The sequence below is a fragment of the Cygnus atratus genome, chromosome 2, assembly GCF_013377495.2.
Source record: "Cygnus atratus isolate AKBS03 ecotype Queensland, Australia chromosome 2, CAtr_DNAZoo_HiC_assembly, whole genome shotgun sequence".
NCBI lineage: Eukaryota > Metazoa > Chordata > Aves > Anseriformes > Anatidae > Cygnus > Cygnus atratus.
The window spans coordinates 127,087,574-127,334,707 of NC_066363.1; the positions used below are offsets into that span (position 1 = coordinate 127,087,574).

The 247,134-nt window shown below is 39.2% G+C and overlaps 2 protein-coding genes and 1 long non-coding RNA gene across 7 annotated transcripts; 1 reads left to right on the forward strand and 2 right to left on the reverse strand.

The window, feature by feature from the left end:
* Nucleotides 1-29,516: 29,516 nt before the first annotated feature.
* STAU2 (staufen double-stranded RNA binding protein 2) lies at nt 29,517-197,770 on the reverse strand. 2 transcript variants are annotated; one of them, XM_035563164.2, is made up of 15 exons: nt 197,639-197,770; nt 179,238-179,445; nt 178,043-178,173; nt 173,751-173,910; nt 171,294-171,429; nt 148,056-148,215; nt 142,267-142,374; nt 134,912-135,124; nt 131,124-131,261; nt 127,828-127,959; nt 124,181-124,241; nt 108,966-109,273; nt 90,101-90,214; nt 30,661-30,749; nt 29,517-29,809 (listed from the first exon to the last, which is right to left on the reverse strand). In XM_035563164.2, the coding sequence occupies exons 2-15, from the start codon at nt 179,434-179,436 to the stop codon at nt 29,716-29,718; spliced, it is 2,043 nt and encodes a 680-aa protein (XP_035419057.1). In that variant the 5' UTR covers nt 179,437-179,445; nt 197,639-197,770; the 3' UTR covers nt 29,517-29,715. The 2 variants fall into 2 exon arrangements, with proteins under 2 accessions (XP_035419057.1, XP_035419059.1); XM_035563166.2 differs by lacking the exon at nt 90,101-90,214 and having other exon boundaries at nt 197,639-197,767.
* A 541-nt stretch (nt 197,771-198,311) lies between these two features.
* Nucleotides 198,312-203,056, forward strand: LOC118256318 (uncharacterized). The gene is made up of 3 exons (XR_004781190.2): nt 198,312-198,498; nt 201,695-201,816; nt 202,782-203,056. It is a non-coding gene; the product is annotated as an uncharacterized LOC118256318 (long non-coding RNA).
* Nucleotides 203,057-209,823: 6,767 nt separating this feature from the next.
* On the reverse strand, nt 209,824-244,702 carry UBE2W (ubiquitin conjugating enzyme E2 W). Of its 4 annotated transcripts, XM_035563169.2 has the most exons (8): nt 234,293-234,435; nt 234,112-234,197; nt 233,791-233,948; nt 226,905-226,996; nt 221,568-221,670; nt 218,917-219,072; nt 217,824-217,899; nt 210,355-213,348 (listed from the first exon to the last, which is right to left on the reverse strand). In XM_035563169.2, the coding sequence occupies exons 4-8, from the start codon at nt 226,943-226,945 to the stop codon at nt 213,335-213,337; spliced, it is 390 nt and encodes a 129-aa protein (XP_035419062.1). In that variant the 5' UTR covers nt 226,946-226,996; nt 233,791-233,948; nt 234,112-234,197; nt 234,293-234,435; the 3' UTR covers nt 210,355-213,334. The 4 variants fall into 4 exon arrangements, 3 of the variants coding, with proteins under 3 accessions (XP_035419060.1, XP_035419061.1, XP_035419062.1); XM_035563167.2 differs by lacking the exons at nt 233,791-233,948; nt 234,112-234,197; nt 234,293-234,435 and adding an exon at nt 244,589-244,702 and having other exon boundaries at nt 209,824-213,348; XR_004781191.2 differs by lacking the exons at nt 233,791-233,948; nt 234,112-234,197; nt 234,293-234,435 and adding an exon at nt 244,589-244,702 and having other exon boundaries at nt 210,351-213,348; nt 217,824-217,918.
* Nucleotides 244,703-247,134: the final 2,432 nt, after the last annotated feature.

A 247,134-nucleotide genomic window follows, 5' to 3' on the forward strand; every position in this document is an offset into this window, starting at 1 on the left:
AGCAATGCAGGAACTGCACAAACAGCAAAAGAGGGGGCATGACACTGCAGCCCATTTTGGGGGAGCCTTGGTCATGCATTTTTAAGCTGTCTTATCATTGATTTCAAAAGGAAAAGAGAGGAGAATTCATCTGTTTTCCAGACAAGTTCCACAACATTTGGCTGCAGAGCCATGGTCCTGTCCATGTCGCCTTGCTGGCCCAAGAGCCTTGCTCTGTTCTGGCCCAGCTTCAGCCCAGGAAGGCTCTGGGAAGCTGCATGTTGGGAAAGGCCCTTTCTTGTGCTGGGCAGGCATAGCTTTCACCACTGCTTCCTCCTTCAATTGAAATAGCACAGTTTGCCCAGAGAGGTTGTGGAGTCTCCCTCCTTGGAGATCTTCAAAAGTTGCCTGGACATGGTCCTGGGCAAGCAGCTCTGTAAGGCCTTGCTTGAGGTTGGATCAGATGGACTACAGAGATTCCTTCCCATCTCAGCCATTCTGTGATACCGTGATTCTGTGAAATGTTTTGGGTTTGTTTCCCAAAAGAAAGACCCAGCCTTTGTCCAGGACCCAGTTTTCTCTGCAGATGCATCTTCCACCACCTAATCAGCCCCCCCCAGGGCATCACAACACCCCTTCCTCTGACCCATGGGTAGCAAAGGCTGCAGGCAAAGACTAATGCGTTGCTGCAGAGGCTTGGACTTTTACAGAGCATTTGGCCTAGGGGTCAAATGAACATTTAAAGCAAGCTGGGAGGAGCCAGGTGCATTTTGAGGCCTGTGGGACAAAGTGTCTTGGGAGAGTGGCTTGCAGCTCCGATTTCTTGTTTGTTTGTTTGATTTTTGTTTGTTTGTTTGCTTTTGTTTTTGTTTTTGGCCTACCTGAAGGCTCACTAGACCTTCATGCAGTGAGAGATCTTCCAATTTCTGAACATTGAGCAGCTCAGGCAACCAGATGTCCACAGCTCCCTGACAAATGGCTACAGCACATCAGCCCAGCTCTCTGTACATCTGTACATGTATAGGGTGTCTTATATGTCCAGGCTTAAGCAGGTTAGAGGTGTGAGAGGCCATGATGAGTGCTTTGGGGGACTGAGCTTGGCTGGCCAGGGTGACAGGGACACAGGACAGGGAGGGCAGAGGGAGCTGATAACGGCAAGGGCCAGAGTGAACTGGGATCAACCCAAAGTAGGAGCCATCTCCCTGTACACAAACATAAGAGAAGGGAAAAATGCTGTTCAATCAATTTATTTTGGCATTTCTTAAGTGTTGAGTCCTTGGATCAGTTAATTACAATATTTTTTCATTGTGTTCATACAAACATATAAAACATATACATGCTTAAGACATATTAAAATGAAAAAAAATGCCCCAGTGCTTCCAAAATAGCCCTAGTCTTATAGAAAACTAATTAAACCTTTCCCAGTCTCTTTTTCTAAGTGTTATCTTTTGAAAAATGAGCAAGAAAGGTTGTAAAAGATAAAGCTGAGAAAGGAAGAGCCATTATGATCAGGGCTACATAGAATTTTGGGGTTAAGTCCCACTGGCTATTTTTAAAATATAGCCCTATAGAGAGAAGAGTTTGTGTGTTCAAAGGTATGAATTAAGGCCATGTGAGACTGAACTCTGAATTTCCTGGCTTGTGTCAGTCTAAGCCTTTTTAAAAATGCGTGTATAGGGGTGTGGGTACTTATAATTCTTGCCTTTCAGCTATCTGGGATACACTTCTGTGCTGTTAGTATAGGAAATTTAACAAAGCATTTGGAAGAACGAAGCCTGAAGAAATAAATCTTCAATTATAATTTCAATACACACTCTTAATTATAACAAAAGAGCCAAATCAGCCATTAATTTTCCAAACGTGTGAGTTTAAGATGATTTACTGGCAACTGGGTGTGCACACATGTACATGCACAGTTGCTTGAGTCCAGCTTTACAAGAAATCTCGGAAAATATCCCAGTCTGCTTTACAGGATTACAGTAAAAAGAATGTGACACCCTTTGCCATTATGTTTGCTGCCAGTGATTCAGGCGGGGGTGGTGGGGGAAGGGGAAAGCTTTTGGCAGAACAGCTCAAGGTCCCCCTACACTTGAACTTTGAATAAGCAGTGACTGTATCTTCAGGAGAACTGTGGGTGTTGGAGCAGGACAGTGAGATAGAGTGAGAGTAAAAATACCTCAGCAGGGGTTTTCCTTTTACTTTATGGAAAATGATGCAAAACAATTCATCAGTTCCTTGTAATGGCAGTAAAAAGGAGCATGGGATTTATTTATTTTTTTTTCAATTAATACAGACCACGGATTTTTGAGGTCATCAGTCTTAGTCACGGTTATCTCAAAGTGACTGAGCAGCTTTTCTGCCTCCATCTGGCCACATTGCTCATCCAGTGCCATGGCAGACTCTTCTCCTGAGCAGGTTCGAAAGAGGAGTTTGGCTGAGAGGATGTTTTAAGAACAAAGCACACTTCCTTGTGACTAATCCCTTTTTGATTTCTTTTGAGTGATGCAAAGCTATCTACTGCCGAAAGTGCGACTGATACTACATATACCAGTCGCTCCAGGGACTTGCCCATTCATCTTTGCCCTGGAGGAACAGCTCAAGAAATGTCTGAGAGGGTTGTAGCCTTTCCCATCATCCTTGCACGTGTGGGACTACCGGAAAGTGAGGGTTAAAGGGCTGCGTGATCCTGGCGTGATTCCAGGATCCCGACCCTCGCAACATCTGCAGGGCTGGGAGACGCGAGCCCAGTGTTTTGCTGAGGGCAGAGCCCCATGCTCACTCAGCCCACCCATCCCCACAGCCGGGGGCTTGGCAGCAGCCGGGCTCCTTAAAGGCATTTCCCCCAGCCAGGGGGCTGCGAGCAGTTGAACAAAGTCCTGCGTTTGCATCACTCTTGCCCCCACTCATGTCTAGGGCACAGAGAATGGTGGAAACCCAGAAGTCCCCCAGATGTTTGAAATGAGGACCCCTGGTGTGAAAGAAGAAACATTCACATCTGAAGGCAACTGGCACTGTCACCTCTCGAATATCAGGGGGGAAGCTGAGCTGCAATCAGCAGAAGGGGCTGTTGCCTACTGAACACCCACCTACACACACAGACACACACACCATTTGCACAACCAGAACCTGATGGGCTCTCTCCCTTCCTGCCTGAACTTAGCTAAAAATATAAACTTATTTTACACATAGATTTTGATAAAGATGTGGGCAATTCCAGTGTATCTCATATATTATGATTAAAACCTATGTTAGACTGACCCATATAACGAAGTCTTTCCTCTTTAGTGGTCATCGGATCAGACCTGCAGCTAGTATCTAAGAGCTTTCTGACTGCCTGTAATTCAACTGTATCCCTGAAATTATCACTAAATCCTATCAAATTCTTCTCATATTTCCTTACAGAGCAACTCTACTCTTACGAGTTGAGAATTATGTACTATGCCTCATGGCAGGTTTTTAAATAACATACCAGAGCTGTGTTTGCCACTTGCTAGCCCTAGTAAATTTGATATTTACACTGTCATCAGCTAAAGTGCATTGGGCTCCTGTTGTGTGACTTTGGGGATTTGCTGGGTTTTCTATAAAACACAGTCCAGCTGCAACAGTGAAGGCAGTTCAGTTTAATAAGCTAATAAATACTTTTAATGACCCTCATTATGTCTCACAGTGATATCTGGTATTAAAGTCCAAGTGTTAGTCCAAGTAGAATGTAAAATAGAAAGTCCCCTGCTGAAAATGTGCTGTCTGTGTATGTGTGTATACATACATAAATACACATACATGCGTGCATATAAACCCACTGGAAATTTCCTACAGAAGAATGCTGTGGCATTTACTTTTCATTAATTCTTGAGAGATTTCATCTGTCTTTACAGCTCAGAAAGAGTAAATCATTTTAAGTTGCAAAAAAGCTGGGTAGATAAGAGTCGTGAGATCGATCTGCCCAAATACAAAGGTAAATGGTCACTTGCTGGCTAGCAGGCATACGGCTGTGCCACTGGTGGGTAACAAAAATAATTTCCCATGGGGTTCCCTGTCCTTTTGAGTGGATAGAATCATCTGAACCCCCCCCAGCTTTGAGTTGTAGTAAAAGTGTTCACCAAGTCAATGCTGAGTGTATGCACCAAGAGGCTCCCCTCAGGGCTGATGAGAAAACAGATCAGTTATCTTCATTAACACAACTTGGAGATAACGTAGGCAGCAGAGGCACCAAATCCCAGTACCCCTCTGGAGCTGCTGGCTTTCTGGGCACTATCCTCAGAGGACACCATTGATAATCCCCCAGGCCAAGGTCCCCCAGGTGAGCCTCCAGCAAGTGTGAGACCCTTCTTCTTTGATGCACGGCAAGGGGCCACGCTAAGGAATCCAGAGCTGCTGGACGTCAGTGTATCAGCTTGCTTAGCCAAATGTGTATCTGCAGCAGAAAAAGCCAAGCGGGAGCCATGGTCATGAGAAAAGGCAAAAGCTTGCATGTTCCTCCTCATTGTACGGTGAAGGCCACGTAAGCCACAGCACACAGCTCAGAGTGGACACCATTACCCCAAGGGATATCTCCAGCTTAGACTTCTTCGAGCTCTGGACTGGCTCACATACAGCATTAGGATACAGAGGTTTGACACTTCAGGCTAAGCTGAAACTGTAGAAAGCTTTTGAAAATCTCCTACCTGATCAGGCTCATAAGATTGGAAGGATAAAATGAAAGGGAGATGCTGTATGGGAAACAAACGTGAAGTAACTAAATCAAAATAAAAAGACCAATTCTGAAGTAAAAAATAAATCTTATTGTTAACTCTACAGCATGTATTTGATGTATCACCAGATTGCCAATCACCAGATCATCTGGACCCAAAAGTCAGCATGTACTCTAGATATAGACATATCTTTCTCATGTGCAGTCTAGATGGATTCATCAATTAACTGGCTAGTATGAATTTGAGCTCTACGGCAAGCATGGGAGAAGGACTTGAGTGGCTGAGAAAAATGAGATTATCCTAGAATTCCAAATATGTCAAATCTTTATTTTTAGTTATTGTGTTAATCTGCTTAGCAAAATCTCCCACTCTTGCAATACCCCTCTGCTTTCCTGCTTGTGGGATATAAAATGAGCTTGATTATAAAAGAATTCTCTCGGGTTTTGCTTTTTGTAATTTTACCATAAACACAGAAACTTTTCTAAACTTGCCAGGTCAGGCACGGTACTACCGCTGTGACTTTCCTAGCCAAGAAATATTTCTGCCACCTTTGTATGGTAGGGTATCAGAGGGAGCACCATGTGCATGCCTACGTGCTGTCTGTGCTTGGGGCTCCTCTCAAAGGCTGCAGAAGTGCTGGTGGCAGTTCTGTGGTCATTCACTCTCCCCGCAAACATGGTCTGTCCCATTTGTAGGCACCCCAGCTAACTTGCTAGCCCCAGCTAAGCCCTGTTTTGGAGGCACTAGACACGATTCCAGTTAGTTCAGATGCCGTGAAGGTGAGCGCTCACATCAGATGTGCTGTGAGGTCCTCTGATAATAGGAAGAGTGGCAAGCTACATATCTGCTTTGAGCAGCTACTCTCATCAGGAGCAAACTGGAGAACGAGAACAAGAACGATTTTGCAGCAGGTCAGGGAGATGTAGGACAGCCCGTAGAGCTTCAGACCACAGGGTTTCAGGGACAAGGAACACGGTGGGCCTGGGTTCAGGCAACAGGCTGCAAGTGGGGACAGCCAGAGATGAGGCCAGGACCTGTAAAAAAAGCTGGTCACCCAGGGTGAGAGAGGTTGCCTTCACTGGAGTTCGATAACACTGTTAGTCACCATGAAAATATTGGAAAATATAAACTGTGAGTGAACTTCTCATGGGCTAAAAAGTTAAGCTGACTCCCAGAGCATCCCCTCTGAACTAGAGATTGGAACAGTATGCAACTGCGGGCTCTGAAGTCAGTGACCCATTTCCAGTGACATAGCCCAAGATCTTGTGTCCCCACTCAGAGGCAGGGGCTAGAATCAACTATCTCTAACCAGTGTAGCAGTGTTTTCCTTCATCTCACAACAGAATTTAGTGTGGCCGAGTGCTGTGAGTCATATTGGGGATCTGATACTATTTTTCCTAGAAAGACCTGCAGCAGAGAGAAGCTGTGAGAAGCACAGGCCTTGAAGTATCAGAACCTCAGAAGGACACAGAGATCAGCCCACTACAATAATAATTTAAATCTCATGTTGCTTTTTTTTTTTGTTTGTTTGTTTGGTTGGTTGGTTGTTTACTTGCTTTTTGTTGTTGTTGTTGTTGAAGTGTGTTTTTGTGAGCCCTGTAGTAGTAGTAGGCACACTGGCCTCGTTGCTTCTTTCCCTGGCGTGTCTTTCTATAGGTGGGCATGGATATTTGCAAACAATTTATCTGCTTCATTTCCAGATACCAGGTGCATGCCATCAGAGGATGATGATGGCATTTGCAGGGCTGATGCTGAGATGCTCTGAATACTCTTTGGCAGAATGACAGATGGCTGGTTACATGCTAAGAAGCTTCTGGAAAAACCTTGGAAGCAAGGGGAGCCAAGGAGTGACAACCTCTTCATTAGATTTTTCCTTTCACCTTATCAAGTAATTCTCCAAAACACTGCTGACTGTATAATAACACTAACAATTCACAACCTTCACAACCAACCACTTTAGAGAGTTGTGCTGAGCTGTGTGTAAACTTGTCCCCAGTGTCACTATACCACGATACCATTGTGATTCATGCCATAGTTTATGTGTTCCTTAAACACCCCACCAGCTGCAGCATATAATTCTGTTCCTGTTACTCTTTGGTTTTGTTGCCTATTTTTTTTTTTTTGAGTGAGTTTCCCTTCCTAATGGACCATTACAAGGTAGGGATGGGTGTGGAAGGTAGCTGAAATGTGACCTGGTGATGTTAGCATCAGCAGACCAGCCAGCTCATTGCCTTCTATTGTGGGTGTTTCAGATTATTTAAGTAATTCCCAAACCCACATTGCCACACGACTAGTCACAGGAGAACCTGTAATGGCTTTCGAGCCAAGTATGGCCCCAGGAGCCACATGCTGGCAACAGCTAAAAGCTCATCATCTTTGTTGGATAAGGCAGGATCAATACAGACAAATTCACCATCCCTGGGGGTGTTCAAGGAAAGGTCGGACGTGGTGCTTAGGGACATGGTTTAGTGGGTGACAGTGGTGGTAGGGTGATGGTTGGACCAGATGATCTTGGAGGTCTTTTCCAACCTTAATGAGCTGAAGATTCTAAGAATTCCTTCATGTGCTACAAGGGGTTCATTTTCCTGAGTGGAAATATGCTCGCAGAGAGTCCAGGGAGAATGCTACTTAAGGGAGGATACATTTAAAGGAAAAGGCTATGTTTAAAGAGAGCTGGAAGATGCTGCACCCCACAACATCATGGCAAAGCTAATGTGCCTGTTACAGCCTGAGGAAGAAGCAAATACACATTGGAGAATTCACCCAGGCTGGCAGTGTGGCCTGGCAATGCTCTTTAGTAGGAAAGTCACAAAACATCTTTTTTTTTTTTTTTCCACAGAAACTTTGAGGGCCTTCTACAGAAAAAAAGAGCAAAGAACTGCTCCATGGGTTCATAGGAAAGTATAAAACCTTTAAAAAAAAAAATCTTGACTCAGACTGTGATGATGACAGTCCAGAAGGATAGACCTCTTAAGAGGCTCCCACAGTCCCTGCAATCTTTACTTTGGTAATAGCTGCTCATTTGCTTTGAGAAAAACAAAACCATCTTGCTGTGGGACTTCCTCATGTTTTAAAAACTAAAGGTGCTTTTCTGAGCACTTTGCAAGACAGAAGTCCTGAGCCTGTCAAGGCAACTGGCTGAGCAGGCCACAGAAGCCCAGAAGCCATGAAACAGCCACCCATGAAAGAGTCAGAACTGGTACATTTCCGTTGAACATTTAAATTTCAGTATATCTATATTTTCAGGAGTAAGAAAAAGCATTTATCTAGAAAACACTTAACTAGCTCTGGTGGCAGGGAAGGTGCCACTCTCCAGGCCTCAGCCACAGCTTGGGGATGCCAGAAGAAATCCTTCCATTGTCCTCTGAAAGGAGCTCTGTAAATCTTCAGGAGGAGGACATGTGGTTCCTCACAGAGTCACTGAATTGCTGCTTCTGGACTTACCATGCATTGCGTCATTTGCAGTGGCTTGCCCTGAACAATTTTATCTTTAAAATTAGGTGTCTGGTATTCATGGTGACTAAGAACCAAAGAAGAAATGAGGTTTTCATTACCACTGCTCACAATGCATTGCCCAGTTTTTATTCATCTTGATAACCTCAGTCATTCTCTGCTCCTGGGTGAAAAAAGAGTTGGGTGAGTCTAGTCAAAATGTAGCTCTTGTCACTCCAACAATAGGCTGCACCTCATTGTTACGATGACAAGAAGATATAGGCTTGGGACACATCAAGGGCTGGGAGTCCATTCTTTCACATGAAATGGATGAGAGGTATTTGATTTCTTTTTATTCCTTTGAAAATGTGATTGAGACTATACAGACACAAAGCAGACTCAGCCTACAGAACTCTGAATGACAAGACCGGTGTGAGACAGGTGGCAAAACTTTTCTGCTCAGCGAAACCCAGATTATTTCACAGAAGCATCTCCAGAAAGAAAATGGAACTTTGTGCCAAACAGGAAAATCAAGATGTGAGACATTTCGGTGTCTGGCCTGCCTCTCTGGTGCTTTTACCCCACCTTAATTCTTCCTTGTGTGCTTTCTGTCTTAGACCAGTATACCCAAGGTGTTGAGGGAGAAGAAGTCTAACTGAATATTCATTTCCTGAAAGGGTTTCCTGTATGATGTAAGAACGAGAGAGGGAGCAGCAAACAGCTCCGCAAACATTAACAGTATCAGGACGCTTGAGATTGTGCGAAGCAAACAGTACTCAGAGGCTCAAAGGAAAGACTTTTTCTTCGGTGAGTTTAATCATTAGGGGATTTTTTTTATTTTTATTTTTTAAAGTTTTACTTTTCCCCAGCCCTGCTAGGAATCTGAAGGTTAAGAAGGGGCCCAACCAGCTAAAAGGAAATGTCCCCTCTCTTCAAGTTTATTATTGAAAGTGGCCAGATGTCATTTGTTTGTGACTAGAAAAGGGAAGTTATATTACAGAATGTGACACTTCAAACCCCATGGTAAAAACAAAAGCAAAAATGGAAAAGCATTCAGCTGCACTCATTTACATTTGTGATCCGCAACCTGGGGCCCTTTAACATGGTGATAAGAAGGGAATTTTATCACGTTTAGGTGCATTCTGATTGTTGCATGTGCTGTATATTCAATTGGGTGTTGATCAGACAAATTTGAAGTCAGCTGAGATGGTGGGTGGTGGAGTGCTAGTGGAGGAAATGCACTATATGAGCTGGTTGGAAGTAATCTAGTATTAAGGTTCTTTTCTTTCCCAGTCCCAGCTGGAATGCCCTCTTATATTTTCATGCAGAACTGTGAACCGGTGCCTTGTATGGGATTTGAGATCTGCTAAGAAAAGCGATATGAAGTTCTTCAGCAATTAATGAATTATTCAGATACTTGATTCTGGGCAATAATTGGAGTGGGAGAGGTAGAAACACCGTAGTTTGTAGATATCCTACTAATTTTAATAAAGAAGAGGCACCAGGCAACACCTCCTCTAGTATTCATGGATTCTTTTTCAGAATCGAGAATTTTCTGCCACTGTCAAAGAATGAGATAGTTTGTACTACCCTGCAGTGCTTACACCAGCAAGACTTCAACATGCCCACTTGAAAACATTTAAGCTATTTTATTTTTTCAAGACATGTGAAAGATACAAATTCACCAATGGACTCACAGATAACAGCAGAAATTATATAGGCAGTATGACACCAAATTCAGATTCCCTAGACCCAAACAGCTTTTATGAACCTCTCTGGTGTAATAATATCCTGGAATAAAAGACACATTCATCTACAAGTATGATTCACCCTACCTTCTCCATAAGTCTGCCAACACCCAGTGACAATTTCTATGCCATGAATAGCCGAAGAGTATGAAAGGAAGCAAGACCAGCAATTCCTGTCCCATAGGCTTCCAAACATGAGCAGAATGCCATGACTTCCAGCCATATCACCAAGTGCTGGATGCGCCCTGAAAAACAAACAAAAATCTGTGTGCTGTCACTCAAATTCTCTGCAAATTCTTTCTTACGTATGGTTGCTTTCTGTGCATATGGATGAGACCAAGTGCTGTTGACATAAATGCCCACAGAAGTGTTGTCCAGAAGTTTTTGTTTGTTTGTTTGTTTGTTTATTTTTTACCAACCAGGAATTATTGTCCTTGAGTAATTACATCTTGAATCTAGGAATTCTTAGGTTGGGAAGGGGGTAAAAAGTGCTCAAGTTTCCTGAATAATATAATAGAAAGAATAAAACGAGATCTGTTCCAGATATGCTGGCTATTTCTATGTTAGTAAATTAAATAGTACCAAAGAACGTTCCCAGGCACTGAAACATGTTATGTCAAATTTTTGGAAGAGTCCCTGGCACAGTTCTGGCTAATGCCAGCTTTCATTCACCTAAAATCTTCCCTGTATGTGTCAGAAGATGGCACAGGCCAGGGGCCAGACTTGTTAGGTAGAGTGAATGTCTATCCCTTGCTTTGGTGGGAAAAAAAAAGCTCAGGAGTATGGATATACTAGATCATGCCTCCAGGTCTCAGGGTTGAACATTATTCCTTGTTCCTCAGCAGAGTTTGATTTACCAGTATTAATATACCTACTGGTAATAGAAAAAGTGAAATGATTTTAATGATTTTGGCTAATTCCTCTCCCACTTTATTAGTCATTCAGCCAGCATGTGTTGGAAGACTTACCGGAGACATACTGGAAAACTGCCGGACACAAACTCCAAACATTCTGGGGATTAAAAAAAAAAGGAAAAAAAGAAAAAAAAGAAAAAAGAAAAAAGAAAAAAGAAAACAAAACAGGGATGGGGGGCAAACACCTCACCCAAGCTTTCAACAGAGAAAGTAGCCTGCCTGGGATGGGCAGACAAAGCCTGAGGGTTCCAGGTGTGCTTTCTCAGGTGCCACTCCAGAGAAGCTGCCAGCTGTGTGCCAAGTCACGTCGAGGCAGAAGCATTCAGCTGTTCAGACTGTATTTGCCCAATCCTTTGAAGAAGCTTGACTAGTGCTAGTGACACCTGTGCCACAGAATAGGTCTCCTGCTCCTGCTCTGAGGTAACTCTCCCTAAAGGAGAGCTACCAGAAAGAGAAAGAAAGAACTCAGAAGTTCACCTAAGAGATAGCTTTCTGCTCATACTGTCATAAAGAAATGGGATCTTATCAGGATGTCTGTGAAATTTGCTTGGGTACCAAGAAGAAGAAGGGTTCATAAGCCATAAGCAAGGGAATATACATCAGAATTCACAAACTGATTAATGGCATGTCCTCTGAAAATGAAAGACATTCATTTTCAAGGAGATCTGCCAAGTAGCAGTGAAGAGCTGGGTGCTTGCCTCAATGTCAGGGTGAACAAGGCTGCCTGGACTATAGCAATAAGGAGCACTGCTTACTATATATCCTTGTGTGATTGTCCAGAAACTGCAACAGGGATGAAGAGCCACTCAAAAATCTACATGGACTCTGTACCTGTGTGCCACATGCAACAACCAAAGGTCAGTGTGGATGCAAACTAACTAAACTGTTTTTCATTACAATAAATCTAGGATGGGATCACTGGAAGCCTCTGTAACAACACAACACCTGTTAGTTACACTGCATCCTGTTAATGCCTCTGTGAGATACAACTATTGGCTCTGTCTCATGTGTGTCAGCATTATCCATCCCAGCTGGTTGAAATATTCTGGATTGCTTCACAGATCTGGTACAGATAGGCTGTCTCTGAGTCAGTGAACTAATAGGTCACAGCAAAAACATGTTTTTCCTCTGTGCTATCTCTTTCTTCACTACTAGCAGCCTAATTGCTTTGGAATTTGACTTACACAGGTTATGAGTGATTTTGTACATTCTAATCTGATCAATTGCTCACACTAATTTATCATTTTCCAAAAGTGAAGAAATGAAGGTATTTCAAAATGGAAGTCCAATTCTTAAGACTCCCATTTAGGCTGCACAAAATATAGGAACTAAACACTTGCTTTAAATGTATAAATGCAAATGGTGGACCTGGCCCAAATCAGAGCTTGACCTAAGTGGGGCATTTTCAGTCTTTTTTTGTTGGGCATTTTCAGTCTTTTTTTTTTTTTAATTTATTTTTTTTTGCAGCCTAAGGTCAGACTGTCCCAACTGTATGCAATACAAACCCCTGCAATATATGAGGGGTAAAATTTTGATAGGTTCATTTGGTTTAGTTTACTATAATGACAATACCAAATGGCCAACATAAGACTGAGAGTGCATCATCCAGCAGCCAATCTGCAGGACCAGGTCTGACTGTGGTGCAGAGTTCAACCCCCTGCTCTCTCAAGCATGATTTATGCCTCGATGTAGGAAGTCTGACACACTCTGTGGAGCAGTCACCAGTCTTATCTGGCCAGGACAAAACCAAAAGGCAGAGAGTGAGAAGAACCACTTCATTTGAAAAGAAGATCTCAAATATGTGTGTTCCTGGCATATTCCAATATTCATCAGGGCTTTCCAGCATAAATTAGCGATGGACCAATTTATATGTGCTTGGTGGATTTGAGCTTGCAGACCAAGATCAGTCAGAGGATTCCAAGAACATTCCTAGAGGAGCAGTATTTGCCCTGGAACTGGACTCTGTCCGCACAGAAATACACCAGATGAAGAAGCAGCTGCTAGAAAGGAGGCAGAAAGCTGGCTGCCATGAACCCTGTACATACTGCTCTGTGTCTAATATCCATGAGGAAAGGGGGATTCTGATCTGGCTCACGGTTTTACTAAACAGCTAGGACAGATGATGAGTTTATGCTGCAAAATAAGGGAGGCTGACAAAATATGGGTGAAACGTCAACCATGTGGAAAAACATCAATAATAAAACATCAGTAATACAAAGGAATTGTATGAGTACAAGTCAGGATGGGGCAGAAAGGGCATCATCACTGTCCTCTAGTGCAGGACATGAAAGGAGACCAACCTGAAGGGACCAAGCCCCAAGAAAAAAAAAAAAAAAAAGAAAAAAAAGGATAGGTCTATTGGTGAATAGCACTTGACAGAGGTTGAATGACAGAAGACAGGAAAGACACATAGCTACATTGATCCAGGTAAACAAAAGTAATTATACCAACTATGTTAAGATTGAACAGAGGGTCCAAAACTGGAGCAGCTGATAGCACATCTAACAGAGAGCGATGGGGGAGTATGGACTCATCCCCACAGTGGTTTCGAAAATGGAACAAAGTGAATATCTGAGTCAATGCAGTTAGTGCCTGACTATTTGTGTAACAGGGCTCTGGGAGAAGGCGCAGCATAAGATGGTTCAGAAGCACTCCTGCAAAGACACTCGGGTGAGTGCACAGAGCCAGCATGGCTCCCATCCATGGGTGTCAGCCCACATTGGAGACCCCTTAAGCATCCATGTGGGAGTCTCCATGCTGTTGTCCCCTTCAGTCTGGGGACACAATGCAGTGACACTTTGCCTACCTCTCAAGGCAGCCATCTGTGGCTCAGCAGGTTGTGTTGGTTCTGGCTACACAAAAATGATTACCCCATTTCCATGCTCAGGCTGATTGTGGCAACCACATTGGCCTGCCAACATCATTAATCTGCAATTGTCCACCAGTGATGGAGAAGACCTCAGTGAAGTGGATTTTATTACAGCTGGGTTTTATTACAGCTGGGTAACTATAGCTAATGGCATCTGAATATATGTTTATGCCCAAAAAAGTGATTATATGGGACTTAATCTGATTATTATTTGAAGACCACAACCAATGTGCCAGTTGAAAAGCCAGCTGGGATTTAGAGCATGTCTCACTCATATTTAATTTCTTAAGCAGCACAGAGCTATCAGGGTCAACATAGTGAAACATCAACCAAGAATGCATATATAACAGAGGAAAGTTGTGGTGTGCATGCAATAAGGATGTATTCTGACAAATTTAAACGTGGCTCATTTAGCTGCTAATCACAACTGTGTCACAGAAGTGCTGACTGCAGGAAGTGGAGGTTCAGACTTGTCACGTTCCCTTTCTGAGATGTAATACAAGCTGCCTCACTGGGTGGTGGATTAGTCTTCTGTTATTGCTAAGTCAGGGTGTAGAGCTCCATGAGCCTTTATTGTCTTTAACACATCTATTAAGTTAAATATTCGGGATGGTCGTCTTTGTGAAAAGAGAATTGCTGCTAGTATATGTTGTATATTGTTGTCACAGATTGTCATTGTAAAACTTGGAGGCAGGGACAATTAGGAAGAAAGTTTTACTTCACGGTGGTCAGAATTGTCTATGTATGAAAGGGTGCAAAAAGATTTTCCTTAGATGGTTTCTAAATAAACATCGAAATGAGACAAGACCTGGGAAATACAAGCCACGATAGTGATATTTCAGAATTATATGTACAAGATACAGTGGAAAATGTTTTGCTCTTCAGCTCAGAAAACTGAGGGGGAATTTAGAGTTTGGTTTGCTTCCTGCTGTATGGGGTGGTATTCCCAATTCCCTGAAGAACTTTGGAAATCCCTACCCCTTCTCTTCAAGATCCAAATACCGTGTGCATCTGTGGATTTGGACACTTTCTAATAAGACCTTTCTTGCACATAGATTAGCTGAGGAGATTTGACCATGCTGCTGAGCATGTGCTATCCAGGCTGGTTAAAAAAGGTGAGACACTGTTAAATTCTGACACTGTCAAGCAACACGTTGAATTTTCTTTAGTGGTCTTGAATCTCTGCGATTACATCTTTAACACATCAATAACTTAGCCTCTGGTTAGCAAGGATCACTGAAGCATGACTAATCAGTAGATGAAAGTGTCTTTGTGGGGATTAGCTTTAATGAAAAGAAAAGGGATAGTTATTTTGGTAGTTTGAAATCTTCCATAAATCAAAGCGAATACTGACAAAGCAGGTTCATACGGTAAGAATGAAGCCATTGTGAATAAAATTAAGGGAACAGCTACTTTTATATAAATCACAGGCCAGGACAGCATTTGTAAGAGAGTTCATGGGAACAAGATCATTTAACTTCTTCAGGTGTAAATAAGTGATATTTCGCTAATGTTAAAGCATCCCTAAAGAAAAACAGATGGATGAGGGTCCTTATTAGGGAGTTTCTTTTTCGGTTTTCATTTTCTTTTCTGTTTTGCATGCAAAGAATACCCAGATAGTTTATCTTGGTCACTTTGTTCTGTGCAGGGACAAACAGCCAACATATGACTTGTTTTTTACCACTGCCAGATAGGAGGTCATAGCCAGAGAAACTTAAGTCTGGGTCACTGATAGCGGCTGCTTCTAACTGGTGTAAATTAGAAAGTGTCTTGGGTTTCTATAATGTGGTTTAGAGGAGCTTGTGGGGGCCAATGAGATAGTGGCAAACAGAAATAAATGCAAACCCTACTCCTTCTGGGGAGTATTCATGTTCAGCTCCTGAACTTTAGACCTCCTATATACTCCTGTGCAGTGGATGTGCTGTATAAATAATCACCCTTTGAGCTCCTCCAGGTAGTGACTCAGAGCACCGATGCTCAAAGCTTAACCCTCTCTGATGACTGTATGGGAAGCCTGAAGTTAGGTTGTACATATCGATGTAACCAACAGCTCTCTTCCCTTTATGTTCTCCATTTGGTTTGTGCTATGTCTTCACCATGGCTTTATTGTAACTTTTAAATTTAATCCTTGTGGATGTGAGAATGAACTCCAAACTCAGATTTATAATATTGGAGTGAGTGTCTCTGCCTCTGACTTAACTGAAAATCCTCTCAGGGAGCCTGAGGAAAATTGAAAAAACACTCAGATCCAGGTTTCCTTGTTTTCATCTACGCTTTTTTCAGGTACTGCTATCATACGTACATTTCGAAAAAAGCTACTTAAACGCTTGAAGTGCATGTTGCAGGGACCATTGCTAAATGGTGGATCGGAAATCACAAATACTTGATCATCACTCTAAAGATATGTGGCATTGAAGGTAAGGCTTTATTTACACATATTGATTTAAGGTGCTACTCAGTTACTGTACTGGAGGGTTTCCCACACTCTGGAAGCTTTCAGGTTTGGGTGTTTTTTTTCTTACCTGCCTTCATTTTACTGTGCTCCCACAGCACAAACTTCCATTCAACTCCTCAGTGAGTGACAGAGCTCTACTGAAAAATTTGTGAATTAGGTTCTTATTCCTAGACCATAAGCTTTATATAATACAATTTATTTTCACATTTTTAAGACGATTTCCATGTAACTAAGGCCAATGATCAAATATTCGATATGAATCTCTTTTCCAAACAGAGCAATTTTTTCCTTCTTCCTATAAAAACATGCTTTCTATTCAAAGTTAGTGGGATTGCATACGTGTGTGTGTGGCTGGATTTTAAAATCATAGTTTGGTTATTACAAATTTTCTAGGGAAATTGAAGCAAATGGCTGGGTGGTTGCATTATTCCATAGCAACTAGAATAGGATTAAAAAGTCATTATCATGGAAGAATTTATCATACTGCCTGGCATAATTACTCTTCCATTATAAAGCTTATAGGATCATTATGAAAAAATAAAAACCCCAAACCAACTAAAATCTGTTATTCATGATGTTTGCATGATTCATAATTTACAATGTGAAGGGAAAGGAACGTTATGTGAAAAAATGCTATGGACATTTTTGCACAGCATTCTATTGATACATGAATCACGCTTGTCTTTGGTTAACTCAAGGGAAATAATCCCAGTAATGTATGTAAGGCAGTCATGCCCACATGTCTGGGGTTTTTTATATCCAGATTTCAGTGGAAAGAGAGATACTTTTTAAACAGATGGCAAACAAGCCCCTTTCCCCCCAACTACTTATAAAATTTAATAACACAGCTAATTATAGGACTGTGTATATTAATCCATTCATATGTTAGCTCCATATATTTAATGTCACAAGTCAAAGAGATCTATGGAGCTGCTGGGCAATGGCAGCTAAATTACATCCAGACAGTATTCCCTGTTTAAATACCCTTTTGAGACTGCATCTTTTGGGATTTTTGTTGGCAGTTCAGTACAAAAGTTAATGAAAAATGGTGTCATCTGCAAACTTGCTGAGGGTGAACTCGATCTCACTTTCTATTTTGTTGATAAAATATTAAACAGTACTGGTCCCAGGACAGACCCCTGAGGGACACCACTGATCACCAGCCTCCACCAGGACATAGAGCCACTGACCATCACTCTCCAATTTGTCTCTCCAATTTGGAGACCAGGATGTCATGTGTAACCATGTCAAAGGCCTTACAGAAGTCCAGGTAGATGACATTTGTTGGTCTTCCCTTGTCAACTGATGCAGTCACTCCATCATAGAAGGCCACCAGATAAGTTAGGCACAATTTGCCCGTGGTGAAGCCACGCTAGCTGTCTCAGATCACCTCCTGGTCTTGCACGTGCCTTGACATTGCTTCCAGGAGGATCTGGCCTGGCTGTGTGAAGGGGCCATGATACTGTCACGGCTGCGGAGTCACAGCCACGTGCAGAGACTGAAGATCTTTCCCTGTCCTCACTCAGATCTACTGCATCTCTTTTAATCTTTCTGGGCCCTTCAATCCACCACAGAGGACCTGGTCACAGTTGCTGAAATACTAGACTGGGTCAGCATTGATTCAAGCGTGTCAGGCACCTACACACTACTGAGAGCAGCCTGTTGGTTGTCAGTGAGGACTAGGAGACACCATTTAGGCCTGTGAAGCATCAGCCCTATCTTTGATGTTAAGTAAGAGAGAGCATGCATGCTTCTTGGTAGTGCATCTAAGATTATTTTGCATGCGTTACCGCTAAACTATGTGTGACACCACTCATGCTGGAGGTCAGAAGCAGCTTTGAAAATGCGCCTGTACGAGGGGAGAGGCACTCTAATTACCTGTGAGGACAATGGCTCATTTCACTGTGACTGGCAGTCTGATGTACCTTGTGCTAATAAAAGCCTCATATCAAGTGTCAGATGCACTAGGTAAATACAAACAGGGTTCTTACATCAAAAGCTGTCTGCGTGGTAAGGAAAATGAGCTCAGAACCACGCTATCTCTCGGTTAGTTTTGTGTTTGTCATATGTAAAAGATTTGCCAGGCAGGAAGACCTGGTTGTTTACACCACGAGTTCTCTTTACGCAGAATTCAAAGCATATTACTAATAAAGTATAAAAATTCAGGTTAAAAAGTGTGAAACCTGTAAGAGAAAGCAGGAATGTTGTCTAGAACAGGTTAAACACCAAAAAGGGAAGAGAAAATTTAGAGCATCCAAGTCCCATAATCTGTGGATCTGCCTTCATGTATCTGTTTGCTTCAAGTGCTCTTTGTGAGCTGTCTGAATTATTTAAAAACTTAAAAAAATGTATGAAAACAAATTTAGTCACGTATCACGGGCTAGTTTAGGAGAGAGAAACGTCCCACAAATCACAGAGGGATTAAGTTGAGGGGATTCAGAAAAGTGAGGGCTGGCAAGGTCTGTTTCCATACAAGTGCCATCCTCACCCTCCAAGAGTACCAGTGAGGTGTCTCTCAGTTCCTTTAACCATTTTGGCACCCGTTCAATTTCCATAAAATGCTGAAGCTCAAAATATTCAAGCTGCAGAATGTGGCCGGAAGTTCATCTTCCTGTTTGAATTTCACTGCTATTTTCTGTCATTTTGATACTTTCATAATTACAATTATTTTCTCCCAGATTTAACCCTTGGAACTGTGAGAAAAGCAAAACTGTAGTGAGTTTATGGGCTCCTACCTTACCCCAAAAGGTAGAGGTTTTCTCCAGCCACTTAGTCCATTCCTCCAGCCATTGGAGAGGTGGAGGTGCTCCCAGACAAGCAGGAATGAAGAAATGCTCCTGTCTGCTGCTCGTACCCTTTCTGCTGCTGGGTTGTTACTTCAAAGCCACATTTGTGTGCAAAAATATTTGCCTGAAGATCCTCCCGGGGCAGATTTCCACTGATATCAGGCCAGCAACTCAAACATCTGCTCAATCACAAACATCTCAAATATCACAGAGTCACAGAATGGCTTAGGTTGGAAGGAACCATAAGGGTTCCCTATTTCCAACTCTCCTGCCATGGGCAGGGACACTTCCCACGAGTCCAGGTTGCTTAAAGCCCCATCCAGCCTGGCTTTGAACACTTCTAAGGATGGGGCATTTCTCTGATGGATGGGGTATTTCTCTGAAGTGCTTTGAAATCCTGGAACAATCTCCCCCCATGCCACACACAAATCCTATATTCTTGCTAAAGAGTGTAGGTCGCTTTTTAAAATAGAGCATGCCCTGGCTGCATGTCTGTCTGGGCAGAGGGCCTACTGTCTGTCATCCTTGATGTCTCTCTTACTACTTGTTTCAGCTGGTTGTTTTTTCAGTATTTAAAGGCTCCGCTGTGTTCCACACTTTCAATTAAGGAGGAAAAATGCTCTCTGTGTCGTAAGAGTGAAACTGGCAGTTGTACGCTTTGGTTTGTAGCATAAACAGTTGCACAAGGATTCATTGGCAACCTTCCCTTCACTAAGGAGGCTATCAGCTAAATGTCACAGATGTGTCTGGGTCTTGCCAAGAGCTAGAAATGTACTGGGAAACTTCTGAAAATGCCCTCAATTAAAAAAAAAAAAATGCTCTCAAGGATCTAGTGGACACGTGCTAGCTGCAGCAGAGGATGGAGCCTCTCAGAGCATATGGTTAGCGTCTCTTCTTGCGCATTCCTCCTTACCTCTGGAGTCCACTTCCTCACATAGCAGGCTGTGCCTCTCCCCTACTTCGAAGCAAGTCTTCCTCCTCAAAATAGCACTTCTTCCGTGTGGCCTATAAAGCTGAGCTTTTCCTTCTTGGTAACAGGATCACAAATAACATAAAACATTAAAAATGCCCTAACCCCTTGACACCTTCATTATAACCAAAGCAACAGCATGATCTTACTGCTGGAACACTTGCCCCCCCGCTTCCCTCATCACCAATGATCACGTCATGTTTTAACTACAATCTAATCCTGCAAACACTTCCTACCCAGCAGAGCACTTACCGGCACGTAAGTAGCCCACTGACATCAGTGTATTATTCCAGGTAGTACGTCCTAGGAAAGCTAAAGAAGTGTTTGCACCCCTGGGCCATTCAGTTTGCAAGCTCTTGGGGGATATTATCTTTTGTCTATAAAGAATCATGCACACGCATGGTGCTGTATAAATAATTAATACTAACAGAACTCACATCAAACGAGCCCAGATGGGAATTCATACCACTGGCTTTCCTGGCTGCTAGAAGAAATATTACAGAATTATGGAGCTTGGAGTAAACCTATAGCATATCTGGGTTTGTGGATTTCACCCCGCTTTGGGAAAGAGTTTTCTTTTCCTCTGCACCAGAGGAAATATTGAAGGACCTTCATCAGGAAAGAAATGCACAGGAAGCATATTTGAAGTTAATCCAAAATCTGATGAATATTTCCCAAAGGTAAGTTAAAGCTCTTATCACCCTGTCTAACCTTTAATTGCATAACACAGGAGGTCTGGGTTTTATCAAGCTATTGACTCTTTTTGTGTTAAGATTTCTTTGGCTTTCAACAACGTTGCACAAATTGTTCCTTGGTGAAGGCCTTAAGCAATAAAATAAAACTGTTAATTTTATTTCCAATACACTCGCCCCTTTTTGCTCTCAAATTTTGTTTTACCATTTTCTTCCTGAAATATGATAGAGTGAATCTGAATGAATCCAATCCGTCACACAAAATAAAAGGATAAAACCGGGAAAGCAATATGGATGCAAAAACAGAGCTGAGAAGACATGGAAGCTTGAAGCTTATAACATCTTTGTGATGTTATAATACAAATTCTGGATTAGAGAAAAAAGCAAAATACACAGTTTTGTATGTTTGTTGCTGTTGGTTTTTTCCAATGCAATTAAGAAGGAACAAAACTAAGACGCTTGTTAGAACTTAATGCCCTCTTGACTTCAGATGTTATAGGTGGTTTCTGAGTTCAAGAATCCTTGAGAATGAGCCTATCTCTGAAGATATTGACTATGTCAAGGTCATGCGTTGCTCAGACTTACATCAGCTGTTACTCAGAGGAAGTTCATCATTCAAGTGCAGGAACCATGAATAAAGGTAGTTTCCTTCTCATCAACAAGGCTTCTGCTTCCTTATGGGGAGGGTGACATATGTACATCATGTTTGATTGCTGTACTTTCCAAGTTCTTCTGCAGTCCAGACCGAATTGTAAGATGCACAGGCTGAGATTACTGTGTTTTTTTGTCATGCCAATAATGTCTTTGATTAGCAGGTAGAAAATACATTTCTACCTTCAAAGAATGCTTTGACCATCAAAATACTGAAGTCACCAGGCTACTCTACATCTCCTTGAAAACCATTCCACTTTGTACAGAATACTTTAATATTCACCGGATGAGAGTGCAAAAAAGTGAACATGAGTAACTGCCTCATGATTAGCTTATATTGATATTTCACTATTGTATGGAAAAAACTTGGAACATTGGCCTCCTCATCCCACCCTGCAAGTATCCTAGGTGCTAGGTAATAGGAATACCTTCCTTTTCTCACTGATTTAGTGAATGCTGAATAGATCTACCCAAACTGAAGAGAACCGGCTGGAGAGAGGGATGACACCCTGCTTCAGAGGAAACTACAGCCTGATGGTTCAAGGCATTCTCCAAAGAAAGTTGCATAGGAAGAAGATAAACTCCACTCTTAGCTACTGACTAAAAAGCAGGTTTGTTTGTTTGTTTGTGTTTTGTTGTTTGTTTTTGTTTTGTTTTTGTTTTGTTTTCCAGTAGAAAATGCCTGAAAAGGTATTTTCCCCTTGTGAGAAGGTGAGAATCCACTGTCAGAATCCCCAAAATGTCTGGAGGAGGAAATAGCTCACCTAGTTAAGATCAGAGTGTTTCTGAACATGCCTAGATATGGAGACTTATGTGGGTGATCTTCTGCTTTGAACAGGTGACTGACTGCCTGTGGACTTCAAGGCCTTTTGTGTTAGCGCTCGGGTGCATAGAGATTTTTCCATACCTGGCTTGCCCCGAGGTAAGGTACCTAAACATTTGTTTGACTAGAATGTAGGTGAAACACACAGGTGTATATATATATATATATATATATGCATAATCTATACATTAGAATATACTATATACTGATATAGTATAGCATATATATTTTTATACATATATAATGTTTAAACCCATTCAAAAGAGCCCAGCACTGTCCCCTTTTCCAGATTTTGCAAAACTATTTTGTGTTTATTCTTTAACTGAAAGAGAATGTGAAGAATTGTTTGTAGAAGAAAAAGCAAACCACGATTTTTTGGGGAAGGATTTGTTAGGGACTTTTTGCTAAGTCAAAATTTAATAGAAAATAGAAAAAAAAAAAAAGAAAAAAAAAAGGAAATATTAGGTCCCTGTTTTCTCACAGACTTTTGCTTCATGAAAATATTTGCATAATCTTTCTGAGATCTGTTTGGAAACCTTTGCATCAGCTCCTGCACAGTCCCAACATTTAGGGGTGCAAACAATGCAGAGGGAAGGGCCAGAAGTCTTTTGCACTTATCTTCGGATGCCTGCGAAATCTGCAGCAAAATTTAAGGGTACCTAAGGGTGTCAAGGTCTTGCTAGTGTCCTTTCTTCTCACCAGGCCACGTGGATTCCTCTGGAACTTTTCAGCAGGCTGGTAGATCTGTCAGTATTTCAAAAGCAGTTTCAAAATGGCTCCAAAGGTGATATTGAAGATAATTATGCCCAGCTGGGATTAGATTTTCAGAAGACGTCTCAAAACCTTGCCTTTTCTGTTTACTTTAACTAGGTCAGTGCCATTAACATTCTGGCCCTGGGTTATTTTGTCTATGAGTTGGAAGAAACATTGAAATAGTAGCAACATCTTTCTCTGTGCTGTGTTGATCATATGCAACAAATATTTCACAAAAATAAGAGAAGCATTGTTGCAAAAATCAACTGTACAGCCTTAGGCCTGGTGACTCTCCTTTTGTAAGGAACTATTTCTTTTCTGTGCTCATTTAATTGTTTACTCCTACCATCTATTGTACATGGGAAATAGAGTCTCTGCTTACCAGATACTTACCTGCAGTATTTCTAATGCGTCTGCAAACAATTCCCAACTTTCTGAGTCATCCCTGGGGTTGAACTCACAATTAATAGCCCTAGTGATATGACAGTTGGGGACTTAGTAAGATCGTGTGTAATAGCTGGTCTGAGTGTAGTTACTGTGCTGCACTCTTGCTTGGTACATCTTCCATGACAAGGAAAAAATTCCGCATCACTTTTACTTTATATTTTGTTCCAATATAAGAAAAAGTCAAGTTTCATTTGTCATAAATTGTCATTTTATGATAATATAAGGCAAGACAGTTCACTTTAAGTTCTTCTTGACTTACCAGTACTATATTTGATCTAGCTACATGGTTTATGGGGACAAAACTGGATTAAATTTAGGCTTTGCTGAAGTCAGTAGACAAACCTCAGTAGATCCTGGAGTTCAGTCTTTCAGTTTCAAAGAATTCAGGCCTATCTTTAGGCATGAGTAACACAATTTTTGCACCACAGACAGATATCACATTTTCATTTTGCCTACCATATTTAAATGTGTGCTCTTTGCTTAGAACTACACATAATGACCTCCTATTTTTAAGCCTAAGTGCAACAAAAACAAATCTCCATCCCAATTCAACCGCAGTGAATTGAGGTGGAGAATTTGTAGGGGGATGACTAGAAAGGGGCCATTTTAAGGCAGGGCACTGTACTATATTGACTACATTATTACTGCCCTTGAACATTTTTAATAGGTAACAGTGGCTTATAAAAAAGAAAATATGCTGCACTTTTAAACACAAGCAAAAGTAAATAAGCAGACTTAGGTGACCTGTTTTAATGCATGAAGAAAATTCTAATATATTGTAGTGAGAGGCATAACCTGTCTTATCTGGGCAAATTTTCCCCTCATGTATTGAGTGCTGTTGGATAAAACTTCACTGGCATTTAGGCTCCCCTAGATCCTGGTTATTGTAAATAAAAGTAAAGTTTGGCCCTTGAGTAAATTATATTTTCAGATTAGCAACCATTCTGTTTTGCTTTCCCCCTTCTCATAAATCAATTATTGAGGGCTATTTAATTAAGAACAGATTAGAAACATTTTCATTGTTGTTCTTTAAATTTCCTTTGTACTGGAGTGCTATGGAGTTAAAACACCAAGCACAAAAGTGCACAGCCAACCATGACTAACAGCATAAAGCAAATATGTATAAGCTGTATGATCAAAAATGAAAGCCAGCGCCGGTCATGTGGAATAATAGAAATCATACCACCAAAACACTTCATACGCATCTGATCTACCAACATACATACTTGCTCAGCCCATATCATGCCTCAGGAATGCAGCTGCAAACAGAAAGAAACCTGCACAAGCAGTAAATACCCAGAGGGGAAGCTGTTTCCCGTACCTCATACGGATGGTACCTAACCTCTTCCGTGGGAGGTTCACCGGCTGTGGAGAGCAAAAGGCAGCAGTTACTCAGGACACACTTTTCTTTCAGCTCTTGTGGAGGTGTCCTCAGGGAGCTACACCAACTATACCTGCCAGTCACCATTGCTCCAGGTGTAGCTGGGAACAGATAACTTCCTGCGTTTTAGCAAGGAAGCTGCTGAAGAAGAGGCATGGGCCATTCCCATCTGTCACGGAACAAGGTCCCCCCAAAGAGCACAGAATTATGCAATACCGTATTCAGGGCTCTGACAAGTCATCGTCTTCACCATCATTAAAAATAACCTTCCACACTCTGCTGAGTTTTCTCTGGGGTTGCAAAGGACATTCTTAACTGAGCAAAGAAAGAAAATTTTATCTGATTATGGGGTGCAACTGAGAGTGGAGAAAGCCTGAGTGTTTCAGGGAGAGGATAAAGAGATTTTACCATGTGTATTTTTTACATCGGGTATTGGAACAAACAAAAAAACCCACCACCAATTCTCTGCCTGTTAGCTAGATAACAAATCCAGCTTAAAATTTTTTCTCAACTCTCACTGCAGGAAGTGGGAAACTTTCTGCTGGTTTGTAGGGAATTGGAGCAAGCCAAAGAGAGCAGAAGAAAAACAAGCAGCCACCTACCAACAAAATACGTGTAGTGAAGTACTGTCAGGGAGATCAAGGGCTTTGCTTACTCTTTAGGAAGGATTTGATTTCATTGTCATTTCAGGCCGAGCAGAAGGGGATTCCATATTCCCGCAGTCATCCATCTCAGCTACTCCCCCTCCCCTCGTGATTCTCGAACCCTGCTGTGACTCAGCCCCTTTCCTCATGCTTGAGAGCGGAGAGGTGGCAGAGGGAACAAGAACCTGCTATTCAAATACCCTTTAAAAATGCTGCTGATGAACACCAAATCTTTTAAATCCTGTAACTATAGCTTCAATGAGGTGAGATTACATGCTGGTATAACTCTCTGGTGAATTCGGTGGGGACTATAGCTGAGGGATAAATTTATCCCCACTGTAAGTGGCAGGTGAATGCTGCGATGGTTGGGGACGAGCCCCAGAAATCTGTAGTATCCTCTTCTCCAGCTCTGCAGCCCTGCTGCTGCTGTGTTTCACATTTGTTGGAGGTAGCACATCTGTCCTTTTGGAAGTCAGTGCCGCATGTGTCAAACCGAGAACAAACTTCCAGAGTGTGTTGATTTGTTGACAGGCCAGTGTGCAACTGGAGATGATAACTCAGATATAAAAATAACCATCTGAATTCTGGTCCTTCGAGTCGTATCAGATACACTCATTCTGCGATGAGGCTTTTCCTGTGCAAGTCCTTAAGTCACTGATCTCCAGAAGGTGTTGAAAAGATTTTCTGAGAGGATACCTAAGGGTCCTATTTCCTCTTAAGCATAATTCCTCCCGATTAATGAGGGTTGTAGGTCCAGTACTGATGACAATTTGGGTTCTGAGTGCTTAAAGAAGAATTGAGCACAGCACTCACCACAGTGCCCTCTGTAGTCTGCTGGATAGGCATTGTTTCCAGCCTTGTTCCTGGGCACCAGTGTGCACCTCAGCTCCACATCTGTAAAATATGGCACTTGCTCATCTTTGAAAGTGCTCTGGGATCCAGGATGGGAGATGTGGGATGCACACTAAACAGGGAAGTAAACTGCTCTTGGTTCTTTGCAAACAGAAGATTGACCAAGTCTCTACCTCAAATAAAACAAAAATAAATAAATAGAAATGATTAACTGCTGTCAGAAAACCCATCTCAACCCGTTTAGAGCTAATAGCATTTGAAACATATTGATCCTTTTCCAGTGTTCATTGGTAGCTAATTATTAAACAAAGCTAAATAGAAACATTGTTTTGTTCTACGTGCCAACTCTTATCTGAATTTGGGAAGCAAAATCAGAAAAAAAAAAATGGGCTGCTGAGTGAAAAAAAAGAAACAACTGTTTTTAAAATCACTGGACATAAGTTCTCCCTGGGAGCTTTCAGATGCTGCCAGCTCAGGAACTAAGAAGAACAGCTGTGAACCAACAGGATCGGAGATGAGCCCATCGGCTGCTGCAGCACCTCTGGTACCATAATCTTCCTTGGGCTCTTGGGAGGTTGCTAGCGATAATGCCAAACTACATCTGAAGTGCATTTATGTACAAGCGTGTGTGAACACTGCAGGGTTTTCACAAAGAAACTTCTTGTGCGTGATATGCAGGTAGATGAGATGAAGCCTCTGCTCCGAGACAGGAGCCTCGGAGCGCATTAAGCACTGAAATGCCGTAATGGAGATCAGGTGCGGTGTCTGATGAGCTCCATACTACAGTCTCTGTGCTCCCCTCTGTATCTGCAGGGAGCAGGAACTCTTTCTTCAGATTTATGTCAGGAAAAGCTCTGTCTTAGCCTTCACTGGATCCTCTTTGGTGAGGCTTTTAACCTGTGGCTTGGGAGGTGCTTTAAAACTGCCATCTGTGTGTGCTTTTGTTCAGGCTGCACAAAACCGCCTGACCTGCGATTACGACAATCATTAGTCAGTCCTGCATTTGGAGAGTAGTTAGAAATCCTGCTACTATATGGCCCCCCGATGTTTCTATAGTTTCAGAAAAAGAACAAGCACCACCACCTCCCTCCCTACCCAGTCACTTGCTTTGTTTTTTGCCAGAGTGAGGATCAGACATGACTTTGGCCAGCAAGAGGACCCGAGATGATGACGGTTTCTTAGAGATGGCCTTTCTTTACTGTTGTCTCAAATGGAGGGGGCTGAACGAGCCACCTTGAGCCTAGACAGCCAGGTGCCTGCATTTGTTTGCAATCTGCTCTTTCAGAGCGAGGTGAGCTCTACCACACCCACTGGAGCGAGCCCCGCACTCAGGGCAGAGGCCGTCTGCCATGAATAAAACCAAGCAATAACCTGAAGATTACTGGACACTTTTTTGCGGCTGTGCCTGGGGAATGGCACCAGGTCGGTGGGGTCAGAGGCAGGTGAGCACTGTGAAGCTATTGCTGACACCTGTGCTGGAAATGACAAAGGCTTTGCCGTTCCTGCTGCTGTTGAGCACAGGAAGCTTTCTTCTGCTGTGACTGTATCTTCAGCTACCAACCAAGCCAGTACAAATTACGTTTGCCAAAGAGTTTCTCTGTGGTGACTGCACTGGGAACACACTACAGAGGTGCTGTTAGTGCCAAGGATACCACGTTGCCAGTCTTATTGTCACATTCTCCCCAGCAAGCTCACCCTCTTGCCCTGAGGACAGGGTCTTCACGGAACCTGTTTGTCCTTTCTTTTGCTCTTGTTCCCCATGAAAGGAGGCACAGACTGAGCCTGCTTCTGAACTTAGCTGGCTGCTAAAATGAAGGAGCAGAAGAATTTCTCCTCTTGTTGCCATTTGGGCAGGTAATGTATCCCTGAGAAAGACAGTGTGCAAGAGCTAAGTATTTCTGTATTCTGCTACCTTAATAACTTGAGGCTGCCAGGTGCCAAATGCCTCTGGAAACCTTCCAGTTCCGTGGGAACTGACAGGCTCAGCTTGTTCCCGACTCCTTTGCATGCCATGGAGTCAGACCCTAGAAAAACTGCAGACTCTTAGCACAAAGGCTCCTCATCTGTTGTGGGGAGAGTGAATCATACCCCTGAGAAACATGAAGTAGAAAGAACTCCACATTTTTAGTGACTACTGACTCTGTAAGAGCATGATACACATTACTCTGAACGCCTGTCCCAGAGGTGAATCAATGTCACTGTACCTTGCACCATTTCCTTACAGTCCTGCGTGAGTCACTTGGGTTTTGAGCCCTGGTTTACACACTTCTGAAATCTCATGCAACATCATCACGGCTGTTATGTAGTGATGCTTTATGTGTTTATTACAAGAGGTTTACAAGAGGTATCCATCTATTTTGGATAAATAGATGATTTAAATGCCATGTTGACCGATCTAACAGGGTAAATTTGTAGAAGGTGGTGGCACGGGGAAAGGAAGGTTGAACACATGCTTTGGCGTGGTAGCTAGTTGTTCATTAGTTTTTAATTGTTTTTTTGTGTTTGTTTTTTTTTTTCTTTCTTTTGTTTTGTTTTTAACTCATTCTTTTAGCTGCCTACCTGTGAACGATAAAGAAAGAGACGACACTGTCATTGTACACATGAACTGATGTGGTTTTACTGCATTTGGCCACATACTTCAATGAAATATGCTGGTACAGAGTGCAGCCACAGGTCTTATCTCTGCTGCTACTCCTTTCACAAAAGAATGACCTTTATATCAACTCTTTTCCTTCCTTGGCTTGATAATGTTGCAATTGTACCTTTTGCTGTTGGTCAGAATGCAGAGATTAAAAACACTCAGTTGATGCAAACGGTGGGTTGATACAACACACAGAATGGGGTGTAGATGTGCTTCACACAACAGAGAGCAGAATCGAAGGAGAACATGTCGCTTGGAGGCAAGACGCCTCTTTAATTGATTATGGCAAGGAAAATCAAATACCATATCTGCTTTTTCCTGGAGTATATCGAGACTGATCATAACTAACATCTGTTCATGTTAAGCAAATACTTGTCATGATTTCAACTTCTGTTTGCATACAACTCTGAGTAGTGCATTTTAAAGTCATACATATTCATATAGAATGAAGAATGCATAATGTCTGCATAAAAAGATAAGCTGTATGACTATATATGAAGACAACAACTACAATTCTCACAGCACTGTCATTGGTTAATTTTAAAATATTCAAGCATTATTTAAAAAACAGTAAGCTGAACTTAAAACTACACTACGAAAAATTGTATAACTGAACCAATGCTGACTTCTTTTCCTCAGTATTAATCAATTTTAAAGTTTCTTTTTTTTTTTTTTTTTTTTTTTTTACCTAACACTTTTGTTAATTAGTTGTCGTTTTAACCTCCAGTAACATGATCAGATTTCTTCTGCCTCTGGGCAATTGAGTTATGCTCTGATCTTGAGTTCTAAGGGAAATGTTCAATTTTATTTTTTTTCCACAGTTGAATAAACAGTACCATGTATACTATCTCTTGTGTTAGAATAGTGTTGTCTTCACATAAGACTCAAATAATGGTATTAGTCATTCATTTCCTTGTACACATACACCCTATTGCGTGTTGACAGGTTTATAAGGATGCAGTGGCAGCCGTGGGTGCTGGGAAGCTCCTAGACGACAGCCTTTGAATCCTTGCAGTCCTGAGCAATGGTGCCTGAGTTAGTCTGTTTATTGTCTGCTTTCTCTCCCAGATGCTTGACTTGTCTGAAAGATTAATACATTAACAAGAGTGGTAAGGTCCAGGGTTGCACATCTTTAAGACATGTTTATTAGCAGATGGCACATGAGATTCAGAGGTCACCGTGGAAGGTAACATTTTGAAGTGAAACAACAATATTTATGTTCAAATACTATGCTGATGAGATCATATGGAAAAATGTTTCTGATTAAATTAGTTTATAAATAGCCACGATATATCTATCGAAGACTCCAAATGGCACTTATAGTCTTCTTTCTCCTATTCTATTACTCCGTAATTTATTTACTAATACCAGACTTTCTCTTTATGTAAACAGACTAACAGCTGGAAAACAACTTCTATACTGGACAGACAATCCCACTTTCCTGAATAATTGAAAATCCAGTGTGAAACCCGGGTCTATTGTCTGCTACTTAAAGCTAATATTCCATATAAGACTTTTTAAGACCTGAAAGGATTTTTAACTTACTTTTAAATTCTCTAGGGTAAAATTCACCTTGCAGACATAAGGACTTACTGGCAGATAACTATCCTATTTACAGGCAACATCATGTGCTACAACATTTTGACAAAAATCATCTTATGCTACTTAAAAAGAATCCATACAATAAACAGAAAATCCTTTTCCTTAGGATTTCTATAGGAAGATTGACTGTCTCATAGTTCATTAGCAAATATTATCAGTAACGCTGAACCTGAAATCCTGTGTATCCTCTCAAACTGTCAAAAACTGTATGCAAATTCCAAAGGAAATTTTTTTGCACAGGTTTAAAAGGGCAGCTAAGCTCTTAATTAACATTTCTTATCTCAAATGCCACATGGGCATTAAAATGCAGAGGATTTAAATGGTACTTACTTTTCAAGTGATCCATTTTCAACTTTCATAGCCCCTTCCACTGGATCCAGTCCTTGTTCTGAAAACTGTTTCAAGGCACTTAATGCTGCCTAAAGAAAAAATGAATTGTTAAAGAAAACACTAACACAACTGTATTAAAACCAAATGGAAGAAGGTGTGTATTTTGTGGTATATTGCATCCAAATCTTTCCCTGTACATAGAAGCCATTTAGACTACAGAGCTAATAAAGAGGGTAAAGAACAGTGCCATGACAAACATGATAAACATGATAAACATGATAAACTATGTTTGTGCATAGATTTGGGGACACCTTCTTCCTGGGTACATGAGTGACTTCCATTTGTGTTAATGAAAGCTGCATTACCTACATGAATAACATGATATACTTTTAAGATTCTTGCCTTTGTGCTCTGTAAAGTCTCTCCAGCTTCCCCATGTGCTTTCCTAGAGCTTACACTTCCCGGAGCTCCTATGATGTTTGCAGATGATTGCAGAAGGTGTGGGCAACGGGGCTGCAGGGCACTACCACAAGACTGGATCTTGAACAACACAGAAGACTGATGTCTTATACATAGGCCATTGGACTGTACTAAGCAAGGTGAACCAATATGGATTGATTATGAAGCACTAGCAAAAGAAGAATGATCAATTTTTAGCTCACATTTTACTGCATGATTGCATATTTTATTTACCAGCTTCTCTCTCAACTTCATGAGTCCTGCTTTAGTTCTGCAAAGCACATTGTTCCTCTTTCCCCTAACTGCTTTGGCAACAGACAAACGCTTTTTTGGTAATGAATTTAGCAAAGGTTGGTTATGAAACTGTCAGACACCTTGTGCCTCACTTTGAAAACACAGCCAGCACGATAAAACAATTGAAGTCCGTTCTGTCTTGAAGGTGAAAGGCAAAGGAGAGTTGAAAACCAGATTTTTCTATTTAATCACTCCCACCTAATTTTCATGTATTAATCACAGGGAAAAAGGAAAAATAGACACTGCCACCCAAGGTAACAACACAAACACTGGAACTGACTGCAGGCCATGTGGCATTGTTGTTCACAGTGAGGCCAGCAATTGCTGTTTAGAAAATTGGAAGTTGTTCTCTTTTTCATTGTTGGGATAGAAAGAATCGGTCTCTATCTTCTTTTCCCATTCCTTTTGGGCAGCAGGGGCTCTGTCCGAAACAGGAGCTGCCATTGTAATGAAGTACTAGATTTGCTCTCATACTAATTCTTTGCCTGGATTCTCTCAACAGCTCCTTCCCTTGAAAGGTATGTTTATACAACTTAAATATTATTAGACAATGTGTATTTTGGCAAGATGAATAACAGTGCAAAAATTGCCAGGCTGCCCTAAACTAAAAGACCATGCATCCCGGATTTGTCTATAGTAATGACTAGCTGCTAAAGCTACAGAAGGCTGCATGAGGTACTCCCACCCATAACATGTGAAGGTGGAATCCTTCTAGTCTGTAAGGTTTTATGTTTTTTGTCCTAGTAAACAAATGAAAAGTTAAACATTTCTTAAACTGTCTTGCCAAACATCAGATTATTGCTGTTACTTACTCGTCCACTCTTCTTTTGCCATGTGTTCTGGGCTCCCTGAATCTGACAGCCACCCTGCACTCTACTTGCTCCTTATTCCCATCCTTTCACATAATTATTCCCTTCATTTTAAAATCTCTGCTGCCCACATCTTACTTTTTATTACTTTTCCATGCCATTGCTTGTCCCATAGGGGCTGAGCATCAGCCCCTCACCTCAGACACAACTTCTCCCACTAAAGTATCTATCAGTTTTATCACCCTTTAGGTTCCTCAATGAATTAATTCTTCCTTTCCTAATTTTTTTCTGTTTTTCTTGACATTTTGATATATTTCCATTTTCTTGTAAGACATCTCTTTTTCTACCACCTCACAGTGTCTGTTGCAGTTTCAGACTTATATTCTCAGCTCCTATAGGCTCTGATCACCATCTGCCTTTCCATTCTTGATCTTGACTGAACAGCACAATCACTAGGTTTGCTCTAGCCAAACAATTTCTCCCAGTGGCAACAAGGTTTTTCATCTACTCTCAACTTCTCTGTTTGTTCCAGTAACCCAACACCTTTCTTCATCCTGATTTCTCCCTTCTGCTCCTCTTCTTGGGATTCTTCTCATCACAGCGCAAGCACTACTCAGCAAGTGAGGACGGAGGGATTTGGGCTCCTGTGCTTCCTTGCTTCTGCGGTGTACTTCAGTTGATCATGGGCTAGCAACAGTCTGCACCTAACAAACCAAGGAGTAAGGACTGGCACACAAGAATCTCCTTTCTTCTCATATTCATGTTTCCTGATCAACATTAGCAAAACAATCAGTCTCATTTATTCTTATGTATGGTATAGCCCAGAAGGCATTCCTAGGTAGCACTGTAAAGAGAGAAGGAAGCCAAGACATCTGCTCCTCCTACACAGCATTATTGCTACCTCATCTGTTTTTCAAACCCACCTTGTTTACATTTTTAAATACCCATTCTTAGCTTCCTGGTCTGATGTGTGAATTGTAAACTTGTGGAAGAACTGTTTGTTCAGGTTATTTGTTTGTATAGTGGCTTAGATGGAGAGCCCCTACTCATAGTAATAAGTAGTGTCACGATTTGAGATTAGATCATGGGGTGAGTGTGTGAAATACAGAACAGACTGATGTTGATCAGTGGTCACTGAAATCCACAAATCATCAAGAGATTAATTGGACCAACACAATCCTCCTTTCTAGAATTGCTTCGAATAAGCACATTTGTTACTCGCTTCTGCTTTACTCATAGAACGAGCTATTGCAAGGTAATCACATAAATTACAGAGCAGCCTTCATGGTTGCTTTCCAGAAAAAATGCTTTGGAACATCCTGGAGGAACACGAGCCAATGTCTCAACAGAAACAGATCATGAGGGCATCTCTTTTCCTCCTCCATCAAGAAGGGAAGTGCTGAAATACAAAATAATGAACTCCTTTGCCTGTAAGCATGGATTTTTACTATATGGGTGTCAAGGATGTAAATATGGAACACTTAGAGGAAATATATAAAATGAAGGTAAGATTCAAGGTGTTGTCTTAATAAGACAACAAACATTTTTAATAACAACACAACATACAAATCCTAATGCTTGTAATGTGTGTAGCCTCGTTTCTCCATCTCACCCTTTTTCAAACCATGTCCTTCCCAAGCTCAAATGTTATCTAAAAGGTGAGATCTCAGATATATTTCTGAAACCAGATTTTAAAAGGGGCAAGTAGCAGGAAAGCAGTCCTGCACCTGTATCCCTGATCTTCTAAGTGAAGGTGTCAGGGTGTTTGTGTGAGCTATGCTGAAGAACCAGCCCTCTACATTGTCCTTCATTGCTGGGTTTCTCACCTTTCCTGCTCTGGAAGCTGATGATCTCTTCGAAAGCTCTGGATTCTCACTACTGAGTCCCCACTCTCTATCTTCTGCCTCAGTCCCATATCTTTCCCAAGCCACCCCAGCGTCCCTGGTCTTCCTTTCTTTAATATCTGCTCCAGAGTTATGACTTCTTTCACAGCACAGGAAAAAAAACCTCTACTTCTCCACAAACCTCCCTCTACCTAGGCCCCTTCTTTTTCCTGCTCCTAAATGCTCTCCCATTCAGGAGCTCCAGCTGATCCGAGCTTCCAGAGATAAGCTGCCCTTCCTCAAGCCCTCCCAGCCTCCTACAACTTACAGCCCCTCTTTATCTTCCAGTTTCCCAATGTATTCCAGGTTCACATGAGACTTGATTTCTTTTGCATGGAAAAATGTCTCTCTCCCCATAGGTCACTTGTGGGGGAATCCTAACTACTTATATCCTGACTTTTGCAACATTTGTATTTTGGGAAAGTTCCTTTCCTTTAAAATGTCCATTAGTGTGAGGTGACTGAAGGGCAGAAGAGGAATGATAGAATGGGCCTTACAATCTCATTAAAATTCCCACTTCCCTTTGTCCCAGTTCTCCCATAGCTCACTCACATTTGGGAGGATCAGCAATGCTGAGAGAAGCTGGTAATTAAACAATACTTTGGACCTTAATAGATGTCCTTAATGGTTCTCCTTGCCCTGTCGTACCCCTAGACAGACATGAAGGTGCTGGATTCAGGAAGGAAGTTGGTAGCAGGGAGGCTGTGACCTGAATAATCAGCAGAGTGACACAGAGCCCAAGTAATCTGCAGCGAAGAAGAGTTACAAGCAGACGCTGGGCTAATTTAATCCATGATTCAATTCTATTAGTCCCAACAGATTTACACCACTTGGCTTAAACATAACTTGTGAATGGCAGATAACTTAGGTTAAATGAAAAGGAAAGAAAAGAATGGAACATTTGACAGTGAATCTGGTGAACAATTTCCTCTTTTAAAGGCTCAACACTTCCTTCCATTGATATTTTTCTTACAATAGAGCATCTGCAGAGATATAGAGAAATTTTTCTCTCCCCCAGAAGATTTTACAACTGTTTTGTGAGAGAAGCCCCATAGGTTACAGAACAGATGTCCTTACACATTTCTTGTATCACTTTTTTTCTGTGTAGCTACAACAGTGCCAAAAATACGATGCCAACAGGATGCACTGCACTGCTAGCTGTTTCTCTTGGCTGCCATTTCCACTATTAGTGTGTGTGTGTGTGTATCAGGATGGAGATGGATGTTTCCAGTCATTTTTTAGCTTTCCTCAAGTCAATTGGCAATTAGTAAATAGCACTGAAACTTGTGAATATTCTTCCTGTTTTTCACCCTGGGGATTAAGTGTCTTGTAATGACAATCTAGTAACATTAGATCATACTTTTAGCAAGGATTGCAGACAGGCACTATACTACTCCATGTGCATTTAAGCCCACATCCTCATGATAAATTTTTCATGTTTGTTTTAGTATGTGGCTTGTGTTTTTCCTCTTAAATCTATATTGTATTTCACATTATTCTATGAAACTGAAAATTGTAAAAGTTTGTTGTTCTCTGTGACCCTTCCAGTTGACTTTACCAAGGAGGTCTGAGACAATCATAATAAATACTCTGCTTAGTACTGTTAATTTACTGGTGAGATGTCTCCTAACCTCAGTTTTCTAAAAGCATGAAAAAAAAAATTCAGCTTGGCCTTCATCAGTGTTTTCTGAAGACGTAAAATTAGAGGCAGAAACAGTTATCGTGCAACATTGAATGAAGTCAGGGTCCAGAGTGGATAATGAAGGACAAGATTTTCTTGTATTTAGTAGCTGGGTCTGAGTTCAAGGTTGAATCTGCAAATGACTCAGTGTGATCATAATGCCTGTAGCCACATGACATATGCATGAACAAATCTCAGGCTGCACTGAAAGCTGTGGTAAAAATGATAGACAGATAAATCCCTAGTCCTTGATTTCACTTGCAAGCCAAAAGCCTAGAAAAGAGCAGAGTTGGTGCATGAACTAATCTCCCAACAGTTATATTTACAAACACTCAGTATTCATCTGCTTTCTATGCTAAGAGAAAAGATGCCCCCCAAAGCAAGGAGGCTCTTCCCTGCTTCCTGACATTTGAGGCCTCAAAAGACAATATCATCTGTGCAATAACACTGCAGCAATGCTGCCAGCATCAGTAATGAGATGCACTTCATGACTTTTTAATATGAGGCTTTAAATTTCACATTTAAAGGCTATTGAAAAAAAAAATCAACAACAACAATATCACAGCTGTTGAGGTGAGTTTGAGGACTTAGTGTCCCAAAGCAAAGCAACTATTTAAATTTGTATGTATTTAAAATTATTGTTCTTGGTGATTGTTTTTGCTTTCTCTTGGTGAAGATATTTTTGACCAAGCCTCTACTTTGCTTTAACTTGCCCACACCCAAAATTGCATGCACACACAAATGCACAAAGGGTAGATATATTTACACGTGTAGACCTAGATACATACACACAAAGTAGCTAAGATTTGACTCCTGCACACCTACATTAAATCCTCCTTGACTTACCAGGTTGGCAACATACAAGCTAGCCAGAAATTAGCTGACAGGTATTGCAAACAAATTCCTTTTCCCAACAGCTTCTGCTGTAAATGAATTCACTACACTGCATGCAATAACTTTTGTTAGGAGTTCTTGCCACTTTCCTCACAATGTGCTGTTCTCCCCAGATGATTAGATTTCATTTGAACCAATGTTAACATCTGTTTAAAAATTAAATTCAGAAAGGCTTTTCACATCATACAACGCAAACCTTAATTAAATGACTTTAAGCCCTTTCCTCATACATTTTATGATATGCATGAAAAATGGAAGGTTATAATCTGATTAGCTCATGTAGTTTACATGGAAGTAGTGTTTTCCAAACTGATTAATCTCTACACAAAGGAACAGTCACCTGATAGGCACTAGAATTAAGGCTACTGATTGCACCTGTCAAAAGAAGGAGGCTGGAGGATAGAAGGAGCCCAATGTCTTCAAACAAAGAATGATGATTCACGGATGTAGCTTAGAACAAGTCCCACGCAGTAGTTAATGCTACCCCCAGGCTACTCATGCAGCCAGCACTTAAATGACACGCAATCCACATAGAGCCTGACCTTGCCAGCTTTCTGGGGGGTAATCCTAACGTAAGGATTAACTGTTCTTGAACATATTTTCCGATATATTAAGCAGAATTTCTATCAAAAACAGCCTGCATGTTACCTTCTTTCAGCTAGTTTTATCAGACACGTGTATTCACAGTTCAAATTCCTCCATGCCTCTCAAAATTCCAAGTGGATGGAGTGAAAGGAATTCAACATGGAACTTGATTTCTGTAGATCTTCATCTTCAAAAATCTACTTAAGTAAAGGGGCTGGTTGAATTAACAGTAGAGTGAATCAGGCAGTTTTTTATTTCAGCATTTGAACTACCACGCTAGAAAACCAACAGCCATTCTTGGGACTATACAATAATTCCAGAAGTAATAATAGCAAAACATTACATTAAAACCCAAGAAACAGCTGCATGATCATTTGAGCTGAGACAGTTCCATTGCTTTAATGGTGATTCAAGAGTTTCTAGCCATGAGGAAAGAAAAACATACTGAAAAGCACCTAACTTTTAAAATAATGAAAAGGTATGCTTTTTTATGAAGAGTACCTGATTAAATAAAACTGAATATGAAACTTAACACTGGCGTAGGACGATCTGGGGCAGAGAGGCTAGTCTATTTGCCAAGTTTAGGTTTCATACTTACTTTCAGGTAGGCATAAGAAATGAAGGGATAACTAAAAGATCTCTAAGGAACTCAGAGAAGAAATGTTCTTAAATCTTTGTTTTCTCAGACTCTTTCCTCCTCAAGTGTTCTCAGCTGTGAGGAGCAACATTTTCAAGTGCTAAAAAAATGCTAACTTTGCATTTACAGTCTATGATGGAAACCATCACTTCTTTCTGAACATCTCAGAAGAGTTTTCAGGTTCAATGCCAGCATCTACTGAGGTCTGTCTAAATCCTCAAACAGTGAAGCGAGGTGTGAAAGTTCAGCCCAAGTACCAACAGTTAAAATAAGTCCTGATCAAGCCTCTTTTGTCAGATCATTTCAGTACCTCTTCAGTCTTTACTGGATCTGATTGAAAAGTCTGGAAGTTCTTCTAAAGTGAATTTATTTCTCAATTCAAAACATTTTTTTCCTTCAGTTGTTACAATTGAAAGAATAAAGATGGAAAGAATAATGCATCATCACAATTTACTAATCAGAATGGGGAAAACAATTTAAAATGTAATTTCCAAGCATTTAGACTTTCACCAGACAGCAATTAATATTCAAATCAATCTTGCTTCTAATTTCGTATCTTCATTCAGAAGCTAGTTAAACACTAACTTTCAGAAGGAGGTAGAAACCTAGGTAATATAGGTGCTTTCAATAATTAGAGACTTCCAAATGAGAGCATTTAGATGGCTAATTAGTGGATGGGTAAGTAGAGGTAAATCATGGAATTTAGACAACACTCAAAAATGGCTGAGAAGCTGCAGACAAAAATTACAGGAGATTTTAAGGAACATGGCTTTAAACCTAAAACTGAAAACAGCAGAATGTATATCCTCAGGCAAAATGCTGCACCAGCAGGGAAGAAAGGCCATGAATCACTGTCTCTTTCATCACTGATGGCTGGAAAATATCCTTGTCAGCTGCGTTCTCAGAACAATTTAGTTTATTTAATTATTTATTTATAGGCATTTCTACACATTGCTGTGTAGATTTGCAAGTCCACTGTCATTAACCCTGTGTGTATTGCGGGAGAAATTGAGCTCCTGATTTAAAATAAGTAGACGGAGGTTCTTGGCAGTGTAAGATTTCTGGGTGACTTTGAAAATGCATTGGAACAGACAATCCCCTTCGTCAGCGTGACTGCCACAGTTCCATACAGTTTTGAACATTGCTACCACAGCTTTCTCAACATAGCTAGCAGTACATAAACGGAGTAAAGACCCCACCATTCCCCACTAGGGAATGGGCCTTGACCCATATTAGTAGTGTAAATGTAGCCAGAACTTGTTTTAACAAAATGGATGAATTCTAAACTGAGTTGCATTTTAACAAGATATAAGCATTTACTCTGTTATCTAAGCAGTTTTCTTAGGCAACTGCTGATTTAAAGTCATTTAAAAAAATGGGTATTAAAAGATTGCTATAAATTCTCAGAGAAGATTCACAGCAAAATTGGTATACAACAAAGTAACGCAAAAATTGGTATAGAAGATCCACAGTTAAATTAGTGTACAACAAAGTTCAAAGTATCGAGTGTTACTCAATGCTTATTTCAACATGGTTATATTTCCACATAAAGTAAACTGAACTTGTAAAACACACTCACTAGTGTTTAAATGCTTTTCATCTCTACTTGCAAGTGTCTTCTTCTTCATGAAACTATATGGCACAAAGGACCAGGGGTGTTTTTATTATTCCTGTTTTTAAAGGTAAGGAAACTAAAGTAAAGGGAGGGTTCATGAGCACAAAAATGTATGGCCCAAGGTCAGGCAAGAAAATAAGAATCACTTTTACTAATCTACATGCATTTTATCATAGCCCAAGATAGACAGAGGGAGATCCTGGAAAAAAGAAAAAAAAAAAAAAAAAGTAATGATAGAAAATAAAACCACAGGCCTCATTGTAGCCAGGACTTTCATTCAAATAACTGATTCCTTTCACTACCCTCCAGCAAGGTATAATCTTCCCATTAATGTTAAACACTTTTCACAACCTAGCAGAGAAAAAAACTCACTTTAAAGAGAAGCAGGCAGGTGAAAGCCTCTAACAAATTCATTTGTTTTGCCTAAATGTCTTAGAGAATATAGTGTTGTTTTTTTCCCCAATGTTTTACTATATACATATATATATATTATTTATTACTTAAACATTTGACACATTATTATCTCTAAAGACAGTAGATTTAGTTTAGACATGGGAGCGATTTCCTAAATATCAGATTCCTTGGTTTTAGCAATTTTAAAATGAAAGAATGTTTGTTCTTTCACGCCAAGTCCATTACCTTCGATTATAAGCGTGTGTCAGTCTAAACATGACTAGAAACCTGAGTTTGAAGACAAAAGCAAAAGATCACACAATGCAAGGGGCTGCCCATTGGCTCATTCAAGCAGCACATTACAGCTTGAACAATGGGGAGTTTAGGGCTGTGGATTCTTACATTACTGCATCTCTAACGAAGCCCACATACTAAATTGCATGCTATCTCTGCTTCTGTGTAACTCTACTCCTGCAGCCTGAGTACAGGCGTTCAGAGAAGGACACTTCCACCCTGAAAGCACTAGGGACCAATCCCCCTCTTCATTCTCCAAGTCTCATTTTACAAGTGTGCATGTATGTCCAACAAAGTACCAAATCTAGACTGACAGCTAAAAGTGTTATATTTAGCATATATGGCATGTAATCAGAAATTTGAGTGTTTCCAAAAGGCAAAAGTTTTTTTGATTCTGATCTCAGTGTATTTTTATACTGCTTTAGCTGGTATTTTTCTCCTAATTGAAGATGATCAGAGTCAGGCCCACTCAGCTACAGGCTGAAAAATCTCCTCTGAAGCAGTTCATAATGTAATTTTGTCCTTGCTAACTGTCGATGGCTTGTCCTCATCCCATTTTAACCTACAACCATCAGCTCCTTTAATGGAAGTGTCTATAAAGATCTTCTCTAAAATATGCTTTTCCAGCACACTTAATGTCTTTTAATGTCTTTCCAATTAAATCCAGATGTGAAAAGCTTAAGGAACAGTTCTCAGGACTGAAAAAGATGACATAAATCTTGCAGCTGACAGAGATCCCACTGAGCTCAGTTGGGGAAACTCACAGAGGACTTCTTGTGGGCCAGAAAAGCTGCTGGGTATAAAGACAGATGTGTATACTCCTATTAAAAAATTTTAAATAAAAACTGACTCCTACAATGAGGTATCCACAATTATCAGGGACATTACTAACTCAATCCCTCAATGTGCTGAGCACATCCTGTGTGGCACAGATTTCCCTCATCTTTTTGGGAAGTTTATCAGAGTTGAAGGGGGTCACATCTGTTAAGGAAAGAGCACCTCACCTTTCAGGATTGCAGCTCTTAAACCAGTGGAGGGGCTGATTCTGGAAAATGCTGTCTGTCTTCATCTCATACTGCTATCAGCCAGGAGATAATGTGCTCAGCAAAGCGAAACTCTGAATTTCTGCCTCCTTTACCTCCTCCATAATTAGGTTAGCAGATTAAATTGCGGTTTCATTACAGAAGAGACCCCAAATGTGCTATTAATTAGAAATTCTTACTAATCTGATGGGAAACTGGGGCATTCCTAGTGACTAACTACCACTGATGGTCAAGTGCTGTTTGTGCAGCTGTCAGTTTGCGGTTTATTTTGCTGTAATCACATGTATACTCTCAGACATTTTTAATTTTTTTTTAAATTTTTTTCTTTTCACAACAGTAGGTCATCTTATTTTGCCCCTCCACAACTGTTTGTAAATGCGGGTTCAGCTCAAGCCACATCTTTCAGGTATACAGGAAATCTCTCTCCTCTCCCCACCTCCCCCCCCCCCCAGCTTGTGTTAAATAAAGTTTCTAGATAACTGCCCAATGCTAACAGCTTCAATACTTTCCTACCCCCTGCTAATTTATTTTTTTTTGAAATTGGTAAAATATCCAGACAGATCAATGCTTTTTAAAGAGCTTCATGCTCATAAGAAGCAAGAAGGAAAAAAGGAAAAAATGTTCCAGCACAGAAGAAAAAAAAACATTTCTAATTGAAGATGAAGCTTGGGTCCATGTTTATTGATGACAGGGACATCAGTAGAGATTCTTTGGATAGTATTACTTAGTTTCATTTTTCTAATGTCCATAAAAAGGACACAGCACAGTTTGTTGTCATGAGTGAGTGTGTGGAAACATGAAACTAGATAACAATTAATGGATAATCTTGCATACTCATGTACAACAATAAACAATCAAATATGGGATTTAGACAATAGTGCAAGCCTAACTGAAAATGTCAGGCTCCTAAACACCTGGACAAAATACTTGAAGATAAAATTCCTCCAGATCTCTGCTTGCTTTATTTTCCACAATGGCCAGCACTTTTCAGACCATCACTCCTGCAGGGCTGAAGGCTGGATCTGACTCCCACCAAATCAGTGTTTCATGACCATCACTCAGGAGACACGAGGAATGCCCTTCCCTTGGAATGAGCTGCTGTCTCCATGAGGATCCCAGTCTTGGCTAGCTCGGGAATGAGCTCAAATCTCCTGTGCTTTGCTGCCAGGGACCACCAGGCCAGCTCTGATTTATTGCTTTTTCTTTGCAGTTTTATGATACAAGAATGTTCACTTGTAATTACAATAGCATTTTGTTGGCTCCCTGCCTTCACTTGGGTATGCACAACACCATATCCTTCATTCCAGCCTTTTTATGTCAGGACCCAAAATTTGAGAAGAAAAGCACATCAGAAGTATTATGAAGATGCTGCACATCTTGCTATTCCTCAAAGAGGTGACTTGTATGTATTTGTTGTTGGGGATGCATGACCAGCTGGATAGGACACTGAACTAGGAGTAAGGAGGAGAGCTGGTCAAAATTCTCTCTCAGAAAAACACTGAATAAAGAAACAAACCTTTTTAAGAGAACATGTCAGTTTTGAGGAAAAACTTTCTAGGTCCTGGACAGACTCTCCAGTCAAAATATCACTGACAAGTGCCATACACAACCATTGGGCTGATGAGTATGCTTGGGGTGACAGATTCATACTTGCTTGTTCTTCTGTGTGAAAAATTCCAGGAGGTCTCTAATTCATTTCAAAATGAATAAAAATACTTGAAATGTTGATGTGTTATTGTAGGATAAAAAGTCTGTTTCATTCAGAAGAGTGACTCTGCCACTAATCTGCTATGTGACCTTGGAGAGCAAATTTAGCTCAATATTTTTCAGACATATCCTTAGCTCCTGACTTTGAGATCAAGTAGCATATTTAGATATTTTTTTGTGTGTGTAAATTTGATTTTTTCAATTTCAGCAGGGGTATGCACTTCTTCATAGGAAATTCCAGGTATTTTAGATACCATTTAATAGTTAACTGTCAAACAATTTCCAAGTCTTTTAAACAAAGAATACTTCTGTGCTACTTTAATTTATAGTGCCATATATGTCCCATTTAAAGTGGCTGTGATTAAGAAGAAACACCGAGCTTAGATTTTTCTACTAAATGAGAAAAGTTTAAAGCCAATAAACTGTATCTAGGGTTTTAGCTGGGAGATGAAATAAAGAGCACATTTGTTCCTGGTCACTGAGTTTTTAACCTGGGTCTGTTGCTCCTGCTGTTAAGCTCCTATACATTCCTTACTAGCACATAGCATCCAGCAATCCCCGCTCTCAGAGTCTGGAATTAGAGGTGAACTGCAAAATAAAAACTTTTGGGAGAGAGTTAGTGTATGGCAAGTACCACACATTCTGACAGAAGAAGGCAGCTGCAAAGGTTAATTTTAAAAAGAGGACTTTTTCCACAGACATTTTAAAATTTTAAATTAGATGTATAAATTCCAACTCACTATTTGGATCTGAGGATTCTGACAATATCTGGAAAACGTGGAATGTGCAGCTGAATCTGGTGGATAAAATGCCAGCTGTATTTCACCTAGCCTTTTAGTACAGCAGAGGAGATGTTGTGCCTTATGTTTCTACTCAGTTTTCTACCTCAGTTGTGCAAATACCTTTCAAGTGCCCCAAAATTCATCTTTACTGTACAGCAAGAAGGAAAGGAAAAAAAGGGTTTTCTAGCAACAAAATAAAGCTATACTATTTTTCTACCCCCAATCCTTTTCCATACTTAAATTTGTATTTTCAATCACATTATGTTTTTTTTTTCAAATAAAATATTTTAGCCTGATTTTTTACAATACAGGAGCAGTATCATGACTTTATTGTTTCTCCTTTTACCGCACAATCCTGTCTTTCAAGGGTATTTGAGTATTTCTTAAAGGTGAAATAGAAAATGGAGAAAGCCTAGAAATTACTTCAGTAATTCATCATTTCAATGATCAAGTTAAATGACAGCATCACAGAAAACTCTAGTAAAACATTTTTTCTGCCTAGTCCAATGTTGCCATTGTACACAGAAATTCAACCATTTCTTTAGCAAATGCATCTTGAGATGAAGGACTAGTCCTCTACTAAAATCAGTATGAGTTATTTTCCCATTCATGTTGTGAAGTGGCAGATGAACTTTTTACCATATTATTTCATATTTTCTATTGCGTACAGCTCTCCTTTTTTAATGGAAATGCCAAACCTATCTGAGGATTCAACATCTACTTCCATTTGTATGTTGATTTAAGTAGGAACTGACTGTGTGTACCTGGATTTGCTCTACAGTCGTTAGTTCCTGCTTCTGGCTATTACTGCAACATAGGTAGAAAGATAAAAAGAGTACTAGTGGTGAGGGATGGATCAGGCGCTTTCAGTCACCTCCATGAATGCTGTCCTTCATGCTTCTCTGCTAAGAAGGGTATACACAGGGTACTATGTTGCCCATAAAGTGCTTAAAGTGAGACACTAACAAGCAGGAACAAGATTTTCTCAAGAACTCTCACTTCTTAAATTCAGAAACTTCTCCAACTGGCAGCTCAGCAATGCAGATTAGGCACTCCTTGACTCTGATTAACTGAGCTGTGCAACTATAGACCTGCTTTTCCTCCATTTACAGTTACAGTCAGATATATATATATATGTCCAATAACTTTACTGAACAGCTGGCTTTTAGTCTGGAAGATCTGCTAACGGCTATTTTATCATTTCATCCTAGCACCTATTATTAAAATACATTAACCACAGCTGTCAAAAAGAGCTTATGCAAAATCTTGCTAGTTACAAAATAACCTGTCAGGATTAGATTCAATAAAGAATTTAGGTGCTTACAAATTAGGCACTGTAAGAGCAAGGTTTTAAATAGCACATCCTTGGAATAAAATCAAAGGTCTAAAGTTAAGTACTCAGTTTCTTTATTCAGTGTGAGACGAGAGTCAGGTTTCTCTGGAGGATGACCCAAGAAAGCCACATACTGAATATGGAGCTACCTGCAGGCCATGAGGTGCTCCAAACCCAGAGGTGAACTCCTGCTCCTCTCTGGAGTTCAGCTGCAAATCCAAGACCACAAGCAGAGGACCTGGGAGCTTGGTCAGACAGGACCTACCGACACAGATTCTCCTCAAGACAGCTGGCTCTTCCAGGTCTTCTACAGACCTGGCCAGAGCTCACTGGTTTCACTCAAAAGATGATCCCCAGAGGAGGAGGTAGAGGTGAGACTCCACTTTTTGTCAATGGCATGGATGCGGGAACACTTGTCCAGCATACAAGAGAGACAGATTTTAGTTTTCTGAGCTTTAAGCAGGAGACTGACTCTGTAGGCTAATGATCACAACAGTTAGTGAGGTGTCCTGGGGAGCATGTCATGATCCCCAGACAACTTCTGTTCTTTACCCAATTCTTACTTTAACACAAAGCTCAGAAGTGATGAAAGCAGAAACTGCAATCCAGTATTACTGCTTTTCAGTGCCTTCTTTGACCTGTAGGATACAATAATATTCCTTATTTTGCTTTCTCTGTGTGATCCTGTGTATTTTAATTTTTTGCTATACAGTGCCTCTGATTACCTGGGTAGATCCATAAAAAGCTGTACTTGCCATAGAGAATCTCCTGTGTCATTATGAATACCTTCAGGCTGTAGAAGGAACAGGGCCTGAGTTCACGTTTCCTCAGTAAGTTTATGTTACTGTGTAAAGCATGGAAACCACTAGCAACTACTCCAACCACAGCTGAATATAAAAGCCTTCAGGATGCTATTTTGTCTAATATTTTTTTCCATATGATTCATTTTAATTACCATACTGCTGTATCTTAATAAGAGATTTTATTAAGATAAATAATTTTAATCCTTAATTAGTCAAGCTGTTTTTATGCAAATGAATTCCAATAAGCCTGCTCGTGTATTCAAACTGTATGAGAGGATTTCCAGGATCAGACTACAGTTTTACTCTGCCATGATAGAGTAAGTTGCTTAAAATCAACACTCACAGTAAAATAAAAAAAATACTAATGTAACAATAAAAGCAAAAATACTAATGTAAATTAAATGGCACTAAAACATTATGCCCAATCTTATTTAGCTCTAAGATTTTAATAATTGTAGCCCTCACATAAACAAAACAATCTTAGCATAAAGGAAAAGCTAGCTTTGTAAGGCTGCCACCAGAATGGGAGAAAATACACTCATAATCATGCATATTATACAGCAGTATTTCTCAAGCAGAAATAAGACCTAACTGAAACCATGCTTGAGATAACTGTCATGCTATCAAGTTTCAATAAAGAGAGGAGGAGATCAGACTTACTCTTTCCTTCACAATGAAATCAGTATAAACAAATCATATAATGTTTGGACACCAAACTCCTGAAACAAAGAAGCCTAGAAAATCTCTTAAAACCACCCACAGACTCTGCATGCTGACCTGTGATTATACAACTGGAGAAGATCATCCAAACTGCGATGTAAACCAATGTCAGTCTGCAAATGATAGTACTACAATGGTTCTAACAAAAAGTAAAGCAAGGCCCTGGAACAGTAAGGAATACTTTTTATGTTTATCTAACCATTTTCCCCATAAATGAGGAATACTTTTTTAAACTTAGAGAAAGAAGACCACTTAGTCCCCATACTGAGGATAATAGCTCTCTTGTGTGTCTTTACTAAATTGCAACACACATCTAGCTATACAAAAAGGAGTCTGGGACCAATAGTAAAAGAGAAGTCTTCCTAATGCACTCTAGTGCCTATTGCATTTCAACCCGTTCCTCTGTGAAACCATCTTGTCCTCATATTTACTCGCTATTTGGGAATATTCAGTCTAATTTTTAGAGAGAGATGTGCCAAATAGCATATCTCTATCTCCTATGGCCTACACACAAAAAGAGAAGCTCAGATGATGAAATGCTTTCAGTTTTCTCAGGAAAATTCAGTGTTTCCGTAGACCATACTTATACCTCAGATGTTTTTCTCCTTCCATGGCAGCCAAAAGCAAATTATTCTAGATCTGAATAAACACGTCCCTGTCTAGAAGAGATGTGAATGAGTATGGCCAATTCTCTGTCTATGGATGTTGCTTTGAAAATATAAAACACCACGTACTTTCAGGTTAGGCTTCACAAGGTGCAAGTCATACAGTATTAAGGACTCTAAAGCACTGGATTAAACCAGTTGCCCTGAAGGCAGGGTCTGTGATCTATCCATTTTTGTCCTGTTTCCACTCAGTTTAATACTCTATAAGGCTGAAAAATATTTTACTCAAATCAGAAGTTAATGATATGACACACCTACCTTCCCTTTCCCAAATGCTCTGAAAAGCAGTGGCATTCCTTTCTTTCTAGGTATGCCACAGAGGAATTTTATCATTCATATATACTTAGTAAAGAAACTTACTTCATTAAAATCAACCACCCCTTCAAATTGGTTAATAATTTATATTTCCTTAACATTAATCTCATTCTTGTCTTTAAGCTACAACTGACTAAACTGTAACTTGGTATCAACCATGGGTATTAATCATACAAAAGAAAACAAAAGAAGTAATGAACTGACAAAGCTTGTTAGTCTTCTCCAGTAAGAGTGCAGCAATTAACAATACAGTGAATGAATATAATCATTCAAATCCAGTATAAAAAAACCTCTGTATAAAATAAAAGGTATGAAGAATGGTAGCTGACAAAAACTCAACAATCTTGAGGGAAAAAGTCAAGCCATTTTTACACTTAATAGACTGTGAAAAATACATTAATTATTAAGAAGTTATAATTTGTATTAAGATGAATAAAATGCTATTCTTAAGAGAGTATCTTCTGTGGTATTTACCTAAAGGCTGTTCCCTCATATTGTCATATACGCTTCTTATATTGCTGTATTGCTCACATTTAATCTTTTCTAGATCTTATTTACAATGTTGTGCACAGCTAAAAGCCATGCTACTTGCAGTAGCACATGTACAACATGTACAACTTGCAGTTGCATGTTGAGTTAACAATGCATTTGTACATGAAGAGTGTTTTTCAGGAAACATAAGAAAAGATAATCTTAGCTGCTCTTAGTGATCACTAATTCTCTTGTGTTTAATCACAAGAAAGCAGGGCATAGATGAAGAGCTAAAATCAATCAATTTTCCCCAATATTTTGATATTAATTTCAATGTGAAATTCTAACTTATAATGCCTATAATTTTAATATAAATTATTTTGGATTCTAAAGGCAAAACAGATTTTTTTAAAATGTATTTTAATGTTGCACATTCGGTCAGAATGTAATTCCCACCCTTCCCTAAAGAAGGGGCAAGAAGGAGTTTTCAATAAACTGCGACAATCGTATGCTGATATTTTTTGCATCGTAGCTATGAGTTCACAATATACACTGCATATTTTAATAAATGATATGCTTACTTTGCTAATAAGTTCTAAAAAGAGCAAACCCCTCCTTATAGCAGCTGCAGCAGCCCAGATGCCACAAAACCAGAATGCCTCTGCTATGCAGGGGAGGGGCTGGCTTTTCCTTGGCATGGCCACGTGGAGATGCCGGCTTGCACCAGCCATTCACAAGTACACTGTGGGGTTTGGACACAGGGCAGGGCAGGAGTGTGTGCAGAACTGGTTTAATGAACAAGACAGAATTAACTTATGTGTTGATGTACAGATGGCAAAGGAGTTTCAGATCTGGTTTGCCAAGCGGAAAACGGCAGCTCCAGCCCCGTGCCTTAGTCTTCCCATTGCACCACAGTGCAACTGCCTGGTTTTTCTGCTTTGGCAACAGGATTAAGCTCTAGCCCTGAAAAATTGGTTCCATAAAGAATACAATGTGCACGTGCTGAATAACAAATTCCCATGTCATCAGAGTTGATTGTTTCTGATGAACAGCAAAGTTTGGCAGGCAGAAGAATGCCCCTTCTGTTTGGCTTGTGGGAAGACAACATTATCTATTGTTTTCTCTACAAAACTCTTAATACACTGTTTGACTAGCAAGAGCAAGCAACAAAAGTCCTGATCTCTACTGGAAAAGAGTGAAGCTTCTTCTTTACAAAGTGTTGTGGAAGGTAGTACTAGAAACCCCAGATTTCCCTGGGAAGCAACAGCACAAAGCTGCTACCCTCCTGCCATATTACTCTCCCTATGCCTCCTGCATGCTTTTTACCAATTCCTTTCAGCAGTGAAAAATTGGTCACCATGCCCATTTTATTGTTGTGCCATCCATCTGCAAGTTGGCTTGGCTAATACGATGGACATTGAGAGAGCAAAGCACGAAGTCTGACTAATGAAAAAAGAAGCAGCAGGTTTTTGCCCCTAACATCCTGTAACAAGAAAAGGGTGAGCAGAGGGTGAGCTGAGTTTTTCAGATCAGACAGAAACTGATCTGTGATCCTCATTATGCAAATGAAGGACTTAGTCATGCAGTTTTCTCTTTGGAGAATGCCACCAGGCAGGAGTAACTTGACAGCTGTGCTCTCGCAATAGCTAGGTTGGATTCCTGTACACTCTTCAGTCCTGTGCATTGTTTTATTACTTTGTATTTAGATGTACAAAACTCCATGCACCTGCACTACAGAGCATTAAACCCTATATCTACTAAATCTGCCAACACAGAAGCCAATTCAACTGGTGGATTTGTTTGATGTGGTCGCTCACTGGGAAGTGGATTGAAAGCACAAACTTCTCCCAAGCCTACCACTGAGGAAACAACTGTAATATTTTAGTGATGTGGGTAGGACCCAAGTGAGTGACAGAGTAAGGAGAATTTGCTGCAGTAAGTTATTTCTGAAACAAAGAAACAAAGTTCCTTTGTTCAGTTGTAACACTTTTCCTGACTTCTATTACCCACTTGCCTTTTCCCATTCCCAAGGAAAGTTCCATTAATCATCCCTCTAATGGAAACACTTGTGTCTGATCACTGAGCGGTGGACACAGGCATAGTCTTGGGCATGCACTGAACAAGAAGAAGCCCAAGGGAAGCCCAGCTGAAAAGTTTGGGAAAGCAAGGATGCCTTTTTAAAATAAACTTTGGAGAGGTCAGCAGGACAGCAAGGGGTCAGCACCAGGCAGCCAGTGGGTGGATGGCACAAGAGAAAGACAACAACACTTGTCATTAATTATATCTGTTGGAATGCTACACATTTTCCCCCCCAAGTGGTAGTACTCCAGACATCCAAGCACAATCTCTCCCACGTCCTACTCGACCCCAGGCAGGGCACATGCCAAGAAGCTTTCATAGAAGCCAAGAAGTAGCTAATACAAGCAGGAGTTAAAGAATTTAAATGTGTCCCTCCACTTTGAAACATTTCTTTTCTAGTTTAAAGCCTTCCCATCCTATCTGTCTCCTCTATCAGTGAAACACATATTTTTTTAGAGGTAAATATGGCTAGATTTCTGTGCCCATCCTCAAGCTAACAAAACTCTGACTTTCTTTGGAGAGGAATAACTACTGGAAACCGGACTGCTCAGAACAAGAACTCCGCTCGTAAAATTGATCCTGCAAAATCCTAATACTATGTAGCACTTATTCAGGTCTAGATGTATCTGATTTCCTTTTTTTTTTTTTTCAAAATGTCTACAAATGTCAGAATGCATCACTGCATGCAATTTCGCATGCCTTTCTATTGCAAAACTTTGAACTATCCTTATAGTAACAAGTAATATCTTTTATTTTAATAAAATCCCTAATAAATTGTTGGTGGGAGAAGAAATTGCAGGCTAGTAATTCATGGATAGATCCATTCTCACTTTACCCTGCACTCACCAAGGACATGCTCAAAGTTCATTGTCTTCTGTGAGCAGAAGAAGAAAGGTATCTCTGGAGCATGATTTATCACATCCCAAATAGGTAGGTGGGAGAAATCAGACTCTGGAAATGCATCTCTCTGTATTTTCGCTGCAGGAAAAACTATACAAATAGCCCAACTTAGAAGCCTTGCAGTTGACTGAAAGTCATGCAAGATGTTGACTATATAGCTTATGAGAAAGCATTGAGTATTAGAACGTTAGCATAGTAGGTTTCAATCATAGAATGGTGTTACTTGTTCATATTGTAAAAATTTCTGCCCTTTTCTGCAGCTTGGCCTGAAGTGTCTCAAAGTCAGCTAGTGAGGTTCCTTTGTGTAGATGGAACAACAAAATGGAATCTGGAGGGGATCGTGCTGGGGGAGGGTGGGTGTCCCCTGTGCACTGCAGAACTGTGTTTTGCACTAATGGAACTCGACAGAGATAACAACTCAAGCAGGATTGATCTGGATATGCTAAAGCCTGCTAATGGATTCAGATTATTATTGGGGAAGAAATGAAAAGACAGCACTGGGGCCACTGAAAAGCACTGTGCAATTCTGTGGCTTAAGGAGAAATTCCCTCATGGTGCAGGGAAACCCCTTACCCTAAATCCAGCTATAAAAATTGCAGCAGAAAACTATGCATATATATACATATATATATATGTAGATATATTTTAGAGAACAAGGAGATCTTTAGAAAAAGAGAACTCCTCAAGTAGATTTAAAAAAAATAATAAAAAGTGTGACTGTGTTTTCATTTGAATGATGCATCAAACAGTGAATATTCAAACTGAGTATTACAGTCTGTGTGCTTGAGATCCAAGATGGAGTTTGAATCCACAGCTCCAGAGCCCAAATTCAACCACCACAAATTTTTGAGAGTTTTATTTACCTCTTCCTCTGCAGTTTTCAAGCTTTCATATAGTCATAAAACATGGGCAAAAATAGGTTCACTCTACAAACAGAAAAATATTGTGGAAGGAAACATATGTTGTGATACAGCACAGTATCCACAGGAAAGTATTAATCATTTTTTATGAAAAAAAAAAAAAAAGGAAAAACTACCCAGTGGTGAAAAGTAGTAGCACTCTGGAGTTATTTATCTCTGGACAAAGAGAGTTGTTTATCCCTTGATAAAGAACTCTGGAGTGACCCACACCTCTTGGCACTCAGAGGTTCAGCACTTATTCTCCGGTCAAATTATTGAATGAGAGAGTTAAGAAGAGAGACACATAAGTTAAACATAAAAATTTAAAAAGCAACCCTTCTTCTTTTCTCCTCAGAAAACAGCAGCAAACAAAACAAAGAATGAGCCTGGTTGTGCTGATTTAAACCATTTGCAAAGCTGCACTTGTGAGTTATGCTTGTATTAACCAGAGACCGGATACCAGGCATCCTTTCCTACTTTGAGAAACTCATCATATCTAGAAACTGCTCCTATAGGAGATGGAGAGAGACAGGTCTAAAACACAATGCAAATAAATTGAATTCACTACTCAAAACACCAAAGGGAAGGGAAAAAGAACCTGTCCAAATCATCAGTTTCAAAAAGAAGCACCTTCAGGTAGCAGAGTTAATTCCTCAGATTTCATCTGAGACCTCACTGTGAAAGCAAGTTGCCACCCCACTCCAAGACACTTCCTTCAATTTAGCTCCACTCCCTATCTGAAAACGTGTATTGATTTTACTGTATTGTCCTACATGGGCCAGTGAAGGAAGCTACAGGTTAGTGAGACTTCTGATCCATAGTTACAAACCACATACGTTCATTGATTCAGAAAGCCAGAAGGGAATCACACTGTTAGTGCTGTCCTTGTGTGTTGACTAGAGAAACCCATAGAACTGCAGAGATGTTTAGCAGCTTGTTTCCAACGGTGAGCATTTTACTGCCCAGAACTTTTTTTGTCATTTGAATTTGAGAACCTACAGATTTGTGCTATTGGTTCTTATTATGTCCTTCTCAGCAAAACCAAAGAGTCCCTTAGGAGTCAACAACTTTTTCTTTGTAAGTACTTTGACAGAGTCAAGTCAGCTCCCTTTTATCCTTTAGAATTTAAATCAAATGAGCTTTCAAGTCTCTCACCAAAAGACATTTCTCCCCACTTCCTCTAGCAAATACTTTTTTTAGTGACTGTTTTCTGAACTTACCTCAGTGTTTCCATATCCCTTTAAAAATTGCTGACATCAGGACTGGATGAATTCTTCCAGCATCAACTTGACCAATGCCACTTACATGGATATGTACCTTGTAACACACTTACTGTTATCCAAGGCATTTGTGGTCAAGTACTGTAATGGGAACCCTTATTCATTTACCCACCTTATTTGACTCCAGTTCGGTTACTTACTTTTAGGCTAAGATTCTCCATTCTGTCAGCATGACTTTGATCCCTTGTTCCTCGATGAATAATTGTGTGGTTAACTATGTCACGATGGACCTTGTTTGAATCCACTAGGCTGACTGCGTTGTATTTTATGACTTACCATCATTTAACACTCTCCTGTTCTTGTGCTATCAGCAAATATAATTGAGAGATGATTTCATGCTCACTTCCAGACCGCCACTGTACATACTGCATATAACCCTACACTGAAAATTAAAACTGAGTTTTGAAGTGTTTATTTCTGTGTAGTGTTGAGAAAGAGCAATGTCTTATGTACTGGAAAAGATTTCTCAGAATGATTGAGGAAAGGCTGTATAAAAATAAAAAATAAAAGGTCAGGTCACATTGTTTACCCCTGTCTCCAGTTCTGTGTAAACTAATGATAGGATTGAAATGGAGACATCTGTGTGTGCAAGGAAGACACTGCAGGTCAAGCTATTTGATTTCTGTGCAGATTAGGTATGTAAATCCTCTTTTGTTAACTTATAATATGGCACACTCAAAATCTGTGGTCTTCTCACACTTCTTGGGAAGATTATGCTTACCGAATACATATGAGATCTTGCCTGTATTTTAGTCTTGAACAGTGTGTTGAACATTAAACATTAAAGTCTTGAACATTGTTACAATTACTCTCCTGCATTCTCAACAGAGCTAACACAGGAGAAAACAAACAAATAAACACTATACCCCATCCACAACCTTGTTATAAAATGAGAATAAAGTTGAATTTTGCCAGCAATGTAAAATATCAAACTTGAAGCTGGGAACTTTCAGTATTGCAGCACCTCATTAACTCAGAATGCTTTATTTTGTTGAACTGAAAAGTTTGAAAGTGTCCAAAGAGATCTTGCCCAATTGTGGTGGGTTGACCCCAGCCGGCAGCTAAGCCCCCTCCCAGCCGCTTGCTCACTCCTCCCCAGCAGAATGGGGAAAAGAACTGGAAGGGCAAAAGTGAGAAAATTCATGGGTTGATAAAGACAATTTAGCAAGTGAAGAAAAAGGAGGAGAAGAACAAGTGATACTGAGGAAATCACTCACCACCTCCCACTGCAGACCAATGTTCAGCCAGTCTCTGAGCAATGGCTTCCTTGGAAAAAGTTCACTTGGAAAAACTCCCCTCCAGTTGTTTTGCTGAGTGTATGGTTACATGGTATGGAATATCTCCTTGATCAGTTTGGGTCAGCTGTTCCAGCTGTGTCCTCTCCCAGCCATTTGCCTACCCCCAGCCCGCTCCCTTGGAGGGCAGTGAGAAACAAACACCTTGACACTGTGTGAGCACTGTGCAGCAACAGCTAACACATCGGGGTGTTGTTTGGTCACAAATCTAAAACACAGCACCACCTGAGCTGCCATGAAGAAACTTACCTTCACCCCACAGACTCAGTACATTACTATGCAACAATGCAGCAGCAATGGGTACTGAATTCAGATGATGAAAGCAGGTGGTGAGATTACCAACTCTGTTCTAGCCCATGTGCGTATTTACTGTACGTGGCTACAGAATACAGAAAGTTGCAAACAGCTGTACATCCGGAATTCAACAGCCTTGAGACTGCAGATTGTTATAGCTAACAAAGCTATGAATGCCCAATCTCTTTAAACAATACTGTGCTTCTTTAAAGAAAATAAGATATCAGTATAATAAATAACAGGACTCCTTTACGTGAGAGAAACAAAGGCTGTCTTAAAATATGAGTTGTACTTCACTGAACTTGGGCTGCTTCTTTAAAACTAAGTTTTTATATGAAACTAATTTTTCTCTATTGCCTTGCAGTCTTAAACTTCATACTCCACTAAATTCAGTATTTGAAAATAACTATTTTGAAGAATTAATGTATGAAGACTCAGCAGAACAGATTGCTCTAAAAAGATTGTTCAAAAAATTCAGGCTGCATGAAATTATTTAGGGTGGCCTTACTTAGATGTAAAAACAATGACTATCCTCACATCTTACTCTTTTATTAGCCTACCAGTCCATTTTAATTCTCAAAATTCACATACTTATGTACTACTCACTGGATAGTAGCAGCCTGCACTGTCTCAATGACAGGATATTAAATACCCTGCACTCTGTTTTCGTTTAGTGTAGAAAGGAATCTAGGTCTGTTGCATCCAGAAATGGAATTAAGTTATCAGAGAATATTGATTTCAACATTGAGAAATATTGTGGCTCTCATGAAAAAAATTAATTGTGAAATATACTTAAAATAAAAATAAGATAGAATGTCATCTATTAATTTCAAATAGAGTATTAGAAATACGAGACAAAAACTAAGTTCTGAAAATTCAGGTTTCTGTATCACCCTCCCTCAACTGTGATGTTTTTACTGGCCAAAACCACTTGGTTTTGTTCCCATAGCTTAGCCAGAGGTTTATTTGTTGATATATGATCGCAGAAAAATCATTCTCTGAGTTGGGATAGGAAAACAACTTAAACATCCAGCCCTTCATCTGGAAAGGTTTTCTAAAGGCTCCATTGCTTTGGTCAGACTTTTGTGTCTGGGCTCATAATCTGGGAAGAGCAAAGCCATGAATCCCCCAGAGTTATTATTTTACATCAAGTGACCTGTTCTAGCTGTTATTCCAGCCAGGGAGGCTGGTGAGAGAGATCAGGATTATACCTGCCTATACCATAATAGGTTCTTCCCACTAAACTCCTGAAAGCTGAAACACTGTGGATTATGAATATCCAATTTAAAAAGGAAAGAAAGGATCAGGTAATCCATGCATTTAAGTGATGCTGAGATCCCACTATGAGCAGAAACCTTTGGACCTTTCCTGAGGTCTACATTCCATTGCCTGAAGCATTTCCTTGAATTATTTTTTGCAGAGTTCAGTGCATTTAACAATGGGATTTGAAGCTGGAGGGAGAAGATTTGAATACTGTAGAACTAGCTGAGAAGTGAGCAGCAGACAGGAGAATGGCCACAATCCACATACTTCCCGTGCTCCTGAGGACCAGGTCCTGACCACTGCACTCACCTGGGTGACTGCTCCCAAGGTCTGCATCTGAGCAGCTCCTGGGCTGCTCAGGTACCTGCTCCGGAGGCCTTGCTGCAATCCTCCCCCACGCATCTGGGGAAACACGGGTTGGAGGGGAGGAAGGCTGCTAGGCACCCACTTCTTGTCCCCATATTAGGCTGGGAGATTGCCAGTGTATGAGTCTTGGGAGCTCAAAAGCACTTCTCAGATGTATTTTTCCAAACATTGAAGTCAGATGCTTTTCCCAGTAGTTATATCGAATGGACCAGAAAGTTGGAGAAAGTAGGTGGTAGGGGAGCTTATTAGTCTAACTGTACAGATTGAAAATTCTACTATTATGAATTTTGCTCTTTTCTGGACCTGCCAGAAACAGGATATACTGCATCCCAAGTTTCCACGCATGGAAAACCATCAAATCACATTACAAATAGTCAGGCAAAGGAGCTCTGTCTTATGATGAGTCATATTCAATTCTCATTGCTATTTATCAATAGTGTCTCTCCTCAATTAGAAATTTTTGACTCATTGTTAAGTTTGAAGGAAGTACACAAGATGTTTTTGACAAATGTTTATGTGTTTATCCTTTTAATAATAAATTGTGGTTTTATTTCTTTTCCCTGAGTAAAGAAGCACCACTTCCTCACATTCTATTGAAATATTTTTCTCCTACTAGTTCTGATGAAACTTCACTGCTTCTGATGAAGGAGGAAGTGGAGATGCCAACATTTGGTGCTGATTCAGAGGCACCCACCACATGTTGTAAAAGTTGTTGCCTAAAAGGGATTATGTGTTCCTTCAACTTTTATACGCTTAAGGAGATATGAATAAACTTCCAAATTCCAAAATGATTAAAAAAATAGAAATACTCCCACAGAAAAGAAGAAGAAAAAAAAAGAATCAAAAAGAAAGTTGATGAAATGGAAAAAATTCACGCCAATTTTTGCCAACACATTTTTATATGAAAAAGATGTCAGATGTCCTGGAGTTATTTATAAAACCAGTCTACAAACAAGAACTGTCAGTACCAGAAAAATGGGTTTCATCTGCTTATTTTTTAGTTTCAGAACATTTACAAACCTGTAGCAGAAAATAGTGCAAAAAGATTGTCATGTTCAGTAGATCATATAATGAAGAATCAGAAGACTAATTTGTTCTGGTACAATTTAGAGCAGCATTGAAGCTGATTAGCTCATGCTAGAGACTGTACAGATCACATAAAATGATGTGCAGCCTTCTTTGACCTCATCTTCTAGGTCCTAGTTCAGAGGGTGAAACACATCTCAAAGGAGACCAAATCTTCATATCTTTCTTAGACATATAAGGTCTATTACATAGATGCACATTTTCCACCGGGTATATTTTCATTGCCACTATTCTCAATTATCTCTTTGAAATACATTTAATAGCTTCGGGTCACTAATCAGTATTTTTTAAAGTGTAAATTATTATCTCCTCCTTGCCTTGAATGGTTTTGACAGAAAGAAGAAAAAATAGACCCTTAACTTCACTAATCCTTGGCATTTATCAGAGGATTTTTTTTTAATCAACAAAGAAGAATAGTGGCTGAAAAATCTGAATGTAACAATCCAGGAATTACTGTACTAAACTATTTCATAATATATTGCAGTTCAATTTCAGAATAACCCTAAGCTTTATTGCATTCTTCTCTTCAGAAGCAAATCTGCCTTAGGCATACTATTTTTGACAGTCTACAGTACATCCTTCATAAACCTAAATTCATATGGTAAGCTCTTATTCTTAAATCCAATTTTATCCTTATTTTGGGAGAAAAACTAAAGATAAGGATCAGTTTCTACACTTGCCCTTAGCTGCTTCAGAAAAGGGAATGCAAACTGACAAAGCTTCTTTATTTCTAGTTATTATTCTAATTACTTATCCACAGTTTGGATCATGATTGCTTCTATTTATACCAGGAGCCTACACATTGCACTATTTCTGCATGACTGCTTGTCAAACAGACAACTCAAACAACAATAAACAGCTCCCTTTCATAATTAGAAATTCAGAATTTTTCAGGGAAACCAAGAGAAACATATTTTTTAGATAGAAGGCAAGTGAGCTGCAAATTGGAGCTATATAACTCAAACTTAGTCATAGAGACAGCTAGAAGTAAAACAAATCCCTGAAATAAAGACCAGGGCTCAGTACGCAAAGTGAACTTTTAGTAATAAAGCATATTTGCACATGTGAATTATTCAAAGTTTTTAACATGTTATGTACTATGCAGCTATGCTCTGTAGACATACTTTAAGAGTTGTTCAAACAATCCTGTTCTGCCACAATTAGCATAAAACTAACAGTTTCTTGACAAGGTAGAACAAAATTGAGTATAGGTAGCTCTGTCATTGTTTTGACATGTAACAAGAAAGAGAATGAACATGAAATAACAGCTTTGATTTATAAACCAACCAACATCTTCGGTCTTGATATAAATCCTTTATACAAAGTACAGGCTAGCAACACAAAACCTGCACATCGTTACATGTTAGGAAATGATGCAGCTAAGTAGAACTGACAGTCAAGTTTCCATCTAAAAATTAGGGCAGCTAATAGGGAGCATTGACACAAACTGTTTTTAGCTTCAGCGTAAGAGCCTGACGTGACAGTGACATGCCCTACAGGTCTGACTCACAGGCTTCTCTGCATGACAGGCTTCCTTTTTCATACGCTGGAGAGCAAAGTATCAGCAGGAAATACGCGGGAGAAACTTTGGTTACGCCTACAAATTTGGGCAGAAAGAAAGGCACGAATGATTTTACAAGAGCAGTACTTGATTTCTGAGGAAGAGAGGGGAAGAGAGAGGTGGACTGCGTAACATAATGCCATCCACCCATTAAGAGCCTGATGTGGCAAGGTGGTGAGAGCACTCCAGTTCAAGGGGATGCAATCAGTGGGGGATGCTGAGCACATTTCAAGTTACGCCCTGACTCATGCAAGCATCCAATATGCTCTCAACAGTTCTACCAGTCACCCTGAAGATTTGCACATAACCCACAGCCACACAAAAAGAAGGTTGGAGCATATGGCAAGGTTTCTAAGTGCTCCAACTGACATCAGAGAGCTTTACAGACAACTGCAAAACATTACACATCCAAATGCTTCAAAGCTGTTTGTAAAATATCACTATCATGCTGTGGGACTGATCCTGCTGTCCTTCTTCCATTTCAGTAAACTCCTACTGAGAATCTGTTTGAGAACACGTCGGCCCTGCAGCTCCTCACACAATGGCAAATATTAAGAAATACCAGCAGAGAGAATAGGGAGTTGTAGTTCAAAGATGCTGATGTAAATGTAACTCTTTCAGACACTAACAAAGGTATACTTATATATACTTATATATAATATTTTGCAGGTCCAGATTTGTCCTGTCATCTACAGAGTCTGTCTGCTTCTGCTTAGTGTTTCCAGTAACATGAGCATGCTCCTGAGCATGTGTTGAGACACCTGCAAAATTCCCCTCTCTTCCTCAGCCCCTTCCTCCCCCATTCATACTATGTGAACAATCAGCCCTGGCTATGCTATCTAATCCCAGAAGCTCCTTCTAGGACTGACTTACTGCCAGTTTTGGTCAGACAGCTGCTTTATCTTACCCTACTCTCAGGACTCAATCGCACCCACTTTGACTGACAACATGAAGCAAATTGCATTACTACTCTAACCTTTGAGATTGTCACAAAGATTCACACTGTGGCATGTTGGGAGTACGGTTTAACTCAGACCTTCTGCTCCAAACACAAATGTCCCTTGTGCCTTAGATAAAGGAAAACCTTTGCTAAACCCTTACTACAGCAATGGGTATTTCTTCTGATGCTAATATCTATTTAAGTAGTTCTCTGCTCCTTTTCTCTCCACTCCCCTATTGCTATTCCAGCCACTTTGTTGCTCCATTAATTATGCTGCTACAACCGTCTATCGGGACATACTGGTGACCTGCCTACAAAATAATTTGCCAGGAAAGTAGAAGTTATATTTCACATTGGTCAGTTTTCCAATCTCATTCATCCTACAGACCTGCACAGTTGAAACAAGACAAGGGGTAGCAGTGTCAGGCATACATACACGCAAGTGTCACCATTGTTGTCTGTGCAACCATGTCCTTATGAACTACACTAGAAGCATGAGTCATTAGGAAAGTTAATTCAGTTACACAGGCTGACTCACAACAAGAACCACAGGTTTATTGTGGAATAGTGCAACTATGCACTATGCATCTCTACAGAACCCAAGGCTAGTTTGAAAAGATGATGGTGAAGCCCATCTGATAGCATATCAGTGCTAATATTAGCTGCCCAGCCTATCCCCTCCCACCCCAGGAACACGCTCCTGCCCCCAGTCCTCCACCACCATGGGCACCTGATTGACCCCTGAGGGGAACCTCAGCCAGTGAAACCATGAGGTTGGGAGTAAGACGGCAGGAAAGGGATGAGAACACCTCTTCTGGTAGCAGCTAGCAATTAAATCGGTTGAGCTTTTGAGTCAAACCTCCCCATAATTGTCAGCATAATGGACTACTGAAACACAAAGAAGCACCACCTGTCTGCCAGTCATTCCTTCAGTGAGCACAAAAGGGTCCTAGCAAGGTTCATTCTTCTGGCTTAACCTGGTGGCATGTGTTAGAGCTGGGCAAAGAAAGTGGATTAATTTCTGCTGAGCTCAGAGTTTTGAGAGAATAACTGGTATGGTTCATTAGCTCCACTGGGTGTAGGGGAGGAGAAGGTAGCTTTTTACCTGGAGGTTTAGGTAAATACAGAATTATGCTCAGAAGTGCTCTAAGCAGTCAAGCTTAAGAAGAAACATCAGACTGAAGATTGTATTTTATCTGTCTCTATAAGTGTGGAGATATATTCTATGGCAATTATACATATAGGATTAATTTTGTTTAGTTTTTATCCTTTGCAGGTTTTTATATCTGATATCCTTTCATTGATTAAAGAAGGTTCCCTAAATTTAACTGCTCTTAGATGGTTGTTTGACAGCACAGGCTCTGGCAGTAATACTAGGTATAGAGTAAGAGGGGATGATTCAGCATCTCTTTTAGCCTGAATTTCCCACTTCTTATAAGTGCCTCAGCACTAAATGAGAGAAGTTAGGCTCTATAGGTGAAGAAAGTCTTGTAATAAAATAATATGGTGCTTGGAAATACAGTCTTCTTCTACAGGCATGGACACAGGAAAAAAACACCAAAAACAAACAAACAAATACAAGGAATTAGAGTAGATTTTTTGGGGAAAAAAAAAAAAAAAAGGATTTTGTCCCCTCAGATTACTTCTCTCTCTCTTGCGTTGCCCACCTCACAGCCTCAGCTGTGGAACAGCTCAAGATTCACAGAAAGAGAGGAATTAAGTGCCTGACTCTGGAGGCAGGAGAAGAAAGATCTGGGTTTCATTTTTCGTTGTTAGGATTTGTTGTGTATTTTATCCAAAGTTTTAAATTCAAAATATACAAACGGTCTTAAGTATTTTTAAGGTATAAGACTCAGGTGTATTTGGAAATAAGCTACCATTTATAATATGAGACTAACTGTGTATAGCGTGAGGCATAGAGCAAAAACTCTTTCATCTGGGAGTTAATCAGAACAAAGCCATCTAAGTAGCACCTATTTTAAAACAGTTTATTCTTTGTCTGCCTGTAACTCTAAGGGCCTGTTTAAAGTCAAAAGACCTGGTGAATTTAGTGCTAATCTTTGAGGACTGCACAGAACGTGGCAGGAACTCCATCTGCCTGTAGGTCACATTCTGCATGCCAGTATTACCTCTACGGACATACAGCAACAAGCTTGATGGGTATAACATGAGAGGTCATTGAAAGCTTGTACAGACCTCAACATGATAGGAGGAGCAACTTGTTTAGTTTTTCTAAACCCCACATAAATTTAGCAATATACTGGCAACCCCTATTAGCAGCCTACAGCACTGCACTGGACTTGAAGCTAAGTGTTTCTTCACAGGTGACAGGTGTTTTCTCAAGCAGGTTTTGTCGAGCCAGTTTTTCTTTTTAATTCTTCTAATCAAAGATTTGGGGCTACACTACTGCCATTATAAATGGAATGAGACTGTGACTTCTCTGCTGCGGAATCCAGCCCTTCAAAGTTTAGGCGGTAATTCCACGTTGTTTTCTTACCCAGTATTGCTTATTCACCTGTTACCAGCCCCACAATGTTTTCATTCAACAGAGAAAAATTCGCTTGATTCCTACCTCTCAACAAACAGAAATTAACTGGATGACTTGCAACCATGCATGAAGACATCAGACCCAGCTGCTGTACATCTACAGCAGGCCTTGAGTTAAGATTAAAGCAGTGCACAGTGCCAAGTAAATTGACCTAACCAGCAGTTTTCTCTGGAAAGCATACTGAACACAACTGTAATATACCTCTACTAATTTTCTTGCGTCAGCACTACAGATAACATTAGATGCTTCACATTATTTACAAAGGAAAAAAAAGTGCATGGGAAAGGGTAGCAGCAAACAAACATGTTAAGAGAAAGGCCACAGTAAGAAAAAGCTATGGGCATTAAACCCTGTACTTCGGCACTCACTTTCCCCATGGCTGCACAGCACTGCAACGCTCATGATTAAAGGGAAGAGTGTGTTTGTGACAGGCTTTTGCCAGCTTTCCCTGCACAATTTTACCCCATGCAAGAGCTTGCACCGGGTAGAAGTTTAATGCCTCTTCCCCGTGCAGGTGCAGCAGCGGCAGCTGCAGCAGGCCACCATGTCCCGCTGCTGGCCTGTCCCACCAGGCTGAGGCTGGGCTTCCACTTCCACAGCAAGGCCGGCTGGCGGAGATGTTTGCCTTTGGAGGTGTAGGTGTGTGCCACTGAGCCTTACCTACCCGGGCCAAAACGTGCCACTTCCTTCACAGGGGCCTCCTACAGGCTTTGCCTTTGAACAGCTGCCAATAACCCATGCCCCCAGCCTGATTCATGCAGGTGACCTACAAGTGCAATATCTTTCCCAGATAACTAATCCCTAGTAGCCATGTAGGGCTCTCTTTTAACAATGCAAGTTGCCACCCTGCCAAACAAACATGGTACTATTTTCTGGTTTTGAGGTGAAAATTCAATTTTGTTTCCTAGTAATTATTTATGTCAAAGAACAAGAAGAGTGAACCGGTGACCCATCCTTTACCTTCATTTTTCTTTGAGCCCTCTGTTCCTCTGGACAACAATTGCCATGGGACTCACAGCCCTGTAGGGCCTGGCAGCTCCAGCGCCCCGCAGAGCTGCTGCCTGACTCTGCCTGCAGTTCTGTTCTACTGAACAAAGAGGAGCAAGACAAACAGGCACCGAATGGCCAAGGAGACCTGCCACCAAAGGAGACGTCGAGCTCTACTCTTTGGAGGCAGATAATGGGACAGGCAAAATCTGCTTGCTAAGTATGTCTGGAGATGGCACCAGAAGTTGGGACTTCTTAACCTATACTAAAATCACTTGTAAGGTAGAAAACTGAAACAGAACATGAGCCTGAAAGTGTATTAACTTTTAGATGCTCATAGCCCAGCTGGTATGTCAAGCCAGGTACTTGCTCCCTTTGCCAATAAAATTATAAGGATCTAAATACTTGGGATTACATGTGAGAGAAGTTTTAATGAATACAAGATGACACCTTTATGTTGCTTATTTTGTATGACTATTCAAAGAAAACATAAAATACATTTAAAAACATAACTGTATTCATTCTTTGGGGAGATAAAAATATTCTCTCTGATGAAAAAAATAGCTTATATGGCACCTTTTAGTTAGTTTTGGTTTAAAAATGAACTATGCACATATAAAAAATACATCTTTTTTCTAAAGAGAGACTTTCAAAGAGCCTTATGAAAATTCTCTATGTAATGGAGCCTAACATTTCACAAAAAGAACTTGGAATAAAAATACTGGTGTTCTTTCTTGGATTACTCTCAAACAGAGGCTTCTGACTATAATAGTATGCAGCACTTGCATGATATGGACAATTGCCTTGGGACTGAGAAATCAATTCTGCAAAGCACTAAAAGTGCTGAAGATCAGCACTTTGCAGGATACTGCCAATATTCTTTCTGGGACCAGTTAGTTGCTAAGCGGAGAAACCCAAACTGACTTAGTGCTACCAATATATTTCAAACGTTAAACATGATCTGAAGATCTGAATACTACTTTATTAAGTAATTGTTCTTTGAGCATCTACAGAGAAATCCTTTTAAGTCCCTCCTGCATCAGACCAGTATTTTTTAAGTATTCAAAAATTCTTCAGGGAAAGCTGTGGATTAACTTTGTAGGTCATGGTATGTGTACCATGCAAAACTGTGTTTTACTGGGGACAATTAAATCTCATGTTTGAAAATGCATTAATTAATCTGATAGAGAAAATATTTAAGGAAAAAATCAGGTAGAGGTTTGTGGCTTAGATAAAATCTAATGGTAAATAAAGGATATCTTAGATTTTTCAATTATGCAGAACAACTTAATCACCAGTTTTTCCTATTCAGTTCCAATACTTGTTTAATTCTTCTAATGCTTAAAGATGAAAGCAGTGCTCTAGATGAGTAACTAGAGTCCAAAAACTTTATGGTGAAGATTTAGAAATAGATTAGTAGGAATAGTTGTCTCAGTGCTGGTTGGCTTTCAAATACATACCCATGGCTTGATTTTTCAGAAAATATTTGCTCAGTTCTGAAAAATCAGTATCTCTGATGACATTTTTTGAAACTGAAACATCTACAATCACTAGTCACTTGAAGACCTATTCTTTCTGCCTACTAACACTTTTTGAAAACTGCATTCTTTACACTTCTAACTGCCAGCAGTGAAACAGTGAAGAGAGAGTTTCTAAAAGCGAATCTTGTCAGCACATAAATCACTGGTATGCCACTTAAATAGCTTCAGTTTTGGCATGCTAAATTTTCATGCTCTGATAAGATTTTGGCATGATCCTTTAATTATTCTTGCAAAGAACACAAATAATTAAATCATGAAGCACTCAGTTTTCTTGGCGTTGTTCCCAATCAAAGACAATATGACTATATGCAAAACATCACTACTGCTATTACAATGTAAATAAGGCAGTAAAACCCTAATAAAGAGATAAAAAGTAAATCATTACAGTGTGTGAGCTCTGCAAAAACTAAGTGGTCAGTTTCGTCATCCGCTGAAAATGGGGAATAATAAAAACTGCTTTAAAATACTTATATAAAGGCTGAGGAGCTAAGCCACTTTCCTTACAGAGTTTCACAAACTCTTCTACAGTACAACTGGTTTTGTGTGTGTTGGGGGGAAAGGGGTCTGAAAGCTTCAAGAAATCTGGAAGTGTTGCAGGGGACTTGTCCCAGAACACTTTGTCCCTGGCTCAAAACCTCTGCACAGCAGTACAGTGTAAAGGAAAGCATATTCTGAGGCCCCACAGTTGGTGCCTACTGGTGATTATTTTCTTTGTGTAGATAACCAGCACCCACTCTCTTTCTTCCCATAAGTGTCAGTGTAGGTGCAGAGAAGCACTCTTCACTGCATTCCTTCTCTATTGCCATGCTGATATCTCTGGACACATGGATTAGGCAGAAAAGGCAAACACTCCAGGCCACAAACTAATTTGTCCCTGCACATAAGTGGGATGCCCACATGGAAAATTCTGGCTTTTGAGTGGAACTCACCACCATGTATATGCAGCTCCAATGCAGCTATATAAATTCTGGCCAGGGTCTATGGTGCAGAAACAGATAGAAATGCCTATTGTGCCCCAGGAGCCAGCTCTGGGCAACTTGCTTTCCAGCATACATATATATCTGAATTACTTTTCTGAGGTAACTAACTCTATCTGCTGCTATGCCACCTATCTACTGCCAGGACAGCCATAGTCTGTGGAAAGGAACTGAGAACCTAGGCTAGCAACCTACTATATAGTTACAACCTACTTCATAGAGCTTAAAGTGCTTGATTAGATGTAGTCCATAAAACTGTAAAACTGAAGACTGAAAAACATAGAGGCATTGGCCCTGAGATTGCCTACGCAACCCTAGTATGTATGTCCATATCTATGATGCAATCTTTAAATACATGCTCATTCCATTCCTTCACAATGACACTCACAAGATGGATATACTGGAAAGATCAGCTCTTTTCCAAACTTTTCCCATCACAAACTCAAAGTTCTGTGATAAAGAATGCGGCAAATTGAAAGGATGCTCTGTGTATAGTGGAAAGCAACAGAGTCTGCTAAGTAGAGTGCTGTACCAGGGTTTATACTTCCAGGTTTGCCACTGACATGGTGGCTGACTTAGTAAGATGCTGAGCATCTTCATGCCTCATTTCCTCTCTGTAACGTATGCAGAATGCTACCAGCTTTCTTGGCAAAGTGTTTGAGATATACTGGTGAAAAGTGCTATGCAATAAACAGTTCTCTCTTTTGAGAGATTGGAGTTACACACCTCATACAACCCTCCCTTGTCAGTGAAAAGACTGAAAAAACTCCACACCTTTCAGTTTAAACAAATCAAAACATTCTTAGTCTTTGGATCACACCTGGAACTATTTATTACTAAGATCTGATCCTGTGATGGGATTAGTTCAGCCTCAGTGTTACAGTAACTCCACTGTGGTTTCATTCTTGTAACAGGGAATAAAAATACATACTTCTGGAGTTATGTTTCATATTAGAAGGTGAGCGTATTTGTATGAGCCCTCATTTTCCCATTCAGCTTCAGAGGATCCCATTACAGAGTTTTGTATGGTTATTTTCTACTTCTGCATTGGGTCAAGCTTTCCCCAAGGTACACTTCTAATTCATGGTCTTCTACATTATTATTACCCTTTTGACCTAAATGATTAGCCCAAGTTTGAGGCCCTGAGGGCTGTTTCTATTAGGAGGAGAAAATTATGAAGTCAAGGATCTTTTAGGCATGTCTAGTTAAAAAAATAAAAATAATAATAAAAAAATAAAACCACCTCCAAAGTCACCCAGCCCCAACTTCACTCCTGTTTCCTTGAATGTAGGAGATACACAACAAAAAAACCTACCTGCCATCCCTTCTTGAAGTCTTTTCAACCAGCATGCAGACCTTTGTGGGACTGTGATAATACTTACCTAATTCTTTTTTTTTTTTCACATTCTGTTCCTCCTTTAAGTCTTTTGCTATGTGTATTCTCCTGCTTTATGTGTTTTTCTTTCTCATCCTTTTGTCCTTCTCTTCCAGATATACCCAATTTCCATAGAGCTTAGTTGAACACCCAGTCATACCCTTCTTCCACCTAGTTTGAATGCCTGAGCATCCCCACACGTGCTTTTGCTTTGGGAGATGAAATGGACCTGAGATTAGGAGGCTGCTATTGTTTGAACTGGTACTAAAATGACCTTACCTATTCTTTAAAAGACATATGCAACACCAACCAAATTCCATAATATTTCACCCAAAGACATACCCTAAAAGTATCCACTTATGGAATGCTGTGGAGAACCCCTCTGGTTTGCCTACGATGTCCCTCACTTAGGTGGCTTTGGAGTCTGCAGCCAAACCAACATTTCTGCTGGTCCTGCCAGTGGTGTCAGTGAAGGAGGCAGTCCTGTCCTCCCCCATCCCCATCTCCATCACTGCTTGCAGGAAAAACAGCTGCAAGAGCTCAAAGGAAAGAGTGGTAGAGGGTCAGGAATGAGCAGCCAAGGGTGGGGGAAGGCAGGATGGCGCTTTTGGCATTGGTGTCAGCACACCTGGCTTAAAGTATTTATCAGACTAGCCTTATCCACTGAAATCTCTGGGAGTTTTGTGCAAGCGAAAATGCTTGTAAAGTAGACACCAGTAGCTGTTGGTTCTAACTGGAGAGAATTTGGATATGAACTATATGGAAAAGCTATAATTTTTAAAATGATGACAGCTACATAGTGTAGGCTCAACACTTTCTACCTGACATATTTAACTACCTGACATATTTAACTACCTATCCAAGTGAACTGGAGAACATAATGGGAAACATGCTCATAATGAACCTCACCCTGGTTCTGCACTGATACAAGGGTTTTCTGGTATTTCATAGCCTTAGCATCTGGAACCCTTAAAAATTTTAAGAATGTAGTTATCGCCAAAAGAACATCATGAAAGAAAATCACAGTTTAAAGTAAGAGTAAGTGACTTGCTCCATGTTAACAGTGATATTTGCAGCAAAGCACCCTTGTGCCCATAGCCCCGTCTCCTAGGCTGCCTGATCACAGTGCTTCCCTCGCAATGGGAGTTTAGCTATTATCTTCAAAGGGGAAAACCCTGTGTGAGTGAGCTGTAAAAATAGCTAGAAAGAAGTACATCAGAGAACGCACTGCTATTCTTTTCTCTTGCAGATGTACATTGTCAAATAGACCCATAGCATCAGTTCTTGAGGCAATACTCACAAGATTCTCTGAAATACTTAAGCAGTTGTGCTGTACCTATAACCCCAATCTGTAACACAAATATTAAAGCTGAAAAAGCATGCATAAAATCTATATTACCACATTAATCTCAAAAGGACATTTGGCTAATATAAAATTCAGCATCATCTTCATTGATGGTTCAGGGAAATAAAGTTGTAATAAATTGCTGCAAGGCAAAGTACTGATGATTGAGTAAGGCTATGCAATTAAGATGTAACTTTTTAAATCACCTTTGAGGTTAAATGTAGAAGAGTTATGAGTAAAAGGGCAATTAAATGCTAGGCTTTTCAATCTAAGGTCTCCTCATCAAAGATTCAGTTACCTAAATTTTTCTTTATTTCAGAGGAAGAGCTGGGTGTAACAATATTTCATCCCCCACAAAAGGAAGTAAAGAATACTCTTTCAAACAAAAGCATTACGAGGCTATCAAAATCTTTACAAAGAAAAATAAACTAATCAAGATTGATCTACTAGGGCTCTCAAGTTCCTGAATTCCTAAATGTTAACATTAGGTTATAAAGGGGAAAGAAGTGTAAAATGTAGCCATTACCACCTTATATCACCACCCCAAATAATATATGTCTTAATGCAATGTAAACGGCAAGGGCAGTGTACTTGATATTTCTATAACTTTTAAAATAGTTTCTGTATATTTTTCTGTAACTTTTTACATAATTTTAAAAGCTGCATTTCAAAATAATTTCCTTCTGAAATCTTTTAAGACATATTTTGGAGAATCATGGATTTATTTATGATCTGGTCCTGAAGACACTTTTACATCTGACTGCCTTTAGTGTATATAAAGTCTTTATTGAATAAAGTTATTCAAATATAGGTATTTTAAAGACAGTGAAATTATTTTAAGCTTTTCTCAAGAAACGTGAAAAATCTAACACTTACTGACTGAAAAATTAAACTAGCTGAAAGCTACAGTTGTGCATGAATATTATAAAAATATACTTTGCATAGTGTTTAAAACACTAACCTTTTTTCTACATTTTGTTTCTCTTACCAAGTGATGATGTGCTACTATATTGGTCTAAAAGAGTATCAGAATTTTGTATTATCATACCATTTTCCATCTAAAGCTTCCAATGTACGTTAAAATGCAGCAATTAAAATAAGCTGCCCTCTTTTGTGAGTTACTGTGTCTCTATTACTAGCATGAAACAAACAAACATATATAAGAAAACTGGTTTCTCATTCAAAGCAACTGTGACAAGATCAGGAATATTTCTGTTACTGAGCTGTAAGATTCAGACTACTAGATCCACATCATATAATTAAATAAAAACCTCACGCAGTTTCCCTTAGGTAGAATGAAGAAGAGAGAAAAGAAAGGAAAGAAAATGCACATTTGACAGATGCTAGTCACATCACTTACTGCATGTCTGGAAAGCCTTTAAAAGGCGTAACTATTCCAAAATAACTAAATAAATTCAAAATTCACACCAGTTTTTTACAAGGGCTCACAGTTTTTATTTTAAACAAGGAATGTGCTATTTTGCTCTAACTTAAAATAGCCATGCACAACACTCCTTTAAAAAATACAGTGAAAAATATTCCCTTAAGATTGATTGATACAAAACTGATTCTCTTTACTGATTGAAATTAAACTGCAGTATCTCGAATTAAAAATTTACTTCCATTGTGAGTAAAAGGAGGATTTAGAAAGGTGGGAGGAAAATAAGTTAATTCAAATGTGGTGCTTTAAACCTCGTGCATAATGCACACATCTTTGCTCCTCATATACCATTAACCCTGTAGCAACTGCTGCATCTATACTGTGCAAGTTTAATTGTACATCAGTTTAAACAAGTAACGTTACTTACTGTTGCTGTTTGCATAGGCACTGGGGTAAAAAAATAGAGTTCTCTGACTCTCAAAAATTCACAAGCACCCTCTCAGAGCTGTTTACAATGGCCTTTCCAGTTTAACATTTCTGAGATACACACACAGCTTTCCTGACACATGGAAAAGAGTGCAAATTACTTGAGTATTTAGCATCATAAAACATGGTCACTGATATAAAAGCTGAAAATGTGCATACCAGCTTTTTATTGTGCGTTTACAGCCCAATTCAAGTTTATGAATAAAGTTTCATTAAAAGTTGAATTATTACATATCAGGTACACTCGCACTCTATTAACACTAAACTAAAAACCAGAATCAACTGCATTTCTACTTGCCATTTGCCATCAGACTTCTCCACATACATCTGCAATTTTTAGAAATTCCTCCTACTTCCACAACAACCTTCTGCTAATTTTCTTCGATTTTCTGCTCCACTAACTTAAAAGTCATTTCCTTAAGAAAACAGATGACAGACAACTTGAGTGACTGATGATATTGTGCCATCACTTTGTTTTTCTCTGAGGCCTTGGTTTAAGAGGATGGATGTTAGTGTAAATGACAGAAAGGGGAGCTTCGCATAGGATTTCACTTCTGTTCAAAGACAAGCTAATGCAACCTCGCCGAGGTGCAATCAACTTGACAAATGGATGCTGTGCAGCCCTGTGCCTCCCACTGAAACCCGAGAGTCTGATTTACACAATATTCCCCCTGTAAACCGAAGGAAGACCAAATTCCAATCAGACTTAACGCTGCTTGGCTGTATAATGGGTTGATCTGATAATTCATCCCATATAATGAAATCTGATAATAGTGGGAAAAAACACATCAGAGAGAATGGAATACATTAATGAACTTGTAAAAATACACTTAAGTCTTAACAGATTTAATAAACAGAAGAGAAACAGCTCAAACCGGGAGTCTTCATATGTGGTCAGCAGTTCTCGGGTTTAACAATGAGGCTGACTGAAAATACAGAGTTTCTATTTACAATTGACTACATTAACCACACCTTTTTTCAGATGGCCAGGAAAAGAAAAAAAGCATTTAAATATCAAAGTAAGCTTTGTAATATGTTTACATGTCTTGCCTTGTTCTGCTTCCCCCTCAAACTAAACTAATTCTATGATACAAGCTGTTTTCTCAGGGAAATGTGAGTCAGATAGAAATGTTTTCCTACCCGAGAAACAGCGTTTCATTTACTAACTGGAAAAAATAGGAAACATTTGCTTTTAGACTTTTAAGATTTGGGGGGATTGAAAAACAAAGACAATTCCGTTTCAAAACACTTTTTAGACAACTTCAACGGTTGGCACAGAAGTTAACTGAATGTTTACACTGGAAAAATGTCACAGAAATGTCTATTAAAATCAGTACTTTTTTGTGTATCATAATAAACTACTCAGATTGTCATATGCTCTGCAAATAAACATTCTGCCTTAGCAACTACAACTGTTATCAGAAGCCGTTCTCACACATACATGAACTAAGTAGTGCTGAATTTTTAGGGTTTTATTTATTTTGCTGTTGTCACAAATAAATGAAAAAAAAAAAAAAAAGGAACTTATACAAACATCTCATGCTGAAGTGAATGGATTTCAACAGCTGCTGATTTGGTGACATGGAGAACCCCGGTGGAGATGTCCCGCTGAATTAACGTCTTGGAAATGTTAAAAAGAAACTTCAAACAGCCCTTGTTTAGCAGGCGGTCGAAGCTCGCTCTCTGTGGGGATCATGTGAAGACTAGCAGAGCAGTCACTCAGTCATGAATCAGCCTTGTCAATAGTTGCCTATTTTCTCAACAGGTGTCTCAATCACACGCCATAATCCTTTCCTCCATAGGCTTCTATTTAACAGAAATCACTATCACACATGACACTGTTTTTACTTAATGAGATGTATATCAATTTGTTAATAACTAATTCCTTCCTACTGTCTTGACTGAATGTTAGACTTGGTAGGAACACCTCTCTTGCCTACCGGGCCAGCAGGGAAAGTGTGAGAACTATAGCACGGGAGTGAGGACACATTTAATCCTTTTGTTATAGCTGCAGATAAGCACAGCAAACACTGAACGATCATTCTCTGTTCTGTCAGATAATTCTGAAATGCTGCTATATTGAGGTGCTTGTTACGAATCACTATACAGCAATCACTTGGTGCTAGGACAGCAAAAAGTATCAGTGACATAAAAGACCTTACTGTAAATAAAAATGTAGGGAAATGTTTCGTGTTAACTAAGATATATAAAAAATGCTTAAATAAAAATCCAGGAAGCCATTTTAAGAGATTTTTTTTTCCTAACTAACTTTGTCATGACTTTTTACAACATTTTTTGCAAATTCAACTATTTCATTAAGTTTTGAAAACCTCATTTATTTTATAAGACTCATACATACATGTAACTACAAAAGTAAATTAAGTCCTACGGGTAGCAGCTATCAGATTCCTGACAAAATACAAGAATTCACAGAAAACTACATATGTTTTTTACCCTAATACAGTGCTTATCTGTATGCCTACAGCTATGCTCTTTGAGCCACATCAGTGTTAAGCAACAAAACAAAAAGATTAAGAGATTTTTTTCTGACAAAAAGCAACAAGCCAGTAAATATTCTTCAACACTTACTAAACTTGCATGAAACAGATCACTTACAATGTGAATTAGAAATGAATTTGTATCGCTGAACTATCTGGGCTTCCTCTTGTTACCAGTTTTCAAATTTTACCTATATATACACAAAATACTGATGATCTGATGTAATCTTTTGTATTTTCAGGCCAGTCTCTTCCTGTATCAGTGAAAGAAATACATTTGTAAAATAATGTGGGCAGGTTAGTAGCAGCATGTTTCACTTTTATAGTAACAGCTCCTGTAGAAACTACAGCTTCTGCATGACTCACAAATTAAACATAAAAAGAGATTTACCAAAAGAATATATCAGCTTTATGCAATGTTTTGAGATCATAAGCACCCTTGTATCAAACTTTATAAACAAGTTCCCTGAGGAAGTTAAACTCTCCAAAAATAGCACACAATTTAATAATTTCCAAATACTTTTGAAATTCATGTCAACTGAAGTTAGAAAGTAAAACTGGTGTGGTTTGATCATTCCAGCTGTATGTCAAAATTCTTCCACATTGTTGGATAACATGAAAGTGCAGCACCAGTTCCTGTCACCCTCAATTTAAAAACTTTTGATATACTACCTCTGAGCATGGAGTTGTTTAAATACTATCTCTAACATCAGTAAACTGCATGTACCACCTGCACTGTGACTTGAATTACTGAAACACAACACTACACAATTAAAGAGATCATCTCAGATTTCAGCAGAAAAACATTGCACTGAAGACATTTATATCAAAAGAAAATATTTTAAATATATTTCAAATGTGAAATATAATTTGATTGCATATCTGATGTATACGCTGATTATTAATTTAAATGGGATACAGCACAGTGACAAGTTGTTTTAAGTATGTTGATGGATGTGTATAATCCAGGCCAGATCTTGAAAACCCTGTGTAACTGAATGACTTTATGTACAAGTAATCTCTCTGAGTTAATTTTAGCTACATGCATAAGTGCTTTGCAATTAGACATATAAGTTTTTGTAACTTTCATGATAATGAACATAAAATATATACATTACTTCCTGTGTTTCACAGACAGCTTGTGAATACATTTTTTTGTTCTGAAGTAATTTGTAAGAACTTTGTCCTACTCATAGACTTAATTTTATTTTATTCAACGTTGTACAAGTATTTTGACATAAGAGTGGATTAATAATTGTTTTCAACAGGGCTGCTTAGATGTCTGCCACTTTCTGTGGGTTCGTAGACAGAAGACTTGCATTTTTAAAGGTTATTTTCTCTGTAATTTTTGACACTATGTAAGGTTATTATGCAGAGAATATGCCAGACAATTATTTAGAGAACACAAATACATCCTCAACAAATGCACGCTTTAACGACATTTACTTATGAAACTCCCTGGGCACTGATTGATTGATTCTGAATGGGAGCCCAGCCTCACACAGAACACATTCATCAAAAGCATCCTAATCATACCAGCGTATTAACATTTTGAACTTTACTGCCAGTACTGAAGGAATGCAACTCAGGAAATAATGAAATTTAGGGTAAATTGAATCTTGTTTGCTATATGTAAAGACTTTCTGCTTTCAACACAGATAATACATTCTTGCTGCATTCTCTCCTTTCCTCCAAGCACAGAACAAGAATTAATAGAAAAGCAGCTATTTTGGAGCAACCCCCTAATGTTGAGATATAAGCACTGTAAAAACTTTTAACAGGTAATCTGCAATGATTCAAACTCCATCTCATTCAGGTGTAGCTGATTTATTCAGAAAAAAAAAAAAAGGACAAAGTGGAAAAAACTACACAAGCAAAAATAGCATAATGACTACAACAGCAAACCAGACCGTTAGAAACAAAGTCAGATAATATCAAGAAACAGGAAAGTGATATTACCAGTACAGACATAATTGATATAAAATCACAGAATCATAGAATCATTAAGATTGGAAAAGACCTCCAAGATCACCTGGTCCAACCATCGCCCTACTACCAATGTCACCCACTAAACAATGTCCCTAGGTACCATGTCCAGCCTTTCCTTAAACACCCCCAAGGACGGTGACTCCACCACCTCCCTGGGCAACCTGTTCCAATGCCTGACTGCTCTTTCTGAGAAGAAATGTCTCCTAATTTCCAACCTGAACCTCCCCTGTTGCAACTTGAGGCCATTCCCTCTAGCCCTATCACTGTGAGAAGAGGTCAACCCCCAGCTCCCCACACCTTCCTTTCAGGTAGTTGTAGAGAGCAATAAGGTCTCCCCTGAGCCTCCTCTTCTCCAGACTAAACAACCCCAGTTCCCTCAGTATACAAGTAGCAGTCACAATGACTTGTAAAAGAAAATCGAACAAAAAGGGGTTCAAAATACAAATCTTTAATTATACTGTAGAAATATTGGATATGGTTGGAAACTTCAACTTTCGTGCAGTTTGGAGATTAAAAACTCACTGTAGGAACATCACTCATACTTCTCGAGATGCTGTTTTACTATCATTCACTTAGAAAAGATCCCAGCCAAAGCAAAGACTGGATACTAAACCCAGGCAATGTAGCTACATTTGCCATTTTACCTCAGATCAACCTCCATTCACATCGGTTGAACTTGCATTTCTGACTGTATGTATGCTTGCACAGACCAATCATCAGGTAATTAGGGACTGCCTATATGCAGACCTGTTAAGTATGAAAATGTTTACAGGATCAGGACATTCAGACAACTGAATTGGAAAATCCAGATTTTCTTAATGAGCTAGCAGTGTGAATACTCATCTGGTATCATTATAAACCGAATGGGTAAAGCTCCTGCAAAAGACAAAGCACACAGTCTTTTAAAAGCTGTGGGTTCTCTTTGTTCTGAATACTGTAGATTTAGGAATCTTAAGTCATAAGTCCAGAATCAGAGGGTATATTTGAAATGCAGCTTTCAGCTTTTCTCTCAAGGCTTTTATTTGTACTCTAGACTTTGTTGCAGAGTTCATATTACTTTTGAAGCTTTACGACTAACTTTTAACTTTGCTAAAACTGTCCAGATATTATGAGTGCTTCTGTCCTGTTACGCATGGCACTGTCCGTTAGGCTGCTGATGGAACACATCTTGCCTAAATATCTCAACAAGTGATGGCCCTTGAAACAACTTCTGGCAGGCTGTTACACCAAACAGTTTAATACCTTCTCTTGCTTTCTTTCATTTAAAAAAAAAAAAAGTCTTTCAAGCAAATGGGAATATATATGTATACTTATTTTTTTTAATCCTGCACTTTACTTTAAAATGCTACCAATTTTTATTTAATCAAAACAAAATTCAGCTCAGCTTAATCACTTAGCTTTTTTTGTCCAAAGCTGTGGGTTTATTGAAAATAGCCAGTTTACTCCTTATCACTTTTCTTACTTGGTCATAATCAGATCCAAGATGTTCCTTAAGATATCTCAGAATTTCATCAAATTCTATACTTCCTGTTTTTCCAACTGTTTTCAGTACTGTTCTCTTCATCCTACTGCTTATTTTGTCACATTTCCCAATTCTTACTATAACTCAGAGCTTGTTATATTGCTGTATGTCCTACAGGCTATTTAGACTTCAAGAACTCTTGGCTCATTATCCTAAAAGGCATAACATGTACACAGAAAATAATCCGCTTCTGAAGTTAACACTTAGTTTGCTCCTCTTCCTGTCAGTGGCATTTGTTGATGTAACATATAACTGTGGCAATTTTATTTGTTCATTGGCTTAATGCAAGTTACTTTGTTTTTTGACAGGTAAGTAAAATATTGCTGCTTTTTTCAGAACTTGCCATCACTGTAAGACAGGAGGATGTACGTCTAAATATATTAAAAACCAGATTCATAAGGCAGATGCAGTGTGACCTAGAAAGTGTATTAAAGTGATCACTTCCCCAGCTGAAGAACTAAGATGTATTGTACTTAAAATGAATCTGTTGAGGGCAAGGTATGAACCATTATTGCCATCCTGCTCAGCTGCCTCTTCAAGAAACTCCTTTGCTGCTAAATACATATTCATGCACTGCTCTCAAAAGTAAAAGCTAGTTTCACAGAACCGATCCTGTGATATTAAAGCTGTCAGTCATTGCTTTTCTTTTCCACGTTAAATTATGTTTCTGTTTGAACATTTGTTAAAAAACAAAACTGGGAGTCCAAATTGTCGGATTTCTTTAAAATTCTCAATAATGTCCTTTACTGAATATTGGTCTTGTATCACTTGACGCTCAGAATCAATTTGACCTGAGGAGAGACACACAGCCACCAGAAATAGGAAGGATGCAGCCAAAGTTTTATTTTTCAGTACACTATACATACCACTTTTACTGCAATTAAAAGTCATAGCAGAACAGAGCCTCTGAGAAAAGAGGATGAATTTAGACTCTTTCCACCTACACTTGGCTCAGGTGCTACTTTTCCTAAATGGAAAATGCTTAAGTTAAAAGTATAACTTTCCCTTTTAAACAAAAATACATATTGTCCCAAACAATTTCCTCACACTCTACTAAACACAGACGGGGATGGCTACAGGCTGCAAATCTTTAGGTTCTCCACTGATGCATTAACTAAACAAAAAAGACAACCTTACTTGTTTCAGAAAGCTTTATTAGAATAGGAATCTTTGAAGACAAACACAAAAGATTCTAATATGTTTAGATTTTATAATGTAAACAACTAATTTAATGCATCACTAGCACTACACAATAGTCGCCATCTTGCAACATGAATGCAAGTAAGAAACTGATGTAATCCGTGAGATATTTCAAAATAATTAATTTGAGAATAAAAAAAGAACTTTTATTGTGTAAACTCTCCCTGTTTGCCTTTTTTAAAAGGATCAAAAAACTGCAGCAGTTGAACCTTTGCTAAATGAAGGTAACAAGCAATCATTTGAACTGGCCTCTAAATTAAGAACATGTAATTGCATGAGAAAAGCTATTGGATCAAAAATGTTTTAAGTGTTACTCATCAGGAGAGTTCCACAGAACTCCACAAGAACCAGTTCATTTAAATGAGGGCCAAAAAACTTTCAACTTTTTGCAAATTTTCTCAAGGTAGTTTGACATGTCTGTGTTGTGTAACATTTCCCAGCATGTCAGACTTCTGTGCTGGTATTTTTGTTCCGTAAGGGCAAATCAGGCTCTAAGCATGTTGAGGTCAAGCCAGTATTGGATTCCTCCTTTTCACTACCTCAGCTCCCTATCAAACCCATATCTCCTTGCTTAACTATTTTGCAGCTTAGAAAGTTATACCAAATATTCTTCTCCATTTTTTTTCTTTTTCTATTGTTTTCCTCACAAGGATGGATGTATACATGATGGTTGAAGAAGTTCTCTCACACACTGATCCCTGTTTATTTTTTATTTATTTTGAAAGAGTGATCCCATTTTCTGGCACACTCCAAAATCAAGCCCCAGATCCTGCAGTGATGAACTGAGGCACCCTGTGAAGCCCCACTCACATGAACAAAGCTTCATGTAGGTCCAGCTGTCCCACTAAATGAATGACAGTGTATTATTATACCACTTTACATCGATGATAATGGGGTATTGAATCACATATAACAACATAGAAATCTCCTCATTTCATAATTTCATACAGCATGCTGTGCTAGAAAAAAATAAATAAAATTTCCCCAATTTGTTGAAATGATGTTGAAGTATGAAATAGGACTGATTTGTTGAACAGCCCAACATTTTGAAGTAATGCGTGAACAAATTTTTTATGATCTCACAAACCAGACGAAATTTTTAAGTTACTGGGAGGGTCCTTGTATCAGCAATAGGTGTGCTTTTTATGTGACTAGCTGAGGCATGACAGTACAGGGACTTCTACCAGCACACCAACAACCCCGCCTTCAGCACTGGTCTTACTTCACCACACTGCCAATATCACGGATTCAGCAATAAATGTATGCCAAGATGTCCTCTATAAATCCACGCCATGCAACTAGGTTTTACAAATCCTGAAGTAAATGTGAAGCTTTTTTACAGTGATGAGGAAGGGAAGCTTTCATCTTGCCTGTAGGTTATGCTTAGAGGAATTACATAAGGGAGGAAGACTCTGTGGGTGCTGCTGGGGATCACAGTGACTATAGCTGAATGTGTCTTACTACCTGGAGTTGCCTTTGTAGCCAGATCTGGCAGCCAAGTGATCCATGTAGCAACTTCCAACCACTTCCAGCACATAACTGGGAGGTTTGGACAATGCCGCCACCAGCTGGATATGTACCGGTGGCAGGGATGTGGCAGGTTGAGAGCAAGGTAAGCGTATTCTTCCCTAAAACATAAATACACTGGAACAAGCAGCTTTGCATTGACTAAATCTGCTCCCAAAGCTGGGATAAGTATTTTGCAATTTCAACTGTAAATAGCGCAACAACTTTGGAAACTTTGAAGTTATCTGTTATGCTTTCTTAGCTTTGACCATTTTCAGCTAAAGCAAAAGGGCAAGATTTACCAGATGGCCAATAGGTAGGAACTGGACTGTGGAAAATCATGGCTTAAGGTTCTTTGATTTGCAGGAAAATCCCAATCATTCTCAATTTTCAGAGCAGTGCCCTAGCCACTCTCCTGTGGGGTATTACAAGATGAGGATGCCCAAACACTTCTGCTCATGTGGATGTGCTGAGCACTCTGTTTAATAGGTGAATGAAAGAAAATGACCACTCCATGGTTATTGCTTCATGTTCCTGTTTCTACGCAGCTGTACTGCTCTGTAGCATGAGGCGGTGACAGGGACAGAATAAAATTTACATCTTCTGCACCTTGTGTGTGTACCTGAACGACTGAGCTGGTGGGCAAAATAATTCATCATCTTTCCCACCAGTTTTGTGAATCCTAGCCATTTTCCTAGTTTCACAACAAAAGCCCAAGTAAAAAAATGAATTATTTTTTTTGGCTAGGACCACTTTTTTCTTTATTTTGGACCAATTTGAACTGTTTTTTTGAGGGGGATGAAGGATGAGACAGGAGATTTTGGACTGTAAAATCAATTATTTGTACAGCCATACGGATCTGTGGAAAACTAGGTCTCACAGTCTCTCTAATGATGGGAAAGAGAAAGAATGAATATAAAGAAATACATATGAAATTTAAAGTTTAACTTAGGAGTTCACTGTTTTGGTTTTGTTTGATACCTCCATTTTAGTGTTTATTATCTCAACTACTGGATTCTTGAGAGACTAAATTACTTGTAAGCACTCTTATGTCTAGCATATGTGAAGGATCTTGCTGGAATGAAGCATTGGAACAGAGGCTGTCTGCACTGTCTGTAAAGCTACAGAATGAAGAACATGAGCATGCATGGAGCTTGTGGGGATGCAGTAATTCCTGTATTAAATGAGTGTATCACACATTTGATGCTTGGAAGAGAGAATTGGTTGGTGGCTCCTTCCTTTTGGTCTCAAACAGGTGAATGTCCTCACTCAGTGATTTGAAAAATTCAGCGTTACAAAACATCTGCACGTGAAATAGTTTGGGGGACAAGAGAGGGACTCAGACACTATGTTTGAGTAGTTCCAGGAAAGAATATAAACACCTCCTTTTTCCCTGGATATGTCTGACACTTTCTCTAATCAGGGCAGCAATGGCAACAGTAGAAAAAAGGTAAGTGAAATCATTTTCCCAGGTAAGCCACTAGTGATCAAGCTAGGGAAAATCTTCCACTCTTTCTCGATGAGGTATTTCTGCTTAAGAACACAAAAAACATTCAAGGAAGCAAGCAGGAAGTTGTTGCACAATGGATGTCTAGGAACTGAGTTTAATCTTGGTGCTCCTAAACATAACTCCACAACTTCCTCATTCTCAGCAGAGATCCAGACCTTTCTTTCATGTACCGATTTGTATCACAAGAGGCATAGCCAAGACAGTATCTTTAGAACTGAACTTTAAGTGGGACAGGAGCTTGCCACAATCTGCACCAAATCATGCATGAATACTTTCATGCTCTTCCCAATACTTGGCTATTCCTTTGTTCTTCTGGAAATCCTACCTCTGCCCGGAATATACACGAGTTTGTCTAAAAGATTGAGAAAAGTGCTTCAGGACTACAAACAAGGGCCAAACTACATGCAGATGAGCGCTTAAGCTTTGTAGACACAACAGATGATGGGAGTTTGCTATGGGAATGTGGTTTGCTATGGGACTGAAGGGAGTTATCTGTTTTGTTGTTCCACTGCTTGGCTATCCCCTTGCAATTATTTATAAAACCCAACCTCCTTCATTTCCCTTCAAGTCTGTTGTCTGAAGATTTATTATGAGATCCCGGCCTCTCTGAAATGAAAGGGTGTAGGATGTCAAATTTAGTTTCAACCTGCACTATGTAGATCCAGAGGTTGTACGATGACTATGCAAACAAAAAACTATGAAACTTCATTTGTACTACTTGAATGCATAATGCCAGTCATGTTATTTCTAGAGGAGTGAGAAAACTAGGTGGCAAACACAATTTTGGCAAAAGGACAATTCTTCAGATGCAACATGTGCAAATCATTATTTTGTCTTGTAGACCTGTTAAGGAAATGTATGTTGAATTGCCAATTATGTAATTAGTGTGTTAAGCAACTTCATTGAATTACAAGTGATTAAATGCATATCAACAAACAGACATGGTATTACTTTGATGAGTGTGCAGAACGTAACTGGCAAGTACAGGGTGGGCAATAAAGTGTATATTTTCCTAATACCATTTTTTGTCTAAAATGGAGGTGCCTATAAAACAGGCAACCAGGTTTTGACTGAGTGTTCACTTTAATTCAGAAGGTTTAAAAGACTTTACCAGACCAAGAAGCTGAAATGAACATAGCTATTAGTCTGAAAATGCTGTACATCAGAGGTCAAGATGAAAGATCTAGATCCTTGTCACTTCCAACTGCAAGACAAGCTACTAGAGGAGTCTGTTTTCCCTTCATTTTGGGTTCCATCTCTGTCACTGACTTTTGTCTAGTGGGTGTCTGTCTATCCATTTTTAACTGCTGAGTAGGAGAAGAACCTACCTCTGTTGTCTTCCCTCTGGTTGTTTCTGCCAGGGAAAAAGCTGTTAGATTTCTTGATGCTGCAAGTGGGCTGAATCTCCTGCTGCAGTGTGACGAGGCAGAAATCTAACTGACACTTTTAGCTTTTCCAAGCTTCTCTAATGCCTTTTCCTTTTAATCTCCTTGCCTTCCCTAACAGCAATAGCAGCAGCAAGAAAATTCAAGATTTTTACATTTCACCATTGGTCAGATAAGCCTAAAGTAACAGTAAACCAAACCAAGCCAGAAACACATTACAAAAGATAGCAAACAGCTGGCCTGTGGTCCACGGAAGGTTGGCTCATTGACTGTTGCTAACGCCTTTCTTCTCATTTCCACATGTTACACTGCACTGAAAGCCTGGTAAGGTATTTTAATAGAAGCAACTACTAAGGGTTCAGTTCTAAAACAGCTAAACTTCTCTAGGTCAGGGCTGCTACGATCCTGCTCTTCCTCTTTCTGTGTGCATTTCTGTTCTCTTCTTTATGTTAGATCACGCTACTGCACAGAGAACAGGTTTAAGGGTGCTGAACAAGCCAAAGGTTTCTACAATAGAATCACTTTTTTGTAGAGTTATTTTTTGTCTTATCCTCATCAAGTGACATTTTACAAGAGTAAACTGATCTAACAGCTTGCTGCTGTGAATGGGGGATGCCCACTTGTCTTCTCTAGCCTGTCCTGCTGACTCCCTGAGTTTGGCTCTGGTACTCATCTCACCCCCAGTGGGACAGTTGAACTCACTCAGTAGGCTAAAAACTGGAGCTACTTTCTCCCTGCTCCGTGGTTTAGGAAGCAGAAGAGCCAATAACTGGGGTTGGAGACAAAGTCAATGGGAGGATGTGGAGTCTCCCTCCTTGATGATCTTCAAAAGCCTCCTGCACAGGGTTCTGGACAACTTGCTGTGCATGTCCCTGCCTGAGCAGGGGGGCCAGGCCTGATGACCTCCAGAGGTCCCTGCCAACTTCAGCCATTCTATGATCCTGTGAACCTTACTACTCTTGTGAAACCTCACCTAGAGTTGTCACAGAGATATTTCATGATAATTTATTTATTTTTTTTTTAGCAGAGAAGGAAACAGCCCCTCAAATCCAGGCAGTTGTCATCGTTTACATGACAAGCATCTAAGACACCCACAGACCGCAACAGTAGCATTTTATATCCTGCTGACATTACCGTGTAAACAAACATACATACAGAGAGCAGTGAAAAACCATATTCTGCATCTTCAGTAAGAGGCAGTCACATTAGGAAGCTGCTTAAGAAGCCCCAAATGAGAGCACTGAAAGGGTCTGGCTGGAAGACAGCAGTGCCTTGGTTTACATTTTGTTCCCATTTGGCAGTTAATTAGTAGCTCACTTTTTGAAAATAAAAGATTACACATTCTGAACAAATACAAGTGTTTGATCTTGGGCTCATCAAGGAAAACTTAAGCAGCTGCCAGGGAAAAGCAAATGTTCTGTCACGTACATCCAGACTGAGTTAATGTGAAACAGAAAATGAAGACTATGGAGAGAGCGTACCAACGCTTCCATACAGACGTGGGGAGCGCAGCAGACAAGGGAAAAAGTATGAAATAGCAAACAACCTAGTGAGCCTAACCAAAACCTGCTGGGATGAATCCTGACTGCAAAGTCAACATTAAGAGGTGCAAGCTTCCCGATGCAAAAGGAGGAGAGTGAAGCTCAGTGCTATATATCAAAAGCAGTTTATATTTCTGTCACAAGTGAACTGTCTCTTTCACAGCTCCAGGCACTTATCTATGGCCATGCCTGACCCACCCTGAAGGTTACAGAGTTGTCAAGGAAAAGGCAGCAGCCAGCCAGATCACACCAGCAGGAGAAGGAGCCTTAGTTGCATGAGATGTTTTTACAAGATCAGGTAGGAGTCCTGGTACTGAAGGGGTTGTGAAAGAACCACCGAGCTTTCGAAAAATGGCTAGAAGGTTTTTATTCAGTCAAATTAAACTTTTCTCATTTTATTGGAGAAACCACCTCAAAGAGATGAGAACTGAACTGACAATAAATAAAGCAGTAATGAGTTGACAAGTGAAACACATAATACCAGTCAAAAGAAAAAATGCATGTATTTTTTAAAGAAAATCCTAACATTTTCTCTTTTATATATATATATATGTCCCATACTAAAATGTTTACTGTGAAGTAAATCTGAACATCTATAAAATACTAATTTCACCCTAGAATGAAATCAATTTTAAGCAGGATTTAATGTAGTATTCAGTAAAGAATCTGTTATTTTTATTTTTATTTTCTGATACGGGAAGGCATTTTAACAAAAATCTCAGTTTATTCATCTTCTTTGGTTACAGCATTAGACAAATTCTCATCCACTGTTTACTCACTGACTGCACCACTTTTGTTTTTCTCACAGTTAGTGACTCCAGCTGACATAAATCCCCTAGATGATGTCTTTCTAAGCCTGCTCTACGCGCTCAGAACATAACAAATACAGAGATGTGGACCTTTATATGTATTAAGTATTTGCTCTTACGACAAGGTATAAGAACTTTAGCTTGTAAGTTTTGATGCCACAAACCTGCCACCCATCTCCAAAGTCTTTTGTCCCTAGAGAACTACTTCCTCCTCATCAGGAGCTGCTCACCTCTGGACATCACCCTAAGCCCTTAATCTTGCCCAGGAACACCTGTTTGCAGGCCAACAGTGATGATTTGCTACATAACACGTTTTGGTTTGTTTGCAACTGCTGTCTTTCAAACTTCTCATTAGTGGTTTCTGAAACTGTTCAGTGCAGCATCTTCCTTTCAGTATAGCCCCTCCCTGCTGTGCTCTCTCTCTTCAGTAGGTCTTCCACTCCTACAATTTCTGCCCCCGCTTATTTTTTTTCCAGCTATTTTTATACTTGAAAATAAAAGTGATAATAGTGGTAGACTATATATAACATTACAAAATTGTTATCTGTCCTAGAAAATAAAACTGTTCTATTTTATACATTGCAATGTGTAGGAGAGTTCTGAAAACATGATCTAACATACCACACATATAATGGATAGGATAAGAAAGCAGAGACTCAGATATGAGCATAAAAGATTCATTTTGATTCCATTAACAACACTTGCTATGGAGACTACTGGGTGAAATGAGTTCTGGGTGAAGTCAGTGACAAATAGGCATTATTGGCAACTCCAGAAAACATAGAATCATAGAATGGTTTGGAAGGGATCTGAAAGATCCCCTAGCTCCAACCCCCTGCCATGGGCAGGGACACCTCCCAGTGGACCAGGTTGCTCAAAGCCCCATCCAGCCTGGCCTTGAACACTTCCAGGGATGGGGCATCCACAGCTTCTCTGGGTAACCTGTTCTAGTTAACCTGTTCCTAATCTAAATCTCTCCTCTTTTAGCCATTCCCCCTTTGTTCTATCACTACACCCCCTGACACAGAGTCCCTCCCCAGCTTTCCTGCAGGCCCCCTTTAGGCACTGGAAGGCCGCTGTAAGGTCTCCCCAGAGCCTTCTCTTCTCCAGGCTGCACAACCCCAACTCCCTCAGCCTGTCTTCACAGTAGAGGTGCTCCAGCACCTTGGTCATCTTCTCAGCCCTCCCAATACTTCCATGTCCTTCTTGTGCTGGGGATCCCAGAGCTGAACGCAGGGCTCCAGGAGGGGTCTCATGAGAGCAGAGTAGAGGGGGAGAACCACCTCCCTCTACCTTCCGGACACACTTCTTTTGATGCAGACTTTAAACCTTCCAAAATTATCAAACAATATTAAAATAATAAGACTTTAATAAAATACTCTGGTGTTTGAGCTTTCTTTTGAAATCTACATAGTGAACTGGTAACCCCTCAATGAACATCAAGTTATTGGGGGTTAAAATTTGAGTTGTAAAGGCAGAGTATTCTATGTCAAGCATTCAAAATCTCAGGATGGGCTTAATCTGTTTTTCCCTATCACCAGGACTGACCTTAAAATAATTTTATTTTTAAATGAATTTTCATGCTTTCAATTTGTCTCCTTCTCTACAAGCCTTAAGAATGCACACAAAATTTTCTTCACTGCTATGAGAACCACAGGGTATTTACACCCCTGAAGTTCTACAGTCTCTTAGAGCTGGAACATTCATAAAAAACCACCGACCATTATACAGTCACAAAAGATGGTAACATTGCAAGTTTCCAAAATATATATGATGACGTGAAAGCCGTGTTTGACACTATTTTTTTCAAGATGAAGTAGAAACATTTTTGACTTAAACTATGTTAAATTTAACTTCTTGTATTTCACAGAATATCAAATTTAATCTAGATACTATTATAATGAGTCCTGTAATTCATACTGAGTAAATAACATCTCTAGCAACTTCATGGTATTGACTACAAGTGGTGACTATTTTAACTAAAACCAGCTTTTTAACTAAAAACTAAAATTAGCTTGAGTTCTAGTGAAAAAAATAAAGAACAGTGGCCATTAAGGAAAGAGAAGTTCAGAAGGATGCTGTCAGGTACTGGGAAATCAAATAGAAGAAGAAATAATTCATGAAGAAAATAAAATCTAAAAATCATTAAATTTCTACTGAGGAAGTTGGCAAACCTGAATGCAAAACCCAACAAAACATGTGGCAGGCTAGACTGCAGTAATAAATACTATAGACATGTTTCTCTCTTTTTACTGTTTGACAAAGGAAAGATGAAAGTCAAAGGAATAGCTTAGAAAATACTGCTTCATAACCAAATGAGTCATACCTTGCCATTCAGACATTTGGAATAGACACTAATTAGTGTACCAATATGAAATGTTTATTTTAATCTGCAATTGCTCAAATGGATGAAGCATTTGAAAAAAATTACACCTATTAAAATCAGAATCAAAGCCAATCTAAAGAATCAAAAGATGAATTTCCCACAGTATACAGGAAAAGACAAAATGACTTGGAAAAATTCTCTGTTGAGACTTATTATATTTGAAAAAGCAAGATAATATACTAATATAGGATTGCAACCACACTGGTATCTATTGGGTAACAAATCTCCCACTAGATGTGAATAGTGATAGAGATTCCTATACTACAAAAGATAAGTCCAATCTAAAAGGTAGACTATAGTGCCAACAGAAGCCTGATTTTATTTTATTTTTTAAATCAAGGTATTTGGTCAGTTGTAGTCCTTCTGCCACAACACGGTGATAATTCTGGTGTATAGCTGTTTTATTAGATGCACTCACACAACAGATTCTACCACTTTCCCACAGAGACACTATTCCAGAGTCTTAGCCAGCCAGTCTATCCCTTAAAAACAAACAACCCCCCAAAAATCACCACCAGAATTTATAGAATTTATATTTTAGAATGAACACAAGAAAAATTATCTTCATAAGCACAGAGGTAGACAAATCCTGAAGTCAGACTATGTCAGGCCTCATAGCTGACACAAATCAGCACACCTCCACTGAAATTAGAGGTGTCCAGGTGACTAGCCTGTCATATTTACTATACAGTACAAAAGAGATGATGTGGAATTAACAGGTGACTTAAAGAAGAGTTTCCAGTTTTACAGCACTATATGGCTACCCTGCATTTATTCCATTTGAAACTTTAAAATGAGGACAATTCAGCTTAGCAAAGGTACAGCAGTTCTGCTTTCTATTTTTGTAAGAATAAGAGTATCATATAAACCTGCCTCAAGGGAAGTTGTAGAAAAAAAAAAGAAAAAAAAAAGAAAAATCATACTAAATCACACAGAAAGAATAAAGGAAAGGGATTTTTTTTTCATCAGTCCTTTAAGAGGTCTAATTTCATCATTAATTAATTCCAGTACCTGAAAAACACTTGATGTACTTTGTTTGCTAATAATTCATTTTTCTATATTTATTTAGCTGATGACAAGTAATGCTTCAACGTAGTCCTGCCATTCCTCTTATCAAACATAAACAGTCAGTAGCATCCTTCTTCCCCTAAAAGTGGAATGCGTTTCATGTTTAGAAAGGGGACAAGCAGAACTTTGTGTCTGCTGACCTCTATGTGGATCTGTTTTGTGACCAAAGGGTTGCCAGTTGACTTTTAGATGATTATTTTCTTCTGTTCCCAGCTCAGATTAAATCTTTGCACAAGTACTGTGGGTTCAGTAATGCAACAACCACCCCATCATGCAATGATAAAACATTTTTCTCTCCTTTTTAAGAACTGTGTGGAAAATTACATAACTAAAAGAAAGGATGAAGGAACATTATTTAAACAGCAGGCTGAAGAAAGATTAGGAAATTCTAGCTTCAGAATGGCCCAAACAGACTTAATGCTACTCATTTGTGTACAAGCCATGCTATAATCTTTAGCTACATGTTTTTATGCAATTTATTTCCTCCCAGATGAATGTCCTGTTTGGAGCACTGAATGGGTACACCTGGGATCAAACTAATGCTGCAAAAAATCTGGAATTTCCTAATTTCTAGGTGCTTGACTTCGCAGGCTCAGTAACACTTTTTCTTTTAGACTTCTTAAATATATAATTATTTAGATGGCTTAAATGTGCTTTTTGCTTACAAAGTCTTTTTCTGTTTACATATCATGCTCTAGCCTAAATAAATGCCAAGACAAAGGCCAAGCTGGCTGGTAGCCCAGAATGTAGTTGTTACCAAATTGACAGGGACCACCTTATATTCGTGGAAATGTCTAAATATTGTATTTGAGATATAAGTAAATTTTAAAAGGTGATCTTTACTGAAAGAAAAACTGAGCAGCTTTAGGACAGTGTAAACAAGTTGCTGGATGAAATGAGGATTGAGTGGAATACGTCTGTTGAAGTTGTCTGACTTACCCCAGCTCTCCATTACTGTAAAACACCAAACATTAAGGACAGGAAGTATCCTCATGTTACCATGTAAATAACTAATGGGCTTAGTTTATGTTAACAACTAACTTAGAATCTTCTAATATAAGAAGAGGAAAAAGAAAAGAAAAGAAAACAAAACAAAACAAAAAATCAACCTAAAATATGGGTGGGTGTCTGAACTTTTTTCCCAAAGATAACTAATTCTGATAAATCTTAAGGTGACTTTTCCTTTTTCCTTAGAGAATCTTACATAGAGTAAGATTTAATCAGACTAAAGACAGAGTCTGATTAAATGTATAGCAAATGTGAGCGTAGTACAATGTAAAGATAGCCCGCAAAAGTAAATAAAAATGCTATTTTTTCCAATCTACTGAAGATCTGAGAGGTGCAAGGCTTGGTTTAAAGTTTTCTACTACTTGACTACTTATTTCCTTTTTGCTTTGAAAACTTGTGGAGTATCAGTGTCTTGCCTTGTTGTTACACATAAGAGTGTTGGAGGACAAAAGGCTAGAATGGAAGTCCCCCTCAGTTTCCATCTGAAGCAGCAGGGTGATGAGTGATTTTCTCTTTTTTTTCTCCTGGCTATTCGCCAGAAGCTTGATTTAAGCATTTTAAGAATAGCCAAACAAAATGTGAGTTTTAGACAGCCTGACTGAAAATCCCCTTTCCCTCTGAAATGCCAGTTTCTTGTGACAGGCGATGGCTAGAAATGGTGGCTTCACCTCTCTGTTCTTCCAGCTACCCATAATCTTCCAGCAAAAATAGGATAGACAAGACCTGATACATATATAAAATTAAACAAAACTTTTGCAGAAACCCTACATCTGACTTTAAAACCAAAGCAAGATCTTCAGGCTTTCCTAATATGTCTTAAAAATCTGTAAAAGGCAACATAGTTTTGTCTCCTTTTTGGGTCACTCTTTAGAGATTCAGGATTTCACTATGGAGAGATAGGCAAATCCCATCGACAAGAACATGCCATATGAAAAACACAAGATGTGTCTAAATTTAAAATTTAGTAATGCTGACATTCTGGCCTTACTAGATATTAATAAAATCACAGCAGTGTGGGTGAAGGTATTATACCTGGTCATGGCTGGCTTCAATGGAGCTTCCGATACCTTGGAAAGTCATCTGCACAGGAGACAGTGTCAAACAGGTCATACACTCTTTGCCATTTTGTCTATCACTGTAGTGTACCTATAACAGAATAACATACGTAATCTGCTAAACACCAGGTTTGTACAAGGGAGTCATGCTAAAATACTGTCCCTTTTCAACAAATTTGTAAGAAGAATTCCAAACATTTACATTGAATTCATCTTTAATATAAAACAAGGAGTGTGTAAAATATTCTAGATAGCCACATACTATACTGGGGCCAAATTTTCTGTGAGTTGTCTGTTGCATAATTTTTGTGCTATGTTCTCCAGTTCCTAGGACCCTTTAGACTGAATGCGAGATGTTATATCTACACAATTACAAGAACCTAGTTTCAAGTTATAGTTTCTAACCTAGATGTCAAAAAGTTTTAACAGTATTTTGTAGCTTAGATATAAAACATCCATGTAAGTCATTATACCTCCAAAAACCTGGCAACAACAGTTTTAAGTTTTCAGTTGAAATGCCGTTTCTACTAAAATTCACTAACCTTCTCGACATGGCTAAACAAGATTGTATATTTTAATTTGATTTTCTAATTAAATCAAAATGACAGATAGTGTGTGAAGAATTCACTTTCTTTCTGAATTATCTACGCTATCTTTTTCTAAGATTAACTCATTCTTTACTAATGTCAAGATGTGCATGTTAAACCTGACTCTTGCATGAAATACAGAGGAAGACATTGCTTCTACTTGAATTATTTTCCTTGTCTTCAGGCCCCCTTCAGATAGTTCTTAAATCCCCTAGAGAAAGTATGGATTTTACTATGTTGAGACAAAAATTAAGTTAAATGTTGCCAGTGTTTCATTATTAAGAACAGGTTGCCACTCATGCTGAATTGTTGAAATATTACAATCTGCTACGTAGCTCCTGGCTTCTAGACAGGCAGATCAAGCACTTTGTTCTACAGGAGAGGTGGAATTTGGTTTATGGTGGTAATTTACATTGGCTATGTGACCCCTGTCAGAAATGGAAAGAGAGATCAACTCTGCTGGAAACAGACCTTTTATGTTAGTATCTATTTACAGCTGTATAGATCTCAGGCAAAGGTTATATGATAAAGCCTCATCTTTATACTTAGGCTATAAAATTAAGTATTATTATTTCTGAAGACAACTAGGAACCATATTAGAGTTGTTCCTGTGGAACTGATTTAGCAACATATATGACACTTAATTGTATACAGTGTGTACTATATAGACTGTGCCTAAATCTTCTCTGTCACAGGTGCAAATTGGGGATACTTCAGGTGAAGCAAAACCACTGCAAGGCTGGTTGAGTGAGAGGAAAACCAAGTCATTGCTATATTGCAGAATTAATTTACTGACAACACATAAAAAGCAGTTTAGCTGTGGCCAAAAGTTAAGACACAGAATGCAAAATGCATGTAGTGCATATAGAAATATTGATTTCACTCAGTCCTTGTTAAAGCTTTCTGGATTATCCCTGTCCCTCCTCCTCTCTCAACCCCCACAATATGTGCCTACTAAATTGCCTGTGGCTCTCTGCCAGAAAAGCCATACTACTTACTTAGAAACCACAAGAGGCCCCTTCACATATACAATGGTTTAACTTTGATTAATCGAAAGAGGTATGAAGGTATGAAATTTGGCTTGCAAATATAAACTGAAGTTCTTTAAATGTCAAGGACTACTGTTATGACAAGAACTTATCAAGACTCCACAAGTACAGTATCTAGTTGCAAGCTAGATATTCTGCCGAGTATGTGTTGTGGGAATGCAATGTGGAGAAATGGGGCAGAAAAACTCACAGGGATGGTTCTGTCCTGCAAATGTGATGTTAGCAAAAGGGGCAAAATCTGGTGACCTAGAAAAGTGCATGCTGTAGAGTGCATATGGAGAAATGGGAAAATGGAACTTTCTGAACTGCACAGCATGTGGGAGGCTTACTTTTAATAAGAATAATATGAATAAAGTTACAGTTCACTAATGTTCACTGGAACAAAGCACGGTTAACCAGCTGAAAGAACAAGAGATATTCAGAGGAAATAGTGTAACTACTGCATAACATTATCATCTGCAAAAGCATATTCGATCCACAACCTCTTTTGAGTCCCATGTTGAAACTGCAATAAATCCAAAATTTTGGTATCTTTCTAGGCTTAACTTTCCTGAAATAATTTCCTGATGTATTTTTGGCCTCATCTTAATAGATCTAGGCCATTACTTCATAATTTCTTAGGCAATAGTCCTCTAATTATCTCTTGTTCTGCTGAAGCTCTTCCGTTTAAACAAAATAAACATTTCCTATGTTAATTACATAAAATAGTGATATACATACAAAAGACTGGACTTTGAATGGGGAACAAAATAAAATTTTGTCCTTTCATGAAATCTCTCTAGTATACAGATTTATATAGTCAACAAAACACTCAGATTTCGTCTACATTTTGGCATGTTTATGAATAATTTCCCAGTTTGGGGAAGTTTCCCGTCTTGTTATTTATCAGTCCAGCCACTACATTTTTAAACCTTGTTTTATTTCTCTTTTTTTTTTTTTCTTCAAATGTGATCTACGATTTAAAGTTTGAAGGTTTTTTTGTCAATGTGTGTGGGTATTTATTTTTTTGACCAGAATAGGCATTCTGAAATAGATGGTAGTAGTGGAATAGTTATCAAATAGTCTGAATGGTAGCAGATGCTTCTACGTTTTCAGCCAGCACTATGTTGTAAATGTTTCAGCTTCCATGTCTGTGCTATTACAACTAAGCATGCGAGGAACCTGAATGTCTATAAAACTGCTTTAAGAATATCATTATCATCTGAGGCAGGGAAACACGAAGGCATAGCAAATACTTCCTTCAGTATCCACAATCAAGGAGCGGCAACTGAAGGCTGGCCAAGTACTCCAAGCGTGCTTACACGGCCGTTACTAAGATTAACAACCACAGTAGTACTTCTCTTATTTAAGTTACTAAGTGCCAAGTGCCTGCAGTTTAAGAGTTGTGAGTGCTCAGCTCCAGCTCTCCCTCACAGCCCCTCTGCCAGGCAGGTGAGGACAGCGGTGGACAGGCTCCTCCAAGCTCACCCGGCGTTGGCAGCGCGGGGCCTACAGCCCAGGACGAAGGGCTCGGGCCTAACCGTGACCGCTCATTTTCCCTTTCCCTATGTTATGTAGGTAAAAATAAAAGAGTTACAAGAATAATTACCATCTACGTCCTAATTTTCAGGCTTCAATTTTTTGTTTTTAAGGGACTTCCATAAATTAGCTCAGTGCATTTTAAGGATTAAACAGCAATGAAATTTCACTCATTAAAGTTCATAATGTTTTATTGGGATAACATATAAGCAGAGATTTTTTTTTAATAGAACAGCATTACAATTTGGTTAGAAAATAATGGCCAACATACTGATGTCTGCAGTAAGGGTTGTGCAAGTTTCTGAGTAAAATTCAAGAATCCAGCCTCAGCCTGTTACGAGGGATTTACATGGTTCAGAGGTATGTCTACACAGCACCAAGCAGCGCCACAACAAGATCCTGGCAATAACTCTAAATGAGCCTGCCCATTTACTGGGAAAAGCATACGGCACTGCTCGCTTTTCTCCTGGGTAACTGCACACCGCTAGTATCTGAGATAAATCATGTATAACCCACTCAGGAATCCCTAACACAGCACTCCATTGTTCTGTGGAGACAGGGCACAAAACCGCTGCGTATAAAACGCAAAGTGCATCCCAGGCATCGAAACAATGAAATAGATCTTAGATGACTTTTTTTCCACAAGCACATGCCGTGGACTTACTCATACGTGTATGTTTTTATGTTCGATATTCTCAGGAGATGCAACTGTATATCCTTTAAAGAGATTACTTCAGTCAGGAACGAGCTGTATGGCATGAGTACGTATGCAGGGGTACTACTAACTGGTGTATGCATATAGAAATGTATGTGAAGATCTGAAGACATTTTACAACTATGTTGAAATTTGGCCCTTGTTTTTAATATTTTAAATTACTGTAGAGATGGAAATATTTTAAAATATGTTTATAGCTTTGCATAAAGAAAGATATAAAATGAATGTTTACAATGTCACATCTGAATGTGGAATGGCATAGCCAAAATTCTCAACCATATAAATTATTTTATAAAAGAAAACTAAATTGTACTGTATAAAACTGCTGTACAAATTAGTTAAGGCTACTTCTACCATAACACTGCTCCCAAAGTAGGAAACTTTCCTTTTGTACTTATATATATATCCATGTCTCTCAAATCTAGCTTTACTATGATATCATTCAGTATGTGTAAGTGTTCTGATAGAAACTGCAAAAATATTGCAGGATTTGTCTAGCAACAAACTAGTTTGAAACACTGGATCAATATGCAATTTCAGATAACGCCCAGAGTTAATCTGCATAAATTATTCTGTAAATACATTTGCTGTCCTGGTCTAAGTGGGCATTTCTGAATTTGAGCATCTAACCTTTTGCATGAACAAGGACTTTTTTTTTTCTGACTCACAACCAAGGAAGGTGAGAGACTGGCTACAGTACTACATGATAGTTAAGCTCAACTGCAATATACTACACTACTGTTAGAAACGAGCTAACTGTGCATTAACAGGAGACTGAAGGGAGACAAAATAAAGGCTACTATTTTCACACACTGCTGCTTAGATGTTCACAGTTTGAAACACAACTTCTGTCTAGCCAAACACTTTCTTTCTTGAACATTTATTAACTTAAAAAAAATAATATGAATTACCAAAAGAAAGAAGTCATCTGTGACACTGGAGTTCATGTTTCCAAACCAAAAACTACTCCGAGTCAAAGCATCAGCAGGAGTCTTAGAATGCTAGACAGAAATAAACTAGGTAATAAAATGCCATTATGTTCAGCAACGCACAAATCTTCTGGATTGACAAGCTGGGACTATTTTGTTAGAACAAAGGATGGTATTCCTTTAAATCTGCCCCTTAAAGTGAAAGCACTAAATTTACTCCTGACTTTACAGAAAAATTTCAAAGATTTTACACAGGTTGCTCTGGATTTACAGCTATGAACAAACTAGAATGAACTATAAAATCAGATGCTAAAATAGTAATCCTGACTTGGACAACAGCCTCATGGAAAATTTTTGTTCCTTTAGCTTCCTGGTGGAACACTTATCTTTGCCATATTGATCTTTTAGCTTACTCTCTCTGTTACTCATCTACTGGTAGTCGTGTGACCTCATAAAAAAAAATTAAACAAACCTGTTTGTGGTCAAACTATTTCATGCATATTTATCAGTGAAGAAATACTCTTGGTGATAACATAATTTAAATATACTTGTTATTTTCAAACCATTCTTTCAAAGTCAGTTAAGAAGCTTACAGAATACAGTATTCTAGTACTTAAATGTGTGAATCCTTATATTACCCTCAGAGCTTTCCTAACAAACAACAGGTTAGTCTCTTCACAAAATAATAGGTTAGTCTCTTCAGACACAGAGTACCACGACAGAGACTCAGAATATCATTTTGCTTTCTTACTATCTGCTTTACAATCCCATATATTTTATTTGTGAGAGCACAACAGAAGAGGAATACAGTAACAACAAAATAAAATTAGGGGAAAACCTCACTGCATGAACAAAGTCTTTCAGGAAATGTTGAAGCATAGATATATATATATATATGAAAGGAAAAACAAAACAAAACAAAAAGACAGAGATGAAAAAAAAATTTGTCCCAGATGAAAAAATCAGACATAAAATAAAATAATAAAAAAAAAAATCAGAAAAAAGCATTGAATCAAACTGTTTCCTGCAATGCTGGAGTTCCTTGATGTAGTGCGACTACTAAATATAGTATTTTACTAATCTCAGCGGGGAGCTGGCTAACTGCATGCCCGTCAGATGTTTTTAATGGTCACCCCCTGTGGAACAAATCTAAGGAGCGCATGAAAAACACCCACGTTTAAGAAAGACCCCTTGCTAGATCATTAAGGAAAGATAAAGGCCTGTACATTCATATGTGATATATAACACAATCATTGTGTCAAGAAAACATATGTTTGATTAGCGCGCCTCAGGTTCATCAATCGCTGTGTCTGCTTCACAGCAGTGGGCCAGGTCTCCATTGTGGCTACTGCAAGGAAGGGGGAAGACACGCAGTAGCTTGAAGACTGACAGTCCAGCAGTAAATCTTGAGAGATTCGAGCATGCTCTTCTCCTACAGAGCTCGAATACCAGCTGTACCATAGTCTTAAATCTTCACTAAAATACAATCCGAGGTTTTAGACTAAGAAATAAACCATTACTGTACCATAAATAGATAGCAGTAAGCAGACAAAAGACTGTCACAGTTCTCTGCAGTCGTATTTTACATTCCTGACTGTAGTAAGGCAGACACTTGCCATCTATAAAAGCACATGAAGTACAAATAAGACTGAAAAACTTGATACAGTTCCCAAAGAGAATATATAAAATAACTGTTAAATGCAAAATCAGTTTATCTGAGCCAAAAAAGCTTGTACATAATTTATTTTATGTTATTTATATATATTCAGAGCTCCTGTTTTCAGTGGCGCACGGGATCTGGAAAGCTTGGCCATATACTATGCTCAGTCCGGCAAGGGAGACCCAGCTCTGTCCTACCTCTGGATGTGATGTTTGGTTTTAATTAAAAGAAAATTGGCCAACAGCATGGCTGTTGCAGCAGCGTGTGGGATAACCAGTACAGTAAGGTACTTACTGTTTACCTTTTGCCAGTTAAACCTTAACCCAGGTATGCATTTGTATTTGTAAGGCCAGTGTTCCTGCGGAGCACACATGAAACGAGCATTCCTATTTTCAATGGCTAGTATTCAAAAGAGCAGAGAGCTGTTTGTCTGATAGGGAAACTGAAATCACGAGCTAGGACATGGCTTTCTACAAAAAACACTACTATGTTGAAGAGCAGCTTGCTCCTCTGTTCACCTCCTGTAGTCTACAACTAAAATATTTAACACAGCCATAGAAGAGAGTAGTTTAACTGCAATGAGTTAAAAACACTGAACACAATTACTTCCAAAAAAGAATATGAAATACCTCATTAAAAATGAATTATTAGGAAATGAAAACGCTACAAAGTAATATAAGTTACACCTGATTTTTTTTTTTCCCCAGAAACAGCTTATCTGCCCCTGATCCATTCACACATCATTCATAATGGTTCAGATAACTACTGCATGTTCAGGGATAGGAGTTGAGATTAATTTTGTAATTCACAGTCAATGGAAATATGAAAAAACAGCAACTTCAAATGGAGGACTCCTTGGGACCCCTTGTTTTCACTACATGCCCTACAAACGAAGGAGATGAGAGAGCTGCGTTCTGCTAACAGAGCTAATGGAGGAAGAGCTTGGTGCAGAGCACGTGTGGAGGAGCATGTGTCCTGAGTGCCATCCAGAACAGCCGACTAAAACGAGTGAGGAATTTGGTCAGTTTGAAGACAAAAAGTCCTTCACGCCTGAAATAACGCTCTAGCAACAGCATCAGTCAAAATCCGTTTTCGTCAACACTCTCATTACAAAGGTTGCCACCTACCTGAAGAGCTAAGCACACGTTAGCTATACTTTGTTTACAAACTGCATGTGAAAGCCCAAAACGTGACAGTAATGAACAGGGGACGGGGTCACTGTGAAGCCGCAAGTACAAAACCAGCTGCCTGAATCTGCTGCAAAACCTGCCGATAGTATAAACACGGTTTGGGTGCAGGATGTTGATACATGACTTTATGCGGAAAGAATCACCTGCCTTTAATTAGCACAAGAAGCAATCATTCCACTTCTGAAAATCATTCTGCTTCACTGTGCTCTGGATGCTAGAAGGGATGGAACGAGATGACAGCAAAAAAACCTCCTCTGAAAGCCTCATCTGAAAGTCACAGCGAGGGGAGTAAACTGTAACTTGCCTCTTTTATCCTTCTTCACCCTTCCTCGTTACTTTTTAAAGTTTTTTTCTTCAGAGCTGAGTTCCCTTATTACAGTTAAAGCTGAGCCTACCGTGGCTGCACCTTCACCTTGTTGCTGGCTGAAGCTCCCAGTCTTTCACAGTTTTGGCTGTGTCCCAAGCCACGGTCTGCATCTAACTTATCAAGTCACATTAGGATTTGCTTAAAAAGATCTTGGCAGGCAGCAGGGCCTGGTGCATTTAGTGCTGGCTGCAGTATTTTGAGAGCTCCTGATAGTTTGCAAACTTTCTCACACACATAAAGACCCCAAAATCTAGAATTAGTTATGAAAACATAATTTACATACATACATACATACATATATATATATATATATATATTCACGGACTAAGTTATGTGCAGGGACATGTGGGATGACTTCAATTCTTATTTGCAAGATGCTGAGGAGAAAAGCTAAAATGTTACCAAGGTCACACCTTGGACACAGGCCATGCCATTATCTAGCTGTTCCCCATTTACCTTCCTTCCTTATAGAAACTGAAAGAAAAAGCAGCACCTGGACCGTTTCTGGAGGCAAGAAGAGCAAACCTTCAGCAGCAGTTGAATATAGGGCCTTCTTCCTTGTAAGAGGGAGAGAGGTAACGATGGCCAGAGCAGAAGACAGCTAGCTTAGACAGATTTCTGGCCAGAAGCCAGGTATTTGGAGACCTTGTGTCAGAAAATTTACTGTCCCTTGCAGCTAAATTTGCATTTGCTTTTTCTAATTCTGCATGCTCTTAAGTAAGTTCAGAAACATTCTTCCTGCAGCAAACGTTACCTCCTGCAGTATGCCCTCTGAATATTCTCACTTTCCACAACCTGCACCTCTTGCCTTATGCAAACTGATATGGGAACGACGCTTATGGATACTTCTGGCAGAACGACTTCCACTGTTTTTCTTTGTGGTCAAAAGTAGGGTAACATGAGATGGTCTATGGTCAGCAGAAACTTTTCTGAAATAAATGGAAACTAATAAAATCAGTCCTTGAAGATCTACTCTGGGTCACTGGCATCAACTGTGGTGTTGTCTACATTCTCTCTGAAGTTAGTTGATTCAAAAAAAAAAAAAGCAATGAAGTCCAGGTGCTTTGATTTTTACATGAAGCTCTCAAGAACAATTTTTGCTAGCAGCTTGTTCTGTTTTCTCTCTTCCTCTATTTCACATTCCCAACATGTTTTTTTACTTTTGGCTAGTCACGTACAAATTAGGGTTTGGAGACCTCGGAGCCCTTACCTATGTAACACAACCATTTGACTTCAAGGCGAATTTCAGTGTAGTGGGACACCTGCACATTTCTGAGAGCCAAGGAAGGATTCTCAGCTAACAGGTTGCCTGGTGTTGTGCAAATCACAGATGCCACTAAAATCCTCAATAAAATCCTGACTGACCTGTTGCCCTTGCTGGGCGGAAACTTATTTCCCTGTTAATTCCTATCACTGTTAGGACAAAAATAGTGGTTGTCTTGAATAAATGGGTAAGTTTTGTAGCAAAATAACCTGATAAAAGAGCGTAAGTTTTCTCCAGAGCACAAAGACTGTAAGTTCACATGGATGAGAGAGTTCTCCTATTTCCTGATTTCTGCCCAGTTGTACAGAACTGTAAAAAAGCCAGTGAAATTTAGAAAGCTGCACTCATTTTGGCTGGGATGGAGGGAATTTTCTTCATAGCAGACCGTGCGGTGCTGTACTTCAGAACTGTGACCAAAACTGTGTTTTAGCTGTTGCAGAGCAGTGCTTACACTAAGGCAAGGACTGCTCTGCTTCTCGTGCTGCCCTGCCAGCCAGGAGCCTGGGGGTGCACCAGGAGCTGGGAGGGGACACAGCCAGGACAGGTGACCTCAATGACCAAAGGGATGTCCCATACCATATGGCATCATCCTCCGCAATAAAAGCTGGAGGAAAGAAAGAGGAGGGGGGGACATTCAGAGTGATGGTGTCTGTCCTCCTAACTAACCATTACACATGATGAGCCCAGCTTTCCTGGAAATGGCTGAACATCTGCCTGCTGATGGGAATTACTGAATGAATCCCTTGTTTTGCTTTGCTTGCACGTGCAGCTTTGCTTTACCTATCAAGCCGTCTTTACCTCAATCCATGCATTTTCTCACTTTTGCCCTCCTAATTCTCTCCCCATCTTGTAGCAGGGGAGTGAGTGAGTGGCTATATGGGGCTGAACTTAACCCACAACAGTCCTTTTTGGTGCCCAACACAGGGCATAAGTGTTTTAAGATAATGACAGCTTTGAATGGAGTCTGCTAGACTGATTTTGGAGCTGTTTAGCTATTAATTGGCATGCTCCTGTAGTTACCACAACGCTCACACGCCCTATTCTATATTATTACTACTTATCGTCTTACTTGGCTCTATCTGTGAACATTTTGATAACAGATTTGGTCGTGCGCCTGGCTGGCAGATGGCCAGGGCACTGATGCTGTCCGTGCCTGTGTTGTAAGGTCAGAACTCCAGTGTGAACTTGAGTCAGTCACAGCATGGTGCAAGCATGGGTAAGTCCACGCTGGAGCACGTACACCTCTGAAGGGACTGTGGCCCATGGATAAGCTCACACAGGAGCAGTGGGAAGGGGAGGAGTTCACTGCAATGTTAAACCCCATAGCCTGGTCCAAAGGGACCAGGGAGGGAGATTGTAATGGATGTACCTTTAAAATGTTGTAACCCATGATTTGAGTTGTATGTTATAGGAAGTCCTATAGCAGAAACAATTTGAAACAGTGGAGGATGAGCCTCACAAGATGTCATGCAAATGCAGTAGTAACCAGACCTAAGTTGGCTTTAGCATCTAATAATTCCACACAACACATCACCTCTCCTTTCCTGAGTGACTACCGTAACAGGTGGAACCCAAGTCATGGACTAAATGAACTCAATGGAAGTTTTACAGACATTTTACAGGTTTGGCCCATAGACTAAGGATTGTTATCTGTGTATACATCAACGTATGGGAAGGTGGGCAGTTCTTAATGCAGATGTGTTGGATACCATGGGACCTGAGCATGCTGTAAATGATATGGAATAAGGGGTGGAGATTTTACTGGTTTTGGCTGGGGCAGAGTTAATTTTCTTCATAGTAGCTGATATGGTGCCATGTTTTGGATTTGTGACCAAAACAATGCTGAAAATGCACCAATGTTTTAGTTGTTGCTGAGCAGTGTTAACACTAAGTCAAGGACTCTTCTGCTTCTCAGGCTTCCCTATCAATAAGGAGGCTAGGGGTGCACAAGAAGCTGAGAGGGGACACAGCCAGGACAGCTGACCCCAATGACCAAAGGGACATTGCTCATCATATTAAATTATGCTCAGCAGTAGAAACTCAGGAAAAGGTTGGACGTATAGCATTTGTCTTTCCAAATAACCATTACAAGTGATTTCTAAGAAAGCTCTGCTTTCCTTAAACATCTGCCTGACAAGGGGAAGTAGTGATTGAATTCCTGATTTTGCTTTGCTTGTGTGTAGCTTTATCTATTAAACTGTCCTTATCTCAACCCACAAACTTTCTCACTTTTGCCTTTCCAATTCTTTTCCCCACCTTGCAGCAGCAGAATGAGTGAGCAGCTGTGTGGTGCAGAGCTGCCTACCAGGGTTAACCCGCAGTAAATACCTGTATTAACTCAAACATCAGACAATAGTTTGGTAATTGGTAAAAGTGCAAATGTCACATCAGGGAAGAAAAAAAAAAAAGGTATCCAGAGAGACACAAATGAAGATAATGATGACTTTGTCACCTATTTCTACAATAGGTGTTTATAATCCCTGCCAGGAAGAGACAAATACTTCTGCTGAGATTCCAGTACTGGTCACCAAGCATGGCATAGTAAGAACACACAGGAAGATATTACCCCTCTGCAGAAGGCCAGATTTTGATGTTCTCAATGACAACACAGCACAAAATCATTCCATGCATCATTTTACAGGAACCGATCTGACCAACAAGCAAGTACAGTGCCAATCAAGTTGACTAAGACCCTAAGGTACTGGGACAAGAACCAAAAACACAATTCCAAGGCTTGTTTTGCAGCAGCAGGTATTGACAACATATAGCAACACTCTCAAGCTGCTCCAAGGGGTTTCATGAATACTTATATGGATGAAGCACTAATTGCTTTAACAGCCTTACTTCATTTTTTAAAATCCTATTTTGTCCTGGTTTTTGGAGATATGATTATCTTCAAAGAAGCATTTATATAAAATCAGTTTGCCGACATAGCCTGCAAATCTGTTTTACATTAATCATGCCAGAAAGACAGATATTATAATTTCAAAAGCATCCTTTAACTATTGCTTGTATTTCTCAATTTGAACTAGCCGTGAGACTTTTGTACTCACTCATACCAGACCATTTGCTTTGACTCCAGTTCCAAGCTGACAGTGGCCACAAACCTTTCTACAACGACAGGCTCAAGGACAGAACAGGATCATCTGGGTTTACATTCAAGTTTTTAGAACTTGCTATACTCTTCATGAATGGCTTTAGGGGGATGCTTTCTAAAATATACATTTTCTTTCATCTGCAGGGAACTTTGTACTTTCTCTGATAACCAACTAACACTATAATCACAATTATATTCATTTTAATAGGTTGAATACATTGAATCCTCCCCCCCAAAGCACAGTACATTTTACTTTTTTTTTTTTTTTCCTAAGAACTGATCTGGGAGAGCCTCTGAGGAAAATCATGTCAGCATTCACAACTCACTGAAGGTAAGCTTTTGTTTTATTCCAGTTTACCACGGTTCAGCCTCATTTCACCCCTAAATATATGATCACTTGAACAAAATCACCTCAAAATGATTTAACTTCTAGCTATAACTTGTGCAGAGTAAGCTCAGTAGATAACTACTGAGGAAGAGTGGAGATGAATGGCACAGTGTGTGTGGGGGTCACCTTGTGTAAAGCAGTGAGCCAGGAGAAAGGCTGAAAGAAGCAAAGAGAAGTAGCTGCTTTCTAACCCAAGAAGAATGGCAATGAGGGCATGGTTTAGTGATGGGTCTTGGTAGGTCAGGTTGACGGTTGTGCTTGGTGATCTTGAAGGTCCTTTCCAACTTAGATGATTCTATTAAAATGAAAACAACAACAAAAATGAAGATCATTGTGTTGAAAAACTAAGACAGGACATTCAGGATGGGAAGATACTCTACTCTCCATCAGACACAGAGACAGGAAATGCCCACTGATTTTCTGGGAAACCATGAAACTTCATTCCAATGTGCTGCTTCAAGGGCCTCCGTGGGCTTTCCCCTCCATCACAGCATTACTACTGATTTCTTTTAACTATTTTCTACAGGCCTCCTCAGCAGGACAACTCTCTTGAGAATGAGGTGCAATACTCAGCTGCTTTGACCCAATTTCTAGCCACCAGAACAACAAAAATTTCTAATGACTCCTTCTACTATAGCTATTTGAATCTGGAATCAACAGGGAATGGTTGGGTGTTTTTTCTGCTTGGTTTTAATCTCTAAACCTTGCAAGCCATACCAATGAATTCATGCAATATGCAGAGCTAATTCAGAGATCTTGTTCTCCTTGCTGTGGGAAGAGACAAAGTTGGACTGAAAAAAGGTAAGGTGTTGTTTTTACTGAGGTAAAAAACAGCTTCAGAGGTAAGAAAGAAGGAGAAAAACAGCTATTGTCAATTTTTCCAGGGAGCTCTAGTAAATTCAGTATGCATATTTCACTAAGTCATGTAACTAAGAAAAACTAATGAAAGGAAACCTGCTTCTGTCCAGTGAAGAGCAATGAATTTTAATTAAACTAAGTAAGCAACATTTCGTAATTGTGACCAGCTTTGGAAAAGAACTTTTGAATTGAATTTGTTATTTCATGCATCATCAATGGGTTGTCATACTTGGGAACAAAATGTTAACGAAGGAAGCTAAAGGGCACTGCATCAAGTTTCAAGAACATATAAACGAAAGTTGTGATAACAATTTATATCCCGATTATTTTCTTCAGGCTTAATGCTGAATCCCTTGCTCATTCCTTTTGTATTAAGAATTTCCAGTGAACTCAGATTTGATTGTCATGGTGGTCGTTCGGAGATCTCCTTAAGAAATGGCTTCAGACCTAAACTCTTTATTATTAAAAAGACCAGGAACTCTTTAACTATCATTAACACTGTTAGGAAGATTCAAAAACCTTCACAGACTCAGGAGGGATGGACGAGAAGGTCACTGTTCTTTATTTTGGAAGCCAAAAGCCCATTCTGTGCTACAGTCTTTAGCAGCTGCAGCTAAATCCACGAAGAGAGCCCACAAAGTGGTCACAGCATGACCTGAACTAAAGTTGATGACTACTTCAGATACTACACTAAGTCTGACACAGGCAGACTTGCCCTTTTTTGCTCTTCCTGTCAGAACAGACACCAAGGAAAGCAACATTATGAATCACACCAGAAGGACAATCCAAAGAACATGAGAAAGTCCTGGGCATATCTGCATCATCCAGCACAGTACAGGGCAGAAATTGCACAGGCATTACTAACCTCAGGCAGTGAGTCCACAGCGTGGACCACAGCTCATGGTGTGGGACAGGAGCCCAGATCGGCCAAACATTATGAAGCACGGCCAGGCTTACAAGTTAACTTAAAAGTTAGCATCCACAGTACCCGTGTCAGTTTTGAAAAAGGTATTTAGGTGCCTTTTAAAATTTGACCTATGGTCCTGCTCCAATAAATTTGCAATTACACACAGATCAGTCCAAAACTATACTTTTAACTTGAAATTCAGTGAGGCCTGAATGTCCCTGAAATTCAGTATCTTAGTAATGATATCCAAGCATTCCTAGGCTGATTTCCAAATCCAACCTTCAACAAAGTGAAATGAGCATTTGGTTTGTTTAAAGCTACTGTAGGGTAAGGTTCAAGCTCAGTGTGTGTGGGACCCGAGCATGACATAAATGGTACAGAATAAGGGGTGTATACTGTCCTGGTTTTGGCAAGGATGGAGTTAATTTTCCTCCTAGTAGCTGATATGGTACTGTGTTTTGGATTTAGGATGAGAATATCATTGATAACACACCGATATTTTAATTGTTGCAGAGCGGTGCGTACACTAAGCCAAGGGCTTTTCAGCTCCTTGTGCTGCCCTGCCAGGGAGGAGGCTGGGGCTGCAACAGGAGCTGGGAGGGGACACAGCCAGGACAGCTGGCCCAGTGACCAAAGGGATGTCCCACACCGTGTGGCATCGTGCTGAACAATTAATATGGAGTGGCTGGCTGGGGAGAAAGGGATGAACACTGCTCAGGGATGGGATGGGCATTGGTCAGTGGGTGGTGAGCAATTGCATTGTGCATCTTTTGCTTTGCGCATGTTATTATTATTACTATAATCATTATTATTATTATTTCTCTTCCTTTTCTGTCCTATTAAACTCAAACCCATCAGCTTGTACTTTTTTCCCCCGTTTCTCTCCCCTCTCTTGCTGTGGGGGGAGAGGGTGAGCAAACAGCTGTGTGGTGCTGAGCTGCCTGCTGGGTTAAGCCACAACCAAACCCAATACATGGGTGAAAATTCGGTTGAGGCCCACCTCTGTCTACAATTCAAAACCATGAGCTGAAACGTAAGGGGCACAGGTAAACCTGACTCTAGGGTATCCAGTGGGACCTCTCCTGTACGTGCACTCCCTCAGAAATGTATGCCTGCACTACAGGGAAATGAGAAAATGAGAAGCGTTTAGAAAGGCCCGACAGTACAACTTTCAAATCAATCAATAGATAAAATGGAACAGTTAACCACTAAACAGACATGGGAAGAAAAATAAATAAATAAATTTTGTAACAGTGTAATCAAAAAGAAGTGGAAACGGCACCCTGTGTGAGGCCTTAATACCTGGCCCCTACAGACAACAAGTCAAGATACCTAGGACCTGCCAACGCAGCAAGCCCAAGTGTGGCTGCAGCCATGCACAGAGACATCACGGCCTTTTTAATTCTACTACCTGCTCTTCATGGAAGCTCCCAGGGGGATTTCCTACTGGACAGGAACTACCTGCAACTTCTGTTTTACACCAGTCGCAACCGGAGGCTCAAATTATTCATGTATAAACAGTTTCTCTAAATGTTTAATCACAAACAAACTCTCTGAATAACTTACTGCACTGAAGTGGTCACCAAAAATAACTGTAACTAACCTAGTTACAAAACAATGACTAAAATACCACATAGTCACTTAAAAATAACAATTTTTTTACCAAAGCTGAATTTTCCTTTAAACAATCCGCTGGCAAAGCCTGCAGAACAATGAACTGGTAGATTGTATGCATAAATATGAAGCAAGCACTAAAAATGCTCTATTCAGACTTTGTACAGACTTGCTTGTGAAGTATTTTTGTTTAATTAGCACTGGTAATTTGAAGCCTGGGCCTTGAAAGAATCCAAGCTAAACACCTGTGTTTCAGTGACACTGAGCTGCTGCTTATCAGTTACAAATATCTTTAGAATAATAAGCCATAAACCATAAAAATGTAATTTTTTAGTACTTTTCCATACATTGGTCCAAATAACTTAATATAAAGGGCTTACAGTAGAACATGACTGAGATCATATACAAACAGTTTAGGAGAATTTAAATTAAATAATCACATTTTAAAGACGTGTCCCCTGCAGCTAAAGAAGTTCAAAGAAACATTCAAATAAGCAAGTAACATTTTTTTTTACATTTACAAATGAAACATCATATGAGTATTTATTGATTTTTTAAAAATTCAAAAATACATTGTAACAGAACAGAATGTATACGTTCTTCAGTGAAAGACAAAACTATGGTTATCATCTGGACCAGAATACAAATACATGCTAACAATTTAAAAATCATTTTGGGTCATTCAGGAAACATGAAACAAGCTATCTGTTTGTAAATGCAGTAGTTTTCTACTTGGTAAATATGCCTGAGAAAGTTAACCTGTAAAGAAATAGGCTTTTAAACTCTTGAACACAAAGAGCTTTCTAGGCTGAAATGGTGAAGAGACCTGTGATATGCACCTGCCAGGCCACTAAGCCATTTCCCACAGAGATTCTGTTCACTGCTCCACCTCAGCTCAGGGATCCAGCAGTGGCAGAGTTTCACATCAATACCACTCATTCAAGCAAGGTGTTAAAAAGCATGCTAATATGATGTAAAACCACCAGTTACAGACACAGAGACATATATATGTCGTTAATAGAGATTCTCTACCAAACTTCTCGTTTTGAATCAGGGCCAAGTAAAAAGTAGTAGTCTAGTTTATGGAGGAAACGGATTATATTTTTGGCTCAAGGTAAGACCCTTTAAAACAATTTCTACATAGGCAACTAGAATTAAAGCATGAAAAAAAAACAACTGGACAAACAACTAATCATTTTACAGTAACCACATACTGTAGGAAGAAGGAATCAAAACAATAACATAAATTGTGCATTGGTTCTATGAAAATAAAGTGTTACTAGTAGACACAAGCAATCTGACAAGATGTGAAAGCAAGCAGTGAAAACATCAGGGATTGAATTTCTTTTCATCAGAATTCATCTGCAGGCAGGTAACAAAGTGGAACTCAGAAAAAAAGAATTCCTGTTAGCAGCTTAACTCTACATACTGTGAGGCTTTTATTGTTTCTTGTATTAAGAGAAATTCAAACTAGTGAATCAAAAATGACATTTTAAAAATGAAGACCAAAAGAAATCTGAATGTACATTTTGGACAGAAACAATGTTAAGTCAAATCCACAACTGGTGACATCTGACATCCGCAAATGCAATTTAACTATGGTGCTTATGCCAATAAAACATCTGACACTATTTCTTGAATTCTAGCCACCTCTTTTTAATCACTTTCAACAACTGCATACTTTGCAAATTACATGGGCTTTGATGAAAAAAATCATTATCAGGCATTCAAAAAATTCTAACAGAAACCTCCCATTTCCATAATTTGGTTACATGATCAAATTACGCATGCTAGAACATAGGAAGCCAACTTTTCAAATGAAGCAGAAAAAGAAAACAAACAAACAAACAAAAACAAACAAAAAAGCCCCTAAGACAGGAAAAAGAATGTTTCTACATAGCTGGTCCTATCCTCTGATGGTGCAATACAGTAAAATGAGCTACTATACATATATGCGTGTAATTTTGCATGTAATGGTGATCAGGAAGAGGTTTCTTTTCCCCATCTTCCACACTGCAGAAATGACTAGATGCACTACAGAGGCTTTCACCGTCCTATGAAATGTCTGGTATTTGCCATTGCTGGATGCAGGTCACCAGTGCTGAAGGACTAATATGCTGACCCAGCATGGTATATCTTACATTCTCTAGTATTGACTGTGATGTCAAAACATTCTGCATTGCTCTGCCACCAAATCTGCTCTTAGGTCGCACCTTCTGATCAAAACTCTGTTCTACAGGTTACAACTAACAGGTGCAGGATGGAAAGCAGAGGAATGGTTGTAACAACCCAACCCAGCAGACAAACACAAAGTTAAGGTGGTGCATCAGTATCTTCTGGATCAGAGTCTAAAGGAGAAACCAATTTCAGAGCAGCATGTAAAGCTTCTAATGCTAAGAGGTGAAGACTCTCAAAGAAGTGCAAGTAAAAGCATAATTTAAGCCTGTAACTGTTTATGGAGAACAAACAACAGAGAGAAAGATGGCCTGTAGCAAATTGAATGGAAGAAAGGAACAAAAAAGAGGAGGGACATGTATATTGGTGCAGGGTTGTATCTCCTGGACCCAGCAACTGCCTTGGACACCAGCTAATTTTACAAGATAAGTTACATGCATGCCCACATTCAAGAGGGCAAGAGTGAAACCTTGATGGCAATGCTATGACTCTGGCTGAAGAGCTTCATTTTCCCCCTCCCATACCTGAAAGCCTTGAATCCTTGCCAAATACTCCAGCTGTTTTGAAGGCTGCACTGCAGGACAGGGGGAAGCAGGAGATATTCCTTTTAGACCTATGGCTTCGGCAGTTGGGGATGTTCCATTCATGAGAAGTTCCCTGGCAATCGTAGCTGTGCTATTTGTTGTAGGAGATATGCTGAAGAAAGAGCTAGAAGTCTGGCTCATTTCTTTGGACGACAAATAGCTTACAGTGGTACCAGGGGCTGATTTGTTGCGGCTTGCTTCCATCTCTTGGTAAACATCAGGAGAGAGATGGAGTATTCCCTTTGGTGCTGAAAATAAAAGCAAAGATCATCCTCATTACCCTAGAATGGGCTTGGCATGTATGTAGACAATTTTCATTAACATACTTTTCACCAGAAAACAAAGTAAGCACTTAAAAGCAGTATCTTTTTTTTCCATAGTAACTGTGAATGAAATCACATAATTATTTAGAAACAAAGCAGATTTCAAGTGCCCCTCTTCTTCCTCTCCCACCAGCCTTTTTAAGTAGTTAAAAACTCCTGGACTTGAAAACTGTGGCAAGCACAGAATACAAAATATGAACAAGTAATGTTTTGAGATCTACAAACCACAATGGACAGCTGCTGCTTCAGAATAGCAGCACAACCATTATTTCACTACAGTCTTCCGCCTCCTATCTGATACAACAACTTAGGCTGTTGTTTGACAAATAATTTAAGCTAGCCCATGTCAGCACTACCACCATCAGAAGTAATCCTTTCCTCTCCCACCTACAGCTGTTGTTTGTACTCTCCAGCTGCTCTACCACACATGCCAGCACAAGCACCTGTAGGACCATGCAGTGATGCTCATGAGAACGAGCAGTTTGGAGGCAAAAGAAGGGCAGGATGGCTTCTTGCAGTAGCTGCAGTGCCTCAAGTGCTGGCTTAAAGCATTTGCTGAATTACAACAGTAGCCTGTGTTTAAGTAATCTTAAATTGCCCTGCAGCCACATGTTACTGTGCTAATGACTCTTACGTGACTGCCTGCTCTTCAATGAAGAGGAATCTTCTTCTATTTTTGTTACTTTTAGCTGCACAAACAGCATCCTATAGATTGCAAATAGTTACTTGTCTTGGACAACATTCATGCTGAGCAAAGAAAGCGTGTATATGTTATGATTAACATCAACTGGAATTAGAGTAAAAAAGAAAAAGATTGAATATATTCATGTGAGTTGTAGGAAACATTCAAATACTTCCAGTGACATAAATTAGCAGTAATTTCTCTACATTTCAAAAAAATTAATATATTTTTAGAGAACATCTTGACCCTAAGCCTCCTTGAAAACAGGAGTGAGTACATACTTAAGCAGCTTTGTTGGTATTCTTACGTTTAAAAATGTGCAGAATTAAGGATGAAGTTTGGTAGTTTCATATATAATACAGCATTTGTTGGAAACATGAGTACCCAGTTTGTTAATGTAAGAGGAAGACCTCTCATTGTTATTAAACTCAAAAATGAACTTGAGATGTTTAATTTCATATTAATAGCACTCTTTGATCTTCCTGTATATACCTGAAAAAAACATGTGTGAACTCAAGCCATATGGCATTTTATTTTAAGAATGATAAACCTATTTGTTAACTGATTTAGCTATCTCAAGAGCAATCAAAGGATCCAGTGCTTAATTCATTTGCAGTATATACAAAAGTCACCTCAGAATGCAGAATAAATTCAAAGAGAATTGATTTCCAGTTTACTACAAAGGACTCCTCTAATATTAGTGGTGCAAGTGGCATTCTTGAAAAAATGTCTACTACAAGAAGACTCAAAAAATATTACTAGTGATTAATAACCTCATTTTCAACTACATGGTGAAAATCGAATTGCCTCACTGCTGACTCAGCAAACTACTTACAGGTGAATCTTTTAATCGATTTACTCACACATTTGGCTTTTAAATTAACAGTAGTTTCAGAGAGTTGGAACATCAGCTTGCACCCTTCACAAAGTTCGACAAAGCTTCACGAAGGATCTGGTTACAGGGTTAGGCATGACTTGTTTGGAGAGTGCTGTTATTAATTGTCTGTTAAGACAAATTAGGGAACAATGCTCTGCTTTATCAATACCTCTGCTTCAGAGAGAAATGTTCCTGCAGTTGCACCTAGCATCACACCAGTACAGAGGCGGAGTTGGACATTCCCATTAGCACCTGCTTGCTGTCTCCACTGCCTTTGTGGAGCTGTGGAGTCTGGCTGGGCTCTGAGCCGTAATGCCAAAACCATGTTATTCCCTTGTACAACTACTCCAATTCACAACAGTGCTATTGGGAACAATGGAGGATGAGGTACCTGAAGTGTCTTTCCATCTACAGACAATGCAGAATATAACCTTGTAGATAACAGCAACTGTGTAAACACATAGCATTATTCTATAGAACATAATCACCATGTAACAGAGTGATAATATACCCTTTTTCTGAGGCTACAATCTCCTAGGGCTATCACTGCTCACACTTTTAAATAGTCTTATACAAAAGACAAGATGAATGAAAATTAAAATAGATACTACGGATGTTGATAGTTGATGTTAGGTTACAAAAACAAACATCAACAAAGACACTGAGTGGCAGGTGTTTGGCACATCTTAAGACCTGGCCCACTGTAAATCTGATTTCTGACAAATATTTGAGAATCAGAAATCAAAATTGAACAGAACATGAAACAACACACTTGATTAAAATAAATATTACTTCCCAAAAAATCAATTTTAGAAAAAGATCATGCAACATTAACTTAAAAAAAGTTTCAAGAAGTTTAAAATGATTTCCAGTACTGCAGATGTCTGTTCCATTGATGTAATATTACTTAAAACAAACATTTTACATGCTTTCTCAGCCATTTCACTGTTTTTACATGATCCACCCAAATATCTAACTGCTGTCTGGAACAATGGTTTGGAATACTTCCAGATTACTAAGCTTTCTAAATGTTAAAATAACTAATATGCAGCATATGATGAATAAAAAGATAGTGAGCACAGTATAGCAAATGCTCCTAAAGTACTGACTTTACTGTAATGGTGATGTTAAATTAATAATAGTACTTCTACACTTATGTAACACCTTTCAGCTAAAGACTTCAAAGTGCTTTATAAGCAATAAGTAATTTAAATCATACATTGGCTCTGAGAGCAGATATTATATTACCATCATTGATTATATCTGGAAACAAAGTAATGTAATATTGCAGACATTACATTAATATAGTTGCAAGCTATTAAGATTTTATGTTCAGGGCCTATGTTTCATGGAGCTTCTTAGAAACTTGCTTTAAAAAGCCAGTAAAACTTGCTCTCTTTTAAAACTTCTACCAGGCATATATTTACTGTAATTCATTATCTACTTGTAATATATTATTGAGGATTTTCTTTTTAATATCTTGGCTTTGTTGTCTGCTTACTTCAACTCTTGAATTCTGTAAGGATGTACATGTAACAGCTTAGTTACTGTGGTAATGATGTTATCACAAGACAAGAAGTATGACATCAACAGAGAAATAAGTGTTAGACCAAAAGAACTCTTCAGAAATTCTGATAACTAGTCTTCAAACAAGCACTTAACTAAAAATAATTAAAAAAAAAAAACAGGACGAAGAAATACTATGCTCTAACACTTTCTTGCATTGCAGGAGAGGAACATAGAGGAACTATACTACTACTATTCAGACCAACAACATTGCACCTTCTGCTGGACATAACTTAGAGGTACATTCATGAAACATGTTAAAATAATTTTCATTTATATTATTTAAACCTGTGGGCAAATGTGTTACAAAAATATGCAGGCTAGCTATGCAATGTAATTGCTAACATTTGAAAAACATGTCTTACTCATCCTTAGCAGTAATTATTAGCAGTCTTACAATCTCCTATAGTCTCTGAAAAGCCCAAACCAAAGACCTGTCTCACCAAAGGATAAGTTTCTTCTTCTTCCATCATGTACACATGCCACAACTGCAAAACTGTTTAGACTTCAAGGCAAACATATGGTGCAAAATGGCTTATCCATTATGAGCCTTCCCTTTAGAATGTATATCTGTGCTCTGATTCCACTTCTTTTTCCAGTAGACACACAGACACAGATTTCTAGGTTGGAAGAGACCTCAAGATCATCGAGTCCAACCTCCGACCTAACACTAAGTACTCCACTAAACCATATCGCTAAGCTCTACATCTAAACGTCTTTTAAAGACCTCCAGGGATGGTGACTCCACCACCTCCCTGGGCAGCCCGTTCCAATGCTTAATAACCCTTTCGGTAAAGAAGTACTTCCTAACATCCAACCTAAAACTCCCGTCGCAACTTTCGCCCATTCCCCCTCGTCCTGTCACCAGGCACGTGGGAGAACAGACCAACCCCCACCTCACTACAGCCTCCTTTAAGGTAACTGTAGAGAGCGATAAGGTCGCCCCTGAGCCTCCTCTTCTCCAGGCTGAACAAGCCCAGCTCCCTCAGCCGCTCCTCATAAGACTTGTTCTCCAGACCCCTCACCAGCTTCGTCGCCCTTCTCTGGACTCGCTCGAGCACGTCCATGTCCTTCCTGTAGCGAGGGGCCCAAAACTGAACACAGTACTCAAGGTGCGGCCTCACCAGAGCCGAGTACAGGGGCACAATCACTTCCCTAGACCTGCTGGCCACACTGCTTCTCATACAGGCCAGGATGCTGTTGGCCTTCTTGGCCACCTGAGCACACTGCTGGCTCATATTCAGCCGACTATCAACCAATACTCCCAGGTCCTTCTCGGCCAGGCAGCTTTCCAGCCACTCATCTCCCAGCCTGTAGCTCTGCTTGGGGTTGTTGCGCCCCAGGTGCAGGACCCGGCACTTGGCCTTGTTGAACTTCATACAGTTGACCTCAGCCCATCGCTCCAGCCTATCCAGATCCAGTAGAAGCAGCAGAGGCAGCCTTCAAAGGATCTGCTGGAGTCATGCTATTTTTACCCCTAATCCTTCCTCCATAGGGTCTCCCTGCCAGCGGGGACAGGAAGACCTGTCTACAAAAGGATCCCCTACCATTTGGACCTTCAATCCTGCCAGAGTTCATGGAAAACAAAGCTAACTCACCAGAGGACTTGGTGCATGGGGAATGGAGTGGGAAGGAAGAACTGCTGACAATATCACTGCAAGAGCCTGAATGTAGTAAGGCTCTGCAAAAATGGAATTTGCTGGATACAGGGACAGTGTTGAGTTACCCCATAGGAGTGGACAAGTTAAAAAAAGTTCTCTGATGACAGCGTTGCCTGCAGACTCATAAGCAGAAGTGTCTACACCACCACACTAATTTTCAATTTTCTATTTCTGTCAGGAAGACTAGAAAACATGAAAAGCTAAGATTTTGATTTTGCCATTCAACTCCAAAAGATGACCTAAAAAAGCAGGTTTCTTTTATTTAATCTTTACTCTTTTCTACTTGATCAGCACTGTAGGAGTACTCTTCATCTGCCTTTGCTCAAAGACTTATTTCAAGGTCACTCAGTGGCTTTTCATGTTTCAAGGACACCTAGTGTACTTGGTCAAAAACACAGCTTTATTCTTTCTTGGAGAACCACAGTTTTCTCCCTGGGCTCACATCTGTCCTACAGAAAAGCTATACTTGATGGTGTGTCAGAAGGCTGGTCAGCTGGTGTATGGTTTCCCGACACTCCTGTAAAGCACATGCTCTTCTTTGCACTATAACTAATAGTATGGGGCACAAGCATGAAGGAGTACTTTCATGTCTTGTGTAGTGATGCCAAGTGAGTGACGATACAAATCAGTATACAGTGTGCTCATAAATTAAGTTTAAAACCCTTATATTTGAAATAACCTAACACTGTGTGAAAAAAAAAGATAGTTCACGGATATCGTCAGTATTTTTTGGAACTGAATAAAAAACTCAATTGATAACCACCAAACAGCTTTCCTTTAGATTATGCTACCTTTATTCACATTGAGTAGCCTTCTCGTATTGTGCTGCTGAAAATAAATGGCAAAATTTTATAGTAAAGTATTAAGCAAGAAAAGTTAGACCCAAATCCAACCCTGACTTCACTATTATGTAAGTTAGAGTGGACAAAATCTGAAGAGGCATGGAGGACTTCTACATGCAACAATTCCTCCATAGAACTGGCAGGTTCTCAACTTGTCTTAGAATATGGTCCATTACAAATACACTGAGAGCAAAAAAGATAATTTTCAAAAACAACTAGTTCAATAACAAGACTGAAAAATATAAATATCATCATAAAAAGTAATTACCTTCTATACTCCACTCATTATAAAAGCCTATTTATATACTAGAATATTTTCAAATTTTATTACCTCAGCAAGAACTCAGAAAACATCAGTCAAACAATTGAGTAGGCAAACAGTATGGCCATTATGTTCTCAGTAATAGTCTACACACAATCTTGGCCGGAAAAACCAAGATGCAATCATTATCTACTTACCACAGCTATCTGTGGTATTTCTAAGTCACCAGCTACTGCAATATTCAGACATGAAAAAACGTTTTGTCATTACACAATGCCCTTCAATCAAACAATCTCGTCTACGTGACCTTAAACAAACCGACGTTATGTAAAGTCACTCATTAAAATACTACATTATTTAACCTTAAAATAACCATGACACTGAAGTAAATACTATTTAGTTCTTCAAGAAGTCAGGTCTTGATATCCTTAATTTTGCTGGAGAGTTTTCTGTATAGCCAAAAATGAAATTGCAGTATCACATGAGACTTAAATCAAATATGTTTTATGTAAAAGCTGGTGTTTAACTCATGTGAGGAAAGTCCTTTGAAATCTTCCACAGCTTTACTTCTACTTGGGAACATAAAAGTGTGGTAAACATAAGACTTATGGCTTGTAATGGGGAATTTCTACAGGATATTCTATTACCTATTCTAATAGACACAGGCAAAACATCTATGACATTATTTTTACATAAAAATTTCTGCATCATAAGGTTCCAACAATGTATCAGTGTATCAGACAAGCTTCAATTAAGATGAATCAGATTCTGAAAAGAACCGATATAAATGCAGAACAAAGGACGGTATTCTTTCAGTAAAGAGGATCGGCAATTTTGGAGCAGAAGCAAATCAAACTAGTGAACTGACAGATCAAGGTGCTTGTAAAACCAGCAAGAAAGTGATCTTTGAGGGCATAAAGCAATTAGGAGAGTGCCTAAGTGCAACCAGAGAGTGACCTGTGCAGGCAAGACTGTTCATTAACAGATTAAGAAGGGAATGGGAATTGTGATGATGAAAATAAAGGCATGACCTGCATGTAGACTAGATGAAAGAATGAGAAAGTCTAAGAGACAAGGATAGAGAGGTTGCTGAAGCTAAGAAGGTCAAGGTTGACATCAACAAGCACAGCATAGGTATGAGTGAAGATGAAATCAGAGGAGGAAAAAGAGGTGGGGGAGTGGAAGTCATAGGGGTAAGATGTTTGATGTAAGGCAAGAGGATGACGGAGAGAATGGAGAATTATTCCTTGCTTCTGACAGCAGTAAAGCCTCGGTTCAATTGATTCAGTTCTTCAAGGACATCCTAGACTGATGGACATGTAGCTGGCGGATTCCAGATGAGAAAAGGGATGGAGGTGGGAAATGGAGAAAAGACTTCAGAAAAGTCCAAGTGTTTAGAGAAACATAACATTGAGGTTAATTGTGGGATACCGCTCAGTTTGCTTGGCTGAACAGAGAAGCCTACGTGATCGTTTTCAGAATTAGACTCAATTTAAATTAACAGTTAACATCAAAAAAAAAGCTCTGCGCTGCTATTACACATGAAGATTTTTTCAAAGGAATAGACAACCAACCTTGAACAAATGTAATTCATACAGGAAATTCAGGGAACTAGGAAAAGCAAAAGCTGAATTTCTCTGAAGTGATCTCTACCTACAGAGCCAGCTATCTACTGTCATGGTGGCTGTTCCCTCATACATTTATACATTAAGAGCTTAATGGTTAAGCAGTCTCCTAGAAAGCTAAGATGTGATTTTTTTCTCAGCCTGAGGGCATTCAAGCCACAACCCTCACAGCCCAAGCGTACTTATGCACTTCTTACTTATGCACAATTCATACTATTCAAGAACCAGGCAACAGATTGCTTGCAACACTTTATTATTTTTTTTTCTTAACCTGCATCTAAAATATGCAAAACATATTATGTGTAGACCATCCGGGAAACACCAGAACACATAACCATACCTTCACTTACAAACGTCTTAATCAATAGGCAGACTGCAATGTCATGATTCCTTTAGCTCATGCTTTCTCTAGGGAATTTTTGCACTATGAAAACATTTGATTCTCGATTCTCTGTCTGCAAATCATAATAATATTAGACACACATCTCCACAAGAAGACTGCTGTTATCCAGATTATTCTGTACCTTGTGAGTAGTCTCTTTCTAGCGAAGAAGGAAACTGAATCCAAGTCTCCCAACTTTCTGGGTGCATGTTTAAAACTCTAGGTATGCTAGAAATACACATCATAATCTATACTCAGCAAAGATGGCATCACATCTGAAGATAGAAAAATTTTAATTCCTTTTATTGCCTAACAAAACATCTCAAAAGGAGGGATATGAAAAAAATGGAGAAGGATCAATTGCAGTTATGGTCTTGCACACCTGAGTTGTGCCCAAATCCCATACTACATTCAAACATGCTAATTTGGATCTTTCCAGAAACAGCAGTACTTAGCAGTGAGTAAAAATGCACACAATGCACTGCAAGTCACCTTTGAAATACCCTAGAAGGAAATAAATATTTCAACAAAATATAACACAGACAAATCCCAATAAAAAACATCTGAAGTACAATACAAAACCTTTACTCTCAAACTTTTGGCTTCAGTTACTGTTTATGGAAATACAGAGGTATTAAATTAGCTACTGGAAGGCTTCACCAAAATCCCTAGTTGAAAAATAAACTTACAGAGGACTATTAAAAAAAGCCTTTATAAAATCACTGAGTGTCAGAAATATGTAGTTCACATAAATTTTATTACCTCCAAAGTAAAGATGTATTCCTATGTTGAAGTTGATACATTGATTATTTATTTTGCACTTATTCCTCCTCCCCCAAAAAGTGTCAATATGTTTCTAACTACAAATTTAAATACAACCATACAATTAGGGCTTACAGAAAGACCACATAAGGACAAATGCTGAAATTCCTCATTACAAATTTAAGAAACTCTTCTGAATATCTACTTGCTTTTTTTCTCATAGCCTGTTTTCTACTGAGAACAATTACATGAGATCAAGTATCTTTGTTCCTTAGGAGATCATCTGTTCCTGCTGCTCATTTACCATCTGAAATCATAGTCATCTGTTGGTGACAATCTAATCATCTTCACAGTAACTAATTGTGATGTCACAAACAAATGATTATGATTTCAGGTGGTGAACAAACAGCAGGAGCAGATGTACTCTGAAGAACAAAGATTGTAAAGTCATGCAGGAATCCCTAGTAATAAAATGTTAGGCAAGAAAAACAAAGAGCCTGTCCTTTTCAGAGAGGTAACGACTTTTATGAATATATATTTTTTTATCATTAGTTTTTAAATATTTACTTTGTGACCCTCAAAAATGCTGGAAATAAAGGAAAACCAGTCTATGAAAAATTTAGGGTGGGGCAACAGAGACTATGAGGGTCATTTTTTCCTTTTAGAAATATAAAATATAAAAACACTCAAGACACTTATTTCTTTTAACTTTATATTTTGTTCTTCATTTTTAAACACTTTATATCTCATCTACAGCTTCTCCCAGAACACATACTGTATGATATTCATGATTACCCCTATCCAGAGAAATAAAACCAAAAGCTGAATGTTCCCAAGAGAATAGAATTTGCATTAGGACTGTTTGTTTCACATCTAGTTTTTGCTGATACTTGTTTAAGACAAATCCTGAGAAATAAATGAACATCCTGTTGACAGTAGATATCTCCTATATGGGCTGCAAACGTCTGTGTTGTGCCCAAAGAAAGTTGTCTTTAATGTCACTTCCAGAAGCAACAGGGAAAAAACTCACTCATCACTCTTGTTATTCCACGTGTGAAAAATGTCTAAGATATCCCAACCCAAGAAACAAATAGCTTCATGTTTCTAGTCATCCTTAAGATTATGAAAGAGGAAAGGTAAAGAAGCAAATCAATGAGAAGGAGCTTTGCCAATGAGTGGGAGGAAAAGAAGTGAGGTTTGCTGCAATGGTCGCTGCAAAAGTACGTAACAGAGGGGAATAGGAAAAATTAGTTTTCAAGGACATTTAACAGGGAATACTAAAAATGCTTCCAGTGAGTATGTAGGAGGATACAGACTGAAGGGTATTTCTAAGCAAAAACTACATGATAAGGGCACAATGGAATCTGTTCTGCAGATTACGAAAATATATAATTTATGGTTTTTGTTTCTGTCATACTGAAACATACAACTTCACTTTACTATTCCAGTTTTATTTCACACAGTTTCAGATGAAAATATAGTGCATTATGTACACAAAGAAAGAATACCTGCCTGCCAAGGGGAACCGATGAATAATATGTTTTCCTAACAGGACGCAATAGTTTTCCTGGAATAAAATTACTGGAAATCTGAATGAGAGATGCCAAATGGTAGATATAACAATCTTAGAGCCTACCTTAGGTTTTCAAGACCACTGAAAGCTATGTTTTAGCATTACAACAAATGTAAATTGTATATTTCTCTCATAAGCAGGGACATAGAATTGAGGACACTTCCATTTGTCCTGCGTAAAATACCCTACAATAATGTCGATTATTGTACCTACTCTGTACAATGTACAGAGTACTCTGTACTCTGTACCTACTCTACAATACTCTACTCTGCAAGAGTAGATACATACAGTAGATATACCTACGAACAGTTGTTGTTCTTAAATATAAACTCGCATATTCACACTTGAAAGAATGCAACATTTTTGATCTTAAACAGGGGAGCTTCTTTGGAGCCACCTCAAAAAAAAGACGTGCTTCACAGGTGCAGAAGAGGTCATGCATGCAGGTGATCACTTCTTAAATGCAAAAGAACATACTTCACACTTCCTCAGTTCTCCTTGACTATAAAGCTCTGAAGTTGGACTCCAAGGCTGAGGGGAAGATCAATGGGCATACACAGGGAAATCTCTCACTAATTCTCGTTCTTCTTCAGGGTTTCTAATGCATTTTCTTTGTGGGAAACTAGCAAATAATATTCTACCAGAAGAAGAGTACGCAAAGTGCTCACATGTAAATATATACTTGAAGACAGCTTCCCTACCAAATACTAGCAGGAAATTCCACCATGTGACTACGCCTATGGAAAACAGGTGACAAAGTGAATACTTTCTCCAAATGTTGCAATCCTTTGTCCTCAGTCATGTCCTGAAAAAAATGCCTCTTCATAGAGCCACTGAATAGGAAGCTATCAACTGACCTTACTGGTTCCCTAAGTGACATACAAAAGTGTTCAATGCATTTTCTACCCAGAAGCATGTGGTTCCTTCCTGTACGCTGCACATAAATGCTGTATATTCAGAATGGTGTGATACTCATATTTTGAAAGATCTACAGAAGATCTACAGAAGATACTACAGTGGTTTTCTATATATAAGAATACTTTAATAGAGTGTCAACTGATGCAGCAGATTCATAAATCTATCAGCAAGGCCATTTTAATTTACAAATATTAAGATTGTTTTTAATTAGAAACTAAAAAAGAAGGCCTATTAGCATTTTCTTCAGCCAGGGGTGATACCACACTAACACTTAGAGAGAAGAAAAATGCATTTCTATGTCTTCCACAAATCCTAGAGGAGACTATAAGGTGAAGAAAGATCAGTCTGTCCTCTATGTAACCGCAACAGATTCATTCTCCTCATATGCTATTGTTACAGCTAAGTTGTAGGCTTTAAAGAAAATACTCTAGAATCAGAAAGGCTCTTGAGTTTAAAAAAAATCAGTAAAAAAAAAAAATATGCCTGTTTATAGCATTCAGGGTTCAAATATTTCCTATTTTGCAAAAGGATAGCCCAGGCCCTCTGAAAGTAAAAATGATACACTGATTATCATTCATGAATTCTCTTGACTCAAAAAAAAATTAAGGACTCAAGGGGTTAAGCACAATACTCTCTGAACAGCACTGTCAGAAATAAACGCTCTATGGCTACTGACATGTTAGCTTTGTATCATTTGATTTCCAATTTACTTGGATATCACTAGAATGGAAATGAGAGCTTCTAGAAATGTCTTCCATGAAGCAAAACAGACTGTAAACTTGTTCCTGTACTATGGAACATGGTGGCTGCAAAAAGGTCTGTGAACAGGTCCTTCTGTGAAAGAAGAGTCCCTTGGTTACCACAGGTTTAAAATACAATTAATTGATACAGTCTTCTGTTGAATGAGTTTGCTTTTGTTCTCCTGGATTTGGATTTACACGTGACCACCAAGGTATTTTTGCGAGGTTAAACTTGGGAAAGACATCGTTTTTTCTTCTTAGTATAGTAGATGGTCACACTGTCATCAGTACGTATCTTTGCTACAAGACACTGGAAGGATAGCAGAGAAAAGCTTGAGATCGTATTCTGCTGTCCCAAACTGCAATACATTAACATTTGAAGACGTTAACATTTGCAGATGTTTCACAGACCATGTCCTTAGGGATTCTGACAATGCAAACAGCAATAATCTAGCAGTACTGATGGGGACTGAAGATAGGGCTGGAAGGAAGCAATTAATAATAAGTCTTAGATCCTGAAAAATCCTTCCTTTAAGTGAAACACAATGGCATATGCTGAATCCAAGATAATTTCAAATACTGGCAACCTTTTGTGTAAATTGAAGCACAAATTACTTCCCAACTACTCCATAGGTCCAGCCACTGAGAAGACTTCATATATACTGCAACACTACTAAATCCCCTTAAAAACTGGATTTCAGACCAAGTCATTCAGATGCAAATTGGCAAAAAAGACAGCTAACACATGTCCATCTCTAATACAATCCATAGTTGAGGGAGATAATAATTTGGACTCTTAAGAAGTTCAAAGCTCAAAACAGTTCTAGAGAAGAATATAGAACTCATGGAAGAGTGAAGAAAGTGCTATTTATCTCTACCACACTACAGTAAGTCCACAGCCAGGAAAAAATCTAGCAGAGTCACATAGGCTTGTTGTATTAATAGAATCATAGAATGGCTTGGGTTGGAAGGGACCTTAAAGATCATCTAGTTTCAACCCCCCTGCCTGGGCAGGGATGCCAACCACTAGATCAGGCTGCCCAGGGTCTCGTCCAACCTCATCTTGAACACCTCCAGGGATGGGGCATCCACAGCTTCTCTGGGCAACCTGTTCCAGTGCCTCACCACTGTCTGAGTGTAGAATTTCCTCCTAACATCTCATCTAAACCTCCCCTCTTTTAGTTTAAAACCATTCCCCCTTGTCCTGTCATTGTCTGCCCGAGCAAAAAGTTGCTCTTCTTTTTTTTTTTATAAGCCCCCTTTAAGTATTAAAAGGCTGCAATAAGGTCACCCTGGAGCCTCCTCTTCCTCAGGCTGAACATCCCCAGCTCTTTCAGACTTTCTCCATAGGAGAGGTGCTCCAGCCCTCTGATCATCTTTGCGGCCCTCCTCTGGACCCATTATAACAGGTCCACATCTTTCTTGTGCTGGGGGCCCCAGACCTGGATGCAGCACTCCAGGTGGGGCCTCACAATGGCAGAGCAGAGGGGGACAATCCCCTCCCTCGACCCATTGGCCAATCCTCTCTTGATGCAGCCCAGGTGAGTTGGCCTTCTGGGCTGCAAGCGCACACTGCTGGTTCATGTTGAGCTTTTCATCCACCAGAACCCCCCAGTCCTTCTCTGCAGGGCTGCTTTCAATGAGTTCTTCTCGCAGTCTGTACTCATGTCTGGGATTGCTCCGACCCAGGTGCAGCACTTGTACTTAGACTTGTTGAACCTCATTAGGTTCACATGGGCCCACTTTTCTAGGCTCCTTTTGTGGCTTCTCTTCCTTCTGCTGTATTGACTGCACCACTCACCTTGCTGTCATCTAAAAACTTGCTGAGGGTGCACTCAATGGCTATGTCATTGATAAAGATATTAAACAGTACTGGTCTCAAGACAGACCCCTGAGGGACACCACTGCTCTCTAACTGGACATAGAGCCATTGACCACCATTCTCTGGGTCTGGCCTTCAAGCCAATCCCTTATCCACTGAATGGTCCACCCTTTAAATCCATCTCTCTCCAATTTGGAGATCAGGATGTTGTAAGGGATCGTGTCGAAGGCCTTACAGAAGTCTGGGTAGATGACGTTAGTCAGTCTTCCCTTGTCAACTGATGCAGTCACTCCATCATAGAAGGCCACTAGATTGGTCAGGCAATTCATTAACTACTGCAGTGAAACTGAAGTTGGTCTTCACCAACAAAGTCTCACAGACCTCTGGGTCTAAAGAAAGCGTTCAGGGAAGAGAAGTTACCAGGAGCGGACGGAGATCACAGTCAAGGATTCCTAGAGAAATTTTCAGCCTATAAATGGTCACCAGACCAAATGGGATGTGTCTCAGGGTGTAGAGTGAACCAACTTAAGTTCTTTTGAGACCACTCTCTGTCATCTTTGAAAAGTCATGGAGATCAGGGGAAGTCTCCAGTGACTGAAGAAAAGCATCATCAGCCACTTTAGAGAGTTATATAGGAGCAGAACTGGAGATGATTATCATAAACACACAGGACATGTTCCAACTGGATAAAAGTGAAAAACAAGAATAAAAATAAAATAAAATAAATCAGTGTGAGGATAATTAAGCATTGGAACAGGATGCCCAGAGAAGCTATGAAATCTCCATCTCTGGAGAACAGGAAAAAAACACAAGCAACCTTGTCTGAACTCAATACTGGCCCTGCAGTTTAGAAGACTTCTAAAAATCCCTTACAACCTGAAGGATTCAATGATTTAATAAAAGCAGTCTTGATTTTAATAAAATAGTAAATAATCAAAAAAGGGCAAATAAGAATCTTCTTGTTCCTGCACTTATTCTCATATATATTCATACGGAGGATACTCAAGAATTAATTCATCTAATTGCGAATTTATAGAAAACATTTCAATTGTCTTGAATCTAAATCCTACAGAGACAAAAATCAGTAGGAATAAATAGAAATTTAGAAAGCGATACTTACTGTTACTTGTTGGCTCAGGAAACCCAACATTCTGGCCGTTCCAACTCTTGTTTTCTCCAAGCTGAAACAGGTAGAAAAAGACAAATAAGTGAAAGTCACTTAAACAGAACATTCACAATTATAAATTTGGTTGAAAGACTCCAAAAAAGGGTGACTTGGAATTGCCACATCTGCTCACACATATTTGCTAACACATCTTAATTTTGGTCTAAAATAGGTTATTTGAGGAATGTACCCTTCAAGAATAAACATTAACAACTATTGCCTAACACTAAAATATAAATGTTTCCCCAAAGATTAGGCTCAACACAGTATGTTACCAAATCAGACTTAAAATCAAACATTTTAAGTAGCTCTCAACTGCAAATATACACAGACAACAGAGAAATTACATTCTAAAACAAGAAGATCCTAATATCTGCCTATGAAAGAATGCATAAACACTACAAAGTACTTTGGGTGTAATTTTAAAATATTTACTTGCTTGGAATCCATTTAGTTACTGAAGTAGAAGTAAAATTGCCTCTTGCAATTATCCATTATTTTAATATCTAGATATTTTGAGGAAGTTATTTTTTTGTTATGTTTAACACTTACTATTACGCTGACACAGAAAAGGAAAGCAATTAACATGGAAGTTCAGAATAAGGCCATTCCTAAAGTCTACACAGTAAGTAAGGTATCCATGTTCTAGATTTATGTGTAAATGTAGAGAAACAAGTCCACGTTTCCTCATGAACTATGAACTATTGACAGTCATCTCGATTAATGTGATGCAAATGATCCTTTTCAGATTTCCTTGTGATTTAACACACAAACAGAAAACCTTGCAGCAATGCAGCCTATACACCATTAAAAAGTCGTCATCATTTGCTCTGGAAGATGAGGCTGATGGGGTTGATGGTTGAGTGGAGGAGATGTGAAGGAGAGAGCCAGCAGTCTGAAATCTGACAGCAGCCTGTCCCTAGGATAGGACCCATCTGGTTTGCCAGCCAGGACAGAGTACAGTGTTGCTGTTTTGCTGTCCTGTCTTTGTCCTTCTGTGTCTTCTGCCTCTGCAAACAGGTCCATTGTTCTGTTACATCTCAGAGGTTGAGTTAAGGCTGCATAAATTACTATTCTGTTATAAGGCAGACTACTAGATGATATGTTTTCCCTGGGGAAAAAGGAGGGAAGAGCACACTATGCAAACCAACTATTTCAAAGCTTGTTTCCCTGCTTTTCCTTCATCATGTACATACCAATATGCTTACAGCATAGGCAATGTGCAATAAAAAGGGAGATATCTAATAGAAAAGGGAGGATAGGTCTTAAGAGTTCTCTCTCAAACTGGTCATCGAGTTCCACACACTTTAATTTCACATAACTTTCTATATTCATATAATGAACCACATAACAAGTATATGCATGGAAAACATCAAAAAGACAGTTCTTCAAATGAATATACAACCTGAAATCTGTAAATATGTTTGTATTTACAAACTGTTGTCTGTTACAACAGCATGGTTTTAACATGAATCCAAAAGAAAACGATTGCAAAATCTGCCAAGTGCACTGTTATAATATGAGAAAAACATTTCCAACTCTCCTCTCATTCCTCTCTTTTTGTTGTTTATTGTAGTCATCATGATGGGGGATTTAACAAGAATTCAATTATCAGTAAATTATCTTTAGTTCTGCTGTGTCAAATGGATGCAATATCCCCTGGTTTTTCTTATAAGAGAATAAAAGGGGCAAGAAGAAATGAAAAAGTGAAAATATGAAAAATGAAAACACTACAACTTTCCATTCACATCCGTAGAACTAAAATTCTGGTAGCTGCGAAAAATCTCCCAGGGCACTTTGAAATTGCTCTCCTCAGTGCTCTACACATACACTACTGATTTCTTCCAGGCACAGGATTACCTCAGAAAAGAGCAGAGCCTTTATTTTTTTTTTTACATTACCTGGAATACCTGTGCTGCCATCGGCACCATGCATGACTCTTGCAACACTTTGAGGTCTTCACTGGAAGAATGAATACTGAGGCATTTTATGCATCAGGGGTTGAGGAAGAAAGAACATTGACTTTGTGGTGTTTTTTGTTGTTGTTGTTTTTTAAAGGGAGGAGGAAGGGGATGAAAGGACTCAGTGGGTAGGGGTTTAGGAGGAGAAGTTTCCTGTTTTTTTAAAACATCAAAAACAACAGAAGTGACAACTCTCCATTTAGATGCCAACATGATATGTCTGCCTAACCTGCACTGGGGCCCATTTGGGATGCAAAGAGACAAATAAGTATCTTCTAATGACAGAACTTTATGGTGCAATTTATATGGAAGGAATTTTACAATGGTCAAATTGGTAGAGATTTAACTGCTATTCTCCTTCTTCTCCAGCACCAGACATGTTTCAGCTGAGGAGACTATCTCAGCAGATTTGACTGAACTAGGTCCCAGCTAGTGCAGACTCTTCAAGCAAGGATGCTATCAATTTTCAATACTGAATTAAGGCACCCCTCAGATCAATCAGAATACATTTCATTCATACTGTGTACAGATATTCAACTGCATATCTGTCAAATGAAATAAAGCCTGACACTCCAAATTTAATCAATAAAATTTCCAATTTATTCTGAAAAAAAAAAAGTTTTCTTGCATCAGCTCTTTGTTTCATGGGTCCATTGCATTTTGATCTGGTAATAAAAGCCCCAAATCCAGATGGTACTTCAATCTCTCCTGCTCTGTGTGAAAAGCTGTCTGTTAAGTCTGAGAAATAAAATCTACACAAACTAACTTTTTTATCGGCTTTACATGTTCATTCTGTTATATAGAGAAGGTCAAGCCAGATGTTCTAAAAGTATTTTATGTTCTTAAACTCTACAAAGCTATAAAAGTGTGTTTTATTATCTTGAATACTCCCATTTCATAAAATTTGAGTAGTTCACCTTTTGTGTGTACAGTGTCACATTTGCTTATTTTGTTCAGAATAACATTAGGCCACGATGCTTTATCAATTCTAAGATATCTTCTTTTATCTTACTACTTCAAGTATGTAATTATACCTGCTCTGTTTTGTTGTGTTTTTTTTTTTTAAAGACAATGCACTTGTAAGCAATAGGTTAATGAATGCAGGAAAAAAAAGCAGCAGCAGGCCTTCTTAGCCACTCAACAGTGCTATATATACAGATTTATAATGTGGTCCCAATAAAAGCCCAGCAGAACATTCTGTTGACCTGAGTCAACAGTTGGCTGGTGCAGCCACCGCAAACATTTAAGCTGTGATCAAAATATACACATGCAGTGACTCTGTGTGTATGTATGACAGAAGGTGTCCAGAGTCCACAGCTTAGCCAAATACCTTGCTCTGATCTTTTCAGGACACAAAAACCAAAACCTTAACATCCCATTTTGCTTATAAAACCTTTCATCAATAAAGTCAAGATGGGCCAGAAGGCTGAGCTGCACATCACTAATACAGAAACATATACCTGCAACACATGTGAATTTAAAATATAATTCCTTCTCCAGAAAAACACTGACATGCATTTTCTTTTTCAGACATCAAATCTGAAAGCATCTCCTAGAACATTTTTACTGCATATTCAATGGAAAAACAAACAGCTATGACTATTTCATATGTGAAAATTAATAAAATCATTTGGTTATCACCTTTTCTGGCTGGTCTTGAAGAGGGGTAGAGGCTTTGTAACCCAGCTGTAGCAACATTGCTTCTGCTGCATTTCTTTTAGCTATTTTCTTGTTTGGGCCTGTTCCAGTGGTAATCTCGTTGCCTACTTTTACCTTAAAAAGAAAATATCTATCATGATCATAATAAATGCAAGACCCTTTAATATCACCATGCAATAATCTTGCTGATCTACCAACAACCATCAGCTCTTCTGATGCAGATGCAATCTGGAAAAAGTCAGAATAGTGCGAAAAGTGGACTACAATACTGCTTCCCAAAGATAAAATTGTTTAGATTTTTCAGAAAGTCCCCAACCTCATACCAAAGATCTACCTTTTTATACATCTGTGGTGTGCATACAGAATTCCCTCTCTTCCACCAGCTTCTGTGTCAACCCTGTTCTCCCTGCTGAACATCTCCCCTAATTTCGCTCCCCCTCTTTCTTAATGTGGAATGTGCTACAGGATCTGGACTTCCTCTTCCTTGTGCGAGTGCTGCCTTCAGCAGCTCCCCAGCATCATCAGGAGAGTATTGAGAACAATGGAGAGACAAGCAATGACCTGGAAATATAAAAGAGAGGCTTCTATAGAAAGATAAAAACCATATTTGCATTCCTCCCACTTCATCGCATTGCAAGAAACACAGGGGCAGGAGCTGTTTTCTTTTCCTGCTCTTACACCTGACAAGCTTTTATCAAAATGGTCTTTGGAAAGAAGAATCCTCATTGGACCTCTGGGCTGTGCTGCCCAAAGGATTTCCAACAAGATGCTTTTCATAAAACAAGGAGAAGTTGAAACTTCAAAATAAACACAAATTATAGGTAATGAATATCCAGAAAGAGGCAGTCCTTGAGTTATGAACACTATCACTGCTATTCATTTGTGCAATATTTATAGTTTTTTTATTGCTATATTTTAATTTGTCTATTAAGCCATTTTATTTGCCAAGTTATCTCTAAAAATAGCTTATGATCCCAAAACCATGTTAAAGAGGGAAGCCCAAGGTAAAATAAAAATAATAAAACACCCAAGGCAATCTGCATAAAAGAAAACTTAGAGGTCAATGAGCTGAAACGTTCTAGAAAAAGCTTTAAAAAATATGAAAAACAGGCACATGATTGTTAAATAAATAATATATTATTATTTAATCATTTATGTTATTCAATAATTAATCATTTTCCTTAAATTATCACGTATATATTTTCCCAAAACTTTTATTTTTTTCTTTATTCAAATACCTATTAATTCAAAATAGAAAGAAGGGGTTGTAAATAAATAATAATGATCATGAACATCCCTTCGAAATACATACATTATTAAGCAAAAAGATTCAACTACATAAAACAGAAATATTAATAACCTTGAAATAAACCCCTTAACTTCTATGCAGTTTTACAACCACAATTAGAAAATAGCCACTCTCCTACAAGTTTATATGCAATAAAATTGAGGGACTTTAATGGGACAAGACAAAATGATAATTTATAACATAGCTCACAATAAATCAATGTGCTGCTATTTCTCAGACCTGTAAAACTGGTTTAGCTATTATTATAACCTCTATCAAGGATTAAAGGTCTGACTACAAAGAGAAAGAGCTTTCTGAAATTAACTTTGGGAACAGAACACCAACTAATGTCATCAGAGGTTTTCTTCTGTTTATCTAGTGGTCAGGACAAGTAATTGGATCCATTTCATCACATCTAAACTTGCTCTTTGTGTGACAGATAAAAATGAACATATTATCTCTGGATATTTTACTTCCACATTCAATTAAATTAAATGAAAACATTGTTTAAGTAGTTTATACAAAGGCTTTTTATTCTGATAAGGTTTTTTGCATGTCGTAATGAATCCACTGAGACTTCCTGAAGGCAGGAGAAAGAGAGGGATGATCTGTGTGTGAAAATATTACAAAAGGGTAAAAATTGGGCTACAGTGAAAAGCAACTGATCTATGGAATTTCTTTGATTTTTTCTTTCACAAGCCTTCTCAGATAGAGGAATCCTCTGTATATTCACTGCTTTTAAGATTCATTTTGATTCAAACCAACTATTCTACCACTACTGAGAATCCTTCAGTGGAAAACCAAATTCTCAGCCCATCTTTCTAATACACACAGAACAGATACAGATCTCTAACTGGAGGGTCTGAGCATGTGAAAAGAGGTGGTCTATGACAAGATCACTCTTTTTCAAATACTTTCAGATAGCACAAAAACTTGGAAATCCAAGTTATATTCATAAATCTGAACCTGACCAAAAGGAACCCAATTATATATATATTATATATATATATATAATTTTTTTTTTCCAGAGAGAAAATATTGTCAAGAAAGACCACTGAGATCCAATGAAATGAAGACTGCTAGCCTGTCTAGATAGACATGAAGGAGGGATTTAAAGACTTAAGTTTTTTTTGTTTTGTTTTGTTTTCTGGAGAAAAAGGTGCTTGAACATCAAATTCTGATTGTGATCAGAACTTAAATTTTGGTGTGGTTTGTGGTCAACAAGTCAAAACATGTTCAGGTTTGCTGTTCTGGATTGTCCTGGCACAAAATTACCTCAGTGAAAACATAAGAAAAAAGAATCCTTTCCTGTTCCTTATTTTCTTAACCTGCTATTGTGCTATCTAACACAATGGCTACATCAAATCTTTGCAAATGTTCTTAATTAAAAAAAAATAAAGAAAAAATAATGATCTACAGTTTGTGTATCGCATCCAAATTCTTTAACTGAAGAGGCTAAAATGTGTGATGGAAGGCTGTTTTTGTTGCATTTCAGATAGGAACAAAGGTAACAAACAGATGAAAATCTGAAAGGAGTTCTTACAAGATTTACAGAGCTACTTTTAAATCCAAAATGCTTGGTAACATGTAGCATGTTCTCCATATTTCAGAATATTTGTTTGTAGTGCAATACTCCAATCAACAACTGCAAAATTTTCTAAAAGACAAATGAAAGTAAATAAATCATTTACAAAGTGTAACATTAGGGATAAAACCAGAAACAATTAGGTGAAATAAAAATAATAGTATAAAAAATGTAAAACCACTGCAAGGAAAACTTCTAGAGGGCAAATTACCTAATTGCTATTTGTTTCACCAAAAGAAAGAAGGCAGTTCAAACTGCTACTGTATTTCACACTCCTGTTGTATAAATAACCATAAATCAAAGAGATAAACACAGAGGGATAAGCTTTATATTATGCCACCATTTTTCTTGTGCTTGAACATGACGTAGCAAAGGCACTATCTCTAACACAACAGTAGATGATACCTGCATAACAAACTCTCGACGGCGAGGCATTCCTCTCTCTGAAAGAAGAACGTATTCTGGCTCCTTCTCCTTTTTGGCCTGTTGGATCTGAGCCAGACGACTGATGGGATTCATTCCTTGACCATATTCTGGTCCAGTCTAAAACAGGTTTAAGAGAAAGAACAATAATTTCATTGTGTATTAGTACTGTAGATCGGTACAACTGTTGTGCTACCTCTTCTCTAATAGAAAATAGAGAAATAATAATAGAATATAATAATAGAGAATAGAGAAAATAATAATTTTCTCTAATAGAAATAGAGAAAAAAACAATATATTTTGTACCATCTTTTGATCATGAGACAGACAGGAGAATTCCTCAATCTCAAAACTGTGGCATGTAATATGCACCTACCACCTGCCACTGCTGCAGGTAGTGGGCATAGCTGTCATTGGTAAGCTACTGATGCCTTCATCTATCTATTTACTACAGAGATGGATAAAAATAAACAGATTCATCAATTATATTTCATTGCCCTATTAATATGACTCTTCCCTCTGTCCCTTAAAAATAGGTTGCTACAATACTGGAACATGCAGTAGCAGTGAGAAGAGGTGGATTTATATGGGGACTAAAAAGATTTGCCATATAACGAGCTGCATTTCTCTCAGCCTTCCATCTCAGCATTCCTACCTTCCATCCTACAGTGCAACTAAAGGTGAAGAAAGCTTACTCTTTGCATGCTATAGTAATTCAGCCTCAAATGCTTTTAGGCAGTGAAGCTAGAGAAGGCAAAGAGAGGAATATCTCCAGTGACTAGACATGTTGCACACTGTGAGCCACCCACAGAGTATTTCAAATGCTTTACAGACAATGACCCTCAAAGTAACGTATCAAAATGCATTGCTAATGGGAGAACTGATGTGATGGTGGAAAACAAAAGAACTGAGAAATTGGTCTGTCCAAGATTACAAAGACAGGTGAAAAACTACAGTCCTCGCAAACTATTTGTATTAGTTCTGAAATCCTTTTAGTACATTATTATTCTTAATGCTCTGTCAAAACAAACAGCTACGAAAATATTATTGGTAGAAGGAGAAGAGAAGAAATTAAGATTCGAACACATTTATCTGTGGTTATATTTAATAGATTTATATGCCAGAACACAAGAGAAGTACTTACAAATATAAATGGCATTTGAATGCAAAATTGTCTTTATGTTATTGCAATATTTCCTCTTTGTGAAGGTATTTGCAGTGTAAGAGAAGATGCAAACTCATGCTTATTTGAGGTTCTCAAATAAAAGCAAACAAGTGGTCAAGAACCTAAAGAGATGATCAGCAATTGAAGGCAAACACCGGAGAGGGATATTATATTAAGAAAGCTGTGCAGCGAATCCTTCCTAGTGTAACTGCTGAAGTCATTAGAGAAGATGTAGGTGAAAGAATGAAGACAATGTCATGCACAAGGGCAGCTGTGTGGGCAAGGAGCCAGGCAGAGACAAAGGGAGAGCAGGCTAAATAAAGTGTAGGCCATAAGATATAGCCTCATAAATATATATATGTAAGTAAAAAGAAGTTATTGTCACTTTTTTTGATACTCAAAGCACGTACAGGTTAAATTAAAAGAAACAGACACAATAAAAGCATTTCAGGAGTCCAGATATTCAAAAAATAAAAACTTCCTACATATTTGGGTTATTTTGACTATTAATGTCTGTTTCTAAGACGACCAACTTTGGATAATTCAGTTTAAGACTGTAATGGTAAATGGTGTATAGTAAAATAAGAAGTTTTTATATTATTACACCCTTAGCATCTTTCATTTAAAATGAGACAGGAAGAGAAAATCACCCTTTTCAGATCTTGCAGCTTTCAGATCCTTAAAGCTGCATTAATGTTGATGGTTTTGCATGAAATAACATTTTATGCTGAATTTTTCCTAGAAGTTTTTGAGAATTATATCCTCTGAATATCAGTAGGAGCTGGGTATCTGATTACCCTAGCTTTCCGTGAGAAATCATTTGTTCTGTTTTGAAGGCAAATGAAAAGTGGAAGATGGAGTACTTTGTATATTTTCCAAGTCCAGTTTTGCAATCTCCGAAGTATTTGCTTATTCTAGGTGGCTGTTCCTACACAATTCTGCACTCAGCGTACTCAGTACACAGATTCCTAGCAGTCACACATTTGTTATATTTATTTATTTTCACAATCCATCTATGCAATACTCAATGAGGACTGAGTTCAAGCCATATTTCATACTTCGCACCATGTTGGTGCAATGCTGCCTAGCCTAACATAATGCAAGCCGTGGACATAGCTGTGCATTTCATCAAAAGCTGTGCATCATTCACATTGTTTTCAAATTCAGAAAAATTGAAGAGCCTTCTTTCCTCTCAGAAAAAGAGATGAAATTTAGATCCTAAAGCTATATTCCAATGTACAGGTTTTGGACATGAAAGTTTCCTGTTATTTCCTGCAGCTCTAGTTTTGAGGTTGCATATTATGAAGCAAAAGTAACTCTGTAACACTAGACAAAAAGTGCACAACTGTCCACCATCATCTACACCAATCTGTCACGAGTTTGAATGGTTAAGTATACCTTATATGATATTATTTTGTATAGTTTTAAATGATTATCCAACATGCCAGAAAATAGAAAGCCACGTACAAAAAGTTTAATTGCTGCCTCACAGAGTAACACTTCCTAAAATAAAATGCAATGGAGAAGATTTTGACCATTTGCAAAACCATCTTCTTCTGGACTGAAGAGATGACAGGTGAATCTGATTAGCTGTACAATGCTGAGACTAAGCAGTGATGCTTCATAAATATATGGACACTATGTGGCTGCTTTTGTCAGGCCAAGTGAAAGATTAATCACCTCAGATGGTTCTTTGTTTCTATATGTTCAGGATGAATACACAAACCAGGGCTAGTCACTGCAGATTGACTGAATTCTAGAAGTAGCAATAAATCTACTGCCACCAAGAGTAAAAGCATCATTTAAGAAACTTGAGCTCAGAAGAATCCAAAGCCTCTGAACAAAGCCTCATCACTGCAGCAAGAAGCATACTAACATCCTCTGAGACAGCATACATTTTAATGGAGAGATGTTTCAAGGTCCACAAGTCCTCTGTGGGCTAGTCTGCAATTTTCTTTTTTTTTTTTTTTTTTTTCTTTTTGAGGTGAAGAACATTATCAAACAAATGCTAACCTTAACACAGCCACATGAAACAAAGAAATTATTTTCCTTTGGAGTTTGACAAGTGACACACAAGGCTGAGATGTGAACAAACTCTTGTTTTTTTTCTAAACATTTTAAGAACCAAACCAGATTGAAGCTGAGCTCAGAAAACTCCCAAATCCAGCTCCATGAGGGGAGGAAGCGGGACCGTGCAACATTTCCCCAGATAACTGCTATTTTATATTCTCGCTCTTCAAACTGAGGAGGGGAAAAAGAGAAGGGAGAAACCATCATATGTTACAATAAGGCCTCTCAAAGAAGATGATGCTTAAAATCCACATGACTGTACAGAGCTGCTTAGAAGGTTCGATCCTCCACTACACTTGAACAAACATCTGCTGACTTCAGTGATGCGAGCTGGGTTCTTAAGGGACAGCACCTTACAAGCCATTATGTTGGATAATTTCACAGCATTGTAAGAATTAAAAAAAAATACAGGCATATCAGCACAAGCAAGTAACTATATTGACAGAAAATAACAAATAAGTCTTTACTGACATAAAATCTGAGTAACTGTTAATTTCTAAGCAAATATTCTTAACTGACAGGGGCAGACACATACCTTTAATATTGTTTTGGGACGTTTTTTAAAGTAAAGTTTTGGCTTTTCAATAACAGGAAGAGGAGGAAGCTTCTTAAGTTCTTGTAGGACAGCCATTGCAGCACGTTTCTTTGAGAGTTTCTTACTGTTCCCTTCTCCTTCTGCAGTGAATTCACCTACTGTAACTCGTGTAACAAAGCTCTTCATGTGAGGAGGTCCACTTTCTTTAATCACCTTTTAAACAAAAATAAATGGAGACAAATCACCCTCTAAGAACATAATGTTTATATTTCTGCTACGTACTTAACTACCAGTGCATTCTTTCTGGTAATTGAAGGCAATTAGATGGGTTTTCATAAAATCTGGACAAGTATTAATTGCAGTACCAGTTTTGAGGATAGAAAATTAATGCTGATTAGACAATGCAAATTTAACCATCATATTCAGTGCTTCACAGAAAATACAGTAGATGTACATTTTCAAAGTGTTTTATACCTCAATAACACAGTAGACAGCAAGCAATAATGGATATTTAAACCAAGGCTACTGTTTTCTCCTTGCAAGGTGCTTCACATACTAAAGAATTTTAATTCATGAAGGTCAGTACTAGGCTTTGCTATAGTCCATACCACATATCCATACAACATATTCAAAACTATGTTTATATGGCATCATTTGAACCTGTTCATTATTTTCTTCTGTTATCATTAAAATCTAGGATGTTCATGCATGGTCCCAAACTTCCATCTTACAGGCCTGTATTTTTTATTAGGACATTTTACGTCCCAGCTGCAGACAGCATTGCCTGCTCTCAACTCTTACCTTGCCACACAGCTCAGACAGATACCACACACATTTGCAAGGCTGCCATAGCATTGTCTCCACAACTCTCAGCTGTCCCTCCCAACAGTACAGGAAAGAATAATCAGGAGAACCACCGCAACTCACACAAAAAATCATTTTTGAAATCTTTCATTCATCCCTTTCTAAACATATCAAGGATGAAAGACAATGAGAAAACCTATTTGAAGTACTCCTCCATTACTAAAAGTTGCAATAATATGAAAAAAATAAAACTGAAATGTTCTGAATGGCGCACCCTCCATTACATCTTTTCTGTCTTCACTTTTCCATGCACGCAAGTCTCCTTTGAGGAGGTTATACTGTTAGAACGTAGTTACCCAACAAATCACAGTACTGCACGTGCTAAGATAACCATCTATTCATGTATGCAACATTTATTGGTCTGGATAATGTCTATCAGGAATTACAGACCTCATCTGGGAAAAGGTTCAGCTATTTTGTTTGATGGGCGGAAACAGCTACCTAATTTAATCTTTGTTACATATAATGTTTATAAGGAGAGATTAGAGCATCTGACAGGCACCTCTTTTCGTTGTCTTCAAAATCAATACAAATGCATATTTTTTCAGGAGGTGCAGCAACATCAAATCATTCATTGAAAAAGTGTAATGCTTGAGCAGAAGGGAATGGAGGTAAAGGTGCTAGGGCCTTCTTGGTGTAATAACTGTTTTTTTAATGGGTTGAAACCTTCAACCTTAATATTATTACAACATGTTTTGTATTAAAGTTCTTTTTATCAAGGTCATGTCCCTTGCATTATTTAGTTTTGCTGTTACACTGTAATGAGGTCTCCTTAGGCTTGTATTTCTTTTTTAAGCTCTCTTTTGTGGCAATTTCACCCAGCAAATACAATTATCAGAGCATATATCAATAAAAAGACACAAAATGAAAATTAACAGACAACTTTTTCCGCATGTTCCCAGAACAAGACGGCATCTGTGCCAGCATGGGATTTTTACGTTGCAGTCTGGGAGCGTTCCCACTCTAAGATTCAAGGTAATAATTTCAGAAGTGTTTTCAAGATTACCTTACTTGAAAGTTGCCCGCTAGCGTTTCGCCACGCGAGAAGGTGGCTGTGCCTTTGTGGCACTGACCCAGCTTCAGGCAGGGGATGCTGCACTGCCTGCACCGGAGCTGTGAAGAGCCCGGTGCCAGGATCTCCCACCTGCAGGCACACGAGGGCTTTGTACCTGTGCTAAATGCCTTCAGCTTCCCACTTTGTCCTAAAGGCGTACCTTAATCTGTTAGTGCACAGGGCTACCCAAGTATTACGATACGTTGCCTGTAAAAAATGCATGGCTGAATTAACATCACTGGAGTCCTTAATCTTTTTGTGGTCTTACTAATACCAGTATATAGGCGTTTCTACTTATATGCAATATAGTGTATTAATAAAATACACAACAATGCATATACTGACCAGATGAAAAAGGACAAAATAACTTGCTTAAGAAACATAATTGCTGGGTTCCTTAAATATTACTTTTATATAAGTTTTCTCATATATATAAATGCATGCAAATATATATATGAAAAAGAATTTTAATACAAAACCTGATTAAAATATATATATGAAAATATATTTCTTAATATAAAACTAACGTATGTCGGTGTGATTTTCATCTTTTAAACTTTTAGGTATGTGACACAAGGTAAATAATAGCCTGGAAAACATTCAAAACTGTTTCTTTGTTAGTGAGTATAAGAAGGAAAAAAAAAGTCTGTATTGTCAATGGAATGAACCCCATAGGATTTGGATAGGATCTGGATCAAGCCAAACATCCAAAATTGGTAATTTAGCAAAAAAAAAAATTTACCTAACAACATTTTTGGTTAAGCCCAGATTTTAGATCTCTTTATTCCACATGATTTCAAACAGTTGTTCTATAAGCCTTGGCACACAAAACACTTAAAAGAAATTCAGCCTTTGCTATCCAAGAACACTATATGCATTAGTACATTAAACCATTTCCTCAGTTGAAAGATATGACCTATGGATCAAATCATGGCTAATTTAAAGTTGAGAATTTGATTAAGGGTGACAGTTCAATACACTTTTCTTTTCTGTTCCACTGATTTAAAGAATAACTCTAGCAAGAGAAAACACATGGGGCCAAAACACATCTAAGGTCAAGTTACATCAAGAGTGAATTTGGCTCAATTTAATGAATCATGCTGACAAATGAAAAACAGCAGTATGATTCCAATGAAAGAGCAATGCTGCTTCAATTATTAATGAGGCTACAGGTAGAAAATTCAAAAGACAATGACAAGATTAAACAGACATTAAAAAAATAACAGAAAAGACAAAGAATGGGTCAACAAAAATATGTCACCTATATCCATGATTATTTAGAAAATATCAATGTATCTCCATGTGCTTGTGTGGGCTGACATGCCAGATTTTCCCAGTTTAAAACAAAAAAGCCTGGATGGTTTACTAAAACAGGAGAAGGAGAGCTACTCAGTACGTCCATCATCCAGTCTGAAAGCCTTAATGCCCAGGAGGCCAGATGCCAGATGGGTGCAAAATGCTGAAAACTGGCTCAGCCTTTCAGTGTCAGCAGTTTGCTCTGTTCCTGGCTCAAAATAATAAGCCTCTGCCTCGCTGTGATCAGACTGGCACGCAACAAACTTCCCCTCTTTTTCCCAACAGAACATTGGAAGGGGATGATATGGCACAAAATTTGTCTGTTCAGCAACTGCACCCCCTCACTCCTGATACCAAGAATGAAACTGAGAATGAAAAAAAGTGTATTTGCTATTCTAAAGAAAGAGCACTCCAATCCAAAGAAAAATACTGAAAATTAAATGCCAACCCAAAACATCCCAAGGCATCTAATGCCTGATGTGAGTACTGTATCATTTCTACATGGCTGTTCTAACACCTTAAGCTGTTGACCTCAGTCACGTCTTCTAGACTCACCTAACTCATTACTGACAAGTTTGGAAAGAAAAAACATTTATGTTGCAAGAGAACCAAAGAGGCAAGAATTCAGCGTGTTTCCAAGGAGGAAATAAGAAGCAGAAAGAGCATCTCAGAGCTATTATAACAATTCCTACAGAAAACAGTTTCGTATCCCTCTTAAAAATTGTTCATCAAGAGTCCCACATATGCTTTGAAAGCTGTATTTTGAATGGTAAGTTGATAAATAAAGGTTAAGTAATGATGCACCTATGGTAGGTATGGCATAGAGCTTGTTGTTTTTCAGAACTTTTATTTTAGTTATCGAATTAATAGATAGAAATTTCTTAAAATTCTAAAGCTCCTAGACAATTAAAACTAGCATGTTATACAAAACACAATGAACAGAACGAGTGGATAACTCCCTTTGGCAGAACAGCTGAAATGAAACCTTGTACTGGTTCAACAGTCATATTCACATTTAAAAAAAAAAAAAGAAAATCACTGGGCTCTACATGCTCTCCTTTTTTTGCGCCCCTTATGCAATTCTGAGAATGTGTTTACATAGAACTTTACGTATCTTTATGACCATTACTTAGTTGCATAACACTGCACTGTTGGAACATTTGCTAAAGCTTCATGAAGAAAAGGCAGATCATTTCATAGCTATCGCACAAAAAATGCTAGAGAAAGCTTTGATGCCTGCCTGGAATAACACAAAACCATTTGTAAATAAAATCCTATTAGAAACATCAGATCCTGGGGATTACCCATAATTGCTTAGCAGATTTATTGAAATATAAGCCAGTACCAAGTTGAATCAAAACTCTATTTTAAAATGTCACCTACACTTAGATTTAAAGGCAGGAAATAACACAAAACCTGTCAGGAGAGCAAGAAAACGTCTTTTTCAACGTTGTTAACATTCTTTGGCAATGGACACATTAGACTTTTCCCGTACTGAGCATCTCTGCCTTCATTCTCTCCTTACTAAATGCTCTCCCTTAAACAAGCTAAATCATAGGAATGAAGTTAAGAGCATATTCAAAGCACTACCCCTCTTTCCATTCCAACATCCAAGCTATTCTTTGATCCATGACCATTCACCTCGCTGTATTTTAGTATACTGACTTGTATGGAACTATTCCAAATACTTTTAAATACTTAAGGTAGAAAATGACTTGTGTGAAAACTGAAACATTAATTATGACCTTCCTTTTTGAAACACTGGCATGTATTTCCATTTTGTCTGATCTTACACAGGAATTGCATTATTTCCACATAGCTGCAAACTGATACACCAACACCAGACACCCTTCAAGATTTTACTTTCTTAATTTTCTAATTAGTTCATATGATATTTTTTTGCAATTATAGACCATATATATAAAGTACATACCCATTTGTTAAACCAAGGAATTCCTTAGTCAAAATCAGCGTTCAGTATCTTTGGCTCCCTTACCTACCTTCTGACAGATTTCTCAGAAGGTCCAAATAGCTCATCTGACATTGGCCAACCCATGGATATGGGCCAAACACACCAGTAAATTGTATAAAGCACACTGTACGAGATGACACACCATTATTTATCTTTTGGTATGCAAATATGTGCATATACTTCAAACGGAAAAACGACTGGAGAAAATAACCATCACCAGTACAGGCACTACCCATGTCCTTTTCATAGTTACTCAGTATGCATGTACAACAATTAGCAGAAAAATAAAAGCCAACTACTTTAACATGCCACTTACATCAGCTTTTTCTGCATTAAATAAATAAATAAATAAAAAGAGATTTGGAGTCTGGTGGTTCCTAACACAATAACATCAGATTTTTACAACCAGTTTGTGTAAGAACTTTCTCATCGGAAAAATTCTGCTGTTGCTATCACTCATTCTCCCAGCCAGTTCATTGATTGCACTGGAGCTATTCCAAATATTCTTTGTTACTTAAGGTAAACAAAGGTGTCAGAAGCAGATTCATAGATAAAGGCTTAAGTAGAGATAGATAAGGAATCAAACAATGTAGAAGATAAAAAGATAGTCTTGATTTTCTGAAAACAGAGCATCACATGCAAAGCGTCTTAATGGGAACTTTTGTACTGTATTTTTGTACTGTATCAAAGACTGTCTGACTCTATTTTGAAGATTATTTCAAGTCAGATTGAGCATGGCCACTGATTCTAATGCTTAGCATTATAAAACAGATACTTGAACTGTCCTTCTGCCATCCACTTGATTCCAACCAAATACTAGGGTTATAATTCTTTTGAAAGAGCACCTAATTTAATAATAAAAACTCAGTGCCTTAGATCTTGACATTATCTACCTGGACTTGTGCAAAGCATTTGACACTGTCTCTCACAATATCCTTGTCTCTAAATTTGATTTGATGGATGGACCACTCAGTGGTTAAGGAATTGGCTGGATGGTCACACTCAAATTGTTTCAGACAATGGCTCAGTGTCCAGGTGGAGATCAGTAGTGGTGTTCCTCAGGGGTGAGCATTGCGACCACCGCTGCTTAGCATCTTTGTCGGTGACATTGACAGCAGAACCGAGTGCACCCTCAGCAAGTTTTCCAATGACACCGAGCCGTGTGGTGCAGTTGACAGACACACTGGAGGGAAGGTTTGCCATCCAGAGGGACCTGGACAGGCTTCAGAGGTGAGCCAGTGAAAATCTCATGAGGTTCAACAAGGCCAAGTGCAAGGTCCTGCATCTGGACAAAGCACAAACACAGGCTGGGTGGAGAATGCACTGAGAGCAGCTCTTTTTAGAAGGACCTGGGGTTGTTGGTGGATGAGAAGCTCAACATGAGCTGGCAATGTGAGCTTGCAGTCCGGAAAGCCAACCACACCCTGGGCTGCATCAAAAGAAGCATGGCCAGCAGGTTGAGGGAGGTGATTCTCCCTCCTCTACTCTGCTCTCATGAGACCCCATCTGGAGCCCTGTGTATGGCTCTGGGGCTCCCAGCACAAGAAGGACATGAAAGTATTAGAATAAATCCAGAGGAGGATCACAAAGATGACCAGAGCACTAGAGCACCTCTCCTGTGAAGACAGGCTGCGGGAGTTGGGGATGTTCTGCCTGGAGAAGAGAAGGCATCAGGGAGGCCTTATAGTGACCTTCCAATATTTAAAGGGGGCCTATATGAAAACTGTGGAGGGACTCTTTGTTAGGAAGTGTAGTGATAGGACAAGGAATAATGGTATTAAACCAAAAAAGGTAGATTTAGATTAGATATTCAGAAGAAATTCTGTATTATGAGGGTGGTGAGGCACTGGCACAGGTTGCCCAGAGAAGCTGTGGATGCCCCATCCCTAGAAGTGTTCAAGGCCAGGCTGGATGGGGTTTTGAGCAACCTGGTCTGGTGGGAGGTGTCCCTGCCCATGGCAGAGGGTTGGAGTTAGATGATCTTTAAGGCCCCTTCCAACCCAAACCATTCTATGATTCTATGATTTTGATACATTACCAAAATTATCTATTTATAACTTACATTAATTTAACTGTTATATCCATAAAGAATTAATATTTTCAACTGTGTTGAATTTTATTGTTTTTTAAAATACCTTCTCAGCAAAGAGATACATACAGAACACATACCTCAAAACTGACGGGTATATTGCGCTTCAAAGCAATTTCAAACACTACACTTATCTCAGACTTGTTTGCATCTTTATCTTCTTCTGTTTCTTTTCCTGTTTCTCCATTCTGAAAATGAAGAACACGTGATCATAATAAATTTTTCAGAAGATAAAAAGGAATATAACATGCTCTTTTCCCCACTTCTCAGACACTTTTGAGTTCTCCTGTCACGCTGTAAATCAGTGTTTGTATACCCATCTCAGCACCCCCACTACCAGCCACCTGCTGACCTGTGAATATATATATATATGATGCAGTTATGCTTCACATTAAAGTAGCATGTAGACATTATTTTATAAACTAATGACAGATAACAAAATAACTTGTACAAATTAGCCATTAATAAGGCACAGATAATAATCTGAATACATGCTTCAAACATGAGTATTAAAGAACCTGTGACCTGCTTTATAGTCTCTCTGTGGGTACCCCTTCCAAGCAAGTCTTCTGCACTTGCTAAGAAGGGCTGAAGACTGTACTTCTCTCAGAAGACATTCAGTGAATCACCCCCACACTTTGACTGGGTCACCAGGTTACAGGTGTCCTCAGCAGGTCCAGCTGGTTAATGGCCCCTCCGTAGACTTCCCTCTGGGAGTTACGACCAGTATGAAAAGGTAGTGACAGAGAACAGCTTGCTCAACACAGAACTTTATTTATTTATCCATAGGAACATAACAAACAGAGAGGATAAGAGAGAAAAAAACAAAAGGCATATGCAAACATTATCCTGCCTAAAATTCAGCTTTGCTTTGCACTTTAGGTAAGTCCTATTTTTCTCAGACAACCACCAGCATGGGGACCAAACAGTTACCGCCTTCTGCAACTGCTGCCTTTTGGTGTTCGCCCCCAGGACACACTTTCCTTAGTTCCCAGAGGTTTAACTCTCAGCTACTTTCAAACTGCAAAGCTCTGAACGTTTCAAACTGGGATCTCTGAACAACCTTCTAGCCTTGGCTAGAATCCTGATTTTTTATTAGTGGAGGTAAACATCAAAGAAGTTTGGGCTGAACTAGGTGGATTCCTGCAGAGTTCCCATCTTACATAATAAAATCTGATCTAAATCTTCAACCACCAGCACAGCTACAAAATCCAGATACTGAAGTTAAAAAACAACATCAAAAAGCTTTAGGCTCTTCACAATAACAATGACATTTATCAATATTGTATCTACCATTTGTTAATTCTTAATATCTATTTTATCTGACATAAAGCAGGACCAGAAATTGCAGCCATAGTCAAGTATAACATGAAGACTTGGAGCACTGTTTGTCTGACTAAGTGGTTGCAAAATTTTGACTCTGAAAAAGCAATTTAGTTCCTTGCAATTGATCTGGAGCTAAATACAAGACAAAACTGATAAAGTCTGTAGAACCTGCTGAAAATAAAGGGTACAGTGTAAAGCTGCAACAAAGGCAGTTAGAATGAAATTATGTAGGACCTCTAGCTCATTTCATATAATGGAATGTAAAGTACTACTGAAATCAGGAATGTAGGTCATTATAGGACAAGCAAAGCATTGATTCAGTGAAGGACTTAGGTTTGCTGAGAATAATCAACTGAACAGAGTTATAAGGACAATATTTAAAAGTCAAAATGTATTTTCAGATATACAGAATGTCAAACAAAAAGCGGAGTAACAACCTCAATGAAAATCTTATTCAATAAGATGTTCAATTAAGTTTGATTTATAAAGGATGCTGATAATCTGAAAGGCAGATGAAAAAGCCAAATGGATGAACAGCTGGTTAGAGAGAAAACAACTTTACACTGAGACACTATGGAAACCATCAGTTCTACAAAAAAAAAAAAAAAGATTACTTAAGTATAAATTGTAAATACATACAGGGGAGAGATATTTGATAGCTCTTGGTTAGATTTAGCAAAGACAAGAACATATCTATTACATAGAAAATGAAGCTAGATGAATTTAGCTTCATTTAGCTTCACACCATTTAATTTATCTTTGAAAGAGGGAATAATTAGTCACTTGCATAATTTGCATAAAATAATACAGAGTTCCCTGGTCTCGATATTGAGTGCACTTGGCCAGCAAGCCTTTAAGTCAAGAATTTTTAGGTTTTCCAGCTACACTCTAGCTTAACCAGATATGTGGAGTCTAATGTAGAAATTAGTGTTTAAAATTTCCCAATTAATATGAACATACTGGTCCAGAAAATCACTGGAAGTCCCTTCTGCCCTTAAAATTTCAGTCCTTGCATATTTTTCCACCAAACATAGCAGAGAGTTTAACTGCAAATGGAAACTAGGGAGGAACACAGACTTTAAGGCTCAGGCCTTAGTACTGAGCAATGAAGTTTCAAGCCTTAGTCATCTGACTTCCCCAGATTCAGGAAGGTAAAATATGTTCAGGAGTGTCCCAAGTAATTTGAATTTAAATTTGATCCTCATTCCAGAACTGACACTTTAATTGTAAGGCCTTTCTTAGCCTCAAATCTATGAGACAGCAAGGTGCTTTGGCAGGCACACAATAGTTCTTTCATGAGAGCAGCTTCAGATTCACCTATACGCCTGTGCTGTTCGCTGCTTGTTTCTTCTTTCTGCTCCCACCTTCTGCTTTCCACACATTTGTGCAGGGAAGTATTAAGACGATAATATTCTTTTTCAATGGTTTAATACAGATAAGTAATTTTACCCTTAACTAAGTTAAAAAAAAAAAAGGAAAACATAGATGGAAGAAGAATATATAGAAGCATCATAAAGCAAATACAGTTCTGAAGGCCAAACATTAAAACCATGTACTTATTGCGCTATTTTCCACAAATCCCATTCACGTGAAGTTCACTGAGTTACTAATGGAATGCAGGGCCAGATCGGTCTCAGCAGGTCTGTCCTCAGCAGGTCTGTCCTCAGCAAGGTTTCAGTTGACAGCAAGTTGAAGTGTCCAGTGACCAGTGTACCCTGGCAGCCCAAAGGGCCAACAGTACCCTGGGGTGCATCAAGCACAACATTGCTTTTTGTCCCACTCTGTCCCACTCAGTTTTTGTCCCACTTTGCTCTGCTCTGGCGTGGCCTCACCTCGAGTACTGTGTGCAGTTCTGGGTGCCACAGGACATAAAACCGTTAGAGAGTATTCAAAAGAGGACTACAAAGATGGTGAAGGGCCTAGAAGGCAAGACACATGAGGAGTGGCTGAGGTCGCTTGGTTTGTTCAGCCCAGAGCAGAGCAGGCTGAGGGGAGGCCTCATGGCGGCCTGCAGCTCCCTCACGAGGGGAGCGGAGGGGCAGGCGCTGAGCTCTGCTCTCTGGGGACAGTGACAGGACCCGAGGGAACGGCATGGAGCTGGGAGAGGGGAGGGTCAGGCTGGGTGTTAGGGAAAGGTTCTGCACCCAGAGGGTGGTCGGGCACTGGGACAGGCTCCCCAGGGCAGTAGACACAGCACCGAGCCTGATGGAGTTCAAGAAGCATTTGGACAACGCTCTCAGGCACACAGTCTGGTTTTTGGGTGGTCCTGTGTGGATTCAATGATCCTTGTAGGCCGCTTCCAACTCAGGATATTCTATGATTCTCTCTCCCCACTCTGCTCTCACTGGAAGCACAGTGGAAGTGCCTGGGGCATATAGCTCTAATGCATGCATGAAGTGTCATGAATCATGCATCCTCCCTGGCTGATCCCAACAGGTCACTTCTGCTGAAGGAAGCAGAGCTCTACTGAGCTGGAGCAAGTCCCATGGTGAAGACATATCCCACCACTCTCCGATTCACATGACCAAAAACACAGAGGAGCCCAAATCTTGGCACTATGAAGCCTTAAGCTCTGCTTCAACCTGCCACTTCTCCAGATAGCTGCACCCAACTTTGTACAATGCAGCTCTCCCATGTCACCTCCAGCCTTCTCCAGTCACCCATGACTCTAACCCGTAAAGAGACAGAAGTGATTCTTCATCATCACTACCCCATTGCCAGCTCCCTTTAGCCTCAGCATGACCAAGACACATGGGTTTTCCTTGGGAGTTCAGTTTCCTACACACAGACATCTGATATTGAGATCCTACGTTATCCCATCTGGTCTTCAGCTGCTGAACTCCCACAGATCTTACCAGTAACTACATGACTGTCTTGCCTAACCCACAGTATTCTCTCCTGACAATTCCTAATTTTTCTCATAGCTAATAGTGGACTTGATTCAGTTTACATACATAATTTATTGAGGTAAAGAGAAGAATAAAGTCACTTCATTACCTCATGAGAGAGACAACAATAGAGAATGCTACAAGAATTTAGGAAACTCAATGTGCCATGACTACACCTTGTAAAAGCCAGCACATCCAAATAGACACTAATCTAAATAGACACTAAATAGACCTGATTAGACAAGAATGTTAATTAAAGATTTTACTCCTTTTGCTAGGTAAATACCATACATACACAGGCTATGAAAACAGTATATAAATCAGGTATGCACCCATGTTATTTATATATATTATTTACTTCCTTTTACAACTTACTATCCCATGCAGTTAGATAAGAATAGTCCACTTTCTAATCTCATTAACTCATAACTTGAATTCAAAGAATCTTCATATAAAATGCGTTAAACATAATTTTCAAAAACTAAGAATATGTTGAGCTGAAAATATGTTTCCATAATACGAGATTCCCACTCAGGATTGCACTTAAGATTTATCATCAACTGATACATTTATCTGGAAACCAGAAGAGAAAGGAAGGGAATGGAACACTGAGAAAAGAACCTGATTCCTCCTAAGACTTCACATATATATTTTTAACAACTTTTCTGTTTAAAAAAAAAAACAACAACAACAAAAACACACAAACAAATGATATGAAATAAGTGAATTTGGAGAGAATTTCCTGATCCACAAAAATGACATAGCAAAACAAAAGGGTGAGTCAAAGTCTCTTTGGATCTAAAGGAACAAATGGATCCAGGGTGAGGCAGAAAGAACATAGATCTTTTTATGACAAAGAAAAATTTCATTCTTAAAAAGTAGCTTAGAACAACAATACAAGACACTGAAGATACTTTCAGTAATGTTTTGTATTGTGCACAGGACTTTAACAGGCATCATCAGAAACAGTAAAGAAAAGAAAAAAAATAGATTGTCTCCTGTTTTGACTTTTTGACTGGGTAATTTTATTGTTCACTTTTTAAAATAATTTTATTTTTATTTGTCTTTTTCATTTGCAATTCTGTGACTAATTTTCTGCTAAAATATTTTTAAATATGCCCCTATTTTCATTTTAAGTAGCAATATACACCATTTACATACACAGCAGTGAGAAAGCTAATTATTCAAAAAAGGACTAAACAGCTGAAAGACTAAAACCATCAGACAGCTGTGCAGTAGATGTCAGTGAGCTCTGTCATGGTCTTAGGTACTCTGGAGACAAAGTCACTTAAGACCACATTTATGGCACAACAGACATTTAAGATTAATAATTCATTCTTCATGAAGCCACTGTTTAAGTCAACATTTTCTGGACTTTTGGTATAAACTAATATTTTTTTTCTAATTTTTCCTTAATCTGTTGACAATCTCATCTTTAAAATACATACTTATTTTTACTATTTAAGTCTTGTTCTATATTAGATGTGCAGTTATAAAGAAATAACACTAACGATTTGTTCATATTGCTTCTCTGTTACTAAGGCTAATATGAAAAAAAGCACTAAAAACTAAACATTCAAAAACTGGTAAGTAGATTGTTGGACTTGGTACCTTAATGTGAAGATTGGGAACAGTACGCTTTCTGAAACACAAACCTGAGGTAATTTTTCTGGAATAGGCTCATTCTGGAGAGCTTGAAGGGCCTTCATTGCAGCATTATGTCTAGCAGCTTGACGAGTCTTTCCTTCACCAAAAAACTCACTGTTGCCAACAGTTAACTGGACATAGAATATTTTAGGCACTGGGCAGTGATACCTGTAAAGAAGTCATGAACATATTAATGGGATCCTCTACGTTAGAAAGCAGCAATGCAAGTCATGAATTTTAACCATCAACTGTATGCAATACAGAGCAGTAGTTAGGAGTACAACATTACCTTCCCTCACATAGTAATACCCAGCCTCACATAGTAATACCCAGCACTCAAATACATGACCATTCACCAGCATGGCCACTGGTGATTCTGATGGCAGCTCCTACATGCACGCCAGCTCTTCACCCACATTTCCATGCCTCTGCAACAAGCTTTGCAGCTCTGCCCTGTTTCTGGTCTGAGTTTTGAGAGGATTAGCCCCACAACTGAAAGCTCCTGTGTAAGCCATGCCTGGGAGACAATTCCTGTTGCAGGAGAAAGTGGCATGGAGGAAGAAGAAACATGAGGTGTCTCGCACAAGGGCTCTGAAACAAGCCTGAGTAGCTCAGCTCTTGGGGACAACAGATGGAAAATCAGATGGCACAGAGCGAGGGACCTGAACTATGTACTTCTGGCCTCTATATGTTCCAGTATTGATATTGTTGTAGAGGATAAGAAGGACTTCTCTTCCAAAAGTGTAACAGAGGGTAGGGAGAAGCTGTCCTCCAACAATGTGGTAGCCAAACATTTTGCAGGCACTGAAAGAAAAGCATCAATCACCACCCCACTGTCTTCCCTTTTTTCCCCCTTACAGAAAAATTTCCAAATATAATGGCAGGGTTTGTTGTTTTGAATATGTTTGAAAGGAACTGAAAGAAAGATAAAGCAAAAAAATGAAAAGTTTTCCTATGAACCAGCACAGCTATTATACCTCAATGGAAGCACTACCTTTATTCATGTCATCAACTCTATTTTCAGTAATAAAAATAGCTAACTCAATCCACATTCCCTACCCTGAAACATGTCTCTTGCTAGCAGAGAATGAAGAAAAAGATATAATGCAATTCTCGGTTTGGAGAGGTCCTGTCACAGCACTGTGGCAACTACAAACATAACAGTTTTTCTACATAAGCGATTTCTCCAGAAAAGTATTCCCCATCACCACCACCCCTGACTCAGAAAAAGTAATTCAGCACAGATTTTTTTTTTTTGTAGTCACTGTTAAAATTATAATCTTAACAGAAAATCATGAATAAAGTCCTTGAATTATACTCTATATAGGTGAGGGAATTTGCTTCACGCTCTATGGTCTAGTCTGCCTGAGGCTCCATTCTCAGTGTCTCTTCTAACACACTGGAGATTTCTTCCTTGGAAAAAATACACACATATCAGAAGTGTTTTCTCATTTATGAAACGTAACTTTACAACAACGTAAAAAAGCCCGGAATTCTGAAAGCTTGGCCAAGAGCTAGGTCCATCGCAACAAAATTAGAATCACTCAAAAGCACAGCAAAGTACTACGTTTTTCCTTCTTCCTCTTAAAGGATCCTTATTAAAACGTGCTCTGTTTTTGTCTTGACATAGGTGGTGATTTTTTGTACAAATACTTTCTTACTTTTCATTAATAACTGTAACTGATTTGTTTCAATTATAAAACAAAATACAATCTTGTTCAGTTAGCAGCACACTTCAGATCCAATCTAGTGTGAATAAGCACTCCAGTCTCAGTGTCCCTGAACTTTGTGCCTAATTCTAACAATACATTTATATGGAAAGAGCAAAACCATAATACTGGCTCCAACAAGCCTCCGGCTATAGGGCCTTGGAGGGGTGAGCTAAGTTGCCTTTATGACACGCAAGAAGTGGGTACTTTCTTTGCTTTCCTGTTTACAGTTTAACACAGTTATAGGGAATTATTAAGGCTTGGAAATGCATTTTCTTATGCAATATTTTCATAAAATTATAGAATAACTCAGGTTGGAAAGGATCCTGGAGGTTATTTGGTCCACTACAGTGCCCAAAGCAGGGTCAAACTCCAAAGCTACAGCATCTTTTTCAGGCATTGTCCAAGGTATTTTGGATATCTCCAAAGTTGCAGATTCCAAAGGCAATTCAACACATTCTCTAGGCAATCTGCTCTAGTGTCTTACCACTCTTTCTGGAAGAACTTTTTTTCTCACACATAGCTGTAATTTCCCTTGCTGAAACATGTATCCGTTGCTTCCTAACTTCTTGTTGTGCATTGCTTTGTCTTCTTGACAACCACTCATCTTATAGGTGAAGACCACAGTCAGCTCCCCACCCCTACTTAGTTTCCTCTTCCCCAAACTAAACAAACATGGCTCTTTTAGCATCTTCTCATACATCATGAGGAAGTCATGACTGATGCACTCCAGAAACCTCCTGGATTGCTTGTGCCCTGCTGTGCTGTACCTCCAGCAGATACCAGAGTGGTCAAAGTCTGCCCCATGAGGATCAGAGCCTGTGACCATGAGGCTTCTTCCAATTACATGAAAAACAACTCATCTACTTCTTCACGATCACGCAGTCTGTAGGAGACACCCACCACAATATTGCCCACATTGGTCTGCCCTCCAGTGCTGACCCGTGAACGATCAGGTGTCTCATCATTCACCCCCTGGCAGAGCTCCGTGCATTCCCACCACTCTCACATAAAGCACAACACACTGCCCTGGCCATGTCAGCCTGTCCTTCCTAAAGAGCCTGTAAGCATCAATTACAGCACACCTGATGCATGAGCTATCCCAACACATCTCTGTGATTCCAGTGAGGTTGTAGCCCTGCAGCTGCACATAGTCCTCCCTTTCCTCCTGTTTGTTCCCTGTGCTAAGTGCATTTCAGGTGGGCACCCAACACTGCTGATTTCACAGACAAGGTGTAAGGCCTTCCTCCATCATGCTGTCCTGTAGGCTCTTCCTTATTTGCCTGCATACCCCTGCTTTGCTGGTTTCAGGGTCTCTCTTGTCAGCATCATCTTTGCTACTAACTTGGTCCATCACTTCCTCACTTGACTGTAGGTTAATTCCACTCTCCACTACTTCTGCTTCAAAGCTCTCTTCACTAGATTGGCCAGCCTATTGATAAAGGTGCTTGCCTCACTTGGTAAGGTGCAACCTGTCTCTTCCAAGCACTGATCCTCAAAGAGGGTGCCACAGTTGTAAAAAGCCAATCTCTGTAGTCACGTAGCCATGACTGTTAGGTTCCATGTGTCCCCTGGTGCCCACAATGAAGAGCAGCAGGTAGTGCACAGGAACAGACAACCCTTGGCAGTCTCTCCATAGTGTCTCAATCCAAGCCCTTGGCAAGCAGCAAACATCCCTGCACAGCAGGTCAGGGTCACAGAGAGGGGTCTCCATCCCCTGTCACAGAAAGTTGTCCACTGCTGCTTCCTTGTGGCGATGCTGCAGTGCTCAGGCTCAGCTGGATTGGACGCTTTAAGAGATCCCAGGCTCTTGCTGCCATGGCACTGAACCTGTAGATGCAGAGCTGCTGGTGGAGCAGGAGCCTTCCTCCTGATGCTAAAAGTTACAGGCTTCCAGCCTTCACCATTCAGGACTCTCCATCTCCCTGCCCAATAAGCACCAACTGCTCCTCCTTTGGTACAGTTGGGGTTTTAGGCTTTTGTACTTGCAGTGTCATAGAGAAGATCAATCCCTTACTCATTAGTGATGTTAGCACAGTTTGCTGACCTCTTTCTGCATCTCCTTAACATGGTAACACAGATCCTCTGCCAAACCACAGCTCCTGTAGAAAAAAAAAACAACACTGTCTTCTCCTACCCCAGATTCAGCACTCCCTGCTGCTGGAGGTTTGGAGAGCTTCATCGTCCCTCTGGAGCAAGATCTGACTCAAGGTCTCTGATATACCAGGGACAGCTTCACCAGATGGTTTTTGGAACTGTGCTGCATGGTGTGTCACCACCACTGCTGAACACACAAACATTGTCCTCAGTAGAGTGTCCGTCCCCATCCTGTGTGAATTACTGTGCAAGCTGCTGCATCAGCTGGCTGCCTCAGAGAGCAGTGCTCCGAGAGGTGGGAGTGCTCCGAGTGCTGGGGCTGCTAGAGCTTGCTAGGCACAGCAGCATCCTTTAGCTATCCTCTCCCTGCAGCAACAGACACCCTCTCCTTCTTTCATAGAAAAAAAAATATATCATAGTGCTATTAGGAGCTACCTATATTTGAGGAAATTCCAAATCCATCAGAAGTTCTTGCTTGTCGTTCAGCTAACGGACTTACCTTTCTCTCCACTACAAGCAATGGAGGAAAGCCTATGAACCTTAATCCATTTCACACATTCAGATCCTGCAACAGGCCCTCTCTCCTTCCCTCACCCCTCCCCAACTTTTCTTTTAAAGAGTGTTTAGGGAGCTATTTATGTGATAATATGGAAAAATGATATTCAGCCTGTGGCTCTAGAGCCTCATGCAGCTCTTTGGCATTGGCAGAATGATTAGTTTTTTACATGGTTTCGATTAAACTTTTCTTGTTCTGCATGGCCTCAAGCAGAATTAAGAGCACTGATAACATGAACACTGCCAGGGACGTGCAGAGGAGCACCTGAAATCCTTAGAAAATGGCCTAAATCAGTGAGGATGTTGGCCTCTCCACAACATGGAAAGTATCAAATAGAAACAAAACATCCTCAGCTTTTCAGTGTGAGGACAGTATCTGCATTAACAAAAGCCTTAAAAGTAATCATATTATTATGGCCTGAAAGTAGAGTGCAATGATTAAACTGAGTTTTAATACAGGATGCCTCTGCATCCTAGAGAGGCACACTCATCAGAGGAACCACACCTTGCTAAGTTAAGATGTCCTACCTGCCGCTGATCACTAACAAACCTTCCCAATATACATTTTAGTTGCCAAAAGGCCTGAAAAACAATCTTGGACACTCAGATGAAAGTTGTTGATTATTACACAACAACAGAGCAGCACAGTATTTTCTGTCACAAGCACTTGACCTCTACACTTCTTAGCCCTCAGTAGATCTGTTCAGTCACTGAGCTGGAGCATGAAGGATTTCTACAACAACGCTTCACACACAGACTCATGAGGCTTCTGAAAGTTTTTTAAACCACCTACATTTAAAGAATATGCATCTCCCTGCATTCTACATTGCAGCTGCAAAGGTTAGAATTTTTCTTTGGAGAAAATCCTTACGGACAAAAGATTCCCACATGATACTGACACAATCCACAGAGCAAAAACTGTCATGCACATCCAAATGACAAAAGACTACAAGAACAGAAAACAGAAGGCAATACACATATGAAATGGTACACTCAAAACATAATAAAGGATAATACTTTAACAAGCAGTCAGGTATAACCTATTAAAACAAGTTAATCTTCATCTGGCTTTCCTGGACATTCGAGAGATCTTCTTCAGATCTCTGACATATGAGGTCTGGAAAGCAGGTTCTCTTCATTCCCTCTAAGTTCCATAGCATCAGAAACCCACATTTTAGCAAATGCCATTGGTATCAGAATCGAACAGTCAAACCTGAAAAAGGATATTTGATCTATGACTGTGACCTTGAATGCCAAGTTCCAGCAATGAGCAAATATTTACAACTAGTTATAAACCCCTAAAAATAGGGGTTCATAACAGAAATGCTGACAGACCTTAACTAAGTCGGTGTGAGCGGGCGCCACTATAATTAAATAAATCACCAAGGTCTGTTGACAATTAGAAAACTCATTTTGGTTTGCCACAGAGACAAACAAAAATTCTGTTCATTATAATTTTACTGGAATATGATGTCATAACATGTAAGCATACTGAAACAATCTGCTGCTTTTCTAGCCAAAATATTAATTGCATACTAAGGAGCCCTTGGGGCCTCTTCCTTTTTGGCCATCAAATCCACATACACAAAGACAAATAAAGTATTAGTACATACGTTATGCGTTCATATTGCATTTCCTGCATTTCTCTGGATTCCTCAATGGCATAAATGTTTCTGATAAATATTGTTACTTTATTCTTAGAAGGGGGAAAAAAACAAGTGCAAGCTGAAGCTCCAGGAAACCGGAACGTTTATTTAGATTTAGCCTCCAGTTAAAAACTCCAGCAAGATTTTGTCTAAATTCTAATGGCCCACGTATTCTTCACTTATGTAAAAAACAATAAATAAACCCATTAATTCCCCACTACAGAAGTGTTACAGTAATTATTGTCCTATTCCCATTTCATACTGCAAGTGAAGAGGAACGAGGACCGGTTTGGCCAAGACGAGGGCTGCTAAAACATGAGATCCAAACTGGTACAGCAAAGTCATTCTTCAGATGCCAGCTCCATGCTGAAAGGGCCATTCTCTGCTCCCGTCCCTTGGGCTCCTTTTCCACTGCGGTTCAATCAAGCTGGCAGCCCCGCGGACATGGCTCAACCAGAATAATGCTGGGAGCTGTGCAAGTGGAGGGACAGAGAGCCACAGGCTGTGCAGGGGAGTAGGAAACAGCATTCGCTGCGAACAACTTCTTCTCCACAGCATCTGAAATTTCTCTAGGGGAGCAAGTTGCTTAGTGCAGCTGCTCCCTGGCCATGGCCTGTTTTTCTAAGCAGTCCATTAGCCACATGGATTTCTTACAGATGTGCGTTCTACGTTTTGAAGACGGAAACATCCAGTATAGCCACTTTTGTCCTCACACAGTCTACCTTCTGGTTCTTTCAGCAGCTCCACAACAACACCTGGGAACAAAGAGACTCTTTTCCAGGAACTCCTTTTGAGAACCACAGCCCACTATCCCTGAATCAGTCTGGCTGTCCTCTTGTAGATTGCCTCCACATTCTCCAAAAAGCATTCTTCAAGCAAGCAAGACAGAGCACGATGTTTCACTTTTAGCCATGCACATCCCTTTTTAGATAGAGAGATAAATTTCTGAAGTTTCTCTTCAGCTGATTTATTTATACAGCCTATTACTGTTTTCACTTTTCATAATGTTGATATCCCCTCAGTCACACAGATGAGATAAAAAGAAATACATATATATAAATCATGAAAACTTGTCCCAGATCATCCTTCATTCACCAAATGGTTTAAACTATAATCTGAGTCTTTAAAAAATTGATAAAATTAATGTAGTTAATTATGGATGAGTCAATATTTTTTCTCTATTTAATATGTCCTACTACCAGTTTATGAAGCCAGTTTTGATCCAGCTATAGAACCCCCATAAAGAATATCATGTTTAATTGCCTATGTCAAAATTGTAAAGAATAATCAAGTGGTGGAAATATATTATTAAAAAAAGACTCAAAAGCATCTGTTAATATATATATATATATATTTTTTTAAGAAATAGTGAGAAAACATAGTAAAGAAGCTTTCTATTTTAAGACATTCAAAATCCCCAAATTCCGTATTTCAAATGTATGAATGTAAGCAAATCCTGAACTAAACAATCAAGTGCCATGAGTTGCAGGCACTATATAGTCCTCTCTGTCATCAAGGTCTCTTATAAAACAAAACAGATGCATGCTTCCAGTATTTCTACTGGGAGGATGATCTAGAAGCTGAGATGATACTTAGGAATCTTTTAATGTTCAGCCTGCCTATACTTCCATGTTTTGTTTTGTGCCAACACTACCCTTTAACTTACATAGCTCATTTACTTTTTTGTTCCATCCACCTTTCAAGGTCAGCATTTCTGTTCCCTCTCAGCCTTTGGTTTGCAAGCAAGCAAGCCACAATATTTTAGAATTTTTCTGCTGAATTAAAGGCTACCCGCTGTCCCATAATCCTTCATAGCTCGTCCCTATACTTGCTCCTGTTCCTGAACATAAGGGTTAATCACAGTAAACAATAAACCATATGAAAGACTGACGGTGTTCAGTATTACAGAAGTAATTTATATACTTTTATAAAGGATTTATACATCTTTACCAAAAATACCTTGCTCAACACATCCTAAAAATCAAATCTGCCTTTCCTCTGGTTCAATCAAATCAGACTGATTTGATTGCCTATATTCTTGATCTCACATTTTATACTGGGAAGTCTAATCTCAAGGCAGTTCAAATGCACCAGTCCTCACAATTATCCAGTTCTTCCTGTGTGTTTTGATCTTCCCGTGTAGTGATGACACTGTCTACATTCCATGACCATTTTCCAACTTTTTGTGCAAACACCTTAAACAAAAGTAATTTAAAACACTGATTCTAAAACTGGAAGAGGAATAGCACTTAATAATCTTCCTCCACCTTTGATTTTTTAATACTGATTATTTTTCTTCTCCTTTCCCACCCTGCATTTCCTATACAAATCCCCATCTCCTTCAGTTTAATAAAAACAGTATCCTTATCTAATGCTATAAAATGCTTCACTGAATCCCACAATATAAGGTTTACTTTACTCTCTACCTAACAAATGAGCTAACACATGCAAGGTTAACACATTAGTCAGACGTACTCTACCTTTAGTATACAGTAACATCAGGCTGAGTTTTATCCTGTTTTACTTCCCTGTCTTTATTTAAGCTTTCTTTTCAATTTTTTGCTGACTCCGTGAATATTTCATGAAGTTAATGATGATTCACTTTTCTTTTTTTTTTCTCCTAGTGGGCCAGAGACTATGCAGTTCTTTCGAACAATATGATCAGCATAATCAAAAAAAATTGACTCGTGTTTTCACCATCACAGTATCAAATCTGTTCAAACATTTCTAAGTAAAAAACAAAAGGAAAGGGGATTCAGTTTTACGTAACATTATCTAGCTTGGAATCTTCCCATGAGAACTTGTGATGACAAGACAATAATATTGCCACACCACTGTATCTCTGAATTCCAAGTTGCTCAATACTGACTTTTGACTGAAATAAATATTTCAATATTTACTCTCTGCACACACCATTAATTTGCTTACCATTTGCAGTAACGAATATATGTACATGGACAAGTAAAAAACAGTTCCTCATCAAAAGTAATTAGAAGAAACCAACAGAAAGCTACAGACATCATAAATCACATACTTTAACAGTCACGGATTAACCTAACAAGTACTACAACAAACATACTGAGCCAGCTATGGGGCACTACTTGTAGAGAGGTGCTTAAATGCACATTAAATTCAGATCTCTGCTTCCGCTTTTATTTCTCCCTATACTAGCAGATTCACTCTAAAGCCCTTATTAAAAGAAGCACTTTTCAAGGTGGCAGAAGGGTCTCAAAGCTCACCTGACAAACTAGTGCAAGAGATATGGAAGAAAAATAAAAAAAGTTATGAATAAATAAAAGGGAAAAAAGGAAAAAAAGGATCATGGGATGACCTTCCCAAAGTACTGTACATGGGAGACTAGGGTAGAAAAAAAAAGGCAAAAAAATAACAATTAAAATCAAGAAGAGAGCACAGAACAAAATGTTATGTTCCTCTGGAGAAGTATTTTTTATCTGTCAACCAAGTAACTAAGTCATGAAAATGGTCAACACAACTTCAACCTATTCTTGACTGCAGAAATAGCATAAATACTGTAAGAACATAACAAGAACACTGCCTCCAGTGTTTAAGGCATTGAAAATGTCAGGTGGACAATGCTGAAATGGGGATGGAGACTGGGGAGGGAAGAAAAGATAAATACAAGTAAAAAGAAAAAGTTCTTTTCTGTGACATAAAAACAAGTACAATAAGAATAAAAGGGAAAACATAATGAAGCTGTGATGTACACTGCATACTTAAAGGTTAAAACAGACATCCAGAAGACAAACATCTCAAACTCTTATCTACTTCAGCTCATAAAATTTCCCATGAACTGTATTACTCACTAATCTTTAAAAGCATGCAGAGTGCTTACTGAGAATGCTGTCCAAATACCCATTACGGTAAAAGAACATAAACAATGCTGCATATCTGACTACAATTTCATTTTCTTCCTATATAAGAAACTCATGTGGAAAAAAAATCATGTCACTTGCCTGCCTCTGGACTAAGCAAATTTAAAAATAAAAGTACCTCATTCATTTAATTTTATCATGTACTGGTAATATAATACTAATAAAAATGTTACAAACAAAAGCATCTAAGGGCTAGGACTTCACAGAACTTAATTAACACTGTGACTTAAAAGTGCACAGAGGAAGAAGGCCCAAGAAAGCTTAAAGAGCGATTCTCGCCATCCAAATTAATTTAAATTGGAGTAGCTTGTGTCTATCTGTGTACGTTCTGTTCCAGCTTGGAGGAATGTAAACATACAGACATTAAATTGCATTACCCTGAGTCAAAAACGTAACCTATCATTTCAAATTTGGCAATTAAAGGTTTGAAACGAAGAACAAACTGAAAAATCATACTTAATTATGGCTTAGCATGCCTCCCCTCAGCAGCTGAACATGCTCTCCTAGCTCACCAGTTATCACCCTCTAAACGTGCACTATCACGGCCAGCAACAGCTTCTGTCCGGAAATCTTACCATCTTTGCCATCAGACTTGCACAGAAATGAAATGTGGAGATAGAGAGAGCTTGGCCAATTGGGAACAGAGTGCATTTTGTATTGCCCAGCATTGATCCTATCAACAAGTTGGAAACAACACGGATGGCCTGACAAAGGAAGCTTTATCTACACCTAGAAAGGGAAGGGGAGAGAAGGAGGGAAGAAGCCTGTTAATCAATTACAGCAAAGACTGGAACAGGCAAAATGGTAGAAGAGTGGTAAAGTCTTTCAGTGCTTCAATTCTTTTCTACACAAAAGCATAAAAAGTGCAGTATTTGCTAGGGAAGCTTACTCATGAATAGCATGAATAGCTTTCAATGCTTCCAATTTTCAAAATAATGGATTTGCAGCAATGACTGACAAGGAAATATAAAGTCACTGCTAACAAAATGCATAAATGACTGCAATGAGGGTGCAGTACTAGTGGTCACTGATGCATCGTGACTTGCCTCAACCGGTCCACTGAGTACAATTTAATGCTGAATACTAACATTGAAATACAAGTTGGATTGTCTTAGCTCAATATACTAAAACGTAAAATCCTAGACTCGCTAAAAAGCAGGAAATGTTTATAAGATGGTGTGGAATTGTATTCTAGACGGCAGGGGCTCTGAAAAAGACTTGGAGGATAAGGATACCAAAGACACTTGATCAGGTGTGTACCCAAAATGTCGGTTACGATCTCTGACTTAATAAAATTCAGTGTAGAGCGTTACCACTATTGAGCAGAAATAAGGTTCAGCTGCTGCTGGCCATCTTAAGAATTGTCACTTCTGTTTCACTGGCATGAACATCAGACTTGAATCTAAGTTAGTAAGATGACCGGACTCCATTCTCTCCTCTTTTGTCATGGAAGAGACTCAAAGAGACTTGAAGACAAGAAAGGTTGTTGTTGGTTGGTTGGTTTTCGTTTGTTTTTCTGAAGATCATTTTGCTTTTTTATTACAATGCTGGAGGATGCAGCTCTGCTTCAGTGAAACAAATCATCTAAACAACACTTGGTGCCAAAGTACATGATGTTGTAAGTTCAGCTATCTTTTCTTTGACAATAACCAAATTAAACTGTCCTTCTTTAAAAAAATCCTAGAGAGACAAGCAGACCTTCAGAAGATCCTGGGAATTAGCGTTTTGGAAGAGATGTTATTTGTACTTTCTTTCACAGAAAACAAGCAGCTACCAAAATTACGACTTCAGAAAAAAAAACAAGGAGGAACTACAATATAGTAGCTGCTGATGAGAAGTTGTGTGTTTAGATTCCCTTACAAAAGAATCCTGTTATAAATGTATCTTAAAGCACCCTTCTTTGAGAAAATGTTGTTCTTCTTAGTCTGTGGCAAAACTTTCAGTTCAAAAGGGACATCGACCTCCACCTAGGAGAGATGCTGTTTCCATTACAATTCCAGTAAGATGTTATTGAGTTATTAAATCTGGCAAAAATTAGCCACTAACCTTCTTTTACCTGCTTCTGTCAGGAAAATTATGATAGCCTCTCACGGTACTGTTGGAGCTTTAACAGCAATTGAGCTGTGGCATTACCAAAATGTAGGCAAAGAAAAGAGAACACATTTATTGGTTACCAGTGTTCAGGTTCTGGACACAGCAGAAAGGCCATAACAAGAAAGGAGGGCATCTGGGCTTGCTTCCATTGAGCCTAATGTCTCACAGATCTCTCGACTGAAATATCCACAGTTCAGCAGAACCACAGGACAAAAGCATGAATAAAAAGCTAGCTGTGGAAGGAAAGAAATATAATCAAAATGTTCCAGCTTCTGGTAGAGCAGTCTGAATAAGTGTTTATTTTCATACATACCAACAATGCTAGTTTTCTGTCTATATCCTGAAAATAAAACTGCCTTACAACAACCAGATACAGAAGAGGGAATGGGGGACACCCAACAAATTGCAAAGCCAAGATATGAAAGAAATTCCAGAAGTGTTGGAGCAAGATGTTGGTTCTGAAGATTTTTGAGTCAGAAGGTTCACAGGAACCCTCCCAACTGGAACAACAGTGTTGAAAGACACGCATTAAGCAAACAAAGATGAGGAAGATCTGTATGTCACCCCTCTGTGTTTTTCACCCTAAGTCAGAGAAAGAAAAATCACAGCTGACAGTCAGAGACATGGGTCTGAAGCCAGAGGTACCTTCTCCAGAGCAAATATTGGAGGAAGTTTAAAAAACCCAAAGAAAGGGATCTGCTAAAATCCTGTCCACAGATGGAAGCTTCAGGAGAAATAACCAAAACGTGAACCAAGGACCACAAAAGGAAAGGGCAGTCCTCTTAGCAGACAGAGCAAGAAAACAAGTGGTCAGGGGAGCTCACAATATCTTGAATCCAACTGAAAAAAAAAACTGGGAGAAGAATTAAGAATTCAGACACAGGAGTTCCTCTGTAAGTAGGGCTAAGAGGTCATTGACAAAATTACTAAATTTTTGAGTGAAGAGAGTTTAGAAGACTGCAATGGTCTAAAATGTCATGTCTTTAGCATCACATTTTAGGCATGAAGAGGTATGAAGCACCTGAATGCTCTGCACTATCCACAGAATTTGCCCTGTATTCTGTGTGCTCAGTTTTTAAGCTATGTTATATTATTTTTAACAGCTATCAATGAAATATTTTAAATACAGTTAAGAGTATATATACTATTGATTTCTGGTAGGTTAAATGTACCCATTAATGTAGCGGATAGCCGCAATAGCATGAATTTGTTGGAATGACTCCATTGCCCGTGTCAAGGCGCATCACCTAACACCATTTTGTGAGTGCTGTAAAACTTCATCATAACAGGGTGAGGCGACTACAGAAAAACAGCTTTCGGGAAGAGCTTAATGGAGCCTGTAGATTCCACTGTAGGATCTGGGTTTTCTGATCCCAGACACTCAATGCATTTTTTATGATTCAAAACGCTGTAGAAATTAAACACGAGCTGTCAAAAATTTTATTGCAGGAATAAATATCCTCTGTCATTTTCTGACAGACTTAGGAATTTTTTTTTATTTTTTTTTAAGCCAACCATACTAATCACTATTGTCTAAAATGATAGCTACTGGCAATGGCAAAGCTCATCACCTGCAAGCTCCCTTGCCACTGTTCTTTTGGGAAAACTGTCTTAAGACAAACAGATGTTTCTGCTGTTTTAAACCAACAGGAAATGGACTGACTTTCTCCCTTTTCCTTTCCTAGAAACAAATACTAGCAAAGAAAAATCCTAGCACAGCTGTACTCAACACTTGCCTTATAACAATATGTCTGTGTGGGAGGCACGCAACAACTGGGAACAAACAGGACAGGGGAAGTGAAATGTAGCATGCAGAAGATGAACACAAAGAATTCATTTATAAATCTGTGAGTGGATTATTACACCGTAACGTTGATGCACCAGGAGGGTAATAACACTGTGATGTACAAGATTTTGCTCTGCATCCTGTCTCAACTGGTAATGTATAAAACCTAATAAATTATCAGTTGGCAACCTCAATCCCCTTCAAGAGAACATATTTCCACATCATCAGAAAGCATCATTACTATGAACCGACTGCAGGCTTGGTGACTGAAATTTCTTTAGGTTGAGCCTGAGAAATTAAATAATACAGTGAAACACAGAATTCTTGCTGTCTTTCTGTAGATATGCTTCACTTCAGTTTTCACTGCTGACAAATTGGCACCTTTTACATGCACTAGATTTATACAGAGAAGGGAAAATGACATTAAAGTTGCTGTATTATAGCCTCAATCATAGGAGAAGAAAACTTGAAGAAAATGATGAGACAAAATCTTGCAGTAAACCTGCTCTTAATTGCTTTATGCTTGACTTACGACATTTTAAAGTAATGAAAAGCTTTAGTATAGGAGAAGACAACTTTTTAGAGAGTACTTCTGTTGTGAAATTCTTGCACCAAAACATAAATTCATGCTGCCATCTAATGGTCTAAACCAAATGTTTCCAGCTGAACAATTAGACTGCTAGTCTGAACTATCACTTTCATACTGTTAGGATTACTATTGCTTTCCTTTAATGTTAATTTTCTGAAATCCTTATCTGTTGTTCAGAACAAATTTACACTTTATTTAAGGAGATATAAACTATTCTAACCAAACTCTTAATTTCTATTTTCATGTAGTTTTTCAAATTTCTTCCAAAAGTGTTTTTGTCTATAAGTCCAAAAAGCTGAGAGGGGAGATGGGTAAGGATTGCAGAAGAGAGTTCTCTCAAAGTCAGACAGTAAACATCTTTATCATTACACCTCTTGATCCATAAAATGCAAACTTTAAGGACAAAACTTTGCTACACTGAATGGAAACGTGAGGCAAAGCACCTCAGACTCCTTCTGGCCATTTTAGGGGAAGAGATGTACCTTGAGGATTAAGCCAGAAGCCAATAATTATAACATGGTGAAAAGTCTCCATGCCACCCAACCCTGCTGCTGGACCAAGCATTTTATTCTCCTGTTTGTCCTGTGACAACCAGCTTAATGCAACAAGCTTCAGAGCCAAGAGTCAGCATTACCCTGGGAATTAGGGCACTGGTGTCCACAGCGTAACAACATTTTGCAGTAAAACACTACTTAGTTAAACCAAAAGCACTTCAGTAAAAAGCATATATGCCTGTCCGCCTCCCATTATAGCTGTTATTACCCAGATACAAGAAAAGATTTCACTCTTTCATATATCCCTGAAGAGTTTGTTCTTCTGATACTTTTTCTCTCTAGGGAGAGACTTTTATCATTTTACAATCCTTCCACTGTGACAGTGTGATGACTCCCACTATGGCATTCATAAAATTATTACATATCAACATTCTTAGAATTATTTCTTAGAATAAGAAAGAGAGGATTCAGCTCTAGATTCAGATACCAATATTTATATATTTAATTATGTGTAGAAAACTAAGTTCCCATTACAGTGGAGCCCTGGAGAGAACCATATGAAATGCAGACATCTTAGCTTATGGTATGACAACCGGCATTCTAGACTTGTGACTGCACTGACTAGACCTTCCAGTGGTTATTATGGAAGAACAGGCTTCTCCTGCACAGGAAGAGACTACGGAGGTATCCGAGCTTGGATCTGAATACCACCATCAGCTGCCCGAACACAAGCACACCGTATCATTAGGGATGTGGTCATGTACCTGTGAGATATCTGCATGATGTGACACAGGACTCCCCCACAGAAATCACAAGTTTCCCACAAATAGCTGTAATCCTGGTGGATTATCTAAAATAATATGCTGACTGAACCCTGCTTTTAGAGATTTATTCAATTGACTAAGCACAGATATGCAGGGACGTTTGAAATGCTCTATAGCACCTTGCCTGGCCTCCAGCTGCCACTCTGGAAAGGAATCCTCTAGGTCTTCTGCCAAATCTGCCAGTCCCACGTGGATATCTCAGAGACCCTACTGAGTGTCTTCCCGCCTGCCACAGTATATATGTTTGAGAAGACATCTGCTTTGTACACAGCTGTGCATAAAATCTACCTTTGATGCAGAAAGCCTCAATAATTGAAATTTAGCAAAAGATAATAAGCTAATTATATGCCTGAATTCATGAAAAGACATTTTTCCACAGAATAATCTGAACTCTACCTTTTCCAGGCTACTAGCTGATGTAATCAATGCTAGATTGGAGCCTCAGATAGATGAGACACTCTGTACGGACAGAAGCCTCCTTCTACAAGAGGTTCTGGTGGCAGAGAAGGACACCTAAAGGCCTGGACAGTTTCAAACTTCATCCTCTTTCTGCAAATGAGGTAACTGGGTTGTATGACTGCAGGTGTACTTCTGAAGACTGTCTCAACAGATTTGGTATTGTATCCTGCAGTGCAACCTACTCACTTGGAAATTTGGCTTATGTTCTCCACAGCTGTTCTTCTGGCTAGATTATCTTTTCTTTCCTCAAGACCATGTAACGTTTGTGAAATAAATGAAGCTGGGTGAAGATCTAGATTGCATTGCTAAACACTCAAAGTCGAGTAATCCTAGCTTCCAATCTGTTCCCTTTGATGCATGTATTTATCTTTAACTCAGCATTTCTAGAAGAAACAAACTTTTCATTTTTATTCCATTCTTTCACCATACGGTCTTTTTTTCATCTGATCTGACCATTTTAGTAATTTACCCAACAATCACACAGTCTATTTTCTTTTTAATCATTAGATTGAATTTGGAGAACATGTTAGTCCACTGTGCAGCTAGCAGTTACAGACGGAGTTATCCAAAGGCTAATCCCTCAAACTTCCTTTTACCATAACCCATTTTTAAAGTGCTGATTCATTATTTAGGGCACTGGTCCACAGGACTGATATACATAATTTCAGAAGCAACCAAGCCTAAGCAAACAGACCTATGCAGCCTAAGGTAAGTACCCAGCAGGATAACTACTGACCCAGTAGGCAGGAAATACTTGCACACTTAGGGAGATGCCCTGTGCTTTGTGGCCTGGCAGCCTTGCTGGCTCCAGAAGAGGCAAGAATATGCTTCCTCTCTGTCTGATGTAAGAATATGCTTCCTCTCTGTCTGATGTTGTAAAGAAATGTTCACTAACAAGAACTGTGCTCAGAATGACAGAGCTGTGAAGAAAGAAACAAGGAGGAATGGTCTGTGCACCCTTCCCCCTTGTAGGGGAAGCACTGTAACAAAGCACACAGAAGCTACAGTTTATCCCAGGGACATTACCACTTTGCGTGACATGTACTTATAGAACACACCATACAAATTTCCCAAAACCAAGTAAGAAACTGCTTTAATTATTTTATTCCCATCATTTAGCTTGTCATTGTTTTTCTTTTCCTTTGTTCCTATGCTTCACAAGTGTTATTAATTTTGAAAGATTTTTTTATTTTTTTTTTAAATAAGGTTTTTCAAGCTCTCTAGATTGTGGTGAGACACATTTTAGGGAATTTTATATGGTAAGCAAATAACTTCTGAACTCTTCCAGAAAACAAGGGTTGCATTTTGTGATCTCTTTGACACTACTTTCCATACTGAAACATCAAAAGCTGGTGTTCAGTTTCTAGTGGTTTTATTTCTTGGTTGAAAACACTTAGTTTGGCAAAGTCTGTAAGATATAATTTCTTTTCTGTCATTTACAGCTATTCTACATTTGAAAATACTGCAGGACAATTAAGCTTCAGGGATGATTCTTTTCAACTCTAATTGAAGACAAAATAGCTTACAAGACAAACAAGCACTCAGTGGCACGACAAGGCAAGCTGGATGACCATGTAGGCAGAACTGCTATCTCATTTTATTGTTTAATCGCTTATTTTATTGTTTAATGGCTTAAACCAACTGCATACTCAGGGATGCGATGGAGAACTAGTTCTAGCACTGGCTATTGCTATGAGTAGTACACACATTTCATCCTCAGTTCTGCCAATATTTTTCAAACCTGCCCTACTGTTTGGCCTCTTCTGAGTAGCTTGGCAGTGCCAAATGGTGGGCTGACAAATGCACACGAGATGCAAACCAAATCAGTTGGCAAACGGTCCCTGAAACCACTAGCACTTCCCTAGAGTCCGTTTATAAAGTTTTCAGATAAAAGAAGCCACACAAATGCAATGTTCACCATGTTAGCTTTTCTGCAATGTACACTGCCTGAACTAAAAGCTCCTCACATGCCTTTATTTGAGAATTGCTCATAACTCCAACTTGTCAGGCTTTAAAAAGAAAGCATATACCTGGTTAATTTTGAATGCCAACAAGTCTTCCCCCCCCCCCCCCCCCCTTTTTAACTATAATTCAGTAGTTGAACCCTTTATTAACTACAAAGTAGTCTTACATGGCTGCATTCAGGGTTGATAAGGTGAGCTTTTAAAAAAAGCTGTCAGAGGCCATCAAGCTTCCTAGTACCAAACTTGTATGAATTCTACTGGAATAAAGATAATCTGGAGAAGACTCCCAAGTTGTCTCATCAGAGATGAAAAAACTTTAAAGGTCTTATCTGTACTGTGAAACAAACTGCAGTGTACAGATACCCAGCCTACCAGAAACCTAAGCTGATAAATCCACGTGATTCAGCACAGACCATACAGATTTCATCAGCTTGGGTGGAGGTGCAATGTAATAACAATGGCCCACTGATGTTAACCTAGCGAGTACCGCATCCACTAGCTTAAGTGAAAAGCCATGTTAGTACATCCATCCCTCATCCACTTCAAGCAGGACTGTATTTTAACTGTTTAGGTACTGCTAAGAGGGGAGCAGATTCCTTATTTAGCACAGGGAGAGACTTACCCAGGGCTGCCCTGGCGTTACACAGCCTTAAACGCCTTACCCTGTGCCATGCTGAGAGGTTTGTACGTGCAGTCATGGAGCCTGCCTGCCACTTGCAGCTCTGTAACCTTCCACCTGTGCTGCCTGGCCAATGTTTTCCAGTTTGGCTGGCTGGATTGTTCCCTTGCTATTCTCTCCATGCTGCTATTCTCAAGGCCTCACACCTGGAAATACTGATGACGTTGATATTCAATTTGATAGTTGAATCTGCACCATACCATAGTCCTTCTCTCCTCTGTCCTCTCCCCTTGGCAATAACTTTTGGTATATATCTGAGCACTGGAACAGGCTGCCCAGGGAGGTTGTGGAGTCTCCTTCTCTGGAGATATTCAAGGCCCGTCTGGACACCTACCTGGGCAACCTGCTCTAGGGAACCTGCTTTGGCAGGGGGGTTGGACCCGATGATCTCTAGAGGTCCCTTCCAACCCCTACAATTCTGTCATTCTGTGATATTACTGAGCCCAGCAACATGCATGCACAAACGTCAATAAGCAGTCGACATTCAACACCTGCCCTGATGCAGCACCACCACTATCATAAACAGGAACAACCAACAGGAAGTGTGAGCAGGTCATTGTAAAAACCACAGAATAACTATGGGAAAAGCAGAGGATGTTCATAGAGGATGCCCCATCACTTCCCTTTCAAGCTGGCCAGTGGGAAAAGTTTCCCTTTTTCTTCCTCTCCCTTGTTTTCCTTTTTTTTTCCCCCATAAAAGCAACTTTCACCTTCAGCATCAACTTATGCTGTCAGCTGCAGACCTTACAATTGCATTGCTGCATTTTGTGTGCAAACCTCTTTCAACATCCTCTGTGCTAACACTCCCGCTGCCCATATACATATTATACATACAGTCTACACCATGTGCAAGTGTAGTTCTCCCAACCCCTCTCTGGTGACAGCACAAGGTCTTGTGTGACTAGGTGAGGAGACGTTTAAGGAGAGATGTTAGTCAAGCTGTAACTTCTCCCTTCCTCTTGCCCCCCAGCTGATTAATTTCTAAGCAGCTTATCTGCCAGGACTAGAGCCAGAAAAATTGCAGGGAAACACAGGCTGGGCACAATGGAGGAGGAGGAATAAAGGCCACCTCAGCATAAATCATTTTAAGCTGACGTGGAAGCTAGCTCTCAACTTTGCATGCAAATAGCAGCTCTTAGACCACACTTCCATGAGTTACTGAAAAGGATCTTTTGTGACACTTGAAACACTAGACTTCACTGGTCTAAAGATGTGGGATGAACTCAGTACTTTATTTTTCCCCCCTCAAGTAATTTATCTTGCCAGAATCAGAGTCCCTTAGTACAATCTCTTAACCTTAATCTGTATTTTAAAATATTCGAAAAGCACATTTTTTTTAAACAGAGATCAGTAGGAAATATAGTTAAGAGTATAAAAGACCAAAATGGCTTCCAACTTTCTGCATATTTAGTATCTGTTTTAATAACACAGCTGCTTCTCAATCTAGAGTCAGAAACTGATGAAAATGAAAAGTACTGATTGTAGCATCTTACCTACATTATTTTTCAAATCAAGTTTATAAACAGGCGATGTGGTCTCCATTTACTTGGGAAGTCCAATACTTCTATCCTATTACTCCACTGCTAAAAGTCAGCAAACAAATTCCAAATACACAATGGCAGCTAAAAATCAGCAAATTCCAAATACACAATGGCAACAAGTTATTTTAAAATGTAATAAATGTAAATACCTTCCTACAGAAACAAAATACAGCTCCTGTGCTTCACTAACTATTGTAACAGATCTAGAACTGCCTTCAAACTTCCTCTGGTCAGGGCGGGCAGAGATCCCGAAGGAAAGGACCCTGTGCATTAAGGTGTCCGTGATGTATGACGCAGCGAACCCAAGCAGCTTTCAGAGCCGTGATGTGCTGCACAACCCCCTTGGCTGCAGGGTCAGCCCAGCCACCTCGCTGCAGGAGAGGAGCCTGCAGACAGCTCTCCCTTGGCATCTCCGCGGCCTTGCCTTTATCTACCAGTGCAGCAGGAAGTTCTCATGAGAATGACGTTTCTGTTTTGACTGTAGAAACAACAGAGTTGTCTCCTTGTATGGAAACCCTGTAAAAGTTTGAATGACCTAAAAGGGGAGTCTCTGCTACGGATGAGGTCTGCATGATGTGTTGCACGTGGGTTGGAGACCTGTTTCATGCCACACCACTCGGGGCTCCCAGCATCTAAAGGGACATAAGATTATCTGCGCTACTCTCTTATAGCATTTGCTCTAAGAAATAGCATCCAAATGATACCTTGTAAGTGCCTTTCTTACTGGGATCATAACAGACCAGCAAAACAAGGTGATGAACAATTATTTCCAACATAGGACAAGTCCCTAGACATTACAGTATGGCACCATTTCTCTTTCATCTGGTATGACTGTGTGTGCAGGCAGCTAGCTATATGTACAGGGTGTGCATGCACATGCAAACAGACAGTTATTTACCAATTAGTTTTAGTTATTTATTAATTTAGTATCCACTACATTATTAATCGTTCTGCAGAGGCTGCTGTATTCAACTAAGTAAAATGGGGCAGACAAGCAGAGATTTAGGCTTCTTGTCCCATCCTACCTATTTGTTTTGTGACCAGAAAAATCAAATACCCTTGCTGCTGCCTAATGCACCTAGAACAGTAGTGTTCATGTACCACTGCACCCTAACATAGGAACAAAGTTCAAGAAAGAAGCAAACAACGATTGCAGTAGACATGCTATTCTTTTTCATTTAAAGAAAAAAAAAATCTTAAAAGTTAGCAACTGCTAAGTGTTTGGAGGTTCTGTTTCCATGATTATGTTTCAGTAACAAAGATCAGATTCTGGAAGTCCACATTTTGTTTTTTGCTAACCTGCATTTTTTCCAGCCTAGCCTTTTTATCTGTTAGTCGAACTAATATCATTATAAAAGCAACTAAAATAAATGTAAGATTTCTAAATATCAACAAAACTCATTTTAGGCACCACAACCAGCTATTTAAACCTGATATATGTGAGTGGCGACTCTAGTCAGCAGCAATAAGAAATGCATGTAATACAGTAATCTGCACAGTAATGACAGTTTTCTTCCAGTTTTGTTTGTCTGTTTATCATTTACAATTCAGGTATTGTTCCCATAAAAAATCAGAATGAAATGCTACAATACAAAAGTTACCACAATTTAAAAATCTAGGGGAAAAAGAAAAGTAAGAAGCCAACTGAAGTATTTTCCTTAGACTATTATGAAATGCTGTCTTTTCATTTTGCATTTTCACTTCAAACTCCCTAATTTTTAAATATTGCTATAAATTCAACTTCTAACAAAAGAGTAATTTTGAGCAAAAACACTTCTCCAGCAATCATAGACTCATTCTTTTTTATAGTTATGAGGTATATAAAAATTATTAGGGACTCCATTATGTAAACCCTCTACAAGAAATGCAAAATCTTTCACTGTAAAAAATTCCTGATCAGTTTTTGTTGTTGTTGTTGTTATTACACTTTGCATTAATTTTGGAACTTCAGCCCAAATACAAAAGAGCTGATCAAATATAGTTCCTCTAGGGGGAAAAAAAAGGCAGGGGGAGGGGGGCATGCACAAACTAAAATCTATTTCAGAGAAATAGCCCTTGGAATTCCAAAAAATATATATATTGCCTTAAGTTACTCCTGGATTGTTGCATTAGATACAAATTACATTTAATTCAGGATGAATTAGAACAGTTTTTCCATCTGTACTAAAATCTTACAAATCCCAAAGATGAAGATGTTTCAAAAATTCAGAACATTTTTCAAGAAGAAGAAATTTCAATGATCATTTAAGAAAACTATTCCTCCCAATTAAATTTTCATTTTTTTATTCTTTAAGAATTTGACAGTTTAAAAACAAATTTTTGAATACTGTCTTTTCAAAGATTACTCCAAGTTACTACAGTAATTACAGCATTAATGGAGGACTCTTAATATAGGTTTCTAAACTGTAAAGTAAAGGATTTTTTACTCATCAACACTGAAGATTAAGGAACTTAGATAGCTAACATCACAGAATGGTAAAAATACGGAAACTTGACAGCGGTTTCAAGCCCATTTTCAAAAAAACAGCCCTTCTAATTTTATAAACTACTTCTAAGAAAAGAGCGCTTTATTTCCAGTGCTACAGATTCTAATCAAATGACACAAAATATCAGCAAAGAAAGGAAAACCTCTCTCTGAGGATAATGTTCTGCCTCCTTACTGCTATGCCTGGAGACCATAACTCCAGTTCGCACACTGAAAAGTAGAAACAGTTGTTTTACATGTCTTTATTCCTTTTGACATGCTTTAGGCACCCGTCTTCTTTAAGAAGGAAGTTGTGTATGTTTCTAAATGAGGCTGAACAGATTCCCCTTAGTAATATCTTAGTTTTATTTTCCTCTGGAATAATCTATGAAGTTTATAAAGATTTAGCACATGTTAATAAGGAAGCATGAAATAATAGAAAAAGTACAAACCTCTGATTGTACATGCCCCGAAAATTATAATTTGCTCTATAATTGGGGATTGGCTTTGGATCTAACGGCCTGTAGATGGCGGGCTCTCCTCTTTTCATAGCCAGACCATTCAGCTCTACTGTTGGAGTTATACTGCCTGGAAAAAACAAAGAGTACACGTAAGGCACTTACACTACAAACACTGCAAAACACACATGCAGGATTGAAAAGAGCAGCAAGAGAGCTGTAATACACTCAGAAGGTATTTTTATGCTCTTAAATTAAAAAGGAAGCAGATACAATGATATTTCACCTTCTTTAAATCATGGGAATATAGGTGCCTGCTTAATCAAAAGCAATGAAAAAGAACATTTAAACCTTTATCTCAGTGTATTCTCTATGCAGTTTCAGTAGATTAATCTTCACAAATGAATGAGAAAGTCAATGCTATAATCAAGCTGGTTATTCACCTTTCCAAAGTCCTTATGCATTATGACAGTTTCTGAAACTATAAAGAGTAATGTTTCTTTCCACTGAACACCATTAAATAAAACCAAATATCAAACAAAGAGGCATTTAAATGAAGAAGTAGTAATATGCATTACTGTAGTCACTTGGTAATGTTACAATAGAAGTTAGAAAAAACTTTTTCTTTGCAAGACTTGAAACCCCAAAACTATGACCAAAAGTTAGTGATCTAACTAACAGGAACGTTGTAACAAACTGGAAATACAGCTACTGGACATTAGTGTTACTACAGCCATCTACTGGTAACAGAATATAAAAATAGCAAACAGGCACCACTTGCTCACTTGCATCGCCTCCAAAAATTCCAAACATGAAGCTACGCTGCAGCTTCATTAAAATATTTTTTTCTTAAAAATAAAATGTTTAGGTACAGTATTCTCCACTTCTCTGTTGTATGAAAACCCTAAAGGAGCTAAATGCACATTTGAATAAAAAGGAGCTAGTATTTACTTAAAATATTTTCTTAGCAGTTTCAAATGAATCTAGTCTTAAAACAGTTACAATGAAAGTGCCAGTCTGGCGTTACAGCTTTATATGCCTAATGATGAAAGTTTGTATGCAGTGTTTATTCACAAACTTTTGTCCACTACAGTTTCGGTATTTTACAGAGCAAGGAATAACTGGGAATTCAACTATGTATTAAAAATGCAAAAATGCCATTTTTATTAGAAGATACTTGTGCATATGCAGTATACCTTTCTTAAAGCAAAATTACAGAACTGTGTGATACAACTTTTAATGAATTCTTTTAAAGCCTATTTCTTTTGTTATCACCTTTTCCCTTTACAAATATGCTAAAAGCCCCAAAAGGCTAGAAGCTGAGTGATACTCTGCAATGTCAAGAAACAAATCCAGGATCCTTTTGTATAGAGATCTGAGCCTCCTGCTTCCTAAACAGCAGAAGTCACACTGTCTGCAAAGGACACAGGGTAAAACCAGTGTCCTGGAGAAGCAATGCATTGACCTCCAAGAGAGTACTGTCACATCACTTGCAAACAATCCTTAATGCCTAATGCGCTCTCAAGAAAGTTAGTCCTGCTTTCTTCCTGCACAGAGGTTAACTGCAAAATGACTCCACTTCTAAAAAGTGCCTGAAATATTATATGTTTTTTTAAGGGGGAGTAGAACCAAAGGGAAATAAAAAGAGAAAAGGGGAAAAGGGAAAATATGAAAGTGTAAAAAAGAAAAAAATAATGGAAGAATCCATTTTTTCCTCACCAGTTACTTTCTTTTATATTAGTGTGAAATGAAGCTAGGAATAATTCTTTTTCCAAGTAATTTGCTCAAACAAGACAGAACAAATCACCAAGGATGTAGCTGAGATGTGTACCTCAAAAGGCCTCGCATGCACAGAAGGCAACTCACAGGTAACAACTTGAAATGAAGGATGCAAGACAGAAACCTATGTTCTTTTAATTGCTCAAACAATTTCTAAAGCTGTTTGAGGGCTTTCTGAAAGCATAGACTGCTAAGAAAGAAAATCTGTCATGCAGGAAATTACCTCTCAAAGCTGCCATGCCAAAACCTGACCTTATATTTACACCACAGATATAACTTCATAGGATTGGACTGGATAAAATTTGGCTGTTCCATTGGAAAATTAGCAAAAATAACTTCCCCAAAAAAAAGAACAGAACTTTACGATGGTAATAACAGTCAGTTCAATCTGTTTTTGTCTTCTCTGTCTATGGTTGATCACATACAGTCACTTTGTATACAGCTGAATATTATGTAAATAATATTCACTTAAAGTTCAATTGTTTTAAGTATGTGCATTAAACACTCTCCTGTGCAAACTCACTAGAGGTTCTTTATTAACTATCTTACCTGTAAAACAACGACATTGATTCTCATCTACCAATTAAACCTATATCTTGTTAAACTTATTTATTAGTGGTACAATATTTCAACAGTTCAACTTGATTTATTATGCAGAGGAAATTGTCATACCTGGATTATTGTTAACATTATTTTTGGGTGGTCTAGGAGTTGGCTTGGGAAGGGTAGTTTCATTCAATGCTTTGCTAGCAGCAGCATGTTGGGCCTTTTTAATACTGCTTCCTTCAGCCTCCCATGTCTGTTCTCCAAGAGTCAGTTGCACTGTGAACATCTTCAAGACAAAGAACAGGTAAAAACTTGCAAGATTATCACAGCAGATCAGATCAATCTGTATGAAAATCTATGGGCTCGAAGAGAAAATGTACCCTCTTTTCATTACAATACAACTCTCAGATAACACATCTGATTCTTACAGAGATCAGTGGGTCCTTAGCAGAGGGCAACATTTGGCCTTATAGATGACAAAGTAAAACAGCATAATGCTAGCATCAACTATGAAAGAAGAGAATACTATTTAAACCAAGTAATAACAACCATGCAAGCCAGTCCTTTGTTCTTGGATGACTACATACAGGTCAGTTCAGGTGACATTGCTTTATGCGTTTAAACAGTCACTTTCGCTTGTCAATAACAGGTAAAGATCTCTACTAAAAACACAATTTTGTAATAATTCTGAATGGATATAGATAACTGCATACTCTTCAAGAATTTTGAAGAGAATTTGGCCCAAATACTTCTACACAGTTAAAAGATTTCCTGCATAACCTGATTCCTGAAAAAAGAAACCATATTGCTAGGGCAGTCACAACTCAAACATATTCAACAATATAAGGTAAGAAAGAAAAAAAAGTTTTATCTTTTTGAATGACACTGCAGTTCTTCAACGTTGATTCTGTAGTGAAGACAGGAACTGTAAATTCAGAGTTCAGAAACTGACTGCTGATAAAACCATATACATTTCAAAATCTGTGATAAAGGATTATTTCAAGCAGTATCTATGCTATGCAAGCTGTGAAGATAAATCTCAAAGCATATTTAAGATACTACATAGAGTATATCTTCTGTATGATATGTATGTTTTGTTTAAATTTGAGCATCTAACAAAGAGAGGATAAAAAATAAGAAATTATGTCTTTTCCATATGAATACCAAATATATAAAGCAGGATTTCATTGCCAAATATACATGGTAAATGAAGATATACCTACCTGAGAAAATGGGCTAACTTACTTGAGGCAACACAAAGAAATGCACATATTAGTGTCAGTAGTATACAAAGCAAATATTTTATTTGGATAGTCATTTGCTCTATACTTTTTAAAGTAACTTAAATTTGCTAGATTCAGAACCAGGTATCTAGGGATAGGCAGGACGTACAGCCCTTAAATCTGCCTTCACGTGTATTTTTATTTAGCAAGTACCTGCACACAAGCATTTGAACACAAATATGTATATGCCTCCCAACACATGCATATAGTACATTTGAATTGAATTCTATAAATACATGCTTCTATCTTAGTTACAGGCCTGAATTTTTGCCCACTGTAAGTTTCAGAGACACAGTGCAAGACTGTGGATCACAGCGCCTAGCACCATTTCATTTTTTCACAGCAGTCATGACAATTTCCTTGTAAATAAGGGGGAAGCAAAAAAGCTAGTCTCTAAATGTTGAATTCTGTCAAATTCTACCCCTCAGACTTGAAAGTTAAGCTGGGTATGAGAGCTAAATACCCATATCTTATATACATTATCTATGAACATACATCCTTATTACTAACAGAACTGAAAGAAATTATCAGTGTAGTATTTTCACAGGAGGAGAATAATCTTGAATTTCAATAAAAATGGTAACAGCTACTTATCTATCTGTAACTCTCTTCTTAGTGCTTAGAGCAATAAATTAGAACAATTTAAGTTAAAAAAGGGCTTGCTAAGTAAATTTCTGGAGCTGGAGCTCTAGCCTTCTCACTTATCCCATCTAAGCAAAAAACCTCCTGAAAAAAAATTTAAAAAATGTATGTCAGAATTTAATTAAACAAATAAAATTGGCTAAAAAAAAAGTCTGGAGTAGCCAATGAATAAACATTCTAAATTCTCAGACCCAAGCTGACAGTTCTGCTACACAGGCATTTCTCACCGGTTTTTGTGGAAGTTTTTATTCCTTCAGTCTAACCTAATTATCTGATGGCAACAGAGCAGAAATTCTAAGGCTATCATGCCTTGCCCTTATTTTCATTCCACCATGTTCCTGAGGTCTAACAATTTTTTCCTCCTCACTTCTTCCGCACACCAAACCCTCTCTCCTGCTTCCCAGCCTTTTGAAGTGCTATGTCCCTCAGCAATCTGCTCTTTTCTCTGTGCCACTCTCTAATTCCTTTCGCCAGTCTTTAAGTTTGTCTCCTGAGATGCCACTGACATAGAAGCACATGAGAAAGGATCAACCTGACAAATACATTTGAAAACGTAGTTACTGCTAACAAAAGACCTGATTTTTCTTATGATGAAGGATCTAGTTGGAGGGCAGGCTCCTAGGCATCCTAACCACACTGTCACTTCCCTCACAGCTCCGCTTTTTCTAGCTTCCCATTTCATCCTTGTTGTCTAAACCTATTTTCCAAAGACATCTAGAAAAAAAGGACATACAAATTTACTAGCATTTCTGGCCATGACACAGGCAGCTGTCCTGTAAAGCATGCCTCTGAAAATCACGAAAACCACTAGTGGACAGGAACACAGTTTGCGTAAGAACAAAGCAAACTGAGAAACTCCTTAAATGGTGAACAGCAGCAGCAACACATCCTTTAGGCCATGTTTTCTAGAGCAGACTCAGCTCTGTTTCACATATTCTATCAGATAAATCATCATGTTGCTAGCAATACATTATCCAAAACTGCTAACACAGTCGTAGTTTCTACGTCTCTGCTTTCCACAGAGCAAAGATATACTAGTCTGCATAATCTTATTAATATCACCCTTGTTCTTCATCCTCTCCCCTCCTGTGTTGTTCTCACTTGCTGCACAGGCCCAAATTAGACTTAACATTCTTCTGAGCAACAACCAATCTGCACAGCATGTCACATTTTTTGATCACTATGAACATAATTAAAAGTAATGAGGTAAATTGAAAAACTGAAAAATTAAGAAACCCTTGTTAAATCTGGCTTTCAAAAGCACAGCTAACACAGGCTCAAGTAATTTCAGTAATTCCAGTTCCTTTAAAAACAGTAACAAATATATCTGAACTACATCTTATCCCGCTACACTGTAGTAGAAATGTAACACAACTCATATCCCTTTACTGTTGAGAAATACAAACAGTGCCCACCACACCTTTTGGCATGACTGAAGCACTTAAATCCCAGTCATGGAAAAAAGTAACAAAATAAATATGCAGCAACTAGGTGAAAAGCAACAGAAAGCACATCAGATTTAACATGTCACAACCTAAAACCAACTAGTGAATCACCTGGTCCTGAACTCTTCCAGGGGGCGGATGAGCACCTCAGTTGCCATTACTGATGGGCGATCCTAAGAGCTTGCTGATTCTCGACAGCCCCGCACCTGCTGACATCATTTCCACCAGCATGCACAAAACCAGCCAAATCACACTGTCAGAAATTTGCATCAGCTCTGTGCTAGCCGACAACGTAATGGGCAACAGAAACAAGGGCTGAGAGAAGAGCCCACAGCTACCTGAAACTGTTTACTGATCATGAGAATATCCCTCCATGCTCCTTATCATCTGAAAGCATCCTAATTCCTACCTATTAAATGAAGCTGGATACCCAAATTGACATGAGAACTGACAAGAATCACTGCCAGCTCACTATAAACTTTAATGCTATGATTAGGAGCCCTAATATCACTGCAAACCTTAAGTTGCACAAAATTTAAAGGAAAGAACAATAAAAGAGTTTGTGCCCTAAAATGTGAGATCCAAAGGTACAGTATCAATGGACACAGAATTGTATCAATAAGCACTTGAAAAATATCAATTGGACTATCTTCATAGTAACCTGCACTACCATGGAAAAAATTCAGAGGTAATTATCAGAGGCAAGCCGACTGGAGAGAAGGATTCACACAGCTTAAAAAGCAAAAACCCCATAGAGATTAACAAAGGGTGGTGATACTCTGGAAAGACCTTCAGAAGGTCTTTATAGAGACCAACAAATATAAACTCAAAGATTTAAGTCAAAGTAAGGTACAAAGTGATATAAAGGGCTCCAACAGAATCACAAACATACTTTCTGAAAGCAAGAAAAATAAAGCAAAATCAAAAACACATCAGAAACCCTTTACACTAGAAACACGGTTGTGTTTGACAAGTGAACTTGTCAAGATCATGACATTATTTGCTCGGCATTTAATGTTTGGCTCATAACCTGGAAGTGTGACCTTACCTTGGCATGAGCAGGCCCTCGTTCATTCAGAAGCTTATACTGGGGTTGAATTCTATTGAAACGGGCTAACTCATTTACCAGACACATTGGAGTTTTCTCTTTGGGGTTTGCCATGTTATCTTGGAGAGGAGCTGTAAATAAAGAGTCTGTAAAGTTTTTGTGGATAAATGTATTCTTCACAACTTTGCAAAACTTTGCAAAAGCACTAGTATGCTTAAAGAAAGAATACTTCGTCTAAAAAATAATTTTTGCATATAAGCTAAATACAATGTTTAAATATCATTCACATATTAATCATAACAGAATATGCATTATATAATGTTCATTTTGAATACATGCAATTAAAAATATATTTTTTCAAAATGTCTCTATAGAAGATGACAGTGGAGATGGACATATACATATGCCACATTTTCTATGTCACCAAAATGTTAATTGTCAGGAGTATGCTTGTTATATGAATTGACTACTCTTTCAGAATGATTTCTCAACACTTTGAAGCAACACTGGATAGCATAAAGGTTGCAAGATAAATACAGCAGATGAAACACTGTGGTCCTCACTTGCTTCTCCCTCCTTCCCAGTTCTCAGTGCTCGTAATAAGTCACTCTCTGAGCACTCCCAAAGAACATCTCCCTACTCCCTTTAAGGATTCTGTTCTGCTTTTCTTAGACTATTTACTTCATGTATACTGCCTTAGCATTTTTTAGCCTCCTCCTATTTCTTTTTCAACTTGTATTTATCCCCTACACATGCTTTCACTGCTTGCTTAACTTTTTAGGATAACATTTCTGTATTTAATACCCCGTGCAGCATAGGAACTACAGCATTTATTAGGCTACAAAGGAAACACCAAATACTGCCAAGCGGTCTAAAGACATTCTGTTCTAGGGAAGAGAAGTACACTTGGAGACCTTCCTGCACAACTAAAACTTCTCTGTAAAAGATATACTCAGAATTTGACAAAACAGACATGTTCTTTCTGAGTTTTTATACCATTAACCAACACTTTACTGTAAATCTGAGCTCTGTTAAAGAAACTTAATGTAGTAAACAGTCAAGTTAGCTAAAATATTTTTCTACAGAATTTTCTTTCTTTACTTTTACCCTCTTTAAGACTTTTTTTTTTTTTTTAATTAACACTGACGAACAGATTCACTTGAACAACAAAGAAAACAGAGCTGGACCAACATACCTGGTGAGTTGCTAGCGGGAGCAGGATCCACGGGGCCAGCAGTAGGACTGCTACAACCGGCAGCCGGTTCCGAAATGGATCCATTCATGGCAGGTGGCAGACCCAGCGTGTTTGTAGTTGTTACTGGGAGGGGTAGCACCATAGGGGACATGGTAGGTCCGGACAGGTTTGCTGTAGTCTGCATCTTAACTTGTGCCATTGTCTATCGCTGTAATAAACAAAGTACTATGAGCAGGGCGCTTTGCGTTTTGAATGCTGAGTGACAGTATTGATATTAACAACATTTCTTTTTGCTACTGGATCTGGGTCACAAAACTAGTCACCAAAGTCATGGCCCTGCAAACATTACTTCCAAACTGATGCACAGAGAAACAGTTGTTGCTCGCAACCAAAGAACATGACTAAAGCAGAACCCGTGTGTCCTGGCTCTAGGTTTTGTTGCTCAACTGTGGGATGACCCTGCCTAAAAAACAGAAGGAAGAGTGATTATTCTAGAATAAAATTCCATACAGATCTCCTGATGATGAGATTAGCACTCGCCAGTTTCTCCAAGAGCTGATCTCTATGCAATGAATTGCAGTAGCAATAGTTTTTCAAGGAAAGTGCACACAAAACATCAAATAGGGCCACTAGAGAAAAACTCTTTTTTCCTGCCTGTTACCAAACTAGAAAATAGATGAAATAAGAACAGAAAAAAAAGGTTAAAAAAAAAAAAGGCAATAAAGCTTACTTATCCAGGTCACAGATGGAAATTACTCATCCAGACTACAGGTGTAACACTTCAATCCCTGTATAAATTACAAACACAAATACCACAGATTTCCCATATTTGCCTACAAAGCAGCGTATAAAGCATTTACCTGGAATATGCCTGATACCAGTTATCTCCCTGCACCTACCCAGCTGGGTCTCTGTACTGCCAATACATTTTCTCTGGCTAAGTCTGTACTCATAAGCGAAACAGGGTCAGAGCACAGCCCCTTCACACTATTTATTCACTGACAGGATGCTCTTTGGCTATGTTTTGGCTACCAACAAAACCTCTTGCAAAAAACACATGGAAACAGTTCAGAGGACAGCCAGCATCCCAGGCAATTCACTAAAGCAAGTTCACAGGCAGTCATTATCCAGGGGAAAGCCATAGGTTTCTCCTGTTGGCATCAAGAGCAAACAGGGCGACCTAACACTGTCACCTGCTACTACTGAGTAACAAACACCAAGCATGGGTTTTGGGGTTTGTACACACTAAATGTCGTGGAGAGACAAATCCCATAGCAGCCAGGGAGCAGCCTGGTGACCAGGGACCTTTCCTGGCTGAAGCTCTGGTCCCTCTGGCCAGCGTGGAAGAGGACCCGAAGCTCGTCCTCCTCCTCCTCCACCACACGGAGCATCACTACTGACAAGCTCTTCGTTGCTTTTCCTGGGATTATTCTCTCATCTAAGCATAAAATCCTATCCAACACCTGAAAAAACTTTCTAATTAGTGTCTTATGGAAATGAGTATGACTCTATACATTTTTATGTGATTAAATCAGTATTTTCCACCCCCGAAAACCAGTTCAAAAATACCTAAGTATCTCTAGTTAGAAGGACATGGTTGGTTAAAATCCTGCATCATTAGATACACCATACAGTAAAACTTCATTATACAAATGCAGCTGTGCTAAAGTAAACTATATTACTGTGTATCTGTGTTTTGAAGACGACATTCAGATTGGAAGGACATTTTTATTACTCAGGGAAGATAGACTGATTTTAATCTCTAGAAAGGCAAAAGTAAAAAAAAAAAAAAAAAAAGCTGAGATGCAATCATTTGCCCTTTTCATAAACACTGTAAGTAAAATGCTAACAGTGACAGAATTTAAAAATACATATGCAGTCAGCTGAGATACATTTAAACACTTTGTGTGCTCAAAAATAAGTATGAAATTCAGACTGCAAAAATTCTACTGTCATTTAACAGAAAGTGCCATACAACAGAGGAGTGCTGTTAGAAGGACCTCACTTAAAGATGGAGAAAGAGTATAGCTATAGAATTCTTTGGTATACTGTGTTTAACTCTGATTCTAAATATATTATAATTCAAAAAGTTTCTTAATTGTAAGTATCAAAGTAAATAATGGCACATTAAATATTAAATATTTTTATTAAAAAATAAAAAAAAAATATTAAATATTTTTTAAATTAAAACCACATAGAAAATATGAAAAATCATCACAATAATTAATGTTTAAGAAACACCTTAAGAGTATTCACAGCATTTTAGCTTGCATCTGTGAGTATAACAAAGATCACTCATATAATACTGTATGAGATACTACTGAACACCTATTCTCAGGCCTCGTCAGCTGTCAATTATCCTTTTGGCTTCCAGTATTGAATGTTTATTCTTCTTTTCAAAAGCAGAACATACCAATAATCAAATAAAAATCAAGTGTTTTATGAAGTATATTTATGGTTGTTATTGCTGTTATGTTGTATTGCTGTTTTAAAGGGATAAATCATAGGATTGATCCTTTTCCATTAAGGATAAAAGGCAGTTTGTTAATAGTATCGAGGAACAGGAAAAATGAACAAAATAAAGTTTAGGAGAAAAAAGATTCTTTGTACTGCAGTGAAGTATGCAGGAAACCCGAATAAAATCATAACATTAGATGTTGGGGTCTGTTTATTTTACTAGTTTTCTTAGATATCTAAAGCTGAAGAACTCCTACAAGAAACTACAGATGTTTTGCAAATTAATCTGCATAAACAAAGATGCCCAGGAAGTAAATATAAGTGCAAGGACTAACCCTTCAGTACATGAGATATGGAGATTATTGATTTGTAATCAGTTCTAAAATCCAATTAGAGAAAACAGAGAGAACACAGTTGACATGGTGCTGTAATGTCATTTTCACATTACCAAGCAAGTAATCTTTGATGTCATCACAAAAACGGGCAAAAACTTGCATGCTACATCTTCTCTTTACATATATTTATACCAGTGTCATGGTATTTTATGAAGAGTGAAGCACAAATATTTTGCAGCCCCGCAGCCACGAGCACAGAACCGCTTCACCACCACAAAACAAAATGTAGGACTTGGGGAGAGAGATTTTACCAAACTGGGCAGAGATAAAGCATGGTAACGTAATTAAAACAACTGTAAATCTGCTACATGGATATTTTTGAAAAAGCCAGCATACACAAGAGGGATAATTTATAAGGCTATTATGAGTATGTCTGGAATAGCCCTCACACCTTATTTCAAGTGGCTAACCAGCTCACGTCTATGGGACTGCCACATCAAAGAGCCTACAAAGGAGTTTTTCTTTATGCTGCGCAATGGTTACAGACACTCGGATCTTTGTTGGATATCTTTGTTGTGCAGCTGCTGACTGCCGCCTTTGTTGCTTTATAAAGTCACCAACTACCACGCCAACACATCGCAGCAATGATATTACTTGCAGTCTTAATCGCATACGTGTCTACAGAGCTGAAGTCTGTAAGGCACGAGGCTGCAAAAGCTTATGGTGCCTTCTAAAATACGGCAATGTTTTTCCTCTCTCAGTCCAACCTGCCCAGAAACACTAGAAATGCTCCAGCGGGCACTTAAGGGGAGCTAAATACACTATAACTGCATTTTTCTTATTTTCAGCTTTTGAAAGCATTTTCTACACAGGTAATTACACAGGTTTCATTAGACAGCTTGGTATGAAGTAGAAAGTTAAACAATGTGTAAGCTGTGATTTTTTCTCTCATGCTAAAAAACAGGAAAAAATCCCCTCACACTTTGAAGTGAAAATATTACTGTCAAATATTCCATTCATTTTTCCCGTAAGCTGGGAAATATGTTAGCTTAGTTACATTCACAGATTCAGAATATTTTTAACAAATGCAAACAAACCTGTGTCATGCTAAAAAGCTCCACATGGCAAAAAGAATTACTTCTTTTTTTTCTAATGATTATCATTTCCTGTGCTTTTCTGGAACACATCAGCTTATGTCCTTAAATCTTATGACATAAAATATGAATGAAATGCTGAGGTGAAATGATTCTTAGAGTATGTCAAACTAATCTAATAAGCAAAGAAAGACAAAAGCAGATAAGACAGCAGAGAAGGCAGAAACACGAGCAAAGAGTTTTCATGTTAAATGTACTTTCAAATTGTGGAAAAACTGAAAAAGCAAAATCTCGACTTGAAATAGCAGCTGCTGGGTAAAAAAGCAACACAGCTGGAGAAACTAATGACCTGAATAGAAAATGGAAGACTGAAGTTCATCTGTGCAGAATGTGAAAATACACATGAGCATGGTGCTACCATACTTTCACACTACTATGCCATACAACTAAATGTACACAATCTATTCCATGTACAGGTGTGTAACCACTGATATATTACACTTACTTGCAAAGTGCTTTAAAAAAACTAAGAATTGAGGGCCAGATTACAAAAAAATATATAAAAAAATGACATATCTTTTATCTTATATACTTCCACCTATATATTCAAATTAGTGCCTATTTTCCACAACAGTATCACACTAAGGACTCCAGGTCCTTTTCTGCAGAATTGCTATTCAGCATGCTATATGCCGTGTTTTGTTTGTGACACTGACTGTTTTGCAGCTAATGAGACTTTGTTCTTGTCTTCCTTGAATTCCCTTTGAAAATAAAAAAAGAAAAAAGAAAGCAAACTGGAAAAAATGATGATTTAAATTTTTCAGGATTGCGCTGATTTCTACTTCTAGTTCTAAAATGTCTGCAGTCTCCTCCAACCCTGCTTTGTAGCATCCACAAATTTAACAAGTGTACTGTTTATTCTATCATCCACATTAATGAAAATATTGAAAGGCACAGGACCAGCATTATAACAGACTGTGGGCAGTGTCTAGCTAAGCAGCATCTCAATGCATTTTTTTTCCCAGACCAAGCCTTTCTTTGGATAGCAGCTTGTAAATGCAACTCTTTTGCCAGAAGTTCACAAGTCATCGAACCCTAATACAGCTAAAAGTTTCCTAACCAAGGAGGGTTTGGGTTTCGTTTTAGCCTAGAAATCCATTAAACTCTCCATTTTCCTGATATAACTTCATTCAATGTTACACAAAAGCATACAATACTGCCAAAAGGTTAAACGTTTATCCTCTGCCCTGCTTCTCACATTCACAGTAAATATTTTGATACCAATGTGTCATCTATAAAGCTAAAGTATGATGTATGTATATGTATATTATACATATATATAAAAGTGTATATCTATGTACGTAATATATATATGTATAAACAAAGTACTACACAAGTCCTAAGCTTTCTGTATCTTCTTTTTCCTGTTGTACTGCTGCATCCAGCAGCTTACTTGGGGCTGACAGAAAGCATACAGCTCCGCATTACCTTCCGAGCAGCTGCTAATTCAATCTTTTCTGTTCTATAAAATCAAATAATGAGATAGCCACACAGAAACAGTTTAGCAAGAGCAAGACTTAAAGCAACAGCGAGCAGATGGCTATCTAGAATTACTAACAAAATTTATCTTGGGTATACATTTTAAATAGGCAAAATTGACAAACTGCGCGTGAAATTGGTGTGCACAGAAGTCTCCGTGTATCAGTGCTGGTCCCCACTCTGTTTGTGCTCCCTGTTTGTTCCTCCATCAATTTGATGCTTTTTGCCTTACGAGGGATGGCTTGACAACAGGCAGAGTGATCCAACGCCTTGCTGCCGCAGCAGAGGACGACCCTGTTTGTCCTCTCTCCCCCCCAGCAGAAAGCTAATAGCTCCCTGATAATTCACCTCACTGAACCTGCTCACATGAGAGCGAGGGAAAGATCAGCGGAGAGCCCGTGCCCGTACACGGAGGGCCATAAACTCATGACCTGGCGTGGGTGCGAGGAATTAGCCCTTTCAACTCGCGCTAATCAGCTTAGCATCCCTGCCAAACCATACACTCAAGTTCAGCTCCTTCACACTGTCCCACATAAAACCCGCTATCTCAGCCCCAGTGATTCAACCTCCAGACACCTGTGGCATTTAAAACAAAAAACAATGGCCTACATTAGGGTGTGGTAATTTCAGTGGAAATCTGGACACAGCTACAAGCTAGTTAACAAATAAGTAATATACCACAGCAAGTGAAATTAGGGCTTAAAAGCATGTTACTCTCCTGAGGCATAAGAAAAAATAAATCACTAACTTTTATTATTATTATGTTTATTAAACAATTTACAACCAAAGATAAAAATGCACACAGTGAGGAAGGTGTTACAGGTTACAGACTAATACTCAAACGCAAAAGAGCCGCAAGGCTTACAGAAAAGTTCACCCGCTTGCTCAGCACTAAGCATGGCGGGGAGGCAGGAGCAGAAGCTGCAAAGTGCCTTCCCTGGCTTTCTGAATGCAACGGGAGGTGGCACACACAAATCCTGGAAGGCCAGGCAGACGCAGGCAGAACGAGCAGCTGCAGATTTCTTTGGGCTTTCGCCAGGCCAGAGCATGAAATCCTATCACACTTTCAGAAAATACAGAAGTTATTTTTGTCAGGGCATTATCATCCACAGAGGAATATCCTTTGCAAACTCCTATTTATGATCAGTGAGAAGTTTTCTGAAGAGTGTTTCATTGCTGGCTGAAAACTTGAGAGGCGGGAAGGTACTTTTAGAGGGAAAAAAAAAAATCTGCACTCACAATAATTTTCAGCCACTTCTTCAAACAGCAGTCAGCTTAACATACTTTTTTAATTACTACACGGGACAAGCACATTGAAACAAGAAAGGGAGTTCAGACTAGGAAGGCTGAGCTAGAAGCTGTTCCAACTTGCAGACTTCTTTCACCATGAAACTATATTGGTTCCCTAATCTCCAAGACTAAGTTGATCCAAGATGCTACATGAAGCATGAGAGTCCCTAAATCGATGACTAGGTTACAGTTACTTGAGAATACATCTTCCATCTGTCCCTCATTCAATCCTTCTGTAGCAGCCCTCCTTACATTGGCACTGTGTAATTTAGAAAAGAAAGGAAGATTTCCAGAGAAAAACAAAACAGACAAATAAGGCAACTAATTATGGAATCAAAAGGCTCAGACTTTCTCAATAAACAAAGTGGTCAAAGCTGGGGATTTTTATTTTTACTTAATTATTATGTGTCAGCAAGGGGACTGGAACAGAAAAGGCTTGCCCTGCAATTGTGATAAGATTCGTACAATTTGAAATAGATAGTATACATGAGAAAGGAAACAAATATAATAAGCAAACACTTTGGAACTAGTAAATTGCTTGAGCCACTACAGCAAAAGACAAGTGACTAAAATGAAAGATGTGTGACCTGCAGGGCCATCCACATGCACGGTGCATCTCACACGGGAACAGTAACCTGCACCTCGGCAGGTGCAGTAGCCCCTTCAGTGGTCCATCCACAGTTTACCAGCACCATTTGAGATGTCACAGGACATCACACCTGGATACCTCAAAAAAGCAGAAGCCCCTTCTCAAAAGACCCACGCCGCATCTAGCACTGCACATGGCAGAAGGTTCAGATAAACCACGACATGAAAAGGCAATGAGATGGCATGAGTGTATGTGTTTAAATGAATGCATTACGCCACTAGTCGACACAGGCAAGGCAAGCAACAAGTAGGCATCTACCTGAGGCTGAATCACTCAGCTGAGTGACAGCTGACGACCAGACGAGGTAACTACCATCTCACTGCACTAGATGTCGAAATGCAGACAACTGAAGCCTACTCAGTCTACTGTCAAACCTGTCTTAGACAAACAAGTGATCATGGACCTTATTAAAACTAACAGGCATAATTACAGAAGCAAATAAACTCCCATGAGAAGCGCTGCAGACAGAAGTGCCACACCTAATGTATTTCCCAAAGACTGGCATTTTCTTAAGGAATGACAGAAAATGCAGGGGTTAGGGTACTGATTATAATTTGCACATGCAAACGTATACAGAGTGTAAAAACGTGTGACAGAAGGACCTTAGCAGAAAGCAGAGGATGCTGACAGGAAGGACTGTGCATAAGTCTTGCTCCTGTGGCAAGAGGAAGGCCGAAATGAAAATGCTGAGAAAGGAGCAACTCGGCCTGCGCTGTATCCCACTGCACACAGCGAAACTGAATCACCCCAGGGCATACACAAGAGATTTTCTTGCCTAGCAGAAAAATTATGGTCAGGTCCTGTGTACACTGAGCAGCCACCTGGGTGAAATGGAAACTTCACTTCTTATTTCGGATATGTAGCAGAGTTCCTAAGAAGAGAAACTTTATTAATATTCATCTTGAACCACAATGGAAAAAAGGATTGCTGTTCTCACAAAACAATCTTGCTGATACCAAAGATCACTGAAGCTGAAACAAAACAAAAAATCCAGACATCTGGGAATTCCTCAGAGAACACGGTCTGTGACCAGAGCAAACACCTCTTGGGGAAAGCGACTTGGCATGACGGCGGTTTGAGAAGCATAATTACAGAACTCCTGTTTGAAATGACGAGGGAGATCAATGAGATTATCAACTCAACGATTTCAATGCCAAAAGAAAACTAGAAGATAATGAAAGTCAATCTGTTGCATCAAAAACAGAGCCAGCCAGACATTTCAATGCTTTTCAACTTGTTTATAACCCAAGGCCCAAGGGGGAAGGATTAGGCTGTTTCATAGAAATGCCCACCATCTTACAAAGATAAACTCATGAGGAAGTTTATTTATCCAGTTTTATTGTTGCTGTCCAGAAAACAGAGAAAATGTGAAAAAAAAATAATAGGAAATTCCCAACAGCCAATACAAGTTAACCTAGTTCTCATGCTGCCACAAATTTTATGCCCAGAAAATAAATTGAACAAGACAGACAGAATATTGATTCAGACACAGCCATCAGTTCGAACCAGCCAAGATATCCTGAATTATTATGGAAAAGAAAATGTGAAACTTTCCTCCACCCAAACAGCAAGATGATCACCAGAGCCTTCTTTCTGGAAGGCCTTCCACATCCCAAACCCATCGTGGTTTGAGGTATATCCAAAAAAATAGCTCATAGATGCCTTACAGATCACAGGCAGAACATCATATGTACTCCACAGCACTAGAGGGTTATATCCTTCTGTGTATGTCTAATGTAGCTAGGAGCAACCACTAATCCAAAAGACAAAAGCAGTACCATCATAACTCTTAACAATCATGGTACAGAAGTGACCTAAACTACCTAGGACTTCTTTGTCTAGGGAGATGCACGTTTTCAATCTGTGATAGTTTTTCCAAAGACAACCTCACTTGGTTCCACAGCCCTTGGAAAAGGGAGGGAGAGTAGTACAATCATCGTGAGAGACTACACAAACTAAGCTGGATTTCCAGGGCTACCTCAAAATTTGTCCATACAAAACACAGCAGAAAGCCTCAAGGATATGATAAATTAGTTTAGTTACTCTAGAAATTGTAAACACAGAAGCTGAGTTTCATGGAAAGAATTATTATAAGTTTCTGTTTGTTCGTTTTTTACTTTCTGAGATAGGTCATTCAAGTGAACCATTGATATATTCCACTGGGACTCAAAAAAAAGGATACAGTGAAATGGTCATTGGTTGTACAGAGAGGTTGTCACACCATCTTACTGAAGTTGATGGGAAGGTAAACCACATTCGCCTTAGGTTAAACAAAAAGGAATAGCTAAGCTTTTTCACGAAGGAAAATAGCTGAAAAGAAGGGCAGCCTAAGCCACTAGTTTAACAATCAATCATCAGCTTAAAAGTGCAGAAGGAGATTAAGTAAATGAAAAAAACATGACTCAGACTTGACATGCTGCCACTACAGAATTGTTCGCAAAGAGTAACTGGTTCCTTATTTGTAATATCAGAGTCTAAACTGAACTGCTTCAAATTTTCTAGCTTCTTTTAATTTCTCTGATTTTTATTTCTAAATGCTGTGTTTTTTCACTTTCTGCTAGCAACTAGTAGTTTTATTCCTAACATCTCAAATAAGCTTTGATTGACTTTAAATTACAAAATAGTCTTACTTGAAGATTATTCTAAGTAAAAGATCCCCGCGACTCTAATTTTGTTCTGAAGTATGCAAAAATTACTTCTCGAGTAAAAGCTTATTCCCTACCTACAAATCGCATATTATTAACGGAATTCAGAAAATGATCGAGGTTTTCCTTGGCTGCCTGTGACAAGCTATTACTCTGATCATTTCAAGTAACATAGCTTGGCGAAGCAGCAGAGACATGCCTTTTTCTTCACAAAAAGTTACAGCCCTTCCTACCAGCCCTCCTCAAAATGTAATCACTCCCCTATAACAGCTCCAGGACCTTCAGAGAAGGATATTTCAAAGTGGCAGATGTTATGCTTTACTGTTGTAAGTAGATCAAATTCTGATTTATGAGACTTTTTTTTAAATTCTCCAGGAGTGTACTGAAATGCCTAAAAAGAGTATTTCACAGCTAAAATGGTGAATTCCCACCTTTAAGTCTCATGCAGCTTCTCAGACACAGCTTGAGTGAAATTGCTATCTCCTGTTCATGAACCACTCCTGGAGCTCCCCCTTCATGCAGCTGTCCCATCAACATGTTTTGGGATGCTTGGATATAAGGTGATTTCAATATGCAGCTCCTAAGACTAGCTCCCTGCTCATAGTTGTAGCACATCTTGTCAGATCAGTTCTGCACTGAGTCCAGAGAAAGAGACGTCTTCCTATTTTACATGCAGCTCTCATCAGCTGGTGAATAAAGGCAAAATAATTACTGAGTATTGGATTGGCTGCACTACGTTCTCTGACTGAAGAAAAGCACAAGATGCAAGTTTTCAACTGGAGGAAATTAATGGTTCTGAGATGCTAAGTTTGGTGGCAAAGTCATGAACTGTTGCAAAACTGATGACACAAGCCTGGTTCAAAAACAATGAAAACAATGAAAGCGCAAAAATTAAGGAAGTGGACAAATCCTCCATAGCCAGTGGCGACTTGGTGACACTAACCCAAGGCTCCAGCAATCACGATGGGAAGAGACACGCACCTGGAAGAGTCACAGAAAAAGGCAAAGGGAACAAAGCTGAGTGCCCCCACCACTGGCAACAAGCAGCTATCAATACACACTCTTCAAGCATCCTGAGAATGCAAAGAGGCATCAGCAACAACTCAGCACAGTACACAAGTACTGCAATGGCCTGTTGACTCCTTGTGGCAAAACCACGCTTTGGACAGAAATTAGGAAGTGGTGTGATGAAACATATTCTAACAAATTACTTATCTCCACAAGAAGGTGCAGATTACAGAAGATTTTGGCAATCCTGGAAGGGGAAAAAATCCTGGTGGTACAGTTATAAATCCTTTCAGTCGATGCAAGTTAGCAAAGGCAGAAAACACTGAAAAAAATGCTGCCTATAAGATCAGTGAGAAGCTAAACATTAAAAACTTGCTGAACACTGAGCACGCACATTCCAGCACAGCAGAGGCTACATGCATCTGGCAGGATGGCAAAAGGTTAATCTCTATAGTTGAATCAGCGAGGAGGATATTAAACTAACAACAAACAGCAGAAAAGAGGCCAGTGAAAAGAGATCTGGCTGAAATGGAGCACAGTGTGAGTACACAGAAACAGCATGACAAAAGCAGGAGACTTTTGCCTCCAACTACTTACGTACTAATGATTAGGAGTACCAAGTAGGATATATGGCACGACAGCAAATAAGAGATATCAATCCATGTAGTTGCTGATTCAGAATAACTCGGCTTCCCCAGACTGAAGGGAGTTATAAGCTTAACTATTACAGAAAAAAAATACATGAACTGAAACAGTGAATTAAAACTTGGAAGTACTTTTACAGAAAGAGACAGAAATAAAACAAAGGACAGCCTTGGCTAAAAGTGCAACCTGATTCAGTGGTAACATGAAGAGATTCACAATAAAAGGTAACAGCACCTATAACTGAGTGACGACAGAAAAAGAAGTTTGCATATAGGAGGAATGCCTGAACTGCTAGCAACAGTACCCTGACTACATGGAGACAGACTGGAGGGGCTTTGAGCTCCACTTCAAAGGAACGTCTTTCTCACCACTCACTATGTTTTCAAGACTCTTGGGCCATTAACTCCAGCAGGGTAAAGTTAGCTTTTGTGAATCTGGAATCACCCTAAATCAGGGTGAAAGAACAAACTTGCTTTTGAACTTCCAGGGAGCTAACACTCCTGTTCATTACTGAGCTAAGAATCCTGTTTCTTACCTTCAAAACCAAAATTAAATAAATCAAAAACACTTCAAAAGGGAAGAAGGGCCCACTTTTCTAAGATCTCCAAGAGAACATGTGCTATTTGGCTATATATATATATATATAGGCACATATATATATATATGTGCCTAATGGAGTCTTGCCTCCTGTCAACAGGAATGCTCCTCATTAGCAAAGGGAAGGAGTGCTCCTAGCCCAAAAGCCGTCCAGCGTCTAGGCTGTGAGGTGTCAGAAGCAGAAGTCTCAGAGCCTGTACATCTCCCCAGCAGTGGAGCAGAGGTCTGCAATCCAACGCACTGGCAGAGACACACAAATCTGAAAAGCAGAGTGGGCCCTGGAACTAGCACTGCCTTGGCTGAACAAGTTAAACTGTAGAGTTCTGCCCTGAACTATCTTTCTGAGGACCTTTTGTGATAGTGAAATGAAGAGAAAAATGCACAAGCTGTACTAAAAAATTTGGCTGCCAAAACTGAAGATGTGAGGAAGCTGAGAAAGACCCGGGCCATCAGGCATATTAGTTTGATAGCAGCTGTGTCTCTCTTGCTCCTCATGACTATGAGGTGTCTGAGCAAAGGTAAACTGTGCAAGACAGTATTTGCAACAACAGCAAAGGAAGTTATTGTGCAGTTTAATGGTCACATGAAAAAGGGCCTCCAAAGCACCTGCTCTGGTGAGTTCCCATTCACAGTAATTCCTAGAGCAGCCAGTTTCAGAAGAGCCCTGTATTACATACAATAGCTGGAGAAAACTGTTGGATTAGTTCTTCTCCGGGAACCTGGCAAATACCTACGGCTGCCTTCAAGTCCAAATCCAGAATGTCCTCATGAATGACAACTCCATCAGTCCATGGAAATGGGATCCACTCCTGGTATCTTCAATGACTTTTCACTTGTTTAATGCTTTGCCTTAGTGACGAAGGCTGTCCAGTTGAAGAAGGGTGAAGAAAAGACTGTGTGGGCCATCCTCCCGTTTGCAGAGGTCAAATCCCATATCTAACCCTATGGATTCACCTAAGAAAGAGTTTAGAGAAGTCCCTGAGGAAGCAGGGTGGGCTTTATCTGCCTCCTGATCCAGGACAACTTCTCATCCCCCTTCACAAAGGACAAACGGTCTCAATTGCAGTACAGAAGCTGAGAAACCACCTATTTCATGCAAGACCAGTAAGCATGCTGGACTGAGTTACAGACAAAAAGGGTTTTCATGAAAACCTCTCTGGAGTAATTTTTGGTATTCATCAAGATTTCCAGCCTTTCACAACAGTTACAAAAAGAGACGTCTCTTGGGTGTATACTCTTGAGGAAAATTACTCATTGGCAATGTCTTTTTGAGGAACATTGCCACCACAGATGGAAGATAGTTCAAAGCAGGCCAGTTTAAGTACTATCAGATACACAAGACTGAAACCAAAAGCAGAGGAAACATTTACCACATATGAGAAAGGAAAAACCCTGCAAGCTAGTATCCAGGACTGAAGGATGATAAGAAGGGAAAAAAAAATAGAACAAACAAAAATAGGTGATTTTTTAACAAGAACTTTTAGATTACTTCATGTTTTTATCCTGACATAGCCAGTGTTCCTATAGACTGTTACTTCAGTTCGTTATTCGTCTCAGTACAACTGGATATGCTACAAACTGACCCAACATTGCCCTGTATCAACTCTGCAATTTCACCTTGGGAATAGCGTATCTCGATTTCTTCACTCCAAAACTTATCAGCTGTATGGATGCATCGCCTGGATGACACAGGAAGAGTTCTCTTTTCCAAAAAGTCAGATAAGCCAGCTGCTTATCTGATCAACTTCAGTTACTGACAACAAGCTGCATGTTTAGTGTACTGGAATTTCCTTATATTGTCTAACGCCACTTTTCTTAACTGAGTTTATTGTACGAGAAACTGGAAACCACAAGTGCATGACAGCTTCCAAAAAATAAGAAATTAGGAACAGCAATAATAATAAAACATAGGTTTCTCATCTTCTGAAGAGTCTTTCTTGTTCCCACAGGTGACCATTTTCACCGCAAGAAGCTTCCCTTGAAAATCCAGTCTCCTACCCTCAAAAACATTTCCTCCAGCCAGGAGACACACAGCAATAATTCCCTGTTCTCAAAGCTGGCAAGCAGAGAAATTGGAAGCATGACCAATGTTAGCATGATCCTTTGGAGCTATTCAAGAGAAGATGAGACTGTAAACATATCCTTTGAGTGTGTGGTATTATTGTAAACATCTTTGTAAGCTGCCTTTTTCCAGAAACTAAGGATAGCAGGTTAACCCATACACACTGTAATACTTAGCCACCGGCTATTAGCAGGGACATCCCTGAACACCAACTGAAATCTCCACCCAAATGCTGACTTTTAATTAGTCTAACAAGAATCCCCCTCATCATTTCAATGGTGATTAAATTAGAAGATCATGGGGATACATAAACATACGGGAGCCACAAAATTAAACATTTTGTATGCAAAAAAATATTTACCAGGAAAAATAAGTTTCTGATTTTATTTAAGCATCAATAAATTTGTTACAGACCAGTCACATACTATACGGAAGCGTACTCGATTACACCAAAATAAAAGATGCAGTGTGACACAGGTGAGCACCCTATGGCCCTGGAGTGCAGATCTCACTACTGGGAAACATTCCAAACGCTGCCAGCTTAAAAACAAATAAAAAGGTGCTGCTGAGGTAAAGTACGAACCAACATTTAACAGCTACAGGCATACACGTGACTTTAGTGATACACTACTACAGATGGTTTTTCAAAATTCATTTTTAGAAGTTGTGACAAGCAATTTTTCTGTTCTAAATAGCTTCCAGAACAACGCATGACAAGCCACCTCTCAGATTTTTCCTGAACTCTTGATCTTTTAACACAAACATACTTTGGATAATGCTGATCATGACTGCTCCCTGACAATGAGCAGACCCGAGCGATCTCTAAGAGCAGAGCCCTTGGCTCACATTATACACTAAATGCTACACGCAGGTTCCGTTTCTTCTCTTCCCAGGGTCTGCCACAGGCTCCCACCAGCTCTAACCCCCAGATTTACACCATCTATCCTCTTCACTCCCCCAGGCAAAATTGTCCACCCCGTTCTCCACCCTACCTGCTTCACTGCACCCTGGTCTTGTGCTTTATACACCCCTCAACCAAACCGACCCCCCCGCCTTATCCTTCTGAACTGCTGGTTGTAGGTACCAGGGGCACGGCAGCAGTCGATGAACAGTTAGTGGGTTAAAGAGGGGCAGCCAGGTCAGGACCCGCTCATGGGAGCTCCAACAGCCCCAATCCTTACAGGGTTGTATTCACAAGCCTAACACAGTCAAAGCAGCAGAGGGGATGGCTGAGAGATGTGAGCACTTGAAGGGGTCTCCTTCCTGCATGGATTCTGGTAACAGTACCCAGAGCAGTTTTAAGAAAGCAACATCTTTCTTTGTTTCTCTTCCTCTTTTGGGAAGAGAGAGAAAAATCGGGAACTGTTGTGAGAAACAGAGGCTATAAAGTGATCCAAAGATCAGAAGTGCAACGCAATTCGTGCTGGCAAAAGGCAGGGCTAACTTATCTGACAGATCTCGCTGCTGATGAGAGGAAATCAATATAACCAAGAAAGGAAAAGTGAAGCCTTGGTAGCATATTAACAGAAGTCATGTTCTTAGAGTTATCCTAAAAAGTTGCAGGTTTGGGTCCTCCCCCACCACATTTGCGTGGCCCATGTGAAGAAGTAGATACCTCCGATGGGGTAAGGTCTGTGCAGATGGCTACGTGTATGTATGAAGTATACACAAAAAACTTAGCACTAAAAAACTGCCCACCTTGTAAGGCCTGCTTCCCTGTTGCACGATATTGTTATAGGACGCATTTGGGGCTGAAGGCTCAGACATAACTGACCTGAGCGTTTCTCTCCTTTCCAAAGACTGTCAGATCAATAGCCACGTACTTCAGGCAGTTCAAAGCAAACTATCTAGACAGAGCATGACAGGTGCAGCCTTCCAAGTGGCTGGGGAAGCAGCCTTGGAATCAGAGGACCTGCTCCGCCACGGCCGGTTGTCTAACCTTTCCAAGGTCACTCCTCGTGCCACTTGGCACATGGAACGCGCAGCATCCGATTCGCTTCCCACATGCACACCTACATCAGCCGGGATGTCTGTGGAGTCATGCTCATAACCCTCTGCAGCAGACTCAGCCCCGGTATTTGCCTCCAAGGAAGGGGCTGATTGAGTTAATTGCTTATTTAAGCTTGGTCAGGTCATTAAAACACCTCTGACAAAGTTTTCCTGCAAGTAAAATTAGGAAGCTCTTTTGCAAACTACTTTCACAACTCGGGTTGAAAGATTATTCGAATTCATTATTACTTTGACGTTATTCTTGGGGAACGAAGTAGCTCGAGCTGGCAATGAGGCATTTGAAGACTCTGGCCTCCGAAGTGCAGTCTGAGCTGAAACCAAACTGGATGACTTCGGCCAAAGCTGAACAACATCACTGAAAAGTTTTCTTTCAAGCAAAGAAAACCTGAATTGCACCTTCCCCTCAAAAACAACGACCAAGCAGCCGGTCGTAGTCCAGTTCCTAGTTGCCAGCAACAGGAATCTTAGCAAACACAGGCAGGAACAGAAATCTTCCTCTCCGGGAGTTTTTCTAGGGCAAAGCTAAGGTTCAGCGATTGGAAGTCAGTACTGGGAATCTTGTGCTGCTGCTGGCTTTTCAGCAAAGAGATTTCATTCAGAGAGCTGTCAGACCTGGCACTGTTTATAGGCAGCAATGTCACAACAAAACCTGTGCAGAACCTCCCTATATTTAGAAAATGGCTTAAATACGTTAATATTATTACATGGGTGTCGATTCCTAACCCGGAGTTACTACACAGCTCGGGAAGGCTTTATGTCTGCACAGCTTGACGCCAGCAGTAATGTCAGTAAGACAGAGCAACGTATGCGGTGCAACTCCACCTAGTTACACCAGAGCAATAGTCCTGCTTGTGCCTTACAACGCTGGGGCAATTCAGGCAGTTCTGTTCAACACAGTGAGCAGGGCAGAAAGAGGAGCCACGGAAGCGATACTCCGTCCGCTCTTCTGTCTTAACGAACTTTTTTTTAGTACTGAAATAGTTGCACGGGGGACGCCCCGCATGCGGCCCAAGACGCTTGGCATCCTGAGAGCCAGCTTGCTGGCCACGAGGCAACACCGGGTGGATGCACTGCTGGGGAACTGTTGCTTGGGCGCTGAGGACTTCGAGGGCCCTGAGCACGAGGGCTGTGGGACTCGTGCCCCCACTGCGCCCAGGCTGCCCCAGGAGGGCACGGCCGCTCCGTCCAGGCCCGGCTGCTGTCAGCACCAACTTTTTCCGACCGGAGACCTCAGTGCCAGCACGGCCGGCACCGCCTGCACGGCCTCGGCCTGCCTGACAGGCGCGGGGCTCCCCGGCCCCGAAGCCCCGAGCCTGGGGACCCCGGGGCACCCCGTGCCGCCGCCGCTCGGCGCTGGGCGCTGCCATCCATTTTGGGAGCGCGGCGCCGCGGGTCCCGCTGCCGAAGAAGTTTCGGACCGGGTCCGGAGCGCGGGGGCAGAGCCAGAGGAACGGGGCGAGGCGGCGGCCGGGCCGGGCCGGGCCGGGCCGGGCCGGGCTCCGTGCCCTTCACACCGGGGGGATCCCCGTGACCCACCGCCGGGATCGGGGGGCGGGGGGGCCGGCGGCCGCCCGGGGCAGCTCGCAGCCGGCTCTCGGGCAGGCCCGGCGGCCAAACGCAGCCCCCGCCGGGCCGAGCCGAGCCGAGCCGAGCCCCACCGCCCGGCCTTGGCAAAGCGGCGGCAGCCCGGCGGGGGCTCCCGCGGGGCCGCCACGGTTGGGGCGCCCACCTGCGAGCCCCCGGCCCCCCAGGGGCGGCGGCGGCGAGGGCCGCGGGGCGGATGGCGGAGTTGGTGCCTCCTCCTCCTCCTCCTCTGCCGCCGCCCCCCTCCTCCATCCCCGCCGTGGCGCAGCGGCGCTTTGCCGGCCTCGGAGCCCCCGCGCCGGGGAAGCGGGGAGGAGGAGGAGGAGGAGGAGGAGGAAGGGGAAGCGGGAAGGGGCCCCGGCCATCATGGCTGCAGCAGCCCCCTCCCCTCCCCTTCCTCCCCTCCGGCCGGTTCCCGGCTGTCCCGTCCCGCGCCCCCCCACGGCGGCGCTGCCGGGGCTCGGGGCCGCCCCCGGGCCCGGTTACCTGCTTCCCGGGGACGCCTCGGGGACGCCTCCAACATCGGCAAACACTAAAGAGAACTGACCCCGCCGCCGCGGCGGCCGCCGCCGGCCCCAACCACTCCGCCCCCCCCCCACGACACCCCTCCTCCTCCTCCTCTTCCTCCTCCTCTTCCTCCTCCTCCTCCTCCTCCCCCCTCCCCCCCCAGGCCGCCGCCGCCCCCCTCCCGCCGCCTCCTCGCCCCCCGCCCCCGCCGCCCCCCGCGGGCTCCCCGCGCCGCCGCCCCGGCCCCGCTCCCCCCCTGCTCCGGCGCCGCGAATGGCCCCGTCCGCCTCCCTTCCCCGGCCCGGAGCGGCGGCGGCAGCGCCTCTAGCGGCGGCCGACAACGGGGCTCCGGAGCTCCGCAGCCCCCCGCGGCCCCCCCGAGCACCGCGGGGGCCGCCCCCGAGCCCCCCCCGCCCCCGTCTGCGGGGCCGCCGGGCCCCGGGAGGGGGAGAGGCTGAGAGGAAGGGCCCGGGCAGGGCAGCCCCGGTCCCGTTCCCATGCCCGGTCTTTAAACTTCGCAATATTTGGAGGGAGTCCCTGAAAAGCACCGGGTTTTACCACGCGGCTGTTAGCAGCCTTCTTAGCCTCGCTCGCCTGGCACAAGACGAGCCGCGAGGTTTTTATGCCGTTTTGAAAACAGCCTCGCGACGTTTTACCTGTTTTTTTCCTCCCGTTTTCTCTTTGCAGGGACCCGACCCCTACCGGCTGCTTGGTGGAAGTTGGTGTCTGCACCAGGAGCAGCTGCGGGCTCGCTGGGCGAGATCGAGCTCTACAGAGCACAATAGCCAACCTTAATGCACGGGAAATGAAATTAACGGCTTGCAGCGATGCAGGGAGAGGTGAGCAAACAGAACACACCACAACAGAGACACCTTTTTTTTTTTTTTTTTTTTACTTTTTAATTCGGTTTTACTCATCTCACTGTGCCTGTGCTGTGTAACACCACGCTGGTTTCAAACACGACTCCTCTCCCCTCAGAGGCACCAGTTTTGAGAAGAAGGCAGAAAGTCATAAGCACGACTCGTGTCAGCATTTTGGTTGTGTCAGATCCAGTCACGTCCCTGCCAGCAAGAGACGTGGCAGAGAGGAGGGCAGCTGCTGAACCTGCTGGGCCTTGCCCCACTGCGCTGTGGTGGGAGGCCACAACCAGAGGCCGTGAGGTGCAGAGGTGGAAGCTCACACTGCACCACGCAAAGCCTCGGCCCCAGGTGGGATGTGCAACCTAAAAGAGGTTTCCAAACCCTTCAAAGTTGCCACAGCTAGGCTAGAGGAAGCCATGGCTCGGTTTCTGCTTCCAACCAACAGCAGTCCTATGACCATCTTTACCACTAAAAAGAATGAAAAACTAAAGTTTTTCATTTGTTTTTCAAGAAAAAGGGAAGACTTCTGAGTTAATCAGCAAATATCTAATTTGGGTTGTAAAAATCTACTTTCTTGATTGGCTCAAGTAATTATTTGTCCAGTAAGACAAGCTAAAAAATTTTAAACCTATGCCAAAACTAGCTAGAAGCATTAGAACTTGGAGCAATTAATTTAGCTGATTAGCAAGGCTGCAGTAACGAAACTATGTTTAAAATTACTAGCATTTTTTTGCGAAATTACCATCATTTTACTATGCAACTGTATCTTAATGATAGCTTTGAGAGTTAGAACATCAAATGTATCAAAACTGATTTACAAACTAACATACTTACTGAGGGTCAGAATGAATCCAAAGTTCACATTTCCTTCAGTGCCTGTTTATGTTATTCCGTGTGATTTTTTTTAAAAAAACAACTTGAAACCAAGCGGTGGACTGGTATGACAGCTGGGAGCAAGAAGGAACAAGATGTAGCCTGACTGGCTTCCCAAGCACTCACGGTATAATCGCATCCTAATGGCACATCCCCCAGATGTGCTTTGTATAAGTTTGTGTATTACAGACAATAATTTATACACCAAATACACATACTGACACTTAGTGACAGGACTGTGTTGTGAGTAACTAGGTGACAGCAAGGTTTTATTCACACTAACGGAACGCTACCATGACATAACTTCTTTAAATACACTTTGGGAACACAGCATTTGCTACGACAGTTTTATACATACCCTTTTTTCAGCTGGGGTAGCTTGTCATCCTTCCCTTCTTATTCCTCCATTGTTTAGTTTTCTGAGATTCCCTACCCCTTATTTCATTTAAGAACTGAGCTCAGAAATACACAGTATGATACAATTTCTTATGTATTCTTCTAGTATAATGTACTAATGAGCAATAATGCAAATACTTTTCGTAATGCTGCTACAAAAGTTTTTGCACAAGCTCATTTAGAAGCTTAATCACGACAACCTATAAGCATTTTTTGTTTTAATTTATGGCAACTTCTTTCTAGTTACTGTTAGTAACTTGAAGAACCCTACATTATAGCATGTACTTAGTGTACCCAGCATAAAAATGCATTCAGTGAATGTCAGCATCAGATTACAAGGGAAGGTTTCTGAACTTCCTGCAATCAATAGATACAATTCCAACAAGCCTCTAAAATCTCCAGTCTGTGCTACGATTTCAATGTTTAACGTAGTTTAAAAACACATCTTGAAATACTTATGAACTCATGCATCTCATATCTTAATATACGTTCTGTGCCACAAATGGTATATAGCTGAAAAAAAAACAGTACAAAAAAAAGAACACTTTATCCATAAACTTACCATCTTTTTATATTTTTAATACACAGATGAGTTCTGGATCTATTTTTTCCAGGTATAAAGTAAAGGATTACATATTTTATCATCGCTGAGATCCCATGATAGTTGTTCACATATGTAAAGTTCCAATCATGTAGGAGAAACTTACTAAACAGGAAAACACTATGTTGCATTACCAGTCATTGTTTAGATTTACTATACCTTTATGAATGTTTTTTTTTCCTTTCCAGTCAGTACCTCCAGTACAAACAGCTTAACACAAGCCAAAATAATCTCACTTTTTGAAAGTAAGAGATGCATAGTTTGTATATACGTATCTGCTCTACTCCGTTCGTGTACAATGGGAGTGCCATGACTTGTGCAACATTTTACCTTCAGTAGGTAAATTCTGAATAGGCGTGATTAATTCAGTATGCTATTTGAAAACAAGAGGAAGAATAAAAAAAAAAAAAAGAAAACCTAACAGCTATAAATGCCTGCACAAATGCCTAACTGGGGGAAAGGGTATAAACGTACTGTTTGGTCTGTAAACATGAGCAAAGGGTACTTGAGGACAGCTGGCCTTGTTATTTCTAAGCTCAGATTCAGAAAGAACAAATTGGCACTTTCAAACTGACTTGCAAAATAATTTTTTTTACTGATATTATTAGAATAGTGTGGGTTTTCTTTAAATCATCAAGAAACAACTTTCTATCCCTCAATATAACCCTGGTGCGCCCAGAAAAGCCCACTCTTACAGTGATGTAGTTAACAAGGAGGAATTTGACAGAGCCACAGAAACAGGAGCCTGCTTTCAATCCATACATTAAAAACAGTAAAATTGGTTGGAAGGGACCTCTGGATGTCACCCGCCCTACAACCTCCTTACCCCCTCAAAGTAAAGATGCCTTTAAAGCTGGATCTAACTTTGAATTTAGCAGGTTTAGCTCAGGGTCTCATCCAGTTTAGTTCTGAAAATGTCCAAGGATGGATGGAGAATTTAAAACTCCTCCTGGCTACCTGTTCCAGGGTTTGATAAAAAGTTTATTTTAATTCTACTTTTAAAATGTATATTAATGAGCTTAGATTATATTTTGATACTGAAGTTAAGATAGTAATTAAGCTAATACAGAGTGCTCATAATATACCAATGGGATGTTGATAATGCTTTATATTAGTCAGAGTCATTTAACTGAATTATAGACTCATAATATCTTAGAAGAATGGGCCACTTGAATTTTTAAATATATTTTTTCCCAATAACTAAAACCTATTGGCACAGCAAAAGTCAAGCGTCTTAGATTCTATTTGATTAAAACCCAGTATTATTAACAAACCTAAATCTAACCAAACTCTTGTTCTTGCCAGGTACAGGTGCAGGACTAACTACAAAAGCAGACCACCCTGAAAGTTAGAGCACAACGTATAAGTGACTAAAACCATTTATCATCTTGTGTAGTACACAGAATGAGAGACGTGAACAAAGCAAGGTAGAGCTGTAAAATTTCCAAGTAAATATTATACAGAGCTTTCTCAGCTAACAGAAACCATTTATTCTCTATACTCCAGTAAAAACTCGTGAGCACCAAATTTTAACAACTCACATATTATCTTTCATGATTCACATCTAAAATGCAAGTTCCCTAAAGTAGATGAATCACATAATCACTTCCAAAATCAAAATGAAGTGAACTTGCGTTTGTCAGCATATATTCAGCTTTTTCCATGACTTCAAATTAACGCTAGTACTCAGTACACTGGGCAAGCACAAGGCCTTTGTCTCCTTTAGCAAACATCATTACTCTAAAACACACCAACAAGGTGAATCCAACCAAACTGATTTGCTGATTTTGCAACTTGACATCAAAGCATGAAAATCAGTTCTTCGTTTGTTGGCCCAATGACCCAAATTCAGATTGCTGTGAAGGTAGAAATGTATTTCCCTGTAATTATTTGCTCCCGTTGCTCTCATACACCAGTGCTGTAAATAGTAAGCCCTTGCTCAAATAAAAACTTTACCCTTTTAATAATGCTAGTGAAATTTAAAAATTTTACTGGCAAATTATTTAGCACTTAGTAGTAATTGTACTTCCACATTAAGAAAATTTCACATTATTTATTATCCTATTCCATTTATCCAAAGCTGCATGAAAGCAAGGTCTAAATCTCTGCTTTGAACTTGTACATTTAATTTGTTTTGGGTTATAAAGACATGACTGCTTTTGTGTCAGCTATTTCCATCATCACACATCTTCATAATTTATTTTCTACACAGACAACTTTAAGAACCTAATGTACAGTCATCCCGCCTTCTTACAATTAGAATTTGTATTTCTTATGTTTTCCCAGATTTACAAAACTCTAGGTTTGGATTATCCCTGTAAAACAAAGATTGTATAGCTTTAAAAAAACAGGTTATTTGAGCCAATCGGTTTTCCAAATTTCCTGACTACAGGCAACGAAGACGGATGTAACTACAGTTTGATGAATTACTGAGAATAATAGAGAACCACCAACCTGAAGATCATGGTGCATCAGTTTTCCATTACAAATCACACAGCCAACTGTTTAGGAACTGCCCACTTCTGAGTTACAAGGCTTTGCTACTTTGTGAGAACACATTAGCTTTACGCAGAATAAAGTATGGGAAAGTTGAAGCGTAACCACAGGCCAAAGCAGCAATAGATGCTATAAGATTAAATTCCTGTTTACAAGCTTTTTGTTTTGTATTACTGATAGCATTCTGACTACATAAAGAAGCCTTCAAACAAGTCCAGACGTGACGCTGTTTTTATTGACAGTGTTGCAAGAGAGCATCGCACCCATCTTGAGATGCTTTGGATTCTGATTAGCGCCTCTCACCGCAGAGGCAGATCATAGCAGCATCCTTCAAACACTCACAAAGCTTCACCACCAGCAGCACTGATCTGTCCATACACCAGTGTCCATACCAGGCATGTTTATTGTGCTGGTGCCAGCATGTACCTAACCATACCTATTGACATCTTTGTAAGTCATAGACTTTAACAGACCAGGCTGCATTAAAAAAAAAAAAAAAAAAAGGAATCTGGCCTTTTTAAATCTTGAAGTTCAGGCCCAGCCAGTGTTGCACGTGAAAATTAAGTATTTCATTCATTGCCAAACATATTCTCGTACTAGCAATAAATTTACCTGATACATTTAAGTAGATGGAAGAGATCACAGCTAGTCTGGACAGAATTATATCAGTAGAAAGGTGCTTTCCATGCTGCACAGTTTGTTTGCTTTTCCATCCAGCTATGTAAGGTAAACTAATACAAAATGTATTGCATACTACATTAGCAATTTTAACTACCTTGCTATGGTATGGATTGTAAGACAAACAAAGCCTAACCATTCAAAAATACTCCTTTTATCACAAGACAGTGAATAAACTGCAGGAAACTGAAAAGGATTTGTATTTGCAAGTGACATTAAACCATTCTCTAGAATTAAAAAGAAATGACTTAAGGCAATTGGACAAGATTATAAAATTACACAGTAAGTTAAACCTACAGTAAATGAGTAGGTTTTAAAAAGACTTTTCTTGGAACAAGGACTGTCTTAGTCATATATGAAGTCATGCAGTAAGCAGAAAAGAGAAAGAAATCCTCTGTACACAGCATTAAGGAGACATACAGGAAAAGGGTTGATATAAAGGGTTTATCACAGTCAGTAAGACAACAATAAAGCAAAGTTATTGGCTACATGCATTCATAACCGTAAAGTGATCTCATGAATGGAAAAAATAAATGCAAGGACAACAAGGAAGCATTGCAACTCAAATGATGTTTTGTTTTTAGTTGGTTATTGATACCTTTAGTTTTTCATTAATGCTACTTCCTGGCAGCATACACTAGCTTCAGTCTCAGATTGCCTATTTTTTCATTGTTGTTGCCTTTTTTTTTTTTTAATGTTTGTTTTAAGGGACAGCTCTTAGAACAACTCAGTGCCTGCCACCTTTAGGGATGACAGCAACATACAGAGCTTCAAAACATGCCAAGCGTTACTGAATAAACAGTAATACATAAGTTAAAAATACAAAATCTAAGCATTTACACCTACATCACACATAATTTAACTACTCAGTTTCACCTACAAAGCAGCCATAACATGCCAGAATTTTGCCATATGTTATAGCAACTAATGCTGTAACTTCTCCAAAGGACAACACTGAATTAATACTATGACAATATGTTTTGAAAGACAGAATAATAGTATTTGTCACATAAAGTTGGTTAAAGCTGTTTGTCTTCAAAACATTTCTTAGCATGACATCCAAATCCTGTCAAAATTAAGTCTCCAATCCTCAGTAAAGGTTTTTTGGGGCTGCTAATAGAATTATAAGTTACATATCCATAAACTCCATAGCAAATTTTTTTAATTTTACGGAGTTTTGAGTACTAGCAGCAAGGAAACACAAATGTATGTCAGGCAAGAAGAGCTGGACTAAATTCTGTTGCTATATGAAGAAGTAATAACATTGACAGTAAATTTTGCAGCAGTTTAAACTTTAATATTATTTTTCAATGAACAGACAGTGCAATATTCTCCCATTAATAAAAAAAATCTTACCGTGCACTGTCACCAAATCATCAGTTTGCAATTATGTGCTATCAGGGTAATGGCCATTTGTGGGTTATAGGAGTTCCACAATATATTAAAAATTGACATGAATGCATTAATTGGATGTTTCTATACTAAAATGCTGCTGTACAGCACTCAACTTAGCCAGACCTTTCTCTCCCATTAAATAATTTCTTTACCAAAAGTGGTTGTTCTGTGATTATTGAACCTAGCTGAATTTGACAATTTAAGCAAAAGTAAAATTCCACATAATTTGTGGAGTTCAGCGTTCACTTAACTAAATAGTACCAATCTACATAAGCAGCAATTAAAAATGCTTAAAAGGGAGCATCCATGCCTTCACGGTGGTTAGCAAAATCACCCCATGTCTGAAAATGTTTTCATCCTTCAAAGCCATATAAGACATACCATAAGCAATCTATAATGCACTGCATCTTTACAGATCAATAAACAGCATCCCAAGATTTTCAAATACTTTTTTTCCACTGCACATAGTTCACATTGAAATTAATTATATTATTGTTTATATATATACACACACAGTAGATAAAAGGAAAAAGTAAACAAAAGACAGCTTGTATAGTGAAAAACAAACTTAGAGGGAAGCAGCCCTTAAGTTTCTACTTCAAGACATAAGCTAGAAAACTCTTGCTTTCTTCAGATTCTTTTTGATGCATTATTTTTAAGAAAACAAAGAATGGAAATGTAGAAGTTGACAGAAAGCTGTACTTTCAAAGAAAATGAAAAGCCCATAATAAACATAGTAAAATAAAACATACATATCAAGATGGATATACACAAAAATCAACCCAGATTAATGCATGGCCTAAGCAAAACTTCTAAAGTATCTTTTAGCACGTGCCTGCACGTAAAACTATCGTGGAGATCAAAACAAGAAATAAAGTTCTAAGCTGGAAAGCAACCAAGTTCTCGCACAAACCATACAGCAAGATTCCTTTTCCAGAGGCCAAATTCAGTAACAACATCTTGTAAATGTAAGAAAGAAAAAATTAGGTAAATGCTTTGTATTGAGACAAACTCCTAAGAGCAACAGGACACTTGCTCCAAATCAAGCAAAGGTGTACAATGGCTTTCTATGCACTTCAAGGAAGTTATGTCACCACAAAACAGTACGGCTTATACAAAGATTAGCAGAAGTTTTCCCATTAAATCTTTAATTTACTCTGAAGAGAGCCCTCAGTCACTGAACCCTGTAGGGTTTGGCGATGCTCCAGGCTGGGCTGGCTGGCACAAGGCAACTCTTGTCATACTTACCAGGTACATCCACTACTGTATACAAAAAGTTTAGTAGAAATCATTCAGGAACATCTGAAGTATATTGCACGCTACCATCTCTAAGGTAAGGAAATTTGCTTTCTGGATAAAACAACAGTTCCCATAGCACCCAAGTGGTAAATCTCTAAAATGTTCACTTTCAGAAAGTGTTGCACAGAAATGAGTTTAACAAAAATTACAAAGTAGCTGATGTAAACAGATATCTAGATGAGTGTAAAAACTCTTTCAAAGAAGAATTTGTGCAGTTCTCATGAAAAAGGATCACAAGCTTTTCTATATAGTATTTCCTACCAACACCTGGGATACCAGGAATACACTAGTAACGTCCGGATAATGATTTAGTCTACTCAAACAGACTAAATAAAGGAAGGAAGCAAACAGAACTTGCAGAATTACAAAAACACGTAGCAACATGCCACAATAGATCTACTTTTCATCTGCAAGACTTCAAAATCTCTCTCTTGTCTAGCACAGCATGAAATTTCTTTGGGTCAAAGTTTGCTAGGATTTCTGGAGAAATTATTGCAAAGGCAAAAAGAAACCTATTACTTCAGCTCACATAGAAGGTTATCCATCCTTTGAGTCGCGGTTTTCTTGGAACAATGGTTTTGCTTAGTTGAGCATATCCTGGCAAACTCTGATAGTGGTTTTCCAACACCAATTTGTTTGACCTCAATCAAAAGTTAAAAATCTCTGGCCTTTCTTTCAGTTGCATCATTATCACAGTTGCCTTGCATCTGCCCTCTTCCACTTTCGAAGAGCTTCATTAGATGAGGTTTACAGCTCGGTGCAATTACTGACGTCCTCTTCAAAAAAACCCTATACCACCACCAGCCACCACCAATTCTCTGCGAATATTTAGAAATCCATCAAAATTGATCTTCAAGAACTGGTTCTTCCACCCCCTCATTAATCCTTCCTAACCTCCTTTGCAAGTATGGCTTCTTTCCACATGGCATCCCCAATCTTAGCTAATCAATACAACTCACAGGAGTATTTGGAGATCATTAACAACACAGGATTGTCTGGACTATTACTTAAAGACACCAAAGCCATCCATTACCCAGCACGATGCTTAAGATGGGAATTGCTGCTTAGGGCACATGATAACACACAGATAATCTGACTAAAAAAGAGTCCAGAACTCATGTGAAACAACTCACATTAGTGCAAGATGCCCCCAACTTCTTTTTTCCCTGTAAATTCAAATAGTGTTGCAAACCAAGACCTCAGGTTAGATATGCTCTAAATCATTCTTACAGGTCTTCGGCTCATTTGCCTACTGATGTGTACTTCCTATACTACTACTATCAAAATACTAATCTTCAATAAGTTACCTACATCCAATGAAAAGGTGTGCCTTATCTCCTGCACATGAAATACAGGTATCACTTTTTTCTGTAGACATATGAATAGTTTAGAGGGAAAGAGACGGGAGGGCTCTTCCTGTGCAAGAAATGAGAGTTCACTCTGTTCCCCCTTCACCAGTCACAATGACAGCTGTCATTCTTTGCTGACCCTAACACTTTTTATTAACCTGGAATAAATAATACAGATGAAAACCAGCACATTTCCGTCTGCCTTTTGAACATGACCTTCACAAGAAGGGGTGAAATGAGGAACAGCGTGGATTCATCTCGAAAACCACCTACCTCAGTGCAAGAGTGCTGTCCTCCAGTACAAATATGGCAAGCTGCTGACCATGCCTCATAGCATTAGCTCCCTCAGCCCTTTGGGTTCTACCTAACGGTTCTACCTAATCCAATGACAATAAGCTGAACACAATTACGCTTTCCTTTTCTAAAAAACACGTCTGAAATAAAAGCAAGTGTAAAGATACAAATCATGGATCAAGAGTTGAGACAATCACAAGCCAAAACATGAGCTTTCAAGTATTCTGGAATGGATCTGTGGCAGAACAGCGCTAAGGAATTAAAAAAACAACACAGTAATAAAAAAAAAAAAAAAAAGAATATCCACAGCAATCAATGCTAGCAGCCTTGGTATCAAAAAAGAAAAAAAAAAAAATGGTCCTGGGCACAGATACTCAAGACATCTAAACGGAGAGGTAGTAAGGTAATAGACAACTTGAAAGCTCTGGAATGCCTTTAGGGTTTTTACTATGACACAGAGTTAAAACAGATAGAAGGAATATTCTCCACCAAAGATGGCCATAGTCCAGACCTCCAGCTCTCAGGATTCTCAGAGCACATAACTCAGCTTCTGCATAAAACAAAGCTTCTAGTACTTTACACTACACAGAAAAGTCTAAAGATATGAATCAGATTTCAGTCATTACCTCCCAATCCCCAGCTGCACAGTCCTTTCAGTTTCTTGTACTAGCTCCAAAACTCTTGATCATGCATTAAACTGATTCAATTTGCTGAGAAGAAAGATTTTCACTTTTTCTTCTCAGCTCAGTTACATACTTGTTTAACATCTACCAAATCATCTAAGTGCAACACGGACAAAGCTAGGTGCAAGGCAGAATGTGAAGCATGAAGCTGGAAAGCAAAGAGGAGCACAAATTCTTCCTTTTCAGTAGCAGTAAACAGACACCGAATGGCTGTAACCCTGCTCTTTTCGTCTGTAAGGATGTAATACTATGCTCTGGACAACTGCATTAACATCCTCCAGATAATATTGTAGTGCTGGGAAGAGAAAGGGCCCAGAACATTCATCTGAACAGATTTAACCCTGACCTGCTTGGCAGAACGCACTCCAAACAGATCTAACAAACATGCTCCCAGCTGCTGAAGAAATGACACAAGTTTAAAGGTCCTACCGTGGAGCTTTTAAAACAAAACATACCAGCACAAGTCAAGCAACCATCGTCAGTGTTACAAAACTGCTTAAAAACCCTCAAACACTAATTTTAAAAAGTAGTTAAAACCTGGGGAAAAAAATATGGCAAGTGAATAAAATATCCTGCATTGTTTTTAATCAGTAAAATTAAATATGGGTGGCTAAATATTTTCAATTTTCTATTTCTGAATTATGTTTTAATATATTAAAAGAAAGACTCATATTTCTACTCTTCTGAATCTTTGAAAGTATTTATGAGCCTGATGGTCTGGAAAGTTTGTATATGTCCTGGAAAAGATAGGCCAACAAGTACCTGCATTATAAACCAAAACCCAGATTAATCTTCCCATCCCTCTGGGTAGCTGCACCTGAAGATGGAATATCAACCACTACAGCAGTTTCATTTTCCTTATTCAGTTCAACACTCAACTGTTCAGGTACTGCTGCTTTTGAGACCAAATCCAATCTGGAACAAGTAATTTGGATTGAAACCAACCGTTGTTCAAACTTTCTTTTAAAAAAAAAAAAACTTAATTATTTAGAATCACCAGAATTCACGAGGCTTCACTGCAAGTGTGCAGCACAACATAATTCTGAACTGCTTTACCAAGGATACAAGAAACTATACTACCTTTCCCCTAGCAAAGTTAGGTATTATGTAGCTGCACTATCCCAAAACTTTGGATATCAACAAGACATAATTTTAAAAACATGAATGCTACAGGTGCCCCCCCTCTCTTTTTTAAATTTTAATAAGCTTTTACATACAAAAAAAAAAAACAGCAAAAATTGGACAAGAAAGTCTTATTATATTTAAACTTTTCATGACAACCATTTGTCTAATCTGTTTTTTAAAGTTTACTAGCATGGGAAATGTATGGTCTCTTTAGATTTTATCTTTAAAGCCTTAGATGTTAACTATGCTTGGCCAGACTTTCAAATAAAGTAATAACTAAAAATCTAACATCCAGAAGAGTATACTGCAACACATACACATTAAAACCTTATTTTTCTCCCAAAAATATTTTTTTCAGGTATCAAGGTGGTGTCTTTTTCCAAAACATATCTTGAAAAAAAAAAAACAACATTCCAAACTGAAAGCAATTATTGACATAAGGAAGAAGGTTTACTACCTGGTAATTTAGTACATCTTAAAGTGTGGTTTTTTTTGTTGTTTTGTTTTGTTTTTTTTTTTTTAAGACACTATTTTCTTCAGCTCTACAACAGATATCCTCTGGAGAAAACAAGAGACATCTCAGTACTACACACTTCCCTCTCTGGATATCCATCACAGCTTTTAGGAATTACTGACAGCTTTGTCTCAAGAGCAGCTAAATGTAATGAACAATGCTTCTGCACTCCACCATGAAAAGGTCCACACGTATTTCCATTCAAGGGTAGTAATCTATTTTAAAACAAGAATTTATTGTGTTATAGTATAAAGACACTAAACACAAAACAAAGTGTTTAACAACATCAACATTGACACAAAATAAAAGCAAGATCATTTCAAGCCAATTCTGTAACCATTTGATGTGAGAAATTCCAAGTGAAAATTACATACACAGGGTCATCCTACAGAAAGGATGGCACCACCTTCATCTAATTTAAGCCCCTTCTCAGGGCATCATAGTATTGTCAGAATAGTTGCATTATTTTGAGGGCTTGAGTGGTATACAGGTTTTGTCCTTGCCCTCCGTATACAGGTGAACTTACCAACAGACCTACAAGAGAACCAATGGATGTATTTCTACTGTAAACTAAAGACTTGAGGTAATTTCTCTTCTAATCTATCTTGGATTTCTACTTCTCTATTATAGAGGGTTTGATAAAATTAAAGAGCAGCATAAATTTGGTTTACTTCATCATAGTCCACACGATAGCATAGGTCAATAAAACATAAAATGCTTTGCATTACAACGCAGATCTTCAACAAAATACATACAGTAATAAAGCTTCTCTGAAACCATGTATTGTATTAGGGCAATCCAACATATGAAAAGATGCGTGTATCTGAGAAGATGCACTTGAACCACTTCTTCGGACACGTTACCTTGTGTCACAATAAGGTCTCTTCATTGTGGACTATTTGATAGGATCCATTATATGAACCAGCTGTATGAAAATACATGAATTTCTCATAGATGCGACAATCTTCTCAATCAATAATACAGAGCAGCTAACAAGAACATACAGATTAAGTATTCAGATTACTGCTCTTTCATAAGAACCATTTTCAAAAATAACTGATTTGGTTAACTTAAAACAATAAAATTTAGCTAAACAAAAAGTTAGGAGCACAACTATTTCATTTGCTTAAAATGATTATTTTTGGCTCTTAAAAGAATCTGAATTCTATGTTTTAAAGGCTCACTGTGAAAGTATATATACACATCAAATTTATATTCAAAGCTAGATTTTACCATTGAATTTTAAAGGCCAAGAAATATTTTCAGTACAGTAGAAAAAATAGCAGTTCCTGAAGAATATTGTAGCCTTACTTCACTGACAATATCGATAATTAAATTGCTGTACAAAATACTTCTCTAGAGTACATCCATCTGAACTCTATCCACCCTGAGTTATGCATCTATGTTTTTTAAAAATGTTTTAAACATTAGGTAACAGAGAAGTATGTACAAGGCTATAAAATTTGTCAGTTATTATACAGCAGTAAAAAAAAAAGTCATTATCAGCCAAATTTTTGTTTGTTATTGTAGTTACTCATTCTGGGTTGTTTCATTGTTGTTTTTCGTTTTGTTTTTTTTTTTTTAAATCAAGTAGATACTTGATTTAGACATTCATGTATTGACCACTTTATTTTTATTTTTTGAGTGCAACAATAAGGCAACAGTAAAAAAAAAGTCATAGAAATTTTGCATACGTCGTTAAAGGTATTAAGTTTATAAAAGTGCTTCCTAAAAAGACAACCTAATTGCAGTATCAAAATATTACAGAGTGGTGAGAACAACTATCTATTATTTCAATAAATGTTGCTCCATAGAAAAAACGTTAATCTGGTTTTAGGCTTTTTCATCTTTTTTTGGTGAAGTAAAAGCCTGGAAAAAAAAAACAACGGTATGGCTGCGTGGGACAAGCAAGTTTAAGAAAATATATTTTAGTCTAAACTTAAATAAGAAGGTCCACACTTTTTTGTCAAAACATTAAGCCTCTGTCAAAAATGTATTTTTTTTCTTTTTATAGTACAGGATTAAAAGACAAGATGATGCTTACAAGGTAAAGAAATAATTTACATGAAAATATCTTCTGACAAAGCTTTTCAATCAAAATATTGTTTTGTAACATTCAAACATGACATACAACAACAAAAGAAACAGTGAATGCAAACAAAAAATGTTATATGGATTGCTTTCAAACACATAAATAAATGAAATATTGGTGTAGGCAGTAGGGCTCATGCTGATGGCTAGCCGGAAATAACAGTGTGCAATCTATTTGGAAAAAGCTCTAAAGTACAAATTACGAGCCCAATTACGGACTGCAGCAAGTTCAGTTATATCACTGCCATCCTCTCTTATCTCCAAAATAAATTCTTGATTAAATCACTCATACCCTAAATTACTCATACCTTTGCTTCAGAGATATGAATAACTATATACAAAAGTAGTTTTATTTCACCATAGGGATAACATTGTACCTCCCTGCCAACATCACTTGAAAAACCTTCCACGTCAAAACAATTTGACAGCAGATAAACAATTTAATAAATATGCAATGATCTTATTACAGTCCTTCAGCTAAGCATGTTAACTCATGCTGCTAGTTTTGTGATCACAGTGCATAGAATCCAAATATAAAAGAATGGGGTGGCTTTTAAGGTAATGGTAGATCCCTTGCTTATAATCCAAATATATCTGAAACTTTTATAAGCTCTGTCATGCATCAATCTTTTTGTGGCAGGAGCAAAACCTTTCCCTGGTACAATGTCCATTGCCGGCAATGGATGCACCAAAACCGCCAAGGAGCTCAGTGTTATTGCACAATATATGAAGACCTGGAATTCTTCCAAAAGCTTAAAATAAAAATAATGGAATTATTCTGACATTTCTGGACACCTGCATTAATACTGTATGACTAATAAAAGCATGTCAGTTGCATGGACTGAACCAGCGATCAACATGCGCCCAGAATGCACACTAGTAAAAATGCAGTCAAAGGAAGTAGTCTTCATTGCCTATAGGTCACTTCCAGTCAAAGGTTAAAGTTCAAAGACTGAATGATCAAAGTGCTCATTTTCTCAGTAGGACTATCTTCTGCTACGAGGATCACAAAATGGTGGCATCAACATGTGTCATCTTTAAAATAAAAAAAGAGTATTTATGGAAAACACGTAAACATTCCAAGTCCAAGTTAGCACGGCGCTGTACGCAGAAGCAATTCCTGGCAGAGATATTAACATGCAGCAGTAACACACCAACTGAGTAAGTTTGCAGTTTTGTTCAATAATAACTTAGGGAAAAAAAGGTGAGAATATCAAAGAAAAAACTTCCAAAACACACATACACCCCCTGAGCACATTAGTATTAGCAAATATTCCATTAAAAGGACAATAATTTCCACATTTAATATTTAGAAAGCTACTCATTAGGAAAGTGAAATACCAAATACGCTTAACATTTTGCACCCCTTCAAGTACAGCAGGTCCACATCAATTTATCAAACTGAGAAATCCTTTATAAGGAATATGTAGCGATAAGAGTTGGCAGAGTTGGCTTCTCCTGATGCTTCTGCTCTCAACCTTTTTTTTTTTTTTTTTTGGTAATTCTCAAGCATCAACAGGAACTATAGCTGACAGAATCATGCCAAAGCAATAGGTTACTACTGCAATACTAAACCTCAAATGTGAAAATAACTTGTTTAGATGTTGAGCTTAGTGATACGGTTTAGTGAAGGACTTGTTAGTGTTAGGTCAGAGGTTGGACTAGGTGATCTTGGAGGTCTCTTCCAACCTAGACGATTCTGTGAAATTTTAGATACTGTGACTGAGCATTTTATGAAAGAGTGTTCTAGGCCAGCCATTTCTGTGCTATGCTTTAAGATTTTAATGTATGCATTTGCCTGAGAAAGCTCTTCCTTTTAAACCTTCTATTCCACACATCAACTTGCGGTATATTTGCAACTGGCAACAGTTGTTATTAAGCTTATTAACAGAAAGTAGACTTCCTGTCTGGTTATTTTTAATGCATTTACTTGTAACCTTGCAGACACTGACAAAGTTGTCCTATAAACCATACAGACTACTAAATCTGTAAACAGTAGAAATAGAAGTAGCAACAAACGATTCTACATTCTCAATGGAGAACACTATGTCCTCAGTACTATTACTTAAAAAAAAAAAAAAGGCCTTTGTTTTGGTAAGAAGGCAAGGGACAAAAAAATTTTACATGTAAAAAAATGGGGCAAGGATGCAAGAGAGAAAGGGTGTTTAAATGGTGTACTCAAAGTTTAGAACAAATACCATGGAAAACACTTCCTTATTGAAAAAGGAAAACTGAAAGCAGTAAAGAGGTGGTAGTTGAAAATTAACACCATCACGCTATTTTTTTTCACAAAAATCTACCTCCCGACAATACAAAGAATACAGAACAGCTTTACGAAACCAATTTCAGCCTGGATGACCAAGAAAACCTTATCTGGAAGATCCTCCTTTGTCTTTTAACACAGCATGACCAACTTTGAAATTGTCAGCATGAAATTCAATGTACAGCTAAAGGAGACATTAGGTAGAGAAGATAATCTAGAAATATTTTTAGTTATCAAAGAGATCATTAGTAAGAGGAAACAGGAGTTTTGAAAGATAGCTTGCGAAGACATTGAGTTTGTAGCAAGTAGGCTCTGTAATTCTGCTCATGGAATAAATTGCTTTGCTGAGGCAGGGATGAAATGAGAGATTAAAAACTCAGTAATAAGATAGATCCACATAGAACCACATTTACATGTCAGAATGTATCTGTAAGTGCTACTTTATGCCTCTTATGTTTACATTGGTTTGCTTTACATCACCTCCCAGTCACGCACTGCTTGTTCCCAGCTAAACAAATCCCAGGCACCTACTGGAAAACAAAATAATCTCCAAAGGCATACGTTAAAAATGATGACAATCTCCTCCTGTCTTTTCACAACACAAAGATTCAATTTCACATTAAAGCTAAGCCAGATTAATGGCTACTTGACAGCAGAAGCAGCAAAACCACTCTGCATCTCCCTCACATATTAGCACTGGGACTTAACTGTTTTTCTTTCTGGGCTTTTAGATTTTTCTCCCCTAATTTACCCAGCCCAAAAGTGGTTCAACCACAAGGTTAGATATGTGAGACTTCAGCAGAAGCAGAAAAGTAAGATGACAGAGCCACCACTTCTAAGAGCTTGTACATTTTTTCAGGTATACCTCAGGTTGAATACGGATCTTTTCCAGAAAGAAACACTTAAAATTAGCAGGCAAATTATACTTCCCATTTTAGTGTAATCCACCATTTCTTCAAACCAGCTAGGAAAGTACTGAAAATTGAGTGATCGTCCTCTAGAAACTTTTTATATGGCCAGAAGAGAAACAAAATTACTATTAATTGAGAGAAGGAGCAAGGGGTGCACAAAATTTTAGGGAGAAAAAAAACAAACAAAAAAACCCTCCAAAGTTTAAGAAAACTTTTGTCCTACAGACATCAGTGTTTTGTTTTAATATATATACAAATTTAAGGGGGGGGAAGGGGAAAGGAAGCCCAATAAACTTTAAAATATGATCTACTTTGTAATTGGTAATTAAAAAAGGAGTTAAAAATACAAATGAAAATATTATGAACAAACCAGCAAAAGTTATTTAAATAACTGACTTGTTTTCTCTTGCCTCTTTGGTTGCCTTTTTAGGTTACTCTGACTTTGTGGGGGAGGAAAGGGTTTCCTGACTTTCAAAAAACAGCCATTGAGTAATTACTTTGAAGTAATTAAATGATTTGTTCAGTAGACTATAAGGAGCTTGATTTCTTTGAGCCACAGTTATATAGCAACTTTCAGAGTCAGATAACCACATTTCTTTCCATACTCATTTGGAATTTTGCCTGTTTAACTCAAATTGAATTTCATGAATAAGAAATCAAAGTAGTATCTGAAGACTGTTCTCCTTAAGACTTCAATCCTGAATCAAAAAGAAACTCTACTACAAATTCAAAGTAAACAAAACATGTTTCAATCACAAGATAAAGCCACTAAATTAAACTTAACTCATTAGAAATAACTAGCAAGTGAAAACAAAATTAAAAGTCAATAAAAATTCTCCAAAAATTGCCAATAAAGAGAAAGCAAAACTAGAAATAGTTAAGGACCAAGCATATTGCAAGAGCAAGAAAACAGAAAATGAAGAGAAAGTGATTACTGAGTAATTTAGTGAAGATGAAAAATCCAGCCTATTATCCTCGTAGACAAGAGTATTATTATTCTTGGAGCCAGTTTTAAAAACAGCGTAATGTACAACCACATGATAAACAGTCCTAAATTTCTTACATACTTGTTAACCCCATGACATACAGCACTCCTCTTATTGTGACTGAAGTCAACTTGTTTTAGAGAGACTATTGGAGTATTATAAGAAACACAGTTTCATTCTGCTACATTACCACTTATCAAAAAAAAACATGGGTATCAGCAAGTTTTATGAAAAACTCAATTTTTTAATCACATGGGCACTGTGGGTTTTTATGAATTTAAGCATGAAGGCTTTAGCATTTACCTCTCCATTTCTGCTACCTCAAACTACCTGACCTCATTTCACATACAGGACAGAACGTGTCCTGGGGTGGGGAGACAGTGAAAAAATTAGGATGTCTCATGACAGAGGCTTCAGTGAAATGTAGCAATAAGACCAGCTCTTCTTGCACCATTCTAGCATACAGTATTTTCTACTCTAATACAACCCTTCCCCAAACACATAGGCTTCTGATAACCACCATTTGATAGTATTATCCTAGGGAAAGCAAAGAAAGTATTGGCCAACAGGAGAAGAGAGAAGGAAAGCACAGTCCATCTCTACCCTCTGCCCCGCTCTTCCTTTCCTTTCTCACCAACAGACCAGATAGGATAACCACATACAACCAACCCCAGCTCTGGGAAGATGACAAATGTGGAGCCAGAAGAAAGAAACCACACAGTATGAAGTCAGAAAGAGAGCAGATGGTAAGGGGGGAAAAAAAAAAAAAAAAAACAGTAGCACTACGGACCCTGTAGTACTATACATAGCAATTTTGGTATATATATATATCGTGTATGTGTAGAATCTTACTACTACACTACTATTAGTTCCTAAGAACCTTTAAGTCAGCCAACTGTCTCACACTGAAAATTCTGATGAACAGTGGAAATTACTGAAAAAAATAAGGCTGCTTATAAACATATTGGTGTATTTTTATTGCAGTGAAAGCTTTTAAAGTGTTACCACCAACAAAAGAAAAAAATGGTTTTAAAGCTACACCTAGTTTAATTAAGGACATTCCCCACCCACCCCTTAAGACTTGTCATGGACTGATGTAGTTCACAAGAACTTTTATTCAAATTCAGTCCTACAACGTAAAACACTAATCTGTGTTGTTTAAATTTCAGCCAGGAATTATTAAAGTGTGATATAAAGAAATTCACAGCAGGTATCTCAGAAATGGGATTTTCATAAATTTTGGAAATTAAAGAATTTTAGGCTTTGAATGAATTTACGCTACTTTCCTACATTTTAAGTGTCTTCAGTCTAAAAGAGCTTCAAAATTTCTGGTCCTAGTTAAATACTTACCATGATACCACCATTTTGTTTTCTTTGGATTCTTGTTACATGTTCTTACATAAAATGAGTTATCTGGAGGTCGCCTCTGCAACAGAAGAAAAGACCTACAAATAATCAAACAATCCTCATATTGTAAATACATGAACTATTTAATAAGCTTAGGAAAGGTTATCAAGTGAATGCAATGACAATGAGGTAGCAAGCAGGGCTACTGCCCTTGCAAGAAAAATCCAGGTAATGATTCTTACTGGAGATACTCAAGCCAAGATTCCAAGAGAAATTCCACACCACTTGAAGACAGATTGGGGTTGGGAGAGGGGATAATTAAAAAAAAAAAGCACATAAGAAAGGAACAGCTGTATAAATTCCTTTGTGGTTTGGAATCTCATTTTTATATATTAGGTCCAATTCACATCCATAAATCTCAGCTTGGAGTGGGTGAAAAACGAGCTTTGTTTAAGCTGTCATCAAGCAAGTATCTATGTCTCATCAACACTTCATATTCTTCAGTTGTCTTTATAAGTGTCATCAGAAGGCAGAGAATATAATACAAAGCAATCGGGTGGTATTTTTCTACCAAATACACATGACTACAAGTGACAGGAGTGTAACAAATACATATCTGGATATCACTGATATACAAGCTCTGAATAAATTAACTTTCACGGGAATTCCACTCCAAAACAAATGGTCAAGAGCAAAAGAGTAGCCTCCTTTACAAAAGAAGTCTGAGTGCCATTCATTTATGAACAAAAAATATCTTAGACATCTCATTAAATACATTTAAATAGTCACTTTGCACTGCCTTTATAGACAATCAATTTACACAGAATCGTATGAATTTAACTTCACAGTTAGTACAAGTAGAAGGGTTCTATCCATGCTGCTTTTCCAGCAATGATACGAGCAAGTCACCATAAAAAAAGTTTAAAAGTACTTACTGCACTGCAAGTTTGCCGCTCTAGCTTAGTACTTTTTCAATAATAGAAACATAGAGTACATTTGCCTATTTTAGAACTTCAGAAACAAGAATCTTACTTTGCAAAAAAGAAAACCAGTAACTTTCACTTACTCTACTCCACCGGTGCTAAAAAAACCATACCTTTTCTTTGCAGCTGGAAAGCATGCTAATAATGCTAAGACAAACAGATTGCACTGAGAGAGCTGGAGACCAGTCTTCTGTTAGAATGGACAAACAGATATGACCGTTGCTATAAACATGTGGATGAACAGGAATATTGTCACCAGTAAACATGACCTAAAAAAAAGAGAAACATTTGTAATTTATTTTTTGTATTAATTGTTATTTATTGTCCAAGTTTTAAATAAAACTGCATGGCTTTTGGAAAAACAGCAATATCTTATTTAAGAAGTGGATTCTACCATTTTCACTTACAATAAATAATCCAATTTACCACATTAGATTCATTCATTTTTGCAAGCAATTAATTGAAACGTAAAATGAAGTGACAGAATCCTTATTAACTAGTGAAGATGAAGTTGCATAGATGGTTAAATGGCAGATTTTTTTCCTACAAATATGTATACAGAGTAGAAAAATGTAAAGGCAACAGTGTAAAGACATCAAACCAAAATTTTTAAATCTTGTAGCCTCAGTCCTTTATATCCTAAGAAATACAGTTGCATAGCCAAACCCTGGATTTTAATTGAAGCCACAATATTATACACCAAGAAACACAATGAGACTTATAAATGAGTATTTCTATAATCCTGGACACAACAAAGTAAGTTCTGGACAACTCATAAAGAGTTAAATGAACTAACCCAATTAATTATAACTTCTACAACCACAGTACATTGCCACATAGGAAATGTTTTTAGATCATTATTTTAAATAGAACTTGTTTTTATTTAACATGGGTGAACAACAAGAACAGCATTGAGAACCTTAACTCTTCTCTATTGAAAGATAACATCACAGTCAAAAAAAGGTCAGAAAACCAGTTTTAACAATTACTGCTCTTACAGAAGTTTCTGTCAAACACATGGTTAGCTCAGGACCAATGGAAATGGAGTAAAAACGATATCCTCACAGCAGCATTATACTCCTGAGCTCCTTATCCAACATAACCACTGTAATCTTTTATGATTATGAATGGTAGAGATTTGTTATGTCATTGTACAATATCTCGCAGCCTCTTAAGTATTTCATAAGTTCACGTACATGCACACACACACACACCCATCTCATTGTTGCCTACAAGAAGTATCACCTTAATCACATGTGAACTTGAAGGGAGAGAGCTTAACCTGTTTGCCTAATAGCATGGAGTCTTCTATAGCAGTAGAAAAACTGGATGCAGAACGATCTTTCATAGATCTTTAACAGGTATTTCTTAAGCACTGAAGAGCTTACCTTCATAACCTGTAATGTATTTCATTTCTATCTAATGTCTTCGCTTTACAGGAAAACGAGGACTAGGCAAGTAAGTAAAAGCACACATGTTCTGACAGATAACATGTATTTAATGTAGAAAACAACCAACTGATTAAGCAGAGGAAGTGTAAATCGTCAATTCACAGTAAACAGATTTACAGGAGGGAGAATTATAATCCAGAGGTTTGTAATATAAATGAACTCAGCATACAGCAGCATGATGAAAATTCTGGACATTACAACAATCAAATACCCAGTACTTAAATTCTTAATTGCCTTTTGTGCTTAAAAATAAATACATCTGTGTACATGTACTGATCTAGTTTGCCATTTTACAATAAATTGCATAAAGCCACACACACACATTGGGTAATGAGCACAAACAGTACCTACTTGGAACCAAATGAAAGCGATTAATCTCTCATAGGTCACCTACAAGTAGTTCACTGCAAACCTGACAAAATGCAGATGTGCAAGTGCCAGTTTGTTCCTTAAAACCTGAGACTGGAAAGTCAGCATTCCAGTTTTTAACATAATACCTAAAGATACGTATGTTTACAGTTTAAGTGACTCTCATAGCTCCTTGCTTAAGCTTCAATAGCCATGAGAAAAGCATCAGAGATCACTCTTTGAAATTCAAGCTGAAACAAGGCAAGAACTAAGGCACTCTCGCTTTTCTTCTTCCTTTCTGATGAGATCAGAAGTGATAGCCTAACACCTCTTACAAGCCTTTTTTTTTTTTTATTTTTTTTTAAACATTCCTCACAGGTAATGGACAGATAGATGCACAGAGTTCATTCTGCACCCTGGTAGTAATGCTGCAATTAATGTTACCATGAAAGTAATACAGTAGTTTATACCTTAATTCCAACCACTAGATTTGTAGGCCTCTCAAAGAGACCAGGTATTTATGAGAATTCCTACCACAATAACGTTTTTTTTGGCAGCCATATTAACCGTGGCAGCAGAGAAGATGCAAGAGTTTTAAAAATGAACTAGAAAGATGAAGTTAAAGGCAACAGGAAAAAGTATGAAGTAGTTATTTCTTGTTAACTCCTACGCTGCAGTAAAAAGCACCTTCCTACTTTGTGTTGCTCCTTCCTATGACACAAGTACCAAAAAAGCCTCAGGCGTGCGCCATTCTTTCATCTCCTATGAAAACACGTGGATTCCAATGGATACTGTAGTTCACTGCAGACTCATTTCTAAGAGTAAAGGCACCTGCACAATATGTTTAATACAAATTAAAGTAACTAAACTGCATATTAGGATACGTGGACAATATTAATATTCAGCACGTGCCACGCAGCTATAACCTAAAGGTAGAATTAAGCGGAAGACAAAAAAGCAGTTACCTGAGGCGAATCAAAAGGATACCGACTACTGAACTTAAATAGAAGTTGAAATTTCTCCCCTTCATATAGGGTTCCTGGAGCACCTTCCATGTCTACAATCCACCTAAGGAATGAAGAAAAAAATAGTATTATAGACTAATAAATTATAATTTCACTCCTGGAGCACACGACAAATCGAATCAACTACTAATCAGCCAATTTTCTAAACTTTCAATTAGTATCATAAGAGAATAATGCATACAGCCCACATTTAAAAGAAACAAGCTTCGTATTTCACATGCATGCATTGCTATAGCACTACAAATTATACAAGTAATTATGACTTGAACTCATCACAGATCCATCAGTTCCCAATTAAATGACTGTTACATGAGCCAAAGCTGACACAAAAGACTTGTTCCAAAGTTTATTCCTACATAAAATCAGGCTTGGAAGGAAACAAAGTAGTACGCATCTTTTTTCCACGCTGTTTTCATTTTTCTGTCACGGATATCATTGTTACAGTTTACTAAAATAAAATCAACATCCAAGAGGGAATGAGGAATGCTGCTCTTGAACTTACCTCTACAAAAAAGTCAGAAACTAAGTATTACGTAATCTGGCATGTAAGGGAACACTAAAACTGTAAAAGCTAGTAATATAAAAATGAAAAGGTCATAGTAAATTGAAAACAGAAAAAGGATGACTTGCAACTGGAATTAAGATGCAACATATCACAGTATGTTTTTCTTCTGCATCTACTTCTTCCACTGTAACATGAAATTAGTGCTTTTTTAAATCCAGTCAAAATAGATTCTGTATAGTGTTCAAGATGTATAACAACACCATGCTATCTCACTTCTGTCATTTTGGAGTTCTGTTGTTCATTTAATAGAATCCTTTGTAGCATCACTTCCCCATTTTTATCTTTCACCCTTGATCGAGTTTTACACATTTGAGGAATACAATAATGTAAAGATTTATGAAGAGACTACAAATGTCTCAGACAAAAACATGTACATCGTTCCCAAGTGAGGCAGCTGAGTTTTTTTTTAGAACAGCAACGTATTCAGAAAAGCCAATGTCTCCTTCAGCTGGCAGTCCTGATGATCCTATTCTCAATGTCTCTCCACCCTCGTATCATATAGGCTGTCCCTGTATTTAAGCGGTGCATATTTTTCATCTTGTCTTTTTTTTTCCTTTTTTTTAAAAGAAAAATTTCTTCTCCACTGATCTGCTGTTGCACTCTTCAGGAGGAACGTATCTTTAACAGTAGGAGGGTAAAGGAGGGCAATGACTGTCCTGGGGAAGAGTCCTTTGACTGCAGGGCAGGTGGCACTGAATGTAACAGAACTGAACTGAATGGCACTTACAGGTAGCAATGACACTGTTGGGAGCCTCTAGGTAAGGATTAAGGTAAATAAAGTGTTGTTGTTGTAGGAGTCTACCATAGACCATCCAACCAAGCTGACAACACTGTTGAGTATTCTACAAGTAATTAAGGGATATCTCTAGCTCAACTGCCCTTGTCCTTATGGGTGACTTCAATTTCCCAGATGTTAGCTGGGAACATCACACAGCTGATACCAACGGGTCCAAGAAATTCCTGATGCAGACTGAAGATAACTTCTTGGTACAGCTACTAAGGACACTGATTAGGAAGAGTGCCCTCCTAGATTTGTTTTCAAATCTGGAATTTATTGAAAAAAACACTTGAAATAACACAATCACATTTTCATGATGGGAAAGTCCTGCTTAGTAACTTAACTGCCATTTATGAGGAGTTACTCATCTGGTTGACCAAGGGAAGCCAGTAGACGTGATCTTTTTGAATTCCAGTACAGCTTTCAATACTTTCTCTCACAGTATCCTTCTGGAAATACTGTCCAGCATACAGCTAGACGAGTACACGGTATGATGGGTGAACAATTAGTTGAGGGGTCGGGTTCAAAGGCTTATAGTAAACGGGGTTACATTGGGCTGTTAGCCAGTCACTAGTGTGGTTCTGCAGAGCCTCCATTTTAGGGCCGGTTCTGTTCAGTGTTTTTATAAATGACCTGGATGCAGGACTCTAAGATCACCAAGTATATTTATGGATTATGCTAAATTAGGAAGAGCTGTTGATTCTGTCAAGGGTAGAAAGGTAGAAAGGCCTTGCAGAGAGATCTTGATATATTAGAAGGCTGAGCCATCACCAATTATATGAAATTTATACCAAGTGCCCGATTCGGTACCTGGGATGGTGCAACTCTGGCAACACGTACAGACTGGGGAATGAGAGGCTGGAGAGCAGCCCCATGGAAAGGGATATGGGGGTGCTGGTTAATGGCAAGTAGAATATGAGCCAGCAGTGTGCCCTGGCAGCCAGAGGGGCCAACGGTACCCTGGGGGTGCATCAAGCACAGCATTGCTAGATGGTCGAGGGAAGGGACTGTCCCAATCTACTCTGCACTGGTGTGGCCTCAAGTACTGTGTGCAGTTTTGGGTGCCGCAGTATAAAAAGGACATAAAACTATTAGAGTGTCGAAAGGAGGGCTACAAAGATGGTGAAGGGTTTAAAGGGGAAGATATACGAGGAGCAGCTGAGGTCGCTTGGTTTGCTCAGCCCAGAGCAGAGCAGGCTGAGAGGCCTCATGGCGGCCTGCAGCTCCCTCACGAGGGGAGCGGAGGGGCAGGCGCTGAGCTCTGCTCTCTGGGGACAGCGACAGGACCTGAGGGAACGGCATGGAGCTGGGACAGGGGAGGGTCAGGCTGGCTGTTAGGGAAAGGTTCTTCACCAAGAGGGTGGTCGGGCACTGGGACAGGCTCCCCAGGGCAGTAGACACAGCACCGAGCCTGATGGAGTTCAAGAAGCATTTGGACAACGCTCTCAGGGGCAGGGTCTGATTTCTGGGTGGTCCTGTGCAGTGCCAGGAGTTGAACTTGATGGTCCCTGTGGGTACCTTCCAGCTCAGGATATTCTGTTTTGATTTATTCTAGCTGCACTCGAGATGACATATTTTGCTATGCCTTCTGCTTTTACATTTATACACACACTGCACCAACACTATTCAACTTTATTGGTCTTTGTGATCCAGAATCTCCACTTTCAAGTTTTTGAACTAGTTTCATTTATGAAGAAAATTCTGCCCGGACACTGCTCCTTTTATGGTCAAGGAATCACTAGCACCCATCTTTCCTGTGTTTTTTTGTTGTTGTTTTTTTAAGCCATCTCAAACTTCTAATTATTGGGTATTTAAAAAAAAAAGATTGCTTAAAGTTTCAGATGACCTAGTTACATCATATGCTCCAATTAATTTATTCAGCTCCTTTCAAACCCCAGAGTACTGGTACACAAATCCATACTGCACCAACACAAACTTCAATTTGATTAAAAACCTGAGAACATGCTACTTTGCATCAAACACCCTTGAAGGGCAAAACATGATGTTACTATTGTTGGGAAGCTAGTTACAGTGACAATTTGAAAAAAAAAAAGTCCATAAACTGGAAGTTTTTATTTGCATGTATGAAAATTGCACGCAGCAGAAAAAACAATGCAGTAGCACTCTGGTGACAAAGACATCCTAAGAAAAATGGAAATCCATGAACAGAAAAAAAAAAAAAAGATTTCTCCTTGTACATCTCTTCACCTTATGTAAACTTTCCCTTAATTGCTATTTTTGTTTAAGCAAGTGAAAAAGCTCTTGCAAAATTAGATTGGATTTTCTTTGAGAAGCAAAATACTTTTTTTTTCCTGAAAAAAAAAGGAATCTAAGTAAAGCAAGAAACAATTTTCAATCCACCAAATGTACAACGGTTTGCTATTAGTACCAAATTCTGTAAAGTGCTATTTCAACTTGTTTCAGTCATACTCTTCAGCATCAAGTATCACAAAAAACAGCACCATTTAAAAAGCAACAGCAGTATTTAACTTGGTATACAAAAAGCACTGAAGGCTCATAAAACCTCAAGTAGCACGGTCAGAGTGCCAGCACCAGAAATGCAAATGTTAAGCAACATCACAAGTCAGCTCAACTTATGTATTTAAATTGATCCACCGATCAACAGTCCAGAACATGTAGCCTGAAATTCACTCAGATTTTTATATCTGCAAAGATTTTTCTAACATTTCTCTGAATTAATCTAAGAAAAAAAGACAGAAAATTGCCTAAAAAAAAAAGTCAACACAGTCTTTGAATTTCAGTCAATTGAAAAAAATACTAGTTTAACATAGGGAACAACACTTGTCAATTTCAATAAAATGCACAGAATATTTAACCATATTTCTATTTCAGTTTTGCACAGCACAAACTACAGCAAGGTGGAAAGTCTAAAAAAACGAATTTGGACAACTTTGCTCTTTAGGAAGTTCTCTCTGCTTACTTTAGAGAAAGATGATGGAAATTTAGAACTATGAAATACACTCTATATAAATATCATGGTTTTGGCTGGGACAGAGTTAATTTTCTTCTCAGAGGCTTACACTATGCCTGGTTTTGGATTTTTGATTAAAATAGCGGCAGTAAAACACCAATGTTTTAGCTGTTGCAGAGCAGAGACAAGGACTTTTTTTTTAGCTTCTTGTGCTGCCCTGACACCAAGGAGGCTTGGGGTGCGCAAGGAGCTGGGAGGGGACACAGCCAGGACAGTTGACCCAACCTGACCAAAGAGATGTCCCATACCACGTGGCACTGTGCTCAGCAATAAAAGCTGTGGTAAAGAAGAAGGAACGGGGAGACATTCAGAGCGATGGTGTTTGTCTTCCCAAGAAATTATTACACACGATGAGCCCTGCTCTCCTGGAAGTGGCTGAACACCTGCCTGCCGACGGAAAGCAGTGAATGGATTCCTCGTTTGGCTTTGCTTTGGTGTAGCTTTTGCTTTACCTAGCAAACTGTCTTTATCTCAGTCCATGAGTTCTCTCACTTTTACCTTTCCGATTCTCTCCACCATCCCACATGGGGACAATGAGAGCAGCTTTGTGATACTTAGCTGCCTGCCAGGGCTAAACTACAACAATAATGTAGAAAGTCTAAACCAGCTACTCCGTTATTTCATTAAATTTAAAGGAGTTTCACAGGTTAGTAGCTACGAGAGGTTGTTAAACTAAAATATGCAGAAGCTTTTACCAATTAACATTTTCTTAAACAGTAAAATGCCTAATACAAATTTAACGAATTCATTATTTGTGTTCTGAGAGCGTCCAGCACATTACTGCAATACGTCCATTAAAAAAATGTTTCATTCTCTAGATCAAAAACAAAAGTTCAGAACGTTACTTGGAACAAATTGTGAAAGTGGCATGAGGGGACTTTCCACAGCATACTTTTCAGCTTGGTAGCAAAAATTAAACAATATATATATATATATACTTACTGTGTAATTGAATTTTGTACACTCTTTTCGTTTAGAGTCATTCCTGGAGGTGGATCATTTTGCAACGCCAATAGTTCTTTTTGTAATCTTTTCTAGAAAGAAATTATATAAAATAAGTTCAAATATTAAATGAAGCTCAAAAATTAGCATATGCACTAAAGTAAGTTTTTAATCAATTACTAAAAGGTAAAATGAATTTTATTTGAAAAATTAAATCCAAAGTAAAATTGAAAGGGGAGAAGAATAGAATCCTCCCAAAAATATTACACCAAAAATTCACAGGCTTTATTTAAGCTTAGCATTTTTTCATTATAATTTTTGTAACATTTACAATACTACTAAGTGAAGCGCTGTTGCATTATGAAATACACAGGAGCATCAAGGATTTTGTCATGCTATACAGATGTCTATCACAGCTCCATAGTTAGCAGTAATACGTTTCATATTCCCCAGATAGCATTGGATTTACAGTTAGTTCTCCAAGACCTTAACAGAACAACTCTTCCTTCTCTCTGTTATTTAAGATGCTTATATTTGGCACCTGTGCAAGTATTTTCCTTGTTCCAAGTCATCCCAAAGGACAGAAAACAAAACTAAACAGGATTATGTGGCTTTGTAGAGCACAAACTACCTTATAACTACAAAATAACTATTATCTTCAAATCTCCAGATGCGCAATATTTAGAGAATCGTTATACCAGTAGCTCAGGGAATTCTTACTTCTTTTGACAGGGATAAATCAGTGACCGCAACCATTTCTGCAACAACAGAACTGTTGCTTACAATTTATGTCATGAGGGATACACAGCCTGTGTGAAGTGTTACCATTGACAATGCTTTCAAAGAGTATTTTCTCCATAAAAGACGCTAAGGCCTCCATAGCATCTATACAATTCACTAACAGAACAAGAACCAAATTAGATTCCCAGTGTTCATTTTTTTTTTTCTTTTTGCATGAAGTCTGGGAAGACTTCAGACAGATTATATCCAAACCATATTTAACACCACTAACATGAATTAAACCACAAAGTTCCCAAACCATTTTACAAATCCTTGATTTGAATGGCAGGAATGTTTTGAAGTCAGTTCTCTTTCTTGTTACACAAGAACAGCTCAAATATCAGTAGCTCTATTTACTTATACATATAGACCAACTACACAAGTGTCTTTACAAAGGAACCTAAAATCCATCTTAAAATTAAGAACACCCACACTACCGTACTGGTATCTGATCAAACAGTAATTTGAAGAGAGGAAGTTTTGTTTGTTCTACATCCTACAAAAATTGCTGAATTACCATCACTTAAAATATCAATTGAAGTTTCGATCTATGGCTCTTTTCTTCATCACCCTGCTTTTCAGTGTAATCCAGTGTCAGTCATTCTTTTGTTCACCTCATCAGTGCAAAAATGTTTTCTCCACCTGCTTTGCAGCTTTTCAGCTCTCACATGTAATATTCATGGTTCTTTCGAGAAGAACAGTAACCCAAGGGAGCAGAGAGCAGAGAAGAGGAAATAAATGCGTACATAGCCAGCAGAGCACCACTGAAATGTCCTATTCTTCTCATGTTCAACATCTGCTGTTACCTTCAAGGGGGCCTGTCCATTAAAATAATATATACGGACAACGCATTGTCCATCAACTGCAACACAAAAATACAAGATCCAAAAGCGTACCCTAGAGAAATAACGAGAGATACTCATTATTTACCTAACCTATTATTCACCTAACCAGTAAACAAAATTGTTTCTTCTTTGATTGTCTTTAAAAATTCAATCTTCTCCAAGTTAACCAGTCCAAACAAGTATCAACAGAAGTCCAGCCTGATCTCTATTCACAGCTCTCATTAAAAATATCAATAAAAAAAAAAAAGCATGTTCAGGTTGTTACCCTACAAAGACGAAAAGAGCACATTCAATAGAAAACTGACACATTATTTGAACATTCAGCCACAAACTCAGTAAAATATGTTTGCCCAGCAAAGCAAACCTGCAACATTACTAGCACGCAGGAAATGGAAACAAGCTTTAGCAAAGAAACTTACTGCTTTGAAACAAGGGAATCAAAAAAGAAAACCTGACTATCACTACCTATCACCCTGGTGTGTTCTGACTAGCAGGAAGTTCCTAGAAATCGCTCCTCTGGAAAAGCAGGGAGGGAATTAGGGAGGATGTCAAGAAACCCACCACTCTTCTGGACTCGTTCTTCATTCAGAAGAATCTCCCAAACAAGAGCAAGTATCAGCAGAAAGCGCTTTTCCCTGCAACCTTACCACAGCCACGCTAGCGTCTCTCAGTTATCAGCTCTGTTCTCCGTTATACTTTGCCCTTATGTATTTCGTGTATCCCAACAATGATTCACTTGAGGATAAGGTCAGGAGGAAATATAAAAATATAAAAGTGAAGAGTATCTCACAGCAGCAGGAATTCAGAACAGAAGACCAACGACTGCCATCAGATATGGCACAAACTTTTCATTTTTCAGAGATTCTCTATCAAAGAAATTTATGCAACTTCAGCTATACCTACTACCTTGGATAACATCCTTTGAAATTAAAGGAAAAAAATATTATTTTATAATAAATTCTTAGATTTCTCCCATAACGACAAGAACTCTGAGAGCATTTGACAGGCTCAAGGGGAAAAAAGTGCTTTTAGGATTTCGTAAGTGTTACTCTAACCACTACAGTCTAAAGATAGAATCAAGGCAGTTTTTACACAAAGAGAAGGACTTTTACTGGACCAACTGATACGCTTTTAAAATTTGATGCTTTGGGGCACAAAAATCCTTATTTCTTTGTTGTTGTTTTGTTTTCTTCCAACTGGAAAAATAAGATATACTATCTATTTTGTGACTTACTAGTATTCCATCAACCATGCCACGCAAGTCTATCATACCCGTGTATAATTATCAGGTAAGGTATCTTATCAGACTCTCACCACAAGTTCTCAAAATGCGGTTTGTTCTACCAGGCACCAACTCAGTTACCTCTGCAGACTAACAGCTGCCTACAGACCTCTTTCAGAAGACGCTGTCAAGTACTCTCTAGAAACTGGAACAAAAGGGAATCGTGGCCTACTGACCAGAATTCATACAACTACTGACAAACTGTTTCAAGAGGGGGGCTAACCAGTATGTAGAAATTTGTCTTTTAATTGGCCTGTTTCGTCAACTCATTTCAGTGTTGGAAAACCCTCATGGTATGGAACGTTTTCTTTGTATCCTATTAGGACGCCTCACACTTCAATCTGCCTGCCGCCCCTTGTCTTCCTGCTGTGCATCTCAGAGGAGTCACGCTCTGTTTTCCCTGCAGACATCAGCAAGACCTTCCCTTTGCCTTCTCTTGTGAAGGCTGAGCAGCCTCTTGAGCATCGTGCAGCTCAGCCTCATCACCTCAGGAGCCACATGAGGTTCTCCCTCCAGCACACCAGGCCCTTCCTGTAGCGGGGCTCCCAACGGATGGTGCTCCAGACGTGGCCTCCAGTGCCAGGGAGGAGAAGCACTTTCCCCACGCTGCTGCCTACATTCTTGCACATACAGCCTAGGATGCAGCTAACGGCAATCAGAAGATTTTGAGGATACTCTCCAAAGCTACCACGGAGAACTGTTTTTTTTCTTCCCCTCTTACTTACCACAACTTAAAATAAGTTGTCTCACGTAGCATCTCATTAATATCAGGAGTTATATCTAGTTTAAAAAAACAAAAAACATACACACTTAAATGAGGCCCTTGAGGCCCACATTCATACAGCTCAGTTGGGAAACTGAGCTCCTTGTTACCAAAGCAAGTCAGAAAGTTTCCAAAGTTTAAATGCAACAATTTGAAATTGATTCCTCTTCAGTGGTTAGAAGTGTTTGTACTAGCTGACCAAATCATGTTTCAATGAATGTGGATTTCCTCAGAGTAACACCGAGAACACCTAAAGACTACTGTAACATCATGTGTAAGACCAGAAACCTGCCCTGGTAGCATCAAGATAATTCAATATTCATTTAGTTACTTTATTTTGTCATTATTTTGTTGTGTTTAAAAGACTGATATACCAAGTACACACACATTACACCCAAAAGGCACACTGAAACTAAGATTCTGAAATTAAACATCTGGAAAGGGATGGTTTCAGAGGGAGAGATTTCCTTGTGTTTTATAGCCATAAATATAGGAAACTGCTTTTCAGGCACAAAATTCTTGACAATTAGGGGTGGCACACGTAGCAGGACGAAGGACACTGGATGAACACCTTTCCAACAATCTTGGCCATCTCATCTCTAGAAACTTATAAACTTAGCGCTTGCTGATACCTCAGGGAAGTCACCTCTCCATCTTTCTAACATAAGGATGGATCAAAGATTTGTAAAATATCCTTGCAGTTAAAAGCCTTTAACACTTCCCACATCACCGTATCTCTGCCTATCCCACTGCTTTTCCAACTGGAATAGTTTTCTTCACAGTAAGAGATCCAGGTGAGTGAAGTGAATTACGCCAAACCACTTCTTTTATTCTTCACGGAGACAGAATTCTTTGACTTATTTTCAACTTAATTCTGTCCTTGTCCAATCTTCCCTAAACTAAACCTATGTAACTCTCTCAACTTCCTCCCACCCACCTCCAAATCTCATTATCTGTGCATTTCATTTGTGCAGCTGACTCCTTAACTATATACATATATATTTACACACCACACAAATATATACACATACATATGCATATACAGTAACCTGACACTCAAAACCAGCCTCTTCACTTAAGGCTCAAAGTTGCGTGGCTGAGAAGAATGTTTCATCATTATCCTTCTGTGCATATCCCACAGATTTGCTTTTTCTTTGTAGTGGCACAATGCTTTTTACACACTTTCAGTCTGCATTCTGTACTGGTTTGGGCTGGGACAGAGTTCATTTTCTTCAAAGTAGCTCCTGTGGTGCTATGTTTTGGATTTGTGATGAAAAACAGTGCTGATAACACACTGACATTTTAGTTGTCGCAGAGCAGTGCTTGCACGGAGCCAAGGTCTCTTCTGCTTCTCACGCTGCTGTGTAGTGGAGGCCAGAACTGCATGAGCAGCAGGGAGGGGACACAGCCAGGACAGCTGACCACAATGACCAAAGGGATATTCCACACCATCAAATGTCATCAGGGTTAGCAACTAACAACTGGGAGAAAGGGGGGGGATGTTTGGAGTTGTGGCTTTTGTCTTCCCAAGCAATCCCTACACAAGATGAAGCCCCGCTCTCCTAGAAACAGCTAAACACCCACCTGCCAAAGGGAAGTAGCAAATGAATTTCTCACTTGCTTTGCATGCACATGCAGCTTTTGCTTTACCTATTGCCTTGATTTCAATGCACAAGTTCTCGTTTTACCTTTCGCATCACACGATGGAGTGAGTGAGCAGCCGCGTGGGACTGGGCTGCCTGCTGCAGTTAACCCAGTTCAGCATTCGCTGCCACACGAGCACTGGTTAGCCTGCTACTCCTTTATGCTTCTCCCCTCTCCTTCCCCAGTTAAATACACTGCACCTTTCTCTCCTGAAAGCCATTTTGCTGATTTTAATCCTTCTTCAGCTGAAGCTTCTCCATTTGTTGTCACTTTTGTATTTTGTGAGAACGCTTGCACGCAGCTTGGATGACTGGGATGTAAGAAAGCATGAAAGCCTATGCAGACTAGCCCTCAGAAAACCCTTTGGCAGGTCTGCTCAGCCCAAAGGAACAAAACGCCCTTTCTCAGTCAGAATCTCATTTGAAACAGAACAATTTTACAACAACCAAATTACTTCTGTGATACCTTGAGATACCTCTGTAGTTAACAGGACCAAAAAAAAAAAAAAAACACATTAATTTATACCACATTTTTCTTGCTGGCTCATTCAAAGGCCAAAGCAAAAAAAAATATTTGCATCATCAGAAAACATCTACTGCTCTGTTTTCACAGTAGTTACTACACAGCAAAAGAGGAAACCATGGTAGTTCAATACAATTTGCTCTAAAAACATAGCTAAAATGGATTTCCTATCTATGTACAAGTTAATTGTCTACTTATAGCCTGTAGGTATCAGAGACCATTCAGTTCAGCGATTTCCAGAAGCCACTTTTTTCATAGGAAAGCAGAAGAATAAAAATAGTATTTACCATCTGGAAACTCACTCAAAATAACTGCCAAAAAAGCAAATCAGAATCAGTTCCTTAAACATTAAGAACAACAAAAAACACACAAAAAAACAAACAGCTGAATGCTAGTGGCAGACATAATATCCAATACCAAAAAGCCATTAAATCTGTCCCATTTGTTTGCCATGATTTACTGCCTCGTTGTTATTAAGTATCTGTGTCATCTGTTCTTTGCTTTCCTTTTCCATTAATAGATTCATCCTTTTCTTCATCTTTCTTTTAGGTGATTTAAAAAAAAACTTTCTTAATGCTTTTTCAAATCTACTAATTTAAAATAATGAACCATGGGTAGATTTCACCCTTACATGCTTTCCCCTTCCTTTTATATGGAGCTTTAAGAGTGCACAAAACAAAGTGAAAATAAGTTGTCAAAGTCTTTTATTATCTTCTACTCACTAAATAGCTTCTCCTGTAGCCACATTTTTATTACATTTCCTCTATTTTTCCATATTGAGACAACTTGCCACTGTAAAATAGTATTTTCTAGAAACCTGTAGCACAACGCTTATCAGTAGTCCATCTTCATTTACGAATCTCCACCTCTTGAGAACTGCATATCTGAAGTAAATACTGTAATTACTTTTGCTTTTTAATTACCATGAATCAAGAGTGATATTCCTTTCATCACACATTCAAGTTGCCTCCAGCCCCTCAGCCAGCTCCTTCCAGTCAAACTACAAGACAGTACAGCCACTCACTTCCCACAATAGCCTCCACCACTCACTCAGATGATTTCTATACACCTATACGCTCTTCGGATCAGTGCTTGCTGTATGGTTCTTTCCAATATCATAAGACCATCATTCCAATGCTTCTGCTACTCCACCGTGGGATTTCATATAGGCATTCCCTTCCTGCTTGTCCACTTCTGATTTAAGACAACTGAGAAAGAAAAATCAGAGCGCAAACATCAAGTTACACGGGCAATCTTAATTTGAGCTCGTCCTTATTTTTGAGATAGAGGATTTTATGCTAAACATTGTTTTAATATAACTTCTAAATAAACTAAAACTAAAAAGTATGAAATTGGTATCACATTCACTACCTAGATGGAGAGAGATGAAGAGAGCACGAAGATCAGAAACGCAAGACTGGATAACACCACAGTCCTTCAATCAAAAGAATGACCAGCTGCAAGACAAAGAATAACAACACAAGCAGCAGTTCGCACAAGTGTTTTCATAAAGGTGGAAGCCTTTGAAACCACAATTTCTTAATTCACCTACCTCTACAGGAAAGGGTGATTCAGGGATGAAACCAAAGAACACAGCTTAACAATGATCCAAACATCACTTCCAAAGGAAAGCTTACTGCAGCAGTTGAATTGCCTGACATAGCAATGGCTTGTATCCTACAGCTAATTCTGTCAAACAGGATTCGTGCAGCCCGCTCAGATATCCTCCACTGATTTTCTGAAGCGTGAAGCTCGTAAGACTTCTCAAAGAATATGGAGCAAAGAACAAAATTAACCAGGTGTCAGCACAGCACAATTCCTGCCAACTCCCCACAGAGCTCACAACAAACTATCATTTTAATCCAGAAAAATGGCAGCCACTGTCTGGTACAGTTTAGGTTTAAACATCTCCAAAGCCAATAGCTTCTAGCACCTTTGCTAGGCAAAAATATATATTCTTCTTGCTCCAGTGGGGTACGCATCCCTCTTTGCCAGCTCTGGATCTGGTGTGGTAACATCTCAAATGCCACAGCTAAATTTCTCACTTGTATTGATTCCTGGAGAATCACATAAAGCAGCAGAGGCAGGGCATATAAAAAGATGCAATGTAAAAACAGGGACAGGGTAGCAGTTTAGTACAGCAGAAGATTTGGAGGTTGGTAACGTGAATGTTTCAGAATCCATCCCCTAGAATCTGACAGTTTGGTTACTGTGCACCCTTAAGCCAGACGTTATGCTACAAACATCTATTAACAGAATCAAAATTACTTCACTGGTCTCACAAGGGAATAACCTGTACTCCTAAAGCATATATGACAATACCACTGTCATATTTCCCAAGCCAGGGATCTCTGCCAAGGCAGGCAGCCTTTAACTCTAATTTCCCACAAAGAAACAGTGCACTCAAATTCATCCCCCACCTCCTCCCATCATGAAAATTTGAGTAGCTCTTGTAGATATGTGGAAAATACCTTTCTCAACGCCTTTAAAACAGAGCATCACAATATCAGGCGTCTACTTCCAGCTCTAAACTCTTGCAACAGCTTTGCCCTTCCCTTAGAAAACTGGAGCCTAGAAAGAGTTAAAACATAATAAAGCTATATGCAAAAAGTATGTATGCTCGCAGTTAAAAAAGTAAGGTACCCTTAGTTATAAGGGTCACTGCCAACTATGAATATATGTACATATTATTGAGAGCTATTAAGGCAGCCAACAAATACTGTTTTCGTTAAGGCACTGTACTTCATAACTGGAGTGGGCAAAGCACACACACACTGTTACATTGGCCTTGTCAATTAGCAGTAAAATATTGATGCCATAACGCAAACAAATTCGACTGTGTGCCCATAGTCCCAGCTTATTATTTCCTCAGAGTTGAATATACTTCATAAAGGTAAATGATACACAGAAAATAAAATTGAAAAAGAGCTCAGTGCATATATTCAGGCATCTTATCTTTGCAGTTCTTGAATATTCTACTTTTTGGTGTTTCGAAAAATGTTGCGTGAGATATGCAGTGTCTGAAATGGGTAATCTAGGAGCTAAATAATGAGTTATCTTAGTAAAATACTTTACCTATAAGCAACCTTTCAGATGGACTTGAAAATTTAGGAATAGAGAAAAATGCTGAGCTGATTGAACCAAAATGAAATTCAGTACAAGACCAGATATATTATGGGCAGTGATAAGAGCTTGGTAGAAAACAGTTGGTGAGGGGAAAGCAGTTTTTCTCTAGCAATAGAGCAGAAACCAGAGTGGAAAACGTGTAAACAGCTTCCTTCGATTTCTGCTGGAGGAAGCGTTCCACCTTCTCTTCCCATTAATAGACGCTGGGATGGGCAACAAAGCTGCAGTGAGGTAGCCTTTTCACCTGGAGAGAGAGACCCTACCAGTCATGTTCAGTTATGCACTGTCATGAGGACCTGAAAAAACTAAGAGATGGAACAGCAACTTCAAAATATCACGCACTAGGAAAGATGAGTATCCAAAATATCTGTTTGCCAATTTCGTTAGAAACCTATTTCCAAGCACTATTTCCATTCCTTGTCTTTGTTGTGATGATATATGAAAGGAGCAACCTTCCAAGGCCGTGCCTTCCTAAACACTGTGAATTCAACTCTATCTAGTTCGGAGATCTGCACGGAAGAAAAGCTAACTCATAAATAGGAGTTAAAAATTAATCCCACAGGGGCTCCACTCTTGCTGTATGCTAGTCAACGCGCTGCATCCCAGGGAGACCCAACAGCATTTCTTCAGTAACTGCTAGTGACTCTCTTGCACATCCAAAGACTTAAGCGCACCTAGCAAACTGCTAGCACAAAAGCACTGACAGGCCTAGGATGGAGCCTTGGCAAAGAATTTACATTTCACTTATGAGCTACAAGCTGTCACCTCCTCCCCCATTCGAGTTACTAAGCACCTCACAGAAACATCGTTTCCGATTTGGGTAAGTTTTTATATCCGGGAGATATCCATAGAGATATCTCCTTTATGAATGGAGGCAAATGGTAACCTCGTACCAGAGCAGGAGCTGTCACTAGGCTGCAACGCCAGCGCTGTGACAACACCATCACGTTGCTTCCTAAGCATAGCTGTCACAGGCCTGCCACGACAACCTCCCAGCCTGAGAGAGGAAGACCAGGGACAGCTCTATTTTCAGTATTTTCGTTCTTCCCTTCGCACATTTCTTACTGAAAACCATCTCAAATCTCAAGGCATGTGAAATTCTAAACACTGGGTAAATAGCCCTGGTTGTCAGACACACACACACACAAAAAAACAAAACTCTTCTATAGAAAATCCATTATTAGCAGCACAAGTATTGTTGCAACTGATTCCATGTTTCTATTATTTTAGTACTCTATTCCTAAACAGACACCTAAATTTAAACACCAAAAAGCTCTCAAACAGAAGAGAAATAGGTAAAGATTAAAAATGCTGACTTTAAAAAAATATATTATTTACTAAAGTCAAGCAAGCAACAGAAAAGATGAAAGAGAGAGTTCCTGAAGAGCTCAGGAAGTGCTTTGTTTCCTAATAAGCAGGTCATTCAAAAAGCCCCCGCAGAGTATATTGCATTAACCAGGTGAAATCATTCAGCCCAGACTCCCCAGCACACAAGCCATCCAGATCCTTGACTATCGCAGTCCTGGGAGAATTTTTGCTAATCAGTGGAAATTTACTTATAGTAAGTTTTAATCAAGGCCCAGAGGAGGAGGGAAGAGAGATGAATCGGCTGGATGTGCCCAATTAGAGCTTCAGCAGGACACAGCAAAACTGCTTTGCAGAATAATATGCCCATAAAAAATAATGCCAGGATTTGAGCTGGAAGAATTGTTTTTCAGTTTTATCTATTTTTGGCTGAGTATCAGGTTTTCCATCTGTACTCAGAGTGCAGAAGCAGATTAGTATCCTCCTCCTTATTTCTAATAAAACATGTTAACATCTGGCAACCCAGTTCTACAATGTTATTTTCCCAGACCAATCCGCAGTTCAAGTCCCCAGCATCAGGCATTTTGTGTGTTTCTCTCTTTTTCAGGGAGCCTAAAGGCAGTGCAGGAAGCTTTTTAACGAGCTACTTGTAAAGAAGTTCCCACCAATAATGGTTTGTTGTTCTGAACGTTTTAAGGTCTCACTAGGGTTGGGTGGAGGTTGTTGATTTCTCAGTTCACTAACCAGGAGACTCTTCACATGCTCCACCCCAAGATACTCTAAAATAAAGCGAGAAATAGTGCAAGTTGGGGATTTCTCAATATTTGACTGGAAGGTCAAGGCGACGCAGCACTCTTCTAGAGAGAATTGACTTCAGATCACCAAGAGGCGAGAACAACCTGCAAACAGAACTACAACATAATTAAACAGGCACAAATAACCGCACACGCAAATCCACTCCGCACACCACAGCCTGAAACGCTTTTTCCAGCTAATCCCGTTTTTGACACTAAACCTGTCATTTTAAAGCAAATTAAGTGAAATCCACTAACGAAGAATAAAACGAACCCGACAGCTAGTAATCTGCTTTTTCAAGGGATTCTTCAGACATAACAATGGCCAGCACAAGCCTCAGACAGTACTAACAAGTCAAACACGAATAATTCTGTCTTTTAAGGACAAGCGTCTGACATCATTTAAACTGCTTCAGCTAAAGCAAGGACTGCAAGATAACAGCAAGGACTGGCATAACGAGGGCAACCATATGTCTACCAGGGAATTTCTCATCCTCACGAAGAACGTTCCAGAGGCTGAAAATCGAGATAAAATACTGTACGCTGACAAAATACCTTTTGGGAAGAAAAGGGAGTAAAAAAAAAAAAAAGTCAGAAACAGCCAACTGTAACAAGATTTAAATACTCATCTAATCCATACCCCTAGGTATGGCAGGGAGAAAATTTGGGAATCCATTCCGTTTCTTTGTCCCTTCTCCTTATTGGCCACCCATTTCTAATCAAGAAAGAATGTATCTACGTAAATACGTGGCACAAAATTCCATGAAGGGTTTTATTCCAGCAGATTTTAGAGACAGTATTTGCTATACTCCAGTAAACTAAACAAAATGGATTGACATATATAAGGATCTTTTTTTCTTAAAGCTGATCAAGCAGTATTTTTAATTGAGTTGAATATAGAGATGACAACTTTGGTTTTATCACCCAAAAGAGTTATTTTTAAAACTGTGTATGAAAGGACGAATAGCATTCTCAACAACATCATTAATTACCACCACCAAAACAAAAATTTCAGCAATTCCTGCTCTGCCACTGTTACCTTCTTGCCCTTTCTCATCGAACTTTTTAATACTGGTGCCAGGGAGGCAAATGGTGGGTTCCACCTCCTTCTTTTCACGCCCAAGACCGAACCCCGCTCTTAATTTAAGTGCTAAAGGTCAGGGAGGGGACAGACAGACAGGACAACCTGCAAGGACTTGCACAGATTTCAGAAGACTTTTTGAGCCGTCTCATTCTACCATGAGAGGATGCTTAGTGGCTCTTCTTGTTTTAAAAGACTTGAAATGTATTTGCAATTTGCTTTTCATTAATGAAGTTTTACCAGATTTAAATTGTAACATTGCCTCTTACTCCCTTCAAAAGGAAAAAAGAAAACAACCCAAGTTCCCAGCTGTCAGTCCTACTTCAAAACCATGCACAATGCATGAAATTTTTGCCTACAAGTTCAGAGTGAAAGACTTTCATCCTCACCACTACCACACCAGCAAGAACTTCAGCCTCCAAAAGCTTGCAAGCTTCAACTTTGGTTGTTAAACACGGCTACGTCAGATGTGGTCATTCTACCGAGCGCATTTGGGTTTGTTGAACCCAACCATAACAGCTGAGTCCGACAGAAGTTGGGCCTCACCTCTGTCATATTAATAGGGGTAATTTAATCCCATTATCTCCTGCAGTATTCACCAGTAGAGCCTATACCTTTATACTATAGAAGCGAAGATCCCTTAAAGTCTTAGCTTGACAGAATTTGACCAAACAATTGAAGAAAGTGCTTGATCCACTACCTTGTGCACATTATCTGAGTTAAGCTGCTTTAGCTTATTATTTACAAGCCCCCAGAGCTTTCCAAGGGTACAGCTTAACAAGACAGCATTCCCTGGCTTTTGCAAATCTATTGTTTTCTCTTTTCCCCTTCTCAGGGCTTGAATAGCTAAGCCTAAAAGCAGGAACAGGGCATTATCAAGCTGAGCAAGAAATATCTACAATCGACTGGGATAACAGTTGTTTCCAGTAAATAGCTGCCTACTCCTATTTCCCTGATTTAAATCATACAGGTGTGGATCAGATAGCAACATTCAAAATACCAGGCTGAAAGCCTTCGCGGTCTTCCATATTTTAGCCATACAGTTGGCCTATTTGGAAGAAAAATCTGCTGATATCTAGGGTTAGTTTTAGTAAACTAAAGTCTGCCACTGCTTTCTTTCTATGAAGTGAATTCTTCTGTTGTAGCCCCCAAATCCTGCAGCTGCTGCACAGTAAAGCATTTCCCAAAGTATTTTATAAAGGCAGATGCAAAAAGTGAGACTCCTCAGGGCCTAAAGCCACGACTTTTATTTTATTTATCTTCACTGAACTAATAGCTGCAAATTTTAAACTTCACTGGATTTTTTAACTCACTTCAAAAGTTAATTAAAAAAAAAAAAAACAAGATTAAACTCATCTTGGTAAAACAAATATAAATTTTGTATTTATCTCACCTTACTGTAGCATGGCTTATAGCCAAAACTAATACACTGCGTACTGGTACAGACTGATAACTGAAGGTTACACAGAGGACTAATAACCACTTAGTGGACAGGAGAAATGGTATTTCCTCTCCACTCATTCTGGTCTCAATTACAGTACATCCATCTTTCAGTTTTAAAAAATATATATTTTTGTTTTGTTTTTTTAACCTTTCAGTGGTATTTCACCAAAGGAACCAGTAAATGTTTCACATAGTTAGTAACTACCAGTAACCTCATTGTGTTTGTATCCCAGAATTGATTGTGTAGCTACAGTAGCCACTCATTTTCTTTTTAAATATTTAATTCCACATAACACAAATAATATCTTGTACTGTGACCTTCAGCAGCACTAAACGCGTATGCGCCAGCACTGAAGTTCCAGTCAACTGAAAGCTTTACTTGATGAAGTTGTCTTTTTTTTTTTTTTTTAAGTTTTATTATATAGATTTTAAAACTCCTTCATGGCCAAATTATGTCAAAGAGAAAATTATTTCCCAACTACTAAATAAAATTGCTGTCAATACCGAAGAACTATTGAGCAATAAACAACTGTCCTGAGAGCAGCTGGAAAGAGAACTTCCACCGAGACAAGAAGAGCAGGTGAAGAACAGAAACAAGGAAGCTTAGATGAAAGTGGGCGTATTCAGAACATTATATTTTCTTACAATGCAATTATAATGCCATTTTTTCCCTGCGATTTCAGTGACTTGCATACAGTTTCCCCATCCCCTACCCCACTGATTAAAAAAAAAAAAAACACACTAGGGTGAAACTTGTGGGCAGCTTCTGTGTTACCACCAGCTTGTGTTTTGTGATCGAGCTGCTGATGATCTCAACTAATACAAATTCCACGCTGTCATTTGGCACAGTTATTTTGTTAAATGCCTTTTGTTGCAGGTATTTAGAAAAAAAAAAAAATCTGTTGCTGAAACAAGACTTTTAAAGTAGCACTTTTTACTTTGATGTGAGCGTGTGTTTTGATAGTGGCCCAACAGCGGGCATTTTTCAAGGGCAAAAAAAGTCCTGATAACATAAAAGCATGCACAAACACAAGGCTGACATTCTACACTACAATCTTTACTAAAGCTGTTTGTGTCATTAATTACATTACCCCTGAATTTAATCAGATTTAAATATCTGCATGTACAAGCCCCGTGTGCCTAACTTAATGAAAAGACCAGAGGTTATTTTGGTGATAAACACCTAAAACTGTCCCCACAGATGTGTTTGTGAAATCTCCTTAATCTGGTCATAAGTCAGAATTTCAAGAAACTCAGTATTAAGAAGACAGGAAAAGTAAAATAGCAGTAATTCAAATGTCAGCATTATAAAGTGAATCTTTCAAGTTTAGATGCAAGCAGTTGATACCTGTGGGCTTAGGGAAAGGCAGTAACTGAGTATGTAACACTGTACAGAAACGATGCATTTTCAGCTAAACTACCTTGGTTCTGTTCTTTGCCCACTCTTCTATTCTCAATGGAAGTTCTGTGTTCCCAGCTGTTCTGAGAACAACTGCTTATTACTTCGTATTTCTTCAGTATTTGCCACATTTTTATGTTAACTCTAGCTTTAAAACTAAAGATGCCACACCGAATTTTCATAAGAAGTCCATTCTATTTGCTTGTTCTACAGTACTCACAACTTCTCAGAATGTTTCTTCTCCCCTTCACAAAGAAGTTATACAAGCTTGCACTTTTTCTGAGAAAAATCTCGGGGAAAAAAACAAAAACAACATTTGCCTAAGGGCTAAACAAACCCAATGGCGAATCAGTCAACACTCTGTACAACACAGTGGTTAAAAAGCTAAACACAGGATCTCATCAACATGGGCTTCTATTATCTAGAAAGAGTGTTACGGAAAGCCACCGTAACAAGTTCGGTGCAGGCAAAAATCATAATAAACCTAAACTAGGCACACAAAGGCTCATACTCCCAAGTTTTGAGTTACAATACATCAGCTGAACCACAGCAGCTGTTCAGGTTGATCTTCATGGACATTGGCAAAAAGAGTTTGGTTTGATAGAGTTTCAACCCTTTCCTCGCAGGATGACTTAAGAATATGCCAATCAAATAATTTCCCTTTAAGTCAGTCACAGAAATTTCAGTGGATATGTAAAGACAAGGTCTAATCAACTGAGCGCATCACAACGTTGCAGAAATTATGGCATTTGAGTAGCTCAAATAAATTTTAGTCATTTTTTGATGTATCATTCGTATCAGAAATATCAACAAAACTGCCATAATGGTATGGTAATAGACTATTGGTATAGTTACAGACTGCAATGAGTTGCACAAACATTTCAGACACTGGGTATTAAAAAAAAAAAACTGTATATAATCAGAAAAATGGCTTTTTTTTGAGTGAGGCTACTTACATATTAAATGTTAGCAGCAATGACTGAACATGAATGGAAAAATCATTCAAAACTATATACAACAGCTTCCTTTCTAAAATGTTTTCCACGTTGAAGATTTGACCATTCTTCGATAGAAAAGTTCAGAGCTTTGAAATCTTGTTCACCTGTGAAGGTGCCCAATCCTGGGAAACTTACTAATTTTACTGAAGTTAGTTTAGGTTTCCTGCTTATTTACAACAAAGGTTCCTATGCAATTCCTTTTCCATTTCTCTAGTTTTTGAGCACAGCATAAATGAATGTCTAAAACTCAGGAAAAAGTCATTATTTTCAGAACGTTATGCAATTGGTAGGACATAAACAAAAAAAAAACAACTCCATAAAATTCCTCATCAAAAGAAAACAGAACAGAATTTAAAAAAAAAAGAGAGAAAGGAGTATGATCTTACAGCAAGTATTTCTAAAATGGAAGCAATTACAACATGAGAGTCAAATTTTCAGGAAGAGAGTATTACCTCCGCACATAACTGATCTTTTAGACAACATTTGTAATTCCTGTGTCCTAAACAATGATTTTGTAATAATTATTTCCCTTTTACAAAGGGATCAACAGGAATGAGGGTGAGGCAAGCTGCAGAAGGTCATTTAATACGCCAAAGACAGAGCATAGCCTTGGTTTATAAAGCCCCACAGACTGCCTCCTTCAAGTTTCACAGCCGTCACTTCCTTATGTTTTTTACGTAGCTTTATAAAAAGTTTCTACTTAATGAACGACTGTCTCAATTTTGCACTTGTGGAAATCTGAATGTTAAAAAAAGGATTCCAGAAACGCATTCGCCAGACTGAGCTGCTAAATCGAAGACACATCAGCCTGTCTAAACTGCTGCTAAATCAAGAACGTTCTGTACAGCATGTTCAACTACGTTCAAGTTCTCGATCCCGTCTCATTTCAGTAACTCAGAAAGACCTACAAATTTTTTTAATGCTCCTAATCTCTGCCAGCAGCATTTCTACCCCACAAGGCCCGGTGTTTTGACACTTTAACTCTTGTTAGCACTAAATCCAGGCTATCAGAATTAATCTCATTGTTTGTATGCTCCTTCCGGGTCGTCCCATTACTCGTGACAAAAAAATACGAGTTATAGGGGATCAGAACGAAAAGAAGAAAGAGGGATTTGAAGAGGAAAACGAGAAGTAGGGGATCAACCGCATCTAAACGCAAAACGAAAATACAAATAATAAGGAGGTGAAGCGGAGCAGGTGACAGAGGAAAGGCCAGGCCCACAGCCGCAAAGCCCAGCGCTCGTTTGTCCTGGGCACGTCCCGGTAAGTCAGGGCAGAAGCCAGCCACGGTGCCCGAGCAGATCCTGCAGCTGCCATCCCCGGCTCCTCCGGAGAGGTGGACGAAGGCGGCACCCGGCTGGAAATACCTGTCGGGCAGCAGCAGGCTGCCTGCACCCCGCCGGCCCTGCGGCAGCCCGGTTGCAAGCACGCAGAGCCAGGCGCTCTCGGCCCAAAGCTTCCCGGGGGGACACCCCTGGAGGCAGGGCTCGGCCCCGGCCCCTCAGCGCCCCTCAGCGCCCCTCAGCCCGCACCGAGGACCCCGACCCCGCTCCCTTCCCCTCCCCGCCCTCTCCCCTCCGCCTGCCCCCCTCTCAACCTCCCCTCACCCCTCCGGGCACCCCCCCGAGGAGCCGGGCCGGGCTCCCCTCGCTGCCCCTCACCGCCCCGCAGGCCGGGGCGCGGCTGGCGGCCGGCCGCTCACCTGCATGGACGCCATGATGCAGCCGCCTCCTCCTCCCCCCCCGCCCCGCCGCACCGCGCCGCCGGCCCTCGCAGCGCCCGGCTCCGTCCCCGCCCTCGGCCGTCACGTGGTGCCGCCGCCGCCGCCGCGCAGGCGCCGCGGAGGGGCGGTGCGGGCGGGCGGGCGCAGGGGGGGCGGTGAGGCGGGCGGGCGGGTTGTGGTTCGGCGGGCCGAGGGGGAGTCGCCTGAGCTGTGCCGTGTGGGAGTCGTGCTTTAGGTGGGAGCGTGTTGGGATTCGGCGTTTTCGTTTCCTGGGATGGAATGCGCTCTGTGCTTTGCACCAGGTGCTTGGGTGGTAGCTCTGTGGGTGAATGAAAACGCCCACCCTACACGCCCAACTACAGTCAGTAAATTAAGCACCTTGCCAAAACACCTCCCGTACAGCAGCTATCCCACCTATAGTATCCGATACCTACCTGATCTTCAACATAAACCTACAAAATACTGGGTTTGAAGACAAATTATAAAGCCCATAATGTCAGCGTGTACATAAAACCAAGGATTTAGTAAGCAGTGATGGCTGGACCAGATGATCTTGGAGGTCTTCTCCAACCCTAATGATTCTATGATCCTGACTTTATAGCTGATTTTAGCTCCATCTCCCCACTGACCTTGCTGTATGTTCCAATAACTAATCTTACAGTAACTGTCTTTCCTTGCTTCTGCACACCAGCACTTCATAATGATGCCAAAGAGTCCGCTTGGATCACCTCTGCTCCTCAGTAACACCTGAATTTTCTTTTGGAGGTGGCCTAACTGATACAGATCCAATCCAATGACCGAACAGTTGTTCTCAGCTTGTATGTGCCTCTGAAATCTGCCACCTTAATTCTAGGCCTGAAGAAGGGTTGTGTATCTGAAAGTTTGCCTGCTTTCTTTAACTGTATTACTTGGTGGGATGCAAGGTGCTGCTCCCTCTTACAAGCTTTACCTTCTGGGATGTATTTTTATATCCTCAGCTTTAAAGATGGCTAAGTGGAGGAAAACAAAAACCCAGCATAATGCGGCATCAGATGCCAACTCGTGTCCGGCATGGGCAATGTTGCTGTTGTTAAAATGAGCATCCAAACTCCTGTGGTTTGCATAAAAGGAGCAGCAGAAGGCAGCAGGAGCATCATTCCTCCGTGAGCGAGCTGCAGGAGGGAACGAACCTACGGGCTCTGGAGGAATTTGCTGATGACAGAACTGAGTATGTGTTGATTTTTGAGTAGGAAATGAGAGTAGCCTACTAAAAGGGTGGAAAAACTTGCAATGTAAGCTGAATCCTATACTTTTTGCCCTCTAAATCCAACCTCAATTCTCAGTCACAAACAATAGGCTCCTGAAGCCGAGCAAGCTGGCATTGCTCTACTGCCTTCATGTAAGTGACATTCAAGTGTCAAGAGTCGTGCCATTGTGTTTTCCCTAGAAGTCAATATTAACATATGATCTCTCAACTCATATTAGGTTGCAGAGGATTTATTGCATTCAGTAGAGGTGGAGGTCTCTTTTTCCTGCCGTTCTTCAGAACTAACTTAGGCAGTTACAGTATTAAGTGGCACTATTACTGTTTTACTAGATGTTGGTTTTTTTGCATGATTCAAACATATGTTTATCCCCAAATACATTTGTGCCATATGCCACAATGATAGCAAGAACATCAAGTTTAAGCAGTGGACATGTGTTCAGCTATAAACATGGACATATTGACTATTCGTTTTGTTGTCATCACAGGGAGATAAAACTGATTTGAGTCCATTGTATTCAGTTTCTTAACCATGTTCTAGAAAACCCTTTTCAAGGTCAGAAGATATGAAAAGGCCTAAGTGTACGAACGCCAGCAAGCTAGTTTTGCATGGAGAGAACAGCTTTGTAGCCTTATGCTAACTGTAACCAATAAAAATACAAGTTCCACTCTGTAATAAAGAAAAATTGTCTCCTGCCAAGAAGCTGCTTTGGAAAACACTCTTAACCTTTTAACTACCCTTAAGTTCCAGAAGTCTTTTTTTTTTTTTTAATTTTATTTTATTACAGTAACTTTTTGATCTTAAAAATAAAGGCACCTACCACATTTTGGACTAGAATATTGTTTACTGAGATAACTTCCTCCAGTTGCAAATTCCATTCCTGAGGATAGCAGACATGAAAAGCAAGGAACAGGGTCTGCCCTTTGCATAAATGATAAAGCACAAATGGACTACTTCCCACCCCGTCTTAACCGAATGTGTAAGAGACTGAACAGTCATTCTGCAGCTGAAACTCATGACCAGAACCCATCCGCCATTCCTAAATTCACTTTGAATAGTTTATTCTTATACCAAATGTATTTTTTCTACTACACATCTTTTTTTTTTTTTTTTTTTTCAGGTGTAATGCAATTCCATAATATATTTGTGCAACATTTTTATTCCTGTGTTTTATTGTTTTTTTCTCCTTCCCCATGTTTCCATCACCTGGATTGCAGGCAGTGCTTTTTAGTAACTGTTTGTACAGTGCATAATGCCACAGGGATTCAATCCCTCATGCAC

Bases quoted from the DNA above. Each gene is read 5' to 3' on its own strand.
- STAU2 (XM_035563164.2), bottom strand. From the start codon at position 179,436: ATGGCACAAGTTAAGATGCAGACTACAGCAAACCTGTCCGGACCTACC. The intron at 173,911-178,042 runs GTAAGGTCACAC...TTTGTCTTGAAG, and splicing joins GAGGGCCTGCTCATGCCAAG to ATGTTCACAGTGCAACTGAC. The intron at 124,242-127,827 runs GTGATAACCAAA...TACCTGTTTCAG, and splicing joins TTCAAGACCAGCCAGAAAAG to CTTGGAGAAAACAAGAGTTG.
- UBE2W (XM_035563167.2), bottom strand. The intron at 221,671-226,904 runs GTAAGTATATAT...TTCATTCCTTAG, and splicing joins GTACAAAATTCAATTACACA to GTGGATTGTAGACATGGAAG. The intron at 219,073-221,567 runs GTAACTGCTTTT...TCTTTTTTTTAG, and splicing joins ATCCTTTTGATTCGCCTCAG to GTCATGTTTACTGGTGACAA.